This window comes from Crocodylus siamensis, chromosome 5 (genome assembly GCF_052110815.1).
Source record: "Crocodylus siamensis isolate JL-2025a chromosome 5, ASM5211081v1, whole genome shotgun sequence".
NCBI classification, from domain to species: domain Eukaryota; kingdom Metazoa; phylum Chordata; order Crocodylia; family Crocodylidae; genus Crocodylus; species Crocodylus siamensis.
Window position 1 is genome coordinate 64,719,903 of NC_143399.1, and position 288,358 is coordinate 65,008,260.

The window sequence follows — 288,358 nt, forward strand, 5'->3', positions numbered from 1 at the left end:
ATCAACCAAATCAATTCCAAATCCATGAGTCATTCAAGAACCATATGTGGCCCTAGTACAGGCAAACAGCCTCCTTGTGCCCTGCTGGGGCAGATTCAAGGCTTACTCAGAGAGCTGGTAGCCCAAGTGGGGCTTCAGATACAGACTGCCAGGTCTGGGGAAGCCAGGTGAGCCCAACTGGCCCAAGATCAGGGCCAGAGCCCTGGGAGGGGACAAAGGTCCAAAAGGGACCACCACCAGAGGCTGAGAGGGTCAGGAGCACACAGGCAGGGAGGCTGGAGCCTAGAAACCAGGTCTTGTACCACAGATTGGGGCTAAAGGTTAGAAGGGTGATAAGACCAAGGCCCCTACAGAGTGAATAAACAGTACAGTAACCCCCATTAGGCTTGGGGCATAGTGTAGGGTAGGAACAGAACCGTGCAATCTGCCCTTCATGCTACAGGTGCCCTGCAGGCACATGGGAAAGCTGAGAAGGGCTTATTAGGCTTGGAAGCCAAGCTAAGGCAAAGACGGGCCAGAGGAGGGTCCCAGTAGTCATTTGCAAGGACTCCAGCTCTCTAAAAGCCCATGGGCAGCCCCCCTCTATGCTATCACTGGTAAGAAGAAGGTATGGTGGGTGAGTGAACAAGGGAGGGCTACTTTAGAGCCTGAGCCAGGCAGAGAATGCACAGCCATTAGAGGGCATCATGGCTGCCCCAGTGGCCATGAACCTGCTACATCCTTCTCAGCCTGTTGCATATGATTAACATGGCCACTCCCAGGTGAGGAAGTCAGACCAGGCTGCCCTGTGCCTCATCTGCATATACATTTTTGGAAGATCCCAGTACTCATGACAAGAACACCTGTTTTCAGTTATAAGTGGGTGGGGGATGGGGAGGATAATCAGCACATGGATCCTTTGTGCGGGATATCTGGAGTATACACATACTGAATAGTGCTGAGATGTGGGGTCTCCATGGCTTGAAGTCCTGTTGACTGGTGGGGCCCAGCCCAATTAACTATATGTTAAATCCTGAGTCTTTTGGCTTTGGACTAATATCATGTGTAGCCTCTTATGCTCAGATCAAGCATAGTCCTATGTTTACCTGGTAAGAGAAACACTGTGACCACTGAGGTGGTCTTCCTAGTCACATGCAGGGAAGACAACTCTCCTGGCATAGGGATAGTACCTGCCAAGGTAATGTATAGTAAACTTCCCATTTAGCTGCTGGAGTGGGATGGTCTTAGCTTTATGCCTCCTTTATGGAAAGGGGAGTCTCCTCTCCAGCTTGCTCATGTGGCCATATGGCTGAGGGCAAGCAAAACTTTGGGGGTATCCAAACCCCCTGCAAGTAGGATGCCTGCCAAAGGATTTGGAAACATCTGAAGCCCCAGATGGGGGTGGAGGATGTTTGCCAATAGTAGGACCACTTATGGTTCTGGTATGACTCATGGATTTGGCAAATTTGACTTGGAATACAGAAAATAATAAAAAAAAATTTGTACTTACCTGACAGGTGAGATACCTGGGTGGCTTTCTCAGACACCATCCATTGACCCTGCTTCAGATAAGAGACTGTAAGTTTCCGCACCCTTATCAAATGGGGAGGGGGGAGTGGAGACCCTGAAACTAGATGTTGCTAGACCCCTGGATGGGACCCTATAGCAAGATGGAGAGGAACAGAGGATACTTCACAGTGAAATTCTGGGTGAAGAAAGAATAACTGGAGACTACAGGAACGCTGCCAATGGGAAGTAAAAAGTTCATGACCAAGGTCCTCCAGGAGCTGCTAAACGTAAAGCTAATTAATTTGCACTGGATCATTGGTATGCTGTGTGGAGCAGAGTCAGGTGTCTACTTCAAAAATGCCAGGAGCAGGGTGGAATTCTGGGAGTAACTGCAGGCTGCCACAGGAAGCTACCAGCTGAAGTTTTTTGGATTTGCTCTGAAAAGCTCAAGAAGAGAGGCTGATCACAATTAAAATGCATTCCAGCCTAGTAAAGGAAGAGGACTTGTGTTTTGGCCTAAAAAGGCAGTGTGAGAATGGGAAAAAAGTTGAGAAAGTCCTGGATGAGATCAGACTGTAAGCTAGAGCCTGAAGAACCAATGCAAAAGTAAACCTGGGAATCCAAGAGAAGAAGTGCAACACCTTCGCCCATCAATCTCCCTGGACCCCATAGGAGCTTCATTTTTTACCAGTGAGAACCTAAGCTCTGTAGGAAAAGTAGGGCGGAGGGACACCTGATTGCACAATGCACAACCCAAATCTGCCATGGGAAAAGAAGAGGGACATGAAGCCAGGGACTACGAGCAGGAATGGTGGCACGATCTGTGTGGAAAACAGAGGCATGTCTTTAAAGAGTGCCCCCAAGCCTACACTAGTGTAGGGAAAAAACCAGAACAAAAGGAAGACAGAAAATTAACCCCCTCCCTCCCACAATGCCCAGCTGTAGCTGATGTGGCAGGAACAGAGAGGAGTGGGGCAGAAAAGAAAGCAAGAAGACAGAAGGCAAAACCCTCTCCAAGAAGTAGAACCAAACCCACTCTTAAAATAATTTGATAGCATTAAGAAAAATGATTGAGAAACTCAGAAAAAAGGAAGGGGAGGATGAACTGGCTGAAGAAATAGGAAGGATAGAAAAAGTAGAGAAGGAATGGAAAAAAAACAAAATCCCCAGAAAGGGACTGGGAAAGGACCCCAGAAAATGAAGAAAGTGAAAACTCTGACATGGAATTCTGGTCAGAAAAAAGGGAGATCCCAGGTACCCTAGCAGCAAATCAGAACCCTTGGGTAACTCCCCACCATCATAAGAGAGGCAAGTCCCCCTGAACACACATCAGACAGCTGAGGGAGCCATGATCCTGGAAAAGACCCTGCAAACTGATGGACCAGATAAAGCTGGAGATAAAAGAGCCCCAAACTACTTAAACTTTAAAAAGTGACATGAAAAGGCTACAGACCCACCCCACCAGCACATTTTTACTCACGGGGATCCTTATAGCCTCAGTTAATGTTAGAAGCCTGCTTAGGAAGGAGAAGTGGGACACAACTGAAGTGGCCCTTGGACAATTGCAGACAGACATCCTGGGCACTTTTACATATGCTCTGGGGGTGGGAAGGGGGGTTGCTTTTTAATAAGAGCAGCTTCAAGAGCTGTTCTAATTGAAGTGCCACTGTGTGTTATGTATCGGCATCCCCGCTCTTAAAAATGGCAGTGGGGATGCTTGAACTAAAGCTTGTTTAAGCTTTAGATAAAGCACCCCTGCCACAATTTTCTAAGTGCAGGGATGCTGATACACAAGATGCAGGAGCCTGATGGAGTGTGGCAATTGCCATGGTCCAGCAGACTCGATTAATTGAGTCTGCTCCAACACTGGAATTCCAGCATGTTGGAGCAGACTGTGTGTTTGTGTATAGGCACCCCCTTTGTCTTAAGAGTGTGGCCTGCCCAGTTGTAAAGACTATGTTTCATTCAAGGAAAGGTGAGCTGACAGCCGCTCATTCAGCAGGTCAGGAGCCAATGATGATTGGGCAGTGTGGGTAGCAGTATCCATAGAATAGAAATTAAAGGCTGGAAGGGATCTCAAAAAATTATTGAGTCCAACCCCACCTGCTCTAGGCAGGAATATTACTGATATCAAATAATCCCAGCAAGGTGTCTTGAAGACTTCCAAGGTGGGGACTGCCCCACCACCTTGGGAAGTCTAATCCAGATACTAGTCACCCTTACCATAAAGAAGTTCTTCCTTTACATATAACCTGAAACCATCCTCTAACAGTTTATGGCCATTGCTTCTTGTCTCCCCTGGGGTGCCCTACTGAACAGTTTCTCCCAGCTCCTGATATTTACCTCTTACCTACTTATAGACAACCACCAAGTTCCCCTCAGCCCCTTGGAGGTGAGGTGCCCAGAACTGGATGCAGTACTCCAGTTGGGGTCTCACTAGAGCTGAGTAGAGAGGAAATATCACTTCCTTAGCCCTGCTCAGTAGGGCTGTGTAAAGCTTCAGTCCTTGATTCAGTTTGGTAGAGATTTGGCCCAATTCGGTGGCTGAATCTCCAAATCTGAATTGAATTGGAGGACCCTTCAATCTCTCTGAATTGAATTGGAACCCTCTGAATTGATTCAGAGATTTGGAAAGATTTGGCGATTTGGACATAGACAAAGCTTTAAATGTTTTTTCTACATACCTCAAGACAGCAGGTGGCTTGTGAATGCTGCGATGCTGGGGTGTATCAAGTGTCCCACAGAAGCATGGGGGGAGGGGGGGGAGTTCCCCAGCGCACTTAGCAGCAGACCCAGAAGTGAAGCAGAAGCACTTCTGGTCCATTTCCGGGTCTGCCAGAGAGCGTGCCAGGCCCCCCCCACCGCCCTGCATTTCCCAGGCTTGGCAACTGGTGCTTCCTGGGTCTGGGGGGCAACCAGGGTCCCCCTTCAGCTGATTGCCAAGCTGGGGGGTTGTGGAGGGCTCCCCCAGTGTGCTCCTGGGTGGACCCAGAAATGGACCGGAAGTACTTCCAGTTCATTTCCAGGTTCACTGCTGAGCACATGGGGGCCACCCACTGCGCTCCTGTGGGACACTCCATCTGCCCCAGAAAAGTTTATTAAAAGAGGCCACCCTTAATGGACTGGCCAATGCCAACATCCTAAGGGATAGCCAGCACGGGTTTGCTGCAGGTAGTTCTTGTTTGACCAATCTCATTTCCTGTTACGACCAGGTGACTTATCACCTGGACAAGGAAAAAAAAGATTGATGTCATATATCTTGACTTCAAAAAAGCCTTTGATCTGGTATCCCTTGATCACCACTTGGCAAAACTGGCCAATTGTGGCCTTGGGTCCACCACAATCCTCTGGCTAGGAAATTGGCTCCAGGGTCAGACCCAGAGGGTTGTAATTGACAGGAATCAATGGTTGTGGTGCCCTGTGATCAGTAGGGTCCCCCAAGGCTCTGTCCTTGGACCCATATTGTTCAACATCTTCATTAATGATGTGGACATTGGAGTCAGAAGCGGACTGGCCAAGGCACCGATGACACCAAACTTTGGGGCAAAGCATCCATACCTGAAGACAGAAGGGTGATCTAGGCTGACCTGGACAGGATCAGCAAATGGGCGGACGAGAACCTGATGGTGTTTAACACTGAAAAATGCAAGGTTCTCCACCTTGGGAGGAAAAACCTGCACTATGCATATAATCTCAGTAGTGCTATGCTGTTAGCTCTACAGATGAAAGGGACTTGGGGGGTCATCATTGACCACAAGATGAACATGAGCCTGCAATGCGATGCTGTGGCTAGTAAAGCCACCAAAATGCTGGCTTGCATCCATAGATGCTTCTCAGGCAAAACCTGGGACGTCATTCTCCCCTTGCACCCAGCCTTGGTGAGGCCACAGCTGGAGTACTGCATCCAGTTTTGGGCCCCACAATTCAAAAAGGATGTGGAGGAGCTTGAGAGAGTCCAGAGAAGAGCCACACGCAGGATCAGAGGTCAGGAAAACAGACCTTACGATGACAGGCTGAGAGCTTTAAGGCTCTTTAGCATGGAAAAGAGCAGGCTCAGGGGCGTTCTGATGGCCACCTACAAGTTTATAAGGGTTGTTCACCAGGATCTGGGGGAATGTTTGTTCACCAGAGTGCCCCAAGGGAAGACAAAGTCAAACAGTTATAAACTCCTGCAAGACCGTTTCAGGCTCGACATAAGGAACAACTTCTTTAGTGTCTAAGCCCCCAAGGTCTGGAATATCTTGCCATTGGAGGTGGTTCAAGCACCTACTCTGAACACCTTCAAGAGTAAAATTGGATGCTTATCTTGCTGGGATCCTATGACCCCAGCTGACTTCCTGCCCTTCTGGTGGGGGGCTGGACTCGATGATCTTCTGAGGTCCCTTCCAGCCCTAATGTCTATGAAATCTATGAAAGTATGCCCCCTGCGACACAGAGAAATTACCACCGGCAGGTTACTGCAAGTCACCCTGGAAACACAGGAAGGGACCTTTTGATCTTTTGATGCATCTGCACCATCAAACAGAATGGTGAAACATGCCTTCCTTTAAAAACATGATGGTAGTGGTGTCCAGTGGCCAGCCAGTGGTGATTTTAGGATATCTAAACTGCATCAGTGAGCTGGGAGACAGAATAAGCGGAGGCCAAAATGAGGTTACTTGACAGATCCTCTAGACTGTTGCAGCAGCTTATTTGTGAACATATGCTGGTGGATGCAGGCAGAGAAGCCAAAGGACCGAGGGGAAAGTTCACTTAACTAGAGCCTTGGAGTCACTTAAGATCAGGTACAGAATTTGTCCTCCTTCTAGAAAGGTGGACAGTAGTTAAAGCCAAATCCACACTGGTCTGCTTCTCAGACCACTGCCTCCTGACAGTGAAAACAGAAATGGCGGGGCACCCCAAAAGACATGTGGAAATTGAACATGACCCCTGTGGACAATGAGAAGATACAGTGGGAGTTCAGACATCACTACACAGGACAGAAAACTCTCAGTCCCAGATACCAGAACCACACAGAGTGGTAGGCCAATGTGAAAGAGAGAATAGGAAATTTCTTCCAGAAGGAGGCAAGCCTGGGTCCAGAGAAGGCAACATGAATGCCTAAACTGCAAGTTGCAGAGCCTGCATGAGTAGGCAGCTTGGGATTGGGATGAGGGAGGCCATGTGGGAGGTGAAGACCCAAATTAGGGCTTGGTATAGGGAACAGGCCAGGAAGAAGATTTACGTGGCCTGGACCCTTGGGTAGAGGAGGGGGAGGAGCGGTCTGCTTATTTTAGCAAGATAAAGGAAACCAAGAAGGAAGCAATGACCAGCCTGGTAGACGGAGTGGGGTTGGAGCACTGGTCAAGTAAGGGGATGCTTGACCAGCAATGGTGTTCAACTGGGAGCTTTATGCTGCAAGCCCAGAGGACTCAGGGGCCATGCAGGAATGCCTGGAGAAGGTCATGCAGGTCATTGAGAAGGATGAGGGCCAGAAAGTGGTGGAGGATTGGACCCTGGAGGAGATCAACACAATGTTCCAGTTTCCAGAACAGTAAGAGGGCAGATGGCCTACCCAAGGAGTCCCACATTGCTTTCTGGGACCAGGTGGGCCTGGATCTGCTGGATGTTTATAGAGAGTACCCTACAAGGAGGAGATCTTGGCTGAGCACTTCAAATCAGTTATAGGTGCAGTGATCCATGAAGACCAGGTGTGTGCAGTGCTGGGGTAGCAGATCCACAAAGCCCTGATGCAGCTGCAAGACACACTACAGTACCAATGGAAGATAAGGCAAAATGCTGCCATTCTGAACCTTGACCTGGAGAAGGGCTACAACCAGGTATCTCATTCATTCCTATTGGAGATGCTGAAAAAGATGGGAGTCCCCTCAACCTTCATCACCTGGATAAAGACATTATACACCAATGTGAGCAGCAAGGTGCTGGTAAATGGGGCCCTGATAGCCCCAATTTGCCATGGACTTGGGCAACAGGCAGGGCTGCCCATTCTCCCTGATCTTGTTTATCTGTGTGATGCAACTGTTAGCGGCTCAGGTAGGACCCTGGGATCAGAGGCGTAAAGATGCCTGGGAGCAATGGAGATGAGACAAAGGTCCTGGCTTACATGGATGTCTTCAATGGATTATATGGGGACAAGTGCCTGGTTGAAACAGCATTATATCACACCCAGGTATATGAGGCAGCAGCAGGGGCCAAGCTCAGCATGAGTAAAAGCACCTGCCTAGTACTGGGCAAACTCAGAGACCTGTCAACCCTGGGGGTCTCTGTCCCCCATGACGGGATCATTGGGGTGGAGTTTGACTCAGAGCTGACTGGACAGAGGGCATGGGAAAAGATTGAGGTCAAGGTCAGACAGGGAGTGGGACTATGGCAGTTGTACTGCCTGTCAATGGCAGGGCGCATGGAACTCATGAAGGAGATATTATGATTGATACCTCTACACCTTGCCTTAGTCTTCCCCTTCCCTGCATCAGAGAAAGTCATCTCCAGGTTCCAATGAGCCATGTGCATCTTCTGGAATTCCACATGGGAGCAAGTGGTGAGGACACTGTACAAAGCAAAACAGTTCAGAGGCAGAGGCATGCCAGGTATCCTGTTTTCCCTCGGGGCCAAGTACATGAGCTAGATTTGCAAACTGGCAACAGGGATGGAATCCAAAACAGCCTGCTTTGTGAAGTATTTTGCAGGGAATCTGCTATGACAGTGGCAGGTGTACATGATCACCCATGTGGTGACAATGACAATTACAAATATAATGACAAGTAAAAGGACTGAACAAACAGGAGGGGGACTGGGGATTAGGATGGTGACTGAGATGGTTTTTTGCGTAACTGTGACAGTTTCAAGGGAATGGTGATGGGTGTGTGGGCACGCAGGAGCACAGGTTCAGGGTGCAGTCTTTGTAATGGACCAGGAATGATGTAACTGTAAAGATGTGTGTGTTTGGACTGTCAGGTGAACTACAGCAGTCACAAGACAGGTTGCTAGATGTACAATTAAATATTTTTGCAAAATATAAAAAACCCCCCCAAAAACATAGTTTGTACTTTGCCTGGTAGACAGTGCAGATGTGGAGCAACAGTCAAAAGAAGGGCTGCCAGAGACTGTAGTGGCCTTCTATTGGGAGGACACTGTGTGTCCAGAGGCCGTGCAAGAATGCCTGCAGGAACTCATTCAGGTCCTTGAGGAGGACAAGAGTCAGAAGCTAGCAGAGGAGTGGATGATGGAAGAGATAAAACTCTCTACAGTTTCAAGAACAGTAAGTCTCCTGGGGCAGACAGCTTTCCCAAGGAGTTCTATATTGCTTTCTGAAACCAGGGGGACCTGGACCTGCTGGAGATCTGTAAAAAGTACTTGCAGGAGAGCTATCTGTAAATGGGGATGGAGAAGGGCTTTATAACCCTCTTTTACAAGAAGTGGGTAACGGAGGCCTGTAGTGGTCCTGAACTTAAATGACACCAAATGATGTGGCAAAGTAAACACAGTAGTGGGCAGGGAATGGATTCAGGCAGATTTAGATGGGTTGGAAAAGTGGGCAGAGCAGAATAGGATGCAGTTTATCAAAGGTAAGTGCAAGGTACTGCACCTTGAGACATAGGCAACTGGTATGGGGTTGCAAGGGGGTGCATGTGCCCCCCCGATGGGGCCAGTGCCTCCCCTGACAGCCAACATTTATGCTGTCAGTAGAGGTGGTGCCCACCATGACAGGACTGCCACCATGGGCAGCTTCCGTGGGTGCCCCCCCAGATTCAGGAGGCAGTCACTCATGCCTTGGGAGAAGGAATCTTTAACACACTTACAGACTGGGGGAGATGACTTCCTAAGCAGCACAGCAGCAAAAAGGGATCTCGGAGTCATAGTCTACTCCAAGATGAACATGAGATGTCAATGTGACAAAGTGATCAGTAAAGCTAACCACACTCTTATCATGCATTAGCAGGTGCATCATGAACAGGTCTAGGGAGGCAATACTTCCCCTCTATGTGGCATTGGTAAGGCCACAGCTGGAGTATTCCATTCAGTTTTGGGTGCCGCACTTCAAGAGGGATGTGGAAAACCTTGAAAGGGTCCAGCGGTTGTCCACACTGGAATGGTTAGAAGCCTGCCGGTAAGGTCATATGAGAGATTGAGGGACCTGGTTCTCTTCAGCCTCTGCAAGAGAAGGCTAAGAGGGGATCTAGTGGCCATCTACAAATTCATCGGGGGGACAGCAAAGAATAAGAGATACTCTATTTACCAGGGCACTCCTTGGAGTTACTAGAAACAACAGCTACAAATTGACAGAGGGCAGATTTAGATTAGACATTAGGAAGAACTTCTTTACAGTAAGCATTATTAGAACTGGGAATGGGTTTCCAAGGGAGGTGGTGCTCTCCCCCATCTTGGAGGTCTTTAAGAGGAGACTGGACAAGCACCTGGCTGAGGTCATCTGACCACAGTGCTCTTTCCTCCCCAGGGCAGGGGATCGGACTTGATGATTGTGAAGGAGTGGGGCCTAGGAGCGGCTGTGTACTCCTTAGTGCCCCCTACCGTCACATAAGGTGGACTCAGCACCCTTGGATTCTCACCCGCCACGACTTTGGTGACCATTAAGTTTATATGGGAGGCTGCCTTTATCCCCCTGGTGAACGTTACGTATGTTCCTGCCCCTACTCCATATGGGGTACCTCTATATGCCCCTGCCTTAAGGGCTATGCGTGCCTCCTACCTCCCCTTTAGCATGCCTCAAGCCTCACAGCTGTTACCCAGGATGTTGTGTGGTCCCCTGCCCTCTGGTGCTCTCTCCGGCACTCCGGGCTCATCACCCACCTGGCGCCCCTGGGCCTGGCTCGTAGCCACCGCCCCGCTACCGGCGCCCCTGGGCCTGGCTCATAGCCGCTGCCCCGCTACTGGCGCCCCTGGGCCTATTACGCTCTTGTACTACTCCTCAGCCCGTTGCCCCACTCTGGGGCCTATCGCCCACCTCTGGGCTTCCCTGCCCTTCTCGGGGGCCTCTGCCGCACCTCTAGCGCCTCTCGGGGCCTCTGCCGTGCTCTCCGTGGCCGTTGCCCCCCTTCTGGGCCTATGCCGCGCTCTCCGCACGCGCTCGCCGCCCCTTCTGGGGCCTCGCCCTCTCTGGGGCCTATGCAGCGCTCTCCGCACGCGCTCGCCGCCCCTTCTGGGGCCTCGTCCTCTCTGGGGCCTATGCCGCGCTCTCCGCACGCGCTCGCTGCCCCTTCTGGGGCCTATGCCGCGCTCTCCACGCTTGGGGCTCAGGTGGCCGCAGCCGTGCCTGGCTCCCTGACCCTTCTTTGGGTCGTTTGCCCCACTGGGCAAAACACCGCCCTTACGGGCTGGGGTCCAAACCCCGTACACCATGCCACTCCAGCGCAAGCAGTTGTGCCCCACTGGCACTGTGCCCCTGCTGGACAACAGGAACCCCAAGCTGCTGGGGAGCTCCTGTGAGGCCTCCTCTCACCCCTACAGCCTCACCCAGTCCTCCGGTGCAACTATAACTGAAACCTGAGCCACCTGGCTACAACATAAACAATACAGAGCCTCCTTGCTCATAAGGTAAACTCCAAGCCCCTCTAGGGCTCCCAACCCTACCTCCCTTTAGGGTGTTCTCATCCCTGGCATCATCACAGCTGGTCCACATGGTAAGGCTGCAACCACGAACTCAGGCCACTCAGTTCAGCCACAGAGGTCTTACTCCTGCAACCGTCAGAAGGGAACTTCTGGTCAGGCTCTGGCCTGGGCTGTTATAAAGGGCCCGGCCCTGCCCCCTTCCGGTCACCTGACCGGCTGGTTGCCATAGCAACCCACAGCTGCACTGCCCTGTTGATTGGCAGCTCGGTTCCTTTTACTTACATGGCACAGGACACCTTGGTGCTCCTGTGACAATGATCTACTAAGGTCCCTTCTGACCCTAAACGTCTATGAAATCTATGAAACTATAAGCTGATGGCCAAAGTATTGGCTGAGCATTTTATGTCTGTTATAGGTGTAGTGATCCAAGAAGACGAGTTATGCGCAGTGCTGAGATGACAGATCCATGGTTCCCTGCTGGAGCTCCCTGTCACTTGAAAATCTTCAGGCCACTTATCTAGATATCCCAAGCCTTTAAAAACCTAAATTTAGACCTCTGTGTTTTTCCAAAAAAAACCAGATGTACACTTTTTAAAAAGGGGAGAGCCTCCAAAAGGCTATCCACAAACAGATCATCAAAGTGGCCAGGAAGCATGCTCCATTGTCTTGTTGTTCAGTATATAGCAAATGCAGTCAGACTAGTAAAACCACCACTATAAGCTACATTTTATTAGATCAAATAAATACTTGGAAAAATTCTTATTTGCAAGCTTTCAGGTACAAAGCTTTCTTGTTCAGGCAGAGGGAGTGTCTGCAGGTGTTTTGTGCTCTTCCTGGATGGTTTACCCCAGAAGCCAATATGCAAGAATGCCAGTCAGTGAAAATGCAAATTGTGGCAGACGACAGATAAGAAACAGGTAGGTGTGAAGGGAGGAGAATGTTGACCTGTAGCTGGAGTCTTTGGGTAGAGGCGATATCTTTTATTAGACCAACTAAATAGTTGTAAGAAAGCTGTTATTTGCACACTTTGGGACATGCATATCCTTCAGGCAAGAAAAATAAATTCAAAATAGTGAGAGATGTGAAAGATGGTCAGAAATCCCTCAGGTATGAAAAAAGCTGGTCTTTAGGAAGCCGTTCTGCATAAATGCAAGTTTAGGAGGGTTTCAGGGAACAAAAGCAGGTTGTTTACCTGTAGGTATCACATGTCAACCAGGTTGGGGGAGGGGAGCATAAAATCAATGTTAAAAATTAGTCCTGGTTGTTGAAATCGGCTTTTTGAAATTTATATGTTGCTGGTAAATTGTATCAGATGTTAAGCAGGTTATAATGTGCCAAAAATCCAGTTCTCAGGGAGAATTTACAAAACACCTTTTGCGGACAAGCCTACAAACTTCACTTCATCAACCTACTGGATACAAAAAATAAACAGTGGAACTGAAAGATATTAAAACATTTAAGTAGTCTGTGTACTTAAGCAATTGGCAGATAACTCATGTCCTCAGTGTGTTCAAAGCAAAGAAGAAATTCCCACTGATGATACGATACTGCAGGGGCTTCAAATAATGATACCTAACATTTGTTGCCTCTTTTGCCCCAAGGTGCTTAAAACACAGTACCTACATATCCAGACATGTTGGTGTGTGGGTACGAGGTTTTTGTAATGGGAATGAGAATGGTGTAACTGTGAAGCTATGGTTTGTACTGTTGAATGAACTGTTCTAGTCATGAGACAGATTTGTAAGTATAGATTGTGTGTAAATATGTATATACACACACACACTAACAAATTGCCCATCAAGAATGATGGGGGGGGGACGGAGCCCTACATCTGGCCCCATGCACCCTCCCTCGCTGCTCTGGGTCCAGCCTCGCTCTACCCCCCCACTGCTAAGGGTCCAGCCCCACTCCACGACCCCTGCCACTCTGGGTCCAGCCCTGCTCCTCCCCCTTACTGCTCCAGGTCTGGCCCTGCTCTACCCCCCACTCTGCTCTGGGTCCAGCCCTGTTCTACCTCCCCTGCCGCTGTTCCATGTCTGCCTGGCCCATGTCTGCCTCCCTTCCTTCGTGCCCCCTGCATCCCCCTCCCTGCTGGCTGTCCTGGGGGTATTGGGGCCAGGCAGTGGGAAAGTGCCACCAGCATGTTCTCTTGTTTTGCCCTCAGGTAGGGAGGCATGGGGAAGCCCTGCTGCTCAGGAGGCATGTTCGCTGTCGCCACAAACTTCCCTGGCATATATAATTTATTTATGGAACTATATTGTTCTAAAAAAAAGTTTGTACTATATATATGTGCCAAAGTGCTCCTTAAAAGTGTCTTTATAGAGTACCTGGGCTAAAAAAAGGTAACATGAATCAATCCTGGATGAACTATGTCTATGGGTACTATATGCAAATTACTACAGCTATGCTTAATTTCAAGGTTAGTGTTTTCAAATTTGCCTCTTAGTTCCATGTACTTAGGGAGAGCAGGATCTCACAGTAAGGAGAGGGGGAAGGGGCAGCCAGGGAAACAAGCTGGGGGAAAGTAGAAGACAAGGGGGCTACCTGACCTCCCCAGATTCATTTTCCCTGCTGTAGCAGTGAGAAAGGGACAAGTACAAGGCAAACCTCCAATAATTAGATTCTATACCTGGAAAATTATGGAGGGAAGGTTATCTTATATTAAAATAAACATGGTATTTTGTATTTTTGTTTGGATTATTATAAAAGTTTTATACAGCAAAAGCTGTGCTATCTGGCACTTTATCAGCCAGCAAGCTCCACTAACAGGCATCCGAGGGACGCGGCAAAAGCGAAACTGGAAGTCCCACTTCCAATTTCAATGCCATGAGCTGAGTTATTTTTCATTACTTCTTTGGCCCACGGCCTGGGGCAAAGCAGCCTGGGCAGGGCAAAGCAGCTTGAGTGGGGCCCCCCTCCCTGTCCCCCAGCATACTGATGCTGGGGAGTGCACCAGACAGTGCACATTTGATTAACTGGCATCCCCCATTCCCAGGGGATGCCGGATAACAGAGCTTTTACTGTACATGACAATTTCTTATGGAGGAATTGTTAATGGTAGTGGCCCTCTTCTTTGGATTTTTGTTTTGTATTCAAAGCCAAATCCGCTAAATCAATTCTGAATCCATGAGTTATTCAAGGACCACATGTGGCCCTACTACTGGCAAACATCCTGCACCCCTACCTGGGGCTTCAGATGCTTCCAAATCCTTTGGGAGGCATCCTACATGCAGGCCGAACCCTAGATGCCCCCAAATTTCACTTGCCTTCAGCCTATGGCCGCAGAAGCAAGCTAGGAGGAGTCTCCCATTTCCATAAAGTGGCTTAAAGCCAAGATCTTCCCACTGGAAATGAAAGTGGGAGGTTAACTATACATTAGCTCTGCAGGTACTACTCCGTGCCAGAAAAGTGGTTATCCCCAGCAACTAGGAAAACTGCCTTAGTGGTTACGGTATTTCCCCTGCCTGGCCCTCTTCCTTGGATCCCTTAAGTGAATTTAAAGAACCCTCACAATAAGTTGTCACTGTTGTCACCCTGCTTTTCCTGTGGCCGTGTTTGGGTCAGGGTCTGGGTTGGGTCAGGGTTGACTCTGTAGTTTTACTAGTAGGTTAGACAATGAATTTGTATAGGGTGCTTTGGATAGCAATGATCCTGCCTCTGGCTTAAGGACTAAATTATCTCCAAAGTTTCCTTCCAGCCCTGTATTTCTATGATTCTATGATGTTTTGAGATTCTCATTGACATGGGACTAAAATTCTTTTATTTCACCAGCTACTGATTTAGAACTAGAAATAAAGATGACAATAGAATTCTCTGTGTACTTTTAATACAAAAATATATTTATATTTTTTTTTCCACGGGAAACACAAAAAATATTCCATGGTGAAATTTTGCCATTATATTTTTACAGTTTTTTAGGATATTCTGGCTTAGAAATTCTCATCCTTTTTTCATGAAGAGCCCTCTCCCATATACCAGTGTAGAAAAGTGTTCATGACCCCTGATACTGGTGGCAGCTGCTCTGAGAATTGCAACCCTGGGACTACAATGCTTCATCTTAGCTAGCCAATTGTTTCCCCAAACTCTAGACTTCACAGGTGTGTGTTTGTTATGATAAATCTGTATATCTAGACTTTTTATTTTTTAAAATTAAATGCAGAAAGGTTATTTCTTTCTCACCTAAACTGAAACAGTCTCCAAAAGCTGGACACCCCCTCCCCAAAAAAAGGTAAAATAAAGCTGCTTTCCCTAGGCTTGCAGTACAAACACAAAATGATTCAAAACAAGAACAAAGCAACTTATAAGCCTTGATCACAGCCACAAGAGGCTTTTCCAGGTTTTAGCAAGCTGGGATGGGAGAGGACGCAACCTTCCCCCTGGGTAGCTGCACCTGCAGCTGTTTCCACTGTACTTTGATAGTCATAGCCCAAGTCACCCATGTGAGAGACAAGTTGTTAGAGACAAGATAGAGGAACTTGAGTTCCTGTAACCCTTTACAGACTGGGGCTTAAGGAGCACCTTTATAACTTACCAGTCTTCTCTAACAAAAGCTAACATACTGTAAGTGCTCAGATCCATCAAATGCTTCCTTTTTCCTATGTTCCTTAGGGCAGCTGCTTCTACAGCAAAGCTTAAATTTCAGATCTGACAATGTGGAAATGTGCTGCCTTTTCCTCCCGCTTCTCCCCTATCCTGGCTACGATAAGTAACAAAAGACCAGGAGAGAGGCAAACTGTAAGCATGAGTTTTCAGAATCCCTGGTCTTGTTCCTGTTGTTCAGAAGTAGCTGCTCTCACTAACCCGCCATTCATTAGAATTGGAGTATTGGCCTGAAGGACTTTCTGGACTGTGATTGATCTGTTGTGCCTAACAATTATATGGGATGAGAGTGGAAAGTATGAGAAATATAGTTTGAGGTTAACAGTAGGAGACTTTTTGACCAGGGCTTTCAGACTCACTCCACTCTTCTGGATGAGTCCAGACCAGAGGGCTCCTTGTAGACTAGATGTGGGCCTGGGAGAAGCAGGGCAAGCAATAGACATGCAAATGGCAATGGCAGCAAACAGTTCTTTGTCGGCACAGAAGTCATTTTTCCTCCTGCTGCTGAGGGCTGTCTCGAATGGGCTTCTGTAGCCCCCAAATTTGTGGCAAGTCCCACCTCAGCCCCAAATTCCCAAGCTTACCAGGAGCCCCACGGGTCCTCTTCTTGAAAAACTCCTGCCCCTGCCCAAATATGCTTCCTGCCCATTAGGAAAAAATGTTTTAAGACATTATTTTCTTTTTTTGTGTGTTTTTTACTTTGTTTCATAGATCAAGAGGGTGGTATGAATTAATGGAGAAAACTATACATGGGATGGGAAGCCTAGATAAAGGGAAGACAGTGGCAGGGGGAGACAACCTGGAGGGTAAGGCTAACCACTGAAGGTCTTGGCTGACATGATTACCTTACTCCCCCCACTGTTTTTCTTAACTACATAGCTATTTTTCTTAATTGCATAGCTAGCTAAATTAATGTGCTAAAAGTTGGTCGGGCCATGGCCCGGGTGGTCCACTCCATTCCGCAGCCTGTGTGTGCGACTACCCAGAGTGATCTTTTCCATCTACTTCCACAAATACCTAAAGGCATAAACCTCTACAAAAGAGGAAATGGAGTTAGGATGATGTGAAGTGTGATTAAATATGTTATAAAATTAAGGAAGTGCAAACATAAGATGTATACCAGGAAAAATGTCCTCACAATAAAACAGATTAGGCTGTGGGATGGTCTTCCAAGATAAGTGGTGGAAGATTTTATGCTTGGGAAATTAAAATTAGAGTAGGAAAAGCACTGGTAAATATAGAGTTTGTACTTTTGCATGTTAAGGAGATGGACAAGTTAACCGAAGTCTTCTCTTTCATCTCTAGCTCCTGTGACATTCAGACAGCAAACAGTGTGTGTGAACAACAATTTTGTAGCAGGAGTAAGGTTAAAATATTCTGGAGGGAAAGGTCCATGACAATTGGGAGTGACAGTTTGGAGAAGAAGTTGGATTTGGTTGGCTGGAAAGAGAAGCTCGATGTTAAATTTAATGACAGAAGCAGAAACACCTAAATGAGAAAAAAAACAACCCGGGGGAAAGTATTAAGGAGAGAGAGTAAATTGAACTATAAGTGAAGTATGTGAGAAATAGATTGAGAAAAAACCAGAAAGAAAGGCATAAAACAAAACCAGTGGAATTAGGGAGAGGAGCAAATGAAGAAAGATGCAGAGGAGGAGGAAAATCAGAGTGAGAAACCAACTGGAAAGGGATACATAAGCTCTGACTTCTCTTTAAACCCACCATGTGTTGGGTTTGAAGTGCTGTCTAACCTGTCTCATTCTTCTCTGGCAGTTGTGAACTGTTGCTTTTCCATTTGCAAGAAGCTGGAAGGGATTTCATATCACTAATGTTTGGAAATGATACTGTGATGGCTTTAGCTATGGAAAACTGATATTTAGATACCCAGTGTCTCACAGCTGTTTGTTCTCCAGGTATAGATTCCTCAGAGGTACTGCAAATATGTAGGCAGCTTACAGGCTAGTAGGGTTTTTATCAGTAGGGGGAATAAAATGTGCAGGGAAATTATTGATTATATTAGAGTAAGTTTAAACTGTTTGACAGATCGGCAGTGTTTTAATTCTATAACCTGAGGGGAAATCTTCAGTATATCACTCCCTATGGAAGAAATGGTAACAGACTTGGCTGAGGAAATGTTTTGGGTAGAATTAATTTTTTGAGAGTTTAATTTCTAGATACACTTTTAGAGTCATTAGTTCAGAGTTTGGAAAGTTCTGTAGTGAAGTTAGTTCAGGTTCTAAAGAGTTTAAGAAGTTTTCTTAATAAGCTTCATCCTTTGGGGGAGCTATCCTTACTGCTTTTGGCCAAGATGATCCCTGAAATGAAAATTTCTTCCATCTTGATTCCAGTTCTTTTCTTTCTTGCTTGCTTTCTTGGATTAAGCTTTCAGCATTGGAGAGCATTTTAGGTTAGTGGAAGCTATGTCTGACTTCCAATTCCATAATGGGATTGGTCACTTTGCCACTGTACTTAAGGCTGTTTCTCTGCCTAACAATATCAAATTATCTAATGCTACATTGAATAGAAAATTTACTGAATTATTAATAAATCTCATGACTCTAGAGAAGTGATACTGTTACAGAATAGATTTATTAATCTCCTCAGGGTCTTTGTTAGAGTATCACTCCATCTACTGCATAGATAGTAGATTTTAAAGCTAAGGACTTTGCTGCAATAGCAGAAGGCAGTATAATTTTGTGAGAAGAGGTAGGTGAACAAGTTGTATATACATTTATTTCTCAGTTTCCCATTCCTCTTGAAAGGGATTTGAATTAAGAAGAAAAATTCAGGAACAGAGATTTATAACCTCAATTCATTTTGTAAGCACAAATTGTGTCTGGGAAAGAAGCTTGACTGTGGACTTTTTTTTTTAATACCAGCCTTTTTTGAAAGTAACTTGAAATAGTTTTTTTAAAATGAAGTAAGGCTTATTGCATTTTGGTTTACTTTATGTGCAAAGATAGCTGGAAAAGATTTGTTTATTAAGGATGTTTGTTCTGGGGGAGGCAGGGGGGTCTATTGGCTTCTTACCTTAGAAATATCAGAATATAAATTTGGTGTATTCTTGTTTTGGTAGATGGCTGGTTTGTGATGAATGTTTACCCTGAGTTTAACACCTTAACTAAATGGGTGATGGTAGTAAATTTTCAAGATTTTCAGAGTACTCAAAATGAATTAGCCACTGAAGTTATATAAATAAATAAATAAATGATATAAGGCCCCAATCCTGAAATAATTTAAAATAAGGTTTTCCTGGACATGTCCCCTTTTTTGGCCCCCTGTCCTCCTGTCCAGGAGGGTTTTTAAAATGTGAGCAAAAGTCTGGGTTTTTGCTTTGCCTCTGACTTTTCCCAGGCACATCCAGCTTGGCTGCCTGGGGCTGGGAGCAGCAGAGCAAGGTCATTGGCTGTTGGGGAATCATGTGCTCTGCATGTTGGCCCTGGCAAGCTGCTTGTAGGTAAGAGAGCCAGAGACACAGAGAGAGATGGAGACTGTGTGCATGCAAAGGAGCTGCATGGGCAGCAGGGCTGGGGGTCAGGCGTGAAAAGCACTGGCAGGGCTAGGGTAGGTAGGGGGCTACAGGTCAGGAGTGAGGGGCACTGGCAGGGCTGTGGGTACAGTGGGCCAGGAGTGAGGGGCAACATCAGGGCTGGGGGGGGGGGGCGGGCTGTGGCTTAGGAGTGAGGGGCAGGGGCAGGTCATGGGCATATCACTACCCCCACCAATCATATACCCCTTTCCCTTCTCTTCCCCCACCCACTAAGTGTCATCTTTTTTGATAGTGGAAATATGGTAACCCTACTTAAAATATGCTTAATTTTACTTTGCATAAGTGCTTGTGTTTATTGAGACTAGCCTCTTGGGTAAAATAAAGACACATGTATAAATCCTTGTAGGATTGGAGACATACAGACCTTCACTAAAAAACCTTTAAAAAGTTTAATCCCTGACTGGAGACAGATTCTTGAAACATAAAATTGACATTATTGCTAGAACTGACTGATACATATTACCATTTTGTGTGTGTCTTATGTGAGTGTTTATACAGATATTGGCTTTATGGCACATTATATTTTACCAAATTTCTGAATTCTTTCCACACAGGAAAGGTGAGAATGACCCTTCTCCCTTTTGATAGGCCTTGATCACTCAGTAATCAGCTTCTTTTTTTCTGCTAATTGTGTGTCTGTTACCCTGAGAATTTCTTTCACTCCCTCCCCTCTTGCTGGTTTTCACTTGGCTGTGCCTGGTTCCTGTGATCAGAGACCTGAGAGAGAATGTTTTTTGCATTGTCTAACTTTATCCCAACCACATAGTTGGTCCAATACAAGATATCACCCAAAGAAGTCTTGCCTCTTTTTATACAGAAGCAGATATGGAAATCAATTTATTACATAGTTGAAATTTAATGTGCACTTTAACTTGCTCTTCTCCTGTCTACTAAACCATAGCAGTTGTGACTATATTAAATATTTCAATCTTAGAAAAATCTTTAATTAGCTATGTTTAAAAAAGCAAGCCAACTAAAAATGTTCCTGACAATCACTGCCTTGCTTTCTCCCCATAAAAATGGATTTTTGTTTTCAGTGTTACATAGGATGGAAATATTGTTTCAGCTTTCAGTAAAGCATGTCAAAATATGAGAGGGTGATCATCGGGGATCCTGGTTTTCTCTGTTAAAAATCCAAAATTCTATGCTAAAAGAATCCAAAATTCTCTGACCTCTGGGCCAGGATGGTGCCTCTCATTCCCAGCCTGCAGCCCCCTGGTGCTGCCAGTGCTCTGCACTGTCAACTCACAGTCCCCTGCCTCCCCCACCCGGTGCCCCTCACTCCCAAGCCACAGTCCCCCCAGCCCTGCTGGTGCCCCTAACTTCTGACCTACAGCCCCCTGTCCCCCCACCCAGCCCTGTTGGAAGGGCCCCAGCTGTCCCTGTCCTGACCAGGCCTGAGTGCTGTGGCTCTGATTCATGCAGGTGGTGGCAGAGTCTGTCTGGCCCCAGTGTGGGCTGGAGGGAAGAGGAGGGGAGGCTTGTGGCACCCTCCACTCTGGGAGAGGGCTGCTGCACGCCACCAAGCAGCCTGGTCATTACCCCCCCTCCCCTTCCCCTCGCCCTCCCCTCTGGGCAATATCTCCTGGCCATTCAGCCCATGTGAGCACAGGCACCGACCCCTGTGGTACCAATGGTTAGCCACAGAGTTCCCCACTGCCCCCAAAGGGCCCCCCCATCCATTTCTCCCACTGGAGGGGCAGGCAACCCCTCTGCCCCATGGCAGTCCCAGCTCCCGTCCCCTCTGCCCTGACCAAATATTCAGGATTTTGCTTTGCTCTGCTGGTGGGAGCAGGGGGAGGGTGATCAAAGGCAGCAGGGAGCAACCACATGGGTCTGCACGCGCCTCCTCAGCTGCCTCTGATCACCTTCCCTCTGCTCCCACGAGCAGAGCAAAGCAAAATCCCAGACATTTGGTCAGATTTAAAAACCCACCTGAATGGAGATCAAAGAGCTCACCTCAAGAAAAGGACAGGTTCGGGACAACCAGGACGTATGGTAATTCTATTCTAAATACCTATACATTGGCATTTGATTTTTTTTTTTTTATCATGGAATATCAGAGCTCCCACTGCCCCCTTTACTCACCAGGCTATGAGTCCAGCTGTTGCTCTCCCCCTGCTGCTTTGTGGTGCTGAACAGCCAGCCCTGGTATGCTGGTGCGCTGCCCATGCTGTTGCCTCTCACTCCCAACCTGCAGTCCGCTGACCCTGCCACTGCCCCGCACTCTTGACCCACAGCCCCTCACTCCCAACCTGCTGGAACTCTGCCAGCCTGCAAGGGGAAACCTGTGGTGCCCTGCATTATTTTAAAATCCATGATTTTCTCCATTAGAGGAGGAATTCCACGTTTTTCTGTGAGAAACGGAAAACCCGGGTTCTTGATGAACACTAACTCTGTGGCTTTCTGATGGAAAACACCAAAAGGGACAAAATGGAGACAAGAAATGTTTCACAAATTAAATCACCTTACATATAGGATCACAGCCAAACAAACAATGTCTGCTGGATCCATGCCATGGTACTATTGCAGGGGCAGGCAATTATTTTGGGTGGAGGGCCACTTACTGAGTTTTGGCAAGGTATCGAGGGCTGTATGATAGGAAGCCAGGGGCAGATAGATACTAATTTTCTACATTTTTTAGAGGCCCCGTAGGCCAGATAGAATGGCCTGGCAGGCTACATTCAGCACCCCGCTACTCCAGCTGCATTTTGCTTACCCCTGTACTACTGGCACATTTCATCCCAGAGTTACCATATGTCCAGGTTCTCCTGGACATGTCCTTTTTAGGTCATCCCATTTCTGTCTAGGCGTTTTTTAAAATATTAGCAAATGTCCAGGATTTTGCTCTGCCTCTGCTTTCCCAACACTTTCTAGCTTGCCCTAGCAAGGTGCCACTTCAGGCTTGGCGATTGCAGGCAGGGGGCATCACATGGGTCTGAGTGGGGGTCTACATGGGCCCCAGCAGCTGGAGAGAGATTGTCTGCTAGTGCTGAGGTTGCGGCAGAGCAGGGAGGGAGGGGAAGGTTTCTTTGGGGACAGCAGGGAGCTGCATGGGAAGCAGGGCTGGGAGACAGAGGGTTGCAGGTCAGGAGTGAGGGGCAGTGGGAAGGCTGGCAGGGTAAAGGGCTGTGGTTCGGGAGTTAGGGGTATCAGCATGGTCTGGGTGGTAGGGTACTGTGAGTCAGGAGTAAGAGGCAGCAGCAGGGCTGTGGTTTGGGAGTAAGGAGCAGGGGCAGGGCAAAGGTATATAATATACCACATTCATATTTTGCTCCCCCCATAGGTGTCCTCTTTTTTGAAACTGGAAATATAGTACCCCGCAATTGCTACTGTTCACACCAGTGCACAATGGAGGATCTGTAGCTGATCTCTGATGGAGGAAAATAAAAACCCCGACTGCTAATTTAAAAAAAAATTCAAAATGGATTTTAATTCCCAGCGAGTTTCTAGTTTTTCTGGAAGGGATGCTGGTAGTAATAGGAGATTTGCATGTGGACTAGCTTTTCTCTTTTCCTTTCAGTTGTTGCTGCTCCATTTACTTCCTAGGAAAGCCTGAAAACCTCAGGAATCCCTTGAGCAGGCACCTGCTACATATATTGCTTCCACTTTTGAGTCATGTGTCTTGTGTCCTCACTTCAAAACCCAAAGAGTGATATTATTACTCGCATAGTTCATACACCCTTTCTGGGAGAATCAACCCTGCCTCCAGTTGAAGTCTATGTCTTAAGGAAGGAAACAGATTTTCTTTGCTGAAACAGGAGCAGGAAGACATTCACATTGCAAAATGGCTACCAGCTTCTCTCTCAGCAAGCAGGAAAAAGGGAGAGTCCAGTGTAAGCCCTTTCCCAGTCCTCAGCTTGCTGGCTGCGAGAAAAGCTGGCAGCCATTTTGCAATACAGCCTCTCCATGAAAAAACCATCTGCTGGCCATAACTTTGGGGGGAAAAAAAGTTTTTTTCCCCCTATATTCTGCCTTCCAAAAACAAGATACGTGTCTTATTTGTGGGCATGTGGTATGTGTAAAAGTACAGTATTAGCATCTCCTACAGGATGCTAATACTGTAGTCCTTGAACCCAGAGAAAAGGAAGCCATCCCATGCATTATTCAGAGGACTTATGCTCAAGTCCTAATCAGCATTTCATTTCTGGTATTTTATAATATGCTATGGCCAGGCACAGGAAAGCTCCCACTAGAATGCTTCCATCATGCAATAGCTGTTATTTTTTCCTGCCTGATAGATTATGGTCCATCCTAAAAGAGCCATGACTAATACATTTTAAATACTGCTTTGCTCACACTAAGTGGAGTTCAAAACTGTTAACGAACATGCCTATTAAATGGACCTCACTTTGTGACTAGACAGGACCCAGGTGCTAGGACAAGGTCACTGACTGACTGTCCTGTTTTCACAAGTCCTCACATCCTACTGCTGTCATTACCACACAATGTGTTACAGGTACTCAAGCATTACAGGTACTGTGATAGTAGAGCTGCCATTTCTTTTATGATTGTTATGATTATGTGCATCACCAGCCTCTACTGTGGGTCAAGACCCTCCTGTCCTAAGGAGACTTCACAAAGGGACACTCCGCTCCCTACCATGAAAGATCTACCCTCCCAGCACAGGCGGTGGGAGAAAATATTATTTGGGAGGGGCTGAGGAGTGTGTGGCAGGGGCACTGGGCTGTGGCGTGGTGGTGCGGGAGCTGGAGCACTGCTGCGCTGGCCTGGCTGCACGCTGAGCAGTGCTGGGTGTTGCAGGATGGTGGCCCCGCAGTTGCCAGCTGCTGTGAAATTAGTTTGGGGCACTGGCGATGCGGTGCATGTGCACCTCAAGCTTGGCGTTGCACCCCCTGCAAAAAGTGCCGCCGATGCTGCCAGTGGTTGCCACTCACCACCAGCACCATGTACAGGTGGTCCCTGCTGGCTGCCACTGCTGGTAGTCAGTGGTCGACACCCCCCAGCCACTGACACTGCTGTGGCTACCTGCAGGAGCTCTCCGCCACCACACCCCTGACACTGACACTGCCTGCTGTCTATCGCCAGGCCACCCTGATCTCCAGGGGCATGTGGCGTGCATGTTTTGGGGGGGCTACGCCCCATCAGCCCAGGCCTTCCGCCGCCCATACCTGCAAAGCTTTCCAAATGGGCTGCAAATACTGCTGTGCAAATCAATGAAAAGGACGTGGGCCCAGGGCATATTTACTTGTGGATGCCCCGCATTAACTGGGCTTGAGTGGGATAACACAGGCCACTCCAGATTTGTAGGGAACGGCTTGGACTGGCATGATCCTGCCTCGGGGAGGGGGGAGCTTCCAGCTCCACTCCTCTATGATGCTGCGTAGTTTTTCTTCCCGCCCGGTCAGGAATGAAGAAGGGGCGAGGGGCGAGGCCCCAGGGTGGTTGTGTCAGCGCCAAGAGCGGCAGCCGAGGCTGGAACATGGCGGCGGTGCGGTGCTGGGTCGGTCCCAGCCCGGTGAGAAGTCCCGGCCCGGCCCTGGACTCACTCTGTCGGCAAGGCTGCGGGCCAGGCCGGCGGGGTGGGGGGGGATCTCGGGGCGAGGAGGAGCCGCCCCCAGGCCCCGCCCCCGCTCCTCGGGGATGCCGGGATGTTTACAGCGCTTGTAGCGGCCGGACGCGGTTGGGCCGCTGGAGTCGCGCACTGGGCGGCCCGCTTGGAGCCTGCGGCGCGGCCCTGAGGTGGGCCCGGGGCGCGGAGCTGGGCGGCCGGGCGGCAGCGCACACTTCCCGGTGAGGCACTGCGGCGTCAGGGGCCGGGGCCGGGGCCGCGGCGGCCCCGCGGTAGCCCACAAACTCCCTCCCTCCTCCCCGCCGGCGCCTCGCACGGGGCAGACAGAGCAGACGCCCGCCCCTGGCACGGCCGCATTGGCCAAGAGTCCCGCCGGCCCGCTCCCATTGGCTGTCGAGCTGCCGCTCCGGCCGAGGTGCGGTGCAGGGGGGGCGGGGGAAGTGGGAAGTCCCGGGGAGCGAAACTAGGAGCGCGGGGCCGGGAGCGGCAGCCGGCTTGCGGGGCGCGGCCGGCACTGGTGCCTGGGTATTGGTGCGTAGCGGGGCCGGGCCTGCCCTGGGCCGAGGCGCGGGGGCAGGAGCAGGCTCTCTACAGCTTCCCCCGCCCGTGAGGCCTGCCGAGGACCGCGGGGCGGAGCCGGGTTGCGCTGCCGCCGCCGGTCCTGACTACTCTTGCCTCCTACTTCACGTCCCGTCAGTGCTTCCTTTCCTTGCCCACCTCTCAGACACCGGTGCTCGGGGTAGAACTGCTGGCCCTCAGTTGAAGCCAAAAGGCAGGTGGGAGCCTTTCCAATGTGGGGGCCTTTGCTCTTAACCCTCTTGTCTCCCCCTTTTTAATTTTCATCTCCGCTTTCCATTTCCCTGGTTGTATTTTTTACAGTTAAAAACTAAAACTGAAGTGGCATCCTTTTCTCTGGCTCCTTTTGACCCCCTGGGGGATGTGCTCTGTCAGTGTGGAGTGGATGGTCTGCTGAGAACGTTCCCTGTTGGTGGTTTATGAGAGGAGCTGCTTATAAAAAATATTATCCGGTAGAGAGGTGCAAAAAGACCAGTTAGTTGGAGTAATCAGGTTGAAGTAGGTGAGCTCCATGAACGTTTCAAAGTTTGTTGGTTCATATGAGCCCAATTCCATGACGTCTTGAATAGGTAGTGAGCACGGGAAGTAACTTATGTGCTTTATATCCTAGGTGATGTAAGATGCATTTGCTTTTTGTGTGTGTGTGTGTGTGTGTGTGTGTGTACACACACACACAATCTCAAAACTTACTGTGTATGTTTAGCAAACTGTGGTGTAGGGGTGCACTGATACATTGGTCCATATGGTATAAACACCGATAAACAGAAAATTGACGTTATCAGCAATTGGCTTTTTTTGGCTGATGTGAATATTGGTGACATTATGAAATGCCACATGCATGAGCCCAGCCGCAGCCTGCAGATGGCCAGGAATGCAGCCTAGCAGCTTGGAGAGCAGCGTCCAGCTGTTGAGGGGACAGGGCATAGGGCGTGCAGATCAAGGCCCCCATGGTGAGGGAGGGAGTGGGGCAGGCACTGCACAGTGGGGGCAGGCCAGGGCACAGGGTGTAGCTGGTGACTTGTCTGCGGATGGGTAGGTATAGCTCCTGCCACTGCGTGCACCCTGGGGAGGTATGGGAGGCATGTGTGCTGAGCGAGGGCGGACTGCCACTGTGCGCTCAGACCCAGGGCTATGTTGGGTTCTTCCTGGCAGGGACTGTGTCAGGGCTGTGCTCGGGGTGGATGGGGCTAGGGCTGGCAGCACTGGCACTGGGAGGGGGGGCTATGGAGTGGTTATGGAGAATTTTGGGGTGGCTGTAGCCTGTCCCCCTGTAGCCTTCCCTCACAGTGCTGCTGCTGCCCGGCCCAAGTGCAGCCCAGGGCCAGCCTCCTTCCTCCCACCAGGAAGAGGCTGGTGTAGCTCCTGTCCTGAGTACGCAGCCCTCACCCTGCTCACAGATCTGGGGGGCATGTTCCCCCTGGGCCTCCTCCATGGTGTGTGCTGTGACAGGAGTTGCCCCCTGTGGCCCGTGGACAAACCGCCAGCTCCATCCTGCACTGTGCCCCTCTCCCCCGCAATCCCCTCCAGCTGTGCAGCACCTGCCTGTGACCCAGCCCCACTCCCTCCCTCACTGCATGGGCCTCAGTCTGCCTCCACCACACCCCTTCCCTCCAACAGGCTTACCCACCAGACACTACTCTCCAAGCTGTGGGGCTGCCTGTCAGCAGTCAAACTGGTATCAGCTGATATGGCTGGTTAATAATTTGCCATTAGTATTGGCTCAAAAAATATTGGTCCACCCCTACTTTTGGTGTTGTCAATATCACTTACTTTGTATTAAGTTTTCCTTCCATATATTAGCGAGTTACACTTCTCTTACTTTGCTTTATGAAGTTGAGCATATGTGTTCCTTCTACTAGTCAAGTATGTGAGATTTTCCACAATAAATATGTTCTTCCAGTTTACGTATGTGAAAAAATACAATTGTAAAACTGAGTTAAAAAAAAGGCTCTAAGTGAATTCAAGAATTACAGTACAGATATTGGATTCTAACATTGTAACAATATTGCATTGTCAGACTCCTTTGGGTGGTATGAGAGATTCTGCATTTTCATTACAGGCAGTCTTCAGACTTAAGACACGGTTTTAACGAACCAATTGCATCATAAGTCGAAACGTTGTAACTCAGAACCAGTTTTCTCATAGGAACAATGTTATAAATGGGGGATTGGTTCTTTTGCTGCACTGGACACAGCTGCCTCCAGCTGGTAAGTCTGTTGTGGTGGAGGAGGGCAGATCAATGCTGCCATAGTGAGGGAAGGATTGGGGCTGGGGCTAGGACAGGGACCGGGGGAAGGGCTGCACAGCTGGGGTTGGGGGATGCGGGGAGGGTGTGGGTGGCTTCTGAAGCTGCGGGCCCCCGGTCCAGGAGCTGCTTGTCTGGCAGCTCATCTGGTGGTTCTTGCCGCTGCTCCTGCCACCAGTCTGGGGTGGGTATTGGGGAGGCCAAAGCAGCCCTAGCCCCAGATCTGCCCAAGGTGGGCGGGGCCAGGGCTGCACTGGGCTGCGCTCTGGGCGGGTGTCACAAGGCTCTGGGACCAGGGGCTATGCTCTCCTGCTGCTTGCCCTGCCAGGGCGGGGTGGATCCTCTGTGTTGCCTATGGACAAGCGGTACATAGTGGCCAGAGCTGCCCTGGCCTCTCCATATCTCCTGGATGAGCCGCGGCTTCACCCCACCCTGTCCTGCCCTGGCGGGGCAAGTGGCAGCAGCAGGGCATGGGGTGGAGAAGCGTGCCTCTGGATTGGGGTGGGGCAGGTGGCTCTGGCTGGGTGAGCGGCAGAAGAGCATAACCCCTGCTCTCTGCTTTCTGTTGCTGGCCTGGAGTATGGCCTGGCTCAGCCCTAGTCCTGCCTGCTCCATGTAGATCCTTAGATCCAGGGACACATACCCCCCGTGCCCTGCTGGACCGGTGGCAGGAGCAGCGGTGTGAGTTGCCCCACCCCCTCTCTCCTATCCCCCTCCCCCACCTGATTGGCAGTCCCTGTCCCAGCCTTAGCCTCAGCCCCAATCCCTGCATCTCTACAGGGGCATTGGTCTGTCCTCCCACCCCCCACCACAACATACTTACCAGCTGGAGGTAGCTGTGTCCATTGTCGTAAAGTCAAAACCCAGTCGGAACCTTGAAACAGTGTTGCAGTTTACAAAGGTCATAAGAACCATTTGTTGTAACTCGAACAGTTGTAAGTCGAGGACTGCCTGTATAAGAGAAAATTTGTACATGATAAAGTGTCTTTCTTCAGAGCATTATTCCAGTTATTGAAATGAATATGTAATCCTTTTCTTAAGCAAATGAGTATTTCCTTTGCATAGCTGGTCTTTTTGATTTCCATGCTTGATTGATGAGTTCACTGTATCTTGAAGTAGTAGTCATTTTCTAAGACATTTGTGGTATCGCAGCTTCTTCACAAAATATAAAAATGATTTAATTAACATTTGAATAAAAATAGTAGGGTTTATTTAATGCTATATTTGATAAATAAAGTTGTTACAAGGAGCAAGTTTGGAGACTTGATCCTCCAAAGGTGAATTTTGTTGCAGTAAAGGTGGAGTTAAAGGGTTGGGTCATATCAGGCTGATCAAAAATGAAGTATCCATAACACTGCTGGCTAGATGCCTAGCCTGAGTTTAGTTAGTGTATTTCACACATCCACCAGGACAAGGTTGAGGGTGCAAAATAGGAAATGATTTTTTTAAACACCAGGGAATAAAGTGTAAGGGAAATGAAACAGTAACAACAGTAATAACGCACGCAGTAATACAGAGCAGGGTGATACTTTAATAAATGTAATGCAGAAGAACATAGCGAATGGTAAGCAACAGCAGTTGAAACCCAGAAGAACAAGTCAAATCAAGTGATGGCAATCTGAGATCAGAACCAGTGAATTTAAGTCCAGTCGGATAGGAGGTCACTATTGGAATGGGGTGTTTGTGATAGTATCATTGCTCAGTCTTTCACAGGAGGCATGTATACCACTCCACGCAGCTCCAGATGCAGCCAAATATAGCAATCCATAAACCAGCAAGCCACGCAAGAACAGATCACCAAAGGCTGCCACAGACTCGCACACCACTAAGTCACACTCGCAGAAGGCACTTAAAAACTCACCATCTGAAGCATTTGTGTTTATTCCCCAAAATCACATTGCTTATTCACATCCAATCATTCTGGGTCAAGGACCTGTCGATCTTTGTCCATCAAACATCTGCTAGTCACCTTCACTCACACTGGATACATTCACCTGTCAGTCTCAACAATCTCTTACTTTTACTATGCTTTCCAGCCAAGCATTCTGTCCTGACTGCACATGCCCAACTCTGCTGACTGGGGCAACAGTTCAAAAGGTCAGATCCTTCCAGTCTTGTACCTTCTATGCATGCTTGTAACTTATAACCACTACATCTTTTAATTATTTATAAGCAGGGACTAAAGCTTTTTGGCTACATAGTAACAGCCATAATTTCAAGTTCAGTAAATCAAAGGAAAGAGCATGGTTCTGAACAATTTATTTTCAGGACTAGCTAGAACACACTTCTGTACTGGAGTTGTATAAAAAAAGACTGAAATGTATGCTATTTAAAACCTTGTATTTACTTTTGCTCTCTTGAAAAATGGAGAAATAGATCAGAAGACAACCTTGGTCAATCGTCTTAACTAGTGGTGGCCAACCTGTGGTGTGCCTGCAAGCAGGCAGCCTCTGTGTATGGCCAGAGCAGACCAGGGAGGGGAGAGAGCCGAAAACAGTGCAGCAAATTGGGCAGGAAGCAAAAGTTAGGAAGCAGAAAGCAAAGCAGCAGATCAGGCAGGGAGCACAAGGCGGGGAGCAGAAAAAAAGGGCCCAGTGGGGAAGGGGATTGGAGTGTTATGTCCAGGGTTTTGTGTGGGAGCTGAAGCCCTAGTCCTTACTGGGCCTGGTTTAGTTTGGGAATATTGATTTATCAATCAACAAAATTAGATGCAAGTGAAATATAACATTAATAACAACAACAGTAATAATAGTAATAGAATGTTGTTAGTGTGTATGTGTATACACTTTACAAGAGACACACCACAACTACTGCAGAATCATTCAGTAAGCCCACCTTCCACATATGCTTACTAGCACTGTGGAGCCCCCTATGGGTTCAGCAACTCCATAGGTGATACAACAGGCTGAAGTTCTTCTCACTCACCATGGAGATACTTTACAAGGCTCCAGAGGTCTCAACCATGCAGAGGTATGCAAAGTTAGCACTTCTCACAACATAGAGATTCTTTAGACTGGCTCTGGACATTCTTTACCATTCATCTGTTCATTAAATATGGTTGTCCACCTTTACCTCAGACTTGCTCACGTTTTTGCCTGCCAAGCATTCTGTCTTCTCTGTGCATGCCCATGTTGCATGTTGATGGATAACTAAGACAATGAATAACCAGAAAGGAGAACTACCATAATCTCCAGGGAACTAGTGAGATACAACTGTGACATCACAGCTCTGAGTGAGACAAGACTGGACAAAGGTCAGCTGTGAGAAGAGGGTGGAGCCTATACCTACTTCTGAAAGAGAAAACTGGTGCATTCATTGCATTGGTTTTCCCATCAAGGATCAGCTCATTAGTCAATTTTCAGAGCTGCTCATGGGCATCAATTAATTACTTTTACTCCTCTGTCTGAAGCTCAGCCTCCATATGAAGCTCAGCAATAACTGGTATGTCACTGTTATCAGTGCATATATACCAATCCTTGATTCTGATAATGATGTCAAAGCATAATTCTACTCCAATCTGACCCTGTTCTGACTAACACTTGCAAGGATGACAACATGCAGGGGGATGGATCTGATGATCTGAGGTCCCTTCCAGCGTTATGATCATTCTCTTATGAACATCATTCTCCTTGCTGATGTCAAAATCAGTTGGGCATGATATGGAACACCATTGCAAAGGAAATAGTAGGAAAAGCTAACTCTGGCAGCATTCTCCTGAGAAATGTGCAAAGCGTGGTCTTATCTTTACAATCACAGTCTTCTGTGAGATGAATACAACATTACTTGGAGACACTTTCACTGTACGTACTGGCACATCTTTGACTATGTTCTTGTTAGAGTCTGTGATTGGATGGATGTCCATATCGCATGAGTCATGTGAGGAACCAATGACTGCAGCACAGATCATAGTCTTGTCAAATCCAGTGTGAACCTCCAGCTTGCTTTGAAATGCTCAAAACAGCCAAAAGAAACATGAAAGTTTTTCAGCATCAAATCTTGTTAAGACCCGAAGGTCTGCAAGGATCTCCAACAGTGTCTTAATGTCTGTCCTGCCTTCAAATGAAGGCAACACTATGGAAATGTGGAAGTGGTTTAAAACCGCTGTCTATATAGCCTGTGCTGAATCCATTGGCTATACCACCGGTTGATACCAAGTCTGGTTTGACATGGCATGTATAGTCTTTTCCAGGCAATAAAAGCCATCTATAGTCCAATCTCCCACGGTCCTACTTCTCTGCAGTTGCAGGATGGTTCAACACTCCTCCAAGATGACAAGTCTATATAGGCTAGATGGAAAGAACACTCCAAGGCATTCTGGAACTGTTAATTGACTGTGACGGATGCCACCACTGAGTCTGTCGCTCAACACTTTGAAAGGGGATGCTTTGCCAACCCTTTTATCCTGGAAGTCTGGCATGCCATCAAGGAAACCAAGAATGACAAGGCTGTTTGACCAGATGGCAAACCTGCTGAAATCTTCAAGACTGGCTGCAAGGTTCTGAGACTCCACAGATTTGTTCCTCTAATTTGGAACAATGAGGAGATCCATGGGGACCGGAGGGATGCCAGCGGTGTGACTGTTTTCAAGAAAGAAGGCAAGTCTGTCTGCGGGAACTATTGAGATATCACCTTTCTTTCCACAGCTGGGAATATGCTCACCTGCATACTCCCGAGCTATCTTCTCCTTCTTGCTGAGGATCTTAATGTAGCTTCAGACCATCCTATGGGGCAATTTTTTGTGATCTTTGTTGCCTGCCAGGTCCAAGAAAAGTGTTGGGAACAAAGCCAGGATGCATATATGGACTTTATTAACCTTATTAAGGCCTTTGACTCTGTCAGTCATGAAGCCTTGTGGAAAGTACTGGCCAGATTTGGAAGCTCTGAAAATACATCAGTGCCCTAAAACATCTCCATGAGCAGATGGCTGTGACTGTGTTTTTTGTAGCAGATTGGAGATGGATGCCTTTGTCATCCAAGATAGGGTCAAGCAAGATAGGGTCATTGCCCCAATTTTGTTTTTCATTTTGTTTTTTGACCACCATCCTAGTTTTCATTAAAGACTGCCTTCCTTCTGGAATCAATCTTGAATATCAAATAGATGGAGGACTTTTTAATCTGGTATGTTTTTGCTCAGAGACCAAAATATTAAAAAAAAATCCTTAACCTTCAGTGTGCTAATGACTGCCATCCTTGTGCTCTGAGAAAAAACATCTAGACAGTGCTGGATCTCTTTTCAGGAGCCTACCAAACTTTGTCTCAACAATGAGAAGACTGAAATGCTGTATCAGCCTGCTCCAGCCTATGATTGTGGGCCTTCTCCTGAAATTACCATTGTCAAGCAGTTAGCTTACCTTGGTAGTCACTTGTCTCGGAGAGCAAACACTGATGCGGAGATCCAGCGTGGAATCTAGTGCACAAGCACCGTCTTTGGGGAAGTTTTTTTGGCATGTATTTCTTGATCGCTATCTTCATATAGACACAAAGATCCAGGTCTACAATGCAGTCATCATCCCAGCTCTCTTCTATGAATGTGAAACATGGCTGACTTTCCACTGTCATCTCAAGAGCCTGGAGAGAGATTGCCACCAATGCCTCTGGAAAATCCTCTGCATCAAATGGGAAGAGTACTGCAAAAATATCAGCATCTTTGCTGAAGCCAATGTTACTAGCATTGTCCCAGCTCAGTTGCATCCTGAAATCTCTCAATGACCACAGGAAATGCTATCCTATAAGGACATGTTGGAGGAGGAGGAGAAATGGGAGTAACACAGTTGGGCTCACATCACAGCTGGGGAGAAATAGTGGCGATGTGGACACAGCTCTGGGGGGGACACAGGAAAACCTCCCCCTTTTCCTCCCCCTTTGCCTCTTCAGTTCCTGTTGCTGGAGTGACCCAGCCCATGCTGGACCGGAGCCAGGTTCCATCCATACCATAGCTTGAAAAAGGTTTACCAGCCTATTCTGTATGATAATGAATTATGTGTATAAGCTTGTGCGACTCTGGTTGGGATTCAGTGCATCAGATGATAAAGCCATGTGATGAATTATCCCAATGACTAATTAGTCAGCTTTCATTGTAGTTACTGGATCATGAGCCATTAGTTAGACACTGAGCTGCTCAGTTCTGTTGTGATTGTGGCATTTCTTTGCTTGCATAGGAGGAGAGCTTTTAGGTGCCTGGGAAGATTTAAAGTAAAAAACTGGAGTACCTAGGGATTTTAAGCAATTCCAAGATAAGATGGTCGGGTGGGGGGTTTCAAGATTGTAATTCTGGATTTATGTACCTAATTTCCACCAAATTCCACTGGAAGTGCTAAGCCCTTTCTGGATATACTCTTGGTTCCTTTCCTGGAGTTCATTAAAAGATAATGGTTGGCATTTCTTACTTTTTCCTACATCTCTGCAAGGAGGGACCTTATGTTCATTATTTATGCTATATTACGTATTTTATTTGTGTTTAATGAAAGCAGGGTTGCAGATGTGCACCACATACTTGGTACAATAGTTGTAAAGCTTCAAGTAATAAATTGGGTAAATGGCTTAAAACATTATTTTTTTTACATAGTATATAAGATTTCATTTTGGAAGGTTTTCATTGTAAATCCTTTCATTTTTTAAAATCCTTTGGGAACTCTTTTCCAAATCCATGGTCTAATACTTCCTTATATGTGAGAAGACCTTATCACAGTCAAAGGTGTTATATAGAGTTTTAGATAGGTGTCTCACTCTGGTGCTCCACCCCGGATCTGTGTGTGGGGTACAAGGGTGGGCTGCCACTGCATGGTTAGGGCCAGAGACTGCTCTGGCCTGTTCCTGGCATGTGGGGTGGGCCAGGGCTGCGCTTGGGCTGGACAGGCCGGGACGGGTGGCAGTGGCTGTGGAGGGCCTACATCCACCCCAAAATTCACCCTTTCATTGCCGCCACTGCCCAACCTATCCCTGCCTGCTTGGAGCGCAACCCAGGCCTCAGTTTTCCACCCAGCAGCCTTGCCAGCTGGATGCTGCTGTTTAAGCAGCTGGGCTGCATATTGGCAATTGGATTGGTATCAACCAATATGGTTCGTCAATAATTGGCCATTGGTATCAGCCCAGAAAATCTTTACTGGTGCAGCCCTACAGTGACACTGGCTAGATAAGCATCAGTGCCTAGCCTTAGAATACTGGAAAACTTCATACCCTATGAACAGTGTGTTCAAATGAACAAAGCCCAGTTCCTTATGAATTACAATTAGAGAATGCAAACTGGTATAGTAGGTTGTCTTACCATTTCATCATGTGTTGTGATGTGATGTCAAAAGTCTTCATCCAGTGTTTTAATTTAGAAGTGGAAATAATAAATCTGATTCTTCAAGTTACAAAGGAACATGAAGTCGTCCAACATGTTGGCAGAATTGGAGGTTATCTTGGTTCCAAGAGTGTTGCAGTTTGTTTTATTGCATAGCTATGTAACACATTTATTTGGGGATGGGGAACAATAAATTACCTTGATAGATATAACGATACTTAGTAAGCGCTGGTTATCTGAATAGATGAGTTGATTAACTACCCAGTAAAATAGTGAAATCAAAAAATTATAGTGAACTGTGCAGTTGGAAACTTCTACTGTTTGAGTCAGTATTCTGAATAGTAAATTTTTTATAGTTTGAATACCAAATTGCAGTTAGTACAGACTAGTTCACATAACCTAAAATAGACAGTGAATTTCTGATGTGCCTGTGGATAAAATAAATGGAAAAAAGTGAAAATAAAATAGGATAGATAGGAAACAAGTGAAATTAGTTGAATTATTTATAGTAACTTACTTGGTTCTGTAGGGGGTCTAGGGTAGATTTTTCATGCAGTGTATAGTTTTAGAAAGACTGTTTTCTAGCCCTTGTGCAGTAATGAAATATTTTGATTAAAAAAAAAAAAAAGTAAATGCGTGTCTCGGAACAAATTAAAATGTGACCTTTGCCCCTAGAATCTTGCAAACGATATGCCATTCAACAAGAGAATGGGAAGGGATAAGTCCATGAAAACTGCAGCATTACATAATACAACTTTTTTTTTTTTCTGTCCGTGATATAAATTTAGCAAGGAAGTATAGGACTCATCAATGTGCGGTCATTTTGAAGCTTAACCAGTGTAATTCAGTCCCGTTTGTATCTCCAGCTGCTGACGTGATTGGCCTCTGAAGGCCCTCTTAAAACTAGCAGTGCTTTCTCATGAGCCGCCATCCAACCTTCTCTCAGAAATGACAATATATCTTTGGGAATAAAATTGAGAAGGAGAAGTTTGATGCTTTTCCCCAGGCCCTCCATTGACAAATGTCAGTTAGCTGGGGAAGAACTTTAAAGGGCTAAGAATGCTTATTCCCCGTCTCAGTTCAGTTACATGTCCTAAAGTGTTTGTGGTGTTTTCTGCCTGTATTCTGACAACAGTGGTGTGACTTGAGGGAATTTTACCATTTATAACAGAGCACACTGAAAGTGGGAGAACAGTGTAACAGGCTCCATTTGGGCCCCTGTGTTCAGTTTTTTCCAGTTCATCTACTGAAGTAACTTGTATGTACCACTTGCTTAGTATAGCATAGGCGTGGGGAATTATTTTGGCTGGAGGGCTACTTAATTAGGGCCACAAGCATAGCTCCACCCCCTCGTCACCATCTTGGGACTGGAAGTCCTGCCTGTAACCCGTGACCTTTGTCACCAGAAATCCCTCCACTTGCCCCCGGAAGTACTCTTTTTAGGAAGGGAGGGTTGTCATCTTGGAACAAGGAAAAAACCAAACCGTACATTAGAAGTCAAACACCTACTGTAACACATTTAAATTTTGTTACGAAAATATTTTTGTCAGGTTTGTGTTTGCGTACTGTATACAGAGGTGATAGCATAATAACTCAAAACTAAAGTCTTACTCTTATATATTGTGTGTGAGGGGTGTGGGTGTATGGTGGGGAGTAGGAGCTGTGTGTGTGTGTGGTGGGATGTTGGAGGGTACATGGTCCCTGTTGCCGGTGGCAGCATCAGCAGCGGGTGGGGGTGCTTGTGGCCCATGGAGGCACTGCTGCCCAGCAGTGTGTGGTTCTGGCCAGTGCTGTGCATAGTGGTGAGGAACTCAGCTTGGTTGGCCCACCTCTGTTTTTCAGGGCTCCACATAGTGCATATGTAGCTCCACCACTGGGAAAAGCCCTGTGCACTGGAGCTGAATGCCTTCCCCACTTCCTGTTGTGCAGGTCCTGGGATTGCTCCAAAAATGGAGGCAAGCCCTGCTTTCTGCTTCTTGGTGGAGTCCTGGGATCTGCATAGCAAGGGGCGGAGAAGGCAACTGGCTCTTAACACACGGGACTTTCCCCAGTGGCGTGGAGCTGCCTGTGTACCAAGTGGAGCCTTGTGCATTGGAGGTGGGCTGGCCTGGCAGCGCTCCTGGAGGAGCCGCACGTTGCTGGGAGGCAGCACCTGCATGGGCCATGAGCACTCCAGGCACCCACACTTACTGCTGCTGCTGGTGGTGGCAGGGGCTGTGTGCCACAGTGGGGAATGTGTGGGGGATCCTCAAACCCCCCATCCTTCCTCACACCCACACCCTGCCTGCCTGCAGTCCACCTGGCTGTGGGCTCTGCGATGTCACCAGGCCCAACCCTAGACCCAGCCCCCTGCTCTGTGCTCCTGCCCAGCTGCAGCTTCTCTCGCCTGCCCCCTCCCCGCCCGCACCACTTTCCTACCTGAGTGGGACACCAGGGAAGCTGAGCTGCTCCCTTGGCAGCTGCAGCAGTGGCAGCAGCAGCCCCCATCCAGAAGCTCCGTGATGGCTGTGCTGGGCCCTTTGCCTTACGAGGGTGGGAGTGAAGTGCACTGGCTGGGTGGGGTACGATTAATTGGTGGGGGCCTGTGAGCTGGATGAAACGGCGTAGCAGGCCGCATCTGGCCCACAGGCCGTATTTTGCTTGCCCTGGTATAGAAGAAAGCAAGCCAGATTTGTGGTAGGGAACTGAAAATGCAGGTTGTAGAGATTCTTTACTTTGGTCTGTCTTTTCTTGCACAGCTTTGTCTTACCACTTTTTTCAGTTCCCCTGGATGACTTGGTCTGTCGCTCACTCAGTAAATTTTGTCTTCCTTAGCTCATAACATCATTTTTTAAATAAGATTTTTTACTTTCCAGCAGAAAGTCCATCTTAGTGAGCATGTATTAGCAATGCCTATTTACTATAAATTAGCCATATTTATATACAAATACCATTATGCTTTTGGTGATGGTGAGGTTAGATAATAGTTTAGTTTTTTTTCTGTTAAAATTATTATCTTGTTTAAACATTTCAGCACATATATATGCATAGGAATATTTGGCTGTAGTATTGTGAATTACATAGATAAACTGTATGCTAATCTTTATCTGCTTAAAATTTATAGAACAATTTATATCTTTGTGAGCAAATCGTCTTCATTTTTCATTAAATGGATTGAAAACTATTTGAAATAACATACCTTAAGCTACTGTCAATTAAAATATATCAGTACATTAAATCTTAAATTATGTTAATCCTTTATTTAATCTCCTTAAAATATTTTACCCATAGGAAATTATTCTTGAATATTCATATTTCATGCACATGCATGCAAAGTAAGACAAGTAAACTCTTCATATTACTTACTTTCACATAATTTACCCATCCTTTTTCAGTTTTAGAACACTGGCCATATTGAGACAGGGTAGTAAGGGTGTGGAACAGAGCAAAGCAGGTCAGAGTTTTTGGAGGTATTTTGGCTGACTTGGCCCAAATTTCATTCAGAGGAGAATGGTGATGGATGGGTAGGAATCTTAAAATGTATTTTTCATTTCTCTATGATCTCTGGGCTTGATCCATGTGTTGAAACCATTGATCAAATTCCAACTGCTTCCAATGTAAGCAGTCCTGTGTTTGGGAGGGAAGAGTCTTATTATAGCAGTTGTGTTAGTAGAGAATTAGTTATGCCCTTCAAATGATGTATGTCAGACACCTGCATAGAAATTCATGAAGTGATTCACCTGGTTCCCTCTCCATCTCCCATTTTCTTGACCTCTGAGCAGGGCCAATCATAGTTTGTTTCCATAATACCTGTTTGGATAACTGTAATCATTTGGCCAATTTAACACTTTTAAGAATTCCAATGTGTTTCATTCATACTGTTGTCTGAACATGTCATATAAAATGATTGACATGACAGCATGGTAGGATGTATTAGGGCTGTGCGAAATTTTGCCTGGTGTTTTGTTTCAAAGCTGTTTCAACATGTTTAGAGCGTAAAACAGTGAAATAGAAATGAAACAAAGGCTTTGAAACAAAACGAAGGCACTCAAAAAGTTTTGAAAGTTTAAATATATTTTGAGTTTTGCAGCTGGGCTTACTCGGCTTCAGCACCAGTCCCAGGTGGCAGCAACAGCCTCCTGTCATCTGGCATGCAGATCTGGGGGCCTGCACCCCCCCGGTAAGGATGTGGAGCTGTGCCAGACTCTTCCTGGGGGTGTGAGCTTCCGGATCTGTGTGCCGGATGAGAGGAAGCTACCACTGCTGCCTGGGACCAGTGGCAGCAGCAGTCTTCCCTAGCACTTGGCACAGGTGGTGTCCAGCACCGATCCCACGTGGCAGAAGCAGCCTCCACTCATCCAGGGCACATATGCAGGGGCTTGTACCACTGGGAAGGCTACTGGGCTGTGCTGGACTCCTCCTGAAGGTGCGAGCCCCCGGATCTGTGTGCCAAAAGAGAGGAGGCTGCTGCTGCTGCTGTCTGGGACAGGTGGCAGCAGCAATCTTGCTTGGTACTGGTTGTAGCCTGTGCCCAGGATCAGTCCCAGGTGGCAGAGGCAGCCTCCTCTCATCTGGTGCACAGATCCAGGAACCCACACCCCTGGGAAGAGTCTAGCACAGCTCTACAGCCCTCCCGGGGGTGCAGGCATCTGAATCTGTGTGCCGGATGAGAGGAGGCTGCCGCTGCTGGTAAGTGTCAGTTTGAGGTGCAGTTTCCCAGAAACCTCAGCACCTATCTCCTTGCAGCTTGGCAGGCTTCATGCCCTCAGAAGGGGCTACCATCCCTGCAGTTTTCATCCAAATCAGGCTAGAATTGACAAAGTTTTAGGTATTTTCATGATTCCCTATTATAGCCTATGGACGAAACGTCGAAATGCGTCGAAACAGTGAAACAGTTTCAATTAAGCGAAATGGGACAGTGCTTCAAAACAAAGTGTTGAAATGAAGCGCTGTCCTTTCAAAACGGTGAAACAGATGTTGAATTGAGACTCTGGTATTTTGCACAGTCCTAGTATGTATCTGTGTGTGTGCATGTCTGTATTTAACTGTAATTAGTTCTAAGTTAGTGATAGAGGGGGTGCTTTATGGTTAGTTATTGAAAAGGTGCTTATATATCTCTGCACTGAGGTTCTGATTAATGGTGAAGTTGTTTCTCAGGTATGATTTCTTGCCATTAACGTGAAATGCTTCTATGTTAAGTATTGGGAAATTCTGAATCCTAGCGGCAGAAAGGTGGACGAATAACTTGTTGAAATGTATTTTAATGATTAAATTGCAATCCAGATGATCGTCATCCATCCCGCTATATTTGGGAAATCAATTTTACATACAGTGAGTTGCTTTATATAAATAAATTAAAGCCGTAATGAATGAACCCCATCTTGGAAAGTACTTTGAGATTTACTGATGTAAAGCTCTAAATAAGAACACAGTGCTGGTGTTATAATGAAGTATGAAGTTTTCTTGAACTATCACTTTAAACACATATCTGCAGTTGTCTAAAAGACCTGAAAAATGACATTTAGTAATGCACTGAAAAGCTTTGTTTTAGTCAGTTACGGAATTGAAGTTCCTGTTCAGTTTAATGCAAGAGTTATTTAGGCGTTTATCCAGTTCACGTTTCTCTTATACACAGCACCAGAAAATGTCACTGAATTGTATAATAAAAATAAAGCTTGGCTAGATTTCACTGCTTTAGTTGCACTTTCCTCCTCTTATTGGACACTTCTTCTATTTCTTAAAAAAAAATCAAACTAGTGACCTGAGGAGTGATGGGAAGCTTGGTAACCCCGATCATGAGTTGATCACTTTATCCATTGCAAAACTGGCAAATCAGTCAGCAATGCAGAAATCCTCAACTTTAGGAAAGATGGCTTTCACAAGTTCAAGAGATTGGTTGTTGAGGCCCTGAGAGACCATGATCTGACAGGGAGGGGAGTCCACAATGGGTGGTTGCTCCTTAAGGACATGATCCTAAAAGCACAAGAGAAGTCCATTCTGGTCTGTAGGAAAGGTAGCAAAAGGGCTGGGAGACCCCCTTGGCTCAATAGGGAACTCATAGAACTCCTGAATCTGAAAAGAGAAGCTTATAAGGAATGGAAGTTGGGAACTACCACTAAGGAGGATTATTTAGCACTGGCCTGTACCTGTAGGGAGCAGCCCAGAAAAGCCAAGCCTGAAATGGAACTCAAACTGGCTATGGGAATCAAGGACAATAACAAGTCCTCCTTCAAATAAATGGCAAGTTGGGGGGAAAAAAACAAAGGCAACATCAGACCCTTGCTTAACCAAATGGGGTGGCTGACAACCGACACCCAGGAAAAAGCTAATCTCCTCAGCAGTTACTTTGTGTAGGTTTTCCACCAGCCCAAGGGGATGATCCTACCTGACAGGATGCAAGACTCCCAGGATAAGGGAGATTATATGCCTGTAATCGGTGAAGATCTTGTGAGGGAACAGCTTGAGAGGCTGGACATCCTCAAGTCAGCTGGCCTGGGTGGAATGTAACCAAGAGTGCTAAGAGTTGGCTGACATCATAGCATGACCAATGGTGAGGATATATGAGAACTTGTGGTGCTTGGGACAGGTTCCTGAATATTGGAAGAGGGCCAATATAATGCCTATCTTCAAGAAAGGAAGGAAGAAAGATCCAGGGAACTACAGGCCAATCAGTTTGACTTCTGTCCCTGGAAAAATCTTGTAAAAAATCATCAAAAAACCCATCAACAGCAGGCTAATGGAAGGCAACATTCTGAGAGATGGCCAACATGGCTTTGTTGTGGGTAGGTCTTGCCTGGCCAACCTCATTTCCTTCTATGACAAGGTGACACATCACCTGGACAAAGGAGAAGTGGATGTCATATTTAGATTTCAAAAAAGCCTTTGACTTGGTCTCTCATGATGTCCATATGGTAAAATTGAGGAACTGCAGCCTCAACAACCTTATGGTCTGGCTCTGTAGTTGGACCCAGAGAGTGATAGTCAACATGGTGACCAGTGGCATTCCCGAGGGCTCTGTACTTGGACCAGTACTCTTTATTATATTCATAAATCATCTAGATTCAGCTGTCAGAAGCGGAATTGCTAAGTTTGTAGACAACACCAAATTATGGGGAAGTGTGGTCATGCTAGAGGACAGGCTGGCAATTGAGGCTGACCTGGACAGGCTCTCCAGGTGGGTAGATAAAAACCTGATGACATTCACACAGAGAAATGCAAGGTGCTCCACCTCGGGAGAAAAAATCCACATCATACTTATAGGCTCGGCAGTGCTACACTCACTAGCACCAAGACTGAGAGACTTGTGGGTCATGATTGACCACAAGATGAACATGAGCCACCAATGCGATGCTGCAGCTGCAAAGCAAATAAAGCTCTGGCTTACATCTACTGATGCACCTCAAGCAAGACCCCAAGAAGTCATCCTCTTGCTTTTCTTGGCTTTGGTGAGGCCGCAGCTGGAGTACTGTATTCAGTTCTGGGCTCCACACTTTAGAAAGGATGTAGAGAAGCTTGAGAGAGAGTCCAGAGGAGATTCATGTGCATGTTCAAGAGGTCAAGAGAACAGGCCTTATGAGGAGAGGCTGAAAGGCATGGGACTCCTCAGCCTGGAGAAGTGAAGGCTTAGGTGTGACTTGGTGGCAGCCTACAAGTATATAAGGGGTGTGCTCCAGGAACTGGGAGAACATCTGTTCAGCAGGGCACCCAAAGGGAAGACAAGGTCTAACCATCACCAACTGCTGAAAGACCGTTTTAGATTGGGCTTAGGAAGATAGGAAAAACTTTACTGTCTGAGTCTCCAAAGTCTGGAATAGACTCCCCCCAGAAGTGGTGCGAGCATGGATGCTTATCTTGCTGGGGTGATCTGACTCCAGCTGACTTCCTGTCCCTTGGAAAGGGGGCTGGACCCAATGATCTTGTGAGGTTCCTTTGAGCCCTAACACCTATGCAATCTATGGAACCCTGTTTCATCAACAGGACGGTCAGTGAATGAAAATACTGTAGCTGATCTACCAAAGCAAGGTGGCTAAAGGATTAAGGTAGTTTGAAAAATTTTAAGTATTGGGAGTTTCTTTCTGCATATTCCTTGGTAATATTTTCGAAGAGTGGGGAACTTGGAAGTGGATCACTGACTTGTCAAGTTGTCAGCAGTCATGGATAGTTTCTTGAGTAAAGGGCATCTTTCCTTCCATGTTGATAAAGTGAGGAAGCTTTTGCAGTCATTGTATGAATCCATTATTTTACCAGCAAGGAGACATCAGGATTTGCCTGTACGTGAGCGCAGAGGCTGCTCTGATGCATGGCAATTGCACTGTATCGAGCAGACTCAGTTAACTGAATGTGTTGGAGCATGGCAACCACCGCTACATGTAGAACTTTTTTTTTTAAATGCATGGTGAAGCTAGCAATCCTGTTCTGAGTTCTACAATCTTAAGGTTTTTCCTTCCCCTCCCTGCCACCCTGTGGTCTCCCCAGCACTCCCTGAGTCACGTGGCCCCTCACATACCAAATGAACCATTATAGCTTGGGGCGGGTGGTGGCTTAACTCTGGCTTTAACCCTGAGTCTGAGGCCAAAGCCAGAACTGAGCTGCCACCTCCCCTGGGCCAGTACTTGAATTCAGTATGAGGTTTTTTTCCTCCATATGCTGATTGGAGAAAACAGTTTCTTGGATTTATGTAAATATCGCACCTTGTCATCTCCTCTCTTTAGTTAGTGGTTCTTTTGAAGGAAAAAAATATAAAAATAAAATGTTATTTATTCCTTCAGATGGTTATATGATGATCAGATCCTCTTAGTGAAGGGCTCTTTGAAACCTAATCGGTAAACACAAAGAGAAGACAGTGCAGTTGGAGATGCCGAGTATGCTGTCTTTTTTTTTTGTAATGAAGTACCACTTCTAGAAATCCCATTTGTTTAAAGGGTTTTGTAAAAAATTTAAAGTTGCTGTTAGTTAAAAAAGATTGGAATAGGAGCACAAGATGGGGGTGTGCGAAGCGGGCAGTATTTGATTTGGATTTGGCCTGATTTGGGGGACAATGATTTGATTTGCTGATCAGACAGCTGTCCCGATTTGATTCAGATGAATCTGAAGATTCGATTCTGATTCTGAGAATCAGCGATTCCGCAATAGACACAGGTCTATATGTTTTTTTTTCTACGCGTGTCGAGGTACCAGGCATGGCTTGTGAATGCTGAGATGGGGGAGGGGGGGTGGATGGAGCATCCCATGGGATCGCAGTGCGGTGGGGTTTGCTGCCGAAGGTACAGGGGAGTCCCTGCACCTGCTTGGCTTAGTGATCAGCTGCGGGGGTGGAGGGGCCTTGGTACTCCCCCCCCTCCCGACCCAGGAAGCACCAATCACTGAGCTTGGGAGGGGGATCACTCACATGCTCTGTAGTAGAGCCAGAAGTGGACTGGAAGTACTTCTGGTCCACTTCCGGGTCTGGCGCTGAGTGCGTGCCCCCCGCACCCTCATGGGATGCTCCATCTGTCTCGCCATCTCAGAGTTCATAAGCCATGTCTGGTAACTTGAGGTATGTAGAAAAAACGTATAAAGCTGTGTCTATGGCCAAATTGTCGAATCTTTCTGAATCAAATTGGAGGCTTCCGATTCGATTCGGAGAGATTAATGGGTTTCCTGATTCAATTTCGATTTGGAGATTTGGCCTCTGAATGTGGCCAAATCTCCTCCAGATTGAATCAGCAACTGAAGGTTCACACGCCCCTAGCACAAGACTGCTTGTATCTGATGCAATGATTACATCTGGTACCTCTTTAAAGAGGGTTGTGGAATTGTAACTAGGGTGGCCATCATAGAGAACATTCTGGTTTTTCTGCTACTCTGTCCTTTATTGATATGAAACCCGACACCTTCTCTTTAAGAGAAAAGTAGTGGACATAAAGGCATTCAGTTTCATATTAATGGAGGACAGAAGACAACTAGACTGTCCTCTATGATGGTCACCCTATTTGTGACTAGTTAAAGAATCTTAAAAATGAACAACTACAAGAAGAAAACTCTTCAAATCACAATCTGAGATTCAGCTGATTCCTGAGACTTGTCTGATTGTAATCTCTTTCTGTACTGCCATTTGTTTATATTTTGCTGTGGGATGTTTAGAAGATATTTTAGATCTTGCAAGAAACTGTCAGTACTTACTGCCTTCATCAGGTTGTTTAAATAACAGATCGGACTGTCAGAGATTTTGGAAAAATGAAACAAAACAACTGCTAGCAATTTTTTATTCTAATTGGCATGTTCATTCTGATGCTTTTAGCAATCTTATTTTTTCAGCATTTTCTTGTAGAGGCTCACCAGGGCTATCATAAAATTCTGCTGATGACTGGTAATGGTTTTATGATTGATAAATTACACAGTTCCTTTAGCAGTTCTTCCTTTTTTCTTCCTGTCTTGAGCCATCAAGGTTAAATCTAGCTAAAAGTCCTTTTTAAGGCCTCTCTGACCTTGTTTAGATTTTATTAAGTTTTGAGTTAATTACAACAAAGTTCCCCAAATATGCATATTTGTATATACATGTTGTGGGTAGATAGGATAAGATGTGAAGTCCCAACAGTTTGCCTGATTGGAATGCCCACTAGGATGTGACAATACTTTGGTTAGATACTGTCATTGGAAAGATATGGCCTGATTTTCCCCCCCCCCAAGCTAGTGTAGTATAGATAGAATAAAAATCATGTCATTCATCAGGAATGATTGCCATGGAGCTGAGGACAATATTAAAATCTGCTTTTGAGATTTTATGGTTGGGCTTTTATCCACAAACTCTAGGGTGGCCCTCTTTTCCACAAGTATTATGTATACATATGTGACAAAAAGGGTTGAGTGAGCTGAGTTCCAGCATGAAGTTATTGTGAACGCTTACTGGGGATGCTCAGTGAGTAAGCTTTGCTATGTACCCTTTTCACTCTAGGGGCAGATCATCTAGATCTGACTGTAGACCAGAGAATGCTGTTGTGTTATTTGGGGTGCTGATATTCCTATTTTAAAAGAAGAAACTCCCCACGCCTTTTCCTGGGAGCTGGTGAACAGAAGGAGGTTTCAGAGATGGGGATGCTATAGATCATCGGAAACTGAGAAGAGCCAGGGTCTCAAAGCCAGAGGCTTCCCTGTTGGCTAGGGCTAACTGCAGGGGTCCTCTTAGGAGAGGGAGACTGAATAAGGCTGCATCTTGGGTAATCCTGAGAGAGCTTTTTCTCTCCCCTCAGAAGTGGTACTTGCTCTTCTGTGAGAGTATGAATAGAAGGGTAATCACAGGGGTCAGCAAAATATGGCCCAGGGACTGAATACATCCTGCTAACTAACTGGATCTAGCTTGTAGGTGGATGCCCACCAAGTGAATGGATCCAGCCTGTACACACACTACAGCTGCAGGCAAGTTCATGCTTCCACTTCTGCGCTAGTGGCAGCCCTGACCAAGACCGAGACAGAGAACATGTACCTGGCACACTGGAAACAACCCCAGCTGCATTGTGTCAGGGGGCTGGGGTTGTTTCTAGTGTGCCAGGTACATGTTCTCTGTCTCGATCTTGGTCAGGGCTGCCACCAGCACAGAAGTGGAAGCATGAACTTGCCTGCAGCTGTAGTGTGCCCTGCCCCTCCCCCTGCTCCACCTCCCTGGGTCTGGACCCAGCAGCTCCTGGCCATGTCCAGAGCTGCCCAAGGGGAGCCAGCAGCTTTTGTGTTGGGGCTCCAGGAATGGCAGAGAGGGGCAGGGCAGGGCATGCTACAGCTGCGGGTGATTTCTGACTTCCGCATTGGTGGCAGCCTGCAGATGTAGCACCCTTCCCACCTCCACCCCCGCACTAGGGTGCATTTCAGCTGTGGGGGGAGTCATGTTAAAGCTGTGGGCAGGTTCAGGCTTCCATTCTAGTAATAACCCCAGGAAGGAAGGATGGGGAAATAGGGAGGGAGAGAGAGGTGTGGGCCTTGACAGGTCACCAAAACTCATTAAGTGGCCCACCAACCCAAATAATAGCCATCCCTGGGTTAACTGCTCTTAATTGCTGGAATTCTACTGGGTTAAAATGCATTTTCCATTTTGGTATTCAATTGTTTACCCAATGAAATCTTTTGAATGTAGAGAAACTCCAGTTCAAGGTCATGTTCTGCTTGACCAAGTATTATTGAGCGTATCTACACATGCGCGTTAATGTGCATTAGCCTATTCTAATGCACACTAAAGCATCACACGAAACCCGTGCATTTTCATTAATGTAAATTAAAATAGGCAAATGAGCTCTTCTTAGTACTTCAGAATGGAGGGCATCTATAAGTGAACAGTAAGGCTGCTCTGACTTGCTGTAATTACAGTGCTTTGGAGCAGACTGAATTAATAGATTCTGCTGGAACACGGTAATTACCACACTCCAGCAGATTCCAGAGTCTTGTGTATCACTGTTCCCGTGCTTAAAAATGGTGGCGGGGCACTTTAACTAAAGCTTGAGCTTTACTTAAAGCGCCTTTGCCAGCATTTTTAAGCACAGGAAGGCTGATAAACGAGACGCTTTGGGCACTTTAATTAGAGGGGCTCTTGAAGCTGCTTTTAATTAAAGTGCGGGGCCCCCATTCCTGGATCATGTATATAAATGCCCCCAAGTACTAAACTGAATGTGCCTTAGGAAAAGTGCATCAATAAACTTGTATATGTGCCCACTGAAACTCAGTACAAAGAACATGAAGAACAATATTTGTCTTGAAGCTCTGAGAAGGACTTGTCAATACATTTAGAATAAGGAGGTGAAAATGGCTGTCCTATAGATTCTCTTTAGGTTTGCATGGGACCACTTGTTGAAGTTTTTGGATAGCAAATAGTTCTTGCGTGCATATTTTTTTACATTTTATAATTTGATCTTGTTAATGGTCAAAAAAAATCCTTTTGTGTCTTTCAACTAAATATTTGATATTGATCTAAGTAGCTTTGCACCTAATTCTGTTTTCTACCTGCATGAATTAAGCTGTAAAATGTTAACAATGAAAAAACAATACAGGCTAATTAGATCAGTTATTTTTTCATATATACTAATTCTTTGTGCTTATTTTCTTTTTAATATACATTTTCAAGTTTGACATTAAAGATTCTTTTTAATAATCCATTGAAAGCAAGGTTAATACATAGAAGATACTACGCTTCTAAAACTACTTTAAAGTTGCGATACTGTTATTGTGACAGTTCTAGCTTTTTAATTTCTTGGTAATAATATCATCATGAAAGTACTGGTATTCTCTAGGGATAAGTAAAATACTGTGAACAGTAGATATTCATTTGAGAATAGATATGTCACAGTTAATTTAAAAAAACAAACAAAAAAGCCCATGCCCCACCCCAAACAACCAAACAAAAAACAACCCAAAAATGCTTCTTAGCTAGTTGGGAAGGAGTCAATCCAAAAATACATTTTTAAAGTTGGCCAGAAAAAAAACCTTGGAAAAATGACTGTTGGTTTAGTTAAGACTATATTATATACATCTGAGCCTTAAAAGCTTTTTTGCACTATGTCATTAGGTGGGATATGTGAAGAGAATTGTTTTTGCTTAAATGTTTCACTCGCCATTTCTATTGGATTTTTATTTTTAAAAATGCATCAGCTTCATAAAATTAATAACATCCATCATCCAACAATTTCCTCAGAACATGCCCATGAAATGTACAATTAGCTTTACGTTTACAAAGATGATATGACACAATTGGGGCTTAGAGTGTTTGATTCCTTTAGTAATAAAACATACAGCACTAAAACTTACTTGTAAATCTCTTGCAAAAATGTATAAGCTGTATATTAAAGTTTAGGGCCTATTGTAAAGGTTTCTTGCTGTTTTCTATTAAAAGCCTTTTTCTGTTGCTTTTCCTTTTACCTACTTGTATTTGAATTTTTCATGTTGTGTTGGTTTTCACCCCGTTTTATTTTGTTTTGTTTCAGGGAGATAGAGAGGAACATTTAAGCAAAAATAGTTTCAACTGTTTTTTGAATGAGTTCAGTGGAGACAGTGGGTAGATTTCTACTCTTCAGGCTACTTTCCCCTCCCCCACTATCTTTGTTTTGATGTGGGGGAATCTGAAATTTGGGTATAAGGTAGTTTTGATGTCAGAGTTGTGACTTTTGGTGTCACTATGAAAATCTTTCTGGAGTTGGCTCAGTTATAAACTACAAAAAAATCATCCCTCTGTTCACGTGCAGTAAAAATTGTTTCTACTTGATCATCTTGAATAGAAGTAGAGGTTTACATAGTAAACAGGCAAAACAGATGATTCATGTGCTTCTAATACCAAAGGGTGTAATAACTTGGGTACAAAAAGCTGTCTTCCATAGTTTTGAAATCTCTTCGCTCTTGTCTTCTTCCTGGTTTTGTTACAAGATTTGTTTAAATCCATATAGTTTTTGATGATTCTCACAGAAACTTATTAGCTGGATCTCTAGTGGAGACTGGATTGTCATTCTTACTGGGGTCACCTGACCTCACTTGTCATTTTTCCTGCCTGGTGCAGGGGGTTGGACCTGACGATCTTCTGAGGTCACTTCCAGCCTTGCAATCTATGAATCTACTCAAACCTGCTTGTTAATAATTCTGAATATTTTACAGTCTTCATAACTCATCCCTAACTTTTGTCTCTAAATTGGAACCATTGCTGCATAGAAATTCACAAATGAGTGAATACCATGTGAACAACATTTCATCCAGGAGTCTGAATTTTTAGCCCCACTTTAACCACTGGGTGAAACAGCTCTTCAGGCTGCATCTTTGATGCCCCGATATAGAGGATGCCAGGGTGGGTTTCACTGGTTTAGTTTCACTGAGTTATTGTTTAGTTCAAGTCACAATAATCTTCCAGGTGGACCTGGGCAGTCCCAGGTTCAGCCCTTGCTGATTGCCTCATAGGTTGGTGTTTGCATATGCACAATAGTTCCTTTTAAAAGACGACTTGAAACAATCACCTTCCAAACAACGGCTAAAATTTTAGATTTTGCAGATTCAAATTTCAGAAAATTCTTAGCATTGAGGTTAATTCTTTTGTCAGTCTGCTTTTAGAAGAATTTAGCATTTTGAATTAAAATGTAGCAATGCATTTTATTTGTATTGGTATAATTGAAACATGCTCATAAAATAAGCAGTTTCTATATAAACTCTGATGAACCTGTTGTTTTAATCCATGTACGTATATATATTTTGTGTTTGCAGAACCAAAACGTCCTCTTGTTTGACACAATGGATGAACAGTCACAAGGCATGCAGGGGCCTCCTGTTCCACAGTTTCAGCCACAGGTATGTTATTTTTATAATCACATAGGAGCAACAGGCATTAAAATAACATGCAGAGGACAAAAGAAAAAAAAGATTATTCAACTTCAACTTCAAATACTTTTTATCCATTATACAATGGTGTTGCAAGACAGAGGGCTTTTTGTATATCACAAATGCTTTAGCATGGTATTCAGTGCAATAGTTCATTAAGATAATTGAGATAATCATGTGCAGTAGCATAACTGACTTCATCACCACTGATGATTAAAGTGAATGTTATAAGATCAGATGTCTTTGGCTATTTCTATCCAAAGACATTTATGGAAAAAGCAGCCATAAAGAAATGTAATGTCATCTTGGTTATCTAGAAATTCAATGAATATCAATCCTGTGTTTCACAAGGAAAAAAACCTTTCGTTTCTGCCCCCTACGGCTTCACCCACTGGGAAAGGTCGGAGTGGCAGTGGGAGGCAAAAATGAAAGTAATTGTTTTCCTGTGAGACACTGAGCTGTTAAACACTATACATTTTGAAATTATGTCAGAGTTACCACATTTATTTCAGATTGCTCCTTTTAACCTTCTCTTCTTACACCTCCTGCTGCTGGTCCTGTGAGGGTTAATGTCTTTACTTATAGAAAACAGACAAAGAGAAATTCCCACTTATAGAAGCCCTGTGACAGGGAGGATGTGAGAGAGATTTAATTATCTTTGTGTTTGGGGTGATGGTGTGAAATAAAGAAAACATTATCAGAGAACAAATAATATTTAGATATTGCTCATAAACTTTCTTGTAAACACGTTATGTTGCTTTAATTTTATTTAAAAGCTGGAGGGGAAAAAAATTCTACTCAAGCCATGATCCTTCACAAACTTATCCAAGGACATCTATCTGTTTTATCTGCTGTGAAGAATCCTACTGAAGTCATTATAATTTGCCACAGTAAAATTACACACTTGAATTCTTCTTCAGGGTTGGAACCTTAATTTTTTTGCTTCGCAGTTTTAACTTGAATAAAAAAGTGGATGTGGCAATACATGGTTAGTCTAAAGTTGCTGGTGATCATGCATATATGTTAGTACTGATCTTTATTTTTGTGACCAGTATTTAACAGACCTTGTGTTTCCCTGCCTGCAGTGGATTAGCTATTAAGTATACATATGCAGGAATGTTTGGTTTTTCAATCCTAGAGAACAAAACATTTATGCATTTAAGATGTAATTGCATATATTTAATTTTAACAAGTATTTTTGATGCAACAAATGTGACAGCTTATGTTAATTTATCTTAAGGATATATTTGATGAGACAATTTATGATGCTGCTAGAAACTTTATAATGTGAATCTCATAAAAGCTCACCATATTTATTATAGACTTTTCTTCTCCTTGTCTGAACAGAAGGCACAATCATAGTTGTCAGCTTGAGTAGGGTTTATGCCTGGCTCCAAAAACCTTCCCCCCCCCCATCATTGGCAGCCTGTTTGTTTGTTTTTAAACTATCTTACATCAGTCTTGAAAGTATCATTAATTATAATGTTAAACAAGACCAGGCCTAACAGGGTTCTTGCAGTACCCTAGTAGACATCTCCAACAGAAGAAACCCACATGTATTCTCATCCTTGGTTAACCTTCAGCCATTTTTAAGCATACTTGCTGTTACTCAATTGCAAGGCAGACAGGCAGTTGTTCTTTCTTTTTTCTTTAGCTTAGGAAGGTCATGGGCATAGTTCTGATGGTTTTGCATTTTGAGGAATGAGGTGCATATTACTTTGTTAGCCAAATATATAAATAGATTAGTATGCCACAGAATTTTTTTGATAGTGTCACTTAGTGACATTTTCACCTTGTTGACCCCTTTTTCCCGTGAGCTGGATATGCATATTAAATCTGATAGCTTCAGCTTGTTAAAGCTGTGCAATTGTGAAAAAAATTAACGATGAAAACAAACTGCAAGACATTTTCAGTTAAAATACGAATGATGTATTCAAAATTAGTTATGGTCCCCTATCTCAACTTAAGATAGAGGTAATGATTAATGCCTTGGTAATTTAGGAGGAGAAACATTAGGAGAAAGTAATACAGCAGATGAAGGAGAAGATGCGAAATATTGATTTGGGAATAATTACATCTCAAAGCTGGAAAACCTGTTAAACTTAATTCTCTGGGTTATTAAACTGTATATATGCATGTACAAATTGAAAACAAATTAAATTAAATGGAAAAATCAAATTAAATTAAATACAAATTAAATTACTCTGGAACTTCACAGTTTTTTTTTGATGAAAAGGGGAAATGAGTATAATTAGCTAAACAGTTTAATGACTCAGTACAAATTAATTTGGAAATACCATTGTATGTTCAGGTTAAATCACTAGAAGTTTCAACATAACATAAAGAAACTAACATTTTTGAAAATAACTCTATTTCTTGGGGAAGCTTGACTAAATTCTGCAATGGGGATTCAGTTTGTGGGAGAGAGTTCTATACCAGTATTTAATAACTTTCCGAAGTCCGGTAATTCTTCATATCACTTCTAATGTTGCAAAGCCCCTACCCCTATCCTGTGAGCTGAAACAGAGACAGGCAACATGGCCTGGTAGTGGCAGCACACTGCCTCCTGACCCGCTCTGCCATTACCCCCAATATCTTTGCAGAACCCCTGATGATGTTTTGCAGAACCCCAGGGTTCCACAGGACACAATTTGAAAATGAACACTACAAAACAATCATACACATTTTGTAGAGTAGTTGGATGATAAGGGACTAATGTTTAATTTCTTGCTATGCCTGAGGCTTCCCTTTTGTCTGAGTAAATTACCCAAGGTTGAGATCCTGAAAGGTATTTAGGCGCTAGACTTCTGTTGAAATTGATGCAAGTGTAGTTGTTAAATACCTTTTGAGTATCTTTAGTTTCTTATCTATGATATAGATGAGATAAGGTGTTTTTATTACCTCACAGATATGTTTAAAGACAAATGCAATAATTGGAGGTCTGGGGTCATATAAGAACTTAAGATAGATAGTGAAATAGCATTCCAGTACATTAGACGTAAGATTCTGCGTCACTTCAGATGTGTGTAAAAAGGAGGGTTTTGTTGAATTAAACATGAGAACACTATATCAGGTGATTGGCTTTAAAATTCAATTGCTAGTGTGTTCCCCTTCATTTTTATATGGTCAGTTGGCAGTAGGCTTCTGTATTGTAAAGGCATAAATATAGTTTAGAAAATCTTGGGCAGGGAAAAGAGAGAAATTTGAATTTTGGCCATCTGACAGAAGTGGGATAAAAATTTGATCTTGATACCAGCTGTGGTAAACTAAGAATGGTAGTTAAATATTGATCATTTTAGCAGAAATGGTCAACTGAGTAATTTATAGAGATACATTTAAATGTCAGCACTTGACAGTGAGATGAATTAAAATAATTCCTCCTTTTGGGTTATTTCAATGTATACTACAGCCCATTTGCAACTGAAGAATTATGGGATATGGATGCCTAAAATGTTGTAGAGTATCTGGATGAAAGGTCTTAAATACCTGCATTTTAGTGGATTATGATTGTCCTAAAAGTAAAAAAGAACAAAGCGTGGAGTCAGCCTGCCTGTTATTGTAATGTTCAAGAAGCAAGATTTCATTGGATTATATCTTTTATTGGACCAATGATATAGTTGAGAGACATGTGACCAGCTTTCAGGCACAAGATATCTTTCCTCAGGGAGTGTTGGCTCTGTTATGATATATAGTTTTCAAATCTGAATTGTGGCTTAGTTTAAAAAGGTATGGTAGACTTGCTTCAGAATGAAATATCTTCATTGCTATTAGTCCCATTAACTCAAGAATTCCGTGATGCACCATGCTGTGCTAGTAGGGCTCTTTTTCCTTATGTCCTACTGAGATTTCTGTTGGCCGGGTGGGGGGCGGGCGGGCGGGCATGACTCCTTAATTGTCTCTATAGTTCCATAGGAATTCTATGCATAGACTTTAGGTAACATATTCCGTATTGCGGGGGTGGGCAAAATGCGGCCCGTGGGCTGGATGTGGCCTGCCAGGCTATTCTATCCAGCCCGTGGGGCCCCTAAAAAAATTTAGAAAACTAATATTTATCTGCCCCTGGCTGCCTGTCATGCGGCCCTTAATGACTTGCCAAAACTCAGTGAGTGGCCCTCTGCTCGAAATAATTGCCCACCCCTGCCATAATGTGTAAGCGACTGTTGGATTCTCACTGATTCTGAGTCAGTGGCTTAATATAATTGAAAGTAAATGGAGTTTAGGTATTTTTGAAGATTGTTTATCCTATGAGGAAATGGGAGACAATGGAGGCCATAAGTAGGCTGTCTTCGAAAATGCTCTGAATTAGGATGTCTCCTGTCCTGTAAGTCTTCTACAACAGTGGTTCTCAATCTTTTTTTGTACCAGGACCCATTTGTAAACATTGATAACCAGTCCCAACCCAGTGCCCCTCACTCCCACCTGCTGCCCTCCCCCAATATGTGGGGTAGGGAGTGGCTGTCTGAGATGGGAGGTGTGTGTGTGTGCAGGGCGTGGAGGGGCCCCAAGCAGCTCCTTGCAGACTGGAACTCTGCCAGCATTCAAGGGAAGACACAGTTTCCCAAGTGTTTCCTCCTGAAATGGAGAATCCATTTTAAATATTTGTTTGTGACCCTTTAATATATTCGTGTGATCCACTTTTGGGTCATGACCCATGGTTTGAGAAACTGCTCTATAACACTGCTCATATTGGATGCTGTGGCCTTGGCCAAAGGTCCCCCAGGAGATTTGTAATGGTGATTGCCTTGTGTAGCTGTGGTCTCCTTGGAACCTTCTCTAGGGTCTGTATATGCTGGCCTTTGATAGAAACCATTCCTACTAAATGCTAATTTGGCATTTGGCAAAAGATTGTATTGCGAATGTCTTGTTTATTGCAAGCATTTTTCCTGGTGAAATTACTAGTGCATTACAGTACTTCTTTTTTAACTACTCATGCTTTGATGCTAAGCTACTAAAAAATATTGTACTTCTCTCTTTCCTTTTTTCAAACCCAAGATTGTCTGATTATAGTACAAAAGTGAAACAGCCCTATAGATAGAAGTGCATCAGAGAGCAAGAAAGAACAATATTCTATGACCGTTTTAATAGATAGGTTGTCCAGGATCTTCAAAATCTAACATTTGGAAAGTCGTATTTTAAAATTCATTGTATAGACAACAGTTATGTAGAAACTGTAATATTAAAGATGAGTGGGAGTGCTCACTGGTTTACTTAGTGGATAAAATGTAATGTTATCATTAGTGAAGGGTATATAATATGTTCTCTTATGGTCTGGGACCAAAGAAAGCCTTTATCTTGCATAAGCTTATTTCTGTACAAATTGCGTTGTGGCTAGGAAAGACCCAGTGGTGGTTGGAGATGTGCAGCTATGTTGCTTCTCATGTCAGCTCACCACATCTAAATTGTATGACAGGACAAGGGAGCAGATGAGACAAGCTGTCACTCAGCCACACTGCCCTTTGAAGAAAGGCCATGGGGGGGAAAAGGTGCCGCAAATGGGCTGTGAAGTTTACATATACTGCCCACTGTTAAACAGATTACCTCTAATGAAGTGTCTAATGCTCAGGCCATATCAGCCTAATCCTTGGTGGCAGTTCATCCCTCAACTGCCAAAAAACACCGCCCTCTGGCCCTCTCTCGCCACTCTGGCCGCCAAGCACAGGGAGGTGCCCGGTCTTAATAAAGCAAGACAGTGTGTGATCTGACATGCAAATGTAGGTCATTGCATATGTAAATGTGTGATTACAAACCTGCATGCCAAAACACATTAGTGAGACTTTGCTCTCAGCATGCGGTTGTCACACTGCCTTAGTAGTTCACGCTAATATTTGTCAAGTTACTGTGAAGACAGAGGCCGCAAGTCCCAATTCAAATTTGAAGCACATGGTACTTCTAAAATATAGCTTATTTAATGAAGCTGTATTTTATAGTGCTATATAATGAAAGCCAGTTTTACAAATTTATAGATCGCTTCGTTATGCTGTGCCTCAACGCTTGGCAGTTATCAAACCAGACATTGTATTTTAGTGTGTAGTTTTACATTGGTATGTGCCATTTCTATCAAAATAAGTGAAGTATATACATAAATACTTATTCTGCATTAACAGACCTCAACAGAATTGAATATATGAAATTTTGTAAAATTACTGGTGTCTGCTTTTAGAATGTTTAGTTATAAATGTGGTCAAAGGTCTGTTGCATATCTTTTTAAAGTGAAAACAAGGAATGATACAGTACGACTTTACTGAGGGGTTCTGTTATGAAGCTGCTATAAGTCAGCTTCCTGATACATTTATAATTATTCTAGTATATCTTAATACCTGTAATATATCAAATAAATGACTTCCAAAGAACAGCACCATGGAACTTGCCTTTGCAGAATTTTGTGACTAGTTCAGATAACGTTGGTTTGGGTATGGGCAATAAAGTAAATACCAAAATATTTTAATAATTTTAAATCCTGATTCTGCAAATTCATAAGCATTTCAGAGGTCTTATTGACTTCAGTGGAGTGTTTGAAGTCAAACATGCATGTAAATATTCATAAAATTGGTCACGGTTAAGATGCTGGTGTATGGTTGCTATGTGGACTCTATTTAAAATATACAGTTTATATGGTGCAAAGCACATTTACATTTTTGTATTACAGAAAGCTTTACGACCTGACATGGGCTACAATACACTAGCCAACTACCGAATAGAAAAGAAGATTGGCCGAGGACAGTTTAGTGAAGTTTATAGAGCAACTTGGCTCCTGGATGGGGTACCAGTCGCACTGAAAAAGGTGCAGGTAAGGATGTTTGTAAAAGCTCCAGCTAAATTTACACATGGCTTAGAAACGTGGAAAAAAGATTTACCTGAACTGATAAAGGAGAACTCCTCTTTGAATACTGAATTTTTTTAAAAGCGGTTTTAACACTGGAGACTAAGGCATTTGTTGTTCCTTTTCAGTCTATCATGTGAGCTTTTTCATGTAATGTTTTTTAAATTAGGTTGCTGAGATCTTTGTAAAATTGCTTCTAGAGGGGTGCTGAAAATCATTGCTGCTGATATATGTGAAGTGTCAATGTGGTGTAAGAATGTATATAAGATTCATGTGACATACGAATTTATATCACAACTCTAGTAATCGTGCATTCTATACTAATAACATGAAAAATTAAAGTGAGACTTATTCTCTTGTTTAGTTCTCAAAGCATGTGTCTACATGTGTATTAAGGTGCTTTTTATAACACGCATTAAATTTAGTACTTCAATGTGAGCTACTGAAGAGATGCACATTAGGCTGCATTAATGCACAGTAACAAATGTACATGGTTTTTAAGTGATGCTTAATGCATGGTAGTGTATTTTACTGTACATTAGCGTAATAGCACTTTTTTTACTTGACGCTTCAATGCACAGTAAAATAGGCTACTGTTTCCATAACAGGAGAATGTAGGAGAATGGCCACCCCTCCTGCTAATCAGCTAATTGGCAGGATGGGGGCAGGGCATTCTCCCAGGGCTGGACTCCACCTTGGACTCCGTGGCAGCTTCTGCCAACTGTCAATTGACAAGCTGTCAATGAATGGTCTCCCCAAGGGGTGGAAGTGGTCCAAGGAGCATCTCGTTAGGGCCCCCTGGCTGGTAAGCACCCCTGTGTAGCTCTTTAGCCAGGGGTGTGGAACTTACATATGGACCAACTCCCAGGCTATTTTTCTTTTGCTAAGAATGGCAGAGACAGTAAAAATGAATGCCTGTCCATGGCCAAAGTCACTGGTATCATTTTTGAGGCAATAAATGTATTTTGTTTGTATAAGAGCATATATGTTTTTAAAAAAAAAAAAGTACGTATATAATCAAGAATTGTTAGCGTTGGAATAAGTTATTTGGTTTATTTTACATGTTGGCACATATTAGCTGTGTTATTAATCTGTTCCCAAATTTTTGTATGGTAATTGAAAGCTCGTTAATAGCCAGTTACAAGCAGTGAGGTTAGGGGGAAGATGAATGCCATGGTGATTCTATATAAGATGCAAGTGGTAGCACAGAGCACTTTGCTTATGACATAAGTTGGACATTAGACTGGATTCCAAGAGTGTTTTTAAATCGATATCACACTAAATGGAACAGTGTTTAATGCAAGAGGTATATATTCTCTTAAGTTCAGAGTATAATAGGTGATTCACTTGCAAACTTTTTTTTTTGTATGTTCAAATACAAGGTTCATTAATTATAAAACTATTGGGGAAAAATGATTAAATACATGGAATTAATTGAATTGTGTGAAACTTGGATTTAACTGGACTATATGAAATGGGGTGTTTGTGTTTGGGGAGCCAGGAAATTTGGGAGCATGGCCAGCAGGGGTGGGAATTGTTGCAAAATAATAGTTTTCATTGGACTTGGCCACTGTCAGTAGATGGATGAGCAAGGGCTGCTACCTACTGCTTCTATGGCTGCCCCTTTACCCCAGGCTGGAAACAACAGTAAAGGGTAAGTTTGACACAGCTAGTATAGATGGTTGAATTCCAGGGAACTGATTAGACTATTGAAGCAGGTTAGGAAAAAAGGCAAAGGCCATTAAAACTAAATACAAAATATTTGGAGATGGAGTATCTGAAGGAATTCAGGTAAGAATCAGCTGTGAAGGACTATTATAAAATATGGTTTGTTCTTTATTATGTTAAGCTGAATGGTTATTTTGTACCAATGCCTGTCATTGGATTTGTGAAACTTTATTCTTTTAAAGAAAAGTATAACACTTCAAATAGAAGGTTCTAGCTTTTCTTCTAAACTGAACAAAGACAAAACATTGGCCAATTGATCTGCTTTTATTTTGTCCTAAAGTCTTTGATATATTTTCCAAGTTGGGCATGTCTGAATTAACTTTCCGTTGTATGTTTGGTTATGAAATATCTTTTCTTTTTTATTACACCTCAGAGTAGTGTACTTGCTACCAAAGTATGAAAATTTCAGTTTGGATGCAAATATTATGTAGGGGGACCATAAATAGATTATGTAGGGATCCCATGTTATGTATGTGAGCCCAGCACCGCTCCCAGCCCCAGCTCGTAGCGGCAGCCCACCCTTGCCCTGCACACAGATCCAGGGGGCATGTGACCCTCTGGGGTGTGTTAGTGGTGGCAGCTACTCCCCCCTTCCTGTACCCCCAAACGAATTGCTCACAGCTCTGTCTCCTGCCTCACCCTGGTTGGTCAGTATCTGCCCTTGTTTCTGCCCCAGCCCCACTTCCTCACCTCCTCAGGGGCCTTGATCTGCACTCCCCCCACTCTTCTTTCCTTCCCCGCCCCATTTCCCCCCCCCCCACAGAATTACCAGCTGGATGCTGCTCTCTAAGCTGCCAAGATGTATATCGGCAATTGGATTGATATCGGCCAGTATGGCTCGTTAATAATCGGCCATTGGTGTGGCCCAAAGAATCTTTATTGGTGCACCCCTACTCTCAAGAACATCCACCCATGTCGAAGAAGCCAAAGCCTTCAGATCAACACCATTGTCTTAGCCACGAATTCACTTCTAGGACATGGTGGTTTATACCTGGAGCCTTGCATTCTACAGGAAGAATTGATGAGAACACTAGTCTGCATTTGTGTGTACAAGTATTCCATCCCAAGAGCAAGTCTTCACATTTGTCCATGTTGAATTTCATCTGAGGGATTTTTTTGGACCATTTCTCCAATTTTTCCAGGTCTTTCTGTATCCTAGACTTGACACCCAGAGTGTCTGCAACTCCACCCAACTTAGTGTCACCCAAACATTTGCTAATTTGTACTCAATCCCATTATTCAAATCATTACTAAAGATGTTGAATACCAGATCTAGGACAGACCACTGGGGAACTTGACTTGGTACCTTGTCCCATCCAGAGATTGAGCCATTGATGACTACTGGTTGACCATGGTGACCCAATCAGCTTTGTATCCTTGTTACAGTATATTCATCTAGCCTGTATTTCCTTAGCTTGTTAATGATAATGTTGCAGGAGACCAGTGTTGAGTGTTGATCAAAATTTTTAAGCATTATATTCATTATTCCTACACTTAAAGTTCATGAGAAACCCAAACCCAGGTATGGCTGTCAATTAAATCATGTTCAAAATGGTGAGCATTTTCATTTGTATAAGAAAAATCATCATATTCAACTTATCAACAGTCTTTCAATAAGACCTTGCCAGCAGTATTTGCATTAACAGTGCAGAGCAGGGGTTCCCAACCTTTTTATATTGCTGACTGGCAAACTCACTCAAAGAATACTCAAAGAATTCTGTCTCAAACAACCTAATTCACACATCAATTTGCATATTTAAAACACATTAGCATGCTTAGAATTAAATTTGCATGCTTAACTTTTTGCACTGGGGGGAGGTTGCAGGAGCAGCCAAGTCTGCCTGGTAAATCTGTTGTGAGGGAAGGGGTGTGGGGTGGTAGATTGAGGCCCTGGTGATGGGGTGGGATACTGAGGCAGGGGCAGTGGGCTAAGCTGTGCGGGGGTGGAGGGCAGCTCCCTACAAGTTCTAAACTCCCCTTTCAGCAGCTGCACGCTGGGCTTGCACCCCAGCTGGGGCAGCTCCTTCCTCCAGGCAGTCCCGGCACTGTCCCCCCTGTGCAAAGAGGCTCTTGGGCTGTCTCGCACAGCCTTACAGGGACTTGCTACTGGGCCCTGGCACAAAGCAGGGAGGTGGCACTGCCAAGCTGTTTGCCCCAGCCCCAACTCACCCTGCTTCGCACAGATCAAGGGGTGGGTTCCCCCACATGTCCTCTTGGGGTGCACACAGTGGTAGCAGCTGACAGTGCCTCCTGGATGAGCTGCGGCTCCAGGGAAAAGCCAGGTGCTGCCCTGACCCCAGCCTGCCCCACCCCACACAGATCCAGGGGCACGCATCTCCCCCCTCCATGCCCTCCTGGGATGTGCAAAGCTGCAGGAGATGCCTGCACCTTCCAGACAAACTACCGTTGTCCTGCACCTGCCCCAGCCTCAGCAGTCCCACTCCCTCACTGCAGCAGTTGATGGGAGTGGGGCTAGCACCATGGCCTGGCAGCCAACCCTTCACGACCTGGTACCGGACTGCAGTCCGGTGGTTGGGAACCCCTGATGCAGAGCATCACAACATCTGGTGGTCTTACAGTGCTTGGAGAATGTCTGTGTAGATAACCCCAGCAATATGACTGTTCAGTCTCCTCTTGAAGATTGAAGATTCCTAGAGTGGGCAATTGCACCACCTCTGGAGGGAGCTTATTCTATAGTCTGGACACCCTGACTATGAAGAAGTTTTTCCTAATGTTGAGCCTGAAATGGTCTTCCAGGAGTTTGTGGCCATTACTTCTGGTTTTCCCCAAGGGTAAACTACTACCAAGTCACCTCTCAGCCTTCTCTTTTTCAGGCTGAAGAGTCTCAGGTCCCTCAGCCTTTCGTCGTATGGCTTGCCACGCAAGCCTCTAATCATACGGGTGGCCCTTCTCTGGACTCTCTCAAGTTGTCCCACATCCTTGTTAAAGTGCAGCATGCAGAACTGGACAGAATACTCCAGCTGCACTCTCACCAGTGCTGAGTAGAGCAGAAGAATCAATTGATGCATGCCAGAATATTATTTGCCCTGCTGGCAACACAGTCGCATTGCCGGCTCATGTTCATCATGTGGTCTGTTATTACCCCCAGGTGTCTTTCATTCATAGTGCTGGTCAGGTTGGTGTTGCGAAGCCTGTATGCAGGCAATTGTTCACCCCCAGGTGGAGCACTTTAGATACTCTAAGGTCATCCCTAGCGGTCGGTCTCTGGCAGGGTGGAGACTAAATCTTGAAGACAACTGTAGAAGGATGCCCAGAAGTGAATTTGGGGCACTCTTATGGGAATAGTCTGGGGAGATCTTGCTACATTGGTAATGTAGACATGTCCTATGAGTCTGTCTTCTCAACACAAAAGGAAAAATGTGTAGGAATAAAAGGGAATTGATAGAAAGACTGAAAGCAAGTTTCCTTCTAAGTCCATATATTGTAAATAGTGTAATGGTGTGATTATATTTTATTTGTATACTACTATGTGCTGGTTATGTGTTAAATTTATTTAATGTTAACTACTGCTTCTACTAAGTTGAGAAATCTGTTTGGAGATTGGACTTCTACAGAACTGGTATTTCCTGGACCGGTTTGAAGATGCTGTTCCTTTATAATGTGCATAGCTGTTTTATAATGGTTACTAGTTGCTATAGGAGGTGGAAGTAGGGGGTTCTACTGTAAAAATAGATTGTTGGCCTGTGCAGTCATGACATTTTCATTTAACATAAACTGAGGGCAGAAATCTAAGAGTTGGGGAATTTGGAAAAAGATATTAAAACACATGGGTTAAAATTATTTTTAGTTTTATAGATTATCCTGTAAAGCAACTTCTTCTTTGCTACTCAGGGATTATAGTAATGAAAAAACAAGCTTTTTTTTCTTTTATTTTTAAGTAAATATTGTGCTTTTTCCACTCCTTTGGCCAGAAAATCTCTGCAGACATAGTTTAACTAAATTAGAGCATTTCAGTAGGACTTATGCCAGGGATGGGCAAAAGCCAGGCTGCAGGTCGAATCTGGTCTGCAAACTGATTAGATCCAGCCTGTGGGCTGGTGCCCGCCAGGTGAATGGATCTGTCCCATGGGTGGGGAGCAGCTCCAGCTTTGGCAGCTGTGTGGTGCCGGGTGGCTGTGGCTACTTTTGCCAGGCTGGGTTCTTTTGGCCAGTGCTGCTATCAGCACGGAAGCATGAACCTGCCTGCAGCTATAGCACTAGTCATGTCCACAGCTGCCCAAGTGTGGCTGGCAGCTTCCGGGTCAGGGCTTCAGGTGGGTGGCGGGGGTGGGGGACAGAGATTTGGGGCATACTACAGCTGCAGGTAGTTTTTAGGTTTACATGCTGGTCACAGCCTGCAACTGAGCCCCCTTGCTCCTGAAGCCCCAACCCAGAAGCTTCCAGCCATGTTTGGGCAGCTGTGGATGTGGCCAGCAGTTGCTGGGTCCAGACTTGGTGGGGTGGGGTGGGGCAGGGGGTGCTAAAGCTGTGGGTAGGTGGACTTTGGCTGTGGGGGTGGAGGCAGAGGGGTGTCCACTGAAGTTGTGGGCAGGTTCAGGCTTCTGTACTGGTTGCAGCTGGGGGAGGGAGGGAGAGGGAGAGAGAGAGGGATGACTCTCAACAGATCAGCAAAATTCATTAAGTGACCTACCAACCTAAATAATTGTCCACCCCTGATTTAAACTTAGGAATCTTAAGGTTTAACACAAGCTGTTGAGCAGACCATGTATGTTTTCTACTCTTTTTCATTGTGCCTTAGAAGATATATCCCAAGTTTCCCCTTCAGTTGCTATTTCTTGAGCCAGAATTTTAGATATAGCTTCCCTGTCTTCACTTAGAAAAAGTGACATATCTTTTATATTCTGCATTTCCTTTCTTGATATCAAGTCATTCACATTATTTCATTGCTGTCCCTAGTTTTTATTCTCCATGAAAATAGAATCACAGAATTAATGAATAAAAACACCATGCTGTCCATTGCAAGATTTGTCTAGTTCAGAAATTTTAGAAGATTTGTTCTAAGGAGGGACCATAGCCTAGGTTAACCAAGCATCAGAAACTGATTACAAAGATATATGTGCAGAAGTCTTGTAGACAGTATTATGTATTTTCCACAGCTCTGTTTCATTACCCACAGAATACAGTTATGCCTTGTTAGTACAAGTGCATGAGCTGGCTTGAGGATTTTAGGGGCATTGCTAAATGAACTTAATTTAGTAACAAAATAAATATTAAAAAGGATGTTATGCTGACTTCTGGGAATATTGGCAAAACCTCTAGTTTCTAATGTACTGATGTAGCCACAGACTTTCTAACCAGAAGTCAAGCCACAAATCCTGTAGGTAAAGAGCTCACTGCTCTTTACCTCTACAGGTCCAAACTTACTTCTCTCTTCATACTACTGTATCTTCCTTTCAGACCCTCCTCATTTCTACCGCTATACTTCTCAGTTTGGTTCTTGATTATTTTCTTGGTTTGTGTTTTTGATCATGTCATTTCTTTGCTCCTCCCCCTCCCCATTCCATGGTCTCCTTACATTATATCTAGTTGTCTTTAGTTTTGCGGTTATGTCTGTCTACCTATATTTTCTTAGGCTTCCAAATGGCAGTGTGTTTTGTTCCATAATGAACACTAGTTTTGATGCACTTGTTAGAAAAGTTTGAGTATTTATGCTTTCTACTTCAATTGGATGAAGTAGTTAAAATTTTGATAAACCTTATGCTAATATGCACCAGATAGCATATTATGCTAATATGCACCAGATAGCTTGGACATACCAGATGTCAGTAAGGGCCTGAAATGAGGGATCAGTAAATGGTTACAACTTTCTGCTTCCAGTAGATAGCGTGAAGTAGAAGCATTCCTGGGCTTTTATACATTTTGCTGTCAGAGAATGTGAAATATGTTTGTGTCCTTTCTTACTTGTGCACTCAACACACACTGCCTCCCTGTAGTCTGTAGGGGGGTAAATATGTAGCGGAGACAGAAATGTGGGGTGGAAAGAGACTTCAAAAAATCATCTTATCCATCCCAAAACACTGAGAGATATTTTAGGTATAACTCGATCATCCTCAATGGATGTTTATTTAACCCAATGATTGTCAACCGGGGTGAGAGTGAAAACTAAACGCTGACATTTTCTGAGGGGTACCTTGAGTCTAAAAAGGTTGAGAACCACTGATCTAACCTGTTTTTGAAAAACTTCCCGGAATGATTCCACAGTATCCCTAGCTGTTCCATTTTACGGTTTTATCACTCCCTGCAGTTGAAAAGTGTTTCCTAATACCTAATTTAAATCTTCTTTCCTACAGGTTGAATTGATATTTTTTGTTGTCTTTCTTATATTAGAGCTGTACATACTTTAACATGAGAGGTTTGATTTGCAAGTGTATTGATTGCCAGTTCAAGATCGTTAACAAGGTATAGACCAGTGGTTCCCAATGCAGTGTCTGCAGGTGCCATGGTGCCCCCCCTCTCCCTCCAGTTTATTCAGGTGCCCATGTACATTTTCATGATCAGTAAAAATCATTATTCCATCAAAAATGTTGTCACTGCCAATTGAACTCAGAACAGCAACACTTCAAAATTTTTTTTACAGGCTGTACACAATGGCAGTCAAAATGAGACTGAGTCAGTTGGACTGACAGAGTGGCGCTTACTACTCTTTCCCCAAATGAAATTGTGTGCGTATCCAGGAGTTACCTTGAGTCAGCCATGAGAGACCGACCAGCTGAATTCATATTGGTGTCCACTGCTTTTTCTTTTAAATTCAGACGTCCCTGTGGGCACGTAAATGTTAGGAACCCCTGGTATAGACAGTTTTAACAATTATGTCAGGCAAACTGTTATGAAATAATTGGGGTCTCCATGTTGGTATAGGAATATCTTGTATTTATTCTAAGATGAGGTGTCTTCCTCCCGCCTCAATTTAACATGGAGGGGGGAAATCTTAGAACAGAATATGATGCTGGTGTGGAGACAGGTGGCTGTTGTGGCTTGGGCTCCACCATCATCCGCCTAAGCAGTCTTTGCTCTCCTACCTGCTTCTCTCCCTTCCCCTCTTATCCTTGTTCTGTGCTGGCAGACTGTCCACCCTGCGGCCTGGGTACTGAGAGTGGCCCCAACTTGGTGCCATAGCAACAGTGCCCAGCATGCATGGCTTCTGCAAGGGCCACGCTTAGTGCTCCAGGCTAGTTTGGGGATGGATCCTGCTGGTGTGGAGCAGAAGTAAGGTGAGGGGGAAGCTGAGAGCAAAGTTGGAAGGAGGACCAGGGAAGCACAGGTTGGTGGGAAGAAAGAAGGGAAGTAGCAGAGGCTGGGGAGGAGGGGGAAGGGAAGGGAGAAGGGAAAAAGGGGGAAGTGAGGAGCAGAGACTGAGGAGGAAGAAGAGGAAACAGAGGCTGGGTGGGTGGGCAGAGAAGCAGGCACAGGTAGGGGGTAAGCTGCTTGACCTCCTCGCACTACCTGGCCTCCTACTGCCTGCCCCTACACTACTACAGCAGTGTCCGGGGGGCATGAATAAAAGATTACCATCCGATAATTCGCTTCCATACTCAGAAAATCATAACAAATTTATAAATTGTCCATGTGGCTGCCAGGCTTCAAATATCCGTTCTTGTGTGACCTTCGTCCTGGTGGTAAATGTAGGGTGTCCTATGGGCTCATGTTGTTGACCAAGCAGGTGTCTCCTCCTCAAGTCACTTCCCCCATTCTCTCCTGCCACGACTTGTTGTTCTTCAGTAGACGGGATTGGTTGTTGGGTTTGCTGAGTGGCCTGAAGTTCGCCCAGTGGTCATTCACGGGGCTCCACCACCCCTACACTCCGGCCACATGTCCCCTTGTGTGAGTCATCCCTCCATCAGCCTTGTCCTCTCTTGTGGAGTCGCGTCTCCTGGCTTGACGTCTGTGGTCTCAAAGCCTGTGGTCAGGTTTGCCTGTGTGGGCCTGCCCCCCTCTGCCTTCCCTGCCTCCACCCCTTTTTTGGGGAAACACAAAAAAACTTCTGAGGCTCTCCCTTGGCCCTATTCCTCGGGGGTAATCCCAGTACCTTTTACTCTCCCCCCTTTGCACAGGGCAACCAAACAGAAACGCATCAACAAAACACTAAAGTGATGAGCCACCTTGTGATGTGGCTACACCCTATACCCTTACTCTCCTTCCCCTTGCTCTAGCTTGGGGACGCTCTTCTCACTGCCCGTCGCCTCGGGGATTCACTCCTGTTCTCCTGTTGACTCGACTGGGACTGGCGGGGATACCCGCCCTGATCGTAACCCCCTCGGGGCTCTCCCAAAGTCTTTTCCCTCTGGCATGGCTCCTTTCTTGCCTTGGTAGTCCCAATACTCCCACCTGGAGTCTGCTTGAACGTCGGCTACGGCTCTGACTCCGTCTCCGAGTCTGGAGTGTCTGCCGCTCACTCGCCTTTCTGTCCGTGCTCCTGACAGGGCGCTCTGCCCCACACTGTTTGTGTCTGCCTCCAGCTTGTCAGGCTCTGCAGGTCCTGTGGGGAAGATCCTTTTCCCTCCCAGAGGTGGCTGCAGCTCCCCTTTCTCGCTGCTCTCTCCTCTTCCCTCCATGGCATCAGCCGCCATTTTTATCTCCACCAGCCGGCGTTTGGGGCTAATGTCACGGGCCGGCCTTAATTGGATAAAAAGGTGGCTGACCAGCCATGCGGGCTCTTCTTTCTGCCCCTGCTGTGCTACGTCTCCTATTTCTGGTGAGTACTTCTTGTTACTTCTTCCCTCTCTTTCCCCGGGACAGTCAGTGTATAGAATTTAATTATTAGGAGGTTATCTTAAATTCAGGGTCATCTTAGATTTGAATATATATGGTAAATGATGTGAAATCATTGTAATTTGAAACCTGTTAGAAACACAAATAGTGATTTAGTTTATTTCTACCCGTATACAAACATGTAGATATCAAACAAATTATAACACTTGATATGTCTTGGAATGACACCTCTATTTCACTTTTTAAAGCGATTGCATTTTTCCTCAGCCAGATTTTTATGTTCTTGCAGTCCAAAAACCTTTTCAAAATCATAAGCAGTGTCTTGAATTTGTACTCATAGATGCATCTTTGCTGCTAAAAGCTGTTTACAGTGAGACAATTGATGCATATTTACTTTTTCACTGAAAAATCCTGATGGAGGTACTGGATAGTTTTTATCCCAATGTAGCTAATTGGAGTCAAGTACTACTTACTCTGTTCTTCCTAGATTAGCATGAAAACTGTAGAACCTTATGTCTGCCAGCACTTTACAATGAATGCTAACCACTCTGAATCCACACCTTTTAGACTTTGAAAGATCAGTTTAAGAGAAATTATGTACTTTTTATACTTTTATGGAACCAAGTATGTGAGGTATTTCAGGACCAGTATTTAAAAACTTGTTAACTGCCTCAAATTGATTGGGAATACATTAAATTGAAATCTGGATGCTGTAGTGATGGCTATCCTTATAGAAAATAATGTAAAATAAATGTATGTTAACATCTCATGCCTCACTCTGTAATAATAATTTACTTATGACTAAATAAAGCTCATGTGTTTGTTTTTTTTTTAACTCATTTACCTTAAGAATAAGGGGCACATCTAGGTTTTTGACAACTGGGGGTGAGGTCAGGATTGGACCCTTGGGCTCTGGGTCTGGCAGGAGGCAGCAGATGCTGCTGCCTGTCCAGCTCAAGCTGGATTGGGTTCTCAGCTGACTTGGCAAGTGGGCTTGGGAAGAGGGGCCAGTGAGGTGATGGCCTGATCCTGCTGGAGTCAGGCTGTTCAGTCTGCTTCTGAGCTGTTCCCTCCTTGCCCTGCCCTGCCCTAGCACCCCTTGTGCTCTCTGTCAACTTTTGGCAATTCTCTGAACTCAAGTGCTCCATGCCTGCTCCCTTGTCCTCCCACATACTATGACATGACAGGATGGTACACCAAGAGCTGGGAAGGGTCCTGTCCTGCTTCTCTCCCCTCTGGGAGAGCAACTGACCCACCCCCAGGAGGATGTGCACTCAGTTGGCTGTTGGGAGTGCTGCTTGGTCAATTGCAGCAGGAAAAAGATGACTCCTGAAGAGGGAGATTCCAGGTTTCCCAGCATGCTATGAGTGGGAGTTGCTGATGTGTCCCTCCCTCCCAAATCTAGTCCCAGGACTAGTGCTCTTTTGGCCTGCCTCAGTTACGCTACTGGAAGTGGGGTACAGCCACACCACTGCACCATCCTGGATCTGCCCCTGTGTAGTATGAAGGATAGATATATAACTGCCTGCAGGCAACAGATTTTTTTGTGAAGGCTTCACAAGCTCTATATAGAGAACGGTATTTGTAGCCAACCCAGGCTGCTTACAAATTAAGACATCATGTACAGTTGCATGTGTTTATGAAATTCCTTCTAGAGCATGCATTACGACTGTGCCTCACATTGTTCCATGTTTTTTCTTCTTTTATCCCAACACTTGAGACCCGATGTTAGAGGATCAAAAAGGAATCCTTTTATCTAGCACTTGTATTAATAATTCATTGTGTATTGTCAGTGGATTGCCACCTGAGGGCTGAATTAGGCTAATTAATCTTAGAAAAACATTTATAACTTCCCATTTTATAGAATATTTTTGCCTCAACATTACAGTAGTCTAGTGACAGTGCTATCTTGTTGTCCATTTTTACCATTCTTTGTCATATTTCTTAAAATGTTCATTAAAGTCTTTATTTTCCTTTTTTACGTAGTTTCCACAGGTTTATCATACCATAGTAATGTTAGTGGTATATCAGGGATATTAAATAACTATCAGGCCTTTCTTGCATCTGATACAAAACCCCCAAAATACTGTATCTCTTTTTAGGTCAGATTGTTATTAAACATCCTGAGTGTATTAATTTTGATATCAAAGAGAAGGAATCTTAGAAAAACACTGAACTTTAGAGAAAGTGATACCAAGTATAGTACTCCTTGGTATGTTTCAAAAGTAATTCATTTATTTAACTTCAAAAGTTAAGTTTTTAGGTTTGTAGTTTATTTTATAGTTTATCAAATAGATTCTAGATTGGGAATTTATGACTTAATATAGTCCCAGCTGGTTGCAAAATCTTAGAATGTTTCTGATCACTATGTGCATCTACATTTAAAAGACTGGAGATGAACATACAAGCTTATACACAAGGAATTTATATAGGATGGAATTTTTAAGGGTTTTTAATTTTTAGTTTAGTATTTTTTAAATTATGCAACTATCTAGGAGTTGTTGTAGCTATCTAGAAGTACAGGGATGTTCATACTTGTTGCTTAGTACTTATAGTACAATCCCTTAAAATGTTGTACTAATGGCTTTTAGAATGGTTTCTTAGAATTATGAAGCAGTTACAGTAGGTTCCTATTACAACACACACATTGTGAAAGGATGAGAAAGACTAACAGTGCATTGATGTTAATTTAATGTAGTATTCTAGTAAGCCCTAGTCTGAGTTGTTTAAGAAATTTGGAAAGGTCCTCTTGACTCTTCATTGGTACTTGACAAAATGTTCTCAGGGATTTCACACTGTGTGCTAAATCAAGTATGAGAATTTACTTTAAGGAGACTTTTAGTTATTTTTCCCCCTGAAAACTAGCAGATATTAGGAAATATGTCATACAAGTTAAAAGTAGTTAATATTATTTCCACATACTGCTGTGTTCTCCCTAGCAGTATAATTACTCAGTCGAAATCTTAAATGACTATAATCACAAAATCAGCAACTGGGAACAATGTAGTTAAAGATTTTATATATGCATATATGATATAATACAATTTAATCTTTCAGCCTTGTTTGTTGATCAATAATAACTGAAGATGAGTTAGTTCATATGCTGAAAAGCTACTAAACCATAATATTTATGATTATGGAATTACTGACATGACTTTATTTTTAATGTTATGTTAATAGGCATCTCTATAGTAAACCACAAACAAAGGATATCTTCTCTTGCATGGTAATCTGGCCTGGAATTCTCATAAGGCATTCAATTTAATCATTACCAGGTGGTGTATTCTGTTTAGGTAGCCACTTGAAAGGATGTTCTGAAGCTTAAAACTCTTTTAGTGTGACTTCTATTTTTCTGTGTAGGATGCCCTTTAGTATTGTTTTGTCTTCTAGTGATTTTTTTGGTAATAATCTTCTTGAGAGGTGACAAAAAGAATATAGATATTTCTTGAATAGGCTCGGGAGACTACAAAAAGGTTTATTATAGGAGGAGGGGCCCTCTGGTCTGAAGCTAAAAAAATCAACAGAATCTAAGTGATCATTTTGGCTGTGATAGGCTAGCATTGCATGAGCAAGTGCCAATTTGGGGATTTCTTGAAACCATTATTTTTTTGAAGATGTTCCCAAGGTAGGAAATACATATGGCTTTCAAATGGAGGAAGTACTATTAGATACAGGCCCTAGATCTGCTTGTAGACTGAAAATTAATATAATCTAAATCTACATAATAAAGTTTGTAAGCATCAGGTAAGGAACTGAAGACTTCGCAATAGTTTAAAGTAAACAGAACTGAATGCTAAAACAAAAATGGGTAAGATGCATTATATGGAGTTGCATTATTCAGTGAGATCTTATTTTTAACTTAGGTGAAAGTGCTACAGAATTTCCAGTTCTCTATCCAAAGTGGAGCAGAAAGCAGCAAGCTTTGCTATAAAATTTTAAAGAGCTTGCAGTGTTTTTTTACTAAATTATGTTTAAGAACAAAGTGTGTATAGTGGAAGTACAGACCAGATTAAAATTACTTTTTTCACTTTCCTTTTGGCCTGTCATTTATGATGGGCCTTTTAATAAAGCCCTGGTTGAGTGTGTATGTGTGTGTTGGTTTCCTGAATGAAGTGGCATATACAAGCAAAAGCAGGTTGTTGGCCTTGTTGGCTCTGGATTTAAGACCCAGAGGCCTTGTTCTGGGTGGGGTTCACCCACCTTTCCTTTCGATAATAGGCAAATTTATTGATAGACAGTGATAACAGAAAAGAAACAGTACAAGCAGTAAGCAATTCTTTCTATATATCTACCAAATCCTAGGGCTGTCATCAGAGTCAAAGTACATCTGGCCAAGACACAATCTTTACTCTGAGACTTTCTTAGGTGTGAGATGTCAGCAGCCTAGAGGTGGGATGCTGAGGCCCACAGCCCCCCTCCAGTAGGGTGGATCAGATGGGCTGCTGGTGTGCCCTTTGTCCATGGTGGCCTTGGAGACCCTTCCCAGGGATGGGGATAGGGATCCTCTCAGGGAGGAGGAGGAGGGATGGGAGGAACCTGGTTGCAGGATAAGGAAGGAGGGAGGTACCCTTTGTTATTCTCAAGTCTCTGCTTTTGTATTCTTCTTCCCTCTTGATGACCCTTGATCTGTATCTGTTACTGGTTGGTTTCCCTGTGTGGTCACATGTCCACATAGGTTTCCAGGCCTTCTCCTAATTTGGTCTGTTCCCTGCAAACAGGGACTCGGGGCCCCTGCTCTGGGGCCTTATCTCATGTAATGGGCAGTATGGTACATACTCCCTCTGTTTTGCAGACCGTGTCCTTGTTGGCCTTGTTGTGTTAGACAGCCTGTCTCCTTCCAAGGCTTGGAGAAACTGTAAGACTGTGTGACCCAGACTGTTAGAAATCAAAGCTTCCTCATGTGCGTGGAGGAGTTCTACCTGACTCAAGAAGTCTATGGGCCAACAAGAGGTAAGGCGTTGCTCTACCTGGTACTGGCCAAAAGGGATGATTTAGTCAGCAACCTAAGAATCGATGGAAAGCTGGGTGATAGTGACCATGAACTGATCACCTTTACTGTCTATCACAAAGCTGGCAAATCAGTCAGCAATGCTGAAGTCCTTGACTCCAGCAAAGCTGACTTTGACAAGTTCAAGAGACTTGTTGTTGAGGCCCTAAGCGACCACGGCTTGACAGGAAGAGGAGTCCAAGAGGAGTGGGTGCTCCTCAAGGGAACGATCCTGACCGCAGAAGGTTGCCCATGTCATCTCGAAGGAAGGGTAGCAAAAGGGTATGACAACCCCTCTTGGCTCAGCAAGGAACTTGAGGACCTCTTACGCCTCAAAAGATAGACTTATAAAGAATGGGAGGCTGGAATAACTACTAAATACTCAGCACTGGTCCATGCCTGCAGGGAGTGGACCAGGAAAGCCAAGGCTGCAACCAAAATCCATCTGGCTTCTCATATCAAGGATAATAAAGAGTCCTTTTTCAGATATGTAGGGAGTCAGAAAAAAAGCTAGGTTAATATTGGACCCCTGCTGAAACAAATGAGAGAACTGATAACTGACATCAAAGAAAAAGCCAACCTGCTTAATGAGTACTTTGCATCGGTCTTTCATCAGCCCAAAGAGACCGCCCTCCCTTGCATGACACGGGATGGCCAGGGTGAGGGCATATTTATATCCAGCATTGGTGAAGACCTTTTTAAAGGAACACCTTGAGAGGCTGGACATCTTCAAGTCAGCTGGTCCTGACAGATTACACCCTAGAGTGCTCAAGGAGCTGGCAGGTGTCATAGCTCAACCATTGGCAAAAATATTCGAAAACTTGTGGCACTCAGGTGACGTTCCTGAAGACTGGAAGAGAGCCAATGTGGTGCCCATCTTCAAGGAAGGGGGGAAAGAAGATTCAGGGAACTATAGGCCAATCAGTTTGACCTCGATCCCTGGAGTGATATGGAAAAAATCAAAGAAACCATCAAGAACAGGCTAATGGAATGAACATTCTGAAAGATAGCCAACATAGCTTCGTTGCAGGTAGGTCTTGCCTGACCAACCTTATTTCCTTCTATGACCAGGTGACGCATCACCTGAACAAAGGAGAAGAGGTTGATACCGTGTTTCCCCGAAAATAAGACATACCCATAAAATAAGCCGTAGCAGGATTTCTACGTATTTGCACAATATAAGCCATACCCCGAAAATAAGACATAGTGATAGGCGTGGCTAAGCGTACCGGCGCGAAGCGGTAAATAAGACGGGCAGCCCTTCTCATTTGCCCCATCGTGACAGCCGGCCCGGTGCGAGGTCCGCGTCCCGACTTTGACCGCGCCCGCCCCCGCCCCCGCGCGGCCATGCTGTGGGAGCGCGTGCGGCGCCTGTCCGTGGAGCTGGACCGCCCGGCCGAGGCCCCGCCCCCGGCCCCGCCCGCGCTCCCTTGCCACAGGCGGCACCTACCTACCTACGTTCCAGAAGAAGACGACTTAATTGTATTTGAATAAATGTAGATTGTTGTACTATACTTAATAAAATAAGACATCCCCTGAAAATAAGCCATAGTGTGTCTTCTTGAGGAAAAATAAATATAAGACAGTGTCTTATTTTCGGGGAAACACGGTATCATGTACTAGATCCTGGTTTCTCAGGGCCTCAATAGCCAGCCTCCTGAGCTTATGAAAGCCAGTTTTCTTAAAATCAAGGATGTCTGCATTGCTGACCGATTTTGCCAGCTTTGCAATGGATAGAGAAAGTGATCAAATTACGGTCACTGTTTACTAGCTTTCCTTCGATTCTCAGGTCACTCACTAGATCATCCCCTTTGTCTAGTACAGGGGCGTCCAACCTTTTTGAATGTGGGGCTGGATGATGAACTTTTTATCACTCAGTGGGCCGCTGAGCCATATTCAAAGACCTCACAGGAAGTGGTATCACATTCCCTCCCCTCCCCCCCAAAAATGAAAGTACAGTGTTTACTTCCGTTTCCTGTCACAGCACCTCGGGCCTCAGAAAACAGCTTGGAGGTCCGCATGTCGGACAAGCCTGGTCTAGTACCAGATCCAGGAGAGCTTTACCTCTAGTTGGCCCATAGGCTTCTTGACACGAGCAAAATTCGTCAATGCAGGTGCAAAAGCTATGTGACCGATCAGATTTGGCAGAGTGCTCCTCCCATGAGATGTCAGTTGAAGTCATCCATGACAACCATGTACTGAGCGCATCTAGCCTCTGCCAGTTCCCCTGTGAATGTGTGGTCAAGATCTTCCTCTTGGTTAGGAGTTCTATAGTGGACTCCTACCAATATATCCCCTTCACTAAGTTCCTCCCCGTAATCTGACCCACAGGGTCTTGAGCCATCCTTCTTGGGTACCAAACTCCACTTGTAGGGAAGGGTACTGCTCCTTCATATAGAGAGCTACACCTCCATCCTTTCTAGCAACACAATCCCTCCTGTATAAAGTATAGCTGTCAATACCTGTGGTCCACCAGGTCTCTGTTATTCCTATGAGAACATATTGATTTTATTTAACAGGAGGGCCACTTCCTCCTGTTTGTTCCTCAGGCTCCTGGCATTTGTGTACAGACAAGTAAGCCTGCCATTGGAGGTCCTAGGTTTCTCAGCACTCCTAGAAGAGTCCTGTCCCTGGAGTGGGGTAGGAGTGAATTCTTTTGGGAATTCACGTGTGTCCCCTGTGCTGCATGACTTACTAATTCTGCAGCTGTTGCTTGGCTTGCATTGGTGGTTGTCTGCCCATCCCCTGGTGAGCTTAGTTTAAAGCCCTGTCAGGTCAGCCACTCTGACTGAGGACAGCTTCTTCCCCAGTGGAGTGAGGTGGAGGCCATCCCTTTCCAGCAGACCACTGCCTCTATCTCTGATGGCTATGGTCAAAGAAGCCAAAGCCCTTGCGATGGCACCAGTGCTGCAGTCTTCTATTGATTTCATTTTAATGGAATAATGTTAGCTGATGGGAGAAGGGGCGAATGAAAAGCAAATTCCTAGGTAGGATTTGCAGTAAAACCAAAAAATGGGCTGTAAATCAGTACATCAAAATGAATTGCGACTAATTTTGGGCATCACCAAGTTCATAAACTCTTTATGGGCATCACCAAATTCATAATAGATTCCTTCAAATCTGTTTTTCTCTTCTCTCCTGACTTTTTAAAAATAATATTTTTCTAAGATTTTCCACATTTTTTCAAGTTTGTTATTATCTGTCTGCAATAGGCTCCAGCTTGTCCCAGGATTTTCTCAGTTTTATGTACTACCCTTTAACATGTTTCAGAAGTTCCATTAGTGACTGAGTTGAACATTTTTGTGCTTCCCAGAAGATAACTGAATCACTACAGTTTTCCATGACAACCAAGTTTTAGGTCTTTAGTCTAATGTTAAGGTGATTAAATAAAATTGGTTTCTTCATTCAGGTTTTGAGATCTATAACAGATGCAGGCGGCAACTTCTGCTTTACTATTCAGGTGTTTAATCTTGACTCAAACTCTTCTTTCTGTCTTTCACATCAGTATTGGTTTGCTTTTTAATACTTACGGTGACTAATGCATTTCTGCTAGTGCCACATTTCTGTCTCTGGTACATCTGAAATTGTTATTCTTAGTGTTAACATTCCACTCATTTGACTTTGCCTGCTATGTTTTTATTGTCAGCCATAATCTCCTCTTTGAATTATCAGTCGCCTCTAACTCAGTAGATTTCCCATCACCCTAGCATTAATAAACAAGCAATTGAGAGGCTTCTTTCTGGTTTTTACCCTCTATTTTTCTGCTGTTTTTTCTGATACAGTTTGGGTTTTTATAATAAACTTGAAAGTATTATCTTTTTCATGAGGTTAACTCCATATCCACCTTACTTTTAAGGACAGAAGATTGATTCTTAGGGTTCCAGAGGAGATAACCAATACAGCCTGTATCTTCTCTGAGGACCAATACTTGAATGAAAACCTCTAAGATTCTTAGATTTCTTTTTTGGGGGTCGAGGGCTGACCATTGCATCTCAAATGAAAAATTCTCTGTGGCTAAGTAATCATATGTTGCTAAATTTCTTATTTTATTAGTGCCAGAAATAGTACATTGTTTTTTGATTGTGTTCTTTTTAGGACGTTGAGTTTTGTTGGCTTAGAATGCACCATTTCTTAAAGATTTGTCTCTCCATAGTTTTATCTGGCAATTCAGGTCACCTTTAATGAGGCAGTCCCTAGATTTTTATAGCTGGAAACAGGGCATTCTCTGTAAAAAGCTTGCAACTTTGGAATATGCTTATTTTGATTAAATGGACCACAGTGACCTTGAGAGTACATAACACAGCCTTTTTCTTTTTTGAGGCATCTAGAAAGAGATGAAAAGTAATGAGCTGATATAAATCAGAAAAAAATAATTTCACAAAAATAATTTATAGAGCAGATTTAATATAAGAATTACATAGGCGTAGTGTGAGTCTCTGGATAGTTTGCAATGTAACAAACTGAAGACAACTTTTCAGAAAAATGGAAGGTGACTGGAAAGAGGCTGAAGTAAGTTTATGATCCTGAGAGACTGGAAAAAGTCTGGTTGGTGAAAAAGAGCAAGTCAGTGGAGAGCTGCTGGGAAAGGGAAGTTCCGTATTGGAGAGAGTGAACTCGCCATACCATGGCAGGGATAGGAAGTTGGAATGTTAGTGTGGCCTTGAATGGCAGAGGTTAGGGTAGATCTGCTTATGCCAGTAAATATATAAAGGTGGTAATGGAATCTTTAGGGTTAATGTGAGAGCTCAGATTGGAGAGAGCAAAGGACCCAACCTGGAATTGTAATGGATGCCGGTAGAAGAGTGAAAAGATTTAAAGCTGTCTGCTGATGCTGTAGCTTAGCAGTCAGTCTGAGAAAAGAAAGGAGGTAGTTAAGAAGGGAGAGGAAATATGAGTGTGAGAGAGGTGATGCAATGCATTTTCCAGCTAATTACACTTTGTTTTTATTGGAACATTAAAGTGCTGTCCAGTAACCTTCATTTGTTTAGCATATGTACTTTTGCTAATAGAATTGTTTTATGCTCAGGAATTAGTGGCTTTGGTTTGTGGAAAAATGTTCTTGGACTTATTATTATATAGCAAACACTTGTGTTGCAGATACTATTTTATATTTGCTGGAGAAGAATGTAATTGAGTATAGAAATCTTTGTTTTCATTACAAAAAAGTGAGAAAATTAAATTAGGATTAATAATAGTTGTTTTTGTTTTGCTTTAAGGTTTCTGAAAGGAAGATGTAGTAATGGCTCATTATATACTTGTATGTGCTTAAATTGTATAAATTCATTTCTTCTTACCATGTTGTGTTTTTCCATGAATGTCTCAAGCTTACTTCGGGGCACTATAAAATAATAAATAATTGTGATTACTGTTTATGGTGTTTTGTTATTTAATAAAATGTCTTTTGTCTTTTTGGTGTTTAGATTTTTGATTTAATGGATGCCAAAGCCCGTGCTGACTGCATCAAAGAAATAGATCTTCTTAAGGTAAAGACTTACTGATATATTTTTTTCATATTGATAACAGATAGGGATGAAATATATTCTGTCATGTACAGGGTATGCTTAAAGTTTTATATTGATATATTTAATTATAAGATAAACCCTTTTTAAAAGCAGGTTACGTCAGAGACAGCATGCGAGTCTTTTACTTCAAACAAATGAAGAAAATCTAATAAGATACTGGATAAACATGTAATGTGTATAACATACAAAAGTTTGAATTCAAATTATGGTGACAGTATTGGCACACTGTCTTATAAAGAAGCTGTACTGGCAGTAAACTTGTAACTGCCATTTTGCTGATTACTGAAGGTGAAGCATACAGAGAAATTGACTTTTCTAATTCCTGGGCAAGAGAATGGGATGTGGTGTTTGAATATTTTCAGCCAGCTAGCTTACAGCTGTTCTTTTACGTGCAGAGATAAAGTGATAGATAGTAGTCACCAGAAGAAAGTATGATGGAAGGAAACTGACAGAAGGACTGGAAGAAAATCCATAAGCTGCATGCTACAATTTAGATGTCCCTTCCTTGCAATAAAGTTTTTTATTCTTGCCTTCTGTTCAATAGCAGACTTGGAGATTAAAATAGCAATGTCTTGTCATCAGAAGAAAGTCAAGAACACGCTTGGTAAATTAACTCCAATTGGACACTTTATGGAGTTTCTAATTTGCTGATGATAAACTGCCACTTCCTCCTCTTATACTTGGAGCTAATTACAGTGTATACTTTGTAGTGAAAGTCTGTGTTTTGTGTTTCTCATCAGGACATAAGAATTACCATTTCCTGGATCAAACTATAGGTTCATTTTGGCCAGTATCCTGTGTCTCACAGTGGCAGAGAGTGGATGGTGAAAGGGAGAGTGAGCTGGGTTATATCCACTGTTCCTTTCATTTGCAGTCTCCAGTATTTAAGGTCTAGCAATTGAAGTTCTGAATCAGAATTTCTGCATCACTGACCCCTGTGCACAATAGCTACTGATACCCCTTTTCCCCAAGAATTTTTTCATTCCTTTTTCTGAATCTGGCTAAACTTTTATCTGGTGTTAATGAGCAGGGATCCGGGTTTTCCATTTCTCATGGAAAAACATGGATTTTCTCCCTTAAAGGAGAAAAACATGAGAAAACTGTGGGTTTCCTCTTGCAGACTGGCAGTTTCAGCCTGCAAGGGACTGCTGCTTTAGGCTGTGGGAAGCAGGAGGAGGGCGATCACAGGCAGGGGGTGTCAGGTGCATGTGCATGTGCACACATGAGTGTAACAGGCAGTGTATTGGAGAGCACCTCCTGCAGCTCCCTGCAGATGAGCCTATGGTGGGGGCACAGGTAGGGTGGGGGAGCAGGGAGCACATAAGGGTTATAGGTGTTGTGGGGGTGAGGGGACATAGGTGATATGTCTGGGGAGGTGGTCATGAGTGGGCACAGGCCCTGTCTGATTTGTGTGCATACAGTGGACATGGGCTGCAGCCTGGTTGGACCAGCCTGAGCAGGAGCCACCTCTGTGGCCCAGCAAGTGGGACCTGGCATGGGAGGGTGGATTGGGGCGCTGTGACTCATTGCTGCCACGAGGGCCCTATCACTGCCAGCAGAATGAGGAGTAACAGACTGAGGGAGACATGCTGCCCTCACCTCCTGCTGTCAGCTGCTTGCATTCTGGACCACAGCTCTACCCCACTACCATGGCCCAGCCTCTGTCGCTGCTCCCCTTAGGCCACAGCTCTGCTCCAGAGGGGAGGTGGGGAGGGAGGCAGTGTGGGTGATTTGAGTGAAGCAGCAATGGCATCCAGGCCATGGCAGCAGGGTAGAGCCATAGTCCAGTGCTCAAGCAGCTGGTGGTGGGAGGAGGTGAAGGTGGCATGACTTCCCCCTGGTCTGTTACTCCTCATGCTGCTGGCAGCATAGCTGGTGTTGGGGTCCTGGCAGCAACGGCAGCGGCAACAGTGAATCTTGCAGCCCCCCTCTGCTGTCCTGCACTGGGTCCTTCCTGCCAGACCATGGAGATGGCTCCTACCTGTGTTGGAGCCAGGCTACAGCCCCATGCCTGCTGTAGGCACACACATTGGGGGGGGCATTTGTGCCACCATGCCTCCCTGACACATCACCTATGGTCAGGCATACCTGCTGTGCCTGAGACTTCCCCACACACCCACTCTCTTCCCTACACATTGGGGAGGAAAGAACCTGGAGTAGGGGTCTGCAAGTTGGGAGTGGGGGACACTGTCAGGAATGGGGAGCTGCGGGTCAGGAGTGAGGGGCACCAGCAGGGATGGGGAGCTGTAGGTCAAGAGTGAGGGTCACTGGTTGAGAGGCTGTGGGTCAAGAGTGAGGGACACTTGGGATGGGGGGGACCATGAGTAGGGAGTGAGGGGTACTAGCAGGAATGGGGAGCTGCGGGTCAGGAGTGAGGAACACCAGCAGAGCTGTGGCTTGGAAGTGAGAGGCAATGGCATATCAAAGCTGCTGACACACTTAAAGAGCTCTAATAGGTAGAGGTGCACCAATACATCAGTCCTATATCGGATCAGCACTGATAGAGGGAAAATTGACAGTATCAGAAATCGGCTTTTTTTGCCCGATGTGGCCAATGATGTGGCTGATAAATGCCCCATGCATGCGCCCAGCCGCAGCATGCATTTGGCCGGGAGCACCGCCCAGCAGCTTGGAGAGCATCATCTGGCTGGTAAGTGTGTTGTGGGGAAGGGGTAGAGGGAGGGAAGGGGCATGGGGGGTGCAGTTCAAGGCCCTTGCAGTGAGGAAGGTAGGGGCAGGGGCAGGTGCTTCTCAGCCAGGGTGGGGCAGGGCATGGGACAGAGCCATGAGTGGCTCATCTGGGGGATGTGGGTGGGGGTAGCTTCCGCCACTGCATGCACCCTGGGAGGGCATGGGGGGTCGTGTGCCCCCAGATCTGCACATGGGACAGGGTGGGCTATGACTGCAGGCTGTGCCAGGCTCTTCCAGGAGTGTTGAGCTGGACTATGCTCAGGGTGGGTGGCAGTGGCACTGTGAAGGAGGTGACAGAGTGGGGGTTAAGGAAAATTTTGGAGTGGTTGCAACCCCCTCCCCTGTAGTCCCCTCTCAGTGCCAGTGTCGCTGCCACCCACCCCAAGCGCAGCCCTGGCCCCAGCACGCAGTGGCAGCCTGCCCTCACCCCACGCACAGATCTGGGGGCATACGCCCCATGTGCCCTTCTGGGGTGCAGAGGCCCCCCCAGATGAGCCGCTTATAGCTCCATCCTGTGCCCTGCCCTGCCCCGGCTGAGCAGTGCCTGCCTCAGCCCCGCTCCCTCCCTCACCATGAGAGCCTTGATCTGCTCGCCCCATGTCCCTTCCCTCCCCCCACCCTTTCCCCCACACCAGACTTAACCAGCCTGGCACTGCTCTCCAGGCTATTGGAATCAGATTGGTATTGGCCGATATGGCCCCTTAAATATTGGCTGTCGGTATCACCCAAAAAGTCTCTATCGGTGCACCCTTACTAATAGGTTGGTGAGGCGTACTTTCCCTTTGACAAAGCTATGTTGATTCCTTCATAGAAAGTCATGTTCACCCATGTACTGAAGAATTCTTTTTTTTATTGTTTCTACAAGTTCTGCAGGAAGAGAAGCTAGGCTTGTTGGCCTGTAGTTCTCTGCATCCCCTTTAGAGCCATTTTTGTGTCTCTAGCAAGTTTCTTCTCGAATTCTCTTAACTTTGTCTTATTACAGTCTGACATTTGATTTGCCAGCATTTATGCTTTTTTTATTTTGCTCATTAGAATTTAACTTCCACTTATTAAAAGAAACCTTTTTCTGCTTGTTGCCTCTGCAACTCTACCATTACATCATGCTGGCTTTCTTTTGGTCTGCTTTTCTTTTTTTTTTTTTAAATTTGCATTATGCATTTGCTCTTTGCCTCTAATACAGTTGTCTTAAGTAGTTCCCATGCTGCTTACAAGTTCTTCACCTCTTTGGGGACACCTTTTAACTTCTTTCTAACTAGCTTTCTCATTTTGTTATTGTCTTCCTTTTTAAAATTAAGGCAACTGTGATAAATTTTCTTGTCTTTCCTCCCACATGAATGTCAAACCCAATTGCATTGTGGTCACTATTGCTGAGCAGCTCACTAACACGGTTGCACCAAATCTGTTGCACCAAATCCTGTGCACTACCTTAGGACTAGGTCAAGAGTGGACTTTCTTCTTAAAGGTTCCAGGACTAACTGCTTCAGGAAGCAGTCTTTTTTAACATCAAGAAATTTGTTTTATGCATTCTGGCTTGATGTTAGATTGACACAGTCTATTTCTAGATAGTGGAACTCCCTCATTATTATGGTGTTTTCTGCTGCCACAGTCTCACTCAGCTTCCTCTAGTATTTCTAGCTTGTGGCTGCCATCCTGGTCTGAGGGGTCAATAATATATATATCTCTAGATGTACTTTTTTCTGTTGAAACCCAGGATTTCTATCCACAAAGATTCTGTGGTATTTCTCTTAATCAGTTGAAAAATCTACCCTATTTGGTTTGGTGTAGTCTTACTCCCCCACCAGTACACCTACCCTGTCATTTCTGCAGAATTTGTATCCTGGCATTACAGTATCCCATTGATTTTCCTCATTCCACCATGTTTCAGAGATGCATATTATGTCAGTATCATTATTTACTGCTAAGCGATCAAGTTCCCCCATCTTTGATCTGAGGCTTCTAGCATTAATTTAAAAGCACATGCACTTTTTATTATTACCTGGTTGGCAACTTCTTTGTGGCATTTTACTTATTAAAGGTATTTGCTTGTGCTTTCCTTCACTTTTTCTTATTTCTATATATATTTATTTATTTATTTATTTTTTTACAGTTTCACTCCTATAGGATGTCAGTATGAACTGTATGCTGTTCTGTACCTGTCAGCTTTTTCCCTGTTTTCAGTTTAAAAACAACTCTCTACCATCTTTTTTTATGTTACATGCCAGCTTTGTGGTACTGTTTTGGCTTAGGTGGAAACCATCCCTTTCTGTATAACTCCCCCTGTTCCAAAGGTCTCCCTATTTCTGATAAACTTAAACCCTTCCTCTCTGCACTGTCATCTAAGCCATGCATTGACTCTTGAGCTTTGCCTGTGTCCCAGGTCCTGCATGTGGCACTGGAACTGTTTCAGAGAACGCTACCATGCAAGTCCTGGACTTCATCCTCCTACCTGGCAGACTACATTTAGGTTCCAGGACCTTTCTGCCACCCTTTACCCGTGTCAGTGGTACCCATCTGGAACATGACCACTGGCTTCTCCCCAGTCCTCCCTAGTAGCCTATATACACATTTCATGAGGTCCACTCCCTTTGCATCCAACAGGCAAGTTGCCATGTGGTCCTCTTGGACATCAGAAATCCACCTATGTGCCTAATAATCAGATTGCACACTACTTCCACCTGCTGCTTTGTCCTGTGGGTACCGCTCCCTTGGAGGAGTATCCTTGGTGCAAGAGGACACTAACTTCAACTGGAAGGTGGGTCCTATCTAAGTGACAAGTTTCCCTCCTTCCCAGTTTGATGGCCTTCATCCTTGAGGCTTTCATCCTCCTCAGCAGCTTGGGAGCTGCTACAGTAGAGGTCAGATTGCTCTTCCATTGTCCTGGAAAGCCTCATCTATAGGGACCTACTGAATTTGTGATTTTTATGGAAACAGCGAATTCAGTTGTTCTGTGTTAATAAGCCTGGTCCCTATGAAAAAACACAGGGACTGTGAAAAGACAAAACTGACAGTAAGTGTTGGAGGGGTGGGACTTCTGTCAGTCTCCAGGGAGGGGTGGGAGTTCCAGGACCGTTCAGCTAATCAGAGACATGGGGAAACTGGCCCATCATGCTCCACCACAAAAAAGGTGCCGGGTGCCACACTTACACCACAAAATAGGAGGGCAGCTGCTTCGAATTCAGTAGGTCCCAATTCATCTATGAACCTCTCTGCCTCCCATAGCTGCTCCAGTTCCAGCACCTTAACCCTGGGAGAGCATATTTGCTTTCTCAGAGCCAGGAGTTCCTTGCATTGGGTGCACACACATGGAACCTGTGGCAGGAAATGATACATGTTGAACTCAGTGGAATAAACTGAGTAGCCTCCCACCCTATTGCTGGGTTTCTTCCTGCATATTTTTAAAAAGTGTTAAAACTTGGTTTCCTCTTTTAAGAAGGTTTTAATTTACGGGTTCCCTTAGACTAGAAACTTTGAACTTATGTATTAACCTTTTGTTTAACTTTACTCTGCCATAATTACAGGTGATTATCAAACAAGAGACTTAAGTATTTCTCTAACTGTAGAGTTTTAGCTATTTCTGCTAAATATCTAGATTAGTTACTCTTAATTAAAGAAATAACTTACCTTAAAGGCTCCTCTTCAAAGATGGGGGTGTGGCAAACTGATCTGTGAACTGACTTGCCAACTGCTTGTAAACTGCCCTGTTTGCTATCCCCTATTCCAGGGGTGGGCAATTATTTTGGGCAGAGGGCCTCTTACAGAGTTTTGGCAAGTCATCAAGGGCTTCATGACAGGCAGCCAGGGGCAGATAAGTATTGATTTTCTGAATTTTTTAGGGGCCCCGTGGGCCAGATAAAATGACTTGAGGGGCTGCATCCGGCCCATGGGCTGCATTTTGCCCACCCCTGCCCTATTCAGTTGCTCCCCAGGTCCCTCAGAGGGGTCTCCTCTTATGTTCTCCTGGCCCTGGACTAGCTCCACTCCCTTGTTAGGGATTTTATTAGACACAGGCAGCAATCACTGCTTGGAGCACATGGCCCAAGTAAACAGCCAAACAAATGCTTTTCAAATGGTTTGCACAGACAGACCAAGCTTGCTTACCTTCCAAGAACAAGATCTGGTACTTTGTGCCTGGCCCTTCATAACTATTTTGACTAAAAATATCCATCTTGATTGCTGCCTCACACTGCTTTTTTTGAGGGTCAGGTTGCTTTTTGATGGGAGACTTGATATTTGAAAGGTGATGGTTCTGTTTCAAATGCATTTCAAACCCCTGCAAATAGCAATGTGCACACGCTCAGTAGAGCTTACCTGATGAAATCTCAAAACATTTAGTCTGTGCTTGAACCCCACTCAGTTCCCGAATGTAACTGCACTGAGAATTGTACCAGGAACAGTGAGAGGTCTGGTTCAGGTGCAATGCAGCAGCAGCAGCTATAATAACTCCTTAGGCCTTTGATCTCAGAAACATTTTATGAATATTGCATGAGGCAGTAATTGGATAAAATGCTGAAACATTCCTTATGGCAGCAGCCAGAAACTACTGTCTCCAGTAGAAACTAGAGGTGGCTCTCACAGAGAGAATAGTTTACTACTGCTACTTTGTTACTCTTTTAACTAAAGTGGGAGACATCTGTACTAGGCAGGGGAGATTTTGGATTTCAACCTTAGTGATAATCCATAATGGAATTAAATTCTTATTTTTTTTGTTTGTTTTTTACTTTGTTAATCAGCTTGGGAAAAAAACAAGGCTCTGAATTCTGAAATATTTGGTTGAAGTCAGACACAAATACATTTGAAAATTGAAGGCATATAGAAATCTGAAAACATCAGAATTGGTATTCCCCATGAAACTTTGTCCCTGTCCCATTCATATTTGTTACAATGTGTTGTTTATGTGCTCATGTGCTGCTTGTTCTAAGAACACTTTTCTTTGTTCACTGTAGAGCAGTGGTCTCCAAACTTTTTTGATCGTGCACCCCATCAGTAAAAAAAATTTTTGAGCATGAACCCCCAATATATGTATATTTATTTATTTATAAATTATATACATGTACTACTCGCGTACTGTATGTGACACGTGACCATCTGACATATGGACCGAGTGAGGGTGCCAGTGTCAATCCATATATTAAATATTAGTAAAGCTTAATTTCTTTCTTATTTTTATAGATAAAAAATAAATATAAATAGAAGTTCTAATATTTTCTTCCCGCACCTCAGTGGATTGTCTTGCGCACCCCACTTTGGAGACCACTGGTGTAGAAAACAGAGAATGAGGTGTAGGGTAAGGATGCTCAACCTCCAACCCACAGGCCAAATGTGGCATTTGGAGCCATGGCATCTAGCCTACAAGGCTCCCCAAGGGGTTGGGAAGTTTTGTGCCAGGACAGCAATGGCCATTAATACTGCCACCCTCCTGTGCTGCCACATGGCTGGATTGGGGCCAAGTCATGCCCCCTTCTACCCACAGCTGAACTGGGGCCAGGCCATGTCTCCTTCTCCACCACATGCATGTGAATTGGAGCCTAGCTGCCTTCCTGCCTCTCTGAATGGCCAGAAGGGGTGCCGGAGCAGGGCAGTAGTAGCCAAGCACCTGGGTGGGAGCTGCAGGTCTGGAGCTCAGGCAGCACTGTGTAATGAAGCCTGACCTGCAGGCATGTGGCTACTGCTGCTGAAACAAGTCACAGTGCTAGGCTTTATTCCATTATGCTGGTGGTGCTCCAGCACCACAGCTTTCACCAGGGCACTTGGTTGCTATAATGGCAACAAGCTGTGGTGTTACTCAGGCTCAAGTGCTGGAGATCTCATCCAGGTGCTTTGCTGCTGCTGAGGGAAGGTTCCCCAGTGCACCCAAATTGGGCTGAAAAGTCTGCAGGCCTTATGTCTGACATCCCTAATGTAAGGCTTCATATGAAGACATGGAGGAGCTTAGGTTATTGTGGGCTCAGAGTATATGCAAGGGGACAGGAGAATGATTTTGTGTGCGCTAATTTGTTTGTGGTATTTCCTTTCATGTTCTTATGCAAACCATCTAATTCTTGGACCAAAATATTGGATGTTCCTGGGACCTGAAATTCTTACTGTCTTGAATTGCTCAAATCTAAAATGTTTCACATAAGTACATAGTTATAATACAATGACATCATATGTCAAGGCATACTGTTTTAAAGGACATATTATAGAGTGAAATATCTGATTCATTATTTTCTTTTCTTAGCAACTGAATCATCCAAATGTGATTAAATATTATGCCTCATTCATTGAAGACAATGAACTGAACATAGTATTGGAATTAGCAGATGCTGGAGATCTCTCTAGAATGATAAAGGTAAGAGATTTATTTTAAATGGCCTTTAATCAAAATTTGGAGAAGTATTGTTTGTATTTCTTTTTCATTTTCATTGCTCAACACTTCACTGAATGTGAGATGGCAAGGCGGTAAAAAGAAGATGGAGTGTTCTGAATTAATCTGAAGGAGAGAAAATATAGGTAGATTTTTATGTCATTTGAAAAAACAGCAAAGGTGATAGTGAAATGAGAATGATGTAGTAGTAAGGGCAGATGAAAATACAGCTAGACTTCAAATGCATTAATGGGTATAGGGAAAATGGGTGTGACAGAGTGCCATATCACTGTTAATCTAGTACTGTGGCATTGTTAAATTTAGCTATCTAAACATGTCTTCTTTCAAAAAATGTTTTTTTTTGGCTGGAGGGAGGATTGAGAGAGAGAGGAATCATGTCCTGCTTCAAGTTTATGAATCTGTAGCAGTTAATAGTAAATTTAGATGCTTCCTTGATGACTACCAGTAATGCTTATAAAATTCTTTCAGATACTGGCTCATATTATAAAGGAAATAACCTAAGCTATCCAACTTAATTTAAAATTCAGATTTGTTTGAAAGGCAACCGTTTTTCTTGCATAGCTATTAATTGCTTCTTTAGCTGCAGAAATAAGTTGTATTTTTATATATTATGATCACTTTCCTGTGCGAGTTTGGCACAAGGATTATCAAGTGTCCTTAAATACTGTATTCCACATGATAAAGAAAGATGGAGGAGGTTGGATACTTAAGGAGAAAATTTATATTTTCTAGTTTTGCGGCCTGTAGCTATTTACTGCCTTGGCAAAGAAAATGCTGATGTATTGGAAAATAATTACAAAATTTCCAGGCATAGTTAAACATTTCTTTTTCTAGATACAAAAAGTGGTTTAATTAGAATTCATCATCTGATCAATAGATGCACTTTATTTTGTTACGAATTTTATCTGTTTCAGTTGACACATGTAAGCAACATCATTTTTTGCAGTATAAGTTCAACTTTATTCCTGCCTGTGCAATAATTGTAGAAACCTTATATTATAAAATATTTTCTTTACTCATGTCCAGCTACTCTTAGGTCTTATACAGACATTCAGTTTCTCTTGAGAGAGTTGAAACACTCCCAGGAGAAAGAGGCTGTGTACACACATTCAGATAATCTAGGAAAATTATCTCGGGTCTGTTGTCTGGGTAGAGAAACTTATCCAGAGCTGTGTGTACAGAAATTCAAATGCTGCAGCCATGAAGAGTGGAAAACTTGCAGTGCTGATACTGTGCAGTAAGTAAGGGACCCTGTGCACATATTTCAGCATGCTTTGCAGGCTTCCTTAGTCTGCTGGGTGACAGATCACAGCAGTGCCTAGGCAGTTTTGTTTGGCTGACCTGGACTGCCCGTGATCAACCTTTGTTTTGCTGCAGCACAACATGGGATTAGCGAAGGGGATATGTTCTGGAGCAGCAGAGTCCAGTGAGTGATGCACTGTCTCCATATGGGGGGGAGGAGGGAAGGGGAGAAGCTGGAGGACTATGTTCTCTTCTGAGGGAAGCCATGTCATGTACAGACAATTGCCTTCCCAGGTGAAACTCCTCTGGGAGTGATTTAAACTCGGGTTGTTCTCCCAATTATTTTTCTCTCGGAGTGGCCGTATTTATCTTGGGAGAAAAAAATGTGAACATCTGTACGCTCATGGTTTCTCCTGGGAGAGCAGTGACTCTCTCAGAAGAAACTGGATGTTTGTATGAGGCCAGAAAGTGTGCAAGTGTTCAGCCTTTTTCTCTCTCAGAAAAATGGCCTCTCCAGGAGAAAAATATCCTGGGAACAATCAGGGTTAAATCACTCCCAGGAGAGTATAGAGTGCAAAGGTCTATACATGCCATGCTGTGGCTTCTCTCAGAAGAGACCAGCATTTCCCACTCCCAGGAGGCAGTGTGTCACTTGCTGGATTCTGCAGCTCCACCAAGAAGCAGAACATGCTTCCTTCACAATTTCCATGTTGTGGTGCAGGAAATGCAGGCTTACTATGGGCAGTCTGGGTCAGGCAATCAGGGCTGCTATATGCACTGCTGCCAGGCAGTCTAAGGAGGCATCTTTACACATGCTCTGAGGATGGGGCACTTTAATTAGAGTCGCTCTTATAGTCTAATTAAAGTGCTTACAGAATCTCATGTATTCAGTGTCCCACACTTCAAAATGGTGGTGGGGTGCAAGCTCATTTGACGAGCTTTAAAGCTCCTCCACCACCCTTTTTGAAGCCTGGGGACATCGAATACATGAGATGCGCAGGCTGCCAGAGCGTGCTAATTGGCATGCTCCAGCAGTCTCAGCTGAGTCTACTCCAACCCGCTGTTATTACAGTGCATCAGAGCAGCATCTCCACACTTCTGCAGGCACCCAGGGAGCCTTCATGCTGAAATGCATGCACAGGCTTCATATGAATGTCTGTTCACTCAGCTCTGGGTTAATTTCTCTACCAGGAGAACAAACCTGGAAGAATTCTCCTAGATTATTTCAATGCATGTATTCAATCCTGGTTTAGAGAGAGCTTTCCAAGAAGATTTCTGCAAATGGACTCTGGAACTTGGACATATCACTTGATAACAATGAAGCTTTTTTACTTTTCAGCTAATTTTTTTCCTTGATACTTGCATCCTCTGTACCCTTACTTTTTTTCATTTTCACTGCATTTAACATTTCTTGCATTTACACTATCATTAATGCTATCAGCACAGCACACCCCAGGAAGAAGTATTCTAGTTAGTTTTTGTTCTACTGTTGCAGATGGAACACACTAAATAGCAGAGCAGTGTTCTGTGGTGATCCCACATGAACAGAGTATTTAATTCTTTCACACTAATGAATTTTTAAATTGGCTTTAAAGCATTGAAGCACATTCCCTCACTAGACTGACAATTTTACGGTGGGATAATCAAAATTTGGGTCGAAACAGGTTGACAGGGTCCTGTTAAAATTTATATCCAAATACGAGATTTTTCTTTTGTCTCATGAATTATTAATTTTGTAGGCTTACACTTCATACAACATAAAGGAAGGTTTGTCTGTTCTTTTGAATGTTCAAATTTGACACAACAGTTATTAATATGAGTACTCCATGACAGATTGCCTTATGGCATGTCTCGTCTTATGGCCCATTGAAGCTTTTTTTAACCCAGTATGTGTCTAATGTCTCCGTCAGTGCAGTTGGCCTCATTACACCTTGTCCAAGTTGGTGGGCATTTCTTACAGTCTCGATCTTGGAGCAGTTTATGATTGTCCTCTTAACATAGGAATCATGTTTAATGTAGCAAACCTAGATTGCTGTTTGATGTTAATGACAGCTTATCAGGCTATCGTTAAATATGTATGAGGTGTCATAATGCACTCAGTCTTCATACTGCTTATGGAGAAAATGATTTGATAGTCTGTTTGGATGGAGTGAATTTTGTTTTTAGGAGTGTGTGTTGTGGCTTATTCTGTAGTTTTTGAAAAAATACTTTTGAAAATAAATAATCTGTAACAGAATGGAAAAACCTCCAAACTCCCATGCAAATGTATTTTGGTTTGTCACTATGAGAGAGGGAAATTTAATTAGTAGTCCTGGAAAGCAATAACAATAGCTTAGCCTCCACTATTGTGGTACTGTTAGTTTTATTGGAAGCCAAAGAGGAGCCTATAAAAAGGGCATCAGGTTTCTGAGAGCTTTGCCATGATAAGGAGACAAGCAGGTTTGTGATAATTTAAATGGCCACAACTGAATACTATAGAGCCAACAATTATCAACAACCCCTAATCTTGCACCTCTCCCCACTCCCAAATTAATAATAATAAAAAGGGTAAAGAAAAAGACAACCTAAAAACAAAACCCTGATTACCAGGTGTACAAAAATTAACCATTCTCCTTGGGTAACTTAAATGACACCACTGTTATATTTCAAGATGTAGCATAGAGTCTCATGACCAGGGATCCTGGTTTTTTCTGTTTTAAACATCGTGAGTTCTTTGATTAAAAATCCCAATGTTTTTCCGTGATTAAAATAAAGTTTCACTATACATATGTAGGTATTGGTTAAACTCAGTGCTTTATTGATATATTTACAATTTTAAATCAGTTTGGAAGCCTAAAAGTGCCTCAGTCATTCTAATAAAATAGATTCTAAATACCTATAAATTTTGGTGTTTGACGTTGGGTTTTTGTCGTGGAAAGTCAGAGCTCCCCTGCCCTCTTCTCTCACTAGGATGTGGGTCCAGCTGTGACTGTCCCCCCACTGCTTTGTGATGCTGAGAAGCCCTGATATGCTGGTGCAGTGCCCCTGCCCCTGGTGGTGATTCATGAAAATGGCAGCGGCATGGTGTGTTGCACTGATGCTGCTCCCAGGCGGATTTGGCGGCATGGTGCTCCCTCCCATGCCAGGTTCTGCCCACTGGGCCATGGAGGTGGCTTCTCTGGAGCTGGTACAGCACCTCTGTAGCCCCACTGTGGATGGGGGATACAGTCCCTCCCTCCTCCTCACGTGTGTGGCCTGTGCCTCCTCTTCACCTCATGTGATCTGTGGCTCTTCCCCCCAGAATGGCCTGTTCCCCTTCCTCTGTCTCTTAAAATGCTCAGTGGCTCAGGCTAGATGCTGGGGGGGCACTAGAGCAGTTCTCCTTTCCCTTCTATAGTGATGAACTGAGGGGGTGTGTGGCCATGCCCTGCAAGGACCTCTGATTAGGGAGGTCTGCCTGCACTGTCCTAGGCTTTTTCTCTCTCACTGCTCAAGGGGTAGGAGTGTTGCCATACCACCACCCTGGATTAGCACTCGGAGATGGGGGTTGCGGGGTGTGCAGTGCATGCATCTGTTGATGATATTGAGCTTTTCATAGATTTCATAGATATTTGGGGCTGGAAGGGACTTAATGAGATCATTGAGTCCAGCCCCCCTGCCATAGGCAGGAAGTCAGCTGGGATCAAGTGACCCCAGCAAGAAAAACATCCACATGTTTTTTGCAAGAGTCCAGAGTAGGTGCTTGCACCACCTCTGGGGGGAGTTTTTTCCAGATCGTGAACACTTGCACCATAAGGAACTTTTTTTTTTATGTCTAGTCTAAATTGGCCTTCCTGTAGTTTATGGCTGTTAGACCTTGTTATCCTTTAGGGAGGTCTGGTGAACAGCTGTTCTCCCAGGTCCTGATGCACCCCTCTTACATAATTGTAGGCTGCCTGCTGTCAAGTTCCCCCCCGAGCCTTTTCTTCTCCAGACTGAAGAGTCCCAAGTCCCTCAGCCTCTCCTCATACAGCCTGCCTTCCAGGCCTTGGATCATACGAGTGGCTCTCCTCTGGACTCTCTCAAGCTTTTCCACATCCCTCCTGAAGTGTAGGGCCCAATACTGGACGCAGTACTCCAGCTGCGGTCTCACCAGGGCCGAGTAAAGCGGGAGGATGACATCCCTGATTTTGCTTGAGATACATCAGTGGATGCATACTAGAGTTTGGTTTGGTTTGCCAGCCACGGCATTGCATTTGTGGCTTATATTCATCTTGTGGTCAATCAAGACACCCAAGTCTCTTTTGGTTGTGGTGCTAGTGAGCGTAGTACTGCTGAGCCTGTAAGTATGTTGAAGGTTCTTCCTACCAAGGTGCAGCACCTTACATGTCTCAATCTCCCTCTTCCTGCTTTTTCATACTGTCTGCATCAAACCTGACAGGTGAGGAAGTCAACAGGGTGCTGATAACAGTGTCAACAAAACAAAAGCCTCTCTCATTACTTCAAGCTCTTCTTAAACTGCTTTTTCCAAGGAAGGAATGGAGGAACATTACCAGCTGACCTGTTGATTAGCTCCAAAAAGCCCTAGGTGGACACTGTTCTGTCTGCCTGTCCCAGTGAAATTGGACACCCCCCCCCCCCACACTCCCCGTCACAGACCAGTTTTATCGCAGGCCAACTGGGCGCTGTGAGGGTATCAGCCACTGGGCTGTTCGGTTCAGTTTCGGATTGTGGAGGCAAAGTTGGGAGTGAAGCAAAGGCAAATTTATTATAGTTTACACACACAACAGTTAACAGACAGATAAATGTGATAAGTAGATAATGCAGTATTAAAAAGCTAATAGTAAATAATAACAACAGATAATAACAGATGGATCAAAATTCTGTCACAGGCCAACTGGGCACTGCGAGGGTATCAGCCATTGGGCTGTTCAAAACAACAGATAGATAGACATGGGTTAGCAACTTATCGATAGTCCCTCGATGCCAGGTGCATGCCAAGTGATTCCAGCAAAGTCAGGCATCCCCGATCGATGCTGTTGGAGGGATTACTGGGGGAGGTCCCTTGATCAGGATCCGATCTTCACTCACACAGGGAGTCAGGAGTCTGGGCTTGGAACAGCAATGACTGTTCTGTTCCCTTCTTCCTGCTGGTCACCTGACACATGTACTTGTTTTATACCTAGTCTTATGCTAATCTGTTGGCTTTAGAGCCACTCACAATCATGCCCTATAACTGTTACCCTATGGGATTGAAAGGTGTTGAAATTATCATAAAACCTAGACTCAGGTTTATCCAATAAGCAAATTACAGTGTGGCACCTTTAGGTTTGAAATTCACATTACTCCACCTAAGCCCAACCTTTTTAGGTTTCTTTGAATATGCTTTCTTGGGACATGCTTTCTTGGAATGTGTTGGGTGTGCCAGGCGGTTGGATCCAGTTTTTTTCATCAAGACTGAACCCTGAGCAAAAACAGGTCAGCTAATCTTGCAGCTACAGCTTCAGCTTTGGGGCCCAGTCAGTTCCATGATTAATACAAACAGTTAGTTTTATCATTTGGTTAAACTTATGACAGACAAGTTACATTTGCGAGTTATGAACCTACAAGCTTTATATTAGCTAATATTACCTGTTAGGCAAAATATGAAATGCCTCCAAGAAGCACATATTTATTGCTTATTAATCCCTCTGGTTCTAGCCATTACACCCCTCTTAGCGTTAGTGAGGCTGGGATCTGTAGTGTGGGAGATGTGAGGGAGGGGGGATCCCTGCTTGAGTAGCAAGCAGCAGAGCTGGGGGGTGGAGGTGGGGCCCAGGGGAAGCCAGCCAGATGCTGCTGAACCTGCAGTATCCACCAAAGCTTTGGCTAGGGAGAAGGGAGGCAGGGCCAAGTCTGCTCTCCGGAACACACAGCATAGCCCAGGGCTGCACAGAACCTGGGATGCTGAGGGAATCTGGTTTAACTTAAACCAGGAAGGGGTCTGGGACAGACATTGCATAAACTGGTTTGACCCAAATCAGTTAAGTTTGATACTGCATTCAGTCAGGTTCATCTCAGACCAGATTTAACCATTTTGAAACTGATTGATGTGCACTGAACTTACGTTCTGTTACAGGTTTAAATCAGTTTTTGATCATTTAAACTGGTTTATGTGTAATGTCTGTCCATAGCTATTTAGTGTAGAGAAGAGGGGACTAAGAGGTGATTTAATAACTGGCTTCAACTGCCTGAAGTGGGGTTCAAAGAAAGATGGGGCCAGACTGTTTTCACCTGTGGCAGATGACAGAACAAGGAGCAAGGTTTTCAAGTTTCCACAAGGGGTATCTAGGTTAGATATTAGGAAGAATTTTCTTACTAGGAGGGTAATGAGTGGCTTACTTAGAGGGGTGGTGGAATCTTCATCCTTGGAGGTTTTAAGATCCATCTAGACAAAGCTTTGGCTAGGATGTTCTAGTTGGGGATGGTCCTGCCTTGAGCCACAGGGTTGAACTAGATATTGTCCTGAGGTGTCCTTTCCAACCCTAATTTTCTATGATAAAGCATCATATATGAAGAGCATATGCCTAACTATCTCATAGTCTCTGAATGGGAGTAGGAAAGGGAGGGGGGAAAAGCTCACTAGTCTTCTTTTGTGAGTTAGATTTTACAAGTAAATAATTAATTGCTTCACAGCATTCTGACAAATATAATTAAGTCAGAAGTTCAATATTCCCAATTAACAATAGCAGAATACCTAAGGCTTCAGTAAAATAAAGCATTTCCTAGACAATGGGGTGAAGGGATTATGAATCAGTGTGCCAAATAATTTTAGATTAAATCTAATCTTATCAATAATAACTAGCAGTATGAATAAAAATAGTCTACTATATTTATCCAAATCCAAGATGACTTAGAGTTTAAAATGATCCTTTAATAATTTAGAGTCTATACATGGAAAATTTATACAAGTATTATAATTTTTCTTGTAGAAAATCTAATTAGTGGAAGGTTGTTTTACGTATATCCCCCTCCCACTGTTGTGGTAGGGAAAGGAGTGGTGGAGGGCAAGGGGTCAGACACCGGCCCCTTCCCCTTCCTGCGCACCTCCCCAGAGGGTGATTTCCCAATACAGACCTACAGTTTGCTGTACTGAAGGTCTCATCAAATATGTTTGGCCCAGGTGGTACAAATTCTTTAGGCTGCAGAGCTTGATGGAATTGCAGAGCAGGTTCCTGAGGACCTGTCTGGGGAAAAAGTTACAAACGTGCAGGATATTATTATTCTAAGGTGATAAGGTATTTGTCAGTTTGGAAAAGTTGGAGCAATATCCAGTCCCAATAATGGGACTCTCAGTGAGATGTGGGTTGCTACTGTTAATCTGAGGACTCCTCCTTTCTCTTTTAGTATAGATAATGAAATTGCACCCAAACTACACATAGTATCTCACATGCCATTTATTTGTGTTCTTAACATCTGCTGGGGTGTTTGTTTGGAAGACTGAAGGCAATATGATCTTAATTTCTTTAGTCAGTTTCCCTTAGGTAACATGGAGATTATTTTCATCTCTTCAGGATTTTGTAAAGGTAGATTAAAGTTTAGGGAGCATTCTGATAGTGTATTGTAGTGGTGACTGCTATAGAAAAGCCTACAAGGACAAAATCTGAAATAATTGTCTTCATAGCAATGTTTGAATGGAGTTCAGTAAATAAGGCCTAACACCTTGTACTGAATGATGAGAAATGTTAACAAAACACTGAATAGATTTTCACTAACTGAGCACCTTTTCTTCTGTGGGAGGGCTCTGTAGAAGGAAAAAAAAGGTTTTGGAATTAATACTACATCATAGTGTGTGTGTATGTGTTTGTGTGTGTGCATGTGCACACACATACCTGCGCACCCACCCACATGCATACACACACAGAGTCAATTTAAAGTACCATCTAATGTATCAGAATTTGTAAGTGCTTGATTTCACTATCTTGAAAATGTTCTGTTAACCTAGTTTTGGTGTCTAAGAGTGTCAAAATTTAGTTTTACTGTATAGGCTAATTTATAATTTTATCTGAGCTTTCAAATTTTCTTCGTTCTTAAATGTGAATATTGGACTTCAAATAAAAGTTTTGGTAAGCTTTACTGCATATTACACAGCCTCTTTATTTGACTTGATAAACAATCAGTCAATGACAAAGTCTTATGAATTGAGAGCATTGGATTATTATATTATAATGTTTTCTTTTTCATCATGTGTGGGTATGACTTTTAAATAACAGCCACAAAGCTCCTGGCAAACATTGAATTAATTGTGTGATTTAATGTAAATTTTGCTTGTGTGTGCTAGACATTCAAGCAATTTTATGATGTAATAAAGTAACTCATTGTATGTGGAAGTACTTTGTGACTTGTGTCACCCATTAATTTGAATATCTTGCACATTACGTGGAATTCCACTATCCCACAGTGGTCTTCTCTACCTCTCCCCCTCCAAGGAGTGTAATCACCTGGTAGAGAGCCTTTGATGCAGCCCAGTTCCTGTTGCTGCCAGGTGGCACCTGGGACAGGGCTGCTGTTGTGTGGCCGGGGCTGACCCAGAAACATGTACTTTAAAGTGTTTGGGGCCAGGGAAACTGCCCAGTCAACCCGTGCTATCACTTAGGTGGCTTGCGGGCTACACTGTCCCTGTTGCTGAGGGTAATTCATGAGACTTCATAAAAATCAGGTTTTTCCCTGTAGGTGTGTGTCTGTTTCCCGCTCTGTTCCTCTCAGGACTCACCTGCCATGACTTCTGAGATGGGAGAAAAGGATTGGATGTTAATCCCTGAGTGGGGAGTGAGGAACAGACCACCACGAAGTTAGCCACCCTGGTGTTGGTCTTCATTGAATGCTGCTACAATTTAGATAACCATGCTAATTGCCTTATTAATGTGGAAGTGACTGTTCCACCGCTCTGCTAATTGCCAGCTTCTTCTGATCCTCTCCCAATCCTGGCGGTTCCCCTGCTGGGGGGTGGGGGTGGGGGACAATTGCTGAGATCGCTTGTCTCTGGGGCTTCCCCAGGTAGGGCTCTCTGGCTTCCTGTGGGTCCTGCTGGTCTCCCAAGCCATCCACACACCTCTGGGTAAGTGTCCCCTGTCTTGCTGGCTTGCTGTGGATCCCTTGTTCCTCCGTTTGAGGTTCCTTCTGTTGTTCCACTGCTCCCCACAGGTGCTCTGCTCCTCTCTGGTGCTCTGAGGGTGAGTGCTGGTTCTCTTGCTCCGCCTTTTAAGTGTGACGGCATCTATAATCACCCTCATCCTTCCCCGATGTACTAACCCTCCACCACCGTGCCCCAGCTCTCGCATTTACCCGTGTCCCAGGTTTACCCAGTAATGGGGCTTCCATTCAAGCCCCTGTTACAGCTCCTGAAGGGTTCAACCACAATTGGATTAGGAATGGTATTGAACTTCCACTGTCAGAAGTGTCTGCTCTATCCTTATGGTATGCAACTATGAGACCACTGACATTAGAGAGAGAGCACTGTCAAGAAATGCTGTATATGGAACCAGAGGAGTAACAGTAATATGTTTTGCTTCACCTCCTGGCCTAGGGATAGAAGTTACACATAAACTGCTATAAGTGATCAGAAACTGGTTCAAATCTCGAACACAACAGAAGTTCAGTGAACATAAAGCACTTTCAGAATGTCTGAAATAAATTTAAGATAAACCTGGATGGATGCAGTATCAAACTGAACTGATTTAGGTTAAACTTGTTTCTTGAACTTCTGTCCCAGATCCCCTCCAGATGCAAGTGGAATTCATAGTCCTTCAGCATCCCAGGAAGTTTTGCACCTCTCCTGCACCCCCTCCCCCATCCCCTTTCCATGGGGTGAGTTGGCTAGCGTTGGCCCAGGCCATCTGCTCCAACCAAGCAGGGAGGCATGCTCTAGCTCACCTTAGCTTCTGGCCTGGGCCACTTCAGGTATGTAGCTTCGTTTCTGGAATCAAAAGTGAATGTCCATTCACTTGCTTATTGATTAAATCTACACAGCTTAGATTCATCTGCAGAGATTTAATTGATTCAGCCTTGGGCTTTTTGACTGTCTGTACTTAGCCCTGAAGATATTGCCAGTGACCGAATCCTGATCACCAAATAAAGCAGTTTTTTACTACTACTTGCTGCACGCAAAACACACTAGAACAAAATTGCAAGCTATATCTAATTCAGTTGAGCTTGGTATTGTCACATTCAATGCCACTAGGATTCTTCATTCGCTTCCTGCATATGTATTCATCTGTTAAACACATAGCTAGTTGGTTAGGGCAGACAGTGCAGGTACTGTACCAGTGTATACCATGCATCCCGGGTCCCGTGCATGGGGCCAGTCTGGCATGTGCTGCATGTGGGTCAGTTCTGGATGCAGGGGCAAGACCAAGAGCTGAGTGATGGGTACCCATGAAATAAATATTTGATGCCCTGGCTTAGAAGGTCTTGGAATTTTGCCTGCATCAGTCCACTAATCTACTCACCTTCTTTCCAAAACTACCATTAGGGCATGGGCAGGCATCCAGTTGAAGTAATAAGAGTTTATGGGAAATTTGCAGTGTCAAAAATGCAGTGTTTGATGTGTGTATAGCTATTCAAGTGCCTGGTTGTTTGTAGTACAGCAGAACATGGAATGAGCATGTACTGCTGGATTTCCCCAGCTCTGGTGCAGTGATCCCCTGCAGGGTATATCTTCAGACCTTCCCAAGGACAATCAAGCACCAGGAAAATGCTGGCTGCAGAGGGTAGGACATGCACCCAGGGACTCCCTCTGCCTCTCCCGCCCACCCCTTTCCAATCCAGGGGCACTGGCAGGTCCATACTTCCGCCAGCACAGTCAAGTCCTACCCAGCTTCTTTAGTAAGCTTGTTCAGCCCCTGTATGAATTGGTGTGCAGAAACATGTACAGATTTGCAAACACAACTGAGTTCCTAGTCATGCAGATTTCAATTAAAAAATCAATTCAGTGTAGGCAAGTATGTAGTGGGAGAGCCAGGGTGGGGCGGTATCATTGTCTACCCAATGAGCATACACTGCATATCTCCTGTCTTATCAACCTGCAGGAGGTCAGTGGTAGGGGGAGGCACTGACAACTCTAGAGAGGCTTTGCTAGCCAAGCACACTGGGTTTGTTTACTGCAACACCTGCTTGAGCTTGCAAGTACTTGCATTGTTGCACCTGGCCCCTGACCTCACCTGGCTTTGGCACCACATGCAGCACACATATCTCCTGGTTCTTGGCCATCTAAATTATGCTAAATTTGGGAGTACAATGCTTTGGTGCTATGGCTAATGCAGGTGAAACTCCTTGATACCACTGTCTTTATTGTGGAATCTTTGTTGACATACTGAAAATAAAGTAGTAAATCTGTTTAGGCATTGTGGATCCCATTACTCACCCTCCACTCAGTATTTGAGTTCTCTGGAACACAGGCATATTCTGTCGAGACCAAGAGAAGTATCACCATGTGTCTTCTTGAATACCCATGCAAATAAACATATAGCGTAAAAGGATTTTTCCAGAAAAAGCATAGTCTGTTTTTGCCTTCATGATATAGCAACTTGACTGCAAAGCTTCTCAAATCTCCGCCATTGGTGGAAGAGGACAAGCCAAGCCTCCTCAAGGTGGGAAGGATTGAGACCACCACTACCAAGAAGTGACAGGTGGTGGTGCCTGGAGACTCCCTTCTGATGGGGAGGGAGGGATCCATCTGCTGACCTGACCTCTTGTCTCAGGAAGTTCGCTGCTTGCCTGTAGCCTGGATCCAAGATGTCATAGAGAGATTACCAAGACTCCTCTGACTACTGCTTCTTGCTGCACACCCGTCTGGTCACCTATGGAGACTGGCCAGATCAAAAGTGACAGCAGGCCTCTGTTTGCAAGGCTGAAGTGGACAGGGGCTCAGGTCGTGTTCTCTTCGATCCTTCAGGTCAAGGGAAAGGGCCTGGGCAGGAATGGGTGCATCCTGCAGACCAATGCCTTGCTGTGTAGGTGGTGTCGCCAACAGAGCTTTCGCTTCCTTGATCATGGGACGATGTTCCAAGGATTGCTAGGAAGAGACAGGATCTACTCGACAAAGAGAGGGAAGAGCATCTTCTCATACAGGCTAACCTACTGAAAGAGGGCTTTAAACTTGGTTTGCTGGGGGATGGAGACCAAAGCCCTGTGGTAAGTGGAGAAGTTGGTGACCTATAGGAAGAGCAAACAGGACTGAGCAACAGGGGAGCTGTTCTTATTATTCCTGAGAAATCAGAGCAATCAACTAGTTACCTCAGGTACTTGTACATGAATGCATGGAGCCTGGGAAACGAGCAGGAAGAATTGGAAGACCTTGCAGTCATGGAATTATGATGTGATTGGAATAACAGAGACTTGGTGGGATAGCTCGGATGACTGGAGCACTGTCATGGATGGTTATAAACTGTTCAGAAAGGACAGGCAGGGGAGGAGAGGAGGAGGAGTTGCATTTTATGTAAAAGAGCCATATGATTGCTCAGAGCTCCAGTATGAAACTGGAGATAGGCCTGTTGAAAGTCTCTGGGTTAGGCTTAGGGGAGCGAGCAAGAAGGATGATGTTATGGTGGGGTTCTGCTATAGACCAGTGACCAGGAGGAAGTGGTAGATGAGGCTGTCTTCAAACAGCTAGCAGAAGTTTCCCAATCAGAAGCCCTATTTCATACGGGGGTCTTCAGTCACCCTGGCATCTTCTGGGGGGACAATGCAGCAGTGCACAGGCAGTCCAAAAAGTTTTTTTCGAAAGTACTGGGGACAGTGTCCTGGTGCAAGTGCTGGAACAGTCACCTAGGACCTATGCTCTTCTTCACCTGCTGCTCATAAACAGGGAAGAACTGGTAGGGAATGTAGTAGGGGATGGCAACTTGGGCAGCAGTAACTACGAGATGATTGACTTCAGGGTCCTGAGGAAAGAAAGGATGGAGAGCAGCAGAGTAAGGACTCTGAACTTCAGAAAAGCAGACTTTGACTTGCTCGGGGAACTCACAATCCCCTGGGAAGCCAGTCTGAGGGGGAGAGGGGCCCAGGAGAGCTGACTGTACTTTAAAGAAGCCTTACTAAGAGTGCAGGAACAAACCATCCCAATGTGCAGGAAGACTAGCAAATATGGCAGAAGACCAGCTTGGCTTAGCTGGGAGCTCTTCAGTAAGCTAAATTACAGAAAAGAAGCTTATAAGAAGTGGAAATTTTGACAAAAATTAGGGAGGAGTATAGGAGTATTGCTTGGGTATGAAGGGATGAAGTCAGGAAGGTCAAAGGACAATTTGAGTTGCAGCTAGCAAAGGATGTGAAGGGTTTCTACAATTATGTCAGTAACAAGAGAAAGGTCAGAGGAAGTGTGGGTTCCTTACTGAATGGGAGAGGCAACCTAGTGACAGAAGATGCAGAAAAGGCTGAAGTACTCAGTGCTGTTTTCACCTCAGTCTTCTCAGGCAAGGTCATCTCGCAGACTACTGCACCAGGCAGCACAGTTTGGGGAGGAGGGCAGCAGCCAACAGTGGTGAAAGAACAGGTTAGGGACTGTTTAGAAAAGATGTGGATAAGTCCATGGGGCTGGACAGGATGCATCTGAGGGTGCTGAGGGAGTTGGCTGATGAGGTTGCAAAGCCACTGGCCATCATCTGTGAAAACTCATGGTGATCAGGAGAGGTCCCGGATGATTGGAAAAGGGCAAACGTAGTGCCCATATTTAAGAAAGGGGAAAAAGGAAGATCCAGGAAACTACAGACTGGTCAGCCTCACCTCAGTTCCTGGAAAAATCATGGAGTAGATCCTGAATGAACCAATTTCTAAGCATTTAGAGGAGAAGAATTTGATTAGGAACAGTCAGCATGGATTCACCAAGGGCAAGTTATGCTTGACCAACCTGATTGCCTTCCCCTTAGGTCCCTGGGACTGCCCTGGGCTGGCGAGGGGAGAAGTCCCCCAAGGTGGGGGACCCCCAGTGGCCCCATGCTGGGTTGCATGGGCAGGCACCCAGCTGGGAGGACTCCTTCTCTTCCCTTCTGTGGGAACTGCTGAAGCAATTGGCAGTTGGAGAGCGGGGAAGGGCAGCTGATGGACCCTGCCACAAGGGCTTTCCCTCCCCCACATTCTGTGTAGGCCCTGGTTAGAGGAGTCTGGGGGTCTGTTCTCCTCTTCACCCCCCTTCCCCCAGTCCCTATGGGCTGACAGATGCAGGCAGGAAGCAGGCTAAGGAGCAGAGAGGCAAGGCAGTCCCTGCTCCAATGAAGCAGACAGCATAGACCAGGGCTGCAAAGTATCCTGGGATGCTGGGGGACTGTGAGTTAACTGATTTAGGTCAAACCAGTTTATGGAACTTCTGTCCCGGATCCCTTCCTGGTTCAAGTTAAGTCTGATACCACATCCAACCAGGTTTACCTTAAATCAGTTTTGGCCATTTTGAAGTGGTTTATGTGCATTGAATTTCTGTTCTGTTACAGGTTTAAACCAGTTTCTGATCACTTAAACCAGTTGGTGTGTAGCTTCTCTCCCTAACCTAAGTATAGTATTTTGCTACTACATTGTAGGGTGGATGAAAATCAGTGTATGTTTAAAAAAAAGTGCTTTTTTTACTGAAGTTAATACAGTTTTAATGAACCCATTGAAAATTTAAGTTTGAAAAGATGGTGCCCTATATTAAGGGCTAATTCATAGCAATCTGTGAAAAACATTTTAAATTCAACTAGAAGAAAAAACCATTCAAGTGGTATGTTTTTCTGTAAAGTCTAAATGAAAGTCAAACTGTTCAGCTAGTAGAATTGACTGGTTAAGCTCCTGTAATAACCAGATCTTGTGAAAATGTTAAAACATATTTTGATAGTAGTAACCTCTTCTGTAGCTGCAGAAAGAATATTTCCTCAGTTTCAGTTTATTGAACTAATTTTGTCAATGTCTTGTTCATTTAAAGTTGCCAACTGGGAGTTGAGCAAGGAGATCTTATTTTCCTCTTCTGCTCTGTATCTATATATAGAGATGAGGTGTGAAAAGATGAGAGCTACAGTAGACCCCATATAGTTTGCAGGCTTTGGCTCCGAAACTCCCTTTGAAGTAGCTAGGGCAGGGATTCTCAACCAGGGTGCTACCATATTCTTTGAAGGTGATGACAGGTGTAAGAAAATGAGCAGATAAATTGACCAGATAAGCATAGGCGCAGGCTTGTCCCTGCCTGGACAGTCGAAACCGTCACTGCCCAGCCTCTCTCCACAAGGAGGGCACTGTAATCTATATATTAAGTTTTGAAATTGTGTGTCACTCAATTCACAAAAATTATGGAGGGATGCCTTGTTTCAAAAAGGTTGAGACCCAGTGAGCTTGGGGTATACACAGCAGCAGCAAACAGCTGTGTAGAACTGCTCAGGTACTCCAGCTGCTTGCTGTGGCTTTTCTTTCAAGTGGTGCACTTCTCTGATGAGTTTTTTGGAACAACTGATGAGCTACAGCTGATCAGACAAGTGGCACCCTTTGAAGTAAAAGTCACTGCAAGTAGCCAGGTGACTTCTTAATTTGGCAACCTTCTTGAACTAAGCAGGATTTCAAACCACCCTGATACGAATGCTGTGGGTTCTACAGTACTAGCTCTCAAATATCAGAAGACAAAGTGAACAGACTAGCTACAATTATTATTTCCTTTGTTTAATAGTTCAATTTTAGATAATATGTTTTGATAAGCTCCCCCCCCCGCCAAATCTAATACATTCAAGGTAGAGTTATTTAAATAAATAACGTCACATCGTTCTGGTTTTACGCAGCTTAATTAAAACCACTTTCTATAAAATAAAGCTTGACACAGATCATAAGTAGAAAGTTTAATTGTTTTGTGAATAAGAAAAAGGTCATTTCTCTCTTCTTTTTTTTTTTTAAATCTAGTAAAATTTTAGATTTCTAATAAAATACATTAAGCTAATATCCCTTAAGTATGTGTAGATATAGGGTATCTTCCTTGGTTAGTAAATGCTGATCACCTTCTTCAGAAAAGTGCCAATAATTATAAAGTAAAAATGGAATCCATGCCTCTGAGTCATTGCTTCAGGTTGTCCACAGACTCAAGAAGATAAATGCTATCAGACTATGGTTGGAAGTTTAGTGAGTAGGAGGGATACCTGCCTCCACACCCTAGCATGGGTTGGGCCAGGTGCAGGAAGGTGGAGCGGGTCAGCGAGATTTGTTGCTGCTACTGCTGTGAGCCCCGTACCAGCTGCACTGCCATGGTGAGGCAATCCCTGCCTGTCTGCCACCACAGTAGGAAGGACACCTTGCAGCCATGGTGGCACAGCTGGCATGGGGCTTGTGGCAGTGGCAACAAATCTCACTGCCCCACCTCCACTGTTATGTCCTGCCCACTGGGCTGTGGAGGTGCTTGTCTGGCCAGGCTGCAGTCCTAAGTGCTGCGGTGGGTGCAGAATTCTGAAGGGGCATGTGCCCCCCCATGCCCCTCCAACTTGTTGCCTCTTGCACCCAACACCTCTCTGCTTCCTCCCAGTCCCCCCTCTGGAGAAGCTGCTGGTGGCACCGTCCCACTCTCTGGCCAGGCCATGTGGCCATGCATTCCTGCCTGGGCCCTGGGCACTGTGTACCACCCCAGCTTGGCAGTTTGCCCAGCTACAGTCCTGCTCCACTCCCTCCCTCAGTGTGCAGGCTTTGCATGAGCTGTTGCGTCAGTCTTCGCACAGGTTATGCCCCTGTCACGCATTGCCTATACCCCCTTACCCTTCCATGTATTGTCTATGCCCCACCCCCCACACACACACACATACACAGATTTACCTGCAGGCAGCTGTGGGTGTTGGTCTCCACCACCCTGCATGGCTGCATTGCTGGCCATGTGTATGTGTGCATGTGCACACATGCACGTCACCCCTGCCTCTGCTCTCCTCAGCCGCAAGCAACCCCTTGTGGGCTGGAACTCTGCCAAGCTGCAAGGGGAAACCACAGATTTTCCACTTTGTGATTTTTCTCCTTGAAATAAGAAAATCTGGGTTTTCCATTTGCCATGGAAAAACATGGACCCCGGTCGTTGCTCTGCACCCAGTAACCATGAATAAAAATATTGACACTTTTCTGCTAAAATAATTAATAATAAAATAGTTTTGACAGCCTATATATGTGAATGAGGGTGTCCATAGCTATTGCAGCTACTGTGTTAAGTTTTCCTGTCCCAGCCATTTTATGAGGTTAACTTTATGCCTAGGAATGTTAAAAATTAGTTTTGGTACATTTCATTTGGGCAGAAGGTTTCTCCCTATCCTTGTCCTTGGATGTCTGAATGGTCTATCTCATGTTTGAAGAGATGAAAAAAAAAAAGAATATTAATTGTTATTATGCTTTCCATATTTGAAATGCTTTACAAAAAGTTGTTAGAACAGTTGTTTTTTCCTTCACAATTCTGTACTGATTGTTGTATTGGAAAAATCTGCCATGTCAGTAGTAATTCTGTGCTGTGCAAAAAACCTTTTAAGAATAGAGAAGGAAGGTTGTGCTTCTTTGTTTCTTTTGTTTTGTTTTGTAAGTATAAAACTGACAAGTTAGAATGGGAGCCTGATGTATTTTATTGTACCATGCCATTGGTTTTATTGGGAGTCAAAAATAATAACTCTTAACAAGAACTTTACCTTATCTTTATGTACCAATTTTCCCAAGAGGTTTTATTGGAAAGAAATGCATGTAAACAAATATTGTTAAACTTAAACATGTTGAAGTGTATTTTTTAAGGAGCGTGGTTAAGCCTCTGCTGAGAGAACTAAAATAATGCAATGTTCAGAAATTTCACTTCCTTGAAGCTCAGGGGTTTTTTTGTGATTTTTTGATTACTAGTACAGTAATTTTTGCTTTCAGAGTTATGTTTAAAATATTGATGGAGCCAAATGATCGTGGCTTGACTGGTCAGCAGGGAAGGTTGGTAACTGTTGATGCTGAAAAAGGAATGAAATCTGTTAGAAAATCAAATTAAAATGAACTTCAATCAGGAGCTTTTCTAGGGATCTTTGTTAAACTTGGAAAGTCAAGAATTTTTCATGAACCATCTTTTTCCCTTTCTCTCTGTAGTCTTTAGAAAAGAAAGAGTTGTTCATTGAATCTTCTGAAGATAATAAAAAGCCTTTAGTATCTGAGTTAGTGTCAAAAAAGAGAAAAAAGCATTTAAATGGTATTAGGCAGACAAGGTTCTTTGGGTAAATCCGATACCTTTTTTTAGACCAACTTAAATATTTGAGTTGGTCTAATAAAAGATATCGGATTTACCCAAAGAACCTTGTCTGCCTATGTCTTTAGACCAACACAGCTACAGCCTACACCCCTATAAATGGTATTTACATTTTTGAAGCATTTTAATACATGATGAATATAGAAGAATCTGTATATATTGAAAATGATCATAGCAGTTTTTGTGTTCTTTATTTCAGTTGTTATGTTTTTCGGGTTATGTGTCTATGAAAGGAAATCTGATTTCAATTTTCAGTGTCATAGACTGAAGGGACCTCAAGAGATCATCTAGTTTAACTGGGGATCAAACCTGCAACCTGGGTTTTGTTCAATCGTGTTTTACCAACTGAGCTAAATAGCTGGTCGTTTGCATTAAACAATGATCTTCCTGGATTTCGTTGTGTTCATCACATTCATTGTCTAGGGCAACATGAGCCAGAACATGGCATCATAAAGCATTTTGCTTGACATGTGCACCTTAGGGAAGGGGCCAGTGCTGTGCTGGACAAGGATCAGGACCCTCATGATTCTCCTGCTGTGTGTCCCTGGCATGCCAACATCTTACAAGTTGAGGTTGCAGGTGTTTTGGGCATTTTTTGGCACTCTGCCCAAAAACATTGCCAACCCCTGGACAGTCTTATTTCAGTGCTACTGAGAGATTATTTTTCAGAATTGTTTTTTCATTTCTCAATTTGCAGTGTCCTTAGCCCCTTTTTTGTTATAATTTAAATAACTTAAGGTTGTATGGGTTCGTGATATGTATTAAGTCAGTTTATGTGATGGAGAAATATTACATGTCAGATGCATATTCTTCTGCATCTTGGAAAATAATGCATTGCATCCTAACTAACCGAGCAGGCAAAACTTCTGCAAAGCTGGATTGTTAAGTATGGGGGGTAAATATGTAATTTTGCATTAGTTTATTATGGAAATAACTATAACATAATTCTGGATGCTAGAAAAATAGATTAAATAAAATGTAAATAGTTGAAAAGGATATTTTGTTATCAAATATATGACGCCAGCTGACTTCCTGCCCTTTGGGCGGGGGGCTGGACTTGATAATTTTCCAAGGTCCCTTCCAGCCCTAATGCCTATGAAATCTAATGTCTATGAAATACATGATAAAGTACTTAAAAAAAATTGTTAGCAGTTAGGTGCTGCAGCCTCGATTCTTAGGTGTTTGGTATAGGCAAAAGATTGCTTTGCAACATCAGTTGTGGTTTAAAAAAAAAAAAAACAAAGTTACCTTAACTCATTAAATGTTGGTGTTCAATTGGAACAGCATCTGCTTGCTTTGTTTGTTCCAGCTTTGTTGCGCATTAATTTTAGGCAGCTCCTAGAGCCCTTAACCCCCTGGATAGTCCACATATTAACACTTGAAATTAATTTTAAGCACACTTTAGACAGCTTAAAGTTACACCACTCCAGGGCAGATCTCTGATCTGTATTACCCAGCTCATGTTCCATTAACATATGTCCACTCCCCACAGATGAGCCACCCAAGTTACAGTCCTCTAACATCCCAGGATGCAGTGTCCCCTCCACCACCTTCTATTTCTGTGTGGAAAAAACTTTCCACCCCCTAAAATCTACTGCCCAGGAGACAATTCTGACACTAAGCTAACTCCCTCTCTGATCCCCAGGGGTGTGATCTTCCCAACCCCAGGGGTGCTACTCCATGGAAATAGCCTGCAGAGCACATGCCAACCAGCCAGGTCACAGGACATGAATGGGCCCAGGAGAGGGTCTGGGGGGGTGGGGGGAGACAAGGTAGGGGCCAGGGCCAGATTGGGTCCCCATGAGGTGGGGCTTCCTTCCCGGTGCAGGAGCAGTAGCTCCCCAAAAGTGCCTTCCCTCATCTTTCCCACCTCCCAGCCACCTGGGAAGCATGGTCAGTAACCCCCCCCCCCTTCCCAATTTATGAAACTATGGAACCTTCTTTAATTTACTTCCTTTTATTTCTTTTTTAATTCCTTTTTTTTTTAAATTTCTTTTTATTCTACCCTTTTCAGTGGCTGGTTGTCTTCATTTCACCTCTGTCCCCCCACCCCAATTTCCTTTCCAACTCCCATTTCATTACCTGCCCCATCCCATTAACTCTCTGCCTCCTAGCTTCATGTTCTCACCCCCTCCCCAACCCATCTCCCACACTGCCCCACCTAGAGCAAGGATAAAAAGCTGTCCTGGCTCCCCAGACCTCTAATGGCAAATCAGCTGTGTAGGTGGGGGACAGTCAGAGAAGGTTATTAGCCTTAAGGTATGACTGCTCTAAACTCAAGCTAGCACTAACATTGATCAACATTTGAGCAGCTCAAAGTGCAGTGTGTAACAAGGCTCTTTGTTTGATTTTTTAAAGCAAATTCCAGAACTAGTGAATTCTAGAAAGGTCTGTTAGAATGTCAGCTTTTTAAAATAACATTATCTAAAAGTGTGAACAGGATAGGATACATGATGGTAAACTATTTAAATGATGCATAAGAACAGAATCACTACATAAAGCATGAAATCCTGTTATTACTGCATAGTCCTATAATGAAGGTGAATCTCTAGTCATCTTTGACCCTTTCACAGATTTCCTTTCATTTTACTGCACGTTCAAATTAGGTCGAAATTTTGCAATTTTCCCCCTCTATTCCCTAAGTTCTGAACTTTTCCTTTTTGTTCAAACAGCTAGAACTCTTTGGTTTAACCTTCCTGTCTTAGCTGTATTTTCAGCCTCCCCGTTTCCTCTGTACCAAATGCTTCACCTTTAGTTTTCTTTAGAGTTGCACCGATATATTGGTCCCATATTGGATCAGCACCTATATAAGGAAAATTAATTGTATCAGAAATCTTTTTTTTTTGGTTGATGTGGCCAGAAAATGGCACGTGTGTGTGCATAGCTGCAGTGCAACATGCAGGTGACCAGGAGCACATCCTGGCAGTGTGGAGAGCAGCCAGGTTTGGCTCATAAGTCTGTTGGGGGAGTTAAGGGGCATGGGGGGGGGGACAGACCAAGGCCCCCAAGGTGAGGGAGGGAATGGGGCTGGGGCAGGAGCAAACACTGCCCAGCCGGGGTGGGGCAGGGCTTGGGACTGAGCTGGGTATGGAGGGGAGCAGCTCCTGCTGCTACGTGTAGCTCAGGAGGTCATGGGGGGCATGTGCCCTCAGATCTATGCATGGGGTGAGGGCAGGTTGCTGCTGCAGGCTGGGGCTGAGGGTAGCCCCAGGCTCTTCCTGGCAATGATGCTGGGCAGGACTGCACTAGGGACAGGCAGCAGCAGCACTGGGAGTTGGTGGTTGTGGAGGCAAAGGCAAATTTTGCGGTGGCTGCAGCCCTTTCTTTGTCCCCCTCCCAGAACTGCCACCACCATCTCTGAGCACAGCCCAGCCCTTCACCCCGCCGGGAGTCACCACTCCCCCCAGATTAGCTCCTTGCAGCTCCATCCCATGCCCTGCCCTGCCCTGACTGCGCAGCCCCTGCCCCTGCCCCTACCCCTGCCCCTGCCCCACTCCGTCCCTCACAGTAGAGGCCTCAATCTGCCTTCCTCCATGCCCCTTCCCTCCCTGTGCCCCTTCCCCTCCAACAGACTTACCAGCTGGACACTGCTCTCCAAGTTGCCCGGCTCCATATCGGTAATAGTATAGGTATCAGCCAATATGGCTTGTTAAAAATCAACCATTGGTATTGGCCCAAAAAATATCTATTGGTGCACTCCTAGTTTTCTTGCTGAGAACTTCTTTGCTTATTATTCCATTTCATCCACTTCTTCAAATCTATCCATTCCATCTTCCTTTTTTCCATAGCATTAAGCTTAAGTTTCTTCCTCAAGAAAGATTTTCACTTGTGCTTATATTGTGGCAATTGCACTCCACCAAATACTGCTAAAGAAAGGACAGTATGGGTGCCTATACATGTGCAGGGAGGCTTCTCCAATGTACTGTACAGCATATTGGAGCAGACTTGATTAATCGATTAACCAAGTCTGCTGCAGCATGATAATTACCACACTCCAGCAGACTCCAGTGTCACATGTATAAGCATCTCTGAATTTAAAAATGGTGGTGGGGCACTTTAACTAAAGCTTATGTGATGAGCTTTAGTTAAAGCACCCCTGTTGCCATTTTTCAGTGTGGGGATGCTGATACATGTGACACCCCTCCAGGGTGAGGTGGGGCATGGGATGAAGCCACAGACAGCTCATTAGGGGGTCACAAGGAAATGCAAAGGGGGGCTCCCCTGCTGCTGCATGCACCCCTGGGGGAGGCATGGGTAGATTTGTAGGCAGGATGAGGGTGAGCTGCCTGGTACTGGCTCAGGGTCAGGGGCTGTGCCAGCCTCTTCCCAGCGGGGCAGGGCTGTGCTTTGAATGGGTGGTGGCAGGGTGGGTGGTGGCTCTGAGTGTTGGCTTTTGGGGAATTTTGGGGTAGCTGAAGCCCACCCTGTAGTTACCCCTCCCAGTGCCACTGCTGCGCTGCCTGCCCCTGCTCATCCTGGGTGCAGCCCCAGCCCAGTCCCCCTGCTGTGAAGAGACCAGCTCAGCCTTTGGCCCTGAGCTCTCAGTGGACAGCCTGCCCTTACCTCGTGCACAAATCTGCGGGGGCACATGCTCCCCATGCCTCCCACCAGGAGTGCATGCAATGGCGGGGAGCCAGCCCTCTTACTACCACCCCCTCCTACGACCGCTGAACAAGCTGCCCATGGCTCCGTCCTGTGCTCCGTCCTGGCTGGGCAGTGCCTTCCCCTGTCCTGGCCCCTCTCCCTCCCTCATGATGGGGAGGGTGTCTCGATCTGCACCCCTCCCCCCCTTGCCTCATGCTGTGGCGGAGTGCGTGCACGCAGCATTTATCGGTGACGTTATCAGCTACACCAGCAAAAAAAAAGCCAGTTGCTGTTAATGTCAATTTTCCTTTTATCGATGCCGATCTGACTTGAAGTGACACATTGGAATACCTCTACATTAAGCAGTTAATCACATCTTAAGTAGTTACAATAAATGGTACGACAAAAGGAATAAGCCACAGAGTTATTACACAGAATAAGTTTAATAACTTTATGCCTGGTTCATGTCACATCATTATTTGAATGTGTGGCCAGGCTGATTGGAGCAGCTAACCTTAGGGGCCTGTTGGAGTCAAGAGGCCACAACCAGGGTTCCCAGCCAGGGAGGCAGATGACCATGCCCATTGCTGCTGATTGGCCAAGGAGCCCAGTGGCCCCACCCCTGGCAGCTTATTGGCTGTGGAGGTGGTAGCCCTACCCCTCACTGCTGATTGGCTAACAGGGCACATCCCTCACCAAGGGGATGTTCTGTATTCTGTGGATGTCAGGGTTCACCCTAGATGCATCCCCTTAACTGGGAGCAGGCAGGTCAAGGCCCCAGCTGCTGGGATACAGCTGGAGACCAGGGCTCCACTGCGTCCCCGTGTCAGGGAGCCCCATTAGCTAATCTGGGCTCCCAGCCACAGAGAGCTTGGGGCACCTCCGTGGCTGAGAGCCCCATCCCCTGTTGGGGCTCCTAGGTGTGCGAGCCTATTACTTGCTGGTGCAGAGGGAGCCTAGAATTCTGCCCTGGCAATATGATGTGACAGGATCTGATAATCCTACAGTCATGCTTCCTGCCATGCACATGTGATATGGCAGGAAGCACAATTGTGGGGATCACACATAAGATCCCATTTTGCATTTATGCACATCTGCCAGGGGCCCTTGTGTTTTCAAGGCAATTTAAGTAAGTTTGTATTTGAGAGAACTTAAAGTTTGATTTTCAACAGTAGTAGTGTCAGCATTAACTACAGTGATGCCAATACCCTACTATAATAAAAGTTCCAAGACTGTCTTTTTCCTTCCTTTCTTTTTTTTCCTTTCTGTTCCCATCTTCTTGTGTTCCAGCCATTCCCTAGGACAGTGGGGACAAACCTTTTTGGCAGGCATGCCACAAATTAGCTTTGCGCCATCCTTGAGCACCACTCCAATACCTTTCCTTTACCTGATCTGTGTCTTAGCTTTCTGCCCCATGCCTTGTGCTCCCTGCCTGATCTGATGCTCTGCTTTCTGTGTGCTGTCCTGTCTGCTACGTGCCACACAGCAAGGTTGCCTGATATACTTGTGACACCCTCACTGTGGGTTGACCAGCCCTGCCCTAAGAGATGGCCAATAGCACCACCATCAGAACAATTGCATTTTTTCATTGAGAGTGTTTTTAAAGTAATGAAAAGGCAAGATAAAAATGGAAGGAGCTGTATATTTGTTTAGACTTAAAATGGTACTTTCCAGCATACGATATATGTTACACATTTGATTATATTGTATTAACATAAAAATACGTCGTTACAAATTGGGGTGAAAAGTAAAGTCAAGAGCAGATTAATTTTATGGTGTATTTTCTTTTTCCCCTTCTCCCCAAAAGCCAAAGTCTCCCTCAGTTACTCCCTGAAAACACATTCTTTGGCTGGAGATCTGTTTCTTTGCAGAACCAGCCTGCTTTAACAGCTCTGGCTTTCCACCATTGTTTTGCTTCTTTGTGCAGCACAAAACAAGGAAAGATTAAGAATATGCATGAGACAAAAAGTATGATAATCCCTCCCAGTAATTTTATACAGACTGATTTAAAATTAATTGTTTTTTTTTTTAATTTTAAACAGATGAAATATTACCTATTTCTGAATTCAGTGCTTCATTAAACAGCGGGAACAAATTTAACAGTTCTCTGTGACATGCTCTTAACATGAATAATAAATTAAAAGTTTAGATTTGTAGCAAGTGAATATTACTGATGACCTAAGAGAAATTTGTTTAATGTCATGTAAAAGTTGCAGGCTTTCAGTAGGATCTGAATATCCTCCATATTTATGTGGATGACTGGAATGCTTAAATCACTGAAACACTGAAGCAGTTTCTCTGGTATTTTGTGTATGCTGTGCTACAAAATTACAGATGGCAAATGAATGAAATGTTGAAAAGAAATTCATATTTACAAACATTATGTTTCACTTTAAAGTTCATAATGGAAAAGATACAGACATTTTGTGGGCAGTTTTTCACCATTGCAATGCTTAAAAGTTCAGTTTAAACATTTGGAAGATGTTTTTTAAAGTACATAGTTTAATTATAGTGATTTCAGAATGCATTTTAAATCAAGGAAGTATGCTTTCATATGCATATACTTACATGGTATTCTGTATTTGTTTTTAAATGAAAAGAAACCTGGTCCCCATCTTCCTGTTGACATCAAACAATCCTCTGATATGCAAATCTAGCTATGGGGAGAACAGATACACAGGGTCTGTTTGGATTCAATCCAAGTCTGTGTGAAAATTATATTTAAAGAAATGAATTATAAGCTTAGGATCATTTGATAAAATGCATAATATTGTCTACAACTAAAATTACTATTTTGGGTGAAATTTTGACTTCATATATCTCTAGTGTGTTTTACTCAGATTAGTTTTAAAATACCTTTCCCTTTCTCCTATGTATGTCTCTTGTTTTGGGATGCAGCCCAAGTGGCATATTTTAAAATAGTGAACAAAACCAAAAATCTCTTCTCCTATAGCATTGTTAACTGTTCTGTAAATGATCTTTCTTTCAAGTGTAATGCTGATTTTATATTGGTTGTGTATTTTAATAAATGGTTTGTAAGGTATGTATGGATTATCTTCCTTCTTATAGAAAAGACAAGCTACAGACATTTAGGAAACTATTTTTATTTTAGCCCTTTGACTCCTGCCTGCAAAGCTTAACACTCAAACTTGCGTTTTTTTAAAACTGGCTGTTACAGATTCTTAATATAAACTAATGGAAAACTGCAGTTATGCCATCTTGAAATACCATATTTGAAACAGATTTATATAGTTGAATGTTAAGTTTTTCTTAAGCTATAATAATACCTTAAACTATGACTACTGTACCTGTTTAACTGGGAAAAGGTTGAACAGAATGGAGGAAGTGATTGATTGAAGTTATCTAAATTTTTAGAAATTTTTTTGTATTCTTAGTTTTAGTTTTTTCAGGGCTTCTAAAATATACTTATGAATGCACGTTCTCAATATTTTTCTTTCATCTAAGCTCATTCAAATTAGAACCTATAGAAATCCATGTGTCGGTAAAGCGCACCTTTATTTTGGGAATGTCTATAGAAGCTTTTCTTGTATATTGCCTTCACCTTCATCATTGATACACTGATTGTGCACTACATCATACTGCCCCACAGTAAAGCTTTTTAATCTTGGAATAGTATTATTTTGTTAAATACCATGTAAACTTTGGTTAGAATTATAGATTTATTTAAGTAGTTGATACTAAAGGCAGCATCTGCATGTGTGTGTTTAATATATGTTCTCTGCTGCTGAAATTGTGTGTTTAAAATTTTGGTTGTGCTGTCCACATGAAGAAATAATTTTAGAAACTTTCATTTAGATAGCATGAACTTTTCATCTTAACAGTTTTAAAAGAGTTTCCTGTTTTCATACTTTATTGTTTTGTACAAATCCAGAGTTGAGTCTTTAGTACTTCTCTTTTTGTCTTTTTTATAAAGCATTTTAAGAAACAGAAGAGGTTGATTCCTGAAAGGACAGTTTGGAAGTACTTTGTTCAGCTTTGCAGTGCATTGGAACACATGCATTCTCGTCGTGTCATGCATAGAGGTAATACCATGGATTATATCTATCACATCTCTAACAAGTGTTTAAGATATGAACATTTGGGATGTCATTTTGAATGATACCAAATACAGTCATGCTATTTTATTTTTAAAAATTAAATTGTTTATTTTGAAAGACATGGCATAGGGGTATTGTGACTTGCTATGCTGGGAGAGGATTTTGTTTTGTTATATCTGTATACAGTTACCTAATAGATGTAAAATATTCTTCCTAAACATTTTCTGGGCCATCATGGGTACAATGCTCCTGTGCAATATTTGGTATTTAGCATTTTGTGCCAAATAGCTAGTTGATGTTTAGTGTTCAAAATAAGTGATAGGGCTTTAGGTGTCTGAGACCTTGCCAACATTTCTCCTTCTTACTTTTCCCATTCCATCTGCTAGCTGCTATTTCTCATGCCATCTCTTCTCCTATTTCCTCCCTTGGATCTTTCAGGTCTCTTTACCTTCATTCTCTGCCACCTTGCTCATGATTGCTTTTTTTTTTCTCTCAAACTCCCATTTACTTCAGACATGTGTACATTTTCTCCTATGCATCCTTTTGCTGATATACTCATTAAGTTTCCCTACTTGCACAGTTTATGCTGTCACATTCCTTTACTCCTCTCTACTGCTTCCAACCATATTATCAAGTTTTGTAGCTTTCAGTTGCTCCTGTGAGAGATGGAATGCCGCTTACCCATGTTAACCCTCTCTGCTTCTTCTCACAACATCTCCATTTCCCCTTCACTGGGCCAAAGAAATGGGAATAGAGATGGCGAAGAAGGACACCAAGTGGCACCTAGAGGCTAGGGATAGACATTGAAAAAGCCTGAGCATGAATTGATTCAGTCTTTACAGATTAATCTAACCTGCTAGACTAACCTGGTTTGTAACCATACAGACATCCCCTATGGACTGAGGAAATGTTGGCACATGCCTGCAGTGCCTCAGGCTAGAAGCTGCGGGGCACTAGAACAGCTCTCTCTTCACTTTCACAGTGCTGAATTGTGGGGGGCATGGCCTAGCCACTACAGGATGCTCTGATTAGTGAGTGGTGTCTCCCTCATTGATAACAGAACATTTATCTGCTCTGTTATCAGCATTTAGCACCCCATCAGAAAACAAAGCCTCTCTCATTAGTTCAAGCTCTTCTTAAACAACTTTTTCCAAGGAAGGAAAGGAGGGATATTACCAGCCACAGCTGCCACCCCATGCTCAGGCCTCCCTGCTCTCCGTCACTGCCTGCGTGCCAGGGACTGCCCCGGGCATCTGGGCAGACCAATCTTCCTTCCTCCGCGTGCGGCCTGCGCCCAGGTCTGGTGCCTGGCTCCCGCCTGCACAAACCTGTTGATTAGCTCCAAAAAGCCCTAAGTGGAAATTGAGCTGTCTGCCTTTGTCTCGTCTGCCACAGCATGGGCCGTAGCCAGCATGTGTTATGCTAGCTAGTGCTGAGAGGTGTCTGTGTAAGGCAGAGGGGAGAGGGAATCCCTGCTTAGCAGGAAGTGGTGAGGAGGGTGGGAGAAGCAGGAAGCCAGGTAAATGCCTGCAGTGTCTGCTGGAGCTCCAGCCAGGGACCACAGGGGAGGGACCAGCTCTGCTGTGGAGCAGAGAACCCAGCCCATTGAGCATTCCAGAATGTTGGAAGAGTCTTGTTTAACTTAAACCTGGAAGGGGTCTAGGACAGACATTGCAAAGACCGGTTTGACCCAAATCACTTCGGTCTGATACTACATTCAGTCAGTTTTATCTCATACTGATTTCAGCCATTTTCAAACTAGTTTCTGTTCACTGAACATCGTTCCATGTCTAAATCAGTTTGTGATCACTTAAACCAGTTTATCTGTAATGTCTGTCCCTAGCCAGAATGCTTTTCTCTGTGGGTTATTCTTAAATTCCACCTTTCTAGGTGGCTATGTATTGCCGAGATTCAAGTACACAGGAAGAAGCTCAGATCTTTACCTAATTCTGTGATGGTCTGGGATGTATAGTTGGTGTCATGCAGTAGACCCAGCTGCCTGTGCAAAGAGCTAATCTGTCTGTCTCTGTTCTCTTTTTTAACATGCATGCATGCATGCATATTAAAGACCAAATATCTGAAATTATTAACTGCATGGAGATAAAATTTGATAAAAAAAGTATACTTCATCTCATGAGAATCTTAAATGCCATATTTACTCACATGCCCCATGATCCCCTTTCCCTAAAAATTAACCCTCAAAATTTTTCCCCCAAAATCAACCTCCAGATAACTTAAGCAGGGAATGTGATTTTAATTTCCTGTAAGATGCCTGTCAGCTTCTCTTTCAGGTAGCATGCAGGAGGGGCAGAGTCCAGTGTTAACCCTTTCATAGTTATTATCAAATAAGCTAGTTTTTGATGGAATAGGACTGAACTTCATCTCTTCTGCTTGTCCCAGAAAGAAGCTGGCAGTTATCTTGCAACACTGCCTCTCCATGAAAAAGCTAGCTGTAAGCCATGACTGAAGAAATCTTTTTTTTTTTCTTTCTTAGTTTTTGCCTTCCAAGAAAAAGGTGTCTCTCTCATTTGGGGGCACGTTATATGACAAAATAGGATAAGTCTAAATAACTCCGTTACTAACCCTTTAAATGGTAACATTTTCCAGTGTTCCAGAAAAAAGTTAAATGTGCATAAAGTTTCAGGTAAAAAAAAACAACTCAGGGCAGGATAATTAGGGTTATCAATTCAAGCTCAAAACTTTTGAACAGCCTGTGCTGGGAGCATTCAACATGTATAAAGATAAGGGGAATTTTAGGTTGTTAGGAGGCTAGTATTAGGTACCATTTTAAAAAGTGTTATCCCAAAATTGTACAGCAAAGAGTAGAGAGTTAGGGTTTAGATTGAATGCTGTTTGCAAAATATAACTGCATGGGTTATACAACATCCCTTTTTATTACATGTTTTATTACCCTAATTCTACTGAAAGAGTTCAAATTGTCTTTCTCCTGAATGAAACTTTTTGAAAAGTGCATTTCTGTTATTCAAGAAAATTGTTTGTTTATTTTATATATATATCATGGCGTCATGTGCAATCTGATCAGGCAAAATAATGGAAATGAATTATAAGGTTTTTTTAGTGTGATATTTAAAACGTAAAGCAGTAGTTTGATACCACTAAGGAAGCTGTCATAGAGCTGTTGTCAGACTATACATATGCTGTTGTTTCATATTTAGGATTATTTTATTGTTATCTTTTTCTTTGCTCAATATTTTTCTTCCTCAAATTGCGTCATATTTGTACCATTTCAAAATAAAGTTAATTTGAATGCTTAAAAAATTCCTAAATGTACCTTTATTAACTAATTACAAAGTATTCTAGAAGCTATTGCCGTACTTGGCTAAGTTCACACTAAAATAAATGGCTCTTTACATGTATTACAGCCAATTCATATTTTTATTGCTAACTTACTGCAAAATATGTTTTTCTTCTCAGATATAAAGCCAGCTAATGTTTTCATTACGGCAACAGGGGTAGTAAAGCTTGGAGATCTTGGTCTTGGACGATTTTTCAGTTCTAAAACCACAGCTGCACATTCTTTAGGTAAGATTTTAGTGAAAAAATACTTCATTTTAGCAAGTAATAAAATAACATTGTGTATGCATACTTGATTTTTGTTTAGTTGTGTTAACACTTTGCAACCACTGTGGGCAAACCTTAGGAAACTACAATGCAGATCTATTTAAAACTCAAGTTTCTTGTTCTTTTGCCCTTGGATCATTTAATATATCAAATCATCTTTATATATCAAATCATCCTTATTGAAACAGTGCTTTTCAGATAGATAACAAAATGGATATTGAATTGCATCAATGGTAGAGACTGCACATAACTTTTAATCTACTGTTGGAACACGTTGTAATCATGTATAAATTTACACTTTGCCATCATAGAAAATTTGATGCATTTCATGGAGACAAGTAGAAGTTAGCTGTTTCCTATGTTCAGACGGAATAAAAACAAAATTTGAAGCAACATTCAACATGGGGGCGGGGGGGGACCTCATCTTAAATTCAAGTACAGTCCAGGGCAAGTAGCTGCTGTGGTGCTGTCCCCAACTCTGGCCTTGACCTGATGAAGACTTTGTGATGCAGGGAGAGTGCTGGGAAATTACACTGGGGGCGGGGGGAGGGGGGGATGAATGCAGGAAGATTGTATAGGGTGGGGTGGGGGTGTTGGAGGGAGGTTGGAGAGACCTTGTGATGGGTAAGGTGTGTGGGAAGATCATGCAGGGGTGGGTGAAGGGACCATGGGGAGACCGCATGAAGGTGGGGAGTGCATGGAGACTGCTCAGTGTCCAGGAAGAGTGCAGGGAGACCACACAGTGAGGAAAATTGGGGAGCATGGGGAAACTGCCCAATGCAGAGTGGGGGAGTGCAGGGAGATTGTATGGTGGCAGGGGAATAGAACGGGAGAGACCAGACAGCAGTAGAGGAGCTGCTTTGGCTGCACCTTTGGCTCCAACCTGGGGCTCGGGCTTGAATTCTTGCTGCAGCTTCTGCCTGATCAGGTATGGAGCCACTGTTCACTCTGGACCCTGGCCAAAGCTGAAGTCAGAGCCACCACATCAGGTAAATGGGAGCAGGGGCCAGGTCCTGGGGGGAAGGTGGGGACCTTTGGCCAGGGAAGGCAAGTGGCAGGGAGGATGGCATCAGGGGATGCAGACACAAGAAGCGGGGCAAACGGCATGGGGACAGAGTACAGGCTGCCTGCCCTCCACCCCTGCCCCTTCTTTCCCTGCTGCTTTTTCACTGCTGCTGCTTTCCCCACTGCAGCAGTGGGGGAATGAATCTAAGATGACCCTTCAATAACTAGTTTCCGTATATGGAAAATTGTAACAAATTAGCTTGGATTTGGATAAATTATATGGGAAGTCAAAGTCATATGGGAAAAATTGGTTACGTAGTAGCAAGCTAGTTTGGGAAAGCTACATGTTGAGCACAGAAATTCTACTCTCTTACAGGGTTCTGTAAACACAAAATTACAATTATTTTAATTGTGCTTTACAAAATATTTGTATCATCCTATTCTGTATTTGCAGTCTTCCCATCTGAAGACAAATTTACGTATCATAAAGTAGGATGAATGAGATGAGGTCCTTAGGATGTAACTCGATAAAATACAGGCATTTTTTTTCTCCCTTTTTAAAAAAGGAATGAAAAGAAAAGTATTTTTTGAATTCTAAAAATTATAAAAATGAAAACACATGATTCCTTTTGTGATGGAAATTGGATAGTACATGGTAAGTGTTTAAATTATCTATACAGAAGGCATTCTCAGGGAATCCCTATCTTGTGAATATCATTTGAGGAGATCTGGAATCTAGGGAGATTAAATGGACCTCTAAAAAATAGTCACAGCTGCACAACAGATACTGTTGTATCTGAATATAAATAATGTGAAGAGGAATGGCTCTTAATAGGGTGTAATCAGTGCCTTTAAAGAGAGAAAGTTGTGGGGAAGGTCTTACTACTTCTAGTAGAGTTAAATGGTTATGTGTTAAATTAGGTGTAAACCTTTTTAGGTATAAATTAGGTACTATAAAACTTTTGTACAGGTGCATATTTTGAATCCAAAATCTTAAATGTGTTAGAAGTGCGAGATCCTGCAGAATTTTTATGAATCCAACTCAAAGACGTCCTGCAAAATGGATGGTGAACTTATCTCTAGACAACATAAAGTATCTAGACCAAGGAGGGCCAGTCTTTTTGGCAGGCATGCCACAAATTAGCTGAGGGAATCTATGTTATTTCATATAAAAAATAAATGAGGAGAATGGAGGGAATGTTTTTTGCTTAGTTTTCTTTTTCTGGAGTTTTTAAATTTAATCTGGAAGGTTTCTACCTGAGATTTTGTAGATCACTGTGTCATTGAAGAATATTATAGTACTTGCTGGCATGGTATATCAGTGACTCGTTCAGGCAGTATTATGGTTTTCTTTCATGTTGCTCATTATAGATTAGGGTCTGCTAATTCCTGTAAAAAGTATGGTACACAAAACAACAATGTGAACAAACTGCAGTGGCAACAAACATTACTTTACTGTGTTTGCAGAAACCAGTAAATTTCTAATCTACCATGCCAGAGAGGAGGAACACAAGTCGGGGAGAGTTGGTCTGTTCCTTTGAGTTATAAATCAAAAACATAGGTAAGAAAAACAATTGCTTCAGTACTATATTTTTAGGTTCACCGTAGGACATCAGTTATACAGGGCTTCGAGACTGAGCTAGGGTTCAAAAGGATCCTTTTAAAGGCCTCTCTTACAAACAGAAATCAGCAGGGAAGAAGAAAACGGATACCTTCTTTAAAACTCAATTTTATTTTAAAGCTGGGTTTTGTTGGTAGCATTGGGGAAGATTCAACCCCAGGAAATTATCTTGAACTTTTTAATTTAAAGTAAGTCTACATTGGAAACATTTTACTTACTACTTAGCACCAGTGTTAGTTAGTGCACTAATTTATCATATCACTTTTATGACATTCTTGATACAACTGATATTTAGCAACAAAAGATTTCTCATGGTACCTCTGATATGGTTTCCTCAGACTTTCCTTGAAATCAGTCCTTTTTTTCCTCTCTACTGCTTCCCACAGTCCTTGTACCCCTAAAGATATTACAACTACAGGAATTACGAGCTTTGTCCATATGCTAATCTTTCACCTACTTTTTAAATATGTGAATAACAAAGCAAAAACAGATTTTCAGAGAGATGAAGAAATTTCCAATACTTATCGATTTTATATCTGTCGATTATGAAGGAAGTCCAATAAATAAATTACATTTGCCAAAATATTCGAACTTCAAAACAGCTCTTAAAACAAGTTGCAATAGTTATAGAGGCTTAGCTAGGGGTAGTTAATATTCTTTTAACTCTGCATGCATTTCTGTCAGAATTAGATATAACTTCTTCTGCATCTACACTGACTAGAGAGATGCTTGAGAACAAAGACACACTTTCTTAATTTCTCTTTATGGCCTTTGATGGATGTATTGACATTTAATTCCCTCCTTCCCAATACACAGCTGTAATATTGGAGTCACCGTGTGTTTTAAAATGAGTAGTTACTGTTCATTTCAATATGCTGTCATTCTGTTTTCCGTTCTGAATTCCAGCTAGAGAGTGCTGCACATCTTAAAAGCAGAATCTATTAATGGCTTTGGTGGCAGCTCATAAAGCTTAGCTATAAAGAGAAGAATTCAGTGTAGAAGTAATGTAACCCTTCAATTCTTCCATGACATGTTTTGGTGGCTGCTTTGCTCTTTGCATATAGCAGACAGTTGTCACTTGCATGGCTAGAGTGCCCTCTTGGGGGCAGAGAGGAAGGTCTGCATGGTCTCCATTTCTTGTAAATCCCTTGATCTACTGAAAGTGCAGTACCCTCTGCATTGAGACCATAATAACTGACCATGAAAACTTTACTGTCTGGAACTCCAATATACTTCCATTAAAGTGGGTTATGCAGAGTCAGAGTAGACTACAGAAAAGATGATCCAAATGCTCTCTGTGCATATGGATCTCAGGACCTGTGGAGAGTCTTTTCTCTTTCTTGTGGGCAGGAGCAGATCAGTGTGTATATGATCCACCAACTAGCCTATAATTTCTCACAGATAGCCACCTCAATTTATAGTTGAGGCCAGTAATTTATGGCTTTATTCATCTCCTTCATTAGAGGAGCAGTTTGGAGGCTGTTCATAAAATACAAAAATCAGAGGTACAGTTCTTTAATATGTAAATTATAGATATTAACAAATTTCCAAAAAGAAATTGGTGTGTTCTTACCCATAGCATGCACAAACCAATATAATAGATTTATTCTCTGGACCTCTGTGATCTAGTCTGACTCCTTAATAAAACCAACTGTAGTTGAACAAGAGTTTATCTTAGAAACTATCCGGTCTTGATTTAAAAGATGCCAATGGTACCACAGTGTTTGTTGTTCCAGTAGTTGATTAGAACCTTCAGTTACCAAATTTTTGTTTTCTGTGTAAATAAATGATCATGTAATTTTTTTTATACATGATGTAGACTCAGCTCTTGACTCTTTTACTATGTGATATTCTAATCACACTCACGGTTCTTCTCTGGAGCCTCTCTGATCTTTCCTGTTCTTTGAATTATGGACACTATTAATGGACAGAGTATTCCACCTGTTATATTGGTGCCAAATGTGACAGACATCCTACTTTATGTTCTCCTGATTATAAAAGGATCATAGAATTTCAACATGTTAACTCTGTTGCCTTTAGCAACCAAATATGTATCTCATAAAAATGTTACTAATTAATTTGACTTGATCTGTTCTCTGTAAATCAGCAACAGCCTTTATAAATGCTGAATCATAGAAAAATAGGGCTAAAAGGCATCTTCAGAGGTCATGGAGTCCCACCCCCTGCACCATCACAGGATCATCTCTATTTAAACCATCCAGGGAAATGTTCATCTAACTGCTATTTACAGACTCCCACACCTCTCTATGTAAACTGTTCCGAAACTTAATTACCTTGATCCAATCTATATCTTCCTCATTGCAGTCTAAACCCTGTACTTCTTATCTTGTTTCCTTTGGTCTCCAAAAGCAATCGATTCCCATCCTCTGTATAACAGCCCTTCTACTGTTTCAACACTTTTCACATACTCACTCTCTTCTCCAGTCCAAATAATGGCAGTTCTTTTAGCCTGTCCTCAGGTATAATGTTTTTAAGATAATTTGTCTCTTTTTTGCTTTTCTCCGGACACTTTCCAGTTTATCTACATCTTTCCTCAAGTAAGGGGCCCAAAACTGGGCACAATAAAGGACGTGAAGCATCAACATTGCTGAATGAAGTGGAAGAATTACTTGCTGTGACTTGCACACAATATTCCTATTAATACATCCCAGCAGGCTTTTGGCGTTTCTGTAACAATATCGCACTGACTCACATTCGGCTTGCTATCTGTTATAAAGCCCAGATCCTTTTCTGAAGTACCCCTGCCAGTCATTCAGTATTTTATATCTGTACATTTGATTGATCCTTCCAAGGTGTAGTCTTTTGTACTTGGCCATACTGAATTTAATCTGATTTAATCAGACCACTTTTCCAATTTATCAAAGTTGTCCTGAATACTAACATGTCCTATAAAATGTCTGAAGCCCCTTCCAACTTGCTATATTCCTTAAATTATGTAAGCATACACTGAGTTCTGTCCTCCAGCTAATTAATGATGTTATTGAATAGTAGCAGATCCAGAATAGACTCCTGGAAAATGGCTTCTATTTTGACACTGAGCCATTGATGACCAGGGATCCTGGTTTTGCCTGATTAAAAAAAACCACACAAATTCTCTGCTAAAACCCCCAAAATCTGTGATTAAAATTGAAGCCTCCACTCCCCCCGCCCACAGCTCCCCTGGCCCTGATGGTGCCCCTTTCTTCCCACCCATAGCCCAAACAGTCTTGGTGATGCCCCTCACCCCCCCCCTTACAGCCCCTGCTCCCCCAGCCCTGCCAGAGGGGACCCCCAGTTGCCAGGGCTATGAACCTGGGTCCACAGTTCCCTGCCTTCACTCCCCACTGCAGTGGGCTTGGGTGGGACGGCTCCTGCCACTGTGTGCACACCCAAGAGGAAGGGGGGACCTGCGCCCCCCAGATCTGTACCTGGGGCAGGCGTAGGCTGTGGGCTTGAGCTTCCATGCTGCTTTTTCCCTCCACAGCCTCCGGAGACTGGTGGGCATGACCTGGCATGGGGCATTGGGGCCGCATGGGGATCTCTTTCCTGATGTTTGCCCCTGCCCCACTGCCCCGACGATGCATGTCTTGTGCATGGGTCTGCAGTGAGCGCAGTGGCACAGGGCTGCACCCCTCAAAGCAGCAGCAGGCACTGGAGGCACGTTGCCAGGGCAGTGTGGTGGGGTAAAGCAGCGGCAAGGAGATCCCTGCGTGGCCCTGCTGTCCCCAGCCACATCAGGTGCAGCCACACCAGGTGGTTCCCACCAGGCTTTGGAGGCCCCAGGGGAGGGAAGCAGGGTGGGAGCCGAAGCCCGCAGCCTGCACCTGTCCTCGGTACAGATCTGGGGGGTGTGGGTTCCCCCTGCTCCCCGGGAGTGCATATGGCAGCGGAGAGCTGACCCTCCCCTTGCCCTGGATGAACCACCTACAGCTGTCCTACTCCTTGCTGGGGTCCTGCAGCCATGCATTGTGGCCCTAAGTCCCACCCAGCTGAACAGCAGCCTCAGCCCTAACCAGGTCTCTCCCCCGTTTACCTGCTGGAGCTGCTTTGCAGCCTGCCTGGAGCCACATGCATGTCCATGCACATGGCACCCCCTGTCTCTTTGCCTTTCTCCTGCTCTCTACCAGCCTGCAAAGAGCCCATTGCAAAATGGCAAGATCCATGGGTTTCTCTTGTAAAACAAGAAATTCACGTTTGCTTCTGGTAAAAGGTAAAATCCATGGTTTACTCTGTTTTTCTGTGACAAACGGAAAATCCAGATCTCTGTTGATGAGTACTCTTTCAGCATGATTATTTAATGATGTATGCACTCATTTTATAGGGGTCTCAACTAGACTGCATTTCCTTAGCTTTTGTATGAGAATGTCTTGGGAAGCTGTGTCAGATACCTAGTGTAAGGTTAAGCTATATCACGTCCACTGCTTCAACAAAGTTTGCAAGGTTAAAAAAATCAGTCTTTTTCAATATCAGTACTCATGTTGAAGACCTCTTTTGTTCTTATATTTAAAAGATCGAGGAAGAGAGCTTATTGTAGTTAAATCTATTATTGTTATTAGCAGTGAATTGCAAAACCAAAAAAATCTCTAACATTCTAATTGCAATGCCTTACAAATGATCAAAAAAATTGTTTTTGGTTCACATCATGAACCAAACTGGTCTTAATGTATTCTAACAATATTGTCTACATTGTTAGGTATCTTATATGAATTCAGTGAGGAAGAGTTTGTGCTGTAATGTCTCTGCTTTGTTTTACTTGCTGGTCATCGGAGGCTTCAGTTTATATTGCAGCTAAGGTGTTATACTAGGCTAAACTCTGTAAAATGCCAGCATTTGTACTTCTTTTTCCTTATCATCAATCTTTCACACTCATATCAAACCCCTAAAGTATCAGTGGGTTTCCCAGAGCTACTGGTTAAAATTACCTTTGCTTTTGGTAAACTATGAACCTTCAAACCTGAGTGTTTTCAGCTGCCCTCCTGCGGATTCTGTGAAGCCTCTATCTGGCACATTACTCACTGCCAGTTACTTGCTTTATATCTTAGAGCAACAAAAACTGCATATCTGTAACCTGTTAAGAACCAGATTACTTTTTAAACTTGTTTTTTTTTTCCACGTTGAATTAATTGTGCCGAAGGAAAGTATATAAACATACTAAATCATAGTATTTTTAGTAGTGGTAAAATATGATTGAAAATCTGGGAAGTGGTGTTTCCCTTGGAAACTGTGAGCTCAGCTATGTTTTAAAAGTTGTACAAGAAGGATGATAAAAGTATGAAAGGTGCTACAGTATATCAAGCCAAACTGTTGTTTAATTGCCATTTCCAGTTTTCATTTTCTGACAGCTGGGGTTTTTTAATTATTATTTGAAAACTTTATGTGGTACCTTGAAATAAGAGACACTGTCAAATACAGTACTTAGGTTGTCAAAATACCATCATTAAACGCACATGCTTTAAAAATATTACTATTGAGAATCTAGGTTGGAATAACAGGCTAAACATTTCAATAAATCAGTATTGCTTCTTTTTCTGACCGTTTTATTGATATTTGTGTCTATAAAACTCACACCATAGCCCTTACCTTCATAGGAAAAAGTCAATCCCTTCTTGACCATGCTCTGCTGTGAGTAAATATGAACCATCCCAAGAGGTTCAGTGGTTTTCACACTACTCCATCATTTTGAGATGCTGTTTTTCACCTCCCTACCCATTTTAAACTCTTGATCTTTTTTGCAGTTGACAGCTGTGATGATCCCATATTCAGGCCAATGCTAAAAGGTATTTTGTGGAGCATGAGCCAGCACCCACCTGTTCTTGAAACTTAAAGTTCCTTTTTAAATACTTACAGGGCCAGATCCTCAGTGAGAGACGACATATGGCCTGTGTCTCTGTGTATCTGGAAAAAGGTTGTGTTTGTTCTCTGTCGGTTCTGATCTATTTTGTGGTTATTGGTGTTGTTCTCAGAGTTGTATTTCCATCCTTGTCAAACCCATGAATTACAGCAGCCATGGCCTGACTGTGGCAAGATAGTACTGACATATCTCTAATTTGAGAATTAGAATTTATACCTTTAGAAATCCTAGAAATGTTTTCCTCTGTTTCTGGAAAAAAACCTATGATTTACTTTGATGACCCTTACAAAATACATGTATCGTCAGGCTAAGCACAATAAAAAAAAAAAAACAACAAAAGTTCACACATTTGGAAATGATTTGATAAAAATATTGACCAAACTTGAGTGCTCTTTAAAAGCAAATGTTCTGCCTTTAAACTATACAGTAAGCCTTGATTATTCAAATGCTTTTTCTTCAAACTTGCAGTGTTCTATTTTATAGCTGTATCCCATTTCCAAAATTTGTACTAATAATTTGTGTTTCAACAAAATTCTAGTTCAGAAATGCAGAAGCCAGTTAAATATTATTTTGTAATATGTGTTCCCCGAGAGGTTCAAGTGGATAGTCTGAATTTTAAGTCTAATGTTACTATTATTTGATATACCAATTTATATTATCTACTGATTTATCAGATACATATACAGTAATGGGCTTGATTAATTGAAAGTGCAACTTACTTATACAAGTTTGAATATTTTAGTAAGCATTCCAGCAAAATTCAAATAAAAATGAGTGGACATTTGTTTCTTTTGCTGGCTGAGTTTGGCTATATTAATTTACTCAACCAATTTTGCAGAGGGATAAGGAATATTTTTCTTTAACTTTTCTTTTGATCATTACCCTTCAGGCAGTACTGCATTTTGAAAAAGAGTTAATTAGATATTTTTAAAGAAAGGAGTTGTCATCAGAAAATGTGGTATCATCAAAATGGATGAGTTTCATGGAAATATATATATAGATAGATAGATAAACTTCTGGCTGTTTTTAGTGAAATCTGAGTGGCTGTTAAAGGTTTCTAGAAGACTGCTCCAGAACTGGGAACTCCAGGATCTGTAACTTAAGTCAGATCTGCCTTATGGATTACCCCAAATCTGCTATAAAGGTGGGGTAACTAGAAACTCCAGCTCTGCAGCAGATGCCCATAACATCCCTGTAATTTGGGGGCTTTCAGGGCTTTCAGACTCTTGCTGTGGAGCCTATAAGTCCTGGCTACCAAACTCCAAGACCCTTCATATCAGAGGCTTGATTTTGTTTTCAGATTGCCATAGCAAAATGTGTCAGTTGTCTTATAAGTGTGTGTGTGGTTTTATTTTAGAAAAAAGGGAAAAAAATATTTGTGGACCTCTTAAAAAATGTTTTTCATCTCAAAATAGAAAAGTTTTTAGAATGCTGTAATTTCAGCCAGTTCTAATTTATAGGCGTTTAAAAAGGGGAGAAATGCTTTATTGAAGATTAAAAGTTTAGAGAGCTCTTGTATCTATTTTGTGACAGTTTGCAATTTGGAAGCTATTTAAATAAGCAGATTTCAGTTTGTTTACAGTTTTTAAATTAGAGATTGTCTTTCAAGTCTTCATTGAAATGGCTACATTTTTGTTGGTCTTTATCACTTCAGTTACATTATCTTCATTTTCAATTTAAAAAAAATCAATTGTATCATTAGTATTCATGTATATAAAGGTACAGAATTTTTAAAACCATTTAACATTTACAATTGCATGGCATTTCAGCATAACTATTTTTTCATTCAAAAAATGCTTCTACATTTATTGCAGTGGGTACACCTTATTACATGTCTCCTGAGAGAATACATGAAAATGGATACAACTTCAAATCTGACATCTGGTCTCTAGGCTGTCTGCTGTATGAGGTAACATAGATAAATCCAGTAAGCTTAATAAGTTCATGTGCTTTTAGTTTATAAAATGTATCAGGTATTTTTCTATAATCTGTATATTTTGCTTTTTATTGAGAAGTTGGTTTTAAGTCATGCATAAGTATAGATAACCTTATTTTTATATTCAACAATGTGAGCTCTTGCACTAATTTTGAGATACAAGATGCATTATAAATGACCTGCTCAGGACTTGCATTTAGTGAACTTTCTGAAGAGGTTGACAGTAATTTGTTGAATATCAGGTCTTCAGGCTTAATTCTGTAAGGATCATAGGCTTGAATGGGTAATGAAAAGCTAATCTCCGCAACACATTTTAACTGGTTTTAGTTAAACTCAGTCTGAAAACAATGTATATATTAAATGCATATGTAATATAACTGATAGTTGTGTGTGTAGCTAATTAATGTTAATGCTATTTTTGTACATTTCATTCATTTGAAATGTTCTGAAATCTGGCTTCAGTGATAAAAAATCAAACTACAATACATAAAAGTTTCACTGGTTTAATTTTATAGCTTATTTTTATTGCACAGGTTAAAATTACTATCTTGCTTTCAGTTTTCTTTGCTTACAACTGGTGCAATTAGTCAATTTTTTAATTCTACAGTGGAGATGCAAGTTAGGAAACACACATGTTTTTAATGAGATGACAAAGTAAAAACGTAGAACATGCTTCAATTTAAGCTAATGAGAGAGGCTTGCAAGATTGGCTCCCAAGGCAACTACATCCTCAGTCTTTGCAGCGTATTTTTTGTAGATCTGCAAATAAAAACTTTTAATAAGAAAAAAAATGTCCTAGTATATCACTGAAAGCAACTACATCGCTTTGCCTTGTGCCTCAAAAGAAGCCTCCCCATGTTTAGAATCAAAACTTATCCCCAGACTGGTGTTCAGTTTGCTTGGTCAAAATTTTAACAGTAAAAGAATTTCAACTGAGTCCTTTCAGGAAGCAGAGTTGCTTCTTAGGCTTTCTCCTACATTAGGGTGCCCAACCTACATCAAAATCCACTGTGTAGATTCAGGTTGAGGTAATATACTACCTCCCTCAGTGATTCAGCAGCCTCACTTAAAGTTTTCCGGAAGGATCAACACCTGTAAGGTAGGATATTGCAGGAAATACTTTTAGTCTGTTGTAGCTATATGCAGTATATGACTTCAAGGGAACTTACTTCACTCTTTTTGTATTAAATATCTTTTATGTTTTTGGTTAATTCATTGCCATTATTATGAAGAACTCGGTGCAAATAAGCTGTATTCTTGCCCCATAGTTTTCAAGTCGGCACACAATGTTATTGTTCTGTCACTGGGACTGTTTACAGGAGTAAATATATCACATGTGATAGCATTTGAAACATGCATCTGAAACAGGATGCCCTATCACTGTTCATTGTATATATTCAGTACAGAGATGAAAGTGTTTACACAAATACAAGTGTAAACAATAGGAAATCCCATTGCAGGATAAGGGCCTTGAGAATATTCTGATGTCATTAGCTTTCCTGGTAACTTTTGGAAACTTCTCAAAAAACTTATAGATAAACAATAAAAATATTGAATAAATAATTGTCATTAATTGGGCTTTAAAATTAATTTATAGTCCAGAACAAAAAGTTACCAGTTTGGAATCAACACGATTTATTGCTCACAAAAATTATTGTCCCTAAATAGGCCTGTTGGTACTGTATGCACTGTATATAATACGGTATATGCATTTGGGGTTTTTATATTTTTAGGGTGGCTACTTCGAAGTTATTATTGTGAATCCTGTTTGAAGATTATTTCCATAAAATAGATACCAGGCTGTGTTCTTGCTGAAAGAGAAGCTGTATCTTCGTCTCTAATAAGCTAGGAAATGCCTCCTTTTGAATATTCCAGTGATTACTAGAGTTTCCATATGGCACTAGGTTATTTTCAGTAGCTTAAAAAGTTTTTAAATACTGAATTAGTATTTAAATAAGACATGGAGAGAATGGAAAAATTGTTAGATTTCTTACACTGCTATTATAAAATACATATTTAAATGCATCTAAAAATCTTCAAAATGTAGCTTAGTTTTGTATCGTGTTATGCTGCTTTTTTGCAGTTATATTATGTTTTTGATATATTAAGCATGCTAAACTGGTTGTAATGTGTTAATTATAATTTTGTTCCTTATTTGGTAGTGGGGGGGGACTGGAGAGTCTCTCAAGTTATGGGCTAATAATTAGCATTTTCATGTTTTTAATATAATTGCAATTTTACATTTCCCTCTAAGCAGAATTCCCCAAATTAACAACATTCAGTCTGTTCTATACTATAAAATAAATATGAGGACTGAAGGAGTTGATAAAAACTCCTTCAGCTCTTCAGGTTTACTTTTATTATTAGGGGTGCTTAACCATTGTTTAAGGTTGTTGCATGCTGAAATTGAAACTTCCTTTCAAATAAAATTGGTTTTAAAGTTAACTCTATCTCACTGCCTCTGCCTCTTTGTGCAACATGTTTTGCTTATAATTTGCATTTTAAAGTGCTTATTCTATTAATTTTATGTTTAATTCTCAGCCTTTTGGCTAAAATCTATTGGGATACATTTTTGGATCCTTTTTCAGTTGGGGGTAGGGGGAAGATAGCATATTCATGACCTCTCAAGAAAGATGTAATTGACATTAAATTTTATGCATTAATTTAACTTCATTTTTTAATATTTTAACTATTAACTAAAGTTAATATATACTTCTATTATTATTCTGTAATCTGTTTACATTTTACTAAATATCAAAATTGCATGGCTACTAAGATTTTTTTAGATATGTTTTGGACTTTCATGTATTCCTGAAACTGAAAAATACTGCCACTGGAATTTTAATTGATATGCAACAAAGTAGACTTTACTAATTAAAATCAAGATGCTGTGCTTTTGCTACATGGACCTTTACATGGAAAAGTAGGTTTTACACATTCCCTTTTATTGTTCAGCGTAGCAATTGCATCCTTACAGGGTTGTAGGTTGGTGGCTTACAGTTCAAAAAAAAAGAGAGAGAGAGAGAGCTGCCACCAGCCCCGAAGACAGACAGTGGGCTTTCGTCCCTCAGACACCCCTAGAATACTAATCAGGAAAGTCAGACCCTGGAGGTCAGGGAGCAAGTCAATCATTCTAGCGATCGTCTCAGTGTGGAGGATCAAATTAGCCTGAAAAATTCAGCTGCTGGGAGGAGAGGGCGAGCAGCTGTCAGGGGCAGCAGCGAGATGCACTAATGAACCAGATGAATAGTGCAAAAGCTTGAAAATAAAAACAGGACAGTTGACATTTTTCATCTGTCAAAGCAGGAGATGCATGAAAATATAGTATTCCTGTTTTAACTCCTTAGGGGACATTCAGAATTTTTTTTAACACTCTGCAGCATTCAAACAAAAGTACTTTTTAATGAATACCTAGTGTAAGAAAATGAGTTCTGTTGCATTTATTTAGACTTTCCACTGGCATGTAGATTTTGTAGTTGATTTTTATTCTTTATTCTGCACTTTAACATTTTATTTTTAAAATAAAGTAGGAAATTACTGTCATGTGAATATAGACATTACCATTATCAATGTAATATAGCTCTAGAATGATTTTCGGGAGTGCACTATTATATATGTAGTGGGATCTTTAACATATGTTATTTTTATTTCAAGTTAGTATTAAAATAATATACCAAACTATTTGAAGGATTTTTATATCCATTTTAAAGCAGATGTTGATCAAATACATTTTCGATAATTTTTCTTTCATATGTTTCCATCATAATATCAACAGTGCTTAAACCATGAAAGAGTTAAAGTTATATCTGGAAGACTATAAGACAGATGAGAGCCATTTTCAGCTTGTCCTGTCCCTGCTGAAGCTCACTGAGTAGCACAGCATGGACTAGCGTGTTTCACACATACTCTGCCTGTCTGGGGAATGTACACATTGTCCTTCCAAAATCAAACTTATTAGCACATGTAGAAAAGGGTGACTGACTTTGGGGCAGCATTGTACTCAGAGCAGTATTCATACTGTTGTGGTTCAAAGATTAAGAAGGTTTCAAACTGCATGCAAAGATCTTAAATGGATTTTTAAAATGTATAATCCCACTAGCCACAATAATTTGTTTGCACTTTAAATATTCTGTTTCACCATAGGTTTAAGTGGGTGGGTTCACTAATGTCATTTTTCAGTTGCCCATTTCTTTAACAGTCTTTCTCAGACAGAGATACTTATAGTTTTACATGGAAATTGTACTGATGCTCACAGACCTGAAATTTGTTTTTTTTTAAAGGAATTGTGAGCTACTATTAGAGACTGTACTTTTAATATAGTTTGGACAGATTTTTGGAGTAGATCATGGAATTCCATATGGAACTGAGGCTACATTTTTTCTAAACTAACTGAACTAATATGATAGTATTCTGTCTGGTTTTCTTAACTGTTACTTTTTAAACCATAATTCAGTATTTAAATGTAAGTATGAAAGCTAATGCTGCATCCCAACATCTTAAATACAGATAATTGCATTAGATCAAATTTATATTCAAATAAATAAGATGTGCAGTTGTTTTCAACAGGTCTTTTAGGGAAAATATTTTATTTAATCTATTTTGCTGTGGGACAAGAATGCTTAACATAAAGAGCAAAAGCTTTTGCTTGTTAGTCTAATGGGCTAATAACCTAGTAAGAAAAAACAAGTAAAACTATATATACCAATTATTACAGTATCGGTACTGTGATCAGGACCAGGACATTTAAATAAGTGAACTGATTTATGTGAAGTTTTACACTACAAATATAGGTTATTGTAGCTATAAAAATGCTTCAAATGTAATGCTAAAATAGATTTTTCTAAAGAAATGTTTTCAAAAAAACATGAATGGACATCTTAATATTTTTTAAACAGATGGCTGCCCTGCAGAGTCCCTTTTATGGTGACAAAATGAACTTGTACTCCTTGTGCAAGAAAATAGAACAGTGTGACTATCCACCTCTCCCTTCAGATCACTATTCAGAGGAAGTAAGTAATTTTCCTTTCTGTGAACAAATTCGTATTTTATACAGTCATTCTATAGGTTCAGTAAGTTGGTAGATCTGTACTGAGTTATGTCATCTGAGGAGCTGGTCCTGTGAATTTTGTTCAGCTTGCCTAAATGTTAGTCTAGTATGCCATTTCTGGTCACTTTTAAATCATTGGATTTAATGGCTGGAACATCCAGTATTTTCTAATTTGTTTGAATTGTTAAGCAAGGGACCATAGTTCTCTATTGCACTGTGTGTGTGTGTGTGTGTGTGTGTGTTTGTTTGTTATAATGGGGGGTGTATATGTATACACATGAACCCCACTACAACACGCAGCAGATTATATATATGTTCACCATATATATATTTTAAAAGCTTTCTAACAAGTATGATCAAATAGAGGTGCTTTTCCAAACAGCACAGTGAGTTCTGCTGCATGTTGTAGTGGTATTGAACTGTATATCTATATTATGTATATTTCTAAAAGCTCAACTATATGAGGTTATGCATTACAATAAATTGATGCAGTATCCCTTCTTCCATAGTCATCTATATGAGATTAAAATCCAGCACTCTAGCTCTCAGAGTTGTTTTGACTTCGCTTGTATCTACATTATAAAAATATCAGTATGTCACATTTGACACATTCCAAATATTAATGGCCCACAGCTGTAGTCACAGAAGATTTGCAGATTAGGATTATAGGGCAATACTCAGAGCTAATTTGAGATGCATATGCCCCCAAAGTATCTGCTTGATTCCATGCTAATAGTTTTTTACTGTCATTAATGCATCAATGTTTTGGCGGGTGGGGAGGTTGGGGAGACGTGGGGCGTGGGGATGGGAATAAATTAGATGGGGGGGAAAAGAGAGTAAAATAGTTGCAAACATTTTTTCCAGGACCAACATAATAGGATGAGAAAAATATAAATGCTTGCGTGTTAATGTACTGAAGTGCTAGTTTTGAAATACTTTCCCACTTTGAAAGGAAGGGGGCAAAGCGATACAAGCGGCAAACCCAGGGAGACAGATTAGCAACCAATTCTAATTTAATTCAGTTCCATGAATTAAACATTGTGTTGGAAATTCATATAAACATTATATCTGAAATATTTTAATAAACATAAAGCTTTGTGCAACTTTGTTTATGGAATGGAAGTTGTAATCTGAATCCTGAATCTGTTGTTTTCAAAGACAGTGGTGGGGCTATTAATAAAAGATTGCTGTCCAGTTTTTTGTTTTGTCACATTTATGGTAACATTTTTTTCCTCTCTGAAATAAAAACCAAACTTAAAAAGGCCAAGTAAATGACTTTTCTGAAGGGTTTAATGATGGTTGATCTAGTTTGTGCAGCGTATTTCTTTCTGTGGCTTTCCAATTAATTGTTTTACAATGGCCACTTTTAATTATTATTTTTTATAGAATACAAATATGGCAGTTCATATAACCAACTTCAGAACTGCAGGCCTAGAAATACAGTAGGGTGTGAACAATAATGCAAAATGATAGCAAGAATGTCAGGGGCCGTTCTTTGTTGTGTCATTCATGCTGTCTTCCTTTTTCCATGAAGCGCATGAATATTTCACATATCTGCATCCTCATCCTCTATTCTTCTTGACTAATTTTCAGACTGTCTGAATTTGCATTTCACATGGTAGCTGATTAGGAGATGCCGAGTGTAGCAGCGAAGCCTCAGCAGGCGGTTACCATGGTGACCTTCAGCAGGATTTTAATGATGATACCACTAGTGGTTCGTTGAAGTCGGCCTGCCTGCAGGGCTACTTCACTGCAGCTAAGTGTGAAGTTGGATATGCGGATTCTCAGCCAAGGGGCAAATATCAAAGTCTGGCCCAGATAGAAGGTCTTAGAGTTGGGAAGGGGAAATAGATTTCACTTTTACTTACCTCTGTATAGTTTCTTGTTTTGAAAGCAGATACAAAACAAAACATGTTATATTTTCTTCATTTCTAAACAGAGTATGCTCATACACTTCAGTTAAATCTTTTTTTATATATATATTTATTTCGGACTACTTGTTTTGTGATACAGTAAGAGAGCTAGAACTCCAATATCTGTTATAACATGGAAATAATTAATTAGCAAAAAAGTTAGCTATCAAGTATTAATAGACAATGCAGTTGTGTTACTTTGATCTGTCCTAACATAAAGATTCATATCTGTTATAAAATAATTTGAAAAATAGGTGTTAATAAATAACTGTGTTCCCCAAAATATATTTTTTTAAGTTGAATGAAAATATTGTGCAGTTTTGGAAGTGCTAATGCAGAGACGCATTATGTGTCAGAGCACTATAGTATTGTAAACATTTCTTGGAAACTAGAACATTTAGATATCAAACTTTGTCCAGGTTGGAAGTACACCCAACTCAGCAGTAAAGTTCAGGTATCACTTGGTATGTTTACATAAGATGCTACTGCATAGTGATTACCACACATTTATTTAGTACTTGTGTAAGCAAGTACTAAATAAATGCACAGTAACAGGAGTTACCATGCAGTAGTGCTGGAGAACATCTTTTAAGTCACGCTAGTGCGCAGTAGCCTAATACTAACACACAGTAGATATTAGCACTGTTAGTGCTGTGATGCGCTACTGCGTGGTAATGTTTGGCTACTGCTTAGTCAGCATCATGTGCAGACGTACCCACTGAAACCTACCTGAATGCTGATATTCTCTGAGAATTAATTTGATGAAAGAAAAAACTCGCTATACATTGATTCATGCATCTTTTCAGACTTTACTTACATAATGGAGATCTGTTTAGAAAAACTTCCTGAATGCTAATTTTAATTAGTTCTGAGGTACAACTGGCATGTAAAGTTTTGTTATCTGGTAACTGAATTAACTTGTTGCAGGTCTAACTTTCTATCATAGTATATTGTATTTGACATGAAAAAATGTGATGGAAATTTACCCCAAAACCTATAGCATGAGGTCCACTGCTGTCTGTCCCAAACTCCTAGTGTGCTGACCAGTAAATTTCTAGTAAAGTTATAACATATTGCCCCAGCATTTGATTCAGAAGCCCAGATTTTCATGGAGCAGGTGCTTGGTAAAAATTAGGTTCCATTAAGGAATATCTAGGTAGATCATCACAGTTAATAGACTCAAGGGCTGAGTACAGACAGCCAGAAAGCCCAAAGCTCAATTGATCATTATTGATTCACTCTTCACAAGTTAGTCTAAACTGCATAGATTCAACCTTGTAGCAGGGCACTGTTGGTGCCTGCCACTTTAAGGGCTGAGCCAAGCAGCCAGCAGGTACTTGATGGCAGCGGCTGTTTTAGGTTTCTGGCTGCCTATATAAACACAGCAGTTTGCTGCTGGCATGCTAGGCAGAAACATCGCCTGGCTGCATACAATACCTGGAGGTAAGGACAGGAGCTGTAGGGGGTGGTTGGGAGGCCCCTGGTCCTGGGCATGACCTAAAACTACACCCTGCCGGGAGTGGGTGGCCTGGTGTGGCTTCCAGTGGCACACAAGCCTCCAGGAAATGCCAAGCCAGTTACCACCCCAGTGAAAGGCAGGTTGGGGTGCCTTAACTCCAACTCCCACAACCGGGTGGGTTACCCCATAGAAGGGTCAAGAAGGTGGACCCAAGTTAGAGAGGGGGCTAGAGGCTCTGAGACCTGACTTGAAATCCCTCAACTGGTTGATGCTGGGGCCAGGACCAGAAGGGTCAAAAGGGCCAGGGGCCCACCATGAGGGATGCCTGAGCTAAGGGCCTGGGGTTTTTGACTGGCCTTGGAAGTGAGGCCAGGTCCTGTGGCTAAAGGTCCCAAGGGGGCCACAGCCAAGAAAGGAAATAGTTCAGGGAGCTAGGCAGCCCAGAATGAGGGCAGATTAGGCTGCCTGATTGGAGGGATCTAGTTGGGGATCTAGAATGGAGGATCTGGGGCCCAGTGTGGGGCCAGTGATGTTAAGAACAGTGGATACCATCTGTGAGGCTTGAACTGCAGTGTAGGGGAGGAATGGAGGTGCAGATAATGCCCCCTGGCATTAGGGCAAAAAAATAGGCAGCCTTCCGCCTAATTAATACCATAATTGTATATCATCAAGGCATGGCATACGAGAAGGCGGGCAGTTTGCCAACAAACAGGTGGGTGGGCCATTTGTAGACTGGCCCTGAGGAAGACCCCTGTTACAAACCTATAAACAAGTGAGCAAACATTCACTTTTGATTCCAGAAATGCAGCTACATGCCTAGAGTGGCCCGAGACAGAAGCCAGGGGGTGATAGAAAATGCCTCCCTGATCAGCTGGAGCAGACAGCGTAGGCCAAGGGTAGTCCAGCCACCCTGCAAGGTGGGGCTTGCAGGAGAGGTACAAGGAATCCTGGGTTGCTGGGGGACTGTGAAGTGATCTGGGACTGAAGTCCAAGTCTGATACTATATCCATCCAGGTTTATCTTAAACCAGTTTCAGACATTTTGAAAGCGGTTTATGTACACTGAACTGTTGTGTTACAGATTTCAACTGGTTCCCAATAACTTATGCCAGTTTGTGTGTAATTTCTGTCCCTACCCTTAGAAACAGGATATTAGGCTAGATTTTGGACTGCCCCAATATAGCAATTCTGCTGTTCGTCATTTACATGAAAATGGTCACATGAAAGAGAGAAATGTGCCCATTATTGTGGTATTTGAGTGGTTAGTATTAAAGTGGTCTCTGGCTACTATACTAAAATAAGAAAAATAGGTAATATTCAGATTGTTTGTCTCTTACCATTTGAGTCTACCACTTATACCAGTTTGTGTAATTTCTGTCCCTCTCCAAGATAACTATTTTAAGATCTTAGCCATTGCATTTATCCACATCCCTTTTATGTATCGTGATTTGGGTGCTTTGTAATTTCTCAAAAGTACAGAGGTTTTAAAGAGATTTTGTACAATCACTAGAAATATTTAAGCCAAAAAAGGGCGAGCAGATTTAGGTTGGTAGTATATTCTCTGCTGACTTTCCTGTCTAGATGAAGAAAGGAAGCAGCAAGAGTCTCTTCGCTTTGAACAACTACAGTTTTTCTTACTTTAAAACTGGAATCTTTAACAAAATTTCGAGTTTTTCACCTGGCTAAGTGAAGAGTTCTTGCCATTAGTGGTTTGGGGTTTTTTATGACTTCAGGGACAAATTTATTTGGTGACTGACAAACCTGTTCCAGCTAAAGAAAATGTGGCCTGCTGCTCTTGTATCAGGCTCAGCTCCAGGCTGAAGACACTCATTGTACTAAAAACATGAAGGAGGTTAAGGAGAGAGCCAAAGAATGGCATAATTTGAGGATGGAATGGCAGGCCCTTCCAGCTCAGTCACAACTCTTGTCTTTCAGTGCATAGCTTTTTAGCCAGACCATGCTAGATAGGGAACATCAGTTTTCTTTCACCATAGCCTACTAACACTGGTATCCCATTGTCTGTTCCAAAGGTATTCTCAAATTCTGCTCATCTGAAATGTTGCATGCATCAGAGGCATTTGATAAAGAAGCCTCTTAGAGAAATAGATACTCCTTAATGTATATAAAGAAGCAGAATCCTGTATAAAAGAGTCCAACATAACTCCTGATTCCATACCTCTCAGAAGACTGAGGGTGTGGACAGAAGTAACAACTGAAACATTTTTAGCTGAAATGGCCTGGGAAATGTTTCAAAAGGGAACATTTCAGCCAACCCATGTGGTGCCCCTGTTGGAACATTTCAAAACACTTTCCAGCCCAGGGGCACTAGAGGGAGTGGAGAATGTCTCTGGGAGAGTACGGGGGAGGCAGTGGATGGCTGTCCATCACCCCGATTTATGACTCTCTGAGCTCCATTCGACTTTTTCTCCTTTCCTCCCTCTCATCAGAGCAGAGAGCTAGAGGGGACTATTTTAAAAAAATCAAACATTATCAGTCATCCCTGAGTGCTGATGCAGTTGTAGGATGTAGGATCTTCAGCACCAAGGGACCCAACAACATGACTGGATTTTTCAACTCCAGTCCCTTCTATATCTCTGTTCTGAGAGGAAGGAGAGAAGAGAAAGCAGATTGGGGTTGGGAGTCATACTGTCAAGTTCTGCTGGCTTGTCTGTCACTCAGCCTGTGACTGAGTGACACCTGCCCGTGGAGGTGGGGGGAGGGAGAGCAGAGCACTATGGGATTTTGGAAGACCTATGATGTCCCTATCATATAACAAGAAATGCTTCACAGTGGTACATCATTTAAAGAGGTACTATTTTTGGAGTGCTTCATCTGCTTTTGGAATGTTTCAAAGGACATTTACATTTGTCATTTGAAATGTTTTCAGTTGTTAACTTCTGTCAACACCCTGATACAAAGCTTCAAAGAATCAGAGAATTCACTTCTTAGTGTTATTTCCATAGTACAGTTTGGTAAATACAACCACTAGACCAAAATTTGGGGGCTGAAATATGGACTTGCAGGGGAATAGATGTTCAATTTGAGGGGAAGATCACCAAGTCTTTCAAGGATTGTGGGTCTGTAGTAGCAGCTTTTGTCATCCATTTGTCAGTTTCTGTGAATGCCACTTCCATTTGTAGCGGGCATCATAAGAAATGGCACAGAATGACCTGTCTAAGCAAAGCACCCTATTGTTTTCATATTTTAAATCTCTTTGAAGACTCACTTCAGGTGTGTTGTGCAATATTTTTCATTCCTCTATCTATGGCTATACGTTTTAGTTCTGCAAGGATTTTAGCATGACTTTTATGTACTGAGCAGTCCAGTTGACTTCTCACAGGCACAGAGTGAGTACATGTATATGAGTCTCTATGGGACCACAGCCATATTTGGGAAAGATTCAATTTTATATCTTTCTCCTTTTCAAAAGGGGTCAGTTCTCAAGATTCTGCAGAATTGGGACTCTAGACTTTCCTACTATTTTCAGTGTCATATATAAGACATCCATCCCAGTTGCTGTGCAGCTGCTTTTGAGTTTATTGATATAGCTGTCCTCTGTTTCAGCCTCCTACTTATTTTATATAGGATTGAAGACCTATTTCATCACATAATTTGTATTGAAAAATAAGAGTTTTTTATTTATTAGAAATAGTTTTAACATCATCACTCTCTCTTCCAAATGATCTAGCCCAGTGGTTCTCAACCTGTGGCCCGCAGACCCCTGGAGGTCTGCAGACTATGTCTAAGGGGTCCATGAAACATAACTATGATCAATCAAAAGTATGTGAATATGCACACATGCAATTCAGAGGGGTCCATGCCTCCATTTGAAATTTTTTAGGAGTCTACAAATGAAAAAATGTTGTCTAGCTCATTATGATTCACTTTGTCAGTGAAACAGGATTTTATATTTTGGCTGTTAAAAGCAGTATAATTTATCTTAAATTCCTATGATTAGTGTAACATATTTAAAGGATTCTAATATCAAATCTATTACAATTTATTTAAATTGAAAATCCTTTTATCCTTAAATTAAATTGCTACCTTTTCAACAGTGAAGTAACTGTATTACTCAAAAACATCTGCATTTAATAAAATATTGAAACCCCCTGTTGAAGAAATGAAATCAGCCTTCTGTAGATTGTGTAGATTCATTGCAAAAAATTACATGCAATATAAAGGCTGACTCTGAATGTGCAAAGCACATAACTGGGAAAAAATGTTTTACAGAAGAATACAAGCAGTCTTGTTCAGGCAACTTTTAAGTTTTCTGATATGCAAGTATTTGAATTTGTAGTCTTAACCATACAGAAATATAACTTGTATTACTCTGATTTATGCATTTTGGGGCCACTGCTACTTGAAGGCAGATTTGAATATGCAGCCTTTTGTACCTTTGAAGAACCATGGTACCAAGGTTTCGCTATATTTGCTGTTGAGCAGAAGACAAAATTCCTAAGGTTTTCTTATTCCCCAAAAGGTAACAGGAAGTAGTTAAAAAGTGTGGTAACTTTTCTCCTGAATGCCTTCTAAATTTGTGAACTTTGAAAGAACAGTGAATTGACAGAATTATACGAACATGATACGTAGTCTAATGATAAAAACATGCACTAGTATGGTAAGGGGGAGGGCAGCCTGATGTGCTGTACTCCTTTTGCTTTCTACCCTATACCCCTTGCCAAATCTGCTGCTCTGCTTTCTGCTTCCTTTCCTATTTGTATTCCCTGCTCCCTCCCCAATCTACTGCATGCCACATCTGTGCCATTTATGGCATATGTGCTGCATGTTGGCCACTCCTTTAGTAGTAGATAGAAACATTCTTGAGTATGTTTCTGTCAAGAAGTTGTGCATTTAAAAGAATATTATGCTGAATCCAAAACCCACTGAAGGGTTGCTATCACATCACACTTTTTACACATGTGGAATCATTACCATGATTCAATTTAGATATATGCACCTAAACTTATTCACAAGCATGCGGAGTTGAGACCAAAATATTATCTACTTTTTCTTGACAGTACTCTAAAACAAGGGTTGCCAACCTGCGGCACAGGTGTCACGGCAGCCTCTGTGAGCAGCATGCATCAGGTTAAGGAGAAGACAGGCAGCACGGTGGCAGACAGGACAGGGAGCAGGAAACAACACAGCAAATTGGGCATGGGGCAGAAAGCAGAGCAACAGAGCAGGCAGGGAACACAAGACTTGGAGCAGAAAGCAGAGCAAGTAGGGGAAGAGGATTGGAGTGGCACTTGGGAAGGGTGCAGCACTAAATTGTGCCACACTTGCCCGAAGGGTTGCTCTAGAACATGGTTCTAAAACGTTGTAAAAGTAAAGAGAGAGGTCCCATATACTATAAAACTGAATGCAGTTCTTCTACACTTTCACAGTTTCAGTCTTATTTATTTAAGAAGGTGAGAGAACACTTTTTTCAACTGCTAATATTTGTTGACTTCTTACCCATTATTTTCCTTTTCCAGCTACGACAATTAGTTAATATGTGCATCAACCCGGATCCTGAGAAGCGACCAGACATAACCTACGTCTATGATGTAGCAAAACGTATGCATGCACGCACTGCAAGTAGCTAAACAAAGAACAGATTATGAAGAAATGAGTGCAGAATGTTCAAGGATTTTAAGCATATTTTTTGCCTGTTACATAAATGTGATTATTCAGAGCTGACTGACGTGCTATGATTTGTAAATCAATTTAGACCCAAACTTTATGTTGTTTTTTTTTAAATGAATTTGCAATTTTGAAACATAGATTTCAGTGTAAGTAATGGAATGGATTTAAAACAAAGCTTAACATACAAAATAGTAGTTCCTAACATTTTTAAAGGTGAAATGATTTTAGTGTATTTTTCTCTTTAAAAATTGTATTTTATTGGGATTCAAAAGTCTAAATAATCCTTAAGTTGCAGTTTTGCACAATACTGATATTAGGCATGTAACATCAAAGCAAAATATCTGACATTTTCTCACCTTTTCAATAACTTACAGAGGTGAAAAATAAGCATAATTCAGTAAATTTATTTTAATATTTTTATTTCCACAGAAACACTTTGAAGTTTATTGTATTTTATAGTGTGGGTGGTAATTTGCAGTTCTGTTTTTCAAGGTCAATGTAGACAAAAATCCTCATTATCTGCGTGGTCTAAATGCAACTTTTAATTTAGGGAAAAAGTTTGAGGGAAGTTGTCAGTCAGACACTGAGAAATCTTTGTATCTTGTCCTTTCCCCCTTAAGTTACAGTAGCATAAATCAACCCAGAGTGTTTGCTTTGAACATTGGTGTGGCTGATTTGAAGTCCCGCATCCTGAAATCTGATCTCTGTGAGTAGATGCACCTATGCAGTAGTCTGCAAACCTGATTAGGCCTGCATAGTCAGAGCCTGAGACTTATGCAAACTTCTATTGTTTTTTTTTCCCTGTGCAAGCATGTGTCTCTGTCTTAGCAGATCAGATTGAAAGATAAGGGCTTTAAGTTACAACTCCCCAGGTATTTATGTATGTTTCTGTTGTAGATTTTGTTTTTTATAAATCCTTTGGATCACCTGACAGTAATATATTTTAAATTTCTTTTAAAATACATTTTTAATTCAGAAACCTGTTGGCAAAACTATAATTGTAATACAAATGTATGCTTCATTAAATACATGATTTTTATATACTGTATTTACCTGGTGCTGCTTCATCTATACAATCTATTTTTTTGCAGATTATATTTGAAAATATCTTACCAGTATTTTCAGTTTAAAAGCATGTGCACAGTATGTTGGTTAAACTCTAGTATCACTCACTGTCTATACATGAATGACTTATTTTATTGGCAAGTTAAAGGAAATAAACACAGTACTTTTATATAAAAAATGTTCAGGGAAGTTGAGATCTGATTCCTCTGAATTTGAGATCATCTTTTTGGCAAACGTACCAAGCTATCAAAATGAATCATTGCTGTAAGATTGACACAGAAAATTGTATTGATATCAGTTATGTTTTTGAGTTTTGAAGTCAGTTAAATTTTTATTATATAACAATATTAGGGAAAAGTAAACTTGTAGTACTCATGTGTAAATATTGGTCTGTATACATTCAGTTCACTATGCATTCAACATTTGCATCTTTGTTTCTCCATATTTCCTGTAATAAAGTTTTCATGGTCAGTATGTGGCATAATGAACACAGTGCCTCCATAGTTCTGTGTCTTTAAAAAGAAAGCTAAACAAAACCTTTCACATGTACTGAAAAATGTTCAAAAGCCCACAGATGGATTCTTACCCTTTATGTAGTCTGTGAAATCAAATTAATTGGCTTATTAAAGAAAGATACTATGAAAATGAACTCCATTTGTAAAAATTCAAAAATATTTTTCAACATAGGGGCCAGAGCCTTGCTTTAGCGTTTAGCTACATAACTTGGATCAGCTGAAGATCTAGCACATAATTTAGTGTCAAAGATGTTTTATTGGAGTATGACTTCTCAGTTCCTTACAAGTGGCATGTGTACTAATCTTTTAGGGCTTCTATGGGCAACTCATACATGTTAAACTGCTTGTTTTTAAATGTGGGCAGCATTGGGTTCATGCTTTGTCCATCTCTATGGCATCCTTTACTTTGCATTTCTATTGAATAGCATATGATTGGTTTTAAAAGATTAATGTTATGTATGAAGGGTATTTCAGAAAGTATCAACAATTTTGAAATAAAATAATTTTGTGTGCAGTGAGCAAGGAAACTACATAGCAGCAGGAAGCACTGGTGGTGGCATTGTTGAACACACCTATTGTTTACAACTAGGTAGAGAAGTGATGTGATCCAGTAAACAATCATTGCGCACACAAGAGTTTTATTTTGACATTGCTATTACTTTCTGAAACACTCTGATACCATAACAGTAGGGTGAAATGGAAAATGAGCGAAATCATTTGTACCAGAGTAAGGAACAAGGTAATATTTGCTTGAATGGCAGCACTAATTGTTCATGTACAAATATATTCTAGCCATTCTTTTAATTTATTTTTAGAGAGAATGGTTACAAAGGTTTGGAAAAATATAGAGTGAGGTTATTTGTATCAGATGTGCTGTCCATTTTAACCTCAAATTAGGTCAGACACATTTTTTTTTCCTGGGATAAAACGAACCTTTTAGGGAAAAATTACTTCTGAAAAGGTAATTGTAAGAGAGTGATGGCAATAATTCTGAGTTTGTAAATGGCCCCCTAAAACATGGAACATATTTTTTCATGTTGGTATTGATAAATTAATCTTATTCTGTGTAAAATATGTAATTACTTCAATTTCAAAAGCAGTAAAATGAATTGTGTATGGTTGATTGCATTAAGTATCTTAGGTGTTTGGAGGCAGAAAGAAGATAGAAATGATGGGCAACCTAGTTTCACATGCTAAAGTTTACAGCAGGTAATTAAAGTTTACTTCTGTTTAAAGGTTGGGTTCTGGAACTTTTATGTATGGTATGTAGCTCTTAATGCAGGTGTTACCTCTGAGAGTCAATGGTATTACTCATGTGAGTAAAAACTACAGAACATATCACTTAATAAAATACTTAGCAGGATACTAGACTGGTAAATTTAGTAAAGACAAATTCAACCACATTTTAAAATATCTTCTATTATAAAACTCCATTCTAGTGTCTGTGTACTGTTGACAGTGGTGACATTTACCAGAATATCCATTTTAACCTGTTACGTTAAATGCACATTTTTAAAAAGGAATACATTACATTTACAACCAAAATGTGTAATTATTCCCTGGCATATATTTCATTAGTACTGTAATATTATTGATTTCATATGTGATACACTGTTTTTATTGTGCTTGAAGCACCCTGACTGAAAAGCCTCTGCCACTGGTTTTGAATGTGCCTTTGCTATGGAATTTCGTAATATAACTAAAGCGGATAAAAATAAGTATGATGCAAAACCTGTATATTTTGCACAATACTTTCTCAAATCTTTCTTATTACAGATATGGATATTACACTAGATAGGTCCTATCTTGTGGATAATCTTTTTTGCCAGTGATTCTTTATAGGTGACTTCTACTGAATGGCACAAGAGAAAGTATATCAACAAGCACAGAAGGTATGTTCACAAATACTAAAAAACACTGCCTTTGTATAGTAAGCTTTAAAATAACTTAATTATTCATAATAAACTGAGGTCATCTCTGAAAATCGTGAAAGTATATGCACCATAAAAAGTCACTCAAACCTGAAAGTTATTCTTTGTGAATAGACCTTATGCTTTCATTGGAGTCCATTAATTTCAATGGACTCTGTGTACCCAACATAAATAAATAGTATCTCTTGTACAGCATATGCAAATGATTTCTTTGTACAACCTGCCAATTATTTATCATTTTTGCGCACATGTTGCTGCTTTTTATTTTTCTTTGCTATATTTAAAGATCAGGCAACCAGTCTAGCATTAATATTGGGGTACAAATTATAATAATAAGGCAGGTGTACAAAAAGACCAAATATAATGTTCAGAGTAATGGAGAAGGCTGGTGTTTCACTGATGAAATGAAATCAATTTGTACATCAAGGTATAGAAGTTTTGATAGTGGCTCAAAATTGGGAAGACAGTAGTATTCCTTGTATTAATGGTTCTCAGTATTCCCAGAATGGGTCTGAAAAATTACAAGAGGTTTTATTGCAGCAGTCGACCCAGTCTCTGTTTTAGCTGCTACTACTAATAGCTTTCCTATTGGAATGGTGATATGCTAATCAGGGTTAGGGTATCTTCTTCGTTACTTGTCTTGTCTTTTAAAATAACTTATGTCCTAAGCTTGTTCAAGCCCCTTTAACCCCCAAATCTAGTCAGTATTAGATATGGGGGCTAAAGGGGCTTGAACAAGTTTAGGACTAGTAATCACTGAGGAAAGTCGCATATTCCCAAACTCCAAAACTCTGTGGTTGGTCTGTAAACCACAACAGACCTTGGAGACAATGGCCTTTGTGACTGGCCAAGCCCAGTTACCAGCTTCAACTTTCATTTTCAGTAGATTTCACCTTCGCTAGAACTGAGGTAAAACAAAGACATTTAGGCTGTCCACATTTTCTTAAAACCATATAAAGTTTTGTAGGGGGGTCTTCAGAGTTCTTTCCTAAACCCTGTTCTTCTAGTCCTCTCTTTTATATTCACCAGAGAGGGAAATATTCCTGCTGATAGTCCAGCACACTTATCTCCTGCTTTTTCTTGAAGTCCAGTACAATCTTCAGAAGTATCACAGTGAGCCATTGCCTCTTCATCTAGTATTCCTTGCAGCTCTTGATGACTGCTTCTTGTTTCATTCTTCTCCAAGCATAGAGATGGAACTGGGTTTGTGTTTCCTACTGTTTGCTTATTCCAAGTCCTCCAAAATTTTGATGACCACTTATTAAAATTATTTCATCCCATGCCCCACCAAAGGACCACTGCTGTTGCCTCTATCCCTGCCTCTATCCCTGCTTTATCTATGACTTTACTAAACACTTATATCCTTCCTGTCTCTTTATCAAGGGAAGCTTCAGTTTTTATATTGACAACCAGTATGACTCCACTATCTGCCACTTCCTTTTTCTAACCACCTTCTTTGATTTCTCATTTTGGACAGACTGTTTCACTGCCTCAGTCACTCCCATGACCTTGTCTTTACTAAACACTGTTCTCTTTATGATCTCTCATTTCTGAAATCTCTCTCTCTGATCACTACCTACTTTCTTTCAGCATCTCTGTCTTTCTCTCTCCTCTACCCTGTCACTCACACTCCTTTTGTGATCTCCAGTCTGTTAACCTTTCTGACTTCTCTACTGCTCTCAGCTGCCTCCTTCCCTCCCTGGTCTCACTCCCTTTAGACTTAGGGGGTCTCTCTTTCCTTTCTATACCGTCCTCCACACAGGGCTACTTTGGTTCCCTCTCAAGCCGTTCACTCTTCCCATCTGCTCCTCCAAATTTCCCTTCTTGTATATTATATGTACTTCTGCACTTCTAAGCGTCTCTGGAGAACATCCTGGGATCATGCAACTTAGCCCATTGCAAGTTCATTCTTTCATTGCTCAGTTCTGCCTCATTCTTTTCTGAACAGCATTGTTAACTTATATTAATGATACTGATTGACTTTCACCAATGCCTTCCTTCTTTTCTATAGTCAGTTCTTTCCTTAAACCTTCTTCCCTTCCACCATATGTCTTCTGTTCATAATCTAGCCACCATCTTCAAAAACAAACTTGACATCACTGGGCAAAATATTCTTCTACCATTTCCTCTCATTATTTTTTAACTTCCTCTGTTTTGGCTTCTAACTCTGCAGCCACTAATGCTAACATCCAGTCTCTCTCTTTTGGTGTACTTGTTCCCCCCTTAACTGACTTCTTTCCTTTATCTATTAACTGTTTTCTTTCTTCTTTCTTTTCTTCCACATACAAGCTTATTTTTATTTCCCTTATCTTTGATAAAATACCATCCTTCCACTGATTCTGCACCTACTCTTTGTTTTCTCCTTATCCCCATTTCCAGCATTTTTTAGGTGTATCTCTAGCCTTTTCCCTTTGTTCATCAATTTTGGACAGACTGTTTCACTGCCTCAGTCACTCCCATCAGTTTTCATGGTTGATTTGATGGTTTTGATATGCTGCTTTAATTTGGATACCCAAAGACCTACTCTTCCCTCCTCAGCCTTTAGCCTAATATTACATCTTAAACTTCATCCCTGACATCTCTGGGATATTAAGCCACTGTCTCAGATTCATTGATTCCAAGGCTGAATTTCTCTTTCCCACCTTGTCTTTTATCTGATACCTTTCCTGTCTCCAGGGCCACAGTCTTGTCTGTGTTCTCTTCCATTCAGAACCACTACTCATTCTCTTACAGATTTTGTATTGTGTTTTCTCTTAAGTAATTATAGACTCTCCTCTCTGCTCCCTCTCCTGCCTGTGAAGAACATTTCCATTAATTGTCTCTCATCTTGATTATTGTAACCTTAGATTTGGGTGTGGTTTCCTCCCTCACTTGCCAGGCTGTCCAAAATGCCATGAGAAAAGTACAGTTCTGGAACATTAATGCTTTAAGATTTCATTGGGGCTACGTGTGTACATTTAGGTACGTGCTTCAGTTCTTCATTGAAGGATGCAAATACTCTGCATCTTGCAAGATTGAATATTCCGTGCTTTGGTTGTCATTCTCCTACTTTTAGCAATGTTTATTCGGTATGAAACCTTGTACAACTAGATCAGTTTTCAGATGATATTTTCCTACAAGACCATTAAAAACGATCTACTCTTCAGGTCATTCATACTTATATTTACCTGTACTGGTTTCCTTCTCCTTCTCTTGTATTTCCTTATCCAACTTGGAGTATATCTGCACTGCATTTAGTGATGTGGCTGTAGTGCATGTAGATGTATCAAAGGTAGATTTCACTAGCCAGCTCAGGTTCCCAGTAGCAGTCTATCTGCAGCATGGAACACAGCACAGACTAATTACCTAAGTATTTATGCTGCTGCTTTGGTCAGTATTGCATCCCGTCTTGAGCTGCTATAACTAAACTGCGGTTGGTATTTGAGATAGCTGAGTTAAAGGTAATTTGGGTATGTCTCCACAGTCAGCAGAGTAACTGTAGTTAAAGTAAGGTGTTCTGGGTTGATTGACCAGTGCATTTTTTTTCAAATTACTTCAGCCTTTTCTTCTGTTCTTGGCTGCAGAAGAATGTGTAGAGTTACCTAACAATGTTGAATTGGTTCTTCTGGAACTGGTACATAAAGGCCTTTCATCTCCGCCTATCCGAAATCCTATTTTAAACAAGAAAATGAAAAGAGATGAGACAAATTCTGTCCCTCATTGAGCCCTTTTTTTTTTACCTATATGGAGAACTAAATGAGTGTCATACTGAACAGAAACAGCCGCCCTAAATAATGTGCTTATTAGAGGTGAGGCATGGGTATTCCTGTATTACCTCTGTCTTGTGGTATTGGAGTGTATTAGGAGAGGAGGTTAGGGCTTACTTTTCAGGCCTGTGCTTTCTGTCTTGCATGTATCATGAGGCATGGCCCAGGATTTTTAGGGGTACTAACAATACCAAAGCCAGATATATCCACATTTATGCACTTGCCTAGTCATCTTGTGACAGGCCACAACTGAGATCTGATCTTACATTTTAATGTTGGGTGACTAAAAATATTTTAAGTTTTTGGTATATCTGGTTTATCAAAAAAGCAAGACTCACAGCTGGGGACCTTCAATCCATGAAAAAACTCCCTATTTGCCTTAAATATGCCATGTGGGTGTTCTTCTGTACATCTCACAGATAACTTCATATTGCAGTTGTAGTTCTTTGCTCCATTGTGACTACAAACTAAAGATTCATCTTTAGTCAGAGTACTGCATTTTCTAGTAGTATGCCTTATTTTAAGGAGGATTGTTTTTCATTTTTGTCTCTGCTTGTTCTGACTGGTGGTTTTGTTTATATGTTGCTAACATTGTATTAAAATGTAAGTCAAACATCAATTTTAATGAAGTGTTCAGAACATTTTATTTGCTGAGACAATTGTTCGTCAAGCCAAATAGTACACCGTACATATGTTCACAGTGCTACTGTATGCCATATGACACCTGTACTTTATTCATGTACCACTGAAGTGTAAAATAAAATGTAATAAAATATAAAAATGACAGTCCTATGATTTTACAGCCCAACATTTCTATAACTTGGATGTTCAATATTGTTATTTGCTGAATGTAATGCTCTAAATTGTACTTTGCCGGAAATGCCCACCTGGGTGGTATAAGGAACCTGGGAAACAAAGATAACATAATTCTGGAGCTCCTCTCAAGGAAAGTAGCTTGGGCTCATTAGATCAGAGCCAGAAAGCGTGTGGGAGTGTTTCTAATGGGAAGTCTAAAACACATTTTTAGTAATACTTTTTCTTTTTGCCTCCTCTCCTTACTTCCCTCCTGTTTTTTAAATCCCCCCCAAAATTTTAGTTTTCCATCATGCCAGAAACCTGTTCTTGGGAGATTATTAGTCAAACAATAACCTATATCCCTCAGCTGCTTCTTGTGATAAACCTCACTCCACGTCTGTGCAGCACAAACATAATTGTTATGCAGAGTAGTAGTAACTTCCTCATAGTTATTGGCATGATGTAGAATAGTATATGCTTTACAGGATTGTTACTTACCTCATGCAATTTACAGTGATTACAAAGTGTTACCTAGTGCAGGGGTTGGCAACCTATGGCCCAGAAGCCAGATGCAGCCTGCAGAACTGGCTTTGACAGCAGAACTCTTTCCCTGTGCCATGTCACAGTCAGCCACCTGGCGGAGGTGAGCTGTCTCTGCATCACACTGCGGTCAGCTGCGTGGGGCTCTGGCAGAAGGGGAGCTCTGCTGTGGAGCACCAATCTGGCACGGGTGGAGGAGAATTTTTGTTGCACCACAGTGCAGCTGAACGGTGGGAAGAAGCAGCAGTGGCAGAAGCTGGATCCTAATGTCTGCCAACCTCCAACTTGAGCTGGGTCATCGCGGCTGTTTCCACCCATTTCTCTACACTGGAAAAAGTTGCCAACTCCTGACCTAGTGAAGTTGATGTAAAGGAGTTTTTGCAAGAAGCTGTCTAGATACTCCAAGGCACAGGAGCACCCCATTCTATACAAATCTGCCTCATCTGTTTGCACGGCTCTTGCATTATTGGAAGGGAGCAACAGGCACATCATCTGAGAGTGGAAAACCAAGGGTATTATATAAACGCAAATCTCTTATGCACATCAAGCCCATCATGGTAGAATTACTTCTGATTTGCAGTCATTTGGGATGACTTATTATAGCTTACTAGTTAAAAGATGGGGAAGAAAGAAGTTTCAGATACTTCATAACTTGTACTCTTGAGGAAAGATACAGTAAAGATAATTTAATATTGAAAACATTCGTTACTTATTCTGAGCAGGAATGCTTTTTGATGTTTTTGTTTTTATAGGTTATTTAACATATCTCCATTCTGTGGCCTGACACAACAATGAAAATTGCCACCTAAGATGAACTTTCCCTCACCAGACAGAAAGCGATTTCAAGGCATTTTTTCGAAAACGGGAAGAGACTGATCAGTGCATATATTTTGGTGTCTAAATATTAATTTATCATACTGGTGCAACCAGAGCATCATGATGGCCTCAGATCTAGCCAGGGAACAAGTCTACTGGTTCACAACTTGTGCTATACAGCCATAAGACAGCCTTCCGAGTTTTCCCTAACAAGCTCTTGCCAGGAGAAGGTCAGACAATGAAGTGACTGCAGAACTCCTATGTAGAACAGCAGTTCCCAAACTCTGACAGATTGCGCACCCCAGTTTAAAACCCTACATCCTTAAGTACCATCAGCAAATTTTTGGCATATAACGTAATTATAATATATTTGTTTATGTGTACCTCTGACAGGTTGTCTGCATATACCACTGGTGGTACACGTACCACAGATTGAGAACCGCTGGTGTAGAGTTTTCTGGTCCATGTGACGGGCTTATGAGATGTAAGGCTTCTGGGCCTATGTAAGTTATACCAGAGGCTGTATGGTAATGCTGTAACTATACTAGAAGCTGCCTCAGGATCACGAACAGTGGAAAGTAACCTTTAGCATCAGCCTTTCCTACTCCGAGGTCCTTCCCCAAGCATTACTTACCTAGTAAAAATCTGGTCCATGATCTGCAGCCTAAGAACTCTGATAAACCTTTTTATACTAAAACGCCCGTTGACTTGGATGAAATCAAGCATGGTCTACATACAGTTTTTGTACTAGTATTATAAGTAATACTAGTTATTATAGTTAGAGGTGATTGTTTTTTCTTTTAACCAATATAATTGCTACATGGATGTACTTATACAGGTAACATCATCACCTGTCAGGAGTGAAGTGAGGTCTGACTGATGGACATAAGACTGCCAGTTCTTTGAATGTAGTTTTTGGAGGAAGGTGCCTTCCCTTTCCACAAAGCTTTGAGTCCTGTGCTGAACCTCAGCCATTCTGTAACATTGAATCTTTCCTCTAGTTGAAATCCTAGCCAAGGTGTTTGCAAGTGAACCAGTAGCTAGTTTAATGTAGCTGAAAAAGTACTTCTGTATTGAATGAAATCTGAACCAAAATAATGTTTTCACTTTAATTGATATGCAGATTGAGAAAACAGATGAATTAAAAATCACAATAGAGAAGTCTTTGCTTATATATTTTGCTATTTTTGGTGGAGGATCTTAAGTCTGACTAGATCAGTTGATATTATACATTTTGACTTCAGTTATTCCTTTCTCTGTAAAGGAATTATGCTGATTTTTGCAAATTGAGGATTTTGTCCTGATTTTTCTTTGACCACTTAGCTTCCCCTCATGTCATTGCATCTGTTGATAAGTTGAATATAGTTTTTTAAAGGTAGAATTTTTGCAGGTAGGCAACTGAGATTATTAAAAATAATGCTGAATCCTCAGTCCAGTAGAAGGGAGAGGGGGATACAGACTTAGCTTTGTTGTTTCACTTTTAGTTCATACCTCCACACCCCTTTGAATTAAAGGAGACTCTCAACAGTGAATTTTTCTCTGTCAGTTTGACAGAGCTGTTTTACCTTAGAGAAATAATAATAATAAAAAAAAACCCTGTTATTTCTTACATCTATTGTAGGGCTAGACTTTTATAAAATATTGCCAGTTTATACATAGAATGAGGTATAGCTATAAATTGATCTGAAGTCCACCAGATAAGCTTTGTGCTGTCTATCACTTTATCTCACTATTGTACTGTGTAGCGTGTTTATGAACATGACCATCTCTTCCATGTTAAACATCTGAAGATGGCCTTATTTACACAAAATGTTAAGCTTATATCTTTATAAATCTCTTGTGCCTAAAAATGAAACAATTATTTGGTCTTGCCAATAGATCTGCTTCCTCTATATTGGTATCAGTGATAACTATGGCTGTTAGCAAGACTGACACTGATGCAAGCTTCATTAAATAGAGCCCTGCTGATACTGCCCATTGATCGAACAGCTAGCACAGGTGTACTTGGCTACAATATTTCCTCCCCCTACTCTTTACTTCTCTCTGGGGATAACCAATCAGAAGAAATGACCCACTTGCCTGGAGTTTTTAGAAGCAGTGTGCAGTTTGATTTCAATTGTCAGCCCAGCTCCTAACACTGTAAATCAAATCCTAATCTGATGAGGGCAAAAGATCATGCAGTTGGCTCATCTCTTTGTTATGGCTGCTACAATATTTGGTCTTTCCATGTGATACAATAAACTTCAAGGAGATCTTGTAGCAGTGCATAAATGTGATATTTGAAAGACATTTTGTTCTTTTAGAACTAGAACATTGTTAAAAAGGTGATTGTTTTGAGTTATATTTGAATTCCCTTTTTAAGAATGCAGGCTGTTTAAAGCTAGTATAAGATTTGAGGCATTTTGTTATAGTTGTAGATTTGCAAATCTTTTGTCTTGCCAGTATCCGAGTTGAAGATCAAATGCCAATGTGAATAAAACAGATGATATTAATTTCATTTCCTTGAGATGGATTGTACCACTTTCCATACAGATCACATTCTTTCATCCTTTTTACTATATTCAGCCCTAGTCTGAGTGACTCCAACTTTAGCAGCATGGATATCATATCAAAAGTGTTCTAGGAGTATGCAAAGCGTGATAATCATCTTTGTTGAACATCCTAGGGTTTTTTTTATGCTGTAGGATGTAGGGAGTTTTTTTTCCTCTCCCTATAAGGTTGCTTCTTTGTATGAGATGTTTGGCATCATTGCTTTATAATATGATGGCAATAGCAAAAGACTCCAGTTTGAATCAGAAACGCACTGTGCTAAGTTCTTTATAAATACATATGAGAAGTTCCTCTATACTATAGAGTTCATGATATAGTAAACAAAGCTGTAGTCTTTGCAGTAAGGTATTGCATATGTAACTGGGGCTGCTTTTTTTTTTTTTAATTCATTGTTGTCCTTAGCTAGGGGTGCTCAACCTCTGACCTATGGAACAGATCCACCCCACGGTACTGTGTCATCCAGCCCCCAGGGCTCCTTATGGTTCAGAAACTTGGTAGCAGGGGAGCAGAGGCACTACACTCCCACTGCCGTATTTCCAGATGCATGAAATTATGGGCTCTCCTTGCCTGATCCCAGCATGTAGGGCTGGGACGAGGCAATGCCAAATGCCCAAGGCTTACTCCTGGCACACATGGGGGTGTGAGGGGGTGGAGGAGAGTGGTGCTTGATACAGAAGGCCCAATTTTGGCTCTCAAAGCAAGGAGGGGGAAGTGCTGGACCTCTAAGCCTGATTCTGGTGTACACAGCTCAGTCTGGTCTGTGGACCAGTCCTGCAGCACTCGTCTGGCCCTTGGGGCTAAAAAGTTTAGCAACACTGCCTTTAGCCATTTTTCCACATGGCATAGCATAACAAGGGGTGGGCAAATGTGGAACAAGAACTGGGGGCACCAGAACAGAAGTGGGGACTTAGGGCTCCAGCCATGGGGAGCAAGACTAACCTGATTAGCCTGTCCTGCCTCCACTCCCCTATCCCAGGAGATATAATTTCTGCAGGGGTAGGAGAGAGTGAAGCATTCATACAGTTAACCCCTAATGCCGCCGCCTCCAGCAGCAGTTATTCCTCACTGACCCAGGGCACAGACCCTACCAGTTATGTCTCTGCTACATGCAGTTACCCTGGCTTCTCTTCCAGAAAGTACATTACAGCTGTGTGTTTTGTATAATCATAACATGGTTGTTTCTTGCTTTATTTTCCCCAGCCCTAAAAATGGGCACTGTGCCAAAAGCTTCTCTAACAACTCTCCCATCTATATAGTAGGTCCTATAAAAGATCTCACAAAAAATCCCTCACTTCTCTCATTTCCTGGACCATCATGGCTACAACAAGACTCGAACCCTGTATAATCATAAGGAAGTTAGAATTTGGTCCTTTGTTTTCTTTCTTTTTTCCTTTTTTATAGCTGGGACAAGAATATCACATTAATAACTATTGAAAATAATAATTATAATTTCTCTATTTTTCATCCCAATTTGAACTAAAGACCCTCCATTTAAAATCCAAGATAGTTTTTGGGATGAACTGAACTGACTTACTCGAACTCAAAACTCTAATTCAATTAGCTTCCCCATCAATTTTTAAAGTGGTATCATTGTTATAGTGAATCTAAATAATATTTTAGATCTCGATACTGTAAATAACTCTTTTTATTAAATCATTAGAGTAAAATGCATAGACAGTGGGATTGCAGTAAAATTAATTGCATTTTTTCAGGGCTTTCTATTATTGTCTTTATATTCACTCTTTAAGGGCTTACCAAAGTTGAATTGCAATATTTCATTCCTGACGTTTAATCCATGGAAATGTCCTTGGAGATCTATTATTCCCTTAAAATAATTTATGTGTACTCTAGAATGATTGCACCCTGCTGAAGGTATATCAGGATCGTTTTTGCTTTGCTGCAGAACATAAAATAGGAAATATGTGTCTCATTTGAAAACTGTTTCAAATAATCATCATATTAGAAACATAAGTGGTCTCACAGAAGCTGTTTAAAATACACATATAAAACACAATTATATAAATATACAAACTGTTTATAGGATTTTGATAAAAGAGGATTCCAGCAAGAACCTTGCATGTCATGGCTTTGATCTTTAGTTATTATGTTTCACAAAGCAGTTGGAAATAACCTGAGCAAGTTGGAAGTGATGCAAGTGTCTCTGAGCACAAATATATCTATCTGTTCTTATATATAGGCAACTGTGTCAGCCCTTGAGTTCAAGACCTGTATGTGTGATGTCTTGTACCTTTTATGGACACCAGCTTCTGGAATTTAGGAAGATAAATAAATAGCAGTTAAGGTATACACTCTAGAAATGCTCTATTTGGTGCTACGTGCAGCAGCCCCACAACACATACCTTTGAATGCTGATACTAAAAGTCTTCAATAGGACTGTCCCTAACTACCTAAAATACTGTTTTTCTTTCTGTAACTGTCTCCTAACATGGCAGCTGCATTTTTTTTTTTTTGGAATAGTGACACTTGACCAACAATGAAAGGCTGCGAGGATGTGAAAGAGAGAGGACTTTTCTAGCTCTTAACTGTAGACCTAATTTCTATAAGGGCTAACGATAACTGGAGAGCTTTCTGTATTTAAAACTGTATAATAATGTACTAATAATGACTTCAACAGTCATCTCTTTAAATAAGCTTTTCTTCATTATGTGATTCCCATGTATACTCACTCACTCACATATCCTATATATTAAGCTATTTCTTCTACTGGCTGAGAAATAAGAACCGGAGGAACTCTGTACTCTGGTACTGCTTGTTTGTGTCACAAAAGCACCTAGGAGTCTTTCTCATGAGCCAGAACTCTGTGCTAGCTGCTCTATCAGCATTCAGCAACAACAACAAATAGTTCTGGTCTCAAAGACATTGCAGTCTAACTATACAGGCCAAGGAAAGGGTGAAGAGGGGAAAATAGTGTTATCCACCCTTTAAGGAAGGAGTACTTAGGGTGGATATAACTGATTGGCATTTCTATTTTTAAGTACTTCACAGGCATACAAATACTACAACAACATGGTACATTTGTTCACCTAGATGGATTGATAAGATCAGCTGATATGAGTAATGAAATGAAAGCCCTATCCTGCACATGGTTCTGCTTTACATCATCACTTAACTGAAAGGCCATTTCTTACTGTTTTGTGAAGACTTGTGTATTTGTTTAAATGCAGAGAATACTTCATGCCAGTTAAAGGGCAGCTGCAAACGCAGCTTCCATGTGGTACAGATGCTAATCCATGGAAATTCATAGTTGTTTTTTCCAGTTTTCTATAATATGAAATAAATCTTCTAGACTGGAAAAATACGTTCTGTTTTCTGTGTGGGAAAAGTCGCATGCAATCACATGCATTCACAACTCTGTTTTTTAACAGTTTCACAAGAGTGTTTATAAGCTCCTTAAGGACTGCAACCTGTTCTTACTCCATTTCCAGGTTTGGAACATATGAACAGGAGCTGGCTGAGCAATGCTCAGGAGCATGCATGCTAGAAGATGCTGAGAACATGGCATGGGCATTTTGGTTCTGCTGCTTTTTACTGGTTTGAAGACTTCTTTGTTCTCTCCTCCATCTTTCTCCTGTCCTCCTCTGGTTCTTTCCTCCCTTTGTCTACTGGGACATTACAAATCCTTTTTCATCTTACAGTAACATTACAGTGAGAACTACTTCTCTGTAATTCCACTTATTGGCACAAAGGCTTCAGCAGGAGCCCTCTGTATCATATAGATCCTCCTTGTTTATGCAGGCCAGGAAGGAGCCACATTAAATCTTGTATGCATGACAGGATCAGAATCCAGGGGACAGATAATGCAAGATGCAGATCAAGTCATTGGAAATTGAAATACACAGTAATTTGCTGAATTGGGCTCCATGCATGTACTTGTCAAGAGAACAATGTTCAACGCTCCTAGTAACAGCAGCTTTCTGAAGGGCCCATGCCCTATTTTGAAGACTTGGTGTAACATGGTCAATATATGGGATAATTTTACTATTCTCCCTGTAGCTTATTGAATATTTAACTGAAAATAAAACTAGGCATCAGTTTCAAGAGAGTATTGCTGACTGAGAGATTGCATAAAGATTGTTGCATGGCTATGTAACATACAATTCTCTTTGAAATACCTCTTAGAACTTAACACATGCTGATCCAAGCAGGGTTTATTTTTGACATGGTTCTTCTTTCTTACTGTGACCAACAAAGATAATTGTGTGTTTGCCCATACTTCAGGGACTTTTTGTGCATTAAAACTTCCAGTTTCCTTTCCCCCTTTTTCTTTCATCCCAAGGTCATTGAATCATAAGGGGAAGTAGTCAGAGGAAGAGTTTTTTTTCAGGTGCCTCTTGTTGATGATGTCCAAACATTAAAATGTTTCCTTCTTGAATATACCTACGGATAGCGTATTAAGTAAGAGCAGTACTGATATTTAATTACTTCTTTGGACTGGCTTTTTTCCCCTTTGGTTATTTGCCTTTTTTATTATTTTTCTGTTGTTCAGCTCTTTGTTTCTTTAGCTGTGTTTTTAGTAAACTGTGCCTTTTTGATTTCTCAAGTTTGATGGGCCGTTGACGTTGGCAGGTGATGGCATTAGATGATGTACTATGACATGCCAAAGTAACAGGACATTGTTTGACATTCTGAAGATGTGTAAAATCCAGGCTGAATTATGCAACCAAAAAGGTTTCCTGGGGACAGTACTTCTTTCACTTTATTGCCCTTCTCCTCCCCTCCCCCACTATACCATCCCCTCCCTTGTATTGCTTGGTTTTAACTAGTATATTTTATCTTTAGCATGTTTGAGCTATTCAAATAATTGTGCATTCTACATGCTACTCTTTGTATCTATCATGCCATATGTTCCTCTTTTGTTCATATTCTTACTGGTTCTTTTTAGCACACATAACAGCTTATGAGATGTATCTCTACCCTCCTTTCTCCCTGACTTAAAACCAGCATCTTCAGCACCAGTGCCCAATTTAGCAAAGCATGTAAACATGTACCTAAATTTAAGCACCTGTTTAGTGCACATTATTTTCATATTGACTGTTTATATTTGACCACAACGGGTGCATCCTAATGAGTGGGAATGTGCGTTTCCCTGGGGACAAGTAGCAGAAGCACACTTTGTGCCGCATGCACTCTGGCACATGTCAGGTTACACCGGGTGGGGTAGGGGAACCTCCAGGAGGTGCAGCCATGGTGGTTCTGCAGCAGGACACTGGCCAGCAGCCAGAGTGTGGCTTCAGCTGGCCAGGCTCTGGTTTTGGGTGGCAGACCGCCACGTGCAGTGCCCTGCTTTTTTTTAGGCGTGGGTTTTTTTTTTACCCCAGGGTCTCCCAGACTCAACTCCCCACTCCTCCACTTTGCAAAATAGCAGCATGGGGAAATCTTGTATGTGCAGTGTGTGGCTCCACAAATGGGACTATGGCACCAGATACCATACATCTGTGCTCATCTGGACTCGCCTAATGGGACTATTCATGTGCTTAAAATTAATCATGTTTTAGTATTCTGTTGTTATTTCTCTGCTTTCTCTCCCTTCCAGCATCCATTCTTATCCACTGTGTGCCAGGATACTGGGCAAGATGGACCTATGATCTGACTGAGTAAATGGCAGTACTTCTTGTTCTCATAAGACTTGATATAAAGGAACTACCTGTGAATCTGAAATCAAATCTGTCTCTCTGTCACGTTGCTGATGATTTGCCCAGGATGTTCCACACCTGCATGCTTACCTTTGGGCAAGTAAACCCAGAACTATACTAGCATGGTTGCTATGGGCTCACAGCAGCTGCTGTCAAGTACACCAGAGGCTGATGGCTTGAGAACATGTTGCCTGGGAAGCAACACCTCCTAAAGCCTCACCCACAAACTTACAGGTTTGGAGCATGCCCTTGGGTGTGGATGGGTTGGTCCATGCTTAAGCACATTGATATATAGCATCATCAGGGTACGTACAAGCCCTCAGTTTCCTATCCTTATTGGATGATGTGATGGTTACATTATATTATTTACTTAATCAGTTTCAAGTTTTTGACGTCAACCAAAAATCACACCCCAATATGACTTACCATTCAATATTAAACCTAACATAAGATGGCAATAGGGATGGAACTGAAAGCAGCAAGTCTTGTTACTTGAGCTTGAAGATCCTCATGTAACTGATGAATGTTTTCTTTGTATGGGCCAACCACTAGAAAGGAGGCAAGCTCTCAAACATATAGCTGATAGGTTAAGTAGCAGAGCTTCATATAAAAATGTTTGTGGTCTCTGAAGAAGCTCTCTCAGCTTCTGCTCATTTAGCAAGCTCTTCAGTTGAGTAGTACTTCTGTGTACCACTTAAGGTCTGCAGTAGAAGAGTCTCCACTGTTGTTACGTCTTCTAAGGTTGTAGAAAATAATATGGGATGTTCTGAAGGGAAAATGTCCTCCACACAGCTGACGTGGCGACCAAGATCCTTTTATATGAGGCTGACTTTACCTGACTTGGAAGCTTGAAGTTCTAATGTTTCCAAACTCTCTTACTTCTTTCATTGCTACTTTACATTAATCAGATCACATCTGGTGCGTCATGCTCAGTTAATTTGATACTCAGAAATATGAATAAGATGGCTCATATGATATATTCTATTCATCACTAATAAATTTTGTCTTCAATCTTGCTACTTATTCATCTGGCTTTGGTAAGTTACTTTTGGTGATCCTCAGTTTTTCCTCATCTTAACTGTCTCTGAACAGTTTTGGCACTTTCAGATTTTCACTTCTTCTTCCATTATAGTAATATTATATCAAATTACACTCTCGCTTCAGACTGGCCTCTTTGTTGTAATCTTATAATGGAGTCCCCCTATTTATTAGCTCAGGCAGGCTTCGTTAACTAACAATACCTTGGCCTGGATTTCTGTACTACTAAAAGTGGATTTCTCATGTGCTACTGTTGGTTCTGTTTAGGATTTTTTTTAAGACAGCACTGGCAAAATTAAATAATATAATTACTCAAATATAAGATGTGGAGGAGGGGTCCCAACACCCAATAAGCATGGGGGAAAAAAGCCCTTCATCTTATATTTGCATACAAAGTGGAGGGGGAGAGCAGGCAGCTGCTGTGGCTCCAAGCACAGGGCACATGTTATATTTATGATCTAGTGGCTCTCAACCAGAGTGATGTGGCAAACCTGATTCACAACATAAACCCAGAGATTTCAAATAGGAATCTGTAGTCTTAAAACAGTCTTAAAACCATTCTGCCCTGCTCCAGTCTTTCTGAGTTCTTTACGACAGAAGAATTGCTGTGTTACTTTTCTGTAGTCAAAAAACAAATGAAAGCTAAGAGCTGACACTTTCTGTGGGGTGCCTGAAGTCTATCTAGATGTGCTTTGCATCTATCCAGGGGTGCCTCAAGTTTAACACGGTTGAGAACCACTGATCTAGTAGTTAATGCCTGAAATAGAGCATAAAGAGGTAGTCATGTTGATCTGAAGTCAGCCAGAAGGCAGTGTACATATGCATTTTATAGACTAATAAAATATGTAGAGCATAAGCTTTCACAAACTTCCATACACTTCATGACATGCTAATGTAGGGGTTTTCAACATTTTTAACGACTGTACCTCTTCTGGTGGTGGCAGCCTGGAGGGGAAGGAGTTTGCATGTGGCGACCATCACCACCCCAAATTGCTGCCACCACTGCCACCCACCTCCCCATGCCACTCCCACTCCCACCTACCAGCCCATGCCATTGCCGTGTCCCACTTTCCAGTGGCTCGTTGCATGTGTGGCTCTGGGCTGCTGACAGGCTTCACACCTGGCCAATTGCGCACCACCCATCAGCAGCCCACAGAGCTGCACATGAAACTGGCCGTGGGAAAGTGGGGCACAGTGGCTACCACATGTGTGCCCCCCATCAGGCCAGGTGGCGCCTATGTGGCCCACAGAGGGGTGCCACTGCTCTTGCCCCCCCCCAGTCCTGCTTCCTCCTGGGAGTGGGCACAAAAACACTCCCTCCACCATCATTGAGACCTTCTGTACCTTGCTGCCACTGCTTGCTTTGACAGCAGCAGCACCCCTCCCCCAAGTAAGAGGTGAAGAGTGGGAACATAGCAGGAGAGATGCTACTGCCACACCTCGGGGCATGCTTCATCCTCACCCACCCGTACGTACCCCCTATGACCTGTCTAAGTACCCCTAGGGGTACACGTACCCCCAGTTGACAGCCCCTGTCCTAGTGCGTATCTACCCTGATATGAAACATGTCAATACTTTACTGAGTAAGCTCGAAAAACAGAGTCCAGTCATATATATTTATTTTTCATCTGGAAACTCCCAAATGATTTTTCTTTCCTTCCCCTTCCCCCCTTTTCAAAAGCCGTATGACAGGAGTTGTCAACCAGGGATATTCATACCCCTGGGGGTAGTTGGGAAGGGCCTAGGGGGTACGTGCGGGCAGGTGGGGATGGAACACCACCACCTCCCAGGAACAGGGCCTGGGCAGAATGAGGGTAGTGATGCCCCTCTGTGGGCTGCACAGGTGCCTGTTGGATGTGTGAGGGAAGGGGAAGCTTGCATGCGGCGGTGGTGGGTTCCACCATCCACCACATTGTGCTGCTGCCGCTTCGCATCTCGCTGAGTACCACCCGCCCCAAGCTACCCCTGCTCCTGCTCTGCATCCAGCTGCGCACTGCCCCCCTGCGCTCCTCGTCCGACTGCCGAGGGTGCACTTACAGACTAAGGTTGAAAACCCCTGCCATAGTATATTGGGAAAGATTATAAAATCTTTATATTTGTGATCCTAATCAGAATATGACTTGAACTGCAACATACACTCTGGAGAAGAAAGGCCCTTAGAAACTTTTAAAAGGTTTGCCATTTTATGTTAAAATACTAATTTTGACTAAAAACAAATGGTTCCTCAGAATATATACTGGTTGATGAAGTTTTGTGGTTTGGTGTCTCCATGAAAATTATTTGAATATCTACAACCTTTCCCCCCCTAAAATTGATTCATATCATGTTGTGAAAAATCTTCAGCATTCCATTTCTAATTTAGCAATTATTCTTTTAATCAAAGAACAAACATGCACTTCCCTCAAGCCAGTTCTCAGTTTCTCAGGGTTAGGTTGAGCGCCTTTGGCACTGTTCAGTATTAGAGGTAATTTGGAGTCACCTAACTTCTTAGCCAGCTTGTTACTCCTTTCAAGTATATGGGGAAAACTGCTATGGCCCTTTAAAGGATGTGGCATACTGCTCCATTACCCATGGCTGGATCAGCTCATCTCTGGCTAATCCCCATCCTGTTCACTTTAGCGTCCTGATCAGGAGTGTCTCAGCAGTGACCTTGCATTTGGAGAATTTGGATTGGGGTTTTAGATGCTTCAAGGACAGAGGAGGGCCCCTACTTCCTCTCCACACAGTGTATTGGCATAAATGCTAGCCCTAATGTAGCCCTTAAACCAGCTAAATGTTTCCATTCTATCTCTTTCTGTCTTTCTCTCTCTCCCTCCCTCTAATACTACTGGAGAAAGTGTGTATGTAAAGCTGTCATTAAACTTGCTGAAAATTAATGCTCCAAATATTTCTTAAAGAAGTTATGAGCAAATAAAGCACTCACAACACTGCCTGAGTTATGCTACAAGGTACAGCTTAGAAAACCCTATAGCCCAGTAAGAAACCGATTTTGTAGTCTCTTTGTACTGATAAAAATTTCTTCTGGACTTGAACTCCCACTGTCAGAAGTACTATAACATTTTACAAGTTTGCAAAAGATGAAATGTTACCAGATGTTAAATTCAAGCAGCAGGTTTAACTGCTACTGTTTGCAGATGGGTAGATTTTTCACCATTTGATTACTTCTTCTCTCCTACTCCCTACCCCACAACAATTCAACTAAGCAGTGAATATCACAAAGATGTTGTTGCTCTCAGACTCTGCAAATATAGCAGTATGACAGACCTATAGGTTGGGAGCTTTTTTATTATAGGGTGCTTGCTAATTAAAGAAATGCCTGAGAGGTTTGTAAAAGTCTGGCAAAAAAAACCCTTTTAGTTATCTGTATTTTGCTATTAAATACATGTGGAATAGTCAGAAGAGAAACCTCCAGTAACTGACTTTGACATATTGAAATTCTGTTAAGGGCACATGAAAAGGTTCATTATTATCAGGCAGTCTCACCTTGGTCACTGCTATTACAATTCTGTTATTTTGCCATGACACTTTTCTTAGCTATAACATGGTTTCACTATATAAATCATTTATGGATTTGAGGCACATCAGAGGTCAGTTCCTCCTGTGACTCACTAATCAGCTCAGTTGCTTTTACACATACCAAGAACTTGCAGACATTAGTACGATTAGTAGCTCAGCAGACGAACAGAAAATAGAAGAAAAGAATAGTAGAAGTGCATGAATTAAATAAGTATAGCCTCATATTTTTATGGGCCTTTTGATTGTTTGCATGGGATACTTTTGGGTAACATTAATGCAGCATTTTTCATCTTTATCCCAGAAGGATTGCTCCAATGGTGCACCTTAGATTCTACACAGAATATTACTTTGATACTGTAATAGCTTTAGAAAAGCTCTCCTTTGATGTCAAGGGCTGTATGGAACTGTTCTTTTGATTAAGAAACACTTATGCAGTTGAAAAACCTAACAATGAATAAAAAAGGGAAAAATGATTGTCAATTGTGCTTTATGAAACTAGGTCTATAGGAGAGATGCAGTATAAGCATGTGTGCCTGTATCTCCTAGCTCTATTATCTGTCTGTGCAGTGGAAATTCACATAGTGCATTTACTTGTGACTTCAGTTCTCTTAGGAGCTCTGGACCTATTCTCTCTTCTATTCGAGAAGCCCTTTTTTTTCCATTAAGCACCCACAACCTGAACAACTTGGCCAGCATGCAGATACTATGTTACTGCCACTACCATACCTGAATGATTGTTAGGGATTTATTTTACACACTTTCATTTTGGAACCTAGCTTGGCCTTTACTAGGAACATTACCTTTTATCAGCAATAGGAGTCACTGACCTGGTCCCAAAAAATTAACTGCAGACTTTAGACCAGTGCAGCATACTTTCAGTGCCATCTCAGAAAACTTTCAGTGAGGCCTGCAGTTACTGCTGGGAGTAACATCCTGACATAGATCAGGATCTGTAGTTGGCACTCAGAGTAAATAAATGCCAGTGAAAGTTACCTAACCAAGGGCTGATGCAAACCCCTTTTAAGTCAATGGAAGGTTGCCAGTGTACTATGTTGCTGGGCACTGGGCACATCAACATGAGATGCTTTACTGTGCAGCAGACAAATCTACATCTACACGTGCATGGTAATTAGGGCACAGTAGATTAATTTACTGTACTGCTGGTTAGTCCCATCAGATACAAGCAATGTCCAGCAGCACAGTAAATGACTGTGCTTAAATACATGTGTCAATGGTGACATTGGGATTACCCTGGTTCAAATTGAGCTGGAGTATACTCAGTTGCATTAACTGCATGTGTAGACACACTCACTGATGAGAGAAAAGATCATTACATTCAAGGAAAAATGCCTGTATTGTCAACATTTATGTTACTTACATTTAAATAAAATGTCACAAATACATTCTTGTTTACATGATACTGTTAAATAAATATGTGTTTCATTATTACATAGTATAGGTTTATAGACAAATGCAGCAAAGCTGGTCTGACAGCGCATCAGAGCAGACTCAGTTAATTGAGTCTGCTGGAGTGTGGTAATTACTGTGCTCTAGCAGACTCCAGTGTCTCGGGTATTAGTGTCCCGACACTGAAAAATGGCAGCAGAGCTTCAACTAAACCTCGTTCAAGATGCCCCAGGTGACTCAGAGCCACTCTCAAAGCCACTCTAATTAAAAGGCCCTCCCCCAACTCCTGGAGCACATGTATAAATACCCATAAATTATATATCTCTTTGAGGCTAATGTTATGTTACTGAGGCACCAGAATAACTTCAAAGTTAGTTTTGTGTTGAGTTTTGTGATAAAAATGTGGATTAAACCTCTTTGCTATATAAGAGTAATATCGGGCCATTTACAAACCTACTTCTGGAGCATTCAGTGATTTTCTGTTAATTTACAAGTGAACCTCTTAATGGGCATGTCTACACGTGCAATTAATGCAACAATATACTCCTTAATTTGAGCTGGAGTAAACTAATCCCAACATCACCATCTACACGTGTTTAAGTACAGTTATTTACTGTGCTGCTGGATACCATATGCATCTGACAAGGCTATCTGAGAGCGCAGTAAATTAGTCTACTGCACTCTTATTGCTTTGCCTATGTAGAAGATGACATTTTACTCTGTAGCAAATTAGTCTGCTGCACAGTAAAGCATCTCATGTAGATGCACCGACTGAATCTGAGAGAGAAGAATTTTTAAATAGCCATTTTTTGTAATAATTTTCATAAAGATTCTTCTATGATTTATTCTTTCCAATTCTTCTAGAACAAGCATTTCTCAAATGGCAGTTTGTGACTCGCAGGGTCTAAAGGGATCATGGAAGGCAATGGGGAGTTGCAAGGTGTTGAAAATGTTATTAAAGTCTGAACTAAGAAAATCTCATTCCTACCTCACACCCCAGCCCTTTAAGGGAAAGTATTATCTGTAAACCTCACAAAACACTGCACAAATACAGTTTAGAGGCATATTCATTTATCAATGATAATATTAACATTTTAATCTTACTTTTTGGGAAATGCATCATAAAGGGAAAAGTTTTAAGTTGAATAAGGGCTTTCCAACTGATGAAACTTTTGAGAAATACTCTGTTATCACATAATGTTTAGTTATGTGCCCCGTACACGTGACTATTGCAAGTGTGATTATTTTGATTATAGGTATGGAAATATATACACATGCAGCTTAAGTGCTTAAAAAGAAGAAGATGTTTGGAATAGCAGACATAAATCAGTGGCCAGGGACACTGGATGCTTGTGAAGAACATAACTGGGAGGTAAGGAATGACTAAGTGCATTAGAAGCTGAGCCAGTCAGGACCAGGGCTGTGAAAACTGGCTAGCCAGTGAAATTATCCTTTCTGGTGTGTTTAAAACTGTACATGTCTGGCAGAGAAAGCTTTACTGATGCTCAATCTTCAGATACTCAAAACGTCTCAAACTGCTAAACTTCTGCTTCTTCACATGGAAAGCTTTGAGTAGTAGAGAGGGGTCACAGCATCAGCTAAAGCTCTGTGCTAGGCATGCAAAGAAGCAGAGAAGTTGTTATTTATCTGTGTCTCAGCCCCATTCTTTGGGGAGCTCCTTAGCCAGCTTCCAGTCCCTGGATTTTATTTTCAACATTCATATATGCTAAACATGTATAATTTTTAAACCACTACATTCCAACCCTCCCCCCCGAAATCTTCCATAATTTGCTCAACTCCTTTGTTTGTTTGTTTGGGTTTTTTTACATTGCTAACACTTAAAGTAAAATTTTCAGAAGTGCTTACTTTTGGTGTAATGCTGTTTCACTGAATTTATGGTGAAATTGCCATTTCCTTGAGTCAAAACACACTTCACCATTGATAAGTCTAACTCATCCTCAGAACCCAAGAAGATGCAAGGCCAGTTTTCACACCCCATGCAATATTAGTTTCCAGAGCTATTGAAACCATTATTGTACTGCTCAGACATTTTCAGTTCAAGAATGCCATCATTCTGGATGTGCTTATCTCAAAACTAAAAATGACACTGCAACATGCAAACTTATCTCTCCATATACATATCATATGTGTGTATTTCCATAGGTGCATTTATGCAGGACACTTTCCTGTGGAGCTGACTAATTAGCTCTGCAGTAAAGCATCACCATCTACACAGGTGGAGCTATTAGGCTGGAGTAAACTAACTCTGCCATAAGATAGTACTGCCTGACACACATACTACCCAACAGCAGAATTATTTATTAGGGCTGTTAAAATTTCACCAGGTGTTTCGTTTTGACACTGTTTCGACTTGTTTTAAGCTCAAAATGGCGGAATCTAAACAAAATGAAAGGCTTTGAAACAGCCTCAAAATGAAATGAGGACAGTTGAAATGTTTCAGAAGTTTTGAAACATTTTGTGTTTTGAAGCTGGTCTTGCTTGCAGGGAAACAGAAATGAAGCAGAGGGAGGGTGAAGAGAGGGAAGGACTGCTTTCATATTAACTGTGGAGCTGGCCAGTGACTGTGATTCTTCCCTGAGGTCCCTTTTGATCCCAGTGCCTAGGGGAGGGATGGAAAAGCAGCATAAAAAAGCAGCATTGTTTGAATTGAGCATCTGCCTTGGGGTCAGTTATTTCCAGCAGCTCAGCAGTGTCAGAGATGGGCTATCACTTCCTACTTGCTAGCCTGTTCCTAGCAAGTGGGATTCAATACCTTTTGCTTTCTATACCCTTTTATTATTATATTCATTAATTCCTTTCAATGTATTCCTCCCCCAAAATCCTTTATTTTGTTGTTGTTAGTCTATTTTGATTCTTTTCCTCCTGTGACCGCCAGATTAGAGTCCTCACCCGTAAGCAGTTCACCTTTGGTAGAGGGATGCCGCTGCTCTCACAGAATTACTGTGGGATCGGAGCAGATCTCTTACTGCCCAGTCCCCGCCTTAGTTCTCCCCCGCCATGACTTGATGTTAAGTTCAGTTTAAGGTCGGTTCGTGGCGTGCTCCGTGGCCCAGGATCTCTCGGCGGTCACGTCGCGGGGCTCCGCCACCCCTATACCCCGGCCTCACACCACTTCTAGTGCCTTCTCTTCTATGGGTCAGACCTCCTGTTGGTGGGCTGGTAGTTCCCCTTCGCCTGGCCTGCCTTTGTCGGGTTACTCGTGGGCCAGTTTGCCCCGTCCCCTCCTTCCTACACTTTGTTTGACCCTGCACTGGGTCGCAGCACAGGTTTGGACTCTAGAGCATCCTTGACCCTATTTCCACCAATATATCACCTCAGCTGTCCCTGCTAAGGTACTCTTTTAACCAGGAAACAAACCAATAAAAACTTAAAGACCAGCTTCTCAGCCCTTCTACCAGCTGAGGATCCTATCTGGACCACCCTGGGTCCCCTTGGGCTGTATCTAGCCCCAACCTCCCGAGTGCACCCTTTAAGTTTCTGAACACGGCTGGTTAGCAGCAACCTCCACCCGACTACACCCTCTCAGGGCTCTCTTGGGTCTTCGCCCCCTATTGCAGAGTTGCGTCCCTGCACTACCACCCCAGCACTCAACCTGTGGGTCTTGCTGGCTTCAGGTCCGTATCCCGAAGGTCCCTCGTCGGCCGTTCTTCTGGCTTCTCTTCCCTCATGGACCGTCTCCAGCCACGCTGCCTGCCTCTGTTCATTTGAAGCGCTGCAGCTGGCTGTCGCTGCTGCTCTCCCCTCCCATGGAGCCAGTCATTGCCCCTCCCTGGGGTTCTCCGTCCCTCTTTCTGGGGGAGCTGTTGCCTGCTCTGTTCTGGGGCTCTCCTCCCCTCCCGCTGGTGGACCCAGTCCCGGTTCCTCTGCTCCCCCTTCCCTTTATTCCGTGGCCGCTTTTATCCTCACCGGCCGCCTGCTCCTGATGATGTCATCTTCCGGGCACATTTGCATAAAAAAGCGGCTGGCGCACCGTGCAGGTCTCTCTGGCAGTGCCACGTTCTCTTCTTCTTGCTATGCCAGTAAATCCCGCTCTAGCTCCCTGGGACACCTCCAGAAAATAAATCTGTGCTTTTTCTTGCAGTGTGCATTACATTCACTGTGCAGGGAAGCACAGCATATACTGCATATTATAATATAGAATTTATTCAGGAACACATACTACACACATTTACATATTTTATTACATAAATACATGCATACATTACGTAAATACACATGCATACAATTATCTACATATATTACATAACTACAGATTACATTACAGAACATACCAATTTTCCAGCACACCAAAGCAAAAACACTGAAACACACCATGAAGTATGCTGGAAAGGCAGCTGGCAAACCTTCGGTGAGGGGCAGAAGAGGAGGTAGAAGAAGAGCTCTAAGCCCCTCCCCCTAACACCCCAAGCTGAGATGCAGCCTCTTTCCTACAACTAGATGGCATGAGGCTTCCAGTTCTACAGGCAGCAAGGAGAGAGGAGCAGTGCCAGTGGCACTGTTCGTGCCTAAGTCTGCATCCCATCCAAGAGCACCACCCATAACACCCACCACCACCACCATGCCAGCAAGCAGCACCAGAATAAGAGTCTCCTCCATCTCCATTTCACTTCCCATCCTGAGCTTTCTACTGCCAGAGAAAGAGCTGGAGGAAGAGCTGGAGCTGGATCTGAGTGCCATAGCAAGGGAAATTTTGGGGAAGGAGGGGGAATCATCTGAGTTTGTGCTCCACACCCCTTAAGTTTCCCCTAGAGCCGGGTCTCCTTTCCCACAAGGCACTTCGGAGGAGGTTGAGGTAGAGTTTGCAGAGGCAAGTGGCTCAGCTGAGTCCGCTCCTTCCATTGCTGTGCCTCTGCCTGCTGAGGAGGGGGAAAAGGTAGCATCCGTACATGCATCCACACCCCAGAAGCAAGCAGGTAGTGTGCTCTGGGATCATTTTAATGATCCCACATATGCTATCTACCTGCCCTCCCGAGCCAAAACCAGCTGGGGCAATAGAATGAAACACATGACTACCACAGGGATTTTGATGCATCTCTGCAGACACCACCCTCTTTCCCTTGCTCCTCCTCAGCCTGGCACCAGTGGGAGTGTACCCAAAAAAGAGTCCCCCTTTCATAGATTTTCATAGACATCAGGGCTGGAAGGGACCTGGAGAGATCGAGTCCAGCCCCCTGCCCAAAGGGCAGGAAGTCAGCTGGGGTCATAGGATCCCACCAAGATAAGCATCCAATTTACTCTTGAAGGTGTTCAATGTAGGTGCTTGAACCACCTCCGCTGGCAGACTGTTCCAGACCTTGGGGGCTCGGACAGTAAAGAAATTCTTCCTTATGTCCAGCCTGAAGCGGTCTTGCAGGAGTTTGTGACCATTCGACCTAGTCATCCCTTGGGGCGCTCTGGTGAACAAACGTTCCCCCAGATCCTGGTGGTCACCCCTGATAAACTTATAGGTGGCCATCAGATCACCCCTGAGCCTGTGCTTTTCCAGGCTAAAGAGTCCCATGTCTCTCAGCCTATCATCATAAGATCTGTTTTCCTGACCTCTGATCATGCGCGTGGCTCTCCTCTGGACTCTCTCAAGCTTCTCCACATCCTTTTGAATTGTGGAGCCCAAAACTGGACGCAGTACTCCAGCTGCGGCCTACCAAGGCCGAGTACAAGGGGAGAATGCCGTCCTGGGATTTGCTCGAGAAGCATCTATGGATGCAAGCCAGCGTTTTGGTCGCTTTATTAGCCGCAGCATCGCATTGCAGGCTTATGTTCATCTTGTGGTTAATGATGACCCCCAAGTCTCTTTCTTCTGTAGTGCTATCCAACGTAGCACTGCCGAGCCTATAAGGATGCTGCAGGTTTTTCCTCCCAAGGTGGAGAACCTTGCATTTTTTGGTATTAAACACCATCAGGTTCTCGTCCACCCATTTGCTGAGCTTGTCCAGGTCAGCCTGGATCACCCGCCTATCTTCTGGCGTGGATGCTTTGCCCCAAAGTTTGGTGTCATCGGCGAACTTGGCCAGTCCACTCCTGACTCCAATGTCCACATCACTAATGAAGATGTTGAACAGTATGGGTCCCAGGACAGAGCCTTGAGGGACCCCACTGGTCACTCCAAAGCTCCTCCTCCCCCAAAGCAGAAGCAGAAGCAGGCCACCCTGAAACAGTGGGGGAACAGTGGACAGAAAGGGAGGCGCGTTGCAAAGGCGAGCAAGATTGCCCAGAGCATTGGGGAGATGCTTGCTGTGAATGGCCAGCCTTTCTCCCTAGGTCAGTGGCCAGGGTTCAGCCAGCTCATGGCGCTCGTGGCCCCATCATACCAAGTGCCCACATGTACCACCTTCAGCCAGATGGTGGTGCACTCCCTGTATGAGGCATGCGAGGAGTACTTAAGGGACGAGCTGCACAGGGCAGGTCCCCAGGTGGCCTTACACTTCACCTCAGACATCTAGAGCAGCCAGGGTGGAGCTCACGGCTACGTCTCCCTCAGAGGGCACTGATGCAACCAGTCATGGAGTTGGTGGGCTCTCCTTCAAGCCAAGGTGATGGATGAGTCCCACACAGCAACTGATATTGTGGGGGCCATGAACTGCTTGGTGCAGGAGTGGCTTGTTGGGCAGGGTGAGCTCACCTGTGGGTTCATGGTCACCAACAGTGGGGCCAATATGGTCAAGGCAGTCCATGATGCCAACTTTGTTGGCATTAGCTGTGTGGCACACAAGTTCCACCTCATTGTCAGGGGACAGGGCTGCTGCTGATGGTGCCAGCACCACCAGCAAGTTCATTTCCAAATGCAGGAAGGTGGCACGCTACTTCTACCGGAGCATCAAGTGGGGCAAGATGCTGCAGGACAGATGGGCAGAGCTGAATATCCCACAGCACAGAATCATGCTGGATGTGGAGACTCAGTGGAATTCCACATACTTGATGCTTGAGGGGCTGGTGGAGCAACAGAAGGCCCTCCCTGAGCAGCCCCCCTAACAGAGCTAAGTGGGATACCATCTTCCAGATCTTGCTGGTCCTTAAGCCCTTCCTTGAGGCTACCAAGAGCCTCAGCACTGGTGATACCCTCCTTAGCCCAGTGATCCCTGTAGTGAGGGAACTTCAGAATCAAATGGAGAAGTTTCAGGGGATCAATGTTCCTGGCTGGGGCAAGCCACTATCACCAAACATGCAGGCACTGGTGAGGTGGCTGAAGGAGGGCATCAGGAAACAGCTTGATTCCTTGTGGTCCAGTATGGTCCACGTGCTGACCACCATGTGTGACCTGAGGGTGAAGGGGAGCGTATGTGGCAGCCAAACCCTGGATGAGTGGACAGAGGTGCTGGTGAAGAGAGTCAGGGAGGCAGAAAGGCAGAAGTAGGGGGACATGGAAGAGGGGGATTCACTGTCTTGTGCCAGCATGCCATCCACCAGCCAGTCTCTTCCTCCACCACAGGTACTGCCAGTGTGGGCCAAGGGCATGGCTTCCATGGTGGTGTCCAGGGGCACCAGACCCCACCATCAGGCAGGTAGTGCTAAGGCCTTGGTGGCTGCTTGTCTTGCTGAGGACGTGCAGCCACTGCTGTGCGACCCCTTGGCCTACAGGGCAAGCCATGGCCAAATTTGGCCACAGTTGCCTGGGAATGTATGTCCTGTACTGTCCACCAACCAGTGTTCCAAGCAAGAGGATGTTTAGCACTGCTGGGGGTGTTGTGACACTCCACCTCACCTCCTTGGATCCTGGTTTGCTGGAGCAGCTGGGGTTCCTGAAGGTGAACCTCCTGCTCCTGGGGTTCCCTAAGCTTCACGTGCAGATGGAATGAGTTCTTGCCACACTTCCTTTCATAGATTAATAGATTCATAGATTGTAGAGTTGGAAGGGACCACAAAGGATCATCATGTCCTTGTCAGGACAGAGGACCGAGGTCAGATGACCCCAGCTAGGTGTCTATCAAGCCTCCTCTTGAAGACCTCCAAGTTAGGTGATAGTAACTGGCCACCCTTACTGTTTGCACCCATGAATCTATGGGGAATATGAATCTATTTAGTGGTATGTATCTATTCATGAAAGGAATCCATACTTCCTTTGATAGATTCATAGGGTACATGTTCTGACGCAAAACATACCACTATGAAACCTTATTCCCACAGAAGGAGCTACTATGCTAGAGTTATTCTGAAATGTAGCTTTCTCCACCTAGGTAAGGTTAAGGGGTTCAGAAAGGATTCAGAGCTGAAAAGCATGCATTGCTGTACTTTCTGTTCCATTCTTCAGTGCTGATGGAGTTCCAAACCAGGCTGAGAAATAATTTTCTTATAACTTTACTTATGATAGAGAAAAAAAGATCATCATGTTTAGAGAATCTACTTAGAATGAGCAATCAAATAATATAGACTGTCTGTGCCACCTTTCTAGCAAGATAAACCGGAAGTCAAAAGCCCTTCAGTGTGAAGGAGAAGGAAGGTATGGGGCTGTTGAAAGAGGAAAATCAAACTTTTTTTTTTACCCTCAGGTTTCATAACCATTTAGTGCCCCACCCTCAGAGCTGTGGGGGGCACTCACTATATCACCAGCCAGCAGGGGAAGAACATGTCCCTGCTGAACTTCCATGCCAGAATGGGCTTGGAGGTATGAGCTGGGGCTATGGAGAAGGAGGAGGCCCCAGGTCTTGGGCGTGACCACTAAAACTGCACCCTGCCAGGGTCGGGAGGCCTGGTGGGACTGCCAGCAGTGTGGCAGCCCCAAGAAATGTCAGGACCAAGGATCTCCCTGGTGAAAGGTGGGTAGAAGGTGCCATAACCTCCAGCTACCACATGCATGCACAGTCCTGGCTGGGGTAGGCCCAGACCCATCACATCTTTGACAGGCCTAAGGTTTGCTGGTTGCAGTGCAGTTGTGAGGCTCCAGGTGAGCTCAGCTTAGCAGCCTAGGATGCCAGCTTTTGGATTGAACCCGTCATCAGGTTGAGGAAGCATCTGCAGTTGGTTTGTGTGCTGTTCCTGGATGGAAGGAATAGTAAAGAAGACAGTGCATGTAAGAAAGCCAGTCAGTGAAAATAGAAATGGAGGCACTGGGGTGAGGGATAGGCTGGGGTGGGGAGCAGGGTGGGAGGAGGAGGATGTAGCAGTGCAGGTAAAACTGGTTTATAAATTCCCTTTGAGGATCAGGCCTGAGAGACTGGAGACAGATAGTTGCTGGGTGTTTTTGTCTTTGATTGATTTTCTGTGTGTGCTCATTCTGGTATGCAGTTGTTGCTTGGTGTCTTCTACATAGATATGTATTGTGAAAATATCTCCATACTGAAGATATTGTTGGCAGACTTTGCATGTCTTGTTATGACATCATCTGGATCCATTTGGTGTGTTTTGGGCTGCAGGAGTTGGCTTCTGGTGAAGAGGTTAGCAAGGTTCAGTGCTTGCTTGGATTTACAAACCACTTTTCACAGACAAGCCTATGAACTGCACTTCATCAACCTCCAAGGTACAGAAACTCATGGACTCAATATAAACCTTAAAATTCTGACACACTGCAACCTGCAGGTACCTGTCCACTTTTACCTAACAGAAAGGGGCCTGAAAATGGTAATTCTCAAATTATTATTATCATTATCTCTGGTGAAGGGAGGCCTAATACTAAAAATTTGCCCAGAGCCACCAGGAGTCTAGGTACGATGCTGATTATAAAATGAAGGTTTTGATGCCTGTTTTCTTATAATAAAAGTAGTATTGTAGATTACTGACATGTGCTCTTAACCATAACTATTTTATTAATATGTTTGTCAGGTAGTGTAATACCTTATACCTCAAAAGTAAAATTGTATCTTGAACAAGTAGTCATTTTTTAAATTCTTTTTCTGCTTTATGGCACATAGATATTATAACTGACTTTAAATGAATGAATGTAGCAATGGAAAATTAGATTTAAGTTTGTGTGTCACAATGAGATTTTATTGGTTCTGTGATGTGTCCTTTGTTGGGAGGGAAATGAGCAGGTAAGAAAAAAATCTTATTTTGGAAGTGTTGATATTGTGATATTGGTGGTCTTTTATTTAGAGATGGCATTTATTTCCTTAATTTATGCTTTGCTTACTGTCTAGTGTTATGTTTAGAGCTAAACCCTTGGGCAACTTTAAGTTTATACAAGTTATTATGCAATTAGGAGGCTGGCTGCCAGCTATATAGAAAAACTTTTGCCACTGGATTATCCATTTGAAGTCTAACTGATCAGTGGTTAAACATTGTTATAGCTAATGGCTGGGGATCATTGGAACAGGTTAAAAAGTAGCATGGCATTTTTTTAAACTCTTTTTTCCCAAAAATGTAACATTAATATTTTGGGGTAAAAATGGAAGGAAAAGGAGAAATTGAAAAAGGTTAATTTTTTATTGAAAAAAAAAGATGGCAAAATAGTATGTTTCCTCTTTAAATGTTCTTGATATTTTTTTCTTTTGACCAGTCTTATCATAGGCTGCTTTTGTTATGAACAAAGGGTAGATAACAATTGCTTTGGATTGTGTGGGGCTTGATTTTCCACTTTCAGCAGCCCCATACCTTCGTCCTCCTCTACACTGAAGGGCTTTTGGCTTCTGGTTTATCTTGCCAGAAAGATGGCACAGACAGTCTATATTATTTGATTGCTCATTCTAAGTAGATTCTCTAAACACGATGATCTTTTTCTCTGTGTCGTAAGTAAAGTTATAAGAAAATTATTTCTCAGTCTGGTTTGGAACTCCATCAGCACTGACGAATGGAACAGAAAGTACAGCAATGCATGCTTTTCGGCTCTGAATCCTTTCTGAACCCCTTAACCTTACCTAGGTGGAGAAAGCTACATTTCAGAATAACTCTAGCACAGTAACTCCTTCTGTGGGAATAAGGCTTGATTGCTTCATAGTGGTATGTTCTGCCTCAGAGCATCAATCAGTTGCAGCAATATCTAGAGCTATATTTGACCGTAGGTAGAGGGTCAAAATGCCACCAGCACAGGCATGTCCTTTTTTGTGCAATGAGTACATCTCATTTCACTTTGTGTTTCAACTGTGTTTATAAAACCCTGTGTTTATAAAAGCCGAAATCCATTTAGTGCTATTTGACACTAGTCTTCGCAGACTCAGCACAAATTTCCTGGGCCTCAAACTGGCTCTCTAGAGAAGGACTTGGTGGCATACAATCACTATTTCTGGATACTATGTCTTCTGTATGGGACTGTCGATAATCAGAAAGTTTTAGTACCTTGTGCTGTCCATCTGGTATCCTTCACAAATACTGGAATGTAACAAGTCAGATATGACATCGGACACCATGCAGATACAAAAAAGTACACAGGCTGAGGATCAGGCCTCAATTTGGTAAGTGTCTTGAGGTATTGTAATTTTCTAAAATGAAGCACATATTGATAGCACATCTTTTGCTATCTAGTCTTGGCAACCTAATCATAATGTAGAGAACATCAAAAAGTAGAAGAGACTTTAAAAATGAAAGACATTGTACTGGAAGCTATGTGGCATTACTTCTTACCAGTCACTTATAAGTGCTATTTTAGAGTACATCTTTATTGCAGACTGCATGTGGCATAGAGATCCTTGAGTTAGCTCTAAATGAGAACAAATGTGAAGCAACCCTGAGGAACTCCATTCTACTGTGGCTAGACAACTTTCAAAACCTGATTGAGTTTGTTCATAGGAAATATTGGAAGATATCTGAAATTAATAAAAGCCATTTCAGATATTGTTGGTAGGGTAAAAGATACGTGGCATCAAAATCTATGAAAATGAAGGGAAGAAAATCAAGCCAAGATTTTGAAAGACTGGACTTTTGGAAGACCAGCTTGTATTAAAAAGCAAGTCTTAAAATAAGCTTGTATTAAAACAAGTTTCTCAAGCAAGAAAATGGCCCCAATGCATTAGCACTGATGGCATACAGATCCAAACATGAACATTTGCCAAGAAGATGGAAAAGAATTAAAAGTCTAAACAGTGACAGAGAGGAAGTGTTTACTTAGTACCACTTCAGACATCAAGGCAATAGCTTTAAGGCCACCAAGAAAATGGAGGAGTGACTGCTTCTGATTTGTCACTTATTAAAATCAGCTTACAAAAGAGATGCATGATGCATGGGTATGGTACTGCTGGCAAGGTGAGCTAGGAGCCTTTCCAGCAATTACATTACTACATATAGCTGACATGTTTATCCTGCGGTGATTGAAAATGTATGTGTTTGTCCATATATGTGGATGTAGTCAGCTGGAGATGGAGGGAGTCTGAGCTGAATCTTTTCCACCTGGACTGCTGAAAAGCATCATCATGAAATGTTCACTGCTCTGTGTATATATGATGATGCACAATACAGACTGTAACAATTTACCACTTGTACTGTGAGTTTTCTCCCTTACACATAAAAACCAGAATCTGAATTTCCACCATTTAAGAAATGCCCAATATCTAAAAACCTAGAGGAAGGCTTATTCAGCAGTTTTCCCTGTAGCTATAAATTTACTCTCCACCCCTGCTGCTTTGGCTAGCCCTGAGGTTTCAGTCTGTATGTCTTAAGTCTATCTATTAAAACGTACCATCATATGAACATTCATTAACATGCCTTTTCAGAGAGAGATTTTAAAATGTTTTCCATCTCTTTTTTTCAGTAGTGAAATGCTTTCACTCACATATTGATAATCAGCTGCCCTAAGCTTCCAGCTAGCCAGAGCTGAGTCAAGCAGAACTAGATCACTGTCCAGGGGGATTAGAATTAATGAGGACAAGACCCTGCTAGGAACCTAATGCTCTGGGTGGAACAGAAGAGTTTTCACCCGAATGCCTGCTGAAATTAGAAAATAAAGTTAGATATTTTATGATGACTCAACTACAGCCCTTTCTGCAGTCTGCAATAGCCCCTGCCCTCCCTACCACCCAAGCATCATTAATGAGTAACACCTTCCTCTCCCCCACTCTTATTACAAGCATTGGATATGGTATCTTACCTAACTTTATTTTTTCATTTTCTCTGTGCATTCAAGAGAAATCTTTTGTTCCATTTTCAGCCCACACGCTGACACAGCTCTCTCCCTCTCTCTTTCCCCTTACACTGTTGTTTAAGCATGCTGTAAACTTATTCATTCCCTAAAGGCAAAAGCAGCTATCTGAGCAACACTTTGTCAGCATAATACATTTACAGAATGCATATTTATGAACCTTTGAGCTTTTATTGTTCCAGAGGGCAAATAAAAAACATGAAAAGTAGCAATATAGTGTTTCAAAGGTCCCTCAAGGAAAACAAAAGTAGCTGAAAATAAATTTAGGGAAAAAAAAGTTCTTTTCTAGAACAGAACCTTGAATTAGTACGTACAAAATATGGGATGGTTAAGACCATTCTTCTCGTCTTATCCCAACCACCCCATACCCAACTTCTGGGAAATTTTAAACTTGTACAATTAATTCATTAAAATTAATAATTTAAAAAAAAATAAATTGAGGGAGGATTAGGCTTATCTGTTAATAATCCAGTGATTGTGAAAGGAGTATGGTATACTTAATAAAGCAAATGAAGGTCTTAAATGGAAGCGATCATCTTATAAGACCCACTTTTGGCATGGGATCTTCAGCTCATTTATTACAAGTAAAAGGTTTTGGAGAAAGTTGAAAATCCATAAAAGGTCTTCCAGTTAGTATTATTATTTTAAATCACTCTGGGATTCCAATTAACTTCACATTGTATACCTTGACTTTTAAAATGTCATTGGCATTCCTTCTTATGGGGTTGACAAGTCTTCCTGTAGGTAGGGAAGTAACCAATAAACACAGATGACCGAGTACGCTAGTCAGAGATCTGCATGTTTGATTGCAGATGTAGAAAATAGTTTCAGGATGAAGGAGTCAATCCTGATATTGGGTCACAGCTCTTTCTCATTGTCTTTCTCATTTATTTGCCTCCACAGTGAGGTGAGTTTGCTTGAACTGATCAATGCCTTGTCCATCATGGTGTCATTGAGGATGATTTGGTGCTTCAGTCTTCCAGTATTGATATTAATATTGCATTTCTTTAACTTGGTCTTCAAAGTGGCCTTGAATCTCTTTTGTCCATATATAAAGCAGTGACCATCAGTGAGTGGGGAGCATAGGACCTATTTTGGAAGCCTTATGACATGTCCTGTCCAACACAGCTACTTTTGAATCCTTTGATGTTGGTGGTGCTTGCTTGAGCAAAAACACTGGTGTTAGTTCTTCTATCCTTCCAGTTGATATGGAGGATTTTCCAAAGACAATGCTGATGATAACATTCTAAAGCTTTCAGATGTTTCCAATATATTGTTTAAGCTTGGTTTACTAATACATTGCCATAGACAATAAAATAAAGCTAGCTAGTCACTGGCTGTATACTTAGTTGCATTCAGTAGCTCAAAAACAGCTAAGAGGAAATTCCATTATTGTGACATAGCTGAATATTGTTCCTATATGTACCTATAATACTTTTTTAAGATGACCAATTGCAGCTTTTACACAAAGTAAAAACTGGATCAAGCCCAGCAATTGAATTAAGACAATTCTGTGCTTCCTAACTGTTGCCAGAAGTACAATCTCATAGTATTAGGATGAGAAGAGAGGTACTTTACATGTTAACCAAAACCTAGATAATTAGGAAAAGAGGGTCCAAGATAGAGAAAAATAGAGTATCAAAAATAGAATCATTCCAGGCTCTCAGTCTTACCTAGAAGTGGAGCCCAAGTGTATTGAAATGATCTCCTTCCTTTATCATAAGCTTTGCCTTTGCTATGAAGTTTCTGATACAATTTAAGTGGGGCTAAAAACAGACATCACCTTTGAATTGGTTCTGATTGATCTGAGTCAAAACCTGGGAGGGGGAAAACCCCTAAGGCTGTGCAAGGCTTCTGACTGTACTTTGGATCCGGACAAGCTTTGGATACTTCAGTGTCTGAAGCAGCATGTCCTGATCGAAGCACTGGATTCTTTACACTTTCTGAAGCAGTTCAGAGCTTCCGAATCACTTTGGAAAAGCTTTGGAGCCACCTCAGAGATCCAGCCATAGGGTATAATGGGGAATCAATGAAATATCTATAACTTTGTTGTTTTTTGTCTGAGTTGGATAAAACCTGCAGAGCTGGTAGCCTCTGCTCAGAGCATGAAGCCTGCCAAGTTTCAAGAAGATCAGTGTACCGTTCGGTGGGAAATGCTCCCCAAATTCTTGAAAGCAAAACTCATGTCACGTGTGTGTTACACCACAGGGGGGTGAAATCTGCAGGGCTTGTGGCCCCTGGTAAGGCCACAAAGCCTGCCAAGTTTCAAGAAGATGTCGCTAGTTTTGCTTGTCTGCAGCTTGAGGTGCAGTTTACCCCAAACCCCTGCACGTACCTCCTTGAAACTTGGAAGGCTTTGTGGCTTCAGTAGGGGCCACCACCCCTGCAGTTTTCAGCCCACTGCACCTTAACACACACAGGATCATCTATGTCACGACTTTTGCCTGTCAGCAGCCTGAGGTGCAGTCACCCCCAAACCGCCGCACCTATCTTCTCGAAACTTGGCAGGCTTTGTGGCCTTACCAGAGGCCACAAGACCTGCAGATTTCACCCCCCTGTGGTGTAACACATACACGTGACATGAGTTTTGCTTTCAAGAATTTGGAGTGCAGTTCTCCCTGAATAGCTACATTGATCTTGAAACTTGATAGGCTTCATGCTCTGAGCAGAGGCTACCAGCTCTGCAAGTTTCATCCAAATCAGACAAAGAACAACACATTATAGATATTTCATTGATTCCCCATCATACCCTATGGCTGGATCTCCGAGGCGGCTCCGAAGCTTCAGAGCCACTTCGGATGGATTGATGTGGGAACCTAGTCCAGAGCTCTGGATCAGATCTCTGGCATCTGAAGCGGCCAGATCCAAAGCCGGATTGAATAGCTACCTACTTGCATGGGCCTAATAACCCCATACAGCTTATCTCTGGAATGAATGGGAATTAAATTATCTATTATTTTCCCAGGGAAAAGTGTTACCTTAGATACTTCACTAGTACTGAAAGTGAGACCATGGGCTCTTACATCTGTAGTATCCCAGGCTTTGGTCTGGGAGAAATCTGATGTCTGTTTCTACCCTCAATTGGAATGCCTTTTTTCATCAAGCCAGAGAAGTAGATCAAAAGTGGTTACCTATGGAAGAAGTGCCTGCTGGAGCTCCCATGGAAGAGAGAATTGCCTGTAGGAAGCAGCAAGCTGTACTCTACCACCAGGCACTTTGGTTAGGTACTTGGGTGCGAGGGTTCCCTTGGGGATCCTTTGGAAACCACCTTTTTGGAAAGAGGTGATGAGCTGGGCAGCCAGCTCCACCATTACCCACACCTGCAAACATTTCAAAGGCCTAAATGGTTCAGGATGACTATCCACTTTTGTACTGCCTGCTTTGCTATGAACTTGCTCCTTCTCAGGGATTCCATCATTATGAGGAGGTTTTTTCAAGGTAGTGCTCCCATGAGAGTCTTCCCATGAGTGTCACAGAGTGTAATACACAACAGCCCAAGAGAAATCCACCTGCATGCAGAATGTCTGTAAGCTGCCTGTGCACTGCTTTTGCCTACAAAATAGGATTTAAGGGGGACATAGATGTCATGATGGCTCTTTGTCCAGGAATTAATTTCCCGGTGGTATATGATTCCAAATGGAATATCCATCGTCATTGAACAACAAAGTTTGAAGCTGCAGTGGCAATTTTGAGGCTCGAGTTATGTGAATAATTGATTCTTACCACATTTAGAGGCTGAAATGAGACAGGGGGAAAAGATTTCTTGCCAAAACTGAACAGAAAAAATCATTTTGGATCAAGTGAAATTCATTGTTTGACTATAAAATGAAGTATTTGATTTCTTTGCAGGTTTTAAACTCATCTTTAGAAAGGGAGTTTTTAAAACGAGACCATTTCAAAATGGAAAATTTTGTTCTGACAATGTTGGGGGAAAAAATTACACTTATCTTCTGAACTGACATAGATGAATAGATATTGAGCACCCACAGCATGTTCATGCTTGTATACAATAGGCTGGAATTTTGATTCATTGACCAAAAGACTACCTTGGGTTTTTACATTTTATAAAGCTATGTTTATGGAATATGACATACATATCACTACAAATCTCACTGATTACAAAAAAGTAATTCAAAACAAAGTACAATAAAACGTATGCTTATACATTTATGACAAAACGGTGGATACTTTTAAGTATTTTGTTCACTGAATCTGTATGAAGTATCACAAATAATGGCACTTTTCAGCAAGAAGGATGCCTCCAGCAGCTGGATTCAAGATGTCAAATATTATAACAAAAATATTTTCAGATTCATGTAATAGTTTGTCTGTAGTCAGTTTTGGTTATTACATTGCAAGTCTTCATATTGCCAGGACTTGGTAGATTTTTTAACCTTATGTCACTGTTTAAAGAATGTCACTGTTTTTCAGGAATTGTGTAACTTGGTCTTACAAATATGCTCCGGGTAGATGCTTGGCTTCCAAAGTTCTACTTTTATTTTTGTCTTTTAACAAGCTCAGAAAAGCAAGGATTGACCTTGGTGCTCCAGCCAATGCATTTCTTTGCAGCAAAGCAGGTTCTAACAACTAACCCTGTGTGAAAGCCATTACAATATATAGTTAATTTAAAGGCCCAATCCTCTAAAAACTTTCACTTCCTATTGGCTTCAAATGATGTTGAGCATGCTCAGCATTTTGCAGAAGGGAGCTTCATGGCATAAATTGTTGGAATGGGAACAATTATATCCTAATAAGATTAATCACCAATTAGAAGGGAGAAGGCACAGAAGCTGAAAGGAACATGGAAGTGAAAAGAAATGTTACGTGAATTTTCTATTAGATGTCCTCTGTCCAATTTGCTCAAAACATTCTGTGTTAAATTCCTATAGCAGCTAGCCACTTAAGATACTTTGCAGCTTGGGATGATAGGTGTAGGATGTGCATTCCGATGTTGGCAGAAGTGTGGAAGAAAAAAAATCCAGAATGGACTATGACTAAAATAGACTCCATGGCTTCCAGAGCTGTGGACTGCTCCAGCTGAGTTGAAAATGGAGGAATCTTCAGTGGAGCTGCACAGAAAGAATTTTCAGGGCTTATCCATGCCAGTCTTTCTCTCCTAATTTTTTCTACCGTTGACACACCATAGGTTGACAGTGGTGACAGTTCCGGGGGAGGGGCAGAACTCTCTGCCGCTGACACCCTGCACCTATCCCCACTGCTAGCAGGCCCTGGCTCCAGCTAGGCTGCAGTCCTGTGCTTCGCTGTCAGCACAAAAATCTGGGGGTATGCATGCCCCCCATTCCTCCTCACTCATCGCTTTTGATGTGCGCCAACATAAAACCCGGAGGAGGAAAGACAAGGGAAAACCTTGATTTTCTATTATTGTCTTCTAATACCTTATTGCTACATAAACAGATATTTTTTTTAGGTCCTGAATCAAAGGCTTATGTTCTTTTATCAATGCAGAAACATGCCTTGGTTATTTACACTCATCTTTCTTGCCATGAAAAGACTGATGTGACAGCAGACCCACAAATGGAAAAAGTACTTGAAATGGATTGTTTTGTCATTGCCTGTACACGTGCTTGATTAAAAAAAAAAATGTGAGGAACTTTTTATCAGAGCAATAGGATTGCAAAAGTATAGATGTCTCAAAACTATAAAATAATTTACATAACAGATCAATATTGTGCACTTGGGCCAAATTCCTTTCAGGCTAATTAAAAGGTTTTTGCCAATTTCAGCAGGAGTTAGAGTTTACAGTGCCTTAGAGTGAATTGAATAGCCATATAGTTACAGGAACCAAGTGAATATTTTACTAATGAAAGAAAAAGAAAATCTTCTGGGCACAAAAATTAAGGGGTGTGAAAGAAGGAACTGACAAAAACAAAGGTAATGACAAAAAAGAAGTAGAAACATTCTGAAACCAGAGCCATATAGTTATACACAAAAAGAAGATTGCATTGGCTTCATGGACTACACAATGCAATCTGCTGTTTACAAGTTTGAGTTTGAATGTAGTTTCTGTTCATGAAGTCTTGATTTTTTTTTGTACTTTTTCTTCCATAATGGACCATTTTCATTTTTATCTGTTTTACAATGCTCACATTTTAAAATAGCCAACTTCATGGCTTTGAATTTCATGCAGCCATTTGTAATTTTGGTTAAAGAAATCACCAGTATTTTTAACATTCATATAGTATAATGAGAGCAGAAATTTCTCCTTTTCAGTATTCAAAGATTTATCACAAACTGCTATACAGTGTATATGGAACAAAACTTAAACCCATGGTATGTGTTTTTGAAATAGAAGTCTGTCTGCCTATTTTATGTGCAACTTTTTACTTTCCCATTGCGATAGTATGAGCTCCTTGCAGTTGATATCTGTCAACATCTGGTCTGGTTTTCCCTAATCAGAGCATCTTGCTGGGGCCTGGTCATGCCCTCGTCAGCTCAGAACTGTGGAAGGGAAAGGAAGGCTGCTCTGCTGTCCCCCGGCTTCTAGCCTGAGCCACTGCAGACATGTGCCTGGATTTCTTCAGTCCAGAGGGGATGTCTGTACAGTTATAAACTGGTTCAGCCTAGTCAGGTTAGACTAACATGCAAAGATTGAATCAATTTAGGCTTAGGGTTTTTGATGTCTGTTCCTAGTCTAGGAGGGGAAATGTACACACAGGGATAAATGGATTCTACAGCATTTTATGTTGTTGCTGGTAATTGTAGATATACCTAGCACTTAGAATGCAAAGTGATAAGTTTTGTTTGTGATTACATTTATTTCCTGTCAGATTTCATTCCATTGTCCCAAACCAGACCATAAGGAAGCTTTTTTTCTTGTACATGCAAACTGTGTCATTATGGTAGAAAGGTTCATTGTGCCAGAGTAGCAGAATTGTCCACTGTAGTTCTTATCCAAGCACTTCAAGTAATTTTTAAGGCTCCTGTTTGTAACTATGTAGGCCTCATTGGAGCCTTGATTAGTATAATACTGCTCAGGCTTTGCAACAGTATTAATCAAATCAGGCCTCGCTTGAGCTGACTGATGCATCAACTACTTACATGAGTTTAAGCTGGGGTATACCTACACTATTAGGTAATGTAGACCTCACACAAAGCTAATGGAGATGGTTGGTTGATAAATAGGGACCTACATAAATTTCACTTTTGTGGAAACCATGAAATCTGAGGTTGCCTGTGAAATCCATGGGGGGAAACAACCTTAATAAAAATAGGTTTTTTATTTGCTACTGGCTGGCAGAGTGGCATAAAGGGGGCAGCAAAAAAGATGGCAGCTGCCCCTCTTCCCCACTCCTACCCTGGGGCCTCTCCACTAATCATCTCCAAGGGGTGAAGCTGGACAAAGGGCAGCCAACAATCAGGATGGCAGCCACCCCATTGTCTTTCCTCCCCTGGGCCTGGGGCTTGTTCATCAGTCAGTGCTGAGGGGCAGGGCCTCTCTGCCAAACAGTGCTGAGGGGTGGGGCTGAGATAAAGCTGTGAAAATGGCTTTGTCTCAACACAATTTAAGTAGATTCCTATTGATAAGGCCAGGACTAGATGATTCAGGACTCCAAAATAAGGATAGAATGGATAAGTATAAGGATAGCCTGGAAAAAATGTTTATTATGTGTTAAGAACATGCTATTGGGTGTGTAAGATGTAAATTCAAGTTGTTTTGATCAATATGTAAAGGAGGTTTTGGGAATCCTGGATATCTTGTATGAGGCCTAAGGGATTCAATATAGAAATTATTCCCATACCATTACTGCAGACATCCAGGACTAACACTTTGTAACCCATTGACCATGCATTTTAGTGAATAGGTACTTTGTAGGCAATATACCTAGCTGAGCTTTTATCACCAAATTGTGCCTCTGGTCATTCCTTCTACAATGATAAGATCTTTAGGGGACCAGTACAGCACAGGCAGCATCCTGACACAGTTCATACACAGACAACCTTAATCCATCATATTGTCCTATTAAAATATATTTAACATGCAATAGATTATATAATTAATCATACATTCATTTTAAAAACTTTGTATAATTTATATATATTTACATAATCTTCAGATTGGACTATTCTGTGCTTGCATTTATTCTCACAGATGTGTTCATGACAATCTATTTCTCTTCTCTTTTCATATTGCAGTTATTTATTTACAGTCTTTCATGCAGAGATCATATATTATAAATCACAGGGATAGTGATATGCATGACAGACCCTCTAATTCAGTGCCGAATGGTCTCTCATGCATATCTTTTCTTTGATCAAACAACTTAAGTCAGGCAAGGTTAGAATGGAAGGAACATGCAGGAAATTAATAACAATGAGGACAACAATATAAAAAGTATAGATGCAATCGTCTTTGCAGTGGATCTTTTCCCTTGTGAGCAGTCAATACAGAATAGTAGCCATGCTATTCTGCCTGTTAAAGATAGGATCTGATGTGTGTATAAAGAGGATAGGAAGAAGGATACATGTATATGCCTAATAAAATTAATTTAGTGTTTGTTCTACAGATAGATAAAATGGAGTATATGGGTATATGGGATTAGGCAGTATGTGTAGCATAGGTGGCAGAGCATGTGAATGGGAACAAAGAAGCGGGGGGAGACAATTGTCCTTTTAGAGGACATTTAAAGAAGGGTGTACAAAATAATGCAGAATTAAGGTTTCAGAAGAAGTCAATTACACATGTTCCTGCCATAGGGGAAACTTTTGGAAGAATAGATGAATGGACTCCAGGTACTAAAAGATGAGGAATAAGGACCAGCCAGAATCCAAAATACTGCTACTCTAGAGTGTCCTTTATAGATGACTATATATCTTGAGCCATTGCTTTTGAAGAAATAATTATTTGTGTCTTATGGGTCAAATTACAAAAGGTCTAAGAAGATAGGACATAAAAAGAGAAAAGTATTGAAAACAGAGCTTTTAGGGAGGGAAGTAATGTGGGTTTTTTTGTATTTTTCCTTTCACCTTTTTGTCTTTAGCCTCTTTCATTTAATACCCTTTTACTTCATTATGTTCTTTTCCCAGACCCTTTTTTTTTTGCTGATCTACTAAAATTGAGCCAGCAATTTACAAAGTTAATGTGCTTCCTCAAAACTGCTCATCTATTACAGATTTCTGCAGGAGAGATAGGGAATCACCATAGCAGTGAATGACTCTCCTCTTCAAGGCCCCCCCAACAGATAGACCCTAACTCCAGAAATGCCTACAAGGGTGAAGAGAGAATATCTTTTGTTATTCTTCCTTACATTCTTTGCTGAGACCATGAACACACAGCTAATAAGAGAGTCCCAGTACCAAGTAAGTTACTACCCGGAGAGAAAAACAGACAAGCAAGTAATTAAGGACAGAGTTTTACAGGGGATGAGACTAAGCAAAAGGAGAAGAGGGTTAGTCATTCTTAAGAATCATTCTCTTTTTCTTCTGATAAATATTTTTCTTCACACTGCCAGCAAATAAAGTTACTGGAACAAAACACTGCGGGATATTACAGTGAATCATTAAATGGCATGTTTGATACTAGCATTTTGCAGCTGCTTATCTATAAGTAGAATATAATGTGATCATCTTTGCACAACAAAATTTCACATCCTTTAATTATCTTATGAGCTGGCTCTCACCCTGACGTACTTTTGTTTTGAATTGTCATAATACTTTTTGAAGTTTTTAATTGCATTTGTTTTTAATCAGGAGAAAAATGGCTAAGTAGCTGATGTGCAGTTAAATAACAGGAAGCGTTTTACTAAGGTATAGTGCTCAGATAAGGAGATGCCCTGCCTGGCTTTGTAGCTGCTTAGGAGGAAGCAGTGCATACACTCCCACAGAGCCAGGTGGGTGCAAAAACAGGAAGGTCACAGAGGTCAGGGTCTGACAGATGCATCTCAGTGAGTACTGTGCGTGCATGTAGATTTTCAATGCAATGCAAGCTGCAAATAACTTTGCTTATAATGAAAACTTGTGCATTGTTGTATAGGATGTGAGAGCTCTAATAGTATATGTGCATCACTGTTTCTTTTTGAAAAAAAAATCTAGTAAAGTTATGGATGATTAGGTTGTTAATGCTGATAAATATCTTGAAATTAGGATTTTCTCCAACTATTATGGCTACCTCTAATATCTAGTAGAGTTCAGGGTATTCTGCTAGTGAATTTCCATTACTTGCATTCCATTTTTCATCTCACTTCCAGCCAAACAAAGTATTTTATCTTTGCTTGCTTATTTTTGCTTCAGGTCTGCTGTTTAAAAATAGCAGCAGCTTTCTTCACTACCCTCCATTATATATTTGTGGTCACTTGCATTGAAAAGCATAACATTGATGTTTGCTCCTAGATTTCTACTATTCCCTACCGCATGTTAACCAAGGTACATGGTAGCTTCCTCAAGGGCCTTAATTTTGATCCCATTTGCAGTATTTTCAGACAGTTATTTTTTCTAAATAGACCGTGAAGATGTATCATGCCATATAGTGTTTTATTCATCCACTCTATTATTATTATTTCTTTGGATTACAGTAATACTTAGGGGTAAGGGCTCCTTTTTCAGTCTTATTTATTTTTTAATTCAGCCATCTACCTTTATGGGTCCTAGTTACTTATATTATGTTGTTTATATTATGTTCATCAACTGCGGTGCCTCGATGTTGTGGAAAACATTGTAAAATACTTAAAAGTGTTGTATGTTAAGTATTGATTCTCTCCATTCTTCAGCCAAATTCTATGATGAACTGAAGCAGAAGTTTGCTTTGTTTCAAAGTCGTAGTGAATTTTGGGGGCATTCTGTTCTCACGGAGGAGAAAATTCTACCTAGGAACATCTGTTTTCCCCACCAATAAAGCTTGACTATTGCATGGGCAAAGTAAAAGGAGTTTTTAAGGGAGGTTCTAGTCCTTGAAAATGAGGTGTTGTCACAGGCAGGTTAGATCCAACTGACTCATCTTTCTGAACTATGAACCCAATAGGGAGAGCACAGAGTGACTGGAATCTCAGGCTTTGTGCATGGTAGGCAAAGAGATGTATTGCAGAATTTTAGGAACACATTAATACAGAAATTTGCTTTCCATCATACTAAGTCTTGTGTGCAGTCCTGAAACAAAGGAGGGGTGGGTGGGGCAACTGCCCTAGGCACTGAAGTGAAGGGACACCAACAGACACTGCCCAGCTGGGGTGGGGTGCAGGAAGGAGCCATGAGTTGCTTGTTTGGGGGGGGGGGGTGCAGAGATGAGGAGAGCAGCTCCCACTGCTGCGTGCACCCCCAGGCAAGCTTGGGGGTACGTGTGCCCCCTGGATCTTTGCACAGGGCGAAGGTGTACTGCCACTGCAAGCTTGCCCCAGGTGCCAAATTTCCTTGCTACGGCACTGCTTGTGTGCAAAGCTTTTATATAACAAAACCAAGTTTAATGTTCTATAATTTGATATCCAAGGCAAAAAATGGCATCATGTTAGTTTTGATAATTCAATTAATATTCACATTGGTGATGGAAATGGACCCCCTGAGATTGGCAGTGTACCCCCTGGAAGTGCCAGCCATGAAACCAGAAGTGCCGGCAGAAGTGTACTTCTGGTTTCACTGCTGGTGGTTCTACGGTTGGCAATCGGCTGCTGGGGGAACCCTCCACCCCATCTGTGGCAATCGGCCATGGGGGGACCCCCCAGTTTGTAATCAGGCATGGGGGGACCTGGTGGGGTGATCTTGTGCCCCCCCCCCAGACTCGGGAGGCACCAGCCGCCCATGAATATCTGTATTGGTTAAAATACTGGAAGTTTTATTTCTCCAGTTCCTTCATGAGATTTTTTTTTCCTCCCTAATGTTTAGTGGTACATGAATCAGGCAGTACATTATATAAGACATATTTTTTCAAATCTTTCAAGATCATCCTAGTCGCTGGGTAGCTGCATTTTTATACAAACCACATTTATGCAAATCCAAGATAACTTTGAATTTAAGATGACTCCACCAATAATTGGATTACATACATGGAAACTTCTAAGTGTATTATAATCTTCCACATAGAGAATTTACTTAATTGAGGGACATCTTAAATTTGCTGCCTCCCCCCGCTGCTGTGGCAGAGAAAGCAGCAGTGGAGGGCAAGAGGCCAGACCTCCTTCCCTTGCCCCTCTGTACATGTGCCTGCTTGCTTGACATCTGTCCCCCCCCTTCCACTTACCCTCACTATTGCCTTCTCCCTCTGCCATGTACCCGTCTGTTGCCTGCCCCTTCATGTTTCTGCCTCCTGCCTTCTGCCTACCCCTTGGCTCCCACTCCCTGTCCCCACCACTTCTCTTGCAGCCTGCCCCTCAGAACCTTACCCCTTCTGTGCCTTTGCCAGGCTGGGAATTCTCAGCTGATGGGGCTCCCAGCCACAGGGGCACACCTGGCCACACATTCAATTAAGGATGTAATAGGAACCAGCTACAAAGTTACTACCCCTGCTCTCCTCTGCAGCCGCCTGCTCCCCATAACCTTACCCCTCCCATGCCTGTGCTTTACACCTGCTGTCTGTTCCCCTGTGCCCACTTCACCCAACTTCCACAGCACTATTTACCTTCTGCTGTAGCTCTGCTCTGGCTCTAAGGCTGTCAGTAGCAGCCCAAGCCTGACTCCTGCTCAGCCTGGTCAAAATGGTGGCAACTCCTGCCTAAGCCAGGTCAGGACTAGAAGGACCATTACCGGAGCAGAAGGCAAGCAAGGACGGGACAACTATATGGGTGGGCAGTACAGCATTTCCTGTACTCCCCCTGAGCCATAGACCTTGGTCTCTCCCATTCCTTCTCCCCCCCACTGTCATTTCCCCTGAGCTCCCATAGCTGTGACCCCCTCCCCACCAGACAATTCGTCCTAGCCTGGGGAGGTGATTCCAAGGTGAGGCTTAATTTTCCCCAGGCTGACTAGGGGAAAACATCTTATGGTGGATTTGAGTAAATATGATACCGCATATAAGCAATTACAAGTCAGTTAGCCAAAACCTCTTAGTTGTTTTCCTCTCTTTTGTTCTCATGTTTTCTAGGGGAGAGACAACTATTAAGAACATTTTCCTTTTCTATTTTATTGACAAGCTACAAAGTTACCAGTATTACAAATCATATTTGAGTTATCCTGTGGTTTTTGACAGCAGAAGAAAGATTGGGATGGGCAGGCTCCCTTAATCCCTGTTGCTGGCTTGAGTGCCAATGAAGGGATTGTGTGGTAGGTCAAAAGTTTGACTCTTCCATGCAAGAGTATACATCAGATGTACATCTCTGAATCTTAAGCTGCCATACTGTGCACTAGCTACCCAGGTAATCTCATTGTCATGGTTATCTTGTGAGGTTTTTTTTGCATTAACACATTCCCCCTGAATAAGATCAAGTATTTCAGCTAAATTTGTATCTTTTGAAATCATTATTTCCTGAATCTGTGGCCCTATTCCCAGACCTTATCAAAAGTCCTGTTGTCTTTGGTAGGATAGAAGAATTTCTGTTCATTCATGTTTTGGACTCTTCAATGCTAGGTTATTAAGTTACTTATCTACATTTTACTTTGAGTTCTTGAGGCTTAGTGATTGGTTTGAAGACAGCCAGAAGCTCTACATTGAATAACAAATCTGATCTCACTTGGCAAGAGAGCTCCAATTTTCCAGATACAGACTTTTTTTTTGTACTAATGGGCTAAAATGACTTGCTATAGGCTGTAGAATTGCATATGGATTTCAGATCTAAATACTAGGAACATAAGGTTGAACTTCAATGTATATTATTTAAACTTATTGGTCAGAGGTTTTAAGCCTTGGGCCTGTGTTCAGCAGACCTTCAAAAACCTCCATTTATATGTGATTCACTGGATGAATTCGATTCTTTCTCAAGTTGCAAGAGTTCAATCCTAACTCATTTTGTTACTTCTGTGATGTGATTTCTGATTGTTCATGCCCAAATAATGTATTGAGGAAATATTCTGTCATTGGTATCTCCATTTTTAGATTGTCATGTGCCAAGAATGAGAATCCCAGTTTAGCTTACAAAGGAGAAAGCAGCTGCTAAAGGTGTTTAGTAAGCAGTATTGGTAGATTTTTCTTAATCTACCATTTTACATGAGTGCACAGGAGAGTAAGATAGACTAGGAGTTTTTTCCTCCTGACTTCTCTCCCATAGCCACACAATGCCTTTTCAGATTGTGCAGGGTGCAGAAAGAGCTCTGCACTAGGTGATCCATGCTGATACCAAATGATATGGGGAGGATATGGATACAGAGAAAGTCATGGTTTCACCTTAACAGGCACTCAGAGGAGCTGGATTGGATGTGCATAGGATGTGGGCTGGAGTATTCTGTTCCCTATGAAAAGGTGTCATGAATAGTATCCCTCCTTCCCGTGTAGATGGAAAACCTTAGAAAGAGTTGTGTTTCTGAGAGCCTTGATTCACAGCACACATCAGATATTTTATTTAGATTATAGTAAGCATTACTACAAGTTAAAAAGTCTTCTGAGTACTTGCACATTAATGATTAGTGCAGTTGACAAACAGCTGTTTGTTGGTTCCAGTCTTCTCAGTGTATGGGAGATAGTAAGACTCCAGTGTGGTGGGAGGGCTGGGACCAACAATCAGTTATTTCCTGGTCCCAGCCCCAGCACTACACTGGTACTAGTGAGGGCTATTTGCATTATCTCCATGGACCAGTACCATGACAATGTTACACATATTACCTAACACAACCTGGAGGTACCCCTTGCCTGAAGAGCTCTAATTTTACTATAATACAGTAGAATTTGCATATTTCCTGCTTGCATGTGCAGATGCTCATGGTTTACATCCTAAGTGTAACACGCAACAAGGTTCTGAGATGCTGTGGGTGTGTCCACACATGGAAGCACGTGTGCTTGCAGCAGCTCAAATAGAAGCGGTGCAAATTTGAGTTGGGGCTTTTTGCCTAAGTGCATGTGTTTGGACATGCACTTTGTTGCGGAGGAAATTGTGCCACTTGGGTCAAAATAACCCTGCCTGGCTCCTCCTGGATCTGCAGCCAGGGGGAGCTAGAGCCCAGGGCCAGCAACTGTGCTGTCCCCAGCAGTATAAAAAGCCACCCTGGCAAGTAGCTTAGGACTGCTAGCTCTCAGGAGCTTTTGGAACCCAACCAATTAGTACCTGGGGACACCACTTTTTGTGGGCTGAAGCACCCCTGAGAGTTCCCTGCATCCTCTACCCACTGCAGAGGTCTCGCAGTGGGAGATGCTGCCTGGCTGTGACCTGCTGCACACCTGTCAGACCCAGATGGGGACTGCACAGCCAGTAGATGCATCTGTCCCTCTGGGCCAGTTGCCAGTGGGCTGTAGCTTCAGAGTTGGCCTCTGTGCGGCACTACTGCCATGTGTGCCCCCTGCGCAGCCATCTGGGCAGATGTTCTGGGTGTGGTGGCCTGCTTTGAACTGTCAAAGACTGTCCTCCTGGTCCCAGCTGACCAGGAGGTCAGCCACAGCCAACTGGGTCCAAGGTGCCAGCTCTGATCAGGCAGGGCTCTAGCAGGAATTCTGGTGTTCCCTATTGGAAACTTGAAAAATCCCTGATAAAAAAAAATCCCAAAGTCACTCTGTAAAATACTCCAAGATCCATATTCCTCCACAAGTAAACAAAAGACCATTATAAAAAGAGAGAGAGGGAGGGAGACAGACAGCAATCAGTTGGACAATGTTTTATTGATACATCTACCATGTTAAAGGATATATTTTATCATAAAGTGAACTCTAAATACATGTTTTATGAGTATATCATTTGCTATATAGTTTGCTGCCCTCCCACAGGGACAATGGCCCCAACACAAGGAGTTACAGCCCCCCCAACAGGGGATTTGGCCCCCACACAAAGGCCAAATGACTCCCACAGGGGCTGCCACCCCCCCCACAAGGCCCATATGCCCCACCGCAGCCCCCCCAATTGCTGCCCCACCTGGTCCCATCCTCCACCAGCTGCTTCAGCCCCACCCCCGATGGCCGCCCCACCCTGTAGCACAAACTAAACAAATGTAGCTGATGCTAACCTAGAGTGTAATAATAGTAAAATTGTAACCATGTTACTCTTGTTCTGTTAGCAACTTGAAAACTCCATTTTGTATCCTTCTGCTTGACATAAGTGAATGAATTCTGCATAGCCTTTATGTATGAGTGTGTGTAAAAGTGTGAATGGTGAGAGAATGTCATAGAAATGGGAGAAGAAGATTTAACTGTTTATGTAAGCAGCAAGGTGCCTGTAACAGGAGGGTTTCTTGTGGCTGATTTCCTTGTGGCTAACCACCCACCACACCTTGTTAATTAATTAATTGATGTTGATTAAGCAGGAGGCTGCCCATTTCTTGTCCCAGTGCCAGGGGGTGCTATCTGAGGTTCTGTTCCTCCCCTACACAGCAGCCCAAGCCTCATAGATGGCATCCCAATGTTATCCATATCACCGGCCCTGCACTGGGCCCCAGAATCCTACTGGTTGGACCCCACTTAGATCCCTCTGTTCAGGCAGCCTATTCTGCCTTCATCCCTGGGTTGCAAGCTCCCTCAGCTGCTTCCCCCTTATGAGTGTGGTGCCCCTGGGACCTTCAGCTCTACTGGCCCTGGCCCACCTCCAGGCCAGTCGGAACCCCAGGCCCTCATCTCTTGGGCGTTTCTCATGGTGGGCCCCTGGCTCTTTGACCCTTCCAGGTCCTGGCCTCAGCTTGGACCAGTCAGGGGATGTCAAGACAGGTTAAAAGTCTATGGCTCAACTCTCTCTATCTGGGGTCTACCTTCTAGACCCTACAAAGGGGGTAAACCACTTGCTTGTGGGTGCTAGGGGTTAAGATGCCCCAACCTGCCTTTCACCGAGGTGGTAACTGGCCTGGCATTTCCTGGGGGCTGAGAGACCCACCAGGCCACCCACTCCCTACAGGGTGCAGTTTTAGGTCATGTGCAGGACCAGGAGCCTCCTGACCATCCTCTACAGCTCCTCTTTTACCTCCAGATGATACCTGCAGCCAGGCAATGTTGTTGCCTGGCCTTCCAGCAGCAAAATGCCCTGTTTATATGGGCATCCCTGAATCTAAAATGGCTGTCCTAATCAGGCATCTGCCAGCTGCTGTCTTCAGGCTCTTAAAGTGGCAGGCACAAACAGTGCCCTACCACAGCGCCAACTGTAAGTTACCAGTCAGTAAGCTAATTAATGAATGGCTGAAGAATCACTTTTAGGCCTAGGGCACAAAGAAGATAACAAGGAGAAGGAATGCACCCATTCTGCCACATGGGCAGCAAAAACACTCCAAGGCTAAGATAAGCTGAAGACAAAAGAAGAACAACCACAAAAACAGAAGCTGGGTATGGAAAAACCCCAAAGCACTGAAACAAAGGATGTCAATCCCTTTAAAAGAACACTTTGAAAATGCTAAGTTGGGTGAGTCTCTTTCTCTACTGCTGTTTTATTGGAGCACAGATGTATCTGTTCACCCCACTCCGGCTATTTTCAAATCTGCTACCTTCAAATCATCTTCATCTATTCAATAAGCCTAGGTTGGCCTAGGTTGGTAACTATAGTGTATCTGTGTATAAATGGTTGTTTTGTGTATGTGTAAGCTTGTGTGTAATGATGTGTATGATGATTTGTGTGCGTTTGTATGAATGGTGTACCCAAACCTCTATGTCTAACTCATGATCAATAAATGTGGCACCTTGCCTTATCCCCCTTTATAAATTCTCACTCATGATTTGAGCAATTGGCAATTTGAGTAACAACCCAGCCCCACCCCCTGCTCCCCCAGACCCCCCAATGGCTGCCCCACCCAGCCTCACCCCCCAACTTGCCCCCCCAGGTTCCCATGGTTACTCCCACAACCCCAGGCACTGTCACTTAAGAAAAAAACAGAAAAAAATGAGAAAAAAGCCTCTATTTACTTTAGAAGCAGGGGTGGGAGGGCTCCAGGGCTTCCTGGCAGAGCCCCCCGGGCAGCACAGGGCAACAAGGGACAGGAGGGCCCAGGCTGGGGCTACTGGGGCTGTGCCTCTGCCCCTCACTGTACAGGCGGGCCCCCAGTCAGCCAGCCTGCAGTTGAAACTGCCGGTAAGTGCCAGGGGGTTGTTTTTTTTAACTATGGGGTGTGGGGCAGGGATTGGGGGGTTGGGGAACTGGGGGGTGGGGGCTGGGCAGGGGGTGGAGCTGGGCAGAGCAGTGATCAGGGTGTGGGGAGCTGATGGAGGAGGGGCTGGGCAGGGAAGTGATCGGGGGTCTGGAGGGGGGAGGGGCCAGGCAGGGAAGTGTTTGGGAATTTCAGGGGGGTAGGCAGGGGGTGGGGGCCAGGCAGGGCAGGGATGGAGGAGCTGGGGGAGCAGGCAGAGTCAGTGGGGGTCCCCCCTATGGTCCTCTCCCCCTTCCTCCAGTCCTCCTGACCCCTTACTTACCAGCACTGGAGCCCTGGTGCTGAGCATGCAGTCTGGTCAGCCATGCATTTCAGCACCAGGGTGAGGGGCCAGCCATGGAGATGCTCTGGCAGCCAGCATGTCTCCCTGGAGTACCCAGACTCCGGTTGCCTTAGGGCACTGTCCAGGACCATGCCCTGCCCCGCTTTTTTTAGCTTCAGTTGTTTTTAGTATCTAGGGGTCTAATTTTCTCCCCATACTGCAAACTTGCAGCACAGGGAACATTTCTTTTGTTCCCACACATGCCTCTTGCCCTGCCTCAAATGGGTTTGAGGCAGGGCAAGAGGCACATGTGTGCTTATCTGGACACGCCCTGTGACTCCTGCTGCTCCCATTGGGAACAGTTTGCAGATGCACCCCTCCTTCACTTAGGTTATGTGCCAATCCTATAATCTAGTCCTATGTCTAGATTATATGTCTAGTAAGCATGTCTAGTAAGGGTAAATTTTAGAGACTGTACTAAATAAGAGGAGAAAAGAAGAAAATGAGAATTGGATTCTGATTAAAAAACTCAGCATAGGAAGGAGCTTGCTTACAAGTGGAGGAAGAAGGAGGGTTTTTATTGTTGATTTGTGGTTTTTGCATAAGGCCCAGTAAATTTTCTTTTTACAAGTAAAGCAGAAAGAGGCAGCCATACTTATACCTATATTAGAAAGTTGTTTTAATGTGGCAACTCTCCTAGTGATGTTACTAGCAAGATAAATGACAGTCTTGAGTGTCTGCCAGTCCTGTGAGTTGGGTCCTCATGTGGGGTAGCTGTAATCTGCACATGTGGGTTGACTAGAAACATTCCCTGCTGAATACTGGTTCTGCCAGAATTGGGTCAGTGTTACCACTTTCTTATTTTTGTCTTCCTCCACCTCCCCTTTTTGGCTTGTGCCTTGTGGGAATACATACAGAATGAGCTTCAAGAAAAGAAAAAAAACCGTGTAGTCCTAAGAAATGTACCAACAGTCTTGACAAGTGATTAGATAGATTGTCTTGATTTAGATATTGGGGTGCAACTGCAAGCTGGTTCTTCCTTGTTTAAAAAAAATACAAGATTGCAAGGCAAGGATTTTTTAGTGTTCACTCGCATTTTATTTTTTGTGCCTTCCTTAGCTTTTTAAAAGTTAAAAAGGAGGATTTAAGAACAGAATTAATTTGGTTTCAGGGTAAAAATCCTTTCACTGAAAGCCCTTACATCAGCTGTTCAGTAATATCACCCATCGGCTAAACCAAAAATGCTACACTGCTTGCTTAATAATTAAATGAGGCCCTCATTTGAGTCACAGTGTCTAGCAGGAGCTGAATCTAGTGAGCCCACCAGCTGTGTATTTGCTAACCCAGAAAGTTACTGCTATCATGTTGTACTGAATTTCTCCCAGTCATCCCAGTCTTATTAATGCCTCAGTGTGGCATAAAGCTTCATTCATTATTCATAATAATCCAGTCAGAGGGCACTCTGAGACCTGATAAATTCTCACCTAAATGACAACAGCTGACAGGGCCTAGGGTTTTATAGCCCTTCTCCTGCCATAGCAAGGTGCTATGGGCAAAGGTCCAGAATGATCCTCCACTAATGACCAATGTGATATATGAGCAGCTGCTGATTTTCTGACATGAAGTCTACTCTGCTGAGCATCCAGCCTGCTAGCAGTGAGCAGGGGATGAATATCTGACAGACAATATACTTCAGGTGCAGGCCACAAAATTTTTTGTCTTGGGTGGGAACTAGAGGGTTAATCCTGAGCTGGAAGACTGGTAACATTGACAATACCAAAAAATATCCTGGAGAAAAAAAATCTGCAGAAGTCTGTAAATTCTGACTCTGCTGATGGAGAAATGAACATGTGGTTCTCACTTCTGAAAACTGGTCCTCTTTGACACCCAGAGGGCTGAATAATCATGACTTAATTGCTTTATAAAAATCAATAATCATCTGCTGAAGAATATTAATTGCACTTTTTCACAAAGGGGGAAACGGGTTCATAATATTTTATTGGCTTTTAATTCTTCTTTGATACCACAGGAGGTAAGTAAAAAGCTTCTTTCTTTTGTTCCGACACAGACCTACTTTTTCAAAGGAACATGTATACCTGTTTGAGTTTTAATATTTCCCTTGTGTTTTGGGTTCAGATTAGAAGCAGGTGTAGTCCTTTTAATTCTGCCTTTATCTTTGCTTTTATCAATGACTAATATTCTATGACAACCCTTATCTTTGTCAAGTTATATTGATAACACTTGTATGCAAGCATACATACATGTAAAAAATCCATCTGTGTTGCATAGTTATGCAGATTTAGCACTTGATTTCAAATCTGCTCAGCACCTCAGAAGATCAGGCCCTGAATGCTTCTAAAAGACATGATTCCAGCTCCAAGACTCAACTTCTTCTGGTTGCTGATAAAGTAGGTAGAGCATAGTGAACCCACCCCCATACTCTTGTGCTTCTTTTGAATCTTCTTCTTTAGCAGTCTCTTGCAATTGAGGATGGTTGTTTCCCATGATTGTCTTATCTGTGTGTCCAAAGATGGCTGATGGGGCCTATCTGGGATTGACAGACTATTAAAGCTCAGGTATATGTTTCTATGTGGGGTGGGTGGTGCTGAATTCTTGATTTGGTGTATGTGGTGGGGACATCGCCATGAATAGAAACTTACTGGAGAGAGGAGAGCTAGGAGAGGTGCGGAGCCAGTGGGACACTGCCAGAGACTGGAAGTGCAGCAAGAACCAGGCTGCAGGGAAAAAAAAAAAAAAAAAAAAAAGCTGTGCCGAAGATAAAAGAGGAAAACTTGCAGTGGGCCAGGAGAGAGCTGGGGCCGGCACCAGCATGGACCTGCTTTATGGTGGAGTGCTGATGCCAATTCGGTAGCCCGCCCCCTGGAGGGGGGATAAAAACCTTACCAGATAGAGAATAGGGAGTACTGGAAGTGAGTCCACCAGAGGGCCCAGAGTGGCCTGGAGCTATCTGTAACCCCGCCAAGGGCATGTGGTGGCAGACCTGAGAGGGCACATACTAGGATAATATAAGCCCAGCAGGGCCTAGGTACTTACCTGGGATGGAGCACTGGATCCCAGATACAGTGAGCTGGGAATAGGATGGTGATGAACCCGAAGAGAAAGAGAGAGATAGACAGACAGACAGAAGGATCCTTGGGCTGCTGTGGACCAGAACCAGAAAGAGAAAGGAGCATACCTGGGAGCAAGGTAACCCGGGCCAGTTTATGTACAGCCCCAAACTGGATGGTACACTGTCCAAACTGGACTTTTCTAACCTTAAGAAGGCAAACCCCCTCCCCGCCCCAAACCCCTTTTTGCTGTGATGAGCGGACTTGGTCTTAGTTGTGGTCTGGAATTAAGATCTGTGAATGGTGCAAGACAGGGTGTAGGGGAGGAAGAGCCCTGAAACAGGAAGCCGGATAGGAAGATTGAAGGAGGAAACCAGGGGAGACAAGACTTAAAACAATCCTCCTGATAGTAAACTTATACCAACAAGACATGGCAGGTGAGAACCCCTAGGGACTGGCCAGATGACAAGCTGTCAACCATAAAGGAGGTGACAGTGCCCAAAAAAAACAATAAGAGCAAAATGCACTAGTGAGCAGCACAGGAGATTACAGTCTTCAACATGCTCTTTCTGCCACTCCCAGTTTTCCATCTCCTGTTGTTGTCAAGGGGTTTCAAAGTACTGAGATCCCTGCATCAGATTCTTCCTCTATTTCGGGTAGTCCTGGGTGACAGTCTCCCACAAGTTGATATCAAAGTTGTATTTTTTTTAAGTTGGCCTTGAGGACTTTCTCTGCCTTCCTCTTGAGCATACTTTTTGGCTGAGGTGAAACTTGCTTCAGGAGTCTGGAGTTGGACATCCAGATGACAAGGCTGGCCCAATGAAGTTGATGTCAGATGATCAATACTTGTGGTGTCTGCTTGCAGGAGAATGCTAATGTTGGTGTACCTGTCTTCCCACTAGATTCAGAGAATCTTCTTCAGGCAGTGTTGATGGTACTTCTACAACAACTTTAGATGTCTCCTGTATATTGTCTATGTCTCAGCTCCATACAGCAAGGTAGGGAACATGACTGCTTGATAAACCATGAGCTGGGTCAGATCTGATGTTGGGATCTTCAAACACTCACTTTTTCAGGCATCCAAAGGCTGCATTTGCACATTTGAGGTGATGTTGGATTTCTTTGTCAATGTCAGATTTCTGCACAAGATGGCTTCCGAGGCCTGGGAAATACTCAGTGTTCTCCAGAATCTCAACACAGATCTGGATTAACAGAGCTGGGGACTATTCATTAGGACCATGTTGGTAGAGAACAATAGTCTTATGAATGTTAAATGTCAGTTCCATTTTCTTGTATGCTTTGGTAGACACGAACGTTTGCCTGAAGGTCTGCTTCCAAGCAAGCGCACACGACAGCATCATCAGCATGCTGGAGCTCAATAATTGAGGTCAGGGTTGTCTTGGTTTTGGATCAGAGTCATCTGAGGTCAAACAGTTTACTATCCATTTGGTAGTTTCTCCACTCTGGCTGGAAGCTTGCTGGTGGTCAGATGTAGCATTGTGGCAAGGAATACTGAGAAAAGTGTTAAGCAAGGCTGTGTCTGCTCCAAGTCTTGGTTTAACCGCAAAGGAATCTGTTATAGATCCATTACTAAGAACCACTACATGGAGCAGGCAGAGAATGGTGACAAATTTCAGTGGGCATCTGTATTTCAGAAGGATCCTCTATAACACGTTTCGGCTGACAGAGTCAAGAGCTTTCATGAGCTCTAAGAAGGCCACGTAGAGAGGCTTATGTTGTTCTTATAATTTCTCCTGTATCTGGTGAGCTGTGAAGATCATGTCAGCTGTGCTTCTTGATGCCCTAAACCCACACTGAGATTCTGGAAGCAGCTCTTCACCCAGCGGAAAGAGATGGTTCAGGAGGGTTCTCACTATGATTTCTTCTGCGGTGAACAGCAAGACAATCCCTCTGTAGATTCGACAGTCTGACTTGTCTCTTTTCTTGAAGATCATCACAATCATAGCAACCCTGAGGTCATTTGAGATATCCTCACCATTCCAGATCCTTAAGCTGAAATGTGAACGGCTCTCCCTTGCTTAAAGATTTCTGTGGGAATTCCATCCACTAAAGATGCCTTGTTGTTCTTTATCTGCTTGATAACTTTTCTCACTTTGTCAACGGTTGAAGGGATTCCAAGATCATCTCTGACTAGTTGTGCAGGACAGAGATGAGAACTGTCTCATCAACAACAGAGTCTTGATTGAAAAGGTCTTCAAAATGCTCCTTCCAACAGGCATTGATGGCTCCCCTTTCCTTGATTAGGTATTTCCCCAATAGGGCCCAGAAGAATGGACTCTAACCATTGTAGGGAGTTCACTCCCCCTACCCAAAGAATATTTGGCCTCCAGGCTGTGTGCACTAGTAATTGTCCTGTCTAAGAGAGTTGGTTTGGGTAATGTATGTGCACTGGGTCCATGCATCCAAACCAGCAGTACCCAGTTAAACGCAACCATTGTGCTTACTACTCATCTGTGCTGAACCTGAAATTTTGAGCTTTCAGCACAAGGACAGTCCTTATTTCCAGTCTACAAATTCACTGTAGTCTGGATTCCTGCAAAAAAATAAAAAACATAGCAGGGCTGGGGCTATGCTGCCTTCTTTCCTGAATTTTAAATACATCATATTGGTCTGACTTGGCCTGATGACTGCATGGAAAAGTTAGACCTATGAGAGATGGTCTAGAAGGTACCCCTCAAAGTAGCAAAAATTAGGTCCCTGGCACATGTTATACTAAAGGCATGATTAACCAGTTAATCAGATTTTAAGTTGTAACCTGGCCACGTTAAAGCACTAATGGCATCGTAAAACAAGGAATAAGCCCCAAAGTTATTCTACAGAAATATGTGTAGTAACTTTGTAGCTGGTTCCTATCACACCATTAATTGAATGTGTGGTCAGGTGTACCCCTGTGGCTAGGAGTTGGATCAGCTGAGAATTCCCAGCCTCAGGAATGCATGATGAGCCCCTGTGGCTAGAAGCCCCATCAGATGTGGGTTCCTACCTTGGGGGTGCACAGTGTACCCCCTGCAGCTGGCAGCCCAGATCAGCTGATAGGGCATACACCAGATTGGGGAGGAGATAGGCAGCACAGCAGAAAAGAAAGGGAGCAGAAAAGCAAAGCCAGAGATTGGGCAAGAAAAGGGGACCAAGACTGGCACTTGGGGAGGGTATGGAGGTAATTTGTGACACATTTGCCAAAAAGGTTGCCCCTCATTGCATTAGCTGCACATTTTTGTCTTCCTCTTTAATTCCTATATTCTTCTTGTCACAAAGAAGGTCTTCTTTCCTTTGAATGCTTTTTAGTGGAGTGCCTCAGTTTTGTAAGCCAATTTCAGGATATAATTTATTCTTTCCACCTTCAGAGCCTCTTTCAAGAAAGAGGGCTATAGATTTCATGAAATGCTTACTGGGTTATTATATTGCCCAAAGTTATTATGAAGAGAACCTTACTTGGATTTGTCCTAATAATAAGCCTACCATTATGGACACAGATGAGGTCTACCTGAACTAGATAAAGCTTTTCCAGATAAGTTGGATGCCTTGATAGTTGTGAGGCTCTGGGTGAAACAACTTATGGAACCTTCCATACTTGCCAGAATGACTTAAAATATAACTATCACATTACTCCAGGTTTTCCTCTCAGGCTTCTGTATCTGTTTTTATTTTTCATTTTTATTAATTTCTTTTAAAAACAAACAAAGCTTTCTCTTTGGTGTCCTGTGCTAAGTTACCCCAAGCTGCCTCTTCCCTGAGAGGTCTATCTGGGTAATTTGCAGTACTTCTCTGTTACATAGGTCAATTCCATTGCCTCATATGCCTGGGGTGCCTCTGCTCTTCCCTTTTTTACATACCTAGGCTGAACTCAGAGAAGGGTCAATATAAAACAATTATTGCAGGTTCTACATTCCTCCAAGGGGAATCTAATCGGTGAAGGAAGTACATCGGGGAGCTTTCTACTAGATGTAAGATCCTTATAAATGGTTGTTTTTCTAATTATTCTCATCAGCATGAGTTAAAATGGAGGGATATGCTGCCTGGTAAATTGGTTGGGTAAATTTTCTCAGTCTAACCATCCCAGTCTTGATGAGTATTTTATTTACATCTCATCCAGGGGTGATGTGTAGGGGGTGCACATAGGTGCATGTGCACCCCCTGAGCATGGGTGTGCACACCCTACAAAAAGCTTGCCACCCCACCATCGACACCGGTGGTGGCATCTGTGGGTGGCTGCCAACCCCTGGTCGGCAGTCGCCACCCCCTCACATGCTGCCGGCAGTATCTGCAGGAGCTCCCTCTTGCCACCGCTGTGCTCCCGCTCCTGCCCCCGCCACCATGCTTCTGCCACTGCCATTCCCCCCCAGCCACCAGGGGCATGCTTCATTCATGATCTGATCTAGGCTTATAGTGCAATCAGTCTGCAATATGTTGTTTCACACTTCCTTCTAAGGTTTAGACTAACTTGCTGTACTTCCCCTGTTTTGAAGGCGATTTACATTGTTGTTTCACAGTTCTTTATGTTCAAATGCCTAGATACATGAATAGAACCCTAGGTTTCTTTAGTATGTTTCTACCTTCTGCAAGTTATTTTCACTTACCATGCACTTATAAAAAAAAAAAAAAAAAAAAGACAAACAAACAAAAAAAATCCCCACCTTACACATGTGCTAAATTACTCTGAAACTGTTCTATAACTAGCTGTAAAATGTAACAAAAAATGATTTTAAAAAAAAAGTCTAAAGTTAGGTTTCTAAATCCATAATTAAGTACCTAAGTAATTGCTCTGACTTAATAAATTGTTAAGCATCTATCAAACCCGTCTGACTTCAGATAGAGTTCTTGTGGTTTAGCACTTTTAAAATCAGACCACTTATTTAGATGCCCAACAAAGACATGTTAGGCTCTTATTTTAAAAAAACAAACAAACAAACTCCTTTAGTCTAGGGTTATCAAGCTTTCTTGTTAATATTTATCAAATGCTTTCTTTCCATGAGGGATAGATAAACAAGACAGAAGCCCAACTGAAGAAAAAAAAATTCAAACAGAGAAGATATTTCATGTAAAATAATCTCTCTACAGGGCAAAGGTTACTGCTAAATACAGCAGGCACTCCATATCCCCAGCTACAGGAAATAATTGATTGTAATACATATGTTCCTTAATTCCCTCCAGGATTTTACTTACCATGAGAGTCCCTTCAGGGCTTTAATGATAAATATTTAACAAGGGAAGCCCCCCCTCCCTTCCATAATCTATAGTCTCATATACAGTAAACTGATTAATTTTCTTTAATAATGGAAACATCTTTTCCCTTTGTGTATTGCTTTAATTCCATAGTAAATTGGGAATTCTACCTTTTAGCTGTTTCTACTCCAGGGCTTTTGCCACTAGGTACTTGGCTTTTGCCACTTGTAGTATAAATGGTCAACAGATCTTGTTTGAAAGAAAACAATCCTGATTTTCCCAGAATTAAAATTCATAGATCTACTTGTAATACTTTGTGGATAATATTGGTAATCCTGGTCAAATTTAGAGCTCCCATAAGGCTACTCAGCCAGCATACTTGGTTTCCTGATGGATCCACTGAATGCACCTAGTATGTTCCCAATATGCTGCTCTTCACAGGATTTCATCATCATGGCTGGGATTAAAGCAGCCAAAAGCTACTGGAGTTTCATGGAGATAAGATTCTCTCAGGCTTCTCTGAAAGTTTTCCACACCTTTAAGAAGTACTGCAAACTGTCTTCCATTCATTTAGTGACTAAAACACATATTTTGTTTTTTCTTTGGGTCTTTGGGTTTTTTCTTTGTTCTCTTATTTTCAGCCCAGGCCACTAGTGTGGAGTACTCCATGTATTACCTTGTGATTATGTCAGCTATCTTAACTTCCTTTTGGAACCTATACTTCTTTTCAGTCCCAAGTAATGACAGTGGGGATCAGTAATTGACTGTCTCCTCAAAGCAGAGATTCTTATTTCCTTTCCTGAAATACTGTTGTTCTAAATAAATCTTAAAAGAGTACAGGCAACCCCTGCTTAGTGCTTGTGATGGGGTGCCTATAGCACCCAGCCACGAACAGAATGAAAGAAAAACAAAAGAGAAAAACTTACTCCAAGGAGCCAGAGAAGCTGTGGCAAGCCTGGAAATATCAAACACCACACTCAAAACAACTGGAGGAGCCAGCTGGGGCCACAGATCAAAGACTGCCATGGTGAACCCAGGAACAGAAAAATGGTGTGAGAAAAGAAAAAGGGGGAAAAAAATATGCTGGAGAGCAAAGAAGGAACAGCTAGGTTGAATAGACAGTGAATAGGAAGCTACCACAGTGGCCCTAACTGGAAAAAGGAAGATTTAAGGGACACCAAGGGCATGGCCAGGGGTTGGAGGAAGAAGAAAAGATTGGAAAGCAGGCAAGGGGAGAAGACCAACCCAGGAGCCAAAGTGAAAGTTCCAGCCTTGGGACCTAGCTGACAAGACCCAGCAGGAAATTACATCTACTGGAGAGGCTTGATTGGCCAGTTATTCCAGTACTGGGGGGTGAAGAGGACCTAGGAGAAGAGGAAGACAGATGGAATTATTCCCTGAAGAGGGGGAGAAGAAGAGAGAGAGGGCCTCAGTCACAGGAGAGTGACAGGGGCACTACAAAGGCAAGAGATAGTTGTCTTGGGTCCCGTGTAGGGAAGAACAGGGCAAGCAGCCACTTAGGCAAGGACTCTAGCTGAGGGTCCTTTGAACGAGGGTAGCAATCAATCTTAGAGGCAATTAACAATGCTCAGAACATCAGGTATGGTGAGGGCAGGGGATGGGGATGGTGGAGCCCTGTGAAGAGCTGCTGACACCTTGAGCATGTCCACACATGCAAGCGGCAGCTGAAATAGAAGTGCTCCAAATTAGAGCCGGGGCTTTTTGCCTCAGTAGACATGCTTGGACATGAACTTTGTTGTGGATCAAATTGTGCCACTTGGGGCAAAATAACCCTGCCTGGCTTCTCCTGAATCTGCAGCCAGGGGGAGCTAGAGCCTTGGACCAGCACCTGTGCCATCCCCAGCAGTACAAAAAGCTGCCCTGGCACAAAAGGGATCAGGATCTCAGGGGGGTCAAGCAGGGGATGGGGATGGGCAGAAAAGGGATCAGGGTCTCAGGTCGGTAGGTGGGGGGTAGGGCCAGGCAGAGCATGGACTGGGGGGCTTGGGGGTGGGTGAGGGGATGAGACTGGCCACAGCAGGGGTTAGGGGGCTGGGGAAGTGGGCTGGGCCAGCAGGGGTCCACCCCATAGTCCTCTCCCCCCTCCTCCAACCCTCCCGACCCCTTATTTACCGGCACTGGAGCCCTGGTGCTGTAGCATGCTGCCTGGCAGGTCGCACGGTTCAGCATCAGCCAGAGCGTCTCTGTGGAGGACTGTAATAGGGGGCCTTCTTGGGGCCGATTTACCTTTGGCTTGCCCACCTGTTCTTGGGCTAACCGCCTGCCTTCTCACCTGCCATGACTTGTTATTAATTAATAGTTGCTAATTAAGCAGGAGCCTGCCCATTTGTTGCCCCCATGCCAGGGGGTGCTATCTGCGGCTCTGTACCTCCCCTATACCACAGCCCATGCCTCGTAGATGGAATCCTCTGTTGTCAACATCACCGGCCCCACTCTGGGCATCAGAATCCTACTATTTGAGCCCGTCCTGGTGTGGCAGAAAACCACCTTGGTTTCTCCCCAAAATCTCTGCCCTGTGACTATGTGATTAGATGGGCCAGCACAGAGGATTCTCACTTCAGCCTGTCTCTTTAGGTAACCTGAGCTGGCTGCATTCCTGAGGGAGGGGGGAAACCTGCTCCCTCTACCTACGTGACCTGCATCAATTACCTGGGTGAGGGGTTTCTACCTGGGGAGCTGGAATCTGCCTGGTAACAGGTGATGTATTTCAAATTGGTTGGCTGACAGCCAACCGGGGCTGACTTCCCCTGGACTAGGTGAATGAGGTCCAGCCAGCAGCAAAATGCCCTGTTTATATGGGCAGCCAGAACTCTAAAATGGCTGCCGCAATTAAGCACCTGCTGGCTGCTCAGCACCAGGTCTTAAAGTGGCAGGCACAAACAGTGCCCCGCTTTTTAAAATTCTGTTTTTTTTAGACCAGGGGTCTAATTTTATTCCTGCACTATAAGTTTGCAGCACAGGGAAAAATTTTTCATTCCAGCACATGGCTCTTGCTCCATCTCAAAGGGGTTTAAGATGGGACAAGAGGCACATGCGTGCTCTTTTCGACATGCCCCCCTCCCCCCACAATTCATGGGCATTCTCGGTTGCCTTCCGGGAGTGTGTAAACGTATCTCCCATAACATCAAAAGCGTGGCAGGCGATCTACAATGACAAGACACTATTATTCCAGCCGGGAGGCAACATGACTCTGGACAGCCCAACTACCCCGCTTACAGTCCTTTTAATGGGTTCCTGAAAAACCGAGCGTTAAGTGAAATGAGGATTAGGTGAAACCAAAAGTATCTGACAACCCAAAATGGCAACTGCAATTGTTTTTAATGACCCAAGATGGCAACCGCAAGCATTATAACAAAACTTGCCAAGGGCCAAGTGAAACTGGGTGTCAATTTAAAATGAGCGTTATAGTGAAATAGCACTCAGCGAAACAGCGTTAAGCAGGGGTTGCCTGTATAATAGACTCTAAACATTTCTAACTCTACCAGAAGTTTATCATTCCTTGGTGCAGGGAAGGACCAATTGCTTAGATTTCCTATGTGGCTTCTTCCTATATCAGCCTGTCTTCTGAGACAGATTCTGACAAGTAATTCTAACTCTTCCTCCAGCTACTCCTTGAGGAAAAAGCATTTTATTTTGTTTTGGTTTATTGGTCTCTAGGGCTCTTTTCTGGCAAGTTGTTAGAAGCTTGCCACTTGTTAGAGGCCAGAGATAAGATTCCTGAAGGGAACAGCTTGCTCCATGGTCCTGCAGTGTTGCTGGGGTGTTCTTTTTCTGGGAAAACCATTGCTATCTTGCCACACAGGCCCCATTGAATGTAAGTGTTCCAAGCATGTAAAAAAATATCCCCCCACTCACAGCATTTCATTGTTTCAGCTCAGCTACCCAGTCATTTTCAGTGTTCATAAAATTATTTTATATCAGTTCCAATTCTGTTATAGGGGGTAGGGTGAAGGAGAGGTAGAAAAGGTTAGACAGAATTTCCTTTTAAGAAGAGCAGCCTTTTGGCATCATTGCCTAGTGCTCACAGGTTCAACGGCCTTTAGAGGATCAGATGCTCGGTTGATGAAACTCTACTGAAGCCCACTGCCTTAAAAGCAATGGCATCCATCCATTTTCATGAGGGGATCATGTTCTGAAATAACTAAAATGTTGGCTGATCAACTATTGCCATGATCTCTAAAAGGTAGTGCACATATTGTACTCTACAGCAGGGGTTTTCAACCTTTTTTAAGAAGTGTACCCCTTCTGGTGGGTACCCCTCCTGGACTTCACCCCCTGGATGAGCAAGGGTGGTGGTGCCCCAGCAGCTGGTTGACAAGTGGGAGTGGGGGGGTCCCCCAGCAGCCAATTGATATGTGGGGGAGGGGGAGTCCTCTGCAGCAGGCGTACTTTCCAAGTAGCCCTGCTTCTCTGCATTACTGCCACATACCCCCTTGGGCTTTCCCAAGTACCTGCAGGGGTACGTGTAACCCTGGTTGGCAACCCCTGCTCTACAGTATACTTATGAGGGCCAGATTGACTGATGTCAATTTGGAGTAATTTTTTTTAAATTTCAGTGATGTTTCCAAGTATTTACACCAGTGAGAAAGTGCTGCTGGTGGGTTTCCTTGCCTTTGCCATAAATACAATGGACTGAAGGGAGGTTTTCTAATGTCAGGATGTACAGGATATATGCCATCCTCCATCTGAGCAATTGGATTTCTCACAGAACTTTATAAATTTGGTAGTCTTTTCTGGCCATGCTTTGTCTTATTTTATAAGGAAAACAATGTAGCACAGTACAGGCTTGATCGCAAAGCTGTCTGTCTTTGTGCAGTGGGTGGATGGGGACTTTTCATTTCAAATACAAGATTCTGAAAGATAAAAAGGAAGTTGTGTTTTGACAGTTCTGTGGCCTGTCTCTAAGCACATTGGGTGCTCATTTTCATTTTACTTCATCAAGGCACCTGTCTGAACTGCAATCCAAACAGAAATTCCTTCAACAACAAGCCACTAATAGCACTTGCAGTTCCAATTGTTCACACTTTTTTTGTGTTCACTCTCTCCGTGAAGTCTCACTTCCCTGGTCTACAGCCTTGGGCTAATAGTTGGTAACAAAGCTGTATCTCTAAAATGTCCTACATAAATGGAGAAAGGAAAATCATAAAAGAGAAAGATGAAAACATTTACCACTCTGGGTCCCACACTCTCAATCTCTTGGGGGTCTCCTGATTCATCAGCCAGTTAGCAGGGCATGGAATCACCTATGTGCTGTGGTTACCATTGCTCTCTTCAGCATTACTATGGTACCATTCATCAAAAAATGATCATTGAAGAACAATGCAGTGTCAATGCTGGCAATCGATCCAAGAAAACAACTCTTATTACTGAACATCACCAAGGGCCCTCTCCCTTTTCCTCATTCCCTCAATAACTTAAAAAAAAAATCAGTTTACAGTCCAGCAGCTTTTTGCTGAAATAGCAAGAGCCAGAATAATATTCAAGGTAACAAATGAAAATTCCTTACCCTTCCTGGATCCCATCTGATTCCAGCTCCCCTAACCTTCACTGTGGCTGAGAATTAGATCAGAGTGAAAGCTATTTCTCTGTCAGCGCATTCAGTAATTAAGGTGCAATTTTGTCTGAGACGTCTAATTGTAAAAATATGCATCCTCATGCTGGATGCATCTTTATTTGGTATCATCACTTGTGCATTTTTGTGTTGTACATGGATGCAAACTCCAGGCAAATACTGCATTTTATGTGCAAGTCCTATTAGTTCTATGCAGTGAACCAATTTACATATATTCTATAAGAAAACCCACTGAAATCAGTGGGGACATTCATGAAGTAAGATATTACCTGATAAGTAAGGGGTTCACAATTTGTCACGCTCTTAGCATGTAGGCAGGAAATGGAAACCTTTAAAAAAATGTGGCCTCCTTCAGGGGAAAGTAGAGAAATTAACAATAGTTTCATATAAAAGCATACGTGCATGCTGAAGTCTTTGACTGAATCAGTGTTTTAGGCAGTGTTTAGTCATCTGTCCTGTAATATACAACACAGAAGCAGAGGTCAGCACGTTGGCAGTTTTGGTGATTTTTTTAAAAGAACAGATTTAAAACGTTAACAGTGCATGTTAAAAATCATAGTTATGTACATGGCTTTGTAGAACTGGAGGAGGATATAGGACCTAGCGTATGGTAGTGACATGGTACATAGTTGGTGTCTACTGACAGTCGAAAACATGTAGTTAGTCATATGTTAGCCTGGGATATAGAGAGTTAAGAAGTTCCAATGCCATGCTATGATGGGAAGAGAGGTAAGACCCCATGCTAGTAAATTTCAACCTTGTTTTGGCATTTTTTATGTCAGGATCTCTGAACCTGACCATACAACACACTTGCAGCAGTATGACTCATGTCAAGTTTGTTTATTAAAGTAAATTACGTTGGAGACTTGGAAAGATGGGCAGCTGTCTCAAGTTAGATGCATTATTATAGTGCCTCAACAGTAGGCGGTAGGAGAGCTGATAAAAGTCTGTTGGTCTTGAGCAAATAGCTATACTGGGATAAAATGATACAGATGACACATGTACTGCTGTAACGTGGGGTAAGGGTATATAACACATTTCATAAAAAGTAAACTGAATTTGTTCCATGGTAAATGGAGCAGAAACATAACTCACAGTCTCATGCTCTTCTAAATTATCCTCTGGGAATTGGTGTGTGGTTATAACTGCACACTGGGACAGTCCTTTGCTCAGTACTGACTTCCCTTCCACCTGGTAGGCTTTGTAATAGCACCTACTGAAGGTAGCCTACTTGGATGAGCTGATTGTGTTTGCAGATGTTAAAAAACACCCCAAACAAATGGTGCTTTACTTTGAACTTGGCACGCTCCTGCGCTGAGCCCAGCGCATGCTGAGAAGAGGCAGTGTATTAGTTGCACCCAGCTCATCCAACATCTGTATAGATTGGGCACTTGAGTGGGGCTTTTTTGGTGCTCTTATCTAATAGCTGATTGAATCCACAATTAGATGAAAGTGCCAAAAAATCCTGCTGAAGCACCTGATCTATACAGATGCTGCAGAGCCTGGACAAAAGAACACATTGCTTCTTCCATTAAAGAACGGTTTTTGAGGGTTTTTTTTAACATCTGTAAGCAGCCAAGTCTACTTTTTTACTGTGGAGTAAATTTATTGTGGAGGACAATCCAGGGCAAATTACACTGTGGTAATAGTGTTGAATGTGGGACCTTTTACAACAGTATAGTTTTACTCCTTATCTTTCCCAGATCATTTCTACGCCATATTTGAGACTCATCTGTATACCTGCTCCTTTCTACACCAATGGAAAGGCCAGTTGCACTGACGTAAATGTGTTGCGCAGGCCCTCAATATGCTTAGCTGCAATAAATGATTAAGTTTCATAGCAACATTCTGTGGGGCTGAGGTGAGTGCTACACTATTCCTGGTATACTGTAATAATCAATGAACATGGGCATAGGGAAATTAAGGCTAGACATTTTGAGTCTGTCTAATCAGTTTGGATGCCTCCATTTTTTATTCAAATCAATGGACAAGTTTTTCCCCCCTTAAAAGAATGCATGTCACTTTTGAAGCCTAGATGCAATGGAATTAATTTCCCCTCACTCCTGCATAAATCAGGAGCAACTCTTGGAGGTTAATGGAGCTATACTGCTATGAAACCAAGGTGAGAAGAAAGCCAAGCTTTTTTTTTGAACTTTGAAGAGTGTTTGGATTGGGATGTGCTTAAGCCCATTGGGTCACAAGTGAGGAACTTTTAAGTGCTGGGAAAGGGAGATAGATGCTCCCATATCAGATGAAACGGAGGCCTTCTCTATTCTCTCAGGATTAGGTTGTGCTGAAACAGCCACATAAAGCTTTAAGAGGGAATGACTCTGTATGGCCATGTTAGGGCTACCTGAGTATTGGCTTCAGTTCTTCAATGAACTGGAACCCCAGTGTGAGGGCTGCTTCCGCTGTGGCTCTGAAATAATTGGATAGGGAAAGGAAAGGAATTCCCAGCTCCTCCCAATTGAGCAGACTAGATGCTGCAAAAGGACAAAGATTTCTTTATTTTGTAAAGGGCTGATACAGCACACTGATCCCTGTGGCACCGGGCAGCGCAGGAAGAAGGTATAGTATCATTGACAAAAGTTAAGAAATTGCAGACAAACTCATGGTCTTTGCTAAGAAAAAGAGACCAGTTATGGGACCAGCTTTCCTACTTCTCTTGTAATTAACTTCCCCCTCCTGCAGCTCAACTAAATGTAACCATGAGAGATGGAGACAGGAAGGACAGTGAGATTCTGCCCCAAATTATACTTGTAATTTGCTAAGTTATATTGATGTTCCTTTTGAATCAAGCCCTCCAGTGAGCAGACACCTATGCAGATGCAATCAATTAACAGAGGCTGCCATCCAGTGACTGGACTTTTGGTCTGTGTCCGTGCAGCAAATGACTGCAGCTAACACTATTACTGGGACTCTTCTGCTCTGAAGACAGCAGCTTTCCTATGTCAGCCTCTGCCTGGTTAAGTAAAAGCAGCAGGAAGCATGTCTCTGCTGGATGTTGCTCTTGGCATAATTTGCATGTAGCTCATTGAAACAGCCCACCTGTCATTGCTGGGATGACTTCTGTGAGACTCTCTAGGCTGTCTGTTCATCACCAGGCTAAATTGGCATTTTCAGAAACTCCGTTTGCATCCAAAAGTGCCAATTGTGTGCCAAAATATCTGATTCACTTTGGCTTTGAAGTGCTTCCACAAAGCATGTTTGCTTTGTCAGTGGATAAGCACCATGGAGAGGTGTAAAGCATTTTCCTAGAGGACATGGAGCAGTAAGACCTTACAGTTAGTCAAACTGGAGGTTGATGTCATTATGAAAGTCATTGATTTTTATTTTACTATTAGCAAATTTATTGTGGGGACTTAATTTGGGGGTAACTGTTTTATGTAATCTGGCACTGGTCCAATTAAAGGGGTTAGGCATGAAGCTGCTTCAGAGCCTATGGAGGTGGGTGGGTAGAGGGAGTGAGAGACAGGCCTCTCACTAGTAGTATTTCTAAGCTAGAAGCAAGTCAGAAGTCTAAGCAGCAAAGATCTGAACTGGGATCTGGATCTAGATCCTTATTTCTTCAAAATTGAGGACTATTCAGGTGATAGGTTTATACTGGTGTCTTTTGCTGAACTAGATGAATGGACATAAAAGAGAAGGAACTTTGTGTACATGTGTGGGACAAGAAAAGAAATAACCATTCATATAAGGCCATGGTTTCTAAAGGGCCCAGTGCCCTTTTCTGCCAAATTTATTAGCACCACTTAAATACAGTTCATTAAGTGGTGAGATGGCAAGAAAATATTCATTGGCCACCTGCAGATATAATACTGTTTTATTTTTGATGGTCAAGGCCAACAGTGTAAACATCTCATGAAGAAAGTGCTGGTGGATCTTTAAGGTCAATGCTATGCTATCAAGTCCTCTGGCCTTGAAAGTGTCGTCTTATGAACATAGCTATAGGTAAATTAATGGGACTCAAAATGGTTAGAATTAATAAAATACACTCCAAAAAGTAAGAATATGAGCAAGTGAAAAATGTCAACTCCCTATTGGAATAAACCTGACTTCCGACATGACAAAGGGGTGTTTCAGTAAATGGTAGGGTTTACTTTGAAGCAGTATTGAGGCAGTTGTGAGTACAGTATATGTTGGGCATGTTGATATCATGGCTACTAAATGCATTGTTTACTAAATTTTGGTAAACACATGATGTGTTCTTCCCCCGAGTTGGCTGCATCTCACTGATGAGTAAGTTGAATTCTTCCTCACCAATATTACATGAATTTTGATGCAGGTTAATTAGGATAATACTTGTAAATCACTTGTTAAAGGTGCTTTAAAGTGAAAGGATGTTTGTGTGGCACTAATGATGGTGTTATGTGATTCTTTGGCAATTTATATTCTTAGGCACTAGGGAGAGGGCGAGGGGTGATGAACGAGGTGGAGGCCAGGTCTGAAGAACCTAGCTGCTGTTAAACAGTTCTGTTTCTTGAACCAAAATGTATAGTTCAGCTTACACATGACAAACATGACATTTTAGGGAGTGGGACCTGTTGAAAAGGAAATCCTATTTCAGTAACATTAAAGTTTTTTAACTTTACTAATGTGGCCATTGTGCATAGTTCGTAATCATAAAATAGAGATACTAGCAGGTCTGATCCAGGACCTGCATTTAGAGGTGAGAATTTCAAGGCCTCCTAAGGCACTTGGGCATTCAAGTTGGGTTTTACTATCCAGATCCCTCATGTGGCTTTGGAAATCACATGGTAAACTCTTCCTGGAGTGGACCTTGATGCTGCAATACTGGGATGCTGTACAATCTGCATAGTTTATCTAGCTGCATTAGTGTGTGCCAAGAAGGAGTGGAGTAAGGCAGCTCTTCTGGAAAACAGTGACATATGGAAAATGATAGTTGGTGCTTCCAAGAAAGTAAAATCAGGCAAAAGGTCTAATTACTGAGGCCTAACAGCCAATACACCTTACTCTTAAGTTCCCCTGGTATAAATGTTTGGTTCCATCAACACCCGCTGTTACCAGGATACTTTTATATTTATAGTTTATTTTTCATTATTGCGAGAGTCCTTCATATCCCAGATAGTCGAAATCTCTATTCAGTGCTGCCTGCTGGGCATTTAACAAGGGCTCTTGTAACAGGCCCTAGTACAAGTACAAACATGAATGAAAAGTGCAGGGGCCAACATAGTACCACAGGCTGCAAGGTAGCCAAATGGAGGCAGACTGAGAAAAACAGGAAAAAGTAGACAATGACCCTTAGTGCCTCAAGGCATTGCTTCAAAAGGTGTCAACACCAATTAAATTGTAAAGGCTCTGTCAGTTTCTGAAAAGTTATCCAGACAGGGACAGACAGTACATAATCAAAGGGCCTGAAACAAGGTTTTTTATATTGCACAGTAGGCCTGGTGTACACATATGCCTGACAATTTTATGATCTAGATGAGATCCTTCTGAAGGAATGGAGCCATGCTTGAAAGTGGAACAGCACCTAATCTAGAGGACATGGCTCTACTTGTGGGTCTCCCAAGTGCTCAGTTTTTACCATCATTGGTGGGAATTATTCCCAAAATGAGACATGGAAAATAGCGAAAGCACACAGCTTGTCAAAAAAGGTGGTGGTGGGCTCACATATCAGGATGTAAATTGTTGCTTTGTGTATGGCACATGGATTGCAACACAATAAGCTAAAAAGTCTGAGAGTTTAAGTAGACTAAAGGATTTATTCTTTTGAAAGATGAGCCTAATAGTTACAATTTCCTCTGTACTGTTTGTTAAAAATCATCAGAGAGGATTTTTTTTGCTGATTTCTTTTTCTTTACTCAGTGAAACAAGGAGTTCAGATTGTGGTTGGTGGTTTTGGAGTTAGCTTATAGTGAGCATCCTTGTGGCTATTTGAGTGACTGATGTTAAGTCACCTTTGTAGGAACACACAGCAAGTGACAAAGAGAGCACATGTTTTGTGTTTAAGCATACTAAATCATGCATCTTGCAGAAGCCTGCTGGTATAGAAACAAATTGTGCTGTAAATTTATTCTTTTGTCAAAATCAAATGGGAAGGAGGAATACAAATACAGAGGTGGCAAAAATCATGAACTGACAATCAGTAACATTGAAAAAAAAGATAAACTTGCTTTGAGTATCTGTAATTTCCTGCCCTTAGATACCCATCCAACCCCACTAGAGTGTTGTTAGACATTACCTTTCTCATGTGCAAAATACTGGTAAGATGGGAGCATCAACGCATTGAGGTAGGAAAATATGCGCTAAGTGGGCTCTAAGCATCTCAAGGTTAGGCCTCTTCAGGTGAGGAATAGTTCCAGCTGGTGTTAGGGAGTTTGTATTTTGGTAATGTCAGTCTCCTCCACAGGGCCAAGACAAGCAATCTGCAAGCCTCCAGCATCCCAGGATGCACTGCTCCCAGCACCCTCCCCCCCCCCCCATGTGGACAGTTATCCTCCTGGACTTTATTGCCCAAACTGACAGAAAGCTGGGGAGTAGTGCAGCTTTGGGGGTGCCAGGGAGAGCTAAGGGGACCTGGCATCTGTGGGGAAACTAGGGATAGCCAAAGAGCTGGCAGCTGCAGGATAACTGGGGGAAGCTGGCAGCTGAAGGGGAACCAGGGAGGTGGTGTTTGAGGAGAGCCAGGAGTGGGGAGGAGGGGAGAGGCTGGCTGGCTGCTGGGGAGAAGCTGGGGAGAGCCAGGCAGCTAGCAGCTGTAGGGGAGCCAGAGAAAGCTGAGAGAGCTGGAGAGCCCGGAAGCCGAGGTACAGACTTGGTAGCTCCTAGCCATGTCCCTGCTTGCTAGCCCTTTAGTACAGGGTTGGGCAAAATATGGCCCTTAGGCCAGCTCTGGCCCACCAACTGTTTGGATCCAGCCCAGAGGAGGCACCTGCCAACTGATCTGATCTGGCCTGTGGCTGCCCCCCTCAGGGTCCAAGCCCACCTCAAGGCAACCCACACCTTGCTGCAGCCCATGCCGACCAGTCCAGCCCTGGCTAACACACACAGCTTCTGGAAGGGCTGCAACTGCCTGGGTCTTGATCCACTCCTCTCCCTTCTAGGAGCAGTTCCTCCTCATGCTCCTGTGCCACTCTGGGCCAGGAGGAAGCTTTAGCTGGTCAGCTCCTGCCCCAGCTTGCAGGGCTCTGGCTTCATCTCCAGGCTGCCTTCCACCCACTCTGCCTGCCCGGCGCAGGCAGCCAAGTGGGTGGAAGGCAGCTGGGAGCTCCCTCCCAGCCTAGAGCGGCACAGCAGGAACAGGAGGAGGAGCCGCTGCTGGAAGCAGGGAGAGAGGAGCAGCACCCAGGCAGCTTCAGGCACACTGGGAGCAGCCCCACTGGAAGCTGTGTGCTGGCCAGGGCCAAGTTGGCAGGCATGGGTTGGAATGCAGCGCAGAAATGGCTGGTGCTCAGCCCTATTCAGAGGCCTCCAAGGGCAGCTGTGAACTACACCACCTGGGTAAACTGTGTTGCACACACCCACTGCCCCCTGTCCCTCCCTTAACACCCAGCCAGCTCCTGGGACCTACCACTCAGGCAGCTCACCACAAACACTTGCACTCACACATGCACACATGCCCCCTCCCCCTGCACCCCGACATCTTCCCCCAGGGCAAGGGCTGTCCCATGGACCCATCCCATGATCCCAGCCTCACCCACCCATCTTGATCTGAACATGGGGGTGCTCACCCAGTCCACAACAACTTGTCAAAACTTCCTATGTGGCCCCAGGCCCAAAGAATTTCCCATCCCTGCTCTAGTGGCAAGCCAGAGCTGTGCACACCAGAAAGGGTATTAACCCTTAAAATGAAACTGCTCACAGCACTTTCTAACTTTAAAACAACACTCCATAGAGTTAGTCTGTGTGAATTGTAACATGCCTTGGTCATGTGCCATCCAAAGCTGCAGTCCCGTCATTCTAGGTGCTGCTCCTGAGATGCTCAAAAATGGTGAGGACAGAAAGGCGAGCCTCTCTGTCTGTTCACTCCTGTGCACTGATTAGTAAGAGCTTCCTTGGGGTTGAGGAGTAAAGGAGAGATTATTGCACCTTTAAAAGGGGTTCTATGATTTTTTCTACTGGAACAACTGGGAAGATTGCTTCCCAAAGTTCTCGTGAATCATAGTATACTCTTTTGCCACCAAACAAATGCACAAATAGGCTATATTCCAGTCAGCCTATTTGTTCGGGGTGATATTCTATGGGGTAGTAGGACTGATATTGAAAGGAGCACAAGCAACTCCTGCCAGATATCACCTGCTCAAAGCGGAGAATCTTTTCTGTCATTCTAAGGTCTGCAAGAGACAACTGGGGAAAAGAAAAAGAGTTTTGTTGCATCTGTGGAGTTCATGGCCCTGAATGCTCTCTATAAGTGGTCCAATCTTATATGAAGAAAGAAAAAAAAAACCAATAAAAAAATTAATAAAAATCTATTTGTAAGTGGCATTAGAATAAAGAAAAGGCCCTTTCTCTATCTTTTTAAGTTGGAAAATGAAAGAAAACTTGATTTGTTGTTGTCAAAATTAGGGGACACTTTTCTTTTTCAACACACTGTACTGTATAGGTCTCCACTGCAATCTTTCACTTGCTGTATACAATATCTACATCAATGGGAGCGACACGTGGCTAGGCAGAGAGGGGTGTCTGTATTTACATCGTGGAGGAACAGAATTTTGATTCTCTGAGAAAATGACATGAAGTGGCTACTCCTTAAGATGTAGCAGGAATCATACAGTTCTTTCATCCACACAGCAGGCAGCAGAAACATTGGTTTATTTTGTTCTGTTGATCACAAATGGATATGCAATAATGAACTTTCCAGGAGCTTTTTGAATGCACTTTCTGTCTGCGGAGTATACAACGCAATGTGATTTTACATGGCTGAATGAATTGTAAACTGTGTCACTTCAGGGTATTGCCCATTTAAACAACAACGCATCATTTTCTTAGGAAATGATCTGAGACAAAATTTTGAATTATTTAGAGTACCATTGGGAAGCTGAATTGATTCCTCCCAGTATCAGAGAGAAATAGCTGCTCTTTTGAGGTTTGATCCAAAGCCTATAGAAGTCAATGAGCATCTTTCCATTGATTTCAGCGGGCTTTGTATCATGCTCTGTTCACCCATCCACTGTTTCCTTCTACCAAGAACAAAACAATCTGTCCTTTCATAACATGATCTTCAGTTTGCAGTTTATGAAGAAGATACATGTTCTCTTCCCCCCTCCTGAATGGAAAGAAAGTAATGGCCTATTGAAATTGACAGCACACCACTTTTTGACTTTTCTGGAATTATATCTAGCCCTAATATGTTTAATATCTCCACAGTATGTTTGCAAGTATGTATGTGCTCATATATTTTAATCTTCATTTGTGAATGCACGCTTCCCCATATATCTTTTATTCTTCAATAGCTTATATTGCTTAACAATGGAAAGCTAAAGTTTTATCTTTCCTTCTTTTAGGCCTTGAGATTTATTGCAACCTCTTTGCTGCTGCTAAAAGAAGCACCTATAGTATACTTTCAGCAGTGATCAATGGATGCTGTATTCCTGTGAATGTCAAGACATACCATGTGTATTGGGCTGCACTAAAAATTTTCAGACATGGATGTTTAGTTCTAAATAAGTTAAGTAGCTAATCTCACTACAGGTTCAGCCAATACTGGGTGCATCTACATGGGCAATTAATGTGAAGCAATAAACTCCGGTGCTTATTGTTCTGGAGTTTATTGCTCCTAGGCAAGCAGTTTGAACATGTCCTGGGACTACAGCACATTGAGCTGGCTTGGAGCAGCCCTGGCTAGCAGGGGGTCAGCTGGGTCAGTGTCTACGCATACACTGCTGTGGACTAGAAAAGTCCACAGCAGGGTAGTATTTGTAAATACTTCTAAAAACAGGTACTGTTCTGCTGCAGAGTTAATTAGTTTACTGCAGCCTAATAGTGGCACACATGTAGATGTGTGATGTTTACCGCAGAGCTAATAAGTCTACTCCATAGTAAACATCTTGTGTAGATGTGCCCACTGACAACTTTTCCAACAACTTCTTTTAGGAACTGATACATGAGTTATCATACCGGATAGCTGGTCTGCATCCTTCTTCCTCTTATGCCATGTATGATTAAACAAAGTTCAGCAATGTACGCATATCACTGCATGTGTGTGTGTATGCAAATGATTCTGAAAACAGAAATTAGATCCAGACTCAGTTTGTCATCTTCAAAAAACAGAGTAATGAAAGGCTGACCTGCTCATCTCTAAAATGTAGCTGGAAAGTGAAGAATTTAGTCACCATAAAATCTAGTAGCCCCAGGGCCTCCTAAATTCAATTTGTGACAAGAACAGTGCTAATTCCCTGGGAATCCTGTTTATGATATAGCTGATTCTGACTTTATAATGATATTAAAGAATAGCAAAAGTGTTGATGGAATAACAGTTGTGAAACTCAGACCAGAATATGACTATGGCCTTGGTTTGTGGATCTAATCAGTGAATGATCCAAAGGGTTTGCACCACTATGCCCATGGGTTTGTGCATTGTCTTATGCTCCTTTGATCTTTTAGTATCCAGGGCCATGTTGACCTTCAGTATATACTAGAAAAGCCTTAATGCTGCTCTGATGATTGGGGAGCTAGTAACAGATCTCAACAGTCCAATAAGCTTCTTGCGATCACTAGAGCACTACTAACTATGGCCCAAGTCCATGCCCCCTAGATGGTCCTCACCTGAGGGAATCAAGGCTAAGAATTCTGCACAATATGGTGAGCATCTTGTTTCATAATATGAATGAGACATACATGTAGAATGGTCCCTTCCAAAGAACAATCTTTTTGCCATAATATTTTTCAATAACACAATTTCTCACTTAAAAAATGGAATATGTTTTGCTACTTGTCTTGAAAGAAGTGTGCTCAGCTGTGTAATTATTCAGTCATGCATTGGGACTTCTAAACAAATAGGATTTATACAATCTGCAATAATGCAATTCCTGAAATGGGCTTTGTCAAAATGAAAATGTAAATGTTTAAAGATGATAAAAGCAGAATGAGAGCAACTTGTCAGCCATGGTAATCATGTGTCATGCTGCCATACAGTGAGACTCAGGTTTTGGAAGACACCTCCACAGTCCTGGACCAGTGAGCAATTATGGATCACGATGGTAAAATGCTCAAGAGTTATTTCTTGTACAATCATATGATCATCCTCTATGGACCAACTAATGGAGAAGCGGAACTGTATGCAGGCATTTTGCTTCCTAGATTGAAGCAAAAGTTGAAAGAAGAGAGGATGAATATGAGTTCAGAAAAATTCTACTCCCAGGTTTTCATAGCCACAGGGCCACTGCCAAGAAAAGGAGAAATAAATCCATGTGTGAAGTATTTGAAATTCTATAAATATTGAGTAATACAAAAATATCTACCAAAAAAGCCCTCAGCAAAAATCATTAATGACACAAGCACATTTTAAGGCCTGATATACCTTTCACTCAAGTCAATGTGAATCTTTTCATTGATTTCAGGGGGGTTGGATCGGGCTCTTTGTCAAGATTTTTTAAAAAAAGAAACAAAATGCAGATATTTTGGAATGAGAGAAGTTACTATAGCTCATATAATTTAAAATGATGAAACACCTAAAATGTGATTCCTTTAGAAGCTTTAATAGTTATATTAAAATCAAAAATATGATTGTTTTGCAAACATATACCTGTTGATCTATAACATTTTGGTGTAAAATTCTGACAATTACTCCTAGGGAAAGTTAGCAGTATTTATTTACAGTGAAGCACCCCAGGGGCAGAGGATACTTATGATTTAGTTCGGTTCTCAGATGGAGGTGAAGTGGTACATAAGCTATATCTCCTATTACTGACAGGATCTGGTTTATCAAATGCTATGGGGAAGCACTCTTAAGTAAAGCTGATCCATGGTTTCCACTTAGGATGCTTAGGGCCCCTCTATACGTGCAGATAAAGGCTGAATGGGATCTACTGCACAATCTTCATAATCGTGCCTCTTGCCATGCCACACATGCATGGTAGGAGGTGTGATTGTGGGATGAGGCAAAAAAGTGGTACCTTGAGAGGACTCAGCATCAGCATTGTACAAATCTTCAAGACTTAGTGCTTGTTACAGTAATACTAGCATGTGGCTGGAGTAACCCCTTTTGCTCCATGGACTCTGGGGAAAAAGGTTCTTTGTGGATCTCTTTAAGATACACTCAGCTAGAAAACACTCTTCAGGCTGCTTTGTTCCTCTTCTGCCCACACAGCATAGTTGGTGGCCACAAACAAATATTGCTCTCTCTTGCCCGGAGGAGCTACACCAATTCCTTTGCCTCCGTTTTTTTTCACCCTTGTGGGTGTGCAGGCAAGTCTTGGGGTGTAGCATGGGCTTGTTTCCCACATTTAGATGAAATCATAGCTAGTAGCAAAGGCAGGGCTGTCTATTAGAGAGATAATAGAGTTTACTAAAATTACTGGTTTTAAAACTGACCCTGCTACATAGTTTTAACACCTGTTGCATTTATTCTGAGTGTTCTTGCACACACTGTTCAATTCACCCTGCTTTTTTATTTAGATTTTGCTCCCTTGGTGGAGCATTTGAAGCAACATGCTGTTTGCAGCATACAAGTGTATACTGAAATGGGTTTCTTTGGGATCAGAAGAATTTACAGAGTCTTAAAATCCAAGTCTTATGAGATTTCTGTGTGCAGAAGTTCGGTCAAGAGTCAAATTCTTTACCAGAAACACTGAATGTAGTCAAATTAGAGTGTGATCCAATAAACTCTCCCTTATTTCTGTTACTTTAGTGGGATTAAGGGGTTACAGGGTTGGGCAGCTCTTAAATCTGAAATGCATGAGAGGCTAATGGAAGGCAAGCACTCAGAGTTGCACCAAATTAATTTGGGTCTAAAATGTCTGTCCTTGGTTCAGGAACTGGTGTGCTTAGATCTATTCAGTGTAAACAGACTACTCACTGAATTCTAGTTAGACAAAGGAACACTGAAGTATAGTGATACTTTACATTTTAAAGTAGTCTTTCACTGCTTTGCCTCTTATTCATCATGCATACTCATAACTTTCTAAAGTGACAGTGAAAAAGGAACCCCAACTATTTTTGTCTTACCAACAGCAGCTGATTTCATTGACCGAACAGCAAACTCCCTAAATAAATGCAGTGGTCAACATTTTGAAATGGACACTTACCTTGCTGTTTGTAGCCTGCTTATAGCAGTATTCCGGGTATTCCACAATCTAAAGCCTGATCCATACACAGGCTTATTTATACAGATATAAATTCTGGTTAGAGCTATGGGGTTTTTTTAATAGCAGGTATTTTGAGTCAACCATTTTTTGGATACAGTTATACTGTTTCCCATGTCAATAACTAAGTTAAACCAGTGTAATTGCTTTTAAACTTGTATAATTTAGAGAAGGCTGTACTGCTTTAGCTATACTAAAACACCACATCCAGATGCGTGCAGACATTTGGCTCCCGGGAACAAGTAGTAGTGGCATACCCTGCGCTGCAGCTACTTGTCCTCAGAGAATGCCTGTGCCACACAAGGGCTTTGGCACATGGCAAGTTACCCTGGGGGTGGTAGGGGAGGCTGGGGCCAGCACAGTGCACAGTGCTGCCCCCAGCAGCCTTACTTGAGGTCCTGGGGTCCTCCTGGGGCTGCAGCAGTGGTGATCCTGCTGGGCAGACCCTGGCTGGGATCCGCAGCACAGCTCTGGGCAGCCTTGCTCCACTTTTCATTGGTGCTTGTGTGCTACCTGTGTGTATGTACGCTGTGGGTTTTTTTTTTTGCGTGTGTGTGTTTTTCTGACCCCTGGATATCCAGGGGTCAAAAAACCTGTGGGCGAAATAAAAAACTGGAAGAGTGCACGCATTGGCAGTGCACCCTTGCAGTGCGAAGAACACCTGACTGTGCAATACGCATGTTGCAGACATGTTTGTGGTGCAACGTACTGTACGGCTGTGCTCGTCTGGATGCACCTATACAGTTACCATGCTACAACTTTCATACATAGGTAAGCCTGAAATATAGGAATGCTTTGAGTCCACTCATGGAATGAATTTTTAGGCTTAATATCTGTGCTTTTAGCTGAAAAATGTTTTAATTACTTTTTAATAATGACCACGTTTATTAGGAAAAGTTTATGAACCTCATTAGAATAGTTGTTGCCTTAGGATCCAGTACCCTGAACATGTGAAATATAATTCTCACCAGGAATGGTGATTCACAAACGTGACATGATTGTGTTGCTTTGAAATATTTCCCAAGATAATATATATCCACCTCTCTCTATGTACTCTCTCTCTCTCTCATTCCTCTGTCCAATTCCTGCCAAGAAAAAGCTCACCTGTTTTATTCTATCAGACAATATTAAGATGGGTTGGGATCAACATAACAGATCAGGACATGCTACATTTGGAAAAGTTAAACCTTTAAATTTAATTTTGTTGCTTATGAAGATGGCTTCAGAACCTGAACTAGATTGTGAGCTGGCATCACCCTGTTTAAGATAGCTGATGTTAACTGATGGTCTAGCCTAGGAGTATCAAACTCATCTGGTCCTGGTCCGCAGACCAAGCTGGGTCCACAGACTGGCCCTGCATGAGCTAGTGTGCAGGGCAGGTCTGGTACAGGTGCTAAATGAGCATGTGCCCCAGGCCAGTAGGGCTGTGCAAAGCTTTGGTCCCTGATCCGATTTGGTCGCCAAATCTCCAAATCTGAATCGAATCAGAGGACCCTTTAACTTCTCTGAATCAAATTCTGAACCTTCTGAATTGAAGTGCTTCTGGTCCACTTCCAGGTTCACCGCCGAGCACATGGAGGGACCCCCCCGTGCTCCTGTGGGACGCTCCATGTGCCCCAGCATTGTGGCATTTACAAGTCATGCTGATACTTCGAGGTATGTAGAAAAAACTTTTAAAACTGTGTCTATGTCCAAATTCCTGATTCTCTGAATCGGTATCAAATTTTTAGATTCAGATTTGGCCGAACTGAATCAGGGACAGTAATATGAATTAAAGAATTGAATCACTGTCCCTGATTCAGGCTGAATCTGAATCGAATAGGGCCTGCTTTACACACACCTACCTACAAACCAGCCCTATGCACTGTATGCAGCATGCGCTCTGGGCTGGCCTCACATGCTGCATACAACATGCATGCCAGCTCCAGGCCTATGCGCTGCATACAGTACATACCAGACCAGCTCCAGGCATCTCATGCAGTAGCTAGGGAGGGGGCTGGCATGTGCCACATGTTGTACTGTGGGCTACACTGGCCAGATATAGCCTACAAGCCCTGTCTTTGACACAACCTATCTAGCCCATTAGATTTCTAGTAGGGCTGTGTGAAGTTTCGGTAGCAATTCGATTCAGAAAGATTTGGCACCAATTCCGAGATTTGGCCATAGACTAAACAGGCAGCAGTCCTTGACCATACTGGACACAGTTGCCTCCAGCTGGTAAGTCTATTGTGGTTGGTGGAGTGGGGAAGGAAGGGGCATGCAGGGGCAGATCAATGCCTCCACAGTGAGGGAGGGATTGGGGCTTCTGTCACCATGCTCCACCGGTCCAGGATCCGCTTTTCTGGTGGCTCCTCCAGCAGCTCTTGTTGCTGGTGTGGGGGGAATGGGAGCAGGGGTATGCCCCCAGATCTGCGCGGAGCGAGTTGGGCTGGGCTGCACTTTGGGAGACTAGCCCCAGCCGCCCACTGCTGTGCTGCACTCCGTGGGGTGGGTGGAGCTAGGGCTGCATTCTGGGTGCAAGGTTCCCTCTAAGGTGTGTATGCATGGCCATGCATAACTAAAAGTGTGGCCATGCACAGCCATTTCAAGGCCGCGCACCAGGAGAGGCTGGAGCTGGGGATTGGTGCAGGCTTCACCAGCTCTGGGGAAGTGGTCCACCCCCCACATCAGGGCCAGGGAGTGGAGCACTTCCCTGGAGCTGGTGGAGTCCGTACCAGCCCCCCACCCCAGCTTCCATCCCTGCCTTGCCTCACCTCAGGGAGGAGCTGCTGCCTGCCCTGAGTGAGGCTCTGCTGGCTCTGGGACATTGCTCTGCTCCCCCGCATCGCCTCGGTGTGGGGGGTGTCCCACAGTGCCCCTGGCTCCAGCTCCTGGCTCCCGGATCTGGTCCTTGGCCCCCAGATCCTGGCCCCAGCCTCTGGCCTCCAGCCCCTGGCCCTCAGCCTGAGCCTCTCAGCTCCAGCCCCCGGCCCCAGCCCCCAGTCCCTGGCCTCCAGGCCCCAGCCACCATCCCCCTTTGATTAGTGTCCCACACCGGACCGAGGCGGTGAGCTCATGGACTGAGGCAGCATGCTCACAGACCGGCTACTCCTTAGAGGGAACATTGTCTGGGTGGCTAACCTCAGCTGCATCCTGGAGTGCAACCTTGGCTTCACCTGCCCTGCAGAGTGCATTGGAGTGGGGGCTGCAGCCTCCCTAAAATTCCCCATAGCCCCTGCTGCCGGCCCTACCACAATCTGGGTGCATGCACCCATCCCCATGGCCTGCCAATGCTCACCCAGCCAGGTCAAAGCTGCAGCTTGTCCAGGTGGTGCGGGGAGGCTGGAGTGGCTTACACTGCTGTGCACCACCTGTCCAAGGCAGCGCAGCGGCACCATCCCACACCTCTCCACTCACTCTGGCTGGGAGATCGGCAGGAGGGCATAGCCCCTGCTCCCAGTGCCTTCTGCTGCCCATCCAAAATGAAGCCCACACAGATCCAGGGGCACATGCCTGCTCCCGTGTGCCCTCCCAGACTGGCAATGAGAACCACCAGAGGAGCCACCAGAACACTAGCTCCTGGACTGGTGGCATGCAGTGGCGGAAGCCCCCTCCCTGAGTCCTGCCCCTGCCACCCTGGCTGGTTATCTTGTCCCAGCCCCAGCCCCACTCCATCTCTTGCTATGAGGTTGTTGTTCTGCCCCCTACCACGCCTGTTCCCTCCATCCACCACAACAGACTTGCCAGCTGGAGGCAGCTGTGTCCAGCATGATAGAGGACTGCTGCCTGTTTAGTCTATGGCTGAATCTCTGAATCAGTGCTGAATCTTGGATCCGAATTGGCTGAATTGAATCAAGACAGTGATCTGAATCACTGAATCAAATCACCGTCCCTGCAAATCAGCCAAATCCGAAGCAAATACTTGCTGCTTTGCACAGGCCTAATTTCTAGCACTGTGAACTGCCTACTAGCAATACCACATATAATACTATATCCCAATACAATTCTTATTTATTGTTTAGCAACATGACTTGTCGAGGGAATTTCTATTTGGGTAACATCTTTAGTAATGTGTTGAGGTATTTTTATTTTTATAAAAAGCTTATTAAAAACAAGAATAGATTGTGGCAGTCCTATTACATTGTTAGAAAAAGTGCCCTAGATTTTGTCTCCATGCCAACTCTCTGGAGAAGTAACTACTATTTTGTACCATTGCTGTGGGTATATTTTGCTATTGGGTAGATAATAGCCCTGCTCGCTTTCCTATTGCCTTAGTCTATTAATTTAGATCGTTTCATTTTTACAATGCTAAGATTATTCTTGCCAGCCTGGCAACCCTGGGATAATAGTGTAAATCAGTGAATTATTATTTTTGTTTAAGGCATTTCTAATTTTTAATTAAAAAGAAAAGTCAGATTCTTGCTGATCACCTACAGGACTGTGACTCTCCATGGTTACCTGTCACTCAAAGAGATCTAGCTCTGAGGAATGCTAATTAGCACTGTTAAAGCACTGGTAATTGAACTGTGGAGACAGGCTGCAGAAGGAGGTTGTTTGCATTCAGCACTGCATTGCCATTTAAATGGACGAGTCCAGTCATGAAGATATACTGAATAAAAGAGGGGAAAAAATACAGGCTGTATTTTTTTTCATTTTGCTTTCAAAGTGGTTCACCAAAAAGGTATCCTAGAAACAAATGACCAAAAGTGTTGCACTTAGCAACTTCAGCAACAACCTGATTCCATTAGGTGCACAGTTTCTGCTAGGTGCACAGTACCCTGTCTCCTGTTTATCTCCATGTTGTTCACAGCAGGCATCCTATGAAAATGGATCCAAAAATGTATTTCTGGGGCCCACTGTGTTCGTTGCTGGCATTCTGGTATGCTGTGTTTGGACAAGAAAGTAAATATATAAATCAAAATCCCTTCCCCAACCAAAAAAAAAAAAAAGAAAAAGCAAAACAAAACAAGCCCCTTGAAAAATCCTGTAAGAATTAGTGTCCATTTTTCAGTTGATGTAGCTATCTTGGGTGTTTGTTTATTTGGCCCCCTGCTCTGTGATATCTGAGGGTCTCGGACGGGCCCCATGTGCAACATATACTCTGGTGATGCTGGGAGGTGCTGCTATTTCCACTTGACAGATGGGAATCTGAGGCACACAGGTAGCAAGTGCTTTGTCCAAGATCAACAAAGGTTGTCAGTGCAATTGACAGTGAACCCAGGTCTCCCACTGCTTGGGCCAGCATTCTAACCAACAAAATATCCTTCTTTTCTGGCACCCTAAAAGGGCCTGATTTTTCATATAGTGGGGGCTCAATCCTTTCTGAAAATCAAGTCCAATTTGGAACAAATGCCTCAGGTTGGACCTCAAAAACTAAAACACCCCAAACCATTGGAGCCGTCAATGTGTCTGTTCTGTTTCATGGATTCAAGTTTTAGATTTAGTGTCTAACATGCAAAGAATTACAGCTGCCTTTAACTTTACACTTGTGAGCTAGACAGTTTTCAGCCCTAGGCAGTGGCGATGCATGGGGCAGCCACAGTGGTTGGCGGTGGTGGCAGTTGTACTAGGATGGCAGCAGTGACAGCTGCTATTTTTGTACCCCGCTTAGGTCAGTGCCCAGGGCTGTTGCCCCAGTTGTCCTGCTTGTAATTCCATTGAATTTAATGGGAAAGTTGCATGTAAAAGTTAAACATGTGCTTCAGTATTTCTAGCATTAGGTCTTGAGACTGGAAGGTGACTGAGACTAAGGTAGAAATGAATCCCAGAATCATACTTTTGGAGATGATGAAAATAATGAATAATACTAACAATATCAAATTATATTAAACATATATTAGTTATGTAAATGTTGGTCTTGCTTGGTGTAGAAGGGAATTTCACAAATAATCACTGGTGATAATAGCTTGGTACTTTCAAAAGTGTGAAATGATCATTGGTTTGCTAAAATTAATATTTGCAGTGATATTTAACTGTCCTTAGTTTAACCGTAAATATATAAGGAAGTGAAATGCTAACTTAGTATTTCAGGCTATTGAGAGTTTCTTATGTTAAAGTACTGAGCCATGGTGGTAAATAAGACCCTAAGTCTTATGAAACCCTAGTTTTATGAAACATGATTTCAGGATACATAGTGGGTATCTAGGCTAGGGACAGAAGTTACACATAAACCAGTTTAAGTGATCAGAAACTGTTTTAAAGCTGTAACAGAACAGAAGTTCCATGAACATAAACCAGTTTCAAAATGGCCAAAACTAGTTTAAAATAAACCTGGTTGAATGTAGTATCAGACTTAACTGATTTATGTCAAACCAGTTTATAGAACTTCTGTCCCAGTTCCTTTCCTGGTTCAAGTTAAATCAGAGTCACCCAGCATCCCATGATGCTTTGCAGCTCTGGGCTAGGCTATGCTGTCTGCTCAAGTAGAACAGAGTTGGCTCCCTCCCTCCTCTAGCCAGAGCAGTGAAGGCTGGTTGACAAGGGGGTGGGAGTGGGAAACCCAGCTGGGGACACAGTCTGGTTTGCCTGGTGGGGGCAGATAAGCCCTTGACAGGCTGCTGGAGTGGAGGGGGCAGGGGTGTGAGACAGTAGGCTTAGGTGGTGGGAGATTAACCCCCCCTGCCTCCTCTCTCCCACTGGCATGGGACCCCAGCTGGGGTCTGCCCAGCTTTTTCCTCTGGCTCAGCACAGGCCAGGACTCCCAGAATCCCCCTCCCAGCCATGATCCCACTCCCAGCCATGATCCCACTGTGCCTTTTCAGCCCAGGGTGGGTGTTTCACTTGGGGCAGTCTAGGAACAAAGGCCAGACCAAGGGGAGGGAGGTTAGTGAAACCAGCTCCAAGCCTAAGTGGGGACACACACAGAGCAGAGCAAGGAGGGATCACAGCAGTGGCGACTCCATCCTGGGCGTGATCCCTGCTGAGTAGAAGGAACCAGGCAGGGGCAGGGGCAGGGAAGGGACTTGACTGTGTGTCTGTGCCCTGGTCAAGCTGAGCATGCAGCTGGGGTAGCATCTCCTGCCCAGCAGCCTCTTCTAATTGCTGGAGAGCAGCACCCAGCCTGGCCCTGCCCCAGGCCCCAGCCCCTGCATCAGCACACATGGCATGGGCTTACCCCAGCCATGCCTGGAGCTGGACAAGGGCACCAAGAAGCTGGGCAGTATGATGCTGGAGGCCAAGCTGGACCAGGTGCCAGGCTCCAAGGCAGATAGGCACAAGAGCTCCCCATGCAGTGAAGAAGAGCTTTCTGTGTTTGCTACCACCACGCAGTACTTGCTGGATGGTCTCAGCCCCCCAGCACTACTACCCCACCAAGTTGTGGGGTGAGGTGGGCACGGTGGAGGGGAAGGACAGAATCCAGCTAGATCAAGACAGGTTACAGAGATAGGAAGATAAGAATAGGATAGAATTCAACATAGACAAGTGCAAGGTACTGCATCTAGGGAGAAGGAACCAGCAACACACCTATAGGCTGGGGAACACCCTTCCTGTCAACACATTGGCAAAAAGGGATCTTGGAATCATTGTTGACTCCAGGATGAACATGAGTCGCCAATGCGAGGAAGCAGTCAGTAAGGCTAACCACACCTTGTCGTGCATCCACAGATGCATCACAAGCCTGTCCAAGGAGGTGATCCTTCCCTTCTATGCGGCATTGGTCAGGCCACAGTTGGAGCACTGCATCCAGTTCTGGGTGCCGCACTTCAAGAAGGATGTGGCTAGCATTGAGAGGGTCCAGAGCAGGGCCACTCGCATGGTCAAGGCGCAGCAGGGCAGGACCTAATAAGAGAGGATAAAGGACCTGAACTTATTCAGCCTCCACAAGAGAAGGCTGAGGGGGGGATCTGGTGGTCATTTATAATTTCACCAGTGGGGAACAGCAGGAATTGGGAGAGGCTCTGTTTCCCTGGGCACCTCTAGGAATAATGCCCGCAAATTTTAGAGCGAAGGTTCAGACTGGACATCAGGAGACATTACTTTCCAGTTAGGGCTGCCGTGCTCTGGAATGGGCTCCCAAGTGAGGTGGTACTCTCTCTTACCTTGGGGGTCTTCAAGAGGACACTGGACAGATGTTTGGCTGGCGTGATATGATCCCAGCACCCATTCCTACTTGGGGCAGGGGGTCTGACCTGATGATCTGTTTAGGTCCCTTCCAATCCTGAGTATTATGATACTATGACTATGATTCTATGATACCTGCTGTCCCCCAGGCTGCCAGGTGCTGAGGTGGGCACACCCTGCTCTCACTTCCCCTACCCAGTGGCAGTGGTGCAGCACAGCCCCATGTACCAGGCACCAGGTGCAGGACACTACATCTATGGCTCTGGGCTGCCCTTGTGGAGCTTCCCTGCCACTGCCATCTGCCTGCCCAGTGGCCCACTGCAGTTTAGCAGTGTGGGCAGTGCAGATGGTGCCTACCAGTATGGCCATCACAGGCCCCCCTGATGGCAGTGGGGTAGCCTTGGGGAAGCCAAAGGAGTGCTCTCTGCACCTGGTCCCTGGTACATGGGGCTGTGTTGCATCACTGCTGCTGCTGGGTAGGTTGGGGCAAGAGCCAGCCCAAGTGCCACTTTCCAGTGGGTGGAAGCGGCTGTTGGGCAGGAGCTACTCCCCCAACTGCATGCTCAGTTTGGTTCAGTTCTGCCCTGGGCTAGCATGGACACACACTCAAGTCCCTTCCCCACCCCCACCCCTCTGCCTTCCCCAGCCTGGGTCTGTCTGCTTACCAGGGCTCACATCCAAGATGGAGCCAACTCTGCTGTGATCCCTCTGTGCTCTGCTCTGTGCTTGTTCCCGCCTGGGCTTGGGGAAAGTTTCTCCCTCCCCACAATCTAGACTTAGCTCCTGGGCTGCCCCAGCCTGGGAAGGTATATTGGGATCACCCCCTGGCTAGGAGTGGGACTCTGGGGTCCTGGGCTGTGCTAAGCTGTGAGCAGGGGGGGAAAACTGGGTAGATCCCAGCTGGGGTCCCATGCCAGTGGAAGGGGGGAGGCAGGAGTTTTAATCCCTCTCCCTGTCTCCTGCTTTGTCTGAGGTGCTGCCCAGGCCACCTGCTGGCCATGTCCCACCTCCCCCGGTACTCGGGGATAAGCCTGGCAAGGGCTACTGCCTCCTCCAGGCACACCACAGCTGGCATCCCAGAAGTCCAGGGTGGGACTTAAACCCCTCCCCAATCATACTGAGCAGTCTGCCAAGGCCTGGCCATGCCCCCCCACCTCAGCTCAGCTTTCCTCCAGCCTTCTGGTCACTGCCAAAGGGAAGGGTGGGTTTGCTCTAATGCCCCATGGCTTCTAGCCTGAGTCACTGCAGGCATGTGGCTGTATTTCCTGAATAAAAAGTGAATGTCTATTCACTTGCTTGTTGGTTCAATCTAAACAGGTTAGACTAACCTGCAAATATTGGATCAATTCAGGCTTGGGCTTTTTGAATATCTGTACTTAGCCTTACACAATGCCAGCCATGTATTAAAACCTGCAAAACCTTACTTCTTGGAGTAGGTACCTGTTATTAGTGGGTGAAATTCTAGGTCCATTGAACTCAAAGGGCATCTTTACATATGTTCCTGTAGTAGGGGGAGACTTAATTAGAGCAGTTCCAATAGTTGCTCTAATTAAACCACCCACAGCATCTCATGTATTCAGCATCCTACACTTCAAAATGGTGGTGGGGAGTCTTTAACTAAAGCTTGTTCAACAAGCTTTAGCCACCCCCCCCCCATTTTGAAGTGTGGGGACACTGAATACAAAAGATGTGGAGGCTGCTGGAGCATGCTAATTAGCATGTTGAGGCAGGCTCAATTAACTGAGTCTGCTCTGACACGCTGTAGTTAAAGCATGTTGGAGCAGTGTCCCCACATGTCTTCAGGCACCCAAAGTTCCCGTTCTCTTCAGTGAGGCTGTGGTTTGACCCAGTGACTTCAATGTATGAGAGAAAGAACTTACACAATAGTTACAAAGTCCTGTCCCTGCAAATCCCCAATCCTGTGCTTTTTTCTTTCTTTTAGTTGTTCTCTGTTTCTTGTACTTGCTAAGTTCTAGTCAATAACATGGAGCAAAACTTCCCCAGTTGTTGCACTGGCTACCTTCATTTCCCGGTTTCACTTGTTTGTTGATGTGGGTACCCTTTTCATATGGTTTTTTCAGAAATACATAAAAAGGTCGTCAGTCATATCACATACCCGAGCAGAGGTATTAATAAGAACTCATGCTATACCAAAAGAATGAGCAGGGATATTTAAAAGATTGTATGGTATCACATTATCAAAATATGAGATCAATCTCCTTATGTGCATACATGTGCAGAGGAAATGAGCACAGCTAGATGGCCCTGTTTTCATAGGACTTGCTGATCACCTGACTCATTTGACTGTTTTGTGGGGGACAAATACCAGCATGTATCTAATTGGATGCATCAAATTTATTTTCAGGAGCACTCCAATTTTCTTTGTTGGTTATCTACATTTTCTGTCATTTCAAGCTACCACAAAAGAGGGAAGTCAGTATAATCCAAGCAATGTTCAGTACTATTACTTAATAATTTAACATATAAACTCAAATAATCATCTTTTAAAATTAAAGATTTGACTATGCAGTTGTTGTGTTTTATGGCATTGGCTCATTGGGACTCTGCCTAGCTGGTTCTTAGGTTCATTGTGTTTTTCTTACTTACAAGTTACATTGTTCTTTAGCTTTCCTTATGTATTAAGCCTGTATAACGTTCATGGCATACTTGTTCATAAAGGACTTAGCATGTTCTAGGCACTAGGTAAATAATAGCATTTTATTGTGTGTAACCAATGATGTGTCATATCTAGCTCAGATAGCATTAAAAACCCAAGTAGACAAGTTGCATCCTATCCCAGTAGCCATAGTCGCTAAATGGGCCATTGCCGTCATGGCTTGATACCTCCTTTCCCTCATTCTTTTCCCACTGTTGTTATGGAGACTTATTTCTGGCATAATGCATTTCTGTCTTCTACATGGCTCTGTTTCCTGGCATGCATTGCAGTTACCATGGAGACAGTTGGGCATTCATTTTGCTGCTCCTTTCAGCAGCAGAGCGCCTTCTGGTGCCTCAGGCGGCTGTGTGTGTGATGTCACTATGTGACTGTCGGCACTTAAAGAAAAGAAGAAGAAGAAGATTTTAACCAATTCCAACTTGTCAGCTAATCATTCAGGCAGACAATATCTATCTTCAAGTAGTGGCGGTGACACCGGTATGCAACTTAACCACCCCAAAGCTAAAGATGTGTGGAGCTAAGTTTGGTGTCCAGGTATAATCAAATCCTGAAACTCTTGGCATTATATTTTAGATGGCTCACTTTTGGGAAGCCACAACCTTAGAGGAAGGTATTGTGGAGGAATGAAGGGTAAATTGCCAGACAGAATTTCCAGTTTTAGAGTTGAACTATCTGGCTTTTGTTATAAGCCACTAAAATGATGTTGCAGTATATTTTTGGGCACATCTCCAATGCCCAAGGGTGCCCTGCTCTTGAGCATTCTCCCTGCTCACCTGCTCCTTCCCACATATGCCACACTTGGAAATGATGGTGTGAAGCTATTCCTGAAGTGCCTGTGTGCCCAGTCTATCCTATCATGTTCTCCGTTGCTGGCAGGCTTGAGAGCAACTGTAAGGGCCTGCTCTGGAGTGGCTTCAAGCTGGTACGATTTGGCACATGTGACCAGGTGCAGATAGGTGATGCATGAGAACATCCCTCCTGAGAGCACTGGAAATGAAGTAGACATACCCTGACTCCTTTTCAGTCTCTCACACATATGGACACTATTTTTAATCTAATGCATCAGATGCAAGATAAATATTTTGAATATTTTTAGATCAGATGAATAATGGCTTGTCCATAAATATATTTTTGGGCTTTTAGAAAGGAGATTATTGACCTGTTTATATCTCATTGATCTAACAGGGTGAAATATAGCTCTTGCTGATCTAAGTCAGGGCCAAGGTGCTAGTCACTGTAGTATTTATGCACCTGATAAAAAACAAAGAAAACCTCCTGTCTCCTTCCTACCTTATTTCAGATGCTATTATTTAAATATTTGTTTCTTCCTCTTTATCTATCCAGAGAGAATGATAACAGTTAGGTACCTACAGTGGATTACAGCTTTGATATTCTGTTGTTCTTACATGTGCAAAACTGTTGCCATCATTGGGAGCATAAGGGGTGCATAAGGAGGTAGGATAGTGGGGTATGGATGAGCTTATCTTATCCAGCTTCAAACTGGAAGACAAAAGTTGATCAAAGGTGGAAGAAACATAATTAAACTTTTTAGGATAACATTTACTAATTGAACCTGTAGGACTTTTCCTCCATGAATTGCAGAAGGAAGCCTGTTTTATAAAGTTGGGTATATATTATCATGGGAAACGGAGTCAAGAGGAAGATACAAGGGGGCCGTGGAGAAAGGGATCTAATGGTGGGGGTCTACTACAGACCCCCCAGTCAAGGGGAGGAGCTGGACCAGGAATTTTTGGGCCAGCTTGCAGAGGCACTTAAAGCAAGGGATGTAGTTGTCATGGGTGATTTAAATTAGCCAGACATCTGCTGGGAGGAACAGTCACCCAGGTTGGACCTTTCCAGGAGGTTCCTGGCCGAGATACAGGACCTCCACTTAATTCAGGAGGTGCAGAGTTCCACCAGAGGAAATGCCCTGTTGAACCTGGTCCTGGCCACAGGTGATGACCTGGTAAGGGGCCTCCAGGTTCTTGACCACCTCAGTGGTAGCGATCATTGCTTGCTGGAATTCACCATCCAGTGCAGGATATCAAGGGCTTGAAGCAAGGTGGTAGTCCTAGACTTCAAGAGGTCCAACTTCAATGAGTTGAGATTAGTGGGAGAGGCGCTGGGGTTCTCAAGAGCAGGGGAACTCAGTGCCAAAGATGAGTGGTCATTCCTTAAGGAGATGTTACTCAGGGCCCAAGGGGTGACCATCCCAACGAGAAGCAAGGGTGGGCAAGAGTGTCTAAAAGCCCCCCGGGCTCACCAAGGACATCCAGGAATGCCTGATTGCCAAAAAGGCAGCATACAACCAGTGGAAGGGGGGTGCTATCCCTCTTCTGCTCGGGCCTGTAGGAAAGCTAAGGTGGACATACAGCTAGGACTAGCGTGCAAGATCAACGATAAGAAGAAGTCCTTTTTCAAATACATAGGGAGGATGAAGAAAGCACCAGGAAATGTGGGGCCCCTGCAAGATTCCCTGGGCAATCTGGTGGTTGTGCCAGAGGAGAAAGCAGACCTCTTTAACCAATTCTTCACCTCTGTTTTCTTGTGCAGGGACCGGGACTTTCCCACCGTGATGCAAGACGGACTCGAGGGGAACGCCTCCAGACCTCAGGTTGCGGAGGACCAGGTTAGAGAGCTTCTGGAGGGGCTGGACGTGTTCAAATCAGCAGGTCCAGATGCTTTCCACCCCAGGGTGTTGAGGGAGCTAGCAGGGGTTATTGCCAGGCCCTTGGCACGGTTTTACGAGCACTTGTGGTGCTCAGGCCAGGTGCCAGCTGATTAGAAGATAGCCAACATGGTCCCCATCTTTAAAAAAGGGAGGAGGGAGGACCCAGGCAACTGTAGGCCTGTCAGTCTTACCTCAGTCCTAGGGAAACTCTTTGAGAAGATTATCAAGGAGCACATCTGCGGTGGACCAGCTTCAGAGATGATGCTCAAGGGCAACCAGCATGGTTTCATTAGGGGCAGGTCATGTCAGACCAGCCTGATTGCCTTTTATGATCAGGTCACAAAAGCTTTGGATGCAGGTGTTGCCGTGGACATAGTCTTTCTGGACTTCAGCAAGGCCTTTGACACTGTCTCCCACCCCATCCTCATTAAAAAAACTAGGTGACTGTGGCATTGATGCCTACACAGTCAGATGGATTGCAGATTGGCTGAAGGGTTGTACTCAGAAGGTGGTGGTGAACGGGTCATATTAGACCTGGGGGGAAGTGGGCAGCGGAGTCCCCCAGGGCTCGGTCCTTGGGCCCACGCTGTTCAATTTCTTTATCAGAGATTTGGATGACGGGGTGAAAATTTGCAGATGATACCAAAATTTGCTGATGATACCAAAATTTGGGGTGAGGTGAGCATGCTAGTATGGAGGGAAAGCCTGCAGCAAGACCTGGATAGGTTACAGGGGTGGGCTAACAAAAACAGGATGCGTTTCAATACTGACAAGTGCAGGGTGCTGCACTTGGGCAGTAGTAACCAGCAGCACACTTATAAGATGGAAAACTCCTTTCTTGAGAGCATGGAGGCAGAAAGGGATCTTGGAGTCATTACTGACCCCAACAATGCGAGGTCACGGTTGGCAGGGCTAACTGGACCTTGTCGTGCATCCATAGGTGCATCTGAAGTAGGGCCAAGGAGGTGATCCTCCCCCTCTACACGACACTGGTCAGGCCACAGCTGGAGTACTGTGTCCAGTTCTGTGCGCCCCACTTCAGAAGGGATGTGGACAACATGGGGAGGATCCAGAGGAGAGCCACCTGCATGATCTGGGGACAACAGGGCAGACCTTACAGTGAGAGACTATGGGACCTGAACCTGTTCAGCCTTTACAAGAGAAGGCTGAGTGGGGGCACCTGGTGATAAACTCACTAGGGGGGACCAGAAGTGTTTGGGGGAGACCTTGTTTCCCCTAGCGCCCCCTGGCATAACAAGGAATAACGGCCATAAGTTGTTGGACAGTAGGTTTAGATTAAACATCTGTAAGAACTACTTCACAGTTAGGGTGGCTAGGAGCTGGAACCAACTTCCAAGGGAAGAAGAGGCTTGATGCCTACCTGGCTGGAGTCATTTGAGCCTAGTTTTTCTCCTGCCCAGACAGAAGGTCGGACTTGAAGATCTACAAGGTCCCTTCTGACCCGACTTCTATGATTCTATGATGATTCAATAATTAGCAACTTGCCTGATTTCACAAAGCAAGTCTGAACTGTAGTTTAGAAAAGGAGTTAGTTTGCTGGGACCACTTGCTCTATGCCCTGGTCTATGCTGCTTGTACAGCATGAACAGAATGGTAGTGACAAAAAATCTAATGTAATAATATAGATAATCATACAGCCCAAAGTAATAGATCTAAATCAACAAAAGGCACTCTTATTTCAGAATAAGAGAATCCATGCAGAGAGTTAAAGCAGTATGACTACTATGTTGTCATGATTGTGTTATTGTAGGCATCTGTCTGTCTTGTGAGACAACACAATTACACTGAGTAAGATATCAGTTTATTGAACGTAATCCTCACCTGAAAGATAAAGCAAAGCTGGAGTGACTTCTCCAGGGTGCAAAAGCCTGGGCAGTATATATGAAGCCTGGGCAGTGTATTTGGAGACAATGAGCTGCCTACACACCATTGCCCCCCTCTCAGACTTGTTGGTTTATTCCAAAAGAATGGCAGGTACCAGTACATTTGGAACCAACGTGGCTGCTGGAGCAAAGGGGATCATCCATTTATCCATCTATTGGGACACCACTTCTAGACTGGCTGCTGACCAGTGTTAATGAGCCCAGTCTATCCTATCATGGAGTAGACTTCAGTTCCACAACTTTTTGGTGGTATTTCCTCTGCCAGGGGTAAGACTAATACCATCTCTAAGGTGCTCTTCTGCCAAAGCCATTGGCACTTACAGGTGGCTATGTTATTTAACCGCCGCTTAGCACTCTGCAATAACATTTGCAGGTAGTTCTGTCCACTGTAAATTATGGGAGCAGGTAAACCAGCCTGACCTGCATTAGCACCAGTATAGTGTTCTTAATTCCCTGAAAAGCTAGGGACAGAGAGTCAAAAAGCCTGAGCCTGAATTGACTCAATCTTTGCAGGTTGGTCTAACCTGGCTAGGCTAAACCTGTTTATAAGTGTACATACATCCCCTGTGGACCAAAGAAATAAAGGCACATACAGTGGCTCAGGCTAGACAGGGGGTGGGGTGGGGAGAAGGTGATAAAGCAGCCCTCTGTTCTCTTCTTCAGTGCTGGGCTGAGGAGGGGTGGTGCCCAGGCCCCAGCAGGACACTCTGATTAGGGAGGGTTCCCTCCCCAGCTCTGCTCCTGACCAGCGAGGGAGCTAGCAGGTAGATGACAACAGAACAATGAGTTACACAGCAGGGAGATGCACAGGGAGTTGATAGCATTTAGGCACCCCATCAGAAAACAAAACCATCTCTCATTAGTTCAAACTCTTCTTAAGCAACTTTTTCCAAGGAAGGAAAGGAGGAACATTACCAGCTACCTATTGATTAGCTCCAAAAAGTCCTAAGTGGACACTGAGCTGTTTGCCTTTGTCCTGTCTGCTACATCATGGACCATAAGCAGTATGTCTTATGCTATCTAGTGCTGAGAGGTGTCTGTGTAAGGCAGAGGGGAGGTGGGAATCTCTGCTTGAGCAGGGAGTGGGGAAGGTGAGGGCATGGGGAAACCAGGCAGACACTGTTGTGCCTGCAGTCTCTGCCAGAGCTCCAGCCATGGAGCAGAGGGAGGGGCAAGTCCAGCTCTCTGGAGCAGAGAGCCCCACCCAGGGTTGCAAAGCATCTGGGATGCTGGGGCGGGGGATGGGACTCTGGTTTAAGTTAAACCAGGAAGGGGTCTGGGACAGACATTGCATAAACCAGTTTGATCCAAATCAATTAAGTCTGATAGTACATTCAACCAGGTTTATCTCCAACTGTTTTCAGCCATTTTCAAACTGGTTTATGTGCACTGAACACCTGTTCTGTTACAGGTTTAAACCAGTTTCTGATCACTTAAACCGGTTTGTGTGTAATGTCTGTCCTTAGCCATAGTGAGTTTTTGGTATATATTTAACTGTCTGTGTGTGTCCTTGCTGATGTCCTTATTGTTTCTGAGACAGTGTTATTGTAATGCTAGTAAATTTCTCCATGTGGATTGGCTCTTGGAGACATATATTAGCACAGGCTTCCTCTTTGACTAGTTAGATGCATTTCAAAATATTGTATCACTCTGCATATAGTAAGAGGGAAGAGGATTACAGCTACAAATAGAAAAGTTTTGCAGAATGTAACCATTTTGCCAAGTCAAAAAAAATATTGAGAGGTTTACAGAACCTTGAATTCCAGGAAGTTTGCCAAAGGGAAAAAAAAAAAAAAATTCCTAATTGGAGTCACGGCCTACCATGCGGATCTGACAGCAGTTTTCCCATGATATTTAGATGTGCATTTTTGATGCGATAAAGTGTGTTATTGTGCACAGGCTATATTTTGACTTTATGAATCCATCATAAAAAATGCACAGTACATTTTAAAAATAAAAATTAATCACTGTGAATGCACACTTGCTGCTTTTAAAGCACCAGTCATTTTTGTTCAGTATTTTTAAAACAACAGTAGTCTGGGGTGGAGTAACATATTCTGGTTTACAAATTTCCATTTAGGAACAGAACTGTTTAAGGGCTTGGATACTCAGCTGGAATAAAAGAATATATCTCCTTTCACTTCAATGTAGCTATGCTGTTTTATACCATCTAAGGATGATGCCATCTAAACCCTAAGTCAAAAGAGCCTTAAAACCAGTTTGCTTCCCCCAACAAGTGAATAGTAAAGTGACTAAAGTGACAAGTAAAATAATGGAACCGGAAACATTTCCACTTCCATGGAAATGCAGTAATAACTTTTCTGTATTATTGTCCAGCAAATCTAAGTGTGGTAAGGGCATATGAAGTTCCTCTTTTAGAGTAGGTATTGGTGCTCTGGTTGGAATCCATTCGGGAAGGAATGGGTATGATCAGATCCCACTATATAAAGTAATGTGTGCTAGAAGCCTGTATGTCAGACAGACCCCTGGATCACTCCAGAGAACTAGGTGATCAGGGATTAGGCCTAAGTGCTTGCAAGCTGCTCTGTGTGATACTGACCAGAGTGCCTGTACAGGGTGCCCTTAGATGCAGATTGAAGCACTGGGACCTAAAAACTTAATCCTGTTGTAATTCATTACCCAACCTAGTTTAGTACTGGTTCAAGAGTGAATGCTCATCAAAGAGACCTCCAGAAACTTTCTTCTGGGCAACTAGAATCTATCTGAAATAGCTGAGGAAGCACATTTCCTTTGTGCTCTGCATGATGTGCAGCCTTTTGGTATCCCTGCTCAGCTGCTCCCTGCAGAACATTGGCAGAAATACAGTCTCTCATTTTCCTCTATATTTATGGTACAATGATCACTTGGGGCCTGATCTGACTGATTGAAGTCACTAGAAACTCTCCTCAGCTGGCATGGGATCAGGCCCACAGTCCTTGCACATAGGCAGTGCAAGGCTTGGGATTTTGTTTGTGCCCTGCATAGCAGGATGCTTGCACTTTCTCCTCAATTCCTGCATGCTGTCAGTATTGGGCCAGACACAATCTGGCCTTTCATATTTAAAAGTTAGTCGTTTCATTTAAATATTGGAATGCCTTTTCTGATTGTTCAAGCATTCTTAAAACAGACTTGGAAACCAATTTACAGTCTTTTCCCCAGAGCTCTCACACTGCTAGTGGTACAAGGGGCTTTGTGTCAGAGAGAGGCACCTACCTCCAGCACTGGGCTCAGAAATACCGATGGTAATAAAACACTTTTAAAAATGCATTTCACAGTTTATCTTTAGTGCGAATTGCTTCTTACACTGTGAACTTCCCCATTGCAAGCTGAGCAGAATGGGGGCAGTTTTCCTTTAAGGCTTTTTGCTATTGGACAAACGAGGGTCTCACAACAGAGATGGACAAGCTTGTTATCTGAACTCCAGAGAATGTGAAAATAGAGTTCTAATAAGAATGCCTGTCCTGTGACAGCTTTCTGAACAGAACAACAAACTGGCCTTACTCCTGATGAGCGTTCACAACCCTCTCTCTATTCGAATGTGGTATGCACTGCACTTCTTCTTTAAATACACCTGGTGAAAGGGCTTTTTTGTTTACAGGCCCCTACGAACTGCTCCAAACTAAGTGATCACACTGCAGATGGGTTTACTGGTGTATAGTATTTCATGGAACATTTTTAAAGAAAGATCATGTACAGGCATGTTTTGGCATCAGGCCTGCTACATTTCCATCAAGAAAACATTTGGGTTTTTTTAGTGTTTCTGATAATTTTCAAAAATAGATGCAGAATAGAGTTTTTTGGATGTTTACTTATTCATCTAAGCTTATCCTTTACTGTTCAAAACCAGACATTGTCTAGATGAACAGGAAACGATTTTCTTTGTTAAAAATATTTGTAATAGTTCAACATTGTATTTACAGAATCGAGGAATCCAACGTAACAAAATACAGGACTAAGATAGAAAGTTAACCTTAAATCGGTATTTATGCACTTCCTTAAAATTGAATTTATATATCATTAGGGATTTTTGTCCTTAAGTCCTTCCATTAAACTACAGTACTGTTCAAACATTCATACTTATGGCTCTGCAAGTTCTACAAAACAGGTTAGATCTAAAAAATATATTTTTGTTATATTAATAGAGTAGCACAAAGCCTAGCACTCAGTGAGAGGTTTTCTTTTGACTGGAGTAGGTATGGAGAAGGACCCAGTGTTAGATTAGCATTGGTCAGTCAGTCAGTCTTTGCTCAACAAACCTGTTCGAAGACAGAGTGTTTTCCCATACACCCTCTCAGGTCAACTACTGTGAAGACCAGTAACTCAAGTGCCAATGCTAGCTGGATTGGCAAGCGGACCATGGAGTTGTTAACATTGTGAAGTACTATAGATGACCAAGCAGTACAGGATGAGAAACTGAGGCACTGAGAAGATAAGGCCATCCTTTTCAGACTTCGATTATCAATTAGAAATTACTACATGTACAGGAAAGCCAAGGGGGTGAAATTTCTGGTCCTATGGACCAGAAATTATTCACTAAGAATATCTGAAAAGTCATTTAGAAAAGTGAATGAATGGGAGAGAATCATGAGATTGAGCTCATAGATACATAGTTAGAGGTGAGTGAAAAATTCAGTGAACATCTTATGAGTTTAATGTTGTGTTCTTTCTGCAGGATAGTTTGAAAAATGTATGCATAAAAAAGTAACTTTGTTAAATCAAAGTGTTCATCCTACTTAGCTCTGGTTATAAAAAAACTGAGCAGGGGAGATAATAATGAAAATAGGGTTTCAGTTTTAATTTTATCAGCTATCGTAGCATCTGTTATTATTTAGTATCTGTTTAATTTACAACTAATTTTATGTGTATGCCTGAAAAGAGCACCAAAAATATCAGCACTTCAGAAAATCCAGCCACTGGTAATAAAGGATATGTCTACACAGAAAGTGCAGAAGTTACTGTAGGCTGTGAGAATGTACCACTATTAGCCTAAGCTAGCTTTATTGGAAATTGGGACATGATGACACGGGCTTTTGAATATGACAGCAACTGGGGACCCTGACTGCATCTTCCGATTGCTAGCCAATAACAATGAAGATGCTCCAATATACTGACATTGGAGTGTTTCCGTTATTATTGTTATATGTGCTAGGTAGATTTAGCTAGCATGTGTTGCAAATGCAGATTCATTTTGTTACATGTAAATACCCTACCTGAACCCTAAGATTTGTTCATGTTTCAATACCATGAAAACACCTTAACAATAGCAATTGAAGAATTCCTGCAGTCTTTAGTTTCTTTTTTCCTTATGTGACTAACAAAAGGGTATTCTTAATGCTACTCTTCTTCCATAAACCGTGGGGGAAATGTTGCTAATTTCCTAAATAGAGTAGTTTTTTAAAAAGGTACCACATAACCCAAGGCACATGGACAAATGCATAGGAAAACTTAAGGGGCCAATGAAGTCCTGGTAACTCAGCAACTTGGAGTATGTTAAAAAAAACAACCCAAAACCTAATACCAGGTGGTACACATGTAAGTAAACTAACTGATGTTGTTGCTCACCATTTTCACCTCTTCACAATGGTGCACTGTATCTTTTCCTGCCTTCAGTTCAGTTCAGTAGTAATAACAGGCGTCTGTGCTTTGGATTAATTACCAAGGAGCTGGTTGTTCCTCCTATGTGTCTAGCGTTTCAATTTTAAGTAGAACTAAGTGACTAGTTGCAAAAGGGAATGTGTAATGGGCTATGGATTCTTTCACCCCCAGGGATGGATCTGGGGCAGTGCAGTGGTGCAGTTACACTCCCCTTTGTTTGGTTCCTGGCTCACCCAAAGTTGAAAACCAACTGGCAGCAGCATTTTGATTCAGACAGCAGTGAGGGAGTCATTTGACATCATGGGTCATTATAATATACATGATTTCTCCTAAACCTTTCATTTCACAAGTATTAAAGACCCTCTCTCCTTTTTTAATAATCTTGATTTTCCACTAATCAAGTTACCCCTTTCTTCTGTAATTCTGCTGTCTGTAAGCTGCTCCCTGCAATACTTCTGATAATGCTCCTTCACAGCCCTGCCTGCAGACTATTTTTAATTCTAGGTAAAAACGTAAACTTGGGTGTGGAAATATTAACTCAGGTGTGGAAAGAACGTTCAGTGGTGTATTGGATGCACTGTGGAGATGCTCAAGAAGCTAGATTTTTTTTACACTTAATTCTAATAAAGCAATGTCTTTTGGTTACTTTTGCCTAGTTTCTTGTGTTTTTAATACACTATACATGATGTAGCAAATTAATGCACATTCTAATAAAGATAGTCTTGTTCTTGCTTCAATCTTTAGGCCTGGTCCCCTAGCATATTAGGGCCCTATCCCTTATTAATTTTAGGTGGCTCCTGGAGATCTTAATCCTTGGATCGTCCACATATTAACACCTGAAACTAGTTTTAAGCACTCTTTAGGCAGCTTAAAGTGATGCCACACTAGCCTAGGTTTATCTCTGAACTATGTTACCCAGCTTGAGTTACACTAATGTGTAGTCACTCAAGACTACATGTAAGAATATACACCCTGCCTGTTCCCTCTCCCCTGATGGCCTGGAGGCAGCCACAAGTAAGTGGAGAAAGGGGTATAGGGAGGCAGTGAGCAGGGATCTAGGGTGCTGGGGAGAGTAGGGTCTGGGCAGGCAGCTTAACTCTTCCCTGTCTGCTCCTCCAAGACAGAGAGTGTGGGCAAGCACAAGTAAGCAGGGTGGGGCAGGGGACGAGGGGAGCCCCAGGGGAGAGGGAACTGGGGGGAGCCCCAGGGGGCAGTAGGGAAGCCCAGAATGGGAGGGGGGGTGCGTTATTCACCTTATTACCTTTTACCTTTTTCCATCAGTCCTCCAGGCCCAAACTCAAGCTAGCAAGAGCACTGACTGACATTTGAGCAGCTCACAGTGTAATGTGTAACAAGGCCCTTAGTAAAGCTTATAGTTTCTTTCCAACTGGAGAAAAATATGTGTTATGTTATATGTGATGATCCCACACCATCTGTCCTTTTCAAGGTCTTAGATCTGTCTATGTTCCTGGCTCACTCCATGATTCTGTAGCCTAGTCCCAGCCACTTGGTTGAAAGTCCTGGGCCAGAGTCCAGCGAGGACGGGGAGTATCATGCTGCACCAGACAAGTGGCTGGGCAGGCACCACTCCTCCTGTGGAGGCGCAATGCTGTATCACGGGTGGGTGGGGTAGCGCTTGCTTCAGTCTGCCTGTCTTGCTCCCTGGGAGACCTAGGTACCTCCCAAGGATGCTCTATTCTAGATCACCTCAGCAGGGAGGCATCTGCAGCTAGCCAATAGGAAGTACTGAGGGACTGGACTCAGAGGTGTAAGGAAGGTGGGAAGAATACTTAGCTGACAGCAGCAGCTGACAGGAGGGAAGAATACTTAGCTGACAGCAGCACTGAATTTAGCATGAAACACAATTCTTTAATTATTATTATTACTATTAATAATCTAATTATTAAGCAAAGGGCGTGTGGCAGGGATGATATTTCCCAGGTGTTCTCCAACAGCCTAGTGGCAAGAGCACTTGCTCTGAATTTTAGAGACTTAGAATCTAGGACCTCCTAACCCTGTTGGGGGTACAAGCCCATTTCTGGTGAAGCTGGTTTACTGGTCAGCCATGGTTCAGAGTAGTGAAAGCAAGCAAGTAAAATGGGGTGCAGCCTAGTGGCTATGTCACTACCTAGGGGATGGTCCTGGGTTTTGACCTGTGCTTCTAGAGTGGATTTCTATTCTTCAGCTGTTGACTAGATAATGTAAAATGCATAAAGACTCCTACCAGTAGAGGCTAGAACACCCCTTCAGGTGACTGCCCCCTTCACAGGGCCAATGGGTCACATTCCCTCTTTTGAATTCCCTGGACATAGGTGCCTATCATCTGCCTAAGTCCTGTTTAGGTGCTTATAAGGGTGAAGTTTCATGTTGCATGTAGACTGTACTAAATCTGTGGAATGTTAAAGGGTGTTAAAGTTAGAATGTGCTGTGAGCAGTGGGACATTGAGAGTTAATAATATTGCCTGGTTAGTTCTGACTTGCCACCAGAGGGATGATGAGCAGGAGTGTAGCTATGACACCTGGGCTCTATTCCTGCTCTGAGTGGAGGTGGGGCTCCGAGCCATGCATTCTGGGTTGCTGGAGGACTGCAAATTGCTTATTTTACCTCTGTGGAATAGACTGAAGGTACCCTAACAAAAGCTAGGCAGCACAGTCCAGAGTTGATCCTTACCTGTAGTGGCATAACTTTGAGATGCTCAGAGGTCACATAGCATGGGTTAACAAGCTTTAATGTAAGGATGGATGCCAGTGCTTTAAGTGCCTGTAGTATGGTCTAAGAGTCGCATGTAACTATCTATAGGGTTAGAAGGATAACTAAGTAACCTATCTGCTTGTTCTTATACGATGTCGTGAGAATACTGGCAGTGTAAAGGGTATCAGTTAACATAAAAGTTACTTGATGTTATTTGTACCACTGATGGAGACTTTAAAAAGTTTCTAGCAATAAGGAGAGGCAAGAAACCTTCAGCTAACAGATGGGCAGACAGGATTCACACACCTACTGCACATATGTAAAAGGATTAAGATCCCATATTTAAGACAGCACATTTTTATTGTGGGTGAATACATCCTGCATGTTGTTTGGCACATTTAAAGGAATGTGCATTCTGTTTGCATCAGTGGGTGACATCCTGCCAGAGATGTGTGAGTGAAAAGGAGGAGCAGAGTAGGTGCTAGCTATGTCTTCTGGGAAAAGCTATCCTGCCAGCATAGGTGAGGATAGCTCTGACTGGGTCAAGGGGGGAATGAACAGCCCAGCAAGGAGTAGTAAATACCTCCTGGCAAGCACATGCTGCAGTTTGCAGTACACTAAAAGCTGGTGGTCTAATGTGTGCCCTATCTCACACACCAGCCTCCTGGGAATAGAGAGCATTGACAAGTGTAGAAGGTGGGTCTGCTTTCTAGTGGTCCCCTTAATGTTAGGCAGCACTACTGCTTTGCTGCTCACGAAGAAGATAAGACTGACTTTTTTCCTCCTATCGTATCCATGTGGCTCAGAGCACAATATAACCTACATGCTGGTACCAAAGAACTGATTGAAGCAAGGTATATATCATTTACTGGACATGCCTATTGTCCCTACTTACGTGTTTATACAAATGCTTCAGTACCAGGGTTGGAGTTAGTTTATCTCTGGAACAAAATCCAGAATGCATTGTTTTCCCGGATATGGACAACATTGCTCTGGTGCCATATTTGCCGCACTGCTCTGCTTTGTATGCCCAGTAGAGTAGCTAGGGGTGGCAAAAGGGGTACCTGCTCCAGGTGCCAAGATAGGAGAGGCACTGGAATTGCCTCCCTTCCCTATGGAGTCTGCACCCTGGCACCCAGAACAGCTCGACAGCTTACCTATGTTGGGAACTCTAAAACAGTTCCTGGCTGCTGTTGCTGCTGCTGCTGATTTAGGAGCAAGAATCAGGATGGGCAGAGCACATGGTGGCAGCAGCAGCAACTCAGCTGAGAGCTGCTTAGGAGTTTTTGGCATGGATAAGACTGTGACATCGTATCCTTCTCCCACTCTCAGAAAAATGCACCCCCCCTTCCCAAACCACATACTCCCTCTCAGAACTGTGCCCTGCACCCCCAACTCTCCAGGGCACCAACTCTGCTTGTTACACCTCTGCACATGCCAGCTTTCCATATTTTCCTGCAGCAGCCTCTCCCTGATATTCTGATTCTTGTTGAAGGTGTTGAAATCCTCTTCATTAATTTTTGCCGCTATTATTTTAGGGCAATGAGGGAGGTTTTTTTAACCTTATAGGAGGTCATGAGCCAATATAGGAAAGGGGCAAGGGCAAGTATACTTTAGGTATGGTTCATGTTCATACCATAGTGTGCAGCACAACTTATTCCAAATTGGGTTTTTTTCTTTGAGAAAAAGGAGAGTTACACCCTATAAATTCAGCTCCTGATTTATATATGTCAAAATATGTCAAATCAGTGTGTGTGTGTGTGTGTGTGTGTATAATTTCTCCTCTTTCTTTCCTTAAATTTACACCACTTTAAATTTCTTATGCAGTTTGATGAATTCGTGGTGCCATCTAGTGTTTAGAGACAAAATTATTGCTCATTTCTTATCTGGAATAAAATTACTTACTATGGTATTAGAGTGAGAGGAGAAAGAGGCTGGTTATGTGAGTAAAGAATAGCTCACAACCTCCTGAACACTAAAGACCTAATTTTCAAAAAAGCCCAGCACACAAAAGTTCCTTTTGAGCATCTTTTTTTATGCGGCCACTTCTTAGTTAGCTGAATCAGCATTGAATTCTCTTGAAATCTGGATCCAAGTGTGCAGTAGAAATCAATGGCAGTCACTGTTCTGTTCATGTTCATATACATTTTTATTGTGGTAGATCTACTGATGATAAATATTTTCAACCCCCCCTCATTTTGTAGGAAATTTTGAAAATGTCAAAAGTTTTTTTTAAATTTACATTTTTAAAACAAACCAACATTTTCCAGTTTAATTTTTTTCTCTGAATTTTTCTTCAAAACTTCCTGATTTATAAATGTAACAATAATCTCCTGTGTGACTAAATTGCTGTTTAAGGGAAAGCCATAAATAAACTACTACTGACTGACTAAACTCTGATGTCAAAATCCATGTGGAAAATGATCAATGGGGAAAAAAAATTTCCAATGGGAATTTTTTTTAAAGGATTTAAAAGAAAATAAAATGATTTAATGAATTTCAGGTTTTAAAAAAAAGTTTCAATTAATTAAAAATATTCTAACTGGAAAATGCCAGCTAGGTCTAGAAGTTAAATTTATGTGAGACTTCTGCTTCCTGTAGATTTGGCTATTCTTTTTCTTCATTCTCCAGGATTTTCTCATCCAGGTGACCATTCCCATATTTCAAACATATACAAAATGTCCTTGCTCCTGATGAGCCTGTTCTTCTCTGGCTCTCGCAGATAGGTAGCATTACAAGTCTGATATCCACACTGGAAGGCAGACTAACATAGCTGGTCAGGCTTTTCTTTGAAATGGTAGTCCCTCTGAGGAACAAACCAGGCATACTAATAAATATTGGGCATTGAAAAATGTGGAGGAGGCAACAGAAAAGAGAAGAGGAAAAGAATAAGGCAGCAGTTTCAATAAAATCCAAACCTCTCCACTGAATATGCAAACTATTTGAGAATTCTGGTTGGAATAAATTTGCTGTCCTCCCCAGATAACTGTTGTTTAAAAGTACAAGTAGGATGTACTCTAAGGGCTAAATATTATTTCATGTTAGGCCACTGAATGGCATGAATGTAGCCACCTACCTGAGCTTTTTAACATTTATGGACAGTTTGAAATTCGGCCTTGCTTGTACAAGCCTGCTGAGCATAATCGGTGGGCCTGCACTCTGGCCAGGCAGCTGCATTTTGAAAGTAGAATTGCTGAAGTATGTACATAGGGCTGAATAAGGCCTGAAATTTAAGTAGCAGAAAAAAACTCACAGGGCATGTCCAGACGAGAAAGCATGTGCCGCTTACCCTGTCTCAAACCCCTTTGAGGCGAGGCAAGAGGCACATGCGGGAACGAGAAAATCAGACCCCTGGATATCCAGGGGTCTAAAAAAACTGCTCTGCAGAAGAGCGGAGCAAGGCACGGTCCCAAACCATGTCTGGAAGTCAGTCCTAGAAAAGAGATGCTGTGGTGTCAGCCAGAGCATCTCTTTTGTTCTCCTGCTGACTCTGGCCCCTGGTGCTGTCCAAGGTAAGTGTGTATGTGTGTGTGTGTGTGTTGGGGGGAGAGGGTTCATGGGTGTGGGTGTTTAAGGGGTGGCGGGGGGATGTTGTGGGTTTGGGGAGTGGTAGGGGGGATGTTCCTGGGGCTGCGGGGGGTATGGACCCGGCCCATCCCTGTGTGGTTTGCTAGTCTGGCTTTGCACTGGAGTGGGTCACAGGGCTCTGGGAGGTGTGCACAGGACCCGTGCCTCACGCCACCATGTGCCCCGCTCCAGTGCAGAGCCAAACTAGTGAGCCACATGGGGCTGGCCCAGGTCCCACTTCATGCCACCCCCCTGCAGGCACAGCAGGGGAGAGGCAGGACCCAGCATGGTGTGCAGGGACGGTGTGCTGGGCCCAGGTGGGTCATGCCACCCTTGGGGCTGCTCTGCTGTCTGGCCAAGCTGGGCCTATGGTGTGCAGGGACCGCATGCCACACCCAGATGTGTCTTGCTGGCCCTGGGGTTGCTCCAGCCACCCAGCCAGTCCGGGCAGGTGGCAGGAGCTGCCCCAGGGCCAGCAGAACTTGGCAGGCATGGCACGTGGTCCCTGCACACCACACCAGGTCTTGCTACCATGGGCCCAGCCCGGCCAGGCAACAGAGGGGCTCCAAGGGCAGAGGGACCCACCTGGGCCCAGCATGTAGTCCCCACACACTGTGCTGGGTCCTGCCACTATGGGCCCAGCCTGACCAGGTGGCAGAGGGGCCCTGAGGGCAGCAGGACTCGGCTGGGCCTGGTGCGCAGTCCCCATGAGCCATGCCAGGTCCTGCCACCATGGCTCAGAGCACCTCACTCCTGCTGCTTCTGCTAAAGTTAAGTTATGGACCCTGGGGGGGGGGGGCAGGGCCCTCCAGGGTGCCTGAGACCCTGGGCGGGGGGACTGGGGCCCTATGGGAGATTGGGCTGTGGCCCTTCAGAGGGGAGCTGGGGCCCTGTGGCAGGGGGCATTCCATGTGCTTTGTGAGGGGTCTGCTCCCTGTGGGGGGCCAGGGGACCCCTTGGAGTCACCAGAAACAATGGCCACAAGCTGAGGGAGGATAGGTTTAGGTTAGATATTAGGAAGAACTACTTCACTGTAAGCGTGGCCAGAGCCTGGAATAGGCTTCCCAGAGAGGTGGTGCTCTCACCTTCCCTGGAAATCTTCAAGAGGAGACTGGATAGCACCTGGCTGGGGTCTTATGACCCCTCCCACCCCCAATGCTCATTCCTGCCCATGGCAGGGGGTCAGACTAGATGATCTGTCTAGGTCCCTTCTGACTCATTGATTCTATGATCCCTCCTGAGCAGCCACCCCCACAAGGTCCCCCACACCCACAGTCCCCCAACAGTGATTCAACACAGGAACTTTCCCAATGATTGAAATAAGCATTTTTTAAAGCTGGAAAAAAATTAGTATAATTTTGCATTTGATAACCTTAGATATAATGCAGGTTGGAGTATCTTCTCATTTACAATAACGCCTTTATTCCTTGTAGAGAGCCCTATCATCTGACATTAGGTATATCCGTGTCTTCTGCCAAAAGTCTGGGAGACTGGTAAGTACTTATCTCCCTATATCTACTGTACCACAGGTTAAAGTATAGTTCTTATTTGGAGAGAAGCAGTAGGAACATAAAAACTGGAGGGCAGGGGACTACTTAGTATTCATTAGGATAGGGGTTTACTTGTAAGGTCAATAGATAAGCATTGTCCACTGATTTTAATTATTATAAAAGACTAATGGTAGTCCAGTCCACTGATGAATAATCCAGTCTCCATCTGCAATGTAAATTAAATTGAGTAAACATTTTATTAAAATGGGCAAACACTATGCTTTCTTCTGTAAGCACAGCTGAAACATTTTTTTCAACAAATGTTGACACTGTTGAGGCATTTAAAAAAAATCATAATGATGATGATGCTCTCTACAAGATAGATTCCAAAAGTTATTCATCCACCAACATAACATGTAACCCAGGTTTGCAAAGAAGCATGGGACAGGGATCACCTCATCAGAATGTATGTATACTGTCTCACCCAGTAATTCTCAACCAGGGTGCCATGGCACCTTGGGGTGCTGTGAGATCTTTTCAAGGGTGATGCAGTGAGCTACACAATGTTAGCAGTGCTAGGTGTGCAAACATGATTCATAAGATAAACCCTGAGATTTCATATTGAAAAACATTCTGCCTGTTGTGGTTTTTCTGAGTTCTTTGCAGCAAAATAATTGCTTTATTATTTTTCTGTAGTTGAAAGAGTAAAAGATTAGAGTTGGCATTTTCTTAGGGATGCCTTGAGTCCAATAGGTTGGCAACCAGCTGAACCCTGTTCCTTATGTGGGGCTAAGACACTACATAAATATGCATGTCGTTAATTGATTAATTAAAATAATTGGTATAGGACACAGGAGTCTCACTCTGGCTAGGGAAAGGCATTCAACAAACCGGATTCTGAATCGATTCAATCTTTGCAGGTTACTCTAACCTGCAGAGCTTGAACTGATTTGGAGATGCATAAACATTCACTTTTAAATCAAGAAATGCAGGCACATGCCTGCAGTGGCTCAGGTTAGAAGCCAGGGAGTGCTAGAGCAGCTTTTCCTTCCCTTCCCTTTCTAAGTGCTGAGCTGAGGGTGGGGTGTGACCAGGCCCCGGCAGGATGCTCTGATTAGGGAGTGGCTTAAACTCGCACCCTGCCTACACAGTTCCCAGCCTGAAAGGGGAGGGGGAAGCAGCAGGCTTTTCCCCCAACCCTTCCTCTCCCCTTGATGCCCAAGGGTTGGGGAGTGTTTCCAGCCACTAGCTAGCACTCTGAGGCAAGGAGGAGACGGGGAGGATTGCTTGTGTGTTGTCTGTTGATGATACTGAGCTTTTCAACTTCCCTCTCCCTGCTTCTTCAGACTGTCTGCAAGCCAGGTCATTTCTAACACCTTTCTCTGTCCTTTCTTGAAGAGTGACAGATTGCAGCCAGCAGGTTGCTTACTAGAGCAAAGTTTATCAGCCCATTAAGCCCTACAAAAGAAAATATCTCTCTCATTAGTTTCAAGCTCTTCTTATCTGCAGGGTGGATTTGCATTTGCAAGCCACAAGCTGTTTGCTTTTGTTCCAGTGACATTGGAGACCCCCCCACACACAGATACCTCTCAGCATTAGCTAGCATGGCGGTGGGGGGGGGAGTGGGCATGGCCAGATGCCGGGGTCCCTGTGCTAGGGTCCCTGCCATGGGAGAGGGGTGGGGGGGCGGGGATCCCTGCTTCAGTAGGCGGCAGTGAGGAGGGGTGGGGCAGGGGGAAACCTAGCAGACACTGCAGTCCCTCAGCCAGCTGGAGCAGTGATAGTGCTCTGGCTAGGAAGGAGAGGGGCAGGGCCAGCCCTGTTCTCTGGAGCAGACCAAACAGCACAGTCCAGCCCAGCCTAGCCCAGGCAAATTTATGAATAGAAAAATAAAAGGAAATAAATGTATATCCATCAAATACTAACTAATGTCTTTAATGATAAAATATTCACTAAGTTCTATCTTTTTATTCTATCTTATCTCACGTAGTTAAATTTGGTTTTACTCCTGTTTAGTGAATGGTAGAAGACTTCAGATAAGGTTTCTTGTCTTTCAGAATGAAACTTAGGAAAGCATTAGAATTATGTCTTTAATTTTAGTGACAGATACCTTTCAAGTGTGACACTTGCATGGTAGCCATGTATAGTTTTATCTGTTTTTTGGAAATGAAGTATCCAATGGATAAGCCTATGGATTTGAAGATGCAGCTTGCAGTCCCTTCTTCATCAGAGACTTCCTGTGGCCAAATCAGTTAATCTTTTGTGATTCAGTTAAAATGGCAATGATGGTATTTCCTTCCCTTAAAAAAAGGCTTGTGAGGACAAATACATAAAGATTACAAAGCGTTCACATACAAGAGAGAAATGTAGATTTTTTTGGAGGAGCTTATGTTCAGTGGATGTTCAATAGAAGTTGGGTGCCAAACTCCCACAAGCAGCTTTGAAGATGTTATCCCTTAATCTGTTTTTCTTTGTTGGTCAAGGGCAGGTCAGGCCAGAGGATCTACACATTGCTGTCTGTGTGATTTACTTAGGACATCATTCTTTGAGCTTCAGTACTGGATTGAGACTTGGTGAGCCACCTGCACTGGAGTGTATTTCCCCAGTATTTTCCAGGGTAGATCACTGCTCAGTTTACTCTTCCAATTCTCAGTTATTTCATAGCCATGCCACAGTCTAGGCTCCAACACCAATCTAAAGGGTAAGCAAATATTTACACATATACTGAATTATTCTCTGCACAAACCTATATAAGCAGCTCGAGTGCCAATTTATGGGTTGACTTTTGAACTTTATTGCTGTTAGTACTCTGCAAGACTCCATCCTCATAACAGCAGCAAAACGGAAGCAAGGCAATATAACATAAACACAGACATGTTTGTTTATATTACTTGCACCATCAAACCAATCTTTACCTTTCACAGACCTTTACAAAGCAAAAGGAATAGTTAAAAGGAAGTAGAACAGGTCACAGCAGCCAGTGAAAGCAGAGAAACTCATTAAACTTTATCCATGCATTTTCAAATTTAAACCCATCACACCACTTAGAGTGCTTTGAATTTTAATGATATGTTACTATAATTAGCACACATCTTACCTGACCTTTTGCCATTAGCCATTTGAGGGAAAGAGATCTCAAATGCAACATGAACATTTCCCAAGTACATTTAGATGTCTTTGTATTTGAGTGATACTAATTTGCTCAATTTTAAGATTTAATGATGATGAAGAAACCTGTCTCCTTTCCAGCAGCCTGATATGGACTGTTTTTATTTTAAAAAATGTGTATGACTGACACAAAGCCACAAAGTTATTACATAAAGGATATGTAATATATTTGTGGCTGGTTTCTATTGTGTCTTAAATTGAACATGTGGCTGGGGAGGTCTCTACTGACTGACAATCAGATGATCATCTACATTATCAGGACCGCACTGGGCAGCCTAGGCGTGGTCCTGATCTGCCAGTTACTAGCCTGGAGGCACTCCTGATCAGCTGCTGATGGCAGATCAGGAGCACTCCATAGCTTGAGTCTGAGAGCACTCCTGATAATGATCCAAAGCTCCCCCTGCACCAGCAAGTATGGCACAATGTGGATTTGCTCCCAGATGCTAAAATCACATCTTCTGCCGTGCACCTGTGGCAGGGAAGGAGGTGCTATTGTTAGCTCATGGATTAGATCCCAACACATAATCAAACGAAGGTCTTTCAGCAGCCCTAACTGAATATTTTACCATGCATGTTTACTATGAATAATATTTGTGGAAAGAATGAATTGGAAATGAATATTGTAGACTATTTGTACTAGAATTGCACCAGAAAAATGATTTTAAGAATTATTTCATTTCTTCAGGAGAAAAAAAAAAGAGAACTGTTTAGTCTAGGTGTCCAATCAAAGTGGCTCAAATTTCAAATAAAGAATTCACAGTAAACCTCAGATACATGAACTACAGATCATGGGTTTTCATGAAAATGATTGATTAATATCAAATACATCTGAAAAACTCTTGATTTGCTTACTCACTAATTGTTAAGACTTAAGTCAAAAAATATGAATTATTTTCCTAGATTTAGATATAGCTTTGTAGTTTGTCATGGAAATCTGTTTAGACATATCTAAAGGCACAGTCCCCAAATAATTGATATCAGATACAATATGAACTAAAATAATTAGTACTACTGATTTCTTCCTATTGATTCCTAGAGGTAAGAGCTACAGGACTGATACAAAATATACTGAAGATAGTGTGAATCTTTAATGTTTAATGCACTTTAGAGCAAGTCCTATTTATGGAGAACTTAGTCCATAATTTGTTAAAAACTGACAAAGCCATTTGGGTTCAGCACATAATTAATATAAAAAATTAATTGTGAGCAATGATATAAACTTACCCTGTATTACCCTAGGTATGGTATGATTAAATACATCATTAACTCATCATGACTCATTAGCAAGTCACTCTTGTGACTTAAAAGGTCAGTATCCTAATATCAAATATCTTTAACATCAGGTAGAGTATTAAATAGGGGTAATGCTACTTTAGAGACTATACAGTGTTATTGCCTTGGGGAAATAATTTAGAGCCAAGCTCATGTTAATTAGAACTTTCTTTTTTGAACACTTTCATTCATTTCAGTGGGTCTACTTGAAGAGGGGTAGAATCAAACGGCTAGAGAAAAACAAGCTGAATATCACTTATTTTTTCTTATTTTAGTATAGTAGCCAGAGATTACTTTAATACTAGCCACTCAAATACCACAATAATAGGCACATTCTCCCTTCATGTAAGAGCATCAAGGAAGAACATGAGAATTCCTATATTGGGTTATCTCAAAGTCTAGCCCAATATCCTGTCTCCAAGGCTAGGAACAGATATTACACCGAAACTGGTATAAACGATTGGAAACCAGTTCAAATCTATAACACAACAGAAGTTCAGTGTATATAAACCATTTTCAAAATGGCTGAAACTGGTTTAAGATAAATCTGAATGGGTGTAGTATCAAATTTAGATTAAATCAGTTTATTACACTTCTGTCCTAGATCCCCTCCAGATACAGGTTAACTCAGAGTCCCCCAGCATCCCAGGATGCTTTGTGCTTCCCCTGCAACCCCCCTTCCCCCTTACAGGGTGGGTGAGCTAGCTTTGGCCCAAAGTGTCTGCTCCGGCCAAACAGAGAGGCATGTTCTACCTCCTCTTGGCTTGTGGCTTGGGTCACTGCACACATGTGGCTGCATTTCTAGAATCAAAAGTGAATATCTGTTCACTTGCTTATCAGTTAAAGCAAGCTTAGACTAACCTGCGAAGACTGAATCAATTCAGCTTCAGTCTTTTTGACTATCTGTATTTAACTTAACAGTGCAAGGAGCAATTGCTCTGGAGACAGCATAAGAAACAGGCACGTACAGAATCATCCTTCCATCATCTATTCCCCTCTGAGTTAACAGCAGTAGGTTACATCTTTAACTGAAGAATTTGATAGTCCTTGATGGACCTATCATCCATTAATTTGTCTAATCTTTTTTTAAAACCAGTTACACAGTTACACCAATTACATGGTATAGTAGAGTTCCAAAAGTTAATTATAAACTATGTAAAAAAGCTTCTTCCTTTTGTTTGTTTAACCAGCTGCATGATCATTTCATAAGATGCCTAGGAATTCTTGTGTTATGAGACAGAGCAAACAACATTTCTCTGTTTGGTTTGCACACATAATTCATGAGTTTATAGACCTTTATCATATTCCTCCCACCTCTCTCTCTCTGTTTGAGGCTGCAGAGCCTAGTGTCATCTCATAGAACCTCCATACTAATGATCATATTTGTTGCCCTTAGACATACACACAAACACACGCATATGCACACACACATGCACATGCACAATGTTACAATTAACTTTAATAAGAGCTAAAGTAGATATGAGAAAAACATGAGCATGCAAAAATCCTCGTATCTTGGAGTAAGCTGTTGCATAGGTGGCTGCAAGGGTTATCTACGAAACATTATGGAATAAAAATTTGTTAAAGAAGAGGAAAGTGCTGACTGCTAATTTACATACCATTGAGTTTAATGACTCATGGAAAAGACATTACGGAAAATATACTAAATGATTTGCTATCACATGCCACAGGAAGCATTTCCCATGGCACTCTCAGATGAAACAATTAATTGTTAATAAAAAACAAAGGCTAATACTTTTTAAAACTAATCTGTGAAAATATGTTGTTAAAAATGTTAAGGTACCATTATTTCATTTGTTAAATGTTCTTTCTGCCACCTGAAAACTGGCAAACCTTCCATGGGTGTGTCTACACATGTATTTACTGCTCACTAACTTACTGAACAGTAAGCAGTTTTTAAGCTGGCATTTACAAGTGCAGGCATTACAGCGCAGTAACACTGTGTGGACCAACTTGGGAATAAAGTAAGTCCCAAGTCAGTCTAGACACACAGTGTTATTGCTCAGTAATGTGTCTACACATGATGCAGGTAGCAAATTTACACCCAAGTCAGTGTAAGTTGCCATAGTTACTGTGTAGGACGAGTGTGCATATGTAAACGTATGCGTGTACTACACAGTAATTTTGGTTACTGTGCAATAACCAAAATTACTGCTCAGTAAGTGTGTAAGTGTAGACACACCCAGTAAGACGTAAAATTCCCTCCCTCCTGTATGAGAATCTAGGGATATGTGGGTTATAAATTAACTCCCAAGGTGTTTGAAAGGCCTCAAAATCTGATTGTATGAGTTGAAAATTATGGCTTCCCTTGGGAGCAAGGTAATGGATACTGGAAAGAATACTGCCATGTATAAGTTGGTTCTTAGGACAAAATTATTACTGGTAGTTATTTTTTAGTACGGAAAAATGTGCTACATACCACACATTACTGACAAATAAGGCTCATTACTGACTGGGACCCAGCAAAACAGTTAAGCCTGCTCCTAATTTTAAACTTTTGAGCCATTTAATTGAATCCAATAGCATTGTTTACATACTTAAATACTTTGCAAGAGAAGGGTGAGAATGCTAAGCACTTTTCAGGATTAACCCATAATTTTTTCCAAAATTCTTGCAATTTAATTTCACACCATACCACAAAAGGTGTGAAATTAAGCAGCAGGGGCTGGGGAGGGCCTACAGCAATGAAATAACATTTACTCACCAAGGCTTATGCAGAGAGTGGCTGAATAAAATTTATTTGCTTGTCTCCTTTCCTTGCATCCATTTTACATAATATAAACATATTATACGTTTACACAATTTATAGATAAGAAGAAACATAATATACATATTATATGTTTACATTATGTATCTACCTGTATAGGTAGTGTATAAACAGTAAAATGGATACAAGGAAAGAAGACAAGCAATATATATATATATAAATTAAACATAAGCCATATTATTTATACATTAAATATAAGATGTATGTGATTTATATGTTATATCTATCTTATTGAATATATAAACAATGTAGTTTATATTTAATTTAAATATAAATAATATAGATCATGCATATATTTTATATTTTATATATCTATATTGTTTGTCTTCTTTCCTTGTATCCATTTTCCTGTTTACACAATATATAGAAAGGGAGATACATTTATATTTTATGTCTAATATATAATGTAAACCTCATATCTAATATACAAATAACATAGTTCATATAAAATTTATATATGCATATAATTATATATATATATATATAGACAGAGAGAGAGAGGAATGTGAGTTTGGTATATGTATATTTTTCTTTCATTTTCATATTTAGTTGAATTGATGTTAGTATTAGGTTTTAAATGAATTTGAAATGAATTATTCTGTCCATGAGCCCTAAAAGAATTATATTGTACTTTTAAAAAGAGTGCCCATTTCATGCCAATGACAGTCTCCATTCCATGTGCTGACATGATATTTCATTTCTTTGGACAGATTTGTTTTAATCAAACTATGGGGCAGAGTGCTAGGAAATAAGTTCCATATTTCCAGGGGTGAGATGAAAATAGAGTAACCTCTTGGAGTCTGATGTACCCATGAGTAAGGCAGGTACTTGTGAGGACAGGAGAAAGGGAGTTGAAAAATCTGCATGGGTCAGGTAATTCAGCCTTGGCATGTTCAAAGCAACTAGTGTTCCCAGTAAGTTAATAAGCTTACAAGTCGGCATGAGATTCCGCATGCAGTCATGCCCTGTAAGTGCAGAAGAGTATATTAATAATACTCCAATGTGACATTTTCCAAGTGTTCTGCAGTAATGCTGGTTGGGTCATGTACTCACAACAAGTGTTAACATTCCTCAGGGAAGACAAGAGTTTGAAGTGCCTTTTACTATCATAAAATAGGAATAATCAAATCTAAAAAGGGCAGGCCACCAAGAACTTGGCAGGAAAATATTACACTTGTGTATTTTATAAGATGCAGCTGCCTGACTTTTGTAGAAGTAAAGATTTGAAAAAGCAATACTGAAGTGTTTGTGCTGTGTTATGCTTACATACCATGCATATGAATTGGTATTAATTTTTGCACAATGATCATTTTTGCTAGCCCCTGGGGCCTAGCCCCTGCAATTTTTTTCTGTAGACTTTGGATGTATAGAACCAGAACTCTTATGGAGACTCTACTCTGAGTTACCTTGTAGAAAACTCTTGAGACATATCAGCCTTTCACAGGTTTCTGAAATTTCTCCCTATCCTATTTACTTCTAATTAGAGCTAGTAAGAAAATTCAGGGGGTTTTTTCTACAGAAAATTTTGACTTATTGAAATATTGTGTCTAAAACCTGAACTATTTAATTCCTGGAGGCACTAGGGTGCTTCATGAGAACTGTAATTCAGGGGTTCTGTATCTTTATCACCTTTGTTTGCATCATCTCCCATAATGCACCACTTTCTCTCTTATTTTTGCTGAATCTTAGGCTGTGTTCTGTATCCTCATTGCCTTTGTCTGCATCATCTCCCATAATGCACCACTTTCTCCCTTCTTTTTTGGGGGTGGAGAGAGGTATTTCAGAAGAGTCTTAGATTGTGATGCTTCTTGGGAAATCCAGTTCAACCAAAGAAGTTGGCCTGTGCAAATAGAACCATGAAGCTTCTGAACTACAGCTTTCATGAGGATCCAGCACCATTTTGAATTAAAATATATAGGGCTTTGACCAAAATATTTTATATTTTAATGACATATTGCATGGAAAACACACTTTAGGGGAGAAAAATCATTTAATCAAACCCAATATTCTGACAAAAAGGGGTTTGACAGTATTTTTTGAGGAACCTTATATTTTATGTTTTTGTGTGAGAGGAAGACCTCTTGTCTGATTACTTACATCTCATATTTTAGTTTCAGGGTGGGTGCTTCTTTATATGCCTCTTTTCATTCATATCCAAAGGATGCTTCAGGGCAAAAGCAGAAGTAGCCTCCTCACAGGGCAATGGGAAAAAGAAAACATTTCTTCTCTTGATCCAGCATATGCTTTCTTAACACATCTATCCCTGTCTTGAACTTGTAGAGCAAGCGAACTCTCAGATTGTTTCTGTAGCACAGTCAGCTAAATTTTGCTGACTCAGGAGGAGTGGATAAATTGTCATGGGTTAATAACAGTGAAAGCATAGAGCTTGGGGAAGCGTGCTTCTCTGGAGCCTACACCTCCCACCCAGAACCGGACAAGGGAGGGGTTCAAGAGGATGATGGGTAGAAAGGGTAAGCATGGGAAATTTTCAATTAAACTCAAGTAAACTGAGATTAATTGAAGTTTGCCATGCCTTGTGCCTGGCTAAAAGGTACAGGGATTGTCACAGGTCAGCTGGGCACTGTGAGTGTATCAATTTTATCACAGGCCAACTGGACGGTTTGATTCAGTTTTGGATTGAGGAGATAAAGTTGGGGTTGGAGTAAAGGCAAATTTATTATAGTTTACACACACACACAACAGTTAGCAGAAAGATAAATGTGATAAGCAGATAATGCAGTATTAAAGAGCTAATAGTAAATAACAGATAATAACAACAGATAGATCAATTTTTTCACAGGCCAGCTGGGCACTGTGAATGTATCAGCCACTGGGCGGTTTAAAACAACAGCTGGATAGACATGGGTTGGCAACTTATCGATAGCTTCTCAATGCCAGTTATGCATCAAGTGATTCCAGCAAAGTCAGGTGTCCCCGATCGACACTGTCAGAAGGATTACTGAGGAGGTTCCCTTGATCAGGATCCGATCCTCACTCATACTGGAAGTCCAGGGTCCGGGCATGGAATAGGAAGGACCGTTATATTCCCTCCTTCCTGTTGGATACCTGATGCATGTGCTTTTTATATCTAGTCTTATGCTAATGTGTTCACTTTAGAGCCTTTCACAATGTTGCCCTATAGCTGTTACCCTATGGGATTGAAAGGTGTTAAAAATTATCATAAAAGGTTACTACCTAGTTACTAAACTTGGGTTTATCCAATAAGCAAATTATAATGCAGCACCTTTAGGTTTGAAATTGACATTGCTCTGCCTAAGCCCCAGCCCCTCTTAGGTTTCATGGAAACCTTCATTGAATATGTTTTCATGGGATGTGCTTTCCTGGAATGTGTTGGGTGTGCTAGGCAGTTGGATCCAGTTTTTTATTGTCAAAGCTGAACCCTGAGCAGAAACCATTAGGTCAGCTAATCTTACATCTACAGCTTTCCCTATCGGGCCCTGTCACTTCCACAAATGCTTAATTTTATCATTTTGGTTAAACTTATGACAGGCAAGTTACATTTGCAGTTTACAAACTTACAAGCTTTATATTAACTAATATTACTGTTTAGGCAAAATACCAAATGCCTCTAAGAAGCACATATTTATTGCTTATTAATCCCTCTGGTTCTGGCCATCACAAGGGATGGGGCAGGGGGCCTGAGGTCTAGTTCAGCTGTCTTGTTGCCGGTGGCAGGCATGGAGCCAGCCCCTCAGCTCAGCTCTCTCCATCTAGTCTGGGCTGGGCTGCACACATGTGGGCTGCACTGTGAGGGGCAGGGGGTGAGGGCAGCATGTGCTAGGGACACCTGGGTTCCCTCCCCAGAGACAAGGCTGGGGCAAGAGTGGAGCGGGGAACTCCTACCCCGGTTAGCTAGGAAGGGGCTCCCTGCTAAGTGGTGGGGAGCAAGTGGGGCACAGCCCCTTGACTGCGGGACTCCCTGTGGCCACAGGTTCCATGGGATAGGATGGGCTGGTCCGGCCCACAGGCCAGAATAGGACTGTGGGGGACTTGGGGTGGGGAAAGAAACCTGGGATCTACCTAAACCTTCCCCCCATACACCTGGGATGGGACCCCAGGGGCTCGGCAGGGCTTGTCGCAGGGTGCTTTTCAGCCGCCTCCCACCCTCTTCTGGCCAGGACAGGACCATGTGGCTCCCTGCACTTAAGCAGCCCCCTTCCCAGCCTGCACAACCCCCTACCCAATCCCAGCTCACCCAGAGACAGCTGTGCCAAGGGACTTTTTGGAACAAGCTGACAAAGGTCAGCTGGGTGGGCTTGACTAGGGGGCTTCCCAGGGCCCACCCCTCTCCCATGACCCACAATTCATTAGTACAAGAGCCTTTATTATTTGTATTTCACTTCACATAACCGTGTTTTGAATAACTTTCAAGGATTTTAAGGAGACCCCGGAGAGCAGCAGAGACAAACCACAGCTCCTGTGCTTTTCTACCTCCCAGTTCCATGCCACCCCCTGCTGCAACATTTCCCCCCCATCACCCAGAGCAATCATACAGCCCAGGTACCCCAGTTTCTAGCCACACCCTTGCTCACCAGACATCTAGCGGCAAGTCAGAGATAGCATTAAATCTTAATGTACAACTGCTTTGCAGCCATTCAAACTTTAGCACTGCCTGACACTGGATTTAGAGTGGTTTAAAGGTAACTTGTAACAGTACCCAAGTCTTTGCTAAAACCAAGTACTGTGGGCTGGATGTAACTTTTAAAAGCTGGAGTGGAGCCTGTTGCCTGTGGCCTCAGGGGACTGGTTGCCCTGATTGCTTTGGTAGGCTGAGCTGGGCCTTAGGGAGTGATCCAAGCTTGCTGTAGGTGGTGCCTGTTTCCCTGGAGCCTTAGGGGATAAACTGCCCTGATCAGGACCAAGTGGGCCCAGGGACTGATCTCTGCATATAGCCGTGAAAGCTTATGCCTTTCTGAAAGAGGTAGTTTTTAAGATAGCACTTTGTTTCATCTTTTCCTGAAAAAAAAGTCAGTATTTAGCACTAGCTATGCCTATAAGAGTGGTGTGTGGTTATGAAATAAACATAATCTCCAGTATTTACAGTAACTCTTAACATTTAGGACAGTGTTTTGAAACATGCAAAAGTACTTCCTATAGGGGTTTTCTGTCAGCCACTGCTTAAGGTGTGTTCTTCCTCTCTTGTGTGAGAAAGGCATAGAAGTGAAAATGTTTGAGTCAGAGACTGAGTTATAGTACACATTAGTTTAGGCTGGAAGGCATGGTTGTCATGTACCAAAAGAAACACCATCACCCTTGTGGATGGGGGATTCTCAGTCAGGGCTCTGCAGCACCCTGGGGTGCCTTGAGACTCTTTCATGGCTGCTCTGTGGAGCTATGTAATGATAACACTGTTAAGTATGCAAGTATGAGTCACAAGATGAACCCGAGTTTTCAAACGGGAATCCATAGTGCTCTGACTTGTTATCTTTCTGAGTTCTTTGCAGCAGAAAATTGCTCTATTTCCTAGTAAAAAAAAAAAAAATTAAAACTAAGAATTGGTAATTGGACTCAAGGGGCGTCATGACTCTAAATACTTGAGAATGACTGAGTTAGAAGAAAGAGTTTAGTAACTAACGGTCACCCTCATAGTTGTTTCCTTGTTTTTCTGTCTTGAGATCATGAATTTAAAAAGGAGCAGGAAAACAGGAAGGTCTGTTTCTTAAATGAGAACTAAATGGTGCACCAGGTTCTGTCTGCTAAAATACCTTTATATTTTATGGACCAGGTTCATTAGAAGATGGGTGCCTATTGCTGTGATTTACCTATAGGTGCATTGGAAATGGGCAGATTTCATATGTCTATACAAATCATTTTTCAGTTGTTGAAAGGAATCATTTTCCCCCAAAAGTCTGTAGGCCTCCTCCTACCCCATGTGCTATGTATCAGAAGTCCATCTGGCTGCTTTCCTCCCATCTGTAGCAGCTAATGGCTCACAGCCATTGATAGGATTCTGCCTGTTCCCTTGTTTCCTTCAGAAGTGCTTGAGTGTCAATATGATGTAGTCTGCTAGTAGGGTAGCTTATCCCAACTTCCAGGAAGATATTCACAATCCCTTAAATGCCCAGGTTTTAGTGTCAGGGACTCTTTTTATTGTTAGGTAAAGAATCTCCAGCAGACCATTGTCATAGTATAGGAATAAGTTAGAACCATGGGAGAAATAATATTGATAATATTGACTTAAAAGTATAGTTTATTATAGAAAGCCACACTGGTTTTAAGTCCTGGTGCAATTTAAATTGCAGGAAGAGAGCAAATATCAGCCTACAGCATATGCAGTCTAGCAGTTTAAAATGTGATCCAGACCTCCAAAAAGTCTTGATTTCCTTCCTCGCTGGAAATTACTCAATGGGTGAATCATTAAAATGCACCTCTGCATAAAATGCCATTTTAAAGCAGTAATGTAGGATGAAACTAAGAGAAGGAAGAAATTCTCTTGAAGGTACTGCCTGCCCTGCACCCAGCAAGTAATTTAGATAGAGCCAGATGCCTCATGTCCCTAGGAAGCCTGTTGCTAAATCTGTATGTATCATAACTTATGTCTCAGTGATGAAGCTAAAGAAACTTCAGCAGCCCACAGGCTGCAGGAGATATCATTTCACAAGCTAACAAATCCAAAGGCTTAAAGGCAATTGCTCTTGTGAGCTATTCAAAACAGCTCTTGCACTTCCTTCCAAGTTTCTGACTTAGTTCTCTTTTTCTGAGGAACTTTAATTAGTTTGGTTTTAAGTCATACTTTATAGTGTAGTGCTGCTTTTCCAGGCAGCAGAAGCATTTTTAAAGTGTTTTGCAGGTCTTTGCAGATTTTAGGTTATTTATGATACTGTTTGACAGTATTTATGCAGTTGTGGTCTCTATCCTACTTCCATTGAAGTCAACAGGTGTTTTCTTAGTTACTTTAATGGGATCAAGTCTGGGTTATGAATCAGTCAGCGCTAGGCACTAGTCCCCTCCAGTTGTGCTCCTGTCAGTGGGTGGACAGTATTCATTGCAATGCTGAACGTAATAATGACTTCAGATAGTGGGTGGGAAAAGTTAATGATTATTCCCCAAAGAGATCTGCTACAGAAGGGTTAAGGGAAACCTCTTTAGGTGAAGTAACATAATAGTGATCATGTATTGAAATCCTGTGGTAATGCATGACTTTAGAAGGAGGGTTCCTTAACTGAGGATATTCTGATGTTTATTTACCTCTTTTCTGTTATAAATACAAAAAGCCGAGATTTTTCAAAGGCGTAAGTAGCAGTTGAGCACCCAGCTCCTAATAAAAGTAAATGGAAATAAGAGATTCTTGAAAACTTCCTTCAAAAGTGGAGGAAAATTCCTGTGTTCAAATTCTCACCATTAATAAGCCCTTAGCCCTTTCTGCCTTAATACCTTAATGCCATAAGCTAGGGAAGCCAAGCATCTATTCCTGTGTAATGGGCTAACTGCAGAGGCAGCAGAAAGGATCAAACATGGTAGAACATCATTGGTCCAGCAAAGATCTCTCTAGTGTAGATTTACACTCATTTTCCTTTGTCAGGGAGTTTTGATATTTTAATAGTGTTTTTCTTTCCAAAGGGCAAGGAAAATGTCAATTTTCCATGAAATAGCATCTCTGAAAGACAGCATTTTGGATCAATCAAAATATTTCATTTAGAGTTCAACAATATCCTAATTCTTAATGTTTTAATATTATTAAAGTTGCTTTCGTATTTGTTATCTGAAAGTAGTAATAATATGTATTGTATTACAATTCCTAATTGGTTTGGTAAGTATATATAAATTGATAGTTGGTTGGGTTCAGGGACTTGTTTTGCTCAGTTGGCATTTTTATTGATTATTTGTAATTGTTGTTCTAATGGATAATTGATTAAAATAAATAAGCTATTAAACATAGAGGTAATTTTAGAGGCAATTTGAAATGAAACACCTTTTAAAAAAATAATTTCAGTGTTTTACTCTGAGTTAGAGGAAAGAGACTTTACCATTGTGTCTCAACACTTGTGTGATCTGTGGGAGATGTCTCATGTATTTGTAAATTCATTAGACATCTTATCAAGATGAAGTTATTCTTGATATGTAGTCTGAACTTCATGCTCTCCATTTAAAACCCCAAAACACAATATATTGCCTAATGAGGCAAGGTCAAATTTGGTTACGACTACTTGTTCTAAACTTCTAAGAGTGGGAGAGAGAACTATTTTTCTGTAACTTATAGTAAGTAGGTATGACTATGGACAGGAGCGAACTCCTGGAGAAAGCTCATGGATTCCCACCTGTAGATCTCTAAGGATATAAAAATGTGGATTTTGTGCATTCATCTTTCTTTGTGATGGGAAATTTTTGTGTCTATCACTTATTCAGGAAATTATTCCTATTTAGAACAGTCTTGAGTATATTTAAAAAATACAGTTGATTTATTATGGCTAAAACCCACTGTTAAAAGATGTGTCACAGCATTGCTCTGGTAGACATAACTAATTATGGCATGGGTTCAAGCCTAGTTTCAGCAGCACAAAGCTTAATATGGATTGCATGCTTGAGTATTTACACAGCTTCTGAGGCGAGGCTTATAATAGAACATAATAGGATAGAGGCGGCTGCGGTGCATTCATTGCAGAATTGTATTTTAAGAGGTGCTTTGAAGAAGCGTGTGTGTGGTCATTTAGTACACTAAGATGTAAGGGCGAGCCTTTGAAGAAGGAGGAAAGCTGTGTTGCAGAGGGTATGAAGAGAGGAGTTGGATGCAGAGGGTGAACTTGGGCAGAGCATATGCATCATGAGTGGGAGTAAGAGGAAATGACAGCACAAATGTAAGCAGAGGCAAGGCTCTGCAGGAAGTTTTAAAATGAAGATCAAAAGCTTAAATTTGGCCTTTTTTTAAGAATTAATTTTGGTGTAGTCTCCCTTGATTTGCCTTTCATGGTTCTAAGGCATTTTTCCTCTTTCCAGATTATAATTTGATATCACAATTTAAACTGGAGTGGATGGAAATGGAACCATTTTTGAGATTCTGGATTCAGTATCAGACTGTTGTACTAAAAGACACAATTTGTTGTACAGGCTTATAGGGCCAGGGGGCAGATGAAAAACTTGAATGGCTATGGATGCAATAGGATGTGCAAGTGGGAATAGAGGAGCTGCCTAGGGGACCATTGACAGAAGTTCTATTTTTGAAATCTGAGCTGAATGTGGAACTAGTGCCTAAGTCATACATCCATTAAGTGAAACAAATAATAGCTTAAAGATTATCAGCTTAAATGCATGCTCCTCCTATCTCCCAAAATTTTGTCACAGCAAAGGCAGAAGAGGCATGAAGTGAATGTGGTTTTTTGCTATGCTATTGATGTTTTCCTCAGAATGGCTGCTGGACTCATGTGTTCTTGCTTCTTGGGCTATTTCACCATTTCTCTTGTTCTCACTGTGCACGATAAGCAGTTTATAGGATGTTTTGATCCAAATCGTGTACATACACTCTCCTCTCTTATTTTAGCACCTTGCACTTGACATTTATTGCTTTTGTGATCTTTTACAGATAGACATTCAGAGTATGCTTCAGTAGATTTGTTTAAGATAGTGCTAAACAGGTGCATGGGTCTCCCATGGGGAAATGTATGATGCAACCTAAACTGTTGCCACATCCCACACAATTTTTTTAAATTTAGTTCTGTGACATACACTCATACTTTGAACTTGGTTGTAGTGTAGCAGACATCTAGCTTCAGTACTTGTTTCTTTAACAAAAAGTTCACTTTTCAGAGCATCAGTGAAACTTAAAAAAATAAAAATCTGCATCCCTTTTCCTTCCCCCTCCTCCTTATATCCTCCCCCCTCAAAAAACTCCAAACAAACTTTCCATATGCTTCAAAGTTACTTACTGGAAATTAATCCAAATCCCATTGAAATGAATGGAATTTTTTCTGCTGACCTCACTGGGCTTTGGATCAAGTGGTAGACATCAGGAAAAATTTCCTGTGTGACATAGTTTTACCATTTAAGTTCATTCTCCTCCATGCTGCAGGCCTAGCCCTGACCTGAGTTAACATAAAATTGAAAAAAGTTATATACTAAAATCACTGGAACCTTTTTTTGGTTTTGTATTGATTTTTGTCTTAAAAGCTACAAAGCTTCCTGAAATCAATTATTCTACACTTCTAATTTGCAGCCATTATAAGAGCCTGCCTCTTACACTGTTGACCTTGAAATTGTTTTAGTTCAAAACCATTTTCAGATTCTACTAGTTAATCAGTGTCCTTTAAAAAATTTTAAACATAAGAATATACTGCCTGATAGACATGGCTATGGAGCCAAGCACTTGTTACTTAATATCCTATTAGTATGGTATGTTGAATACAGTTCAGTGTTTGTTGTTTACTGAGGAAAAGATTCACAAGAAATCTGTCTGTGTGCTTCATTAGTGATCATTTGAGACCTGATCCAAAGTCCATTGAAATGTATGGGAATCTTTCCATTCACGTCAGTGGGCTTCAGTTCTGATTTCAGGTTGGCAGTATCCAGAGTGTGACAAAAGAATTAAATAATCAGGGCTTGCCTTTATGAGAAGACTATATAATACTGTGGTACAAGCTAAGACAAAAATTTACTCTCGTTTTGCAGTTGTTTAAAAAAAAGAGAGGTCATGTTTAACATCATGTCAGCTGGGTAAACCTAGCTGGAACAAGGGCCCATGTTTAGCTGATATCAGTGAAACACAAGCATTTGTAATGACTGCTGATTTACTAGTTATTGCAATTTCTTAAGTATATATTTAAACAGGATGAAATTTTCTAGTGAAAACAAGCTTTTGGGTTCATGGCATAGGATCTAATCCAAATCCCGTAAAGTCAGTGGGAAGTTTCCAACATGTTCTATAGATTTTTTTTATCACAATGAGCCAAAGTCTGATATTCTTTGCCCAACCTGAGTAATATTTTACTACTGGAAATCAATAGGATTATTTGGCAAATAAGGAGAATAGAATTTAATCTAACATAAGGATGACAGGATCTGGCCCTAAATGTTTTGATTTCAGTGACATTACTTGTGTACTGCTTGACATAAGGATTGTAGGTATCAGCCCTACTAATTCCTGGGTTTAAGTGCAGTATAAAGTAGATTAGCAAATTGCCTGTCAAGAATGCCCCACCTTCCCCTCCCTATCAGTTTGGGTCCAACCCTGCTCCCCCTCCCCACTTCTGGTCAGACCCCACCCTCAACTTTGGGTCCACCTCCCCCCACTTCGGGTCTAACCCTCCCCTCCCCCCCGTTTTGGGTCCAGCCCCTTCCCCTTGGTTCAGGTCTGACCCCGCTCCACCCCCTATCCCTCCACTTTGGGTCTGATCCTTCCCCTCCACCCCCCGATTCGGGTCCGATGTCCACCCCCGGCCCACACAGCCAATTGGCACAGGTGTAGTTGGGCAAAAGCATTACAGGTACATAGACACACAGAAAGACTAAGCCTTTTGTTTTATTAGAATAATGAGAGACATGATATAATGCATCTAGAACTAAATTTATTTTATAAATAATTATTACTAATTGCAGCCATTTCAGAGCTGAAGGAGAATCTGTAGGGTACATGGTGTAATTCAGTAGGAGGAAAATTCTTTGAGTAGGTAGATATGTAAAATCAGCCATAACTAATGTTTACATTTAAACTACACCAAATGATGAACAAATTACAAATCTGGAAAATCTGAGGTGTTGGATCTGAAGGCTGTGATTCTCAATATGCCATTGCAAAAGTATTTGGTCTAAAGTTTGGAGTTATTTGTAAAATCACAGGAATCAACCCATTTCATTTGTCCAAAACAAGAGAGAAGTGCTTTAATTTCAAGCAAACAGAAATATTATTAGTTAACTATTAATTTTAATACATTAAGCATCGGGATAAACAGATTTCCTATAACACCCCAACTGGTACAGAACATTTTATATCAGAAAAGAAATAAGACACCCACTAAAAAGCTGCCAGTGTCAAATAATCACTTATTTTGCTGTTGTTAACTTGCCCCTGTATAAATGACAGGGGCATGGTTAGCAACAGGAAACCATTTCAATCCACCAAATGCTTGTGAAAACTTGTAGAATGGTATTATATTAAAAATCTGTGTAAGTCTACATGTTTTGGACTTAGTGTTTCTCTCACATACACACAAAACAAGAAAACCAAAATCATCTTGACCTATCAGGAGACGAATGCATCTTACACTGCTATGGACACATCAGTGGATTTGTAGTTCAGGTGGATTTCAGGTTTGATGTCATATACCATGTTCAAAAGTTTTTTCATCATGCTTTCCATCTCTTTGTGATAGTTACTGGTGACAGCTTGGATTTTTTCTGTTGTTTGGTCTTCTATTTTAGTGGAGAGGTTACCCTGGGAGCCCATTATCTACAAAGGCAAAACAAGAGAGACCTTCTAAGCAAGAGAGAACCTCTGAGCTAAATAAAAGCTTACATCATAGCCATGTTTATTGTAGATGATGCAACCTCTAAGAATGTGTATCTGTGTTCCAACAGAAACATTATGCAAACCTTCCAGAATGCTCTCTAAGAGTAATAGTTTAACTTAGATTGAACCATGTGAATAATCAACAGGATTAATGGGAATTCTTTTGAACACTTGTTAATAGTAGAGCCTCCCAGTGTAATGCCGATTCCCAGTGTTACTCCAATATATAGCAATTGATTCTACCATAAGAGATTTTCTCTTTTTGAATATTTTCCTTACATTGATTCATTCATGAAGTGGTATAGAGAAGTTCTATCACTAATTAGTTTGCTTTAACTTCTCTGAGGTAATCTAAATGTGGCCATTGGGTTAGATACACTTCTAAAGAAAGAAAGAAATGAAGAGCTCATAAATTACTGACAATATCCTCAGCAGTTAGAAATATATAACCATCCGTGGGTCTCATATAAGGTGTTTTAAGCCAGCTACAGACATTATACTTTTACCAGTATAAGTGATTAGAAACTGGTCTATACCCACAACAGAGACGTTTGGCACCCAAAAGCAGTCTATATCCATAACAAAACAGAAGTTCAGCACACAGACTGGTTTAAATATGGTGGAACCCGATTTAAGATTTGTGCCTTCCTTTCCCCAAACCCTGCCCCCGACCAAAGGGTGAATGTATGTTCTGTTTGCTATGCTGCTTACAGACTATGCCACTTACGAAAGCCATGGAACTTAAACTGATTCTGCTTTGGGCTTTTTGAATGTCTGTACATGTCAAATTTGCTTGTCTGGCCAAATACCAGGCAGCTTCTGGCACAATAATTCTCAGGACATTCACTTAACATTTAATTGAATCTTCCTTTCTCTCTAGAATAGTTAAATATTTTTAGCAAGGCTATGTTATAAACAGATGCATGCTGTGACTTCACCTTACTACTGCCCCAGCTGCCCTTGAGTACTTCTCTGTGATAGTTATTTTAATTAAAAAATTAATGGAATTTTTGAGGATGCCTCAGAAAACTGGAGGATTTTCCCTTGGGTCTTAGAAAGCACCAAGTGGTTGCCATACATTAAATTTTGGATGGCTTTTCAATCAGTGTAGGTTAGCTACCCACATCTTTATCACCTTCTCAATATGATGAAGATACAATATATAATATGGGTAGGTACTGTGCTTCAGTACACCATAGTCCTGACAAGCCAAGCCCCCATTTTTCAGTTGAGCGAGTCTCTTGTGCAAAAGTAAAAAAATTGAACTGTGGTTAAATGACCAGTATATGGGAGGGTGGAGGTCACCAAATTACTTTTTCTTGCGTCTTCACCCCAATTTTAGTCTTTAAAGAATACAAGTGTATTTAGATATTTCTTTGTAAGGAAATCATTTGAAATGACATTCACCTGCAGTTGGCACCAAGTAAGGAATTGGTACATAATATGGATTTATTTTTTGTTCAAGTCTGGAGGTAAGAAGGACATCTTCCACTGTTTAAATTTTTATTTCAACTAATTATTTTTAGGCCAATATTTAATCAGCATCATCTATATCTTAACTTGAGCCAAATTTTGAGGATTGTCTAGCCACTGTATGATCCCTACCTACATGGGAAACTGTCTTCATGGAGAGAATTTTCTACAATTTTATGGTGCCAATATATTCCTCCTCCAGTCCACCTCAAGGAAAACACTCAAGAAATGTATTATTTCATTAAGCAGAGTCATATTTTCACTAGGAACTCTACCCTTTGATTCACACTACTGAAAAATAATATACTCATTTAAGTTAATGAATGATTGGGGTTGTGCAGGTGCTAAGGTGTATGGCTGACAGCCCAGAGGTTGCAAGTTCAAGGCCTTAGCAGAAGTGCTTACAGGGTGGTCCTGTTGGATCCCAACAAAGCTACAAATTCTGCTACATAATAGATCTGTGCAAAGCGGTTAGTATCTGCTTTGGATTTGGCCAATTCGGGGGACAGAGCTTCAATTTGGTGATTCGAATTCCTGTCCCGAATCGATTTGGCTGAATCTGATTTGGAGATTTGGCTGCTGAATCTCTAAATCACCCAGACCAAGCCCATTCCCCACCCGCTCTCCCAGCCTGGCAATGGCTGCCCCGCCCACCCCACCTCCCAGCACTTTGGAAAAAACTAGCCCCAACTCAGTGGGTGTTGCCAGGTGGGGGGAAATCCCCACTGCTCCCTACTGCCCTGTGCTGCATTGGGGGCATGCACAAGCCCCCCAAGGCTGCTGTAGGAGCGATGAGTCCAGGGTTTTTTCTGTATTTTTTTTCTTAAAGCCCTGGAGCTCGGTTGGGTGGGGCAGCTATGCAAGGGCTGGAAGAGCAAGGTGGGGGGTTGCAGGGCTTGTGCAGAGTCCCATATGCAGTGTGGGGCAGTGGGGGGCAACAGGGATGCCCCCCCCCCGGCAGCACCCACTGAGTTTAGGCTTTTCTTAAAGCTCTGGGAGCTGGGCAGGGGCAGTCATAGAAGGGGCTGAGGGGAACAGGCAGGGGCTGGAGGAGCTGGCAGGGTCCCCTCATGGTCCCCTCCCCCCTCCTCCACCCCCTGCTTACCAGCTCTGAGTCCAAATCCAGCTCCCTGCTGCAGCCAACGGGGAGTGTACAATCATTGAAGCTCTCCGAACCTTTTCCAAAGATTTTGAGAGCTTCAAATTGATTCGGACCTTTTTATTGGTCCTGATTTGATTCAGATTTGGAGACTCAGCCACTGAATTGGGTTGCATCTTCTCCATATTGAATAACCACCTGAAGCTTTGCACAGCTCTACTACATAACTATCACAAGGACACAAAAAAGGAAAGGGAGAATGGATGATTACATATTAATTGAATTTCTTCATGTTCTTTTTTTCACTACTGGGTTTAAAAATCTTCATCTGCAGAGCATCACAATACTGTACTTGGTCTACGTTCTGTTTTCCCTTTTTCCTAATTTTACATCTTGTGTAAGTGGGATCCCAGTCAAGCCTTCTCTCTCCACCGATGGGTGCTATACATTAATACCATAGTGTACTCCATTCATTCTAGTCAGCATTAACAGGCTAAATTATATAGTTATACATCCCATCTTTTATGCCTAAATGACATTTAATAAAATTCTTAGAGATCCTAATATAGTTGTTCAAAGCATTGTTTCCATTATTTAACAGTAGTAGTAGTAGGCATATGTCTGTGTCGTGACATGATAGAATTGGGTTCGCTGAACATAATCCTTGCTCAAAAGGTAAGGTGAAGCTGAAATAACCGCTCCAGGGTGCAAAAGCCTGGACAGTGTATATAGAGACACTGAGATGCCCACACACCAATGTGCCCCTGTCAGCCTTGCTGGTTAATCCAAAGGAAAGGCAGAAAGTCCTAAGCTAAAATATTCAGGAATGGATTTCACATGTTCCTGGAGTTCAGGTATTTTAGAACTTGGTAATTTGGCTTAAGTCCATTACAAAGACAGGAAACGTTGGATCCTGATCTGGGTTTAAACTTTGAATATTGCCAGAATGGATCTCACTAACTCTAATAGCTCTTTTCAATACTCTTTCCCCTTCCTGCTGCTGCCATTCATTATGGATCTATTAGTGTCGTTTGGTGCGGGGGAGGAGTGTCGGCATGGAATAGAAGCCCAATCTCACTATAACAAAATATGTTCAAGATGTTAAAAAATGTGCAAAGGTAACATTATGTATGACTCCGTAAAAACTGTGGAATTATGAATGTTTTCATATGAATATTGACCTAGCACGTGGAACTAGTTATCAGTGTTCTGGCTCTGACCTGGCCCAGCCCCTCAGTTTCCCTCCAGGCTTAGGTTAATAATGATGACATTTGTCTGGGATAGATAAATGTCCAACATAATGGGGTCAGGGAAAGTGAAGGAGAACTGTAGTGGCTGTTTACAACATGTCATTGAAGAACCAGTTTGCAGTTTGGCCCTTTGTGTAAAATGTTCATCAACAAACTAGCTCAAGGTGCTAATTGTGGGTATGGTGAGAAGATTGTGTTCAGACTCATGTAGAGGGTATTTTTTTTCTCTTTTGGCAGTTCAGATTTAAATCAAGGGCTCCTCCTTTCTGCTTGATTGAAAAGGTAAATACATTTTAAAGGTATTTGGTTTTATTTTGTCAGTAAAAATCTGAAATGGTATGTGCAATTTTGCCTGGCCTTACTGTGACACCATCTCTTGGAGCTGACAGTGTAGATTAGTGACTTTGTATTTATATCTGTACCTAGAGGTTATGATATCTGTTTAAAAATCATGTTGTATATGGTTTGTGGCTGAAATGACAAGCTGGTAAAGCTTTTTTCTTTCTTTATGACTTCTACCATTTTATTTCCCTTTTTTTGACTGGTGTAATTTTGTACAAAACAGGCAAAAAAAAATAAAAAGGAAAGTCAAGAAGGAAAACAAGCAGTTTGTGACAATCCTTCATGAAAACAGTAGGGAGAGTTGCCAAAGGATAGTAAAATGTTAAAAAAAAAAGTAACTGAAATTCAGGAGAATAAACCTCAGTCCAATAATTCATTTTTACCATGAGAATGTAATTTAAAAAAAGTCAGAGTTTTGAACACTTGCACCTCTCAGAAGATGTTTCTGTGTGTGGAGTTAGAAAATAAGTTTATAAAAATGCCTCTGTGACGGCCTGATCATAAGCCTAATGACGGTTATGAAAAGACTCCAACACTTTAAATATTAGACAGAAATCAACATTTGATTTATTTCAGCTTCTAATTTGAATCTAGGAATAGAAGATCTGCTTGGTAATAACAGTGCTGGATGCTTTCTAATCTATCCACATCCTTCTAGAAGTGCAAGGCTCCAAACTGGACACAGTACTTCAGGTGAGGCCTCATCTGTGATGAACAGAGTGGAAGAATCACTTCCCTTGATTTGCAAGAGATATTCCAGTTCATAAAATTCAGTATGTTGTTGAGTTGCATGGACATTCAATCAGGCCACTAATTTAATTGTAGATATAAGCACTTTACTTACATTAGATTGTTTATGCCTGAATTCCTTTTCTCGGTGTAACCGGTAGTGGTCTATCTCTGCTGTAGCTTCTTCTTTGGCTTGCCTCAATCTCTTTCCCTTTCCTGAACAGAAAATAGACATATTAAATTCAGGCTGAAATTCTTTGTAACAACACACATGACAATCTTCTATCACAGCTTCATGTTTAAATAAAATCTTTTTTCATTGGTTGTAGTAGCCAGCAGATAACAGATACAGAGGTAGGTAATTCAATAAGAAAGAATATCAAAGCAGGTATTTTGTACTAACGTGTGGTAAACATGAAAGTAATCATAAGAGCAGGATTTTTTTTTTAGTGGAGATGGTTGTGTCTTTACTGAATAACTACACAATGGAGAATGAGTACAATGTGCAGGATTCTCAGTGAAGTCAATGGAAGTTTTTATTAGGAAAGGTTCTTTAGCAATGCCTAAGTAACTTGGGATCAATGAGAGCCAAAGAGAATTAAAGTTTCTAAGTCACTAAAGTGCTCAGTCTCTAGTCCTTTAAGTAGAAGCACACATCAGTAACAAAAAAGTTTGCAGGTTTGCTAACAGACTGGAAGGAACGGCAAACCAGTTCTTTATCACGACATGTATGACAATTTTCTATCTCACTTTCTTGTTTAAATGAAGTATCTTTTTTGATTGGTAGTAGTAGCCACCAGATAACAGATTTTAGTTGTCACTGATTGGAAAAGACATTCTTCTGTAAGATTTGCTATATTGATTTGCTGCCAGGGACACTTCAGCCCACACCAACTGGATTCTATTTAACTCTGGCAGATGTCCAGGGTACTACACAAAGATATGCCTAACCCTTAGCGAACTGAATTGCAACATATATATTTTATTGTCTCCATTCCTTTTTTTTTGTTTTTTGTGGTCAAATGCAGAGGTGGGTGATTAAGAATGAAAGAATATCAAATCAGGTATTCTGCACTAATGAAACATGAAAAACATGAAAAAAATTTTTAAGACCAGGATTGATTTATTTAATATGAAAATTATTCTGTTAAGTGACCTTTAAGCTGTAACAAAAAGAAAAGCCCTCATACTGAAAAATCTTATGCACATGCTTAACTTTACATATTATGAATTTCACTTTGACTCCTTATGCAAGCTGCAAGTAGTCTTATTTATGTGTAAGTCTTTGAAGCAGTCGATACTATCTATAGTATCTCCCAGGTTTGGCAAAAATACATTTAAGAAGAGCGGGAAAGAAAGGTAGAAGCACAGTGCTTACATTGCTGTTGTCATGTGAAACAAGTTCTGAACTTGTAATTGCTGAATTGTCATACTTGTGTAACTATTTGTTTTATAGGACGTTGGTGAAATGCCACAGAGCCTCACAAAGGGTTTGTTTTTTATATTGGATCTTATTAGTCCAGGAAAATCTATTATGTTGATTAATTAATGAGATGACAGTATTACTAGAGCTAAGATATTGGAATTTGGCAACTGAAAAGAGGATTCTTTAGTGTGACTGTTTAAATTGTTTTTGCTTGTTTTTATTCACACCTACTTGACTTCAATTATTTACGAATACTTTGGCAAAAAGACATTTTTGTTAAAATGTGCACATGCACTCCTATGATGAATGTGTTGGAACAAAAAGTGTACCTTTTCCAAAGTCCCCAGTGAGGGTCTCTGACAAAATCAGAAAGGTGAGCGTTGACAGTTTTGGTATTCCTCAAAACCAACTGCCCCCAACCACCTCAAAGTGCAACCCATCCAATCCAAATCCTAAATACTTGAGACCTTATGTACTATAAAAAGGAAAGCACGCAAGCAAGGAATTCCACTTCATTATTCTGTTTTTCTGCTGAAGGATGCGCTATCTTTTGAGTCTAGCATACAGAAATTTGTCTTAATGTAGCCTCAAGTACTGTTTCTCGGAAAAAGCCTGCTAGAGCCATAGTCACTGATTCTGATGTCTGTTATACCTGTACAAATGAGAAGTAAATCTGTTAAATTAATGGACTTAAACTGGTAGAAGAGTGAAAGGAATTAGGCCCTAACTATCTATATTTGGTACATGATTTGAACAACAGACTTGAGGCAATTGTTCATTTCTTTTTTTTTCTTGGTGCACTACATTGGATTGGTTTCAGTTATACTGCACATGTGAAGGCATATCAGATGTGACATATAGCAATGCAAGTCCCCTGGGCATGGCACAACAGTGAAACTGAAGCTTGGAAAAAACAGTGCTTTGACTAGATCTGTGATTCAAGAAAATGTTTGGCAAAAATGACTGATTCAGTGGTAAATTATCAGCTCAATGGGCAGGCCAGTTCCAAGTCAGTACCTTCATTTCTGGGCGTAGATTTAGTAACAGAGACACTAAATTCCTTTTAGCGCCTCAGTCTGATTTATAGGCCACTTGACCCACTGGAGTATTCTTATTGTGGAATTCATGGAGCGATCAGGTGTGATTATATTAAAGCCTTTTTACAGCAGGAACTGTTGTGCAACCTTGTGGATTTACTGTATATTTTTATTTTCTAGAATGCTTTCTTGGATGCTTAATTACAGCTCTCGGAGTCTACTTGTCATCATAGATCATTGGCAATGTGTATAGAACTGCAGGGACCCCATTTCAAAACGTTTTCTCTGTTTTAAACCAAAATACAAATTCTTTCTTAAAATTTATCTTTAATGAATTAGATTTTATTTATTGAATTATGAACCAGCAGTGTGACATTGTTGCAAGGACGGCTAACGACATACTGGGCTGCATTGGTAGGAGCATTGCCATCAGATCAAGGGAAGTGATTATTCTCCTCTATTCAACACTGGTGCGGCCACATCTGGAGTACTTTGTCCAGTTCGGGGCCCCCCACTGCAGAAAGGATGTGGACAAATTGGAGAGAATCCACTGGAAGGTAACAAAATGGTTAGGGAGCTGGGGGAACATGTATTCTGAAGGAGAGACCAAGGGAACTGAGCTTATTTAGTTTTGAGAAGAGAAGACTGAGAGGAGATTTAGTAGTAGCCTTCAACTGCCTGAGGGTAGTTGAAGGGTGGTACCAAAGAGAATGAAGCTAGACTGTTCTCAGTGGTGGCAGATGACAGAACAAGGAACAATGATCTCAAGTGGCAGCAAGGGAAGTTTAGGTTTGATATTAGGAAAAACTGCCGCACTAGGAGGGTAGTAAAACACCAGAACAGGTTACCAAGAGAGGTTGTGGCATCTCCATTATTGGAGGTTTTTACAACCTGACTAGGCAAAGACTTGGCTGGGATGATCTAGTTGGAGATGTCCTGCTTTGAGCAGGGGATTGGACTAGGCAACCTCCTGAGGTTCCTTCCAACCCTAATTTTCTATGATTCTACCTCGCTTTGTGAGTGGTCTGTCACTGATTCATATGTCCAGGAGCAGTAAGTGAAAAATGATGCATTCATGTAAAGACTTGAAACCAGCCTGAGCAACAGAAGTTAGAGTTGTGTCCGCATTTTCAAATCCAACCCAGTAAATCTGGATGTGTTGATTTTGACTTTCAAGTTCACCTTTTAGGCAGAGATTCTTTAAGAGTGAAATCAATCTGCCAGATTCTCATTGGATGTAAATCAAGAGAGCTACATCTGATTTAGATGGAGCTCTGCCAGATTATACCAGTCAAAAAACTGGATGAGGATCTGGGTTTCAGTTGGATAATGAAGGTAAACTCCCTTAAATCTAGGGGATTTTATTTTTATATTCCATCTGGGCCCATCTGTAATAAATGTATGAAAAATGTTGTCACTAAATAAATCAATACAAACATATAGACTAGGGACAGAAATTACACACAAACCAGTATAAGTGATTGAAAACTGGTTCAAATCTATAACACAACAGAAGTTCAGTGTACATAAACTGCTTTCAAAATGGTAAAACCAGGTTCAGATCAACCTGGATTTGTACCTCCCTTGCCGCTCCCCCACATTTGCAGGGTGGACAGGCTAGTCTTGGCCTAAGCTGTCTGCTCTGGGTGAGCAGGGAAGCATGCTTTACTACTCCCCATCTTCTTGCCTGGGACAATACAGGTGTTTGGCTGTATTTCCAAATTAAAAAGTGAATGTCTGTTCACTTGCTTATTGACTCAGTCTATGCAAGTTAGATTAATCTATGAAGACTGAAATGATTCAGCCTCAGGCTTGTACTTAATCATAAGATACACAAAATAGACTAATAGAAGTGGCAAGATTTGTTTTTTCTGTCTTCAACTAAAACAGATGAAGCAAAAAAAAAATACTGTCCATGGTAGTGGGGCCAACCTTTTTTGGCACGTGCCACAAATTAGCTCTGCACACTCCCTAAGTGCCACTCTGGTCCCTTTCCCTTACCCGATCTTCTCCGTTGCTTTCTGCTTCCTTTCCTGTGCTCCCTGTGTGATCTAATGCTTTACTGTCTGCTCCCTGCCCTATCTGCTGCTGTGATACCTCTCCCCTCTCCAGTATGCCACATCTAACATACAGAGGTTGCCCATTAAACTACTGGTCTGCTGCATGTTGTACCAGTTAACGTGTGTAAAAACCACTCTGCAGAGTGTCATGCACTGGATATGAAAATGGCAGCCATTTCATTTGTCCATGATACTTTGCTATTTGCAAACTGGTAGCCTAGTGTTATCCCATTTAATTAAATGCTAGGGCAAGAGTTCTGTGGACAGAATCAGTGATTGCCAACATATGAGATATATCATATGCTGCACCTATGGTGAACAGAAACTAAATCTAAACCTGCTATTTTACTAGAAGCAACCCAGAGGTAGTTTTTTAAACCTCTTGTCTATTACCGTGTCTACACAATGAGGCCTGGCTTATTCTGAGTCGTGTTATAAAAGTCTTTCTTAGCTGGTGTATATCTGTTTATATCTGAGGTCCATTGATTGGCCCCTATGTCTTTGCTGGAAGCATGGAATGAAAATTTATTCAAGACCACTCTGATGAGGAGGCTAGAAATTATGTACAGCAACTATATGGAGGCCAATGAGGCAGAGTGAGGTTTGATTTATTTAGTTCATGAAGGGGAAAAATATACCAATAGTTTACATGTGTAATTATTCCAAGAGGAAAGTTTTACAAACTTCCTCCCCCCTCTTCCCCCCTCCCCGGGCTACCAGGTATTGCAGCAGCAACAACAAAACCTTTTTTCAAGAATATTTTGCCAAAGAGGTACAGTATGGAGGCCTGTAATGCCTCTACCCATTGACCTGCAGAGAGGACAAGAGTTTTGCTAAGCCTGTTTCCTGTGTGTGCTGCTACCTATGATGTTGGTAAATGGTGTGCAGGGTACTTTCTTAGATCCCTGTGTGGTTCCCATGCTAGGTGGATTACACTGTTACCATCTTCGTTATCCCCTTATATAAGTTTTTATTTTATTGAAACAGCAGGAAAGCATTTTCAGTGTCAGGGAAAAAATGTTTTCTCAATGCCGCTCATGGTAATGCATTACCTTAGTTATAAGTAAAGCACTGGTGTGATTTAAAAAAAAAAAATTTTTTTTAAAGAATGCTGTTGGTTTGTCAGCTATTGTTTTCAAATTAAATAGAAAATCAAGGTAAATCAGACACTTCTGAAAATGTTTAATCTGATCACAAATTTATATCTATATTGTATTTTAAATTAGAATGCCCTGTTAAAACATGCTTTGAATGTTCAAAAAACAATTTAGGATTGTCGGCTAAGTTTCTGTATGTGGATGATAAACCAGTAATAATAGTGACTTGCCAAAAACACAAACAACCCCTGTTTTAAATAGGATTACCTGATTAGTTCTTAAGGGCATATTAAACAGTTTACAATGCAGATTTTATTGTATTCTTTCTGAGGAGGAGATGTTGCCCTTCATAAAAGTTTAATATTTTGACCACTGATCAAAATATACAGCTTTTTTGCTACATAAAACATATGCCATCTATTAACTAGGAAAAGCTAAATGTGTAAATTTGGGTGTTAAAAACATGCATTGTCTGAACAGGTATGTTAGTCCCTCTAAGCTTCTGTCATGCACAACAAGAGCTGTGTTTAGTGTCAATTTTTTATCTTGTTGTGCATGACAGAAACTTGGAGGGACTGACATACCTTTCAGACAACGCATGTTTATTTCTGAGATTAATTTTATTTTTAAGTAATGGAAGTAAGTAGATATAGCATGAAAAAGAGATCTGGGATCAAACTTTGTTTGGATGTCTGAATCTGGGTTCTAAGGATCTAGAGGATATTAATGTATTTATCCCCATCACACAGCCCTTACATAGTCTGTTAGGCACAGGTGAAATCTCTGAAACCTACCAATGAGCTAAGAGGAGTATTGTAAGCCAGGACTAAAGTGCATTGACCATGATGTATGAAGACAGTATATTAAGTGACTTACTTCAGTTTGCAGCTTGTTTATAATATATAGTCCCACCTGCTTTACTGGGTCTAGTAGTTTTTTGGAAAAAAGTTCCAGGCAAGAATCCTTCCTCACCCGAGTAAGTATAACATGCATAACATGCATCTGTTAATAAAGAGTTCAATTATTTTGATGCTCTGGGTTCCAGTGCATCTCTTGGACAGCCTATTCCAAAATACTTTGAGCAAAATCCTTAGCACTTGCATTTATATCAGCCAAGACTTAGCCCAGTGATACTCAGATCACAGATCTGAAGCCAGGAATGTTTTGTCAACATATCCGCCGCAGATCTTCATAGAAAATGTTATCAAGGATTTAATGTTTTTTAACTTTATGAGAGAGGGATTTTCTGCAATGACAGATCTCTCAATCAATGCTTACTAACATAATAACATTTTTTGTTTGTTTGTTTTGAAATAGTGTATTTTTCCCATTTCACTTTGGGGTGTATATACTGTTTTGACCTTGGTTAACTCTGACTGCTTCTGTGGCTCCTGAGTCAATGAGGACTGAGTGTTACTGATATAAGTCTATTGTCTCCTTAGATCGAACAGTGTGTGCAAATAAAGTATGATCAGGCTCTAAGCTGTTCTGGTGATGTGGATGTCTGGTGATGTGAATGTCTACTTTCCTCTCTTTTTTTTTTGCCCTAGGATATTCTTGAAAATCATGTTTCATCTAAAAAGACTTTTTTCTGGTAACATCATTTGAAGGAACTACCTTTTCCCTTCCTTCTTTTGTAAGCAATGTAGATAGAGCAGTCAGTAAAGAACAAGCTCACTGCTATGAGTATCTCAGCGGTGGCTGTTTAGCAATGATAGCATAGGTCATATTTACAGTTTAACTGGGGAGGAACTGCACTAGTACAGGCAGGGCAAGTTCACTGTTTTCCTTTGAAACTGAGACCTGTTGATTGTCAAACCCTGAGCAGAATCTGCTGATGTTAACTGGTACAAATTGGTTTAGAGTTGATGTTTCCTGAAATGAGACGGAACAGGCTTGACTTGCTTTGGAAATTTCTGCATGCATAGGTTACCTATCTGCTCTAGTTATTGCCTAATAGGTTAGTAATTGTTAGATGACTGTACCTTGGAATTATTGCTGAGACTTAGTGTATATTTTATGTTATGTCCAACCAGTTGCTAACTTCTGCAGTAATATACATTGATCTAAATTCAGAGTGGCTCTGGAAGGGAAGATCCTGAAATTTATTCTGGATTTAGGTGTGTGTAGTTAACAACAGTATTTGGCACTATGAAACTTTTATGACTTAATTAGAAAGTTGAACCTTTTAAATAATGAGAGTTTAGTTTTAGCGAGGCAACTCATCTTACATGGGCATAATTAGTTATTAAAATGATTTCGTTCAAGTCTACACTAGAAATTTTTGCTTGCATAATAGTGTCAGTTAGGGATCTGTTTTACAACATTATTATATCAGCACAAACTCTAGAGTAAATGCAGTTATATCAGCAAAAATGTACCTTTGAGTACAGTGGGTGTTGGCAACCTATGGCCTATGGATTGGATTTTGCCCACCTGGGCTAAGTACAGACAGTCAAAAAGTTGGAGGCTGAATAGATTCAGTCTTCACAGGTTAGTCTAAGCTATGTAGATTGAACTAATAAGCAAGTGAACAGACATTCACTTTTGATTCTGGAAATGCAGCCACATGCCTACCATGGCCCAGGCTAGAAGTAGGGGGTACTCAGGCTAGCCTTGGCTCTAGCTGCTTGCTCCAGCCAAGCAGGAAGGGCATACTCTATTTCCCCATCCCCAACTTCTGGCCTGGGCCACCATAGCCATGTCTGCATTTCTAGAATCAAAAGTGAATGTCTGTTCACTTGGGAGGAAGTGGGGGGAGAAGAGTTTGCAGGGAAGGTGCACAGCATACAGGGACAGTTAACTAGAATCTGGAGGAGATCTGGGACAGAAGATCAGTACCAATTTAACCTAAATCAGTTGACTGATATTGCATCCATCCGGGCTTATCTTAAACCGGTTTTGGCCATTTTGAAAGTGGTTTATGTACACTGAATTTCTAGGTTAGGGACAAACATTCAAAAAGGTTGAGCCTGAATTGATTCAATCTTTGCAGGTTAGTCTAACCTGGCTAGGCTGAACCAGTTTGTAACCATAAAGACATTCCCTCTGGACTGAAGAAATGCAAGCACATGCCTGCAGTGGCTTAGGCTAGAAGCCAGGGGCTCTAAAGCAGCCCTTCCTTCCCTTCCACCATGCTGAGGTGGGTGTGGCCAGGCCCAACAGGATGCTCTAATTAGGGAGGGGTTCTTCCTCCCCACTTCCCCCAGCTGTTGATAACAGAGCATTTATCAGCTGTTATCAGCATTTAGCACCCCATCAGAAAAGAAAGCCTCACTCATTAGTTCAAGCTCTTCTTAAACAGCTTTTTCCAAGGAAGGAATGGAAGGAGATTACCAGATACCTGTTTGTCCCAGGACAAGGGGGAGATTTGAACCCCGAAGGGTCAAAGAGGGACCCTGGGGGACAGCACACCCCAGAGAGAGGGAGGAGAAAGGAAGAATGAGCAAAAACAACTCACTGGCAGCACAAGGCACGGCGGGACTGGAAGCAGCAGTGGGAACCGTGGCGGAGCGGAAAGAGGTGGTGGAGCCCGCGCGACTCATTAGCCACGGTTCACTTAAAGGGGAAACAGCTGGGAGAGAGGGGGAGGAGAACCGACCCAGGAGTATAAGAAGGGAAATAGGCGGAGCGAAGGGGAGGAGAGGTGGCAAGAGGGTGGCGAGAGAAGAACCCTCGGGGCCACTAAGGCAGTACAGGGAACAGGGGATGCTGCTCCGGGCTTACAAAAGGTATCCGAACTGTGCCCAGGGGGAAACACTGCCGGCGGACCCGAGAAGATGCAGGTGTACCGGCTGTATATTACCCTCGGGCCATGAGGGGAGCCGATGGGAGCGACCTCGTCAACTGGGGCTCGAGGCCGACAGAAGTACGAAGCAAGAGGTATCCGTACAAGAAGGCCAACTAAGACCTTCACGCTTGCAACAGAGGACACAGACTGGAACCCTGTCGAGGGAGGGCTCCTTCATCGAGGAACGTAGAGGGCATACTTACGGGAGAAAATCCCCGCCTGAGCTTGCATAGTAGCCCTGAAGGGGAAGAGTAGTTGGGATTTAAGGGGATGGCACTGTGCTAGGCATGCCTGGGCAGAGATATAAGGAAGGTTGTGAAGGGGTGTTGAAGTAAGGTCACCGTAGCCTCTCGGTGGACCTATTGTTGTTATTATTATTATCATTGGTATCACTTCCATTATTGCTCTTAGTGTCGTTACTGGTGAGCATCACAGCCAGAGGGAGCTAGGGCCCCTAAGCTTGCATGAGTCAGGAAAAGGTCTGGGTTTATTGGGTCCTCTTCCTAGGCCTGACTAAAATTAGGAGGGACCCTACATCAAGTAAGGGTCGGTCGTTGG

At 42.8% G+C, this 288,358-nt stretch overlaps 2 protein-coding genes and 1 long non-coding RNA gene across 7 annotated transcripts in view; 2 read left to right on the forward strand and 1 right to left on the reverse strand.

Moving 5' to 3' along the window:
- Positions 1-24,674: 24,674 nt before the first annotated feature.
- NEK7 (NIMA related kinase 7) lies at positions 24,675-144,123 on the forward strand. Of its 5 annotated transcripts, none has more exons than XM_090048623.1 (11): positions 24,675-24,906; positions 50,020-50,103; positions 56,780-56,920; positions 77,819-77,881; positions 86,829-86,939; positions 114,911-115,019; positions 118,470-118,577; positions 126,978-127,019; positions 128,908-129,002; positions 133,925-134,038; positions 142,925-144,123. In XM_090048623.1, the coding sequence occupies exons 2-11, from the start codon at positions 50,047-50,049 to the stop codon at positions 143,033-143,035; spliced, it is 951 nt and encodes a 316-aa protein (XP_089904749.1). In that variant the 5' UTR covers positions 24,675-24,906; positions 50,020-50,046; the 3' UTR covers positions 143,036-144,123. The 5 variants fall into 5 exon arrangements, with proteins under 5 accessions (XP_089904749.1, XP_089904747.1, XP_089904751.1 ...); XM_090048621.1 differs by having other exon boundaries at positions 24,676-24,957; XM_090048622.1 differs by lacking the exon at positions 24,675-24,906 and adding an exon at positions 25,199-25,512.
- Positions 144,124-175,959: 31,836 nt separating this feature from the next.
- LOC149864179 (uncharacterized) lies at positions 175,960-278,476 on the forward strand. The gene is made up of 6 exons (XR_016442595.1): positions 175,960-176,120; positions 226,734-226,832; positions 238,447-238,522; positions 253,756-253,815; positions 277,557-277,601; positions 278,256-278,476. It is a non-coding gene; the product is annotated as an uncharacterized LOC149864179 (long non-coding RNA).
- ATP6V1G3 (ATPase H+ transporting V1 subunit G3) overlaps positions 272,537-288,358 on the reverse strand; it is a 20,551-nt gene continuing 4,729 nt past the window's right edge. The window contains exons 2-3 of the mRNA XM_090049171.1: positions 278,506-278,606; positions 272,537-273,437 (exon numbers count right to left, since the gene is read on the reverse strand). Of these exons, the coding sequence (XP_089905297.1) occupies positions 273,249-273,437; positions 278,506-278,606 (290 nt within the window). The 3' untranslated portion in view covers positions 272,537-273,248. The remainder of the gene's footprint in view (positions 273,438-278,505; positions 278,607-288,358) is intronic.

What these genes read in the sequence shown, in the direction of transcription:
- NEK7 (XM_090048623.1), top strand. Translation starts at nt 50,047, where the DNA reads ATGGATGAACAGTCACAAGGCATGCAGGGGCCTCCTGTTCCACAGTTT. An exon ending in AAGAAATAGATCTTCTTAAG is followed by an intron (nt 77,882 to 86,828) that starts GTAAAGACTTAC and finishes TTCTTTTCTTAG; the next exon opens with CAACTGAATCATCCAAATGT. An exon ending in TCGTCGTGTCATGCATAGAG is followed by an intron (nt 115,020 to 118,469) that starts GTAATACCATGG and finishes TTTTCTTCTCAG; the next exon opens with ATATAAAGCCAGCTAATGTT.